This window comes from Neopsephotus bourkii, unplaced genomic scaffold (assembly GCF_033783945.1).
Source record: "Neopsephotus bourkii isolate Nb327-2 ecotype Australia unplaced genomic scaffold, CSIRO-AGI_Nbou_v1 NB_107, whole genome shotgun sequence".
Taxonomy (NCBI): domain Eukaryota; kingdom Metazoa; phylum Chordata; class Aves; order Psittaciformes; family Psittacidae; genus Neopsephotus; species Neopsephotus bourkii.
In genome coordinates this window covers 3,391,818-3,680,175 of record NW_026900624.1, presented here as the reverse complement: position 1 = coordinate 3,680,175, position 288,358 = coordinate 3,391,818, and the positions used below count along the sequence as shown (strand labels likewise).

Below are 288,358 nucleotides of genomic sequence, written 5' to 3'. Positions count from 1 at the left end.
GCCATATCTAATGTTAGAGCTGATGTTGCATCACAAGTCATTGGGAAGCTATTTAGTGCCTTCTTTTTCATTGTATTTGTTGTATTTGTTGTGGTACTTACTGCTGCATCTTTGTGTATACAAGTACACATAAACTCACTCTCTTTTTTATTATCCTAATATTTCTATCATTCACAGTATGATTGAAAATTTCCTGGAAGGATAAATCTAGACTTAGGGAGGTGCCTTTTGTGGGTTCCAAAAATGTCGGTTTACATTTGGTTGATTTATAATTGTGGAACAAGCATTTTTCAGCCCACAGTTTGAACAGTATAGGAGGTTTGGGTTTTTTTTTAGGGGGGGATTGGAAACATGTCAAAACCACTCTGTGCTACATTCAGTAGCACTAAGCATGCCCTATTGTGGTGCTTCACATCCCCATCTTAGCAGAGTCCAGACTCTGTGGCTACATGAAAAATGGCCCCTTCCATTTCCTTCTGTGTGTATGCACTGCAGAGTGCGGACAAGTTTTCAGCAGTAGAGATGACACTGAGTTTCCATCCTGGTGTGTGAGTGGAAGAGTGGTGAGAGAAGTAGGCTGTGCTGGCACTTGGGCTCAGAAACCTCTTCAGAAGTTAATGGTGCTGCCTGCCTATCTCACCTTAATGAGCTGAGAGGAAAGAATGAGAATTTTACAGATGTATCTTCTGAGAAGAAAGCCTTTCTTTTAGCTGTGGTACATGGCCCAGAGAGAACGGAACAGCTGTTTGAAGGTGCTGAGAAGTATGGAATGGTAGAAATAGTCCCAGAAGAGACAGGTTAGTAGGGAAAGGCCAGATGAGGTATACAGAAGCACATAATAAATTGTGAAGCCTTACAATAAATATTATTTAGTGCATGGTTCCGCAGATTATCTTATGATTCTAAGTTTACTGTGAGGTTAGCATCATCTATATATTTATGTATATGCTGTATATATTTACTTAGGCACATAAAATACTTCTGTAAATAAGGCCCCATTTATACATAAATATTCTGCTGTGTTTTGAAATACTCCTGACTTTTTTTTTTTATTATCAATATTAAAATAACAGTGACATGGATAAATGTTCCTTGGCATCGGCATAACTTCATCCTTGTGTGATTACAACTTTTGCACACTTGTATAAACCAACTGGTATCAAGTTGAAAAGGATACCACACCAATGACTGAGCAAAATCAAAACAGATGCTCCCTCTATTTGTCTGAGATAATATTAATCAAATCTGTCATATTTTGTGGACAATTTTTCTGACATTTGCAGAACAAAGCAAATACAGTTAATCCTCTACAGTGTTTAGTTTGTAGGTTAGATATGGCCTGTCAAGGCTATTGTGTTTGGGTTTAAAAAAGCTTAAACTAAGTTTAAAAGCAAAAGAGCTGGGAATGTTGATTTTTGTGGCCTGAGATAATCATTCTTCCTGAATTTCAGTTATTCTAATTTAAGGTTTACACTTGGATGGAATAACCAGACTCGGCACAAATAATTCGTATGCAGCTGGATGGGGGAAAGGGAACTCATGCAGGGAATTAATGAATTTAACTGTTACCTCCTGAGACAAGAGAGGAGCCTCTGTCTTAAATAGATCTGTCTCAGAAAAAAGACATGCCTATGTGTCTCCAGAGAAGGCATCTGTCTTTGTTGCTGTACAGTTTGGCTCGATTGGAGAAACTGATATTTCTGCCATACGAGAGAAAGGTACACTGGCAGGTTGGTAACAATGCTCACTGTTAGTTATTCTTCGTGTCTCAAATTTTCTGAGTAATAGGATAGCTCAAAGGTTTATCCTTTATTAGGCACTTAACCACACCCTCCCACTCCCATACCAAATCTGGGGTGGTATCACTGTGTTTGAATTCACACAGGGAACTCAAAAATGCTGAGATGAAACAACAGAAGATGAGACCTTGAATTTGATGGGACTTTCCATGCAGCCTCCCATAGAGAGCTTGTTAGTAAAATGCAGCAAGAAGGGACCGGATATGTAGACTACATGGTAAGTAAAAGCCTGCCTAGATTGTTATACTCAAAGAGCAGTGGTGAGATGTTTGAAGATCAACTGGCGGCTGCTTATTGGGGCTGATACAGCTCCTTATCTTCACCAACAACTAGGATGACAGGATGGAGTGTGCCCACAGAAAGTCCATAGATGGCACCAAATTGGAGGAGTGGGTAATGTGTTGGAGGGGACATCTGGAGAAAGTGGGACAGGATAACTCCATGCCCCAGTACATTCTGGGACTCACTGGCTGGAAAGCTGTTCTGCAGAAGAGGTTTGAGATGTCCTAGTGGTAAGTTGAATCTGAGTGAGCACTACATCGTTGTGATGACAAAGGCCAAACACATCCAGGGCTGTATTAGCAAGAGTATTGCCAGTGGACCAGCAGAAGTGATTTCTCCCTTCTACCTAGCCCTTGCCAGTACCATGGGACAGTACTATGTCCCATTACAGGCTTCCCATGAAAGAAAAGTGTTGGCATATTTCAGTTAGTCCATATGGTATGTGAGGGGCTACAAGAGTTGAATTTATTCACTATGGAGAAGAAAAGGCTAAGGGGAGGGTGGCAGGGAACCTTGCTTTTGTCTTCAGCTATCTAAAGGGTGATTACAGAGAAAATAAAGTTAGACTATTCTCAAACTTGTGCAGTGAAATGCAATGGATTTCAGCAACAGATGTTCTGGTTAGACAAAAGAAAAACTTATTCACTTGAGAGAGGTGCGGTACTGGAAAAGATACCCAAGAAGCTGTTGGATTTCTTTAAACTTTTAAAACTCAGTCATACAAGGCCACAAGCAACTGGATCTAGCTTCAAAACAAGCCCTGTTTTGTGCAGGAGGTTAGAGACTTCCAGAGGTTCCATTCAACCTCAATTGTCTTACAACTCTATGGAATTTGCCCTGGGTTACCACCATATAGTTGTTTGGGAATTTCCCTACCTCCTCTTCTTTATCTTCATATCTCCCAGATCTGGAATCTTCCTCTCTCCCCTCTCTCACACTTAAAACAACGTCACATTTGGAGAAGACATATACAAATCAAGAGATTAGAAGTCAGGTATTTTACGTCCTATTAAGGTCCTAGAAATGGGAGCTATATCTTTGACCTTATTCACAAATTGCTAACTACTCATAGACTGTTACTGCAGCAACAATTTACCCAGTCTTACACTCTATGATGTTTATTTAATCTTAAAAAAACCCCACAAAGCTTCAAATCTGTAGTCACATGGACCAGATTGTGCTTCATTTTTTTTGGGGGGGGGGAGGTGGGTGTGGGGAAGGAAGGAAGTTGCTGTAAAGGATATAATCAGTGCAAGATTGCTTTCTGAGGAGTTAATACATTTCGGGGAAATCCACAGAGAGTCAGAAGAACAGTGGCTCTGATCGGGCTTGTCTTGTGCACCAGTCTGTGCAGCTTTTCCCATTAGAGTTTGACAATTAAGCTGCACAAGAAAAATAGGGCAGTGAACTTGTAATTCCCATGCATGCCTGGAAACCTGGGAAGGAATCCCCCTCCTTGGCTGGTAAGGCAGCATCAAGTGGAGTCCTCTAAAGAGTTTTTGCTGTTATTATCCACATTTCCTTTCACCGTCTCGTCGTTTGTGGGAATTTCAAGGAATTAATGCATGTGCTTATAATGTGGAAGTTGATGATTTAACTTGCTGCTAGATCTGCTTGGCTAAACTCTTTTGTCTTACCGAATCTCTGGGTTGAATAGTATCATCCATTGTCAGAGGCTGTCAGGAGCATGACCTACCAATAAACCTTCAACATATTTGAAGCTGAATAGACCTTTAAGAGGCTTTCTTTTGAAAGAAATAGTAATGATTAAAAAAAATTATTTTCAATAAGACAGATCCCCAATATGAAGTAAGTATAAAGAAATCATTCTTTAGGTATAGTCTATGCTAGGTATGGAACATTGTTTCCTTTTTTTTATGGTACTCTTAGTTTTGAAACAGAATGGTTGGGGTTTATTGAATACACAGGCCTCCAGGGCTCTTTTCTGGTAATTAGGCAAATAACTAAAATCCATAAAAATGCTTTTTTGGAACTACTGTTGCTAAAGGGGTGACACAACTTACTTTTGTGCTTGGCATGAGTCCTTCAAGCAATATATACCATTTTATTTCAGGATGTATAAACTACACATTATTGTCAACAGTAAAAACAATTATAACCAGACTTGCTTTTTCATGCTAACCCATAATATCATTACAGAATGAGTTGAGATTAAAGCTAGGAATATTAAAATAATACATTTTATTTTTATACAGAATCCATAATAAATACTGCCATAAAAGTCTCTGCAGAGAGTTAACAGAAAGATTTAATAGGGAAGGGCAAATCTATGTGCTCAACCAGAAATATCAGGTTTTCTATATACTATGGTTTAAGAGGGAATGGTTATTTATAAGTTAGTTATATGAGAGTTATTTATAAGAGAGGAAAGACACCTTCTGATTACAAAGTTGTAATTAGCCCTACCAGCTGAAAGATCCTACTACAGCTTCTCATGTCAGCCCTGGCTTCCCCCTGCTAGGAAGAATATAAGCAACAATTTTTCAAGAATAAGTGTGCCTCACCTCTCTCTGAGGTCACCTAGAAGATGGCTAGAAGATCACATTTTGAGGTAAAGCAAGGAGGATGTTACCTTTTGAACCAGCATTTTTATAAACTATGAACTGTACCCTGTAAATGGCAATGCAACATCATCCATGTAACATCTAAGTGCAAACAGATCTTGACTTCTAACTAGTTGCAGACCAGTTACACTCACACTTGGCCATTACCTAATATTGCATAAAGTACTTTACCTTTTTTTTTTTTCCCTAAGGCAGGTAAATAAAAACAGACATCTGATTAAAATCAGTTTGGTGGAAGCTCATACAACCATTGAAGATATGCTGAGTAGTGCACACTTAAAGAAAATATCTGAAGTATTTCAGATTTGGACAATCTGATTTAGAATGTCAATCTAATTTAGAAACCAGCGGTGGGATCAGGAACTCAAGGAGTGAAGGAATGTAACAAGCATTTAATGGCTCCAATTAGAAAATGATGGATTATTATGTTTATCAAAAGACCAGAAAGCTTTCACTTCTGTTTTGGTACTTCCTTTCTCATATCAAGCACTGCTTTACATCTATTTGGGAGCCTGCAAGAAGCTATTGAAGTTCTAGTACAAGGCTGTCTGTACCATAAATAAAATGATCCATACTGAAATTGACTAGCTTCTCCACAGGCAGTCTCAGAGAAAACCGTTTAATGAGCAAGGAAAATAAATAACTCTTTTACTCTTTGGATATTGCCTGTCACAGCAAATTTCAGGTGCATTGTCAAAATAATGGTGAGAGAGTGTATGGTTCTGCCTCCTGTGTCACACAGAAACACTTGTGCACAGATAGATATGTCCACTCTTGAGACTTCTCAGATTGTCTTCTTTCACTAGGAATCAGCTTCATTTTTCTTTAGAGAAAACCATAGAAATACCAGCACTTAAACTGCCAGTCTCTGTTCCGTAAAGTGGGTAGTAGTGCTTCAATATTCTCCCTAAGGCACTCTGAGGCACAGTCCAACTGCTTCTCTGCACAAGGGACATCTGTCACTCAATGACATATCCTGAGCCTGTTGCCACTGCTGTGTCAGACTGAAAATGAAGCAGGAATGAGTAGAGCACCTAAGTCTAGTGTCAAAAGACAAAGACCAAAAGTACAGGAGAAGCCAAAAGCTACAAATGAAGGCTTGAAGCACCAGCTAGCTAGGGAACAATGTGGGCTGCTCCAAAGGTTACATGTGGTTAGGCTGTGGATACTAAAGCTCAGGCTTGAAAGAGCAGTTCTTTGATCCTGGCTAATGAACCAGAGCTAATGAGAAATGAGGCCAAATTCAGATACCTGAAAGCAAACCACAGAGCAGGCTCCTAGTTTAAGGGCACAGCTTACTCCAGCATTTGAGGGAAACCACACTATTTGAAAGGCTGCATCAATGGCTAGACAGTTGCAGTCTGTTTTGGTGCAGTATTCTGTTTAAGTATTTTGCTACCCTGTTTCTCCAGTAAGAACCAGATATTGAAAAGAATGTGAATACCAGTTCAGAACTCCCTATCCAGCAAGTCATGGAAAGGATTTTGTTCCTTTCCATGGTCTTTGGATCAGGTTCACTAGGCCTTTGGGAAGTCAGTTTTTCTGAGTGATCATGAATCATTTTTTTTCTTATCCTACAGGTACATCCTCTACTTTGGCAGACTGACTGCTTCTGCTTTTCAAAGATCTTGAGGAACTGAATGAAAGGAAGTGAGCATTAGACAAAGTAACTTTTCTGTAATCCATTAGGGCTGGCATTCATTTCTTCTTTTGAGAAATCTTTAATCTGTTTTATACCTTAATTTTCTTTGATGGGAAACAAACTGAGCTTTCGTTATGCTGTCGTGAGCAGGATAACACCTGTAGCTTAAGTTGCTTACCTACTTCCAGTATGCTTAATGATCATCCGTTTTCCTCAAAGTCCTGAAAACTTCAGTAACATGCTGTGAGGCAGGGAAAAGAGGGGAGCAAGAACAGTATAGATCAGCACTTTAGGCCATGTTATAAACTATGTGATAATTTGGACTGCTGAAGTTACAGCTAAATTCTACCAGATGACACATACTGAATGAATCATAACATGCCTAATTCTGCACACCCTTCTGAGTGCAGTGAGCTCAGGACAAGAAGGGGCAAAGGGATTAAGTACTGCGTTGTCTCCTTCCTCAGGAGGCCAAATCAAAGACCTGCCTGCTGCTTTTTGAATCTCCGTTTTTTGCCAGAGCTAAATTCAGTGTCAGTAGTTTTATATTTATTTCTTTGCATAAGTATTACATATATTTACATATTTATACATACACACACAGTTTTAGAAACAATACATACATTCTAACTTCCACGGTTTCAGCATTGTTTGCATATGTCAGATGTGTGGCTAGTATTACAAGGAACATTGCCAGGGGAGAGAGTTGCCGTTGCTGCACATAAGCTGCTGGTGAAAGCTTGCACTTCCCTCCCCAAAAGCTTATGTCACAAAATGATAGCAAGGAAGACAAAGCTCAGCAGACCTTTCTGAAATGACATTGTTTCCCTTTTGCTAACCTCTTTGTTGTACTTGGGTAACTGGTAGTACTAAACCGTTAAGAAACAGGGCATGAACACTGAACCCAAAAATCTTTCATAAACATGTCTATCATGGCTTCTTAGAAGGAAAATGTGCTTTTGCCATTGTCCTGGTATCTTGGAACAGCATCACACACCTTTTAGCTCTCTGACCTTATCAGCTTTCTCCTGTAGGTCTTGTTGAGACAGGAAGGTGAAAATAAACACACTTCTGGTGGGTGAATGGATGTCTTGGGAATCTGTAGTAGGTTTAAAGAGATTTATTCTTTCTTCTTTCTTTTCAGTCCTCACTAGACTTCTGTTGCATATGTAACAATGGCCTTCTGCATAATGAGAGGACATTAGTGTTCAAGAGTCATTTTTTATTTCACAGCCTACAGAACACACTTTAAATATTCTTTTGAAAACAGTAATTTCAGTCTTCAAGTTACACCAAACCTAAATGAAAGCCTGAGAACAATGAGGTTTATTCTTTTCAGCTGAAAAGCAGCACTGGGGTGAAAAGCTGAAGTCTTGCTCTTAGCAAAAGTACATCATGCACCCCCTGCAGAAGCTCCTTCCCCATTCTTTCTCTTCTCCCCTGCTACCACCAGCTATCATCAGATGACTGCTGCAATGGGCAATTTTATAGCTTCTCATGGAGAAGGAAAGGGGAGTTCAGAGAATTCTGTGAGCTCAGTTTATACCCTTACATACTCTCAGTAAGGCCTGCCTGGGGCGGTTTTTCAAGAGCTTAGTTAGTCTAGCTCAGTGACAGCTATTTCTTTCATGATCTGTTTTTTATATGTTACATTTCTATTTAACATTGCTTTCTGTCAGGTTTAACCACTCTTTTCTTCTGAGGGGCTAAAGAATTTATTCTCCAGGCTAAAAAAACCCTGCATTGAAAAAGATCTAAAGAGAAGTGTATTACTCTGAAAGCAAATTTTGTTTTGGCTTTAATGCCTGGAAATGGGGTAGCAGAAATAGAGGTAAATATCTTATTGGAATTAGGCATTAGCTTCTCCACTTCCCCTCTTACAAGAAGACAGAAAGCTCAAGGCAAGTCCCTGGCAGCAGTTGCAAAGTTGGGTGGGGATTCCCTTCCATAGCAGAAAGAGCAATTATTCACAATCATTACTTGAACCTTTTCAATTAGCCTTTGGACATCTATTTTACAACTCAGTTTCTCTACAACGGCATGAAGTAGTGTTGGGGTCATGTGAGTGCCACTGTTCCTTCTCTATTTTCTGTTCCTCAGAAAGCCCACTGACTCCCACACAGAGGATCATCAACCAGTGAAGATGAACTAATTATCAAAAACAGGAAAAAGTTAACCCTATTGACGTGTGTACTAAATTCTGAGGTAAAAAAATTATGCTGAAATTGCAAGTCCGTACTTGAGCAGATTAGGTTCACATGCAAGACTTTCTCACTGTTCAGTACTATTCAATTCTGTACCAAAAGAATGATACTCAGTTTCTATACCAACAGAAAAAACAGGAAAGCTGAAGAGAAAAACACAAGGCCAAGGAATCTTCTGAGAGAAGTCAGGGGGGTGGAGGTAGCTAACAAGAAGATAAGAATCTAGGGCAAGGTTTTGCTAAGTTTTGATATATTGGTCTTATTTGTAAAAGCAGGCTAATTTGTGTCAGAATGACCCAGAATTACAGACTTTTCCATCTATGTACTAAAGGGCTTTATTTCATGCAGTTTTTATGTATTAGAGTTCTTATATCTCATTTCACCACCCATCCCACATAAATAAGCTTTATGCAAAGAAATGCTTGAGGTTTCTGAATTGCTTTATGTTTTCAAAGGTCTGACAATGCACTAATCATTAAAAAAAGGTAATGATCTTGTAAGAGGTTTTCTATATCATCATTCAGAAAAAGACCCAGTAAACTTTACTGCAGATCTGACCTATTTAAAACCAGCATCAGACACATCTCTTCAGCTCTGATTCAAAAACCAAATCAGATTCTAATTTCTGAATATAAATAAGAAGCTGGTTCTATAATTGTGGAGCACAAATATGAAAGGCTCCAGCCACCAAACGTTTTCAATTTTTATTTAGGACAAGTTAATAAATTAGACTCTGACTTCAAAGTATATCTGGAAACATAATATGAAAGTAAATTGTTAGGATATTCTGGAGTAATGTGAAGAACCAGATAGGTAAACAGAGATGTTTTAAAAATATCAGTATAAAATATTACTGCTAAATGATGAAAGCTTTTCATCTCCAGGGTGTTTTATTCCAGGACTTTTCCACACTTTTTTTGCTTTACAGTAAAACAGATGTACTTATGCAATCTAGTAGGCTACAGTATTGTATCAGTAAATTAACTGAAAGTGTGTACCAGTTGTGAGAGTTTTCTTAAAGCACATGAAGATTTGAGGTCTAAATGCTGCTGATTGATGTAATCTGTGCTGAGTGGTCACAAACTGTAACTGAAGACCCATCTCAGCAGTGACATCATTATAAAAACTGCAGGATGATCTCTTATGGATGTAATCTTCTGTGATCTCCATGCACTTTGCCAAAATAGGTTTTTAATACGTTATTTAAGAATTCATTTCCAATCTTAGCTGGAGCAAGCAGAGTATCTTCATCTAAAACTCCCATCCTGGCATCTAAGGCATAGAATTCACCCTTGGTTTTCCATTGTTCACTGACAGTGAATAAAGCCCTGTTCTTTAGCTTCATTTTTCTTGTACAGTTCTCCAAAAAGAAGGAAGAGTTTTGTGCCAAATACTGCTGTCAATCTGACATAACTGCATGCTTGATTGCATGAATATTGAAAGTGTTTCTCTTTTCAATTGATTAAATTACTGAGTATAGACTTCTTTAACAGAACAGCATAACTCATCCATAAACTCAGCGTGGAGCAGTGTGTTCCCTGTGCTGTAAATTGCTGACAAACAGCTTATGGTTTGTCACATTTGACAACCTCTGTGCACAAAAAAGTCCAGTCCTAAGCTGAAATAAGAATAGGTGCTTTAACCAGAACTTGGGAAGAGCATTTTTAATACCTCTCCACTTTCTGGAAACTTTTGAAAGTTGACAATTATGATTTCTTTTAGAAAAGTTCTTTGGTTTGACTTTCTTCAAACACCTACTATTTGTAATAAATATAAAATCATGGTAAACAATTTTAACTATTTGGACAGATGTGTGGTTCCATTTCCATAACTCTGGGCTTTGCACTGTTGTAGCTTCTAAAGAAGCTGTGTAGAACCAGGATGTCAAATTGTTACATGTTTTACAGACTTCCAGGAAGATGCATCTTCAAGCAAATTTCTTACATACTTCTTTGCCTCATTTCTTCTAAGATGGTCCAGATGAACAGGTCTTCATGACAACACAAAACTCTGCTGAGATTAACCAAGCCACATAGGGGCATATGGAACCATCCACTTAAATGAGTTCACTCAGTCATAACTCAAATGGCAGAAAGCAGCAAAAACAAAGTGCAGGAAAAAACAGTAGTAACATGGGTGAGATATGTGTACCCTTTGTGCATGGTTTTGAGTTGTAAGAAAAATGGAATCTGAGAATACATGGGTAATTGCTGACTTTGCAGCTAATGTATCTATTGGTTAAAATTATGATGTTCTAGCAAAGCCATGTGAAGATTAAAGATTAAAACAGCAAAAGTGTCACGCATCAGAATTCAGCATCTTCTTGATGTACTAGACATACCTTAAAAAGCCAAAATAATCTTGGCCTGATTATATCTGATCTCTAAAAAGCACTGAAAATCTGCACAGCATAAAAGTGCCACAAGAATAATGTTTCTGGGAAGACTTGTGTCTACTTAAGTAGAATACAGATTCGGGGCAGGATTACTGATTTTATTTTCCCCAGTTTATTTAAAGCAATTACTTTAGAGGTTATTGTAAACGCTGCCTTTCAGTTTCTGTGACCGTATGACAAGGATTAAGAAGTATTATCAACACTAGAACATGTGCTGGCTTTGTAGCATATCCAGCCGTTAGCTGATACAGGTAGCTCATAGACTGAATGAAGTACGTCACCACCTGACAGACATTTACAGCCCTATTCAGGATGAAAGCTGACAGATGAGGAAGTAAGGAGACAAGATTGGACAAGGAAAGGTCTTCAGTGTTTCTGCTAGCCTCTTTGCTGCCTTTAAACCCAGAGAAACTCTTTTGAAGGTATGACTGTCTTCAGCATTTAAATACATACCAGAAATCTGTGTATTTCTGAGGATAAGGGGTGTACAAAAGCTGCCTTTTTCTGCCTTCTGTATTACCTTTGACATACGAGTAGTTGTAGATTTGAAGTTCTCTTCCTGCATTGGGAATATACAACATAATATGTAAAAGGCTGCAATATTTCTAGAGTCTGAATAGCACAAGTAATATTTACAAAATGCTTCCTCTTTCAGAAGCTCCTATGATCCTGAAACATGCTGTAATGCGAGATTACAAAAGGTAATTAACCTAGTTTTGTTGTTGTTCTTCATAGTGAACTATATTTATACCATTTAGTCCAATTTGTCCATCCAGTCACAGAGAAACCACTTTCTGTACTGTAATCCCTGATTGCAGAATAATACAAATTTATTTTTAAATCTTTGCTTCCATCTACCCTTCCTGTCTGTTAATAAAACACTTCTTAACATAGAAATACATTATTTGCTTCGGACACAAAGAATGAAGAGCTCCATAACTGGCCATTTTCCTTACATCATTTATTTTTAAAGGATTTTATAGATGCTAACAGAGTGTTGTGGGTGTCATCCAAATTTTAGTGACATAAGTGAAAAATCTCCCACCATTTCAGTGATTTCAGTGAGTTTTGGATGTTACATGAGTAATATTCATTGCATAAATCTGGACAGATTTTGTTCAGAGAGCGATTTTTTATTTCAAACTTTATTTTTGTACAAGAATTACTTTGCAGTTGTTTCTGTTTCATGTAGGATTTTTGCATGTATAATTTCTGATCCAAATCAGAATAGTGAAATAGCTTTGATGACACTGACATTTTTGTCAATGTGTGATGTGTAGAACTACTAGACATAAAAAAAAAAAGCAAATCCCTCCAAAACTCTATTTAAATTTGGCATTGCTCTTTTATGTATGCAAATCCCTCCAAAACTCCATTTAAATTTGGCATTGCTTCTTTTATGTATGATGCAGATGACAGAAGAGCACATTAAAGTCAAGAACTTTACCACATCTTATTTGTTATGCAAATGAGCATACACAAGCAGTACTTAGCTATTTGCAGGTAACTTCTTAGTTATGGCTCATTTGGAAAGTAGGCTTTCCCTTTAATGCAACAACTCAAGCACACAGATCACAGAGGGGGAAAGTTTTATTATTTGGTGTCTGTTCTTTTTCTGCTTTATATTTTATTTTTTCTAATGTTTCTTTTCTTCAAAATCTTCATCAGCTTTTACACTTCCAAAGCACTGGAGGGGCCCAGTGGACTAGACAGTTGCCCGTACTATCCCACACACCCTGCCACTCATGACTGTCCAGCCTTAGGGAAAATCTCTTGGTCCCCCCCTATCATCGTCTAATCCTAGACAAGGCCCAAACCCAACTCTGCTTAATTCTTGAGATCAGACAAAATGGTTGTGGGTAAAACGTGTATGTACTTATATGTATGGCACACATGTATGTGTGCCAACATGGTGATTCCCCATCACGATCAGCAGGCGGGTCTCAAGGGTACCCAAAGGCCATTTAAAACCTTCAGAACCCTCAAATGATGCCACTGTACTTGTCACTGGGGCTGGAGTAGTTGCTGTGCTTGGAGCTAGGGGTAGCTGTGCTGCCTGTTGTAGTCAGTCTGAGTAGCTGCTGTAGTTGTCACTGGGGTTGGTGTAGTTGCTGTGCTTGGAGTTGGAGTAGCTGTGCTGTCTACTGTAGTCGGGAGTTTGAGTAGCTGCTGTACTTGTTGCAGGGGTGTGTGGTAATGTCTCCCTCACAGGCTAACCACCCGAGGATGGCAAAAAAGATGTGTAATTGCTATACACTTCTATTATATACCTCCCAAAGTATAGAGGTGGTGAACACACTGGGAACGCAAGCCAGATCAGTTTCACAATCAATTATTCTATTGTATTACAAGTCATTGCCATAAAGTACAATGAAACAAGAACCTTAGCCCAAGACCCCCACCCGATAAACACTAACACGGCAAATACTGGCTGTAAGTAAGGTACAACATGCTGAAAGTCTGAGATCAAGAGCAGCAACTTTGAGAGCCAATAAATCAGCATTGTGGCAAGTGACTATTAATCCAAAACAATGAATGCTTATCACAAATACAATTAGACACACTCTGGTCAGATCTGTCATTATCTCAACCCTCTGTGCATCATGTTGGGCACCAAAAAGATCTTTTGTGGTTTAAGCCCAGCCGTAACTCAGAAACACACAGCCACTCTCTCACTCCCCCCTTCCTCCCCCAGCTCCCAGAGGGATAGGGAGAATCGAAAGAATGTAACTCCCATGGGCTGAGATAAGAACAGCCCAGTAACTAAGATATAACACAAACCACTGCTGCTACCACCAATAATAATAGTGATAAGGGAAATAACAAGGGAGGAGAATAAAACCGCTCACCACCCACCAACTGATACCCAGCCTGACCCAAGCAATGATCTAGCCCTTCCAGGTCACTGGCCCCAGTTTATATACTGGGCATGACATGCTGTGGTATGGAATACCTCTTTGGCTAGTTTGGGTCAGGTGTCCGTCTGTGCTTCCTCCCGGCTTCCCCTCCTCCCTGGCAGAGCATGAGACTCAGAAAGTCCTTGGTCAGAGTAAACATTACTGAGCAACAACTAAAATCATTGGTGTCCTCAGTGTTGTTCTCAGGCTGAGAGTCAAAAACACAGCACTCCACCAGCTACTAAGAAGGAGAAAAATGACTGCTGTGGCTGAACCCAGGACACACATCAGGCTATTTAGGTTATATCAGGCTATATCAGTAGGTTCAGCTAACCTACTGCTTAGAGCAGAGTCATTGTGGGTGACATTGTGAGATACCTTTATTTATTAGGCTTCAATATTCCTCGAGAGGAAGGAAGTTAAAGGAAATGAGAAGGGAGTGGTCAAATAAAACTGTGCCCATCCATATGCTTTCTTACTATCCATCCTCAAGTGGCAGAGGAAGTAAATAATGAAAAACTTGTGGGTTGCATTAAATACAGAAAGAGCACAAAATAACAATAATTTCTAGTTATTGTCAATAGTCAAAACAGACTTGATGGAGAAAATTTATTTGACTTATTGCAAATAAAAATTGAGTTGGATAGTGAGAAGAAAGAAATTAAATACCCCCCCTCCCCCTTTTTCTTTTCCTTGGCTTCAACTTTACTCCTTCCCTCCCGACCCTGCATCCTCCCCTCATGAGCAAGGCAGAGCAAGCAGATGGGGAATGTGAGGTTGTGGGTTCAATCCAAGACAGTTCCTTTCTGCCACTCATTTCTCCTCACACTTTTCTCCTGTGGGCCATCTCCACAGTACTGTAGTTAGGATAAACCTGCATCAGCATGGCATCCTCGATGGGCTGCAGTGTGGATATCTGATCCAACATGGTCTTCTCCATTGGCTAACTGCAGGGAAATACCTGCTCCATTGTGGTCTCTTCCACATGCGGCAGGGGAATCTTTGCTCCAGCACCGAGCACCTCTTTTTCCCCCTTCCTCTCTGACCTTGACATTCACAGGGTTGTTTTCACACTTATTTTCCTTACTTTCCACACTGCTGTGAGTGAATTTTGACCTTTTTAAAACTTTTTCCAAGAGACGCCACCGGCTTGGCTGGTATGCTTAGCTGTGTGCTGCAGTGGGCAGCCTCTGGTCTTTTCTCAGAGAACACTCCTGCAGTTCCCCTGTTGCCAAAACCTTGCCAAGCAAACCCAGTGCAATTACAAGGAAAGCTCACTGTAGCTTAGAAAAGGTAGAGTTCCTCACTCAGCTCCACTTTTTCTGGTTCCAAATTGCACATGGGAAGCTTCTTTCCAAGCCAGATGTTACAGGTTGCTATCACAATATACTTCCTCATTCCTCTGTATCATTGATGTATTGCTCTAGAAGTACCAGAAAGAGAGAGACAGAAAGGCATAAGCCAACAGAGACCTTTTGGAAAGTGTCACAGCCCAGGAAACTTCCAGCCAGAACTGTTACATGAAACATTTCTTTGCTGTTCATTAATATTCAGGAAAGTGAGAAAATCTAGTTGAAAATCACATAAGAATCAAACATTCTGGGGAGAGGAACAGCATGAACTGATTCTCTGCTCACCTGACCTTCCTCATATATCTCCAAAGAAAAAATGGAGCCACATGAAAAATATCTAACTCAGACTCTCTTTAAGCAGAAAAGGCAATCCTGCTATATGTGAACAGAGTGTAACAGGCAGAAGTGCTTTCTAAAGACTTATCTTAATCTTCTGTAACCATTTAAAACATCCAGGTAAGAATAGTGAAGGTACCCATGCTTGTTATGACTACTGCCATTTTGCTACTCTGAACGGAGTTGAATACATTTTGCAGCAGCTGTGACAAGAGGTCATTGTGCATCCTCTTACCTCATTTCAGATTCTCATTCAGGTACTTTTTTTCCCCTTTCATACCTTCTTCTGCTTCATCTCTTTTCAGCTCTGGTTTCTTCTGGAGGCGTTCCTCATCTCTCCACTTTACTGCTTGTTCCAGCTGTTTCCTGGGTTCTTTTACCTGGTATTGTCCTTGTTTATGCTCTGGCTTCTTCACAGGCATTGTTCTTCTCTTGCTCTTATTTGACTTCTTTCTGGCAAATCTTTTCTCTTTTCCAGCCCTTATCACGGTGCCTTCCAGCCTCCAGTACCTGCTCAACTTGGCAGTGGCAGCAGCAGATGAAAAACAGGCATCAGACATACTTACCCTTATATGGTATCCCTTGTGTGATGGTCATGATATTTTATTCCACTCTTGCTGTGGAGTGGTCAGCATATGTGTTTACCCTGGCCAGTTGGTCTAAAAAGAAAACAAAAACAAATCCCAGGCACTGTAAATCAGATTAATACAATAGAAGTGTTTCTAATCTTGTTTATGTCAGTTGTACAAAACTGACGTAAGTGCGGTCACTCCTGATTTACCTGGTTGTTTGTACAATATGAGTAAATAGCTGTGAAAATGAACTGCCATGGAAGAATAAGGTGAATTTGGGCTTAATGCCTGACTCCATTATTACACCGATATAATGCCTCTGAAGTCAGTGTCGTTGCTCTAGCATAAAACTGTAATAAGCTGCAGGGAATGAAATCCTGTTTTGTTGCCTCTGAGAATTTTCAGAGTCGGCCTGATACGGCATGAGTCAAAAATATTTTGTTATTCACTGCTTTTTCTAATTATCAGATTTGTCTCCAGTCCATTTTGTGGTGTTGGCCAGGCACTTGATCTGCGTCAATTTTTCCATACAATCCACACTGCTTTATGTTTCAGTGTTTTTTTTCTTCTGCCTTAAAACAAGAACAGAAGAGCTGTCTAAGCATGTACAAACCTGCCTGATGAAAAGACTTGTTTTTCCCTTTCCCTCACCCCTTCTTTTCCACTTAATGTTAGTGCAAAGACAAAATACAGCTTAAGTAGCATAGTGGCTTTCAGAATTATGCATCAGGGAAAAGATAGCACATTATGAATCCGTTCACTTGTCAGTGGACCACTTCATTCACACAAGTCATCTTAATTAAAAAAGCCAGTCTCTTGGAGATAGCATTGATTTTTATAATAAGGAGTTATGGTATATGTCCAATATTGTTTTGAGAACACTTGTTGCAGCTTACTTTACTGCTGGGGTTAGTGTATGGAGAGTTACTTAGGGTTGAAAACCATCTCTAGTTGTTTAAAAGCATGTGTGCAACACAAAAAACTGGAATGAAGAAGGAACAAATCCTCCTATTCCTACACCGCTGACAGGTCTCATCACTTGGCCCAAGATTCTACTTATCTTCCCATTATGTACTTGATGCTAGCATTGCTTTCCCCACCCATTTCTGCATTTGGAAGAAACATGCCCACTGTTGAAGTTCAGGTGAAATTTCATGTGCAAGTTGCTTGCTGTCAGTTTTATATACTACAGTCTAAAACTGTGACAGAAAATTTGGTGGAAGAAAGCAATTTTTTGCTCTGGCTAACATGAGTGTCACTGAATTTTTTGAGAATGGGGTAGACCTAAGATGCATCATTGCAAGCATTGATTCAGACAAACCTATTTCCTACTGAAGAGCACATCTGCAGTTACGTGGCTCCCAGGCTTGCTATGCTGTCCTTTTTTTGGTGAAAATCGACATAGAAACCTATTTCAGTTTACAAGCATGGCTGAAGGAGCTCCACTGATGAAACTAGGTTTTGGGCAAAAAAGTAAATGGTCTTTTGCTTATGTATGATACTAAAAAATTCCCAGTGACGCTAGCTTTGGACATCAGAGACTATCAGAAGTCTGGTTTAAAACCCCTTTATCCTAAACCGGCTCACCCTGAAATCTCTATCTCACCAGAAATACAAGGACCCAGGAGCTGCTCTTGCACTTCAGTTCCTTTTTATTTTTCGGAGTGTGTCTTGAGTTGTGTGCTGCCTTTGTCTTCTCCAAGGTCAAAGACATAAAAACAAACCAAATGTTTCTGAAGCTGAAAAAAAATATTAAACTTCTGGTACAGGTGGAACCTCAGTTTTTTTCAAGATACCAGATAGATACAAGTATTACATCTGGCCTTAAATGCTCTGGTTTAGCTTTACACTTTTGAACTAACATCTTTTTCTTACCCTGACTGATGTCAGCTGAAAGGAAGTTCCAAGTAAAACGCCCTTTACAGTGCTATTTTAGGGCTGAGGCCATTCTTTCTCTCCTCTCTTCATCTTTCCATTTTCCTGATGCAATCCTCATTCTGGCCTTGGGCTCACCTCACAGCCATTAAAAAAGAAAAAAAAAACCAAGTAAAACCGGAGGGACCCTTCAAACCTCAACATTTTTCTTTCAGAGTAGGCTCAGAACACAGTGATTAGCTTCCTCTGAAATAGCTTTTCAGATTCCCAAGCTTAGAAAAATTGGAATCATCAAAAGGCCTGGTGGCAGATTTTGTTTTATTTTTTTCATTGAGCCTATAACTCAATCTGGCAATGGAGGAGTCTAGGAAAGAAACACTGCAGAGAGGGGAAGTAGTTCAGTAAGGCTTGGCAAATCCCTTCAAAGAATAATTGTTCCTCCAAGTCTGATAACTAAAATGCAAACACATATTAGTGTAGTGCCTTACAGAGGATTTTTTTTGATGGGCAGAGGGAGTGCTTAGGGGGTACTATCTTACCTCTCCACATTTGGTTTTACATTGCTTTACAATTGGCCTCACCAGAGTTCCAGAAGGTCAGACTGCTTGTCCAAGGTCCCCAAATGACTCAGTAGATTAAGTGAAAACTGAACTCAGAGGACCACCCTGCTTTCTCGCTTTTGTTTTAGGGATTCAACTGATACAATTTCTGTGACATTTCATACATTCCATTAATCCCACTGGCTATCAGCTATAAATATATTGCAGAAAGACTCAAAACATGTAAATGTGCACAGTGATATATAACTGTGAGATGATGGAAAATACACTGGACAAGCATGATTTAATTCCTCTGCATTAAAAATACCCTTTAGGCCTGTGGCTCAAAAGTAAAAAGAACATGAGAGAATACTGTTTATGGTTTTCCCTGCATTTATTAAGATGAATAAGATGAATCTTTCACCTTATTTCACTCTTTTACTAACCACACATTAAAAATCCTGTTTTTTATCCAACTTCTCAATTTACTCCTATCTGAAAACATAATTAGTAGCTTGACTGTTATGACTATTCTTCTATTGGTATCCTCTGGATGCAGAACAAATTCCAAATTTCAGGATAAGGTACATAAGGTACATAGTTTTTCCATTTGTAAAACAGGAGATCTAGAGACATGATGGAGTCCTCAGTCCATCAATAGAGCATGCAAGGCAAACTTTCATCTAAGAACTTTTCTGTAGCCAGTTGTGAAAGGCTTGTAAAAGTGGAAAATTCCATCATCTCATTCTAAAGCACAACATATTCTAAAGAAACTGGATTTGTAAATGAATAAGTTAAGAAGCAGCTACTTGTTATTACGTTTAAGTAAAGACCAACAGTAGTAACTGACCCTTCTGAAAGTCTGTAAGAGGATAAAGCCCTATGCTGCCATAGCATGGTCTGCCAGTGTGTCCTAGAGCATTGCAGGGTGGTCAATTAGCAAGAAAAGGATCTTGCTATCATTTCCTTCTTTGTGACATCGTCCTTTGACTTCATCATAAGCATTAAGTTCCCTGACCTGACAGTTTGTGTAAACTCTCAAAATAGTCAATATATCATTTGGATTAAAGAAACCTGTTTCTTGTCTGAGGTTCTCTATGCTTCACTTCACACTTCCCTCTACAAAAAACAAGTCCAACCTCATTGGTAAGCCTCATCCTTTTGGAAACTTTGGTGAGAATCCCCCAAGACTGGGCTTTCTACTGCTATTTCCAGTATTTTAAACCTTTTTTGCTTTGGGTTCTGTGTGGAATAGATAAGTTGCCAGTAGATGGTGGTCAGGATTGGTAACAGAATTCACAAATATTATACTACCATTAAAATGTGTGTAAATTGTTTCCTTCAATTTATGTATTAGTATATAGCATGTCCTCCTGGAAACACCGCTGCACCCCCCATCTCCATGAAGAAACACTGCCATTTCCTCTACACTGAATATCTTTGCATATACTCCCAGCTTCATCTGTAAGTCATGTTACGTAGAGGGCCATAGGCAAAGCTCTGGGGAGGAACAGACATGTAGAAAATTCTGTGGTAAATTATGTGATCTTCCTTACTTATGAATCAAAATGTATGTGCAGAAGTGCTGGGGGATTGTGGTGTGCTGCGAAAACCCCACTGTCAAAAGTCCACAGGGACTTGTGTCGATCTACCAGGCAACACTGCACTCATCAAACTTCTTTGGAGGAGTCATAGGGTACAGCCTACCATATGCTTCCAGTCAGTTAAAGAGAGAAAACTTGACTGTAGTTCCTGTCATGGAGCCCCCAGGAAGTGGGGACAGAACCTCAGTATTCAGTGCTCCAAATCACAGTTCTCTGCTCCATTCATTCTCTCTGCCATTTTTCATCCCTTCTGTCTTTTTTTTTAGCAGCTAGCTGGCTTGAGAGATGCTTGCATGATCATCTGCTTAGTACAAACATTTCTTTTTAAATGGAGCCAGTTACAAGATATAAAAGTGAATTACAGAGATTTTCTTGAGCAACAGAAATGAAAAGAACGCTTGCTTAGAGATTTTCTTTCCAGGACAGCTAAGTAAAAGCTTATTAGAGATCGGATGACCGAAAACTAGCCATGTGAGAAAAGCTGGGCTTACCTTCATGTGGAGTTTCCATGTTTACTGTGAAAGAGTACCACAGCATTTATCCATTCATGGCTTCACTTGACTTGTTTAGGTTTTATTTCTCGGTAGCTCTGGAAAAGTATTTTAATAGCAAAAAAATCTGTACTTAATTAGACATACAAAAAAACAGCAGGCAGGATGTCTATTTCCTCACAGAGATACTGTCGTTTATATATTCTGCCCTAATATGAACTACTATTTTCTGATGTCCCTCGTTTAAGATGCGCTGAGTAACATGAAAGCTCTTTTTTGTACACCAATCCTGAAAGAAGACTTGAAAAGATAGAGGCATGCTAGATGTTTCAGTACTGTATGATTCCTAATTCCATTTAAGAAAAACTTCTGTGTGGTTGTGTAGAAGTTTATCTTGTTTAAAGGTATTTAAATGTAACTGTGGATATGTGTACAGGCTGAGGGGAAAAACATGATAACAACTCTGTACCAGCACTCCCAGTCTGAATTTCACCAGTGTTCTAAGTGATGGTTTTATTTTCTTGTTACTTGGGGTTAGTCCAAAAACCTAGTGATTGGAAGCTGTTTAGGACAAGGGCTCTGTGATCATAAAGTATCTCACAGAAAGGGCCATCAGAGAGCTGCTGTAATAGAATAACTAATGAATAATAATTATATCTGCAACCAAAACTGAGGTGAGGTCTTCAGGGTTGTTGACTCTCCTCAATTCAATTTAGAAGCTGGGTGGGAAAAGTAAAATTTGTACCCCCAAATTTTTTTTTTAAGTTACCTTAGGACTCAAAGCAAGTGTCAGAAAATGTCTGAATTTTGCTATTGAATTTGATTCTGTTCAGAAAGAATCCAGATCTTCGCTGAAGAGTGGCCATACAACACCCACCCCCTCCAAGCAAAGGAAGAAATTATTGTGGGTTAGAAACTAGCACTATTTCTTAAATATTAAATGCAAATTAAAGGTATGAAGCATGACTTACATGGCATGACAGCAATAAACAACCTACTCTCACTGTGTTATTCGTCCTTGTTTATTTTTGGGGCGGGGTTGGGTTTTTTGGATTTGGTGGTGGTGGGGTTTGTTTGTTTTTCTTGGGCTAATTATTAGAACATCATTAGTTATGTCTTTGAATATTCCAAATTTACTGACCTTTCAAGTCGCTTCTTGTGATTCCACAGACCTTCCCACTCTACTTTGAAGGTTTGCTGCATCAAACATTTTGCTCTACTTTTTCTCCTCAATATCTCCTAGCTTTATGTCTTTGTTACTATACACCTTCAGTCTTTAATCTGATTTCACTCTTCCTCCCACAGAGCTGAGACAGAGAGAGCAGGATATTCCATGATCATCATGAAGGCAAAACAAGGACTAGAAAAAAAAAATCCTGGAAGATGAGACCAGCGTTGACAGCGCTTCAACACAAACTCTTGAAAACCTGATCCATGCCAGGAGATGTGGAAATAAAGATGAGTCTATTACTCAGATATCATCCTACTCCATCACTATTATAAACATATATGAACAAGACCTGGAGTTAAAAATAAACCCCTCTCAAATCACTTCATTGTATTGCTTGCATTGCTTCTTAAGAACAGTCTCTTTCCTCAAACTAAAATCACATATTCAGTATTTCCCATCTGAAATCGCAGCCTTATTTAAGCCTAACACAAGTCCTGTAGACCATATGAGACTTCTCTCTAAATATCATGTCTAAATGAACAAATACATTATTTTTCCAACTGGTGTTGGCCGTCTATGAGGTAGCCACGTGGTTGGAAAACAGCCAAGACCTGGAGAAGCTTGTGTTCATGGCTCCTCTGCAAGTCGTCCTTTTGTTGGGGTAGCCAGTAAGACTACAACACAAATAATTAATAAAGGTGATACAGTCTTGTGTCTCCTTTCATCTTACATCTGTCTGATGCATCTAAGGGATGATGTCTAACAGATACAGAATAGAAAGGATGTTCATGTGGAAGAGTTCAGGTCTCTCAATGGTTCTTGTCAGATACATTTGGGATGGGTACCATAAATCCTCAGAGATACTTATTCTTCTTAATATATATCTCTTCAGGTAGGAAAAAAAAAATAGTTGAGCCTAGTTACTAAGTTACATTCATGTACATGTGTAATGGCAACTGAAAACTTAAGAAAAATAAGCCCTCACTTATCGATGGTGATCTAGCCTTCTAGCAAGGCAGCAGATAGTCTGGCAATGTTCAAGCTGAGTAATCCCCTCTCTCCATATGTTTTTTAGATTCAATGTGGGGTATGTCTGAGGAGAATTCCAGTACCAAAAAGTATTTAAGTTTCTTAACATCTCTAGTTTTCACCACTTTTCTTTTTCCAGAAGGGTTAATGCTTATTGATGGCTTATTAAAATATATGGCAGGTGGCCGCTACCCTGCCTGGCCACCGTAGATTCCCCAATGCTCTTTTATCATCCATGAAGGAAAACTGGGAGAATGGTGAAACTTTTAACCATGTTGGTTTGGACAGAGAAGGAAAAAATACAGCTATCAAAATGCCACTGAGCTCTACAGTCCTTAATTTGATAAAGACAGCACAGATGGATGATGCTTTCCTCCAAAAAGAAGCATGCTCTAAAGTAATCACTCAAGCTTATGTTGTGACTTAGTGTATTGCAAGCTGTTCCAAGAGACCTAACTCTGCAGTATGTCTGAATTCTAGTATATTCTTTTCTACAGGCAAGTTAAGTGACATGAAAAAAACAGACCCAGCGGTAACATTATTGGAAAGCAGATTCCTGTTCAAACAAGCTTAGAGATTAATAAGACAGATTTCTAGTGACTAGACTCATCCCTGGCTTTTGTCTTCCTTCAGTGCAAAATAGGAGACAGATAGTTTGATAGAGGGAAGTCTGGCAAAGGTAAATGGTAATGATGGAGCAAAGAAGTCATAACATTCTCATGACAAAGCCCGGGTGTCCAAATAGTGAAATACAGAGGAATGTTGATTAAGGTGACTGTTAAGCTTCCCATAGGCTGCCAGCAATATCTATAGTATCCTCCCAAAAGCATACAGTGAAGTCAGTTCACATCTTTCATTTCTATGCACAAAGTTTTCTAAAATGCAATTATCCTCTCTCATAGAGAGATGTTCCATTCTAATTCCTCTTTGCTAGGTTGTGTGAATGTCATCTGCTTCACCATGTTTTGCAAAGCAAAGCATGCTATTTGTTGTGGCTATTTCTTAAAGCTATTTTTTTTTATATTGATTTCCATATTTCACAGTTCCTCTGGGATATCTAAACCTTTTAATGAAGATGCCTTTACAATTTACAAAAATTTTACAACTCTTTGTGTCTGTGCTTCACAATAATCTGACAAAGTGTATTATGTCTACTTCTTTCCAATCAAATATAATACAGAGTAATTGCAAGAATGTAGACTGCACAGTTGTCTTTTCTAAGGGTATCTTCCAGTACAGAGGCAAAGCACTAAAAAATTGCAAAGCCAAATTGTTGTGCAGCTTCTACAGTTATAAAGAAAAGAAATTTAAAATTTATTACTGTATTTTCTGGAGAAAACGAAATGTACATTTAATATTGGATAGAATGTCAAAACAATGAAGGAAGAGATAATGATCTAGTAACCCAGAATTCATTTTCAGTGGAAAAAAACCAATACATTTGGAACATCTTGACTTGATCTTCAAATGCCATATTAGGTGAACTGTTTTTTTTCTTGTTGAGAGACTTTTATAATGTTAAGGGAAAGATATTTCCCTCATCAAGCCATTTATATGAGCATAAGAACCATCTTGTGCCATAGATTAGACTGACTCAGCAGTAATATGGATTAAAAATGACATTTCTTCCTTGCTTCATAGTAGCCTTTTTCATTCTAAAACTGGCAATCATGTGGTAACTATTTTAATGCATTCAATTATCAGGAGACAAATATGGAGAATATTCCTTTTAGGCTGACTAGCAACTGGGTATGCCTCACCAAGTGACCTGTTACAGACATAAACTAATACAAGTAATGCTTAACACTAAGCAGAAGCACAGAATGGCACAAGTTGTTACTTCTTTATGTAGAACTTTTGAATTCAAATCTGAACCCTGTTCATATGAGCTATGCCAAATGATGTTTCTTCTGTGTGTAAGGACCGCATCACACTTTAAGACTGCAGATGAATCCATAATTCCTTTCTCCACCCCCCAGCCTCCCTAAATACTGTTTGATTTTTTGGAACGTAAGACTTCTGACCTGCAAATATGCCTGAACCTCTGAGTTGCTAGATCAGGGATCAGGTAACATAAATGAATCAATTCATGTACTTAAAGCTGAGCATGTGCAGAAATATTTACAGCTGCAAAGTATAAGATATCAGTATTTTCTTTTTAGTCATGTAATTACCCCAAAATTCAGAGGCATGTGCTGGGGAGTACAAAAGGGAGCAAGGTACCTAACTTCCATTGTAGCAAAGTGCTGGAATGCCTTTAAAAACATAATAGTAAAGAGAAATTTCCTGATGTCATTTACACTAAGCCATATATTATTTTGCAATAGTTCCTCTTACTTCACAACATAAGGGTTATAGCACATAGGCTAGAAAGGTCATACGGCTTTCTTTTCAGCATATCAGAAGAGAAAGAAACTAGGTTGACATCTTCATGCCCCTTGATGTAAATATTAACCTCTGCAAGTACATCTCTACTGGATGAATTCTCTATTATTCCAGTTGGACAGTATTTAGTAGTTCAGGTTCAGAAAAATACTTAAACAAGCACACATTTCTCAAATTTCTTGGGTATGCAGTTTTGAAATTTTAGGGAAAAAAAGAATTACAGTAGTATTTCCAAACAAATCTGTATGATTTCCTCTAAGATGTTTCAGTATTTCTGTTTCTAATATTAGATGAAATCAGGATGCACGGATGATTGCAAAAATGGGGATCAACAAGAGAAACATGGAAAGTAGTTTCTCAGAGCTCATAAGAGAGCTGAGGTTATGACCAAGCCTCATGAGAATTGGTTGATACTTGAACTATGAGTCTCTCACACGTAGCTCTTAGGATGTTTTCTACTGGAGTAAAAACAGTAGTGCATTGAAAGGACACTTGTAAATTTTGATGCCATACTAAAAGAAAGCTTTTGACTGCAATAAAAATTAAGCACCTCTATATAAGATCTACCTTAAAATTGCACCAATTTTGCATGAGGTTTACCATTTCGCCTTAGCTTTCAGTGACCAGCATGGCTTTCTTTTCAGATATGCATCTGGTAGCTTACAAATGTGTTCAACGAGGTAAGAGGCAGCTAATTTGTTAAAAGACGAGAAACAGAAAACTCATAAAACAAAATAAAATGAAAACATCACCTGAAACATATTTCACTATATGCGTGTTACAACAGACCCCCTTAGGCATATATAACGTGTATGCACACAATAAAAGATAACTTAAACTGATGTTCAATTTCCCAGTTTATTGCAAGGGTGCTATTTTGACTAATATTAAACAGTCTTGACTGATGACCTCTGTAATCTGTTTGGTGCAAACACTTTCTTTCAACATCAGACACTTATTTTTTTAACCATCTACTTATTTGAGAGAAAAAGCTATATGTGGCCTGTGCAGACAATTCTGCTTTTTAATTGTGTTAGGGTTTTTCTGTATATGGTAGACAATGCATGAGAGCATTTAATGATGAGAGCATTGATTAACCTTGAAACATATAATCTGGTTCCCAGGCTTGGTTCTAAAGAGTTTTTGGCTCTCCTTTCAAACATAATTAGCCAAAAAGCAATTACTAGGGAGCTGCAAAAAAACTCACCTTCTGGATTTAAAATTCACTTTCTTCTTTAATGTATTAGGAATCTGAGCATGCTGCCTCCTGCTTCTTATCAGTTAAATATATGCAGTGATACCAGAAAAAGAAACTGTGAATGCTGCAATTCTAGCTCATTAGAAGTAGTCATACAGGGAACATCTATAAAAGCAAACAGTGCCAAGCAAAGAGCTAAGGCTGTTCATCAGCTCTGGATTGAATAATTACCTTATTTATATCCATCATGCTAGGAAAAATATTGTAATTGGGATGGATTATGTAGAACATGAGGAATGGAATAATTAATGGAATAATAATTTGAAAAAAAAAAAGCCAAGTCTGCTTTTGGTTGTTTTTTTTCTTTTGAGACTGGTTGAGTCAGTAATAACAATGGAATACCATTAAGTTACCTAAATTCCTTTTATTTTTCTGTGTGATATTAGTGTGCAGGTCTTTGTAGAGAGAACTTTTCAATGGAGTACAACACTAGAAGATATTTTCTTCTGTCTTGCTTATAGTCAACAAGGGGCCTGTACAGCTTGCTGAAGATTGCTGTTGCAGAGTGCCTCTCTCGCTTGCAGCAGGGCAACCCGGAACACACGCACTATCACTTGTGCTCTGTGTCAATGCCTTAAAACTCTCTGAGAGTATCTGTGCAGCAAAGCAGGACAGGAGGGTGATGTACTGACTTCCACGTTTCATCCTGTATGGGTTTTGCAGATTAAGGGAATTTTGGTGTCCCTGACTGTCAGTGAGCCATCTTTTGTCAGCACTAATCAGCCCTGGAAACAATGGAAACAATAGTGTGTTAAGACTTGCACGGGTATCTGATGCAATCTACATGTCAGACAGTCCTATAGCATTACCTAATATGTCTAAATGAATGTCCCGTAACCCATATTTTTATGCTGGGGAACTGCTGATTGCAGTAGCTGTTCATTACATACACCTATATGTCTTCAGGTGATAATCCAGCAAATTCAGGACTATTTAAACGGAACCATTTAATATACTTCCTTCTTATTTAAGGACACCAAGAATATTGAGTGGTATTCCAACAAAGGGGAACTTGCCCTGAAGTTCAAAGGGTGAACTTTAGCAGAACGGGAATGAAATAGTAAGAATACTTTGCCTTGTAAAAGTGCTCATACAGGTTTTAGTGTGAATGTAACTAAATCTTTGAGTATCAGCTGAGAAGGGCACAAGATTTTTGATAACCTTAAATAAAATTAATCAGAATATTTTACACATTTTGAATGGTTTCCTGGTTGGTTTGGGTTTTTTTGTTTATTTGTTTGTTTTTTAATTTAGTTTTATTTCAAAAAAGAGAATGGTCATAGCAGATTAAAAAAAAGCAACCAACCGGCCAACCAACCAAAACATGTGGAGATACATGCTTCTGCAATGAAATACTCAAAACATTCACTGACACTTTATTAATATGTTTCTTAAAGATCTACATTTTGTAATGTTCCTATCTGGATTCAGCTCTTTCCTTTTTGTTGTAAATGGAGTATAAAAAGAACCCCAACAAATTAGGTATTTGATCATGGAGACAAAAAAGCAGAGAAAGTAGTGTGTGTGCACATTACAACTATATTATCAAGGTTTTCTGTAATGTTATTATAGGATGTTCCAAGTTACCATGTATGAAAACAAACCACACTGATTCCAAGCCCCAGAATGAGAAAAGTTAGGGAAATATAATAAGTGCAGCTGTGGCAACAATGCTATTGTTAAAGTACAGGGAAATTTCATAAACAGTGAGTAAGAAGTCAAGAAGGAAATAGTTGTAGACAAAATCATTGCTAGAAAACATGAAAGCAACTCTTTTTTTCCCATCCCATCCCATCCCCTCTCCACCCTGTGAAAAGATTATCCATGGAAGGGGAAAAAAGGGTGAGGTATTGGGTGTTGTCCTGCATAAGGCCATAGCACACAAAAAGTATGCATGCTTTTTTTCTCTTGGAAGAAGATGAGGGAAAAAAAATAGACTGGAATTTCTTTTGGAACAGATACTGTACTTTCAGGTGCCATCTGTGGGCCATACTTTGTATGAAATAAGGTTGTGTTTAAACAAGAATAAAAGAGATAAAAGATTTGACAATCTATTGTAACCATTGCTTGCAGCATGACATAGATGTTCCCAAGCTGGTTTTAAAATGCGTAGCTGTAAGAACTGGTGGCACTTCAGTTTTTGTGCCAGCAATGTGTAACACAGGGCTACAAATATTTCAACAAACACTAATTTATCCTGATTCTTACTGACAAAGCTACAAATACCTTAGTCAAAGAAAGAAATGCCACTGAGTCAACAGCTGTGCTTTGCAGTGGGTTTCATTCACTTCACTTTGGCATTGTTTTAAGAACGTCAGTGGCACTGCTCCTGCTTGACATCACTGCAGAAGAATCACTCAAAGTCTGATCCCCTGATAAATACTGTTTCAAAAGAAATTGATGAAATATGTAACTCCCCTTAGCATAAGAGATGCCAGGATTTAACCCACACATTTTAAACTGCTTCCATGAGACATTCAAACCCAAAAGAGATGAAACTTGACTGGTGTATCATCCAAATTCACATTAAAGATAATTTTCCATCTTCAGGGAAATTTATTTGTCTGAAGTGCAAGCATATGAAGCATGAGAGCAGGTGTTTCCTGATACTACCAAAACTACAGGAGTATGAAAAGAGGTTCCCAGTCTAGCCAGTTGTCAACATGTGTTTTTTAACAATGTTTGGATCATACACTGCAGTTTAAAGCATTTCTGGGTTGTACCTCAGGAGCATGGCAGTGTTATTCTTCTCTGCCAAAACAAGAGAGATTTTCATCATTTCTTTTGAAGTTAGGATCTATTAAGCACCAATATAACATTTTGGGAAAAAAGGGTTCTTGTGAACTGGCATGACTTTCTGATAATTATTTCCATGACATCAAGTTATTACCTTCTGGGATTTGTTTAGAATATATGTATTTGGTGCAACTAGGAAAAATTATTGAACAAATGTTCCTACTGATATGGGACAATAAAATTTTAAAAGAAAGAACTCTGACTGTTGCTTCAGATCCCTTTGATACATTACTGGTATTCCAGGCCAGAACCCTGAGGTGAGATGTGCAGTGTCAATTCAATACTAGAAGCTAAAAAAGCTGAATGGAACTTAATCCTTTAGATAGTAAGAGGTATTCTCTGTAAAGATTGCTGTTTTCCTTAGTAGTAAATATCATACCATTATCCTTATCTAGTGTCTTATCTTTTGTAGAATGATGTTACTTTCCCTCCCTTTCCTCCTCCCCAGTCAATTTACAGACTTCAATGAAACTATTTCAGCCCTTTTTGATTGCGCTTTCCCTTTGCTACCTTCAAAATGTTCCCTGTCTTCTCCCTGCCAAAAATACTTCCTGTCTCTCAGATATATAAAGCTGGCAGTGAAGAAGTTAGGTCAGCTGTGAGAGGATTTCCATGGAATCAATTAAAGCTTTCTGGCAGCAGGGAGGCAGACAGTGGGATGTGATGGGACTCATTTCACACAGTGTTTTGACCTCATCCAGTTTCTAAAAGTGCTCTTTAACCTCCAGCACAGCACCTCCATTGCAACTACTGCCCAGAACTTTTGAACACACAGTTCCCAGACAGACCAGGTGTGCAACAAGGGCTTTTTGCCTCCATTTGGTACCGGAAACTGTTTGGGGTTCAGTGGAATCCCAGAGCAGCAATTAACGCTACTATTTTTTCTGACATGAATATAAAGGGCTCAGGGCCAGACAGAGCATCAACACAGTTATTGCCAATTACTGCAAAAAAATAAATCAATGACGATTTATTGACTTTCTGAATTAAACTGGTACATTTTGAGAGTTTTCAGAGAACACTTGAGAGAATTCAGCTGGACAAGAAACAAGACTTGTTTCACTGACATAATTTATTTGGATTTTTAAAGTGCTTTTGACAGTATACCTCACAAGAGGCTAGTAAGGAAACTACGAAGTGGGGAGGTGTAGATGTTTTGATCACAAAATGAATAAATGAAAACACAATAGAATAAATCGGTCAGTTTTCAATATGGCAGTGGCTAGCAGAAGAACGCTGTGACATTAACAGAACTTCATGATGTTCATTAATGCTCATTAATGCCATCAGCATGGTGGCAAAATCTTTGTGGAACTATTTTTTTTCAAGAAGTAACAATTATTTAACTGGGCAGTTATTTAAGTTAGTCAAGACAAACCTAGGCAATTACGCAGCACAATGGCAGAGGAAGTTCATGATGGAAAAGTCAAAATAAGGTGTGTTGAAAGGATATTACTAAGACACATTGTTGGATTTTGAATTAATAGTAACCACCCAAGAAAATGACCTGTGTGTCACCTTGGAGAGCTTAATAAAAACATCTGTTTAATGTGGAAAGGCAATCAAAAGTAAATGAAATGTTACCATGAATAAAGGGGTGAGGTCCCACAGAACCTGATTTGGCCAACACTACCCAGGATGTACAGTGAATCAGTGCACTTTCTCACTGCTGCACAATTTCTAGGATGAGTTGGCTGGTCCCCTGAAGGAGAGGAAAGTGTTGAGTACCTCTGACATTGCTTTCCGTTCTCTGCTCCCAGCTTTCTCCAAAAGGCCTTCCTGTTACTGGGAACCAGCTGTTCATAAACTTCTGCTGTTGGAAAGAAACTGAGTTCATAAAGCAAGCCCACTGAAATGTATCTATTTAACAACATACAGCATTTCAAAACAGATGAATAACACTACATTCACTTAAAAATAAAAGAAAAAAAAGAAAAAACAGGTAAGGAGGGTTATTTAGTTCAGTTGTCTTGAAAATTGGTCTAAATGCGATGACTAATGCTCCCAACTAGAGTCCAACAATTTTTTTGGTCTGTTTTGTTTTAATTCTCAAATGAAACCAGAGTCAAGCAGTACAAAAACCCAAAAAGCTAAGGATACTTACCATTTTGAAGAAAATTTCTTTGGAGAAAGATTATTTACCACAGGGCGGCAGGGTTTACTAATCTCTAAAAGCCTAAATTAATAACATCAAGCACCCACAATACCCAATTAATCACCAGGGTTTGTGTGTGGGAGTTCTTTGCACCTCTCTATAAACATAATCCCATAATGGCAAAACATTCCATTGCCTCTAAATTAAGAGTATTATTCAGCATGTAAAATCATATTCTCTTTGCAGTAAAGTGATACTGGGTGGGGACTAGGACAGATAGAACCAGCCCTGCTCAAACTTACAACGTGAGGCAGAACTCAAATTCGGATTTTATCTATTTAAGTGCATTTTTGTTCCTTATATAATCCACTTCACAGCATAGTGTGAGTGCTCTGTACATTTCTGAAGCCAAAATAGTGCTGAACTATAGTAAAACAAGGAAGCAGCTGATCAAAATGCATATGGGGAGAACTCTAAGATTACCTAGTAACAGATCTTGTGAAACAGAGAGGCACTGGAAAGAAAGCCAGTGGCCAGATTCTTTCATTTACCAGGACTGCTTTGTGCTAGTGATACAGGTTAGGTTCAGGTATCTTGAGAGACACTCTGGAATATTTTGTCCCTTTAGCGAGCAAAGGCAGGGAGAAGTCAGGAGGGTACATGGGGAGGAGAAGAACAGGAGTTAAGTCATGAGATCTTGGAGAAGGAAGTAGAATTGAACTGGCCTTTGACAGGAAGGAAAGATATTGGGAGATACTGGTGAGGTCTAGGCATAGGAGAAGTAGTAGATAAGCAGCCATTCTTACCACCTTGGAACTGGAACTGCCTGAGGCTACAACTGAAATGCTTAGCAGGAAAACTGGGTTTAGATATTCCCAGTCTGCTGCATGTACACAGGTAAGAGTGAGGGAAGAAATATGAGTTGGACAACTCTCCAGTGAATATCAGCTGGGTCTTTCACTAGCCATACAAACAAACAAGCAAAAAACAAGCAAACAAATCTGGGATAAAAAATATCACAGGGAAGGCAAAGAGACTGTGACTGGAAAGACAAAACTGCAGACTGCAGTAATGAGTTGAACCAGGAATTACCAGGCATCATGTTGGTGCTTTGGTAGACAAATATATTATTTCTGGTTGTGCTGGTTCACCTAGAAAATGGTTAGTCATCCTGCAATCAATTACTCTGTCAGTTTATGTGGGACAAAGCTGTACAGTGGATCTAGATTCCAATCCTGCTGACATTTCACATGCTGCCAGAATACAATACATTTTTTCCAGTTCTTTTCTTACAAAGCTAAAAAGAAATAAAATATTACATGACAGTTATGCCCTATGGTCATAAAGTCAAATGTTAACATTTATGAAAAGCCCAAACTAGAATTATTTACGCAATCTTAATTTGGCCACCGCATACATAGTCATAATATCATCTTCAATTACATAGTTGAAGAGTTATTTATACACAAGGTCCCAGGGTTTTTTTCAGCATAATGAAGGAAATTTTAGCTATAGCAGAAGACCAAGGCAAATGGAGTCAATAAGGCAGAGAACACAGTGTCAGAGAAAGAATGTCCTCATGGTTATTGGATACTGATCTGGGGGATTCTCATCTAGACTCTACAACTTCCCATGTAATACCAGGCAACTGACATTATCAGATAACCAGTAAGCATGTTTTCAGTTTTCTAGGTATCTGCCCTAGGCATGATTTATAAAAATGCCTGAAGCTCAGGAACATATTTGACATGTATCAGACCTGTTCTTTGAGCACACTAAGTGACAGACAAATTCTTAAAATATTACTCCTAGGCATGCAAGATCTGACACAATCAGCAAAAACTTTCAACCTTGAGATCTTTGTGCTTCTGTTCTCTATGTATGATGCTGTTTTCCCTGAGGCTGCCTTGTGAAAATAACACAAATATTTGTGAAGCATTCATAAATTGTAGACATGAATATTAAAACAAAATCCCAACCAACCAACAGACACACAAAACCAAATAAAATACCAGAGATAAATGAGCAATTCTCTTTCTACATCATGTATCTAACAGTTTGCAGTAAACAGGGCACAAAGTCACACACTGAAAAAGACCTGATCCTGCCCATTTACTCTGCTCTCATGAGACCTCACTTGGAGTACTGTGTGCAGTTCTGGTGTCCTCAACATAAAAAGGACATGGATCTGTTGGAACAAGTCCAGAGGAGGGCCATGAGGATGATCAGGGGGCTGAAGCACCTCCCATATGAGGATAGGCTGAGAAAGTTGGGGCTGTTCAGGCTGGAGAAGAGAAGGCTGCGTGGAGACCACATAGTAGCCTTCTAGTATCTGAAGGGGGTCTATAGGGATGCTGGGGAGGGACTCTTCATTAGGGACTGTAGTAATAGGACAAGAGGTAATGGGTTAAAACTTAAGTAGGGGAAGTTTAGATTGGATATAAGGAGGAAATTCTTTCCTGTTAGGGTGGTGAGGCACTGGAATAGGTTGCCCAAGGAGGTTGTGAATGCTCCATCCCTGGCAGTGTTCAAGGCCAGGTTGGACGAGGCCTTGGGTAATATGGTTTAGAGCAAGGTGTCCCTGCCCATGGCAGGGGGGTTGGAACTTGGTGATCTTAAGGTCCTTTCCAACCCTAACTATTCTATGATTCTATTCTTGCCTGTTCATTAACTGAAGACAGTCTACTATGTGTACTCATTGAGACAGATTCCCCTGGAAAAAAATAAAAACCAATATGGTCTTTAATCTCATGAACAAAATGGATATACAAAATTCTGAAAGTTCCTCAGTTTGAATTCTTTATGATTTTGCAATCCTTCATGATCTTTCAAGACTTTTTATCCAATTTTACGTGTGTAACATGCATGTAGTAACTGTGTTTGTAACAAAGAACAATGTGAATTTGATGCTGAGTGTCATGATTAACCATTAACCTATTATTTGCATTAGATTTTTCATTAAAATCACAGCAGAGCCTGTAGTTAAAAAAAAAAATAAAATAAAATCCCAAATATCTACTCATCTCAGAGCTCCTTGATCCTTCTCAGTCCCTTTACTTGCACAGGTATGGGATGAAATTGCACTGATTCCACCAATCTGAGGATAAATTATGGTTGTATGTCTATGGTAATAATGCTAGACTTCTCTTTCAAGTTTCCTTGACTTTTACATTACACAACTGTTGTGATCACTACTTTTAAATCGCTGCTTTCTCTACAGATTTTTTTTTCCCAGAATGTCTTCTGTGAAAAACCCTGTCTTGAAGATCTGATGTGTCATCTTTCCTGTTTGATGTATATTTGAGGTTGTTGGATGAGTGGGAGTAGTAGGATCCAAGTATTGTTTCTAGCATGTTACCACAATTTTATCACTCCTCTAACAGTCAGTGCAGTAGTGTCTTGCCAAAAGTCTGGGCAAGCTGCAGAGGGATAAATCTTGCTGATTCATCCAGTGCACCTGGAATTAAACTGATGGCATGGTTGGGCACAGTAACTGAGTTGTAAAATCACTAATTCCTTCTTTGTTTCACTATTTTTTACTTACATTTGCAAATCTGCAGTTATGTTGGATAACAGCTGCTCTTTGACCATGTAGCAGAAGTCCTGTATTGTCTGTGCTTGAAACATTACCTCTGACTGAGAAATTTGCTGTTAGGATCCTTGTTTTAGTACTTCAGGACTGGATTGTTTCAAAATGAACTATATGGGGTGCCATATAAAATCCTATGAAACACAGGGCAACTAAGATGATTAAGGGAGTGGAGCATCTCCCTTATGAGGAAAGACTGAGGGAGCTGGGTCTCTATAGTTTGGAGAAGAGGAGACTGAGGGGTGACCTTATTAGTGTATATAAATATATAAAGGGGGAGTGTCACGAGGATGGAGCCAGGCTCTTCTCAGTGGCAAACAATGATAGGACAAGGGGAAATGGGTACAAACTGGAACACAAGAGGTTCCACTTAAACTTGAGAAGAAACTTCTTCTCAGTGAGGGTGACGGAACACTGGAACAGGCTGCCCAGGGAGGTTGTGGCGTCTCCCTCTCTGGAGACATTCAAAACCCGCCTGGACACGTTCCTGTGTAACCTTATCTAGGTGTTCCTGCTCCAGCAGGGGGATTGGACTAGATGATCTTTTGAGGTCCCTTCCAATCTCTAACATACTGTGATACTGTGATACTGTGATACAGAATACCAAAAGAAGAGCTGTTGGTTTTAGCAGCAGTATATGCCCTGGTGTTCCTTGTGGTGAAAAGGTACCTAATTGGGATTTAAGAAGTAAGTTTTGGCTCTTAGACAGTGAGTCCTGGGTGCCTCGGTTCTTGTGGCCTGACTAAACATATTGTGCCAAGTCACCAGTGTCTCAGTGGAAATACTCTAACTAAATCCTTCACTTGAAACAGAAAGCTAACCATAGAGTATCCTCTGTTAACATGCTTTGGTTTTGGTATGATCTATTTTCCTCTTCTGCTTTTCTGTAAGTCTTACTAAACAGAAATGTTAAAGATACCTGTGAAACAGAAGACTTCTGGCCTGTGCCACTACATGAGCATCCTTGGGCAATGAAAGGTGAAAACAGTTTCATATTGCATTCCCACGGATTAAAAAAAAAAAAAAGTGAAAGAAATTCTTATATAGAGAGAACACCACTACAGAGATTTATTTTCTTCTGTCATTTCTTTCTTTGAATCAATAAAACCCTGCAGAATTATGAGAACCTGCAGTTGTTATTACATCACTTTTGAGCAATGTAGTAATCCCAAACTCATGTTTATGAAACTGTTACATCCTTTCAACATTTGTTTCCAATATATATGAGAACTATGTTTGTATTTGTTGTCTAGTGCAGTCTCGCAGTTTTACTTAGGATTATCATCTTTATTGAATATATTGTTTTGTTGATCTGCTCTGAAATTTTGGACCAATACAGTGAAGCTCACCTGGAAATAAAAGGTCTTTGTTTTACAGCTGAGGAAGATACACATCCTTTCGAACTTAGTAAAGTTAATTACATTGAGTGAACAGAATATTTAATTACTGTCCTTTCTATCCCTTTTTCATCTGCTGTCTTCCTGTACCATGATTACAGGGTCAGAATCCATTTTATGGTAGGAGAGTAAGGTGTCTTAGCTGTATTTCCTACATCATTATGAACCAGCTGTTTTAACCATAAGTTGACCTTGTATAAATAAGTAAGCACAGATTTGTCACTTCCTGTAGAATTATTTCAAAGTAATATGTTGTGGAAATTAATGCAGGCTGGATGATCTCTGAGGTAAATTGAACAGGTCTGATCATGTAAGATTTTATACACTGAAAGTTGAAAGGAAAAAAGAAAGCAAATTTGTCATCAAGTTCTGACAGTTTTCATTAAACTGATGGTTAGTATTTCCAAAAATGTTCAAAAATAGTGTTAAATTTAGCACTAGTTTCCTCTAACCAAGTACAGTTTAAAAATAATATATTCATATGGGTATATTCTTCCTTTCCTATCACATACTTTCTTTTTTCTTTATTTTCTTGCCATCCACCTCGTTATTGTTTGCTTGTCACATTGGTCAGGCTTATGATCTCTATGGGACAAACAAGCAGAAAGGAAAGAGCTTTTGTTTCAACATGACTTGTGCCTGCCAGCGTAAATATAGGCCTAAGACTGAAAATATTATTTATGTTGTTTTTAAAAACCAGTCAAGAACAGCCAACATATTAATTGATGAAGAAACTCCAAAAAGTAGATGACCAGGGACAAAAGGAGCAGGACTAAATTTAACTCAACATACTGTAACACACTGACATGATTACTTTTGTAACCACCTGGGATAGGTTCTTACAGCTTTTCCTAGGTTTTATTCATTCCTTACTCAGGCAAAACTCTTACTAATTTCTCTCCCACGGTATTTTCTCTGACTAATATGTAAGTACAGTATATTTTTGTTGTCTTGTATAGTTCACACAGAACATCATCTTACTCATTTAGCTTCAGGAGACAGTGTATTTCATATTCAGAGACAGGCAGAGTCATTACAGTCTAAACATGAAAAAGGATTTAAACTTTATTACACTCATTACTACTTCACTGTGCAACTTTATACTTCCTTACATAACAATTCTTCTTTTAAAAAGGAGAACTGCTTTCATTATACCATTTTGATGAATAAGCATATAACCATATGATGGCAGCAATATGCTTAAATATGCGGCTTCTAATATGCAATATGTTTTGACCTGTCTAAAAAAGAAAGATATGACTGAAAGCAGCATTCTGAAGACTTGCAGCAGTAAAATGCCAAGTCCAAACTGCACCTTTCAAAATTTATAACTAACTAGAAGACAAAGATCAGCTACAATTTTAGCTGCTGAACACAACTCTAATGATTCTGGTCATTCATTCCAAGGCCACTTTTACCTCTTTAAATGCAGAGATTAGCATTTAACATCAAAATTGGTCTTACATATATGCAGTTCCCAAAGATCTTCAGGAGAGTCATACACACATGCAGGAAAGGATTAATAATTTTATTTCTTCCGTACTAGATGCACACTGTTATAGCAGTACATGTACTAGATGACACAGAACTACCTATGCACTTCTCCTTCCACAGTAACTGAAGGAAGATAATAATATGTAACAGTATTAAACTGAGATGATCTAGAGTGAGAAGGTGCTGGAAATTTGAATTGAATTTACCCAGTTGGTCTAGAGTAAAGGTCAGCATAAATCAGAAGCTGAGGGGTCAATCCTCTCTAGCACCTTCTGTATACCTCCAAATAGACATAAAGGGGGCTAACAGTGTTTAAACAACTTTAAGGAAACTAGGTTATATAGCTTTTACACCTTGTTTTTCTTTGTTCGTTTTAGAGTGGTCTTTCAACCTTTTTTGACTAATTCTGTATCAGTTTATGGTATTATTAAACAAAGAATAATACTATTTAAAGAACAAATCAAAACAATAAAATATACCTTCACTGACTTGATTTCTAGATAGAGGAAAGCATTTTTGATTAACATATTAAACGGATTGCAATAGGTTTTAATAGCTTAAGAATGTTGAACACGATTTATCATCCATGGAACCTCATAATTTCTGGAAATGTCTTTGTATCTAAGTTTCATCTATTTGTGGTAGCAGAAGATCAAAGGTCAAAAAAAGACAAATGCATTTGGTCTGTATGAGTCTGTGAATTGAGAAAACCAAACACATAATTTTTTTATAGTTTATTACAGATCATTTTGAGGATGCGTCTGTATTATCCACTTTCATGGCCATGAAAAATTTAAACTTATAAAGAGATGGAGAAGAAGAAAACTTTGTGGCTTAATAGATATACTTAAAATCCAAAAAGATCCTGAAGACCATGTTCTGTGTTGTTCCTGACAAATACGTTTTTATGTATTTATCAGGAACTGAACCCTGAGTGTATATCAAGTGCTAAATATATCCAACAACTGACCAGTCATAGAAATATAGAATAGTTAGGGTTGGAAAGGACCCTAAGATCATCTAGTTCCATCCCCCCTGCTATGGGCAGGGACACCTCAAACTAGACCATGTCATCCAAGATTCCATCCAACCTGGCCTTGAACATTGCCAGGGATGAAGCATTTAACTGATACAACAATATCAGTAGGTGAAAAATACTAAAATAGTATGATTTTCTTAAAAAGAAATTGTAGTGACTTTCAGAAAATCTAAATGATTTTCAGTACATCTTTCAAAATTTAAGTATTTGTACAGGTTTTACAATTCAATGTTTAGTATCAATGTGAGTTTGCAAGCAAACAGAAAATAAGTTAAGTCCAGTAAAATTTCTCATTGCACTAATCTCTTTTACATGAACGTTGTTGCGTATAATGGAGATATGTCTGGATTTTTCACCTCCAATGCTCCTTGCTCTACTCTGATTTGATTCTGCAAGTTGTTGCTCAAAAGGTCTGAGTTCAAAGTCTTTCTAAATAAGCTGTACTTGCATAAAATAAGTACCTTGAGGGAAATGTGGACTTGTAGATTATTTCCCCAGTTATGCCTAAACCTCAACTATTGGCATCCTCACCTTTTTTTTATGAGCCTTACCCCTTCATATGAAAAATACAGGTAGCATTTTCTTAGTTTACGGAATATACTGAGAACAGATCTTGAACATAATCAGATCCTGTAGTGATGAGCATTCTAAAAAAAAAAAAAAAAAAGTAATCTATAATCTGCACCTAAGTAATTTCTTGTCATTACCACAGTCCCATTTTATTCATATCTTAAAGCTACCAGCATGAGTAGTTTCTGATCAACAAGTGTTTTATCAGAGAATACCATGAATGAAATAAAACTGAAAAATGCAGGACTGGGTAACCTGAAGAGAATCCAGGTGAGCAAATGGCAGCAATGCTTGGCTTGCTTCTTCCATGAGATCTTTTTGATAATCAGATAATACTCCCAGCTCTTCCAAGTCTTCACCTGTGTCCATTTAGAAATCACAGAATTGGTAACTAGCCCATTGACATTGTTGGCCTTTGATTCAGGTCTTGCATATAAAGGAAATTTGTTTAAATAGATATTAGTAATATTATCAGAACTGAATAATATCTATATAAGGTACAGCGATTTCACTGACATGTTACTGAAAGCTCATTTCCACACCTAACTAAGACTGAATAGATGCTTCTACTATATTCATTTTTTTTCCTTTGTGTCTTGACCTTTTCTCCTTAAACTATTACTTTTAATTTTCAGTCATTGACCATATGAGATAAAATCCACATAAAGTTCATAAAAGACTCAAATGGCGGTTCTGCTACTTCTGTTTTCATTTTATTTAGGTTTATTTTTCTAAACCACATGTTACCTTATACCTTGCCAATGTAACTCATTTGGAAATAACGTATTAATTCAAACAGTGTTTGTTTGGAGGAACTCTCTGATAGCTTTCAGCTGGCTAAACACACTTAGATAGCATCCTGTTGGTTTCTAAGACAGAAGTGAAAGGCTGATATGCTTACCAAGTGACAGCTTTGATGCAGTATCTTTACAATATATGAGTACTTACAGTCCTATATTAGCAGTGATACTTTTTCTCAGGAGTCCTTCAAGTGCCAAAGTTCATGCAGTTCATGTTTATATTCAATTAAAACCTCAACTAAAATATTTGCAGACAAATACTCCATTCTCAAGCTCTACAGAAGCCATTCAGACACATCTTCTACACAGATAACAGGGTGGGCTAAGTAGATAATTCTATTGCAAATTAGCTCTCCTGCTGTTTATTTTGGTAGAAAGTAGCTGCTATAATTGTTTGCATGCATCCAAACTGAAACGTAACTTGATAACACACCCACTGAAAATATAAAACATGTTCAGAAAATGAAACTGCAATTCAGATTTATTTTAAAACATTTCATAAACTGCCTGATTATTTTGCTTTCCAGGGGAACCAAAGAACTAAATGTGCCATATGCAAAACCCAGTGAAATTCAGTGTGCTTCTAAAATGAACTTGAAATCCTAGTAGTTACATATAATGATTCATAACCGTGTTTTGATAGTGCTTTTCCTGGTTTACTGTGCTTGAAAGACTTGTAGAAGCAATCAAGGAAAGTAATTGCATATAAACTAATGTTAAATTCATTATGAAGAACACTATCTCTTTAGTATAACAGTCTTCCCGCTCTTTTTGAAATAAAGGAACTTATTTTACTGATGTTGCAGCAGTATATTTTATTATCTATATAAATTAACCTTGAAACCCACTGAAGTTTAGAGGATGGTCTAATAATATAAAATATCTTTACTATGTCACACCCACACATGAAATGGTTGCTTTTGTAGCTTTCTACAAGAATAGCACTTCTTTAAAGTAATTTGTAAGGGAAATATATCTAACGATGAATTAATGTTTTAAAGTGTAGATAAATACAACCATTATTGCAGCACCATGGTATTTGCTGCTAACCTGCTGATAATTCAGGTTGATCAGTTATAAGCTGATTAGCTGGTAACTAATTAATCATAAATAATGTTATCTGGGTTCTACACTCTTAAGGCAAGCTAATCACAGACAAACAGCAGTCCTAGTATCATCAGCCACCACTTTTCTGTCTCACAAATGTCTTATTTATAAATCTTAAAAAAAAAAAGTACATAGGTAGTACAAACAATATAAAAGCTGAATGATTTGAAGAATCTTCAGCTTCAGTAGAGCAGGATTATCACTCACTTCTGAAAATTGCATGCAATTTCTTGCTAAAAACAGTATCTGCCTTTGCCTTTGCCTTTGACAATTATCTGGGAATGTCCATAGTATGACTATCATAACTTGACATTTCCTATCCTTTCAAAGTCCAGATAAGAAGCCATGATTGCCACTGACAGTCCTTCACAACCAGACACTGTCTATACTTACAGATGATTCATGAGAGTTTTCTTCTCTCATTTCATCTTTTGCTTCACAAAAGAATCATAACTGGAAGTGCTAATATAGTCTCACAATTTATTAAAAAAAAAATGTGCTTAATGAATGTCTTTTTTAGAGAATATGAATTCTGACAGAAGAGAAGCTTCAGTCTAACCTCAGAATATTTATTGGAGAAAAGCCAAAACCAACCCACCCTAAACAAATGGAATCCCTGAGAACAAATGCCTTCCCAAAACTAAGAACAGGTTTGGTCCTGTATTCCTGAAGCTGGAGAGATTCTATCAGGACCACATAATTACTCCCATGGCTTATTACAATACCTGCTATAACAAAGCAATAGGCCTGAAATGTGTCAGTAGACTTCAGAATGACAGTCATCTCCTAATTAAATGAAGTTTTCTGTTGGTAGCCTCTACTCTGGAGCATAAACTTTCCTGGTTCCTTGGGATACATCTGCACTGCCATGTTTGCACAATCTCAAGCTTAAAATTTAGTTCTGTAACACCTTTATTATCTATCTCATTATCTATTATGAACATGTTAATACATGTACAATCTTAAATTTAGCATATGCCAATTTACTCACTGGCAGAGAAACTCTATGCTGGAGAAGCATCAAGAACAAAGGATTGAGATTTGATTTATGCTTCAGCTCTATTGTTACAAAAGGTAATGTGCATGGCTGAACTAAGTTGCCCTGGCTCCAGTCCTCCAGAAGTGTGCGTCAGTTTGCTATGTCCTTCTGTCATGACTCAATATCAGCATAATCTCAGTATTCTGTTAAAAATCTGTTAGGTGTAAAACAAACTTCTGCTTCTTGGGGAAGTCTTTATAAAATAATGTTATGGGTTAGTAAATAACAAGATAGAAGGGAACTACCTGGGACTAGAGAAAAACTGAATTTCTGGAAACAAAGAAAAAGTTTTCTTCTAACACACCTCTAACAGCATACAAAGAAGACCACAGAGAGAGTATGACTGTTAGCTAGATGCAACAGGAGAATAGAACTAGAAGACTAAAAATCAAAGAATTTATTCTTGCACATATGGAACCTGAAGTAGCCCTGCAGGGACACACTTGCCTGTTCTGTGACAAGCAGACTGGATGTAATCTACATGATGTAATTCTTGAGCATCTGTGATTCACTTGCATGACTGCAAGTGAAATAGGGAAGTCAGGCCAGAGCCTCCATGATGTGTTCAAGGTGTGAGGCCAGAGGGCATTGTTCCCTAACCTGTCAGCCAGGAGGTTGATTTTGGAAATCCCCTTCCCACAGATGTGTATCTTATACATACTTCAGTTGCAGACCATTAATGAAAGCCTTTTAGATTAAATCTGGATGACCACACAGGCATAATGTAGATGTTTGCAGTGGTGAGCACAGATGGAGGGTCTGTCATGAAAAGTGCAGCACATATGGAGTAACTGGCAAGACCAAGTTCCTACTTGAAAATTCTCTGTTTCAGCCTAGGATGTGTTTACACATAGGCTATTGGGGCAGTCAGGGGCTGTACCTCTGCAGATCTTTCTGGTTTTGAGAAACACACAAAAATATAGAGATATTATAAGGGTAAAGTATAAAAGAATAAGTATCCCATGATAGAAAACAGGTATTCAAACGACCATCTGATGAAAATTCCTATCTTACATATATTTGTTGATTTCCTTGACATGTGGAAGAGAATGAGTTATCTGTAATGCTAGTTAGAATTACTAAATACAAACACTCACGAAGTAAACCTGAGTGAACAGAAAAAGTGCATGGAAATAGAAGTCACATTTTCCTTTATAAATAGGTGCTTAAGATTTGTTGAAAAACATTTATAATAACATTTGCAGAATTTTAAAAAATTACAGGCATCTTTATTAGTGTAAATTAGGTTTATCCACACCACGTCTACGGAATGTGAAAAATTAGGTGGTGGCAAGTCTTACAGCCTGTGGGGTCAGTCTTGCTCCTAGACATAAGTGTATTTGTCATTTATCTGCTACAATGCTCGCCAACACTTGCTGATTTTAGAAAGTATGTGCACACAACTGTGGGCAAGACTGAACAGTGATTTTTCAATTTGAAGTTTCTTCATAGAAATGCAAACACTTTTTGCAATCTGATTCTAATTAACAATAGAGTTATTCATTCATCTCTAACAAATGAGCAGAAATCCCCTTCTTTTAGCAGCACACAGACATCTGATAGTAACTAAATATATCCAGTGATTACGTGTTACAAGATCTGATTCTGTTGTACTTAATACTCAAGTCCTGTTTGCACCTCAGTTATAGGCCACAAAACCACTACATTGTATTACTTGCTTAGGGGCACTGAAAGGAGAGATACCTTATCCACAGCTGCAAAGAAAGAAGTGAAGCCATTTTGTCACAATCAAGAAAACTTCAGGGTTGCTCTAATACTTGGCTCATAATCTACATAGCAGAAAAGTTCCTACTAAATGCCAGAAGTGACAGGAGCATAGTATTTTTACGGTCTGAGTTCACTATTAGATGAAACCTCTCAGTGATTCCACTAAATTCAATTAAAAACAGATTTGTGTAAAAGTGCCCCTCAATCTACTGGTAACACTCTTGCTAATACAGCCCAGTATGCAATTGGCCTTTTCCCCCATAAGAGCTTACTGCTGGCTTTTCAATTTGTTGTCCACCAGGACTCCCAGATCCTTTTCAGGATAACTGCTTCTATGAGACTCTTGTTTAAGAGTAGAAGGCAAAAGGCACAAAACCATGGGTTTGGTTTTTTTTTCAGACAACTCCTACCAGGGTGTTTGTGCTGTGTCCAAAGAAGAGCAATGACTCTGGTGAAGGATCTGGAGCCCAAGTCTTATGAAGAGCAGCTGAAGGAACTGGGGTTGTTTAGTCTGCAGAAAAGGAGGCTCATGGGGGACCTTATTGCTCTCTACAAGTACCTGAAAGGAGGTTGCAGCAAGGTGCGGGTTGGTCTTTCCTCCCAAGTAGTAAGTGATAGGGCAGGAGGAAATGGCCTCAAGTTGCACCAAGGGAGGTTTAGATTAGACATCAGGAAAATTTTCTTCACCCCAAGGGTTGTCAAGTATTGGAACAGACTGCCCAGGGAAGTGGTTCAGTCACCATCCCTGGAGGTGTTTAAAAGACGTGTAGTCATGGCACTTAAGGACATGGTTCAGTGGCGGACTTGGTAGTGTTAGGTTAATGTCTGGACTCAATGACCTTGGGTGTCTTTTTTCCACCTAAATAATTCTACTATGCTATGACTAGTTCTATCTGGTCTTATACACCAAACACTTATTAAAACTGTGGGGATTAGGTGCATTGCCTGATATCCCCAGCATCTTCCAGTTTAGTTTAATTCAAAATGAATACAGCCCATGTGTTTCAAGACTATTCTAGAATGTGACATGAAGCACTGTAAGTGAGGACAATTGAGGGAATCACTTCAAAAACACACTCCTCATCTAAAACAAAAAGCTAATACGGACACACCCATAGGATCCTTCTTAGAATAGGAATGGAAATCCTATGATTTTGACCAGGCTATTGAAGCAAACCCTTCAGCTTGGAATACTTTCCCTGAGATTCATTAATCATAGAATCATAGAATAGGCTAGAAGCAACCTTAAAGCTAGTATAGTTCCAACCCCTCTGCCACAGGCAGGGACATCTTCCATTAGACCAGGTTGTTCAAAGCCCCACCCAACCTATTCAGATGGGAAAACATTGAAAGTTAGCACTGTCAGATATCAAAAAACGTCACTCAACGGATACCTTGTACATGTGATTTCCACTTTACTATGTACCTCGTGATAATTTTTCACATAAATAAATTACACAAAGTGCAATATTTAAAAATTATAAACATTAAATACAAATAAAAAACACATTTAAAACATGGCCTGGCTGAAATCTACATGGTGTGAGGGCTGCCATGACTTGTTCAGTGGCATTTTGAAAAAGGTATTTGAAAGATGATGTCTGTATGTTACCTACACTTGTTATAAGATTATAATGTTATCTACTGTATAGCTGGTCTAGTTTTCCAGTTATGGAAACTGTTGGTCTGTCTTTGATTATTAAATGAAAATGACATTATCAAGATATGTCTCAAAATAATCTGAAAAAAAAACACAAAAACCCCTTCCTTATCTGTACTATAGGGACTTTGAATTGTTCAAAATTTAAGAGGTTTTAGAATAAAACTACTTGCCACTACTTAGATTGTTTAGGATTTAATACCTAGTTAAACTGGAATTAGAGTAATTTTCTATTTTTTGTCTTATTGAAAAGCATTTTTGTCTTACTTACACACGTTAATTTGATTTCCCTACCAAGTTAAATATAAAATGTGATAATTACTTAAAATATTTTATCCTGTTAATTTTATAAAATACTTCCAGTAATTAGGTTTTGGCTTCACATGAGACTTGTCCTCCTAAAATGTTAACATATTCATTGTATTACTCACTTAAACATTTTAAAAAATTTTGCACCACTAGCTTCAGTGTGTACCTACCGCACTATAGGAAGCTGCCTTGGCCAAAAAACTCTCAATGTAGGAAAAGAGAAATTGCATAGAACTTTACTAGATACTTTGTGCTTGTTCTTGCTCTTCATAAAAGGCACCAATCCAAGAGCAATCTGCTACTTCTGATCCAAGAAGAAGTTAGAAAACTCTTTTCACCTCAATTTATTATTTCATCTTTGAAAAACATGCTATATGATAGAATCATAGAAACATTTAGGCTGGAAAAGAACTTTAAGATCATTGAGCTCAACTGAAAACTTAGCACTGCAAAGTCTAGCAGTAAAGCGTGTCCCTAAGCGTCACATCTACATGACTTTTGAATACCTCCAGGGATGGTGACTGAACCACTTCCCTGCGCAGCCTGTTCCAATACTTGACAACCCTCGAGGTGAAGAAAATTTTCCTTATATCTAATCTAAACCTCCTCTGGTGCAACTTGAGGCTGCTTCCTTCTGCTCTATCACTAATTACTATACAATAACACAAAACACTGAGATCTAACTTTCTGGTGCTGTGAATATATTGGTAATGTGAATGTTTCTCTGCTTATTAAGGAAATGAAAATGCTGGTTAATAAAAACTGCCAAGAGTAGTGGCCATCCAGTTTAGGTAACTGAAACTTCTCACTAGAAAGCCAATAGTAAATTTTTTTTTCAATTGCTTCATTTTGGTAAAAAAAAAAATAAAAAAGCAAGCATTTAAAGTACAATTAACAGATTATAAGTACAGATTTATTTCTAATTTTATATTGTCATTTTTTGAGGATAATATGCAAGCAGCCCTAGTGTACAGTGTAACAAACATTTTATTTTGTCTTGGTAATTAAAACAGCTGCTAAATGGTCAACAGGGTTTTTTTTTGTTGTTGTTGGCTTTTTTTTTTTGAATGGCAAGAGCTTGCTAGTTGCATCAAAAGGAGCATGACCAGCAGGTTGGGAGAGGTGATTCTCCCCCTCTGCTCCAGTCTCATAAGACTCCATCTGCAGTCCTGCATCCAGCTTGTGGCCCCCAACACAAGAGGGATGTGGAGCTGCTCAAGAAAGTCCACAGGAGGGCCACAAATATGATCAGAGGGCTGGAGCACCTCTGCTACGAAGACAGTGAGAGACCTGGGCTTGTTCAGCCCAGAGAAGGCTTCAGGAAGACTTTAGAGCAGCTTCCAGTACCTAAAGGAGAACTACATGAAAGCTGGAGAGGGATGTTTTCCAAAGACATGTAGGGATAGTACAAGTGGTAATAGCTTTAAACTGGAAGAGAGTAGATTTATATTGGATGTTAGGAAAAAATTCTTTACTGTGAGGGTGCTCAGACAGAGGAACAGGTTGCCCAGAGAAGCTGCGGCTGCCCCACCCCTGGAAGTGCTCAAGGCCAGGTTGGATAGGCTTTGGCAACCTGGCCTAGTGGGAGGTGTCCCTGCCCATGGCAGACGGGTTGGAACTGGATGATCTCTAAGGTCCCTTCCAACCCAAACCATTCTCTGATTCTATTTTATGAGCCTGTGATTTGAGGAAAAAAGCAAATCAATAAAAGAAAATTAACTGCAGGACAATACCAGATCTTAATGTGTTTAACATCTGGTTGTTCCACTGGAAGCAGTGGGAGTGTAGGAGTTGGAAGCACTTGTAGCCTGCTCATCAACTTCCCAGGTTTGCTGAATGAACTTTTTTCTTTTAAAAGAAAAATAAAGGGTGTCTTCTTGTAATAATTTTCCCAAGGTGATAATGCATTTCATGAATGTCAAAGGTATTCAATGCTGCTTGTATTCCTTTGTTTGTCAGGCAGTTCCTTTGCTACACTTCCATATTAGCAAACATCTGATACTTTATTTTCAACAAAAATATGTAGTCAAACTATCATTTTATGTTTTTATTTAGATTTTTGCATAGCAGCTGAATTATTTGGGCATGCTTCTAATATAAAACAGGGCCCAGTAGACGGATAAATAATCAGGATTTGGATAGTAATCGTCCATTTTCTTGATGATGACTACTACAATGTTATCCTAAAGCAGAGCTTATTACATGGATGTGCAGTGAGAAAATGCCATTTATACAAAACATTTGCTATGTGCATGTCATGGTTATGATTTTTCTGTATCAGACGTTAAGTTAAGAAATAATTATTATTTCACGTGTTCATTCCACAATTTTTGATTCATTCCATAATAATACACAACTACATGGGTTATGTAAGTTCTTGGCTAGATGAATTCAATTAGCACTTAATTAACTAGACATTAATTCACATAGTACTGAAAGAGAAATGGAATTGCCCATCGCTACATTTCATCTATCTGCACTTTAAATTATTCTGGACTCTAATATGAACGAATCCCTATTGTAGCTATTTTGCAAGTGGTCAACCACCAGAAATGATCGATTGCTTCCAATTCCAGTGACAGACCACTATGCTTCTTCATTGAAGAGATGGAAAAAATATGTCTTCATTCAGAAAACAGGAGAACAGAAATCTGTGTTCCTTTTACTATTGTAATTTCAAACTTAATCTTTGACTATATCAAGACATGGTTACATAAAACCAGACTGAAATTCCCTGAAGGCTCCCATGTGGCTCAATTGTCTAACACTGTTGGATTACTGCTGAAGAAAGGAATGGTCAGTCCCCTCTGACAGCCCATGGAAAGAATGCCATTCCCTATGTAATAGCTGCTCAACAACAATGGGTGCAGCCACCACTGCTGACAAAGTCCAGGACTCAGGGAAGGATGCGCACTTTTTACAAACAGAGCTAATTGAGGATTATTTTGTTCCAGAACATTTCTGCCTGTTTGTCTGCACCTGTGTCAAACATAAGAAAGTCATAGTCAATTATTAGCAACTCCAGGATTGTGCAGAGGCTAGTCTGAAGATTTTAATGTTAGGTAGTAAGAAACTTGCTTGGAGTAATTTATGCAGTTCATCTGCAATAGAATTAGCAGGTTATTTTTGAGTGGATATTAAATTACTGGGAAGGAATGAGATGCTAATATCCTGAGCAACCTGGTGCTTAGTTCCAGCAAAGCTGGTGAGAGAGCATTGCAGGACGGACTGCATCTGGTTCAACTACTCTACTACAGTCATGTTTTGCAGTATAGGGGACACAATTCCAAGTACCCATTCCAAAACAACAGTATTTGTCCTTCTTTGGTGCTCAGGTGATGGATGTCTTTGATTACAGAATCCTGTGTTTGCACACTTGCAGCCTTCTAACTCAGCCCCTGACTTTGGGACAGTTTTTCACGGAAGTTCTCTGACAAACTGTGCTCTTAGCTTTTAGTTGTTTGACCATCCACCCACCTGAGAGTTCTGAGATTCTGATGAAAATTTTATGAACTGTTTCTATGGCTTGAGACAGGGGGCAGTGGGATGTAAAATCTTGCCAAAGATTCTAAGGTCATTAATGACTGCAGGCAAGAGAGACACACGTTACTGGGTATCATTTAAGAAAGTGCTTGATGCTGTAAAGTGATACTTGTACCATGTTATGTAAATGGTTGTGAAGGCTGTGTTTGTTTCATATTCTTCACTCCTAAGGCCAGAGTTCAAATCTGTGGTAAAACTGAAAGTGAAACTTCAGTTTCACAGATGCCTCACAGGACACGTTTCTTTACACTGTCACATCTGGATTTCCATAGCTTAGAGAGAACTGTGTTAGTTCCTGCTTAAGGGAAGCTACTGCATGACTTCCTAGATTACTTGATGTCTGTATCAAGTAATGGCTATTAATACAGCAAATTTATTATAAATTTTACCCATAATTTAGCAAAATATAAGTAATAAAATTTTTATGATAAAGCTCTACCATTCAAAAACTGGTACTCTGAGTAGAGGTAATACAAGTAAGTGAAATGGCACGCTTTAACTGCTCTATCATTCCTTGAGGTAGTCTCCACAAAATCATACTAATGGCATAAATCCAAAAGTGCTGCAAAACCTGTCCTTTTCCTTTTATGCATTTATTAAAACTTAAAATAAATACAATAAAACAACAACACAACAAAAACTTAGGAAGAGGACCAAAAAGTTTAGGAAAACTTTTGCTCCATTGGATTTATCTCCTGCTGGGATTAACTTACAGCATAAGCTTAATGTACTTTGGCAACACTACAAAGAAGGTACAGATTACATTAGAAATATAATTAGGTTTCAGAATGACCCACAGAAGTCTTAAATACTGAAGTTCTAAGAAAGCCAAGTCGAAAAATAGAATTGTTTTCAAATGACAATACTTTTGTCCTCAAAAACTATTAGTTTTGGGTAATGTTCAGAGCTCTTCAACTTGGTGTTGAAAGAATTTATGGACCTTGTCTTTCAGATCCTCACAAAATGTGTGTAGATTAGTTATCAGCTGAAGCATATAGCCCTAGTTTTTGCTGATGAGGATTGGCTGATTTAAAGTGCTGCAAGTATGCCTGTATGGCTTTAAAAAGGACTACTTGGGCATTTCCCTCACAGCTCAAGCAAACTCCCAGGACTTGTGCAGTTTTCCATGATTAACTAGGTGATTTCTTTGCGCAATTTTGTTTTGTCTAGAATTTCTAGGAACTCAAATATTTATTTATTTTAACATTAAATAAGGGAAACTAAAATATTGTAGGAAAATACCACTTGAAGTACGAGCACCGTTCACAAATTGTTCTTGCAGATGTATGCAAAAACTTATTTAAAAGAGTTTCTCTTGTGAATCAAAAATCTGCCTTAAACCTTTTAACATGATTTCACAAAGAAGTCTCCAGTGTAGCATTGCTGCTTATACAAATGCACTTAACATCAAGTAAACCTGGAAAGAGGTAGCTGAAAAAGGTTACTGATTGCAAATTCAAAAGTACCTCCACAGGATTTAAAAAACAGCAGCACCAAATATTTAAAATAAAACCACCCAACCTAGGAAAACAAAGTCACCCACTACAGTGTCTATTTAGATACATAAAATCTGTAACAATAAGGTTAGTAAAGTGAACACTATTAATTCCCTGCATGCACAGGAATGCATGAATTGAGACGGCAGGAACAGTACAATACTTTATGAGAATGCCTACTTGAGGAAGCTGGAGAAAACTTTATATTTCTGCCTATAACTGCCTAAAGAGTTTGCCAATAGAGAGTTTTCATAAATGGGAAAAAAAATACTTTAGAACTTGTCCTCTGAGTTCTGCTACTGTCATCCAAAAGGAGAAATATGTTACAATAGGTTGGAGGAAAAAAAAGTACTCAATAGCAGGATTTTTGTTTAACAGCAGGACTTTTAAATGTTTACTTTTTAATAAATTTTCCTGAAGGAAATCATAAGGATTCTATACCATGATTTTTCCTATAAAACCTTAAAGGCAAACAGGTACAGTATGCTTTCACTGTGTCTTTTTTAAGTGGGCAGAAAATGGTTGCAGAATTTTTCTAAGCAGGTGGGTTGTGGTCTAACAACAAATATGCTTTTTGCTTTATTGCCAGTTGTGGTAACATCAATGACGACTGAACTAGGTGGTGATGGAAGCAGTGATCTCAAATGGGAAAAAATCAGAGATTTAAGTTGATGAAACAGACTAATTATTATTCTATACCTGATAGCTAGTTTCAGGGCTAATAAAGTATTTTCTTCTCCTGCACATTCAAAACTTAACTTTGGATCTTACTCCTAATACTAACCACAGGGGTGAGGGAGCATGTTGGCTCTTATCATGGAAACAATAGCTTGCTAGCAAGCTGAAATTGGTTCACTCTTTCCTGCTGATCACGAAAACACAGATTATAAGGACTTTAGATGCTGTAAGTCTTGACTCTATTTGAAAATGTTGGATGGTGCAGTATTAAAATAGTGGTAATTTTTCATATAAAGTAACTTCTTGTCCTATGTCAGATTGTCACAACCTGCTTCAGAATAAGAAAAGTGAATACTTTTAGTTTTGTTATCAGTTATATCACCAATTTCCCCCAGCAAGGAAGACAGCTTTTTAGGTTAATGATGGCATTTAATAGTGGTAAATCAATCCATGTCTACTTTATAAATCATGCTTGTTCAACAGAGTTTTTCTTATTTCTCTACAAAGATTTATCCAGTCCAATAACATTACAAACATTGTTTGATTTGGAAGACCCACAAATATGACTGGCTTCATACCACACAAACTGCTATATTGAAGGGTGGTATTACCCACTTATTTATAACCACCTACTGTTACCATATAAAGCTGAATCAATTAAAAAAAAAGTTCCAGAACTGACAGGAATCTCTATAAAATTTGCTCTCTAGGAGACATAACAATAACATTCAGCCCAAATTAAGAAGTGTTTGGTCTGAGATTGGTTCAAGCTATTTCGGGTTCAGTTACAGTGGACTTGAAGTTTTTCAGTAATCTAAGTATTACAAGAGCTCTTTTTTTTTTTCCTTTTTTTTTTTTTTTTAAATGTTTCGTAAAACTCTAGAGAGAAACAGTTTGAAGTTGAGTACAGCTACCAAACATAAGCAGACAACATGTTGCTAATTGCTACTTTCAATCTTAAATCAAAATATGAGCCTCCTATACAGCTTCTACTTCCAAATTCCTTTAAAAAACTGTACTTAGTGTATAGTTTGTAATGTGTTTCCTCCTCTAGCTTTTTCTTTATTTGCTGAATTTGCATTTATTAAATTATCTGTTTCAGGCTGCAGGGAATAAGTCTGATAGTGAGACAAATGGATTTGCTTGTTTCCTTTCGTTTCTTCATCCCTTAGTTTCTCAAAATATGGTAGCTGTCAAGAATCAGTATGACTTTGGAAGAACCACAACAAGTTATACTGGCAGTCTGTCCAAACTGGGGTATTCAATGAACTGCAGTGTGAGATAGAAAAAAACTTCTTACTTCCTCGAGGTGCATTACAATAGGAAATACTCCTAAAATATAAGGGGCATTATCCAGGGAGACTTCTAAAATTAACTGATGAGTGCCTTGAGACAGGTTAGCTGAAGTAAAAGTTGAAGTACATTCACCAACAGCAGCATATTTCAAGGGCTACAGTGTGGCAACTCAGCAGGGAAGACGAGTATAAAAACAAAACCACATCAGACCCCAAGGAAACCATAAAATACAGATATTTAGACAATTATAGACTTGAAGGACTTTTCCCACTTGAGTTAATTTGGGAGAAAAAAAATAAACAACCAAAGATAGAAGCTTGTGTTACAAAAATCAAAATTGTGCAGAACTGAAGCTGAAATTGATTTTTTGTAAAGCTAAACACTGTCGTACATGAAAAACCTTAATATTTGATTTCTTTTTGGAACTGCTTTAGTGTACTAAGGACACTTTCTTGTAATGATGATACATGAATTAAAGACAGAAGATACTTTTGCATCCTGTTTCAACACATTTTTAACCACTTTAAATCAAGGAAACATATTTAACAGTTGATTAGTTAATTTGGTTTTTGGACCAGTATTATTCTACTGAATGTGCATGCAGAAGTTGCATACCCAATTTTTAAAGACACTAAGAGAGTCTCAGAATATTAGTGACCTTTTAAATCATGGGCTTCAAGGAACTCTATATGGTACTGTAATCTTACTGCATATCTACTTAATAAAAGCATAATTTTTATTATTCTTTTTCAGTTACTGACAGAAGGGCATTGGTGGTGTCATTGTCTTAGCACAGAGAAAATTTGGCAAGTATATACCAACTTTCATTGATACTTATTACTTGTCAGTAAAATAGTATTGGAAAGTATGGAGATACAATACTAATGCAATGGTTTTAGCAGAAAATCAAACTAAAAGTGATTTTATTTTTTTCTCATTAACCAAATTTTGACAGAAAAAAGTACAAGACATTTGATAATGGTCAGTATAAAACATTAAAATTGGGGGTAGGGGAGGATTTATAATAAGCAATGCATTTCCTTATACTGATTTTCAAAATGGAGAAAATGAGTTAATTAAACAAAGTCTGCATTTTGAAGAGACATTTTCCCTTACATAAGAAGAAAAGTATAAAGTTAAATATATTATATAGCAATTCTCATAACCCAAAAGATACAGCTGTGCTTTCAAAACATGGTGAAAATGTAATTACATAATTTAGCTTGGTAAAAGCCACTTTTTCTTGGCTTTTTGCCCAGAATATGCTTATTCCTTCTACAAAAACAATATGGCAAACTAAAAAAGAAAAGGAACATGTTGCAGAGAGGCAAACCACAATACATTCATTAAAAAATTTAACATACTTAAGGATTACTGCCTTCAGTAATCAGTAACTGAAATTTGCATTAATCTGTGCAAAAGGAATAATGCTTAATAAAAGTGATATCTTCTGTTTATTGACATAACAGGAGAAGGCAGGCCTGGACGGAGAATGTTTTAGAACACCATTCTGGAAAACATTACCCAAGATCAGGTCCCGAGAACCTGAATTTTCACTTCTAGTATAGAAATCAATGAAATAACTACTGACTAAAACTTTATAGAACTTCTTGAATGACCACATATTAAAATACAGTATACAAACATTTCTCTTGAGATTTTTCCCCCTTGTACATGTTAGAAGGAACTCTACTATCTAACTGACCTATATTTATTTTACCTTTTTATTTACTTACAAAACAATCATGTTCTACTGCCACCTTTGTGAACATTGCAGTCAGGTGTAATGGAACATATAGCCTAAACCAGATTGATTATGTTATGCTTCTTCATGTAGTATGGACTATGAAAATTGCTGCAGTATACTGTTCCAGTGCCATAATCACAGTATCATAGAATGGTTTGAGTTGGAAAGGGCCTTGAAGCTCATCCAGTTCCCACCCCCTGCCACGGGCCCGAACACATTCCGCTAGACCAGGTTGTTCCAAACCCTGTCCAACCCGGCCTTGAACACTGCCAGGGATGGGGCAGCCACAGCTTCTCTGGGCAACCTGTGCCAGTGCCTCACCACCCTCATAGTGAAGAATTTTTTTCTAATGTCTAATCAAAATATGTCCTCTGTTGGTTTCAAGCCTTTCCCCATTGTCCTGTCACTACTTGCTCTTATTAAGTCCCTCTCCAGATTTCCTGTAGACTGCCTTTAGATGCTGAAAGCTGCTCTAAGGCCTCCCCAGAGCTTTCTGTTCTCCAGGCTGAACAATCTCAGCCTTTCTTCATACAAGATGTGCTCTAGCCCCCTCATTATCTCACTCCAACTGGTCCACATCCCTTTTGCGCTGGGGGCTTCAGAGCTGAATGCAGCATTCCTGGAGGGATCTCACAAGAGCAGAGTAGAGGGGGAGAACCACCTCCCTTGACCTGATGCAGACCAAGATACGGCTAGCTTTCTGTGCTGCAAGTGCACGCTGAGGGGTCATGTTGAGCTTCTCATCAATGAACACTCCAAAGTCCTTCTCCTCAGGACTGCTCTCAGTTCATCAATAATCCTAAATCTTTTTGACTCTGTGTCTTTTAATACATTGTACATTACACACCTATTTTATTAGATATTGAAAATTTTGTCCACAGAATCAGTTCAGTAGTAATAACTGTTAAGTTTCCCCCGTGCATCCCAGTACATTTTGTCATTCCCTACTTGAACACTCCACCTTAGGTTTTGCCGCTTTACACCATGTTCATACCAGGGGATGGTTTAATCTTCAGAGCTCTTGATCCATTTTCTGTGTGATGCAGATGGGTGGCAACTGGTACTAACTAAAGGTGTCACTGCTGTTTCAGGACGTTTTGACTGCAGAACCAAAGGCCGAGAGAATGCAGCGGCGTCGGGTTTCCGAGGGTGACCAGACGCTGCCCGAGGCACCCGGCGGAGGAGCCCCGTACCCCATTCCCGGTTATCACAGCCCTGCGGCGGGAACGCGCCTACCTCCTCCTCCCGCCCTTACCGCGCGCGTACTCCCGCCGACACCCAATCAGCGATGGCCAGTTGCAAATGCGCGGGGTCGGCACCACGTGACTCGCGGTGGGGCGGGGAAGCCGCGTGAAATCCACATCCGGGTGAGCCGGCGTGGGTTGGGTGCTGTGCTTGTGTCCGCTCGGTTTTCCCGCGGCGGCGGGGGGGGCGCGGGTGGTTAGGGGTTGTGCGGCGGCCGCTGCGAGGACTGTGACAGGGGCGGACGCGGGGAGGGCCCGGGTGTGGGGGGAGCTGCCTCCCGCCGTCAGCGGAAAGGGCTGCCCGGCCAAACCGAGTAAGCCGAGCAAAGGGGCGGTAGGCGTTGCTCCACCGCCACCGGGGCGGCGGCGCGTGCGCTAGCCTGGAACTGGCGGTGGCTGCAGGGTGTCCCGGCGAGGCCTGCCTTCATTTGTCTGGGTCTTCCTCTGGTGCGGCCCTTGTGCCACAGCTACGGCCCACCAGTGCTGATGCCCGTGTGCTGTGATGCCTGTTCTTAGTGATACAGCATAAGTGTTACTGCAGAAGTAGTTTAGAAAAACAGCAGGAACCTTCCTTGTCTGCCCCAGAAAATTCGTATCTCTGTCAAAAGGAAGGAGAATGGTTTGAGTCGTTCTGTAGCCCACAGGTTTGGGAATTTTAGCTATGGCTTCTCTGGTTCTGAGGTTCTGAGGCCAAATTGTGCATGGCCAGGTTTTCAAAGTAGTCTGGTTGTTCAGAGATGCCTATGTGCCTAATATCTGTTCCTATAAATGGAGTTAGGTGTGTTTCTGAAAATCTGTCTTAATCATCAGTCATCCAAAAAAGTTTCTGTAAAGCTGGGTTTTGTAAATCATTTTAGGTTTTGAGGCATCCCACATGCATAATGTAATAGAGTTAAACTCTGCAGCTTTGGTCCTTCTCAAGAGTCCGTAATTTATCATATTTTTCTTTTTGCCTATCAACTACACACTACGAATGCATGTCTTGCCATCTTACTGCAGTATTTCAGTGTAGCTTTGTGTAGTTTTAGTCACAGTGCTTGAATACCTGTTTCTGTAGATGTGCTTAACTGAGGTTTTTCTCAGTGTTTTCTGGCTGTTTCGCTTTCTCCTGTTCTCCAGATTTTGCTATTTTGCATATATTTAAGAAATCTACTTATGAGAGCCTGCACATCCATGGCTTGAATGTCTAAGTAATTGTTGGTGCTTATGTCTGTTAACAAGGGCAGTAGTGAAATCCACAATGTTACACCAGTGTTCAAGCAGGTGATGCCTGTTCGGGCATATTCATACCTCAGCAAATAGCAGATAATTCCAGTGTCTATTTCAATCTTAAAGAGATTGTTGAGAATCTGATGCAAATTTATTTTATGCTGTTTCAAAAAGAAGATGATTAAACGCAGAAGACTAGGAGAGTAACCTACATGCTGTGTGCCTCAACCTGTCTTTGTGAGTAGCTTCACCAGTAATGCCTTCCGCTCTTAGTGTGCAACATCACAGTCTTCACATGCTGATTCCTTCTACCTTAAAGCTGAGATGGTATTTTACTGTAGCTCACTAGAGAAGGGAGATCAATTTTGTACACACCATGTTGAGACAATGGATGTTAAATTGTCTATCACCTTTGGACATGTTTTCATCCGAATTGCTGTTTTGACTATTGCTATAATTAAGTCTTCCTTCCTGTTTAATACTACCTAGAGAGAGAAATGATTGAAAACCAAGGACATGTGGTGACACATTCACATCCGTGATGTTCATATAAAACCTCCATTTTGGTCAGTCAGTGCCTCAGAAGAGCTCTCAGTGCAGTTTAAGTACTTTTGCATTTAATTTCGTGGTCCTTAATTGTTTTCTGCATGTCTTTGAACGCTGTGGACTATTAGACCAGCTCCTTTACATTTGTTTCCAAGTGACACAACTACTGCCAGCTTGGTGAAGAATGTGTTAGCTTTTTATGTGGTGTCAGGCTGATGTTCAGGGTGATGATAGCTACATATATTTGTAGGTGCCAAAATACAGTTAGACTATAATGCCTATTTCTGGTCCAGAGGAACAATTGGATCATGATCTGAAGGGCAATAACTGGCATTCTCCAAATGTTTACAGAACTGCTAAGACATCTAAGTATGGTGTGTATCTGAGCAGTTGGCTTGATTCCTCCTGGCTTACTGAAAACCAACTTCCAGGAAAGCTTGCAACACTAAATGGAAAAAAGTTTGTGGTATGGTGGAAACAGGTTTATTGTGGAACTTTACATTTACAGATTCGGAACACCTTCTTGCACATCTTTATTTGGGACCATTCAGGTTCAGGAGCTGGTTGTTTCAGTCTCCAGTGGCCTGATACACTTGTATGTTTTGTAATCTGATATTGTCCATTTGTGCAGTTTTTGAGGCTTAAATGCCCTTACAAGAAAAGTTATTTCTGCTTATGTAAATGAAGGAAAAAATTCAGTCCGGATACTTCTAGCTATGTTTTATTTCTTTTGCGTAGAGGTTTTCCTCTGCGGGCTAAGTTTAAGTCCCACAGACAAAATGTATCTTTTAAGTGCAGGGTAAGTGGTAGATTATCCAAAGAATGTTGCAAGGTGACACATTGTATCTTGACAGCCAATTCATTGTATCTTAATATCCCGATCATTGTAGTGTACATGTGATACATTGTAGCTTAATAGCTGTATTTTAACACCTGTCACATTTCACTACTTTGTTACTTTTATATTTATAATCATAAGTACGCATTAGAAATTCAAGGCAGAGGTTATTTCCATTTTGGTTATCTTATACCTGTGAAGATTTAAGGTGTGGAAATAATCCTTGCTTCTGTTAGCAAAAATAAATACCTTTAAGTTAAAAGATGGATTTAGCTTTTAAATGAGGCCTATTGCAGCCTTAGTCTTCCTTTTTCACTTTGCCTTCTTTAAGCAATGATACCTGCTTTACAGACCTGAGTCTCCAGAAGTTACGCTATTTTTACAGAAAGGAATAAAATGATTTGTAATTTTTTTTCATGTAGAATAACATAGTATCTGGATTTTCTTAACATACAGTTAAGAATTCATATTCTTTCTTTCTGAAAAGTTTGGGATTGACCAGTACAGAGGATTCTGGTTTTCTTACATAGCAAGCTTTTTTGTCTTTACACTGATCAGCTGACAGTTTTATTTTTGGAGTGACTGTAAGGAATTCTGAGGGTTCTGTTCACTCTTATGATGAAGCCAAGGCTTAGAAATGTAAATTCTATTATAGGGTATGGTTGGTGAAGCAGAATTGCATACCCACAAATTTCTTCTTAAGCGATCACAGAGGACTTCTTGAATTAAAAGAAAGTGAATTAAAATTATTACTTCACATATTTGTGAAAGTGTTGATGGATATTTCTAAAGAGATTTTTAGGGTATTTTTAGTTCTTCTGCGGTTTTTCAGCAGCTGGATGTGACATCTGTCTGCCTTTGTTTGCATACATGAGGCTGATATTTTGTGTTGATCACAGTGTTACAGATGCTGCCTACTCAAGTTCTTAAGCCTTTCAAACAGAGCTAGGGGAACGGACATAATATTTATAAAGGTGTTTTGGATCCTCGGAAAGAAAAATGTTTCTCATCCTTGTGTAAGAAGACAAACATTTTTGCCATTTAACACTGAAGTGATCACAATTCCATTTTTGTATGTCTTTCAGAGAAGAACCTGGAAATGACATTTGTTTAAGTGCCTCATTTCAGTTGATATAAAATATGTCTTCTGTTATATTTGCACAAAGTTCTAAGTTTCATTTGTAAGAAAATCAAGCATGTTCAAACTAAGATGCTAACTTAGCAAAAAAAGATCTAAACTCTTGGGCAATTAATGCAACACTGACTTTAGAAACCTTCACTTACTGAAAAAGATAATTAAAATGTGATTTTTAAGGTTCCCACTAGAAAATCTGGTAATAATTTTAGAATGTGGAGGTTTTACCTGTTAATCAATTTTCTCCATCTGAGAACCAAATTTTAATGTTTTAGCTGACTTTTGAAATCTCCTTATCTGATAATTTATGGCATCATAATGCTTCCAATATTAGTTAGTCAGGCAAGTTTCCAGGTGCAGTGAAACATGAATCAGGTCTTATCCGATTCTTCCATGTTTAGACTCCAGGAATATTGCTTCTGTTATTTTAGTGTAGTCCTTCTGGAAAAGATGGCAGGGTTATGTGTGTGTAAATTAGTATTAGGTGAGTCTGCAACAGTAATTTTGGGGGCATTTTATTTGTTTGTTTTAGGAAAAAGCAGTCAATATAATTGCACTGTTGGCAGGGGTGGTTCGAAATTGTGACTCTTGCTTCTATTCATCTTCCCTTTGGGTTATCAGTATCAGTAGCAGATACTGCACAGGGCAGAGCAATCTGTACTGGAATGTAGATGTCTGCTTCTCCATGGAATACAGTTGGAAACTGGCACTAAAGACTGACAATATTAAAAACTATTTTCTTCGAAAAGAAAGGGTATAGGGTGTGCAAACACATGTTAAGGTAAAAAACATCCAAACTCAAATTCTTCCAGTTGGAAAAGTACTAATTTTAAGGCTACAGTTACAGTCTGTAAAGTCTATTTTTAGAGTACTGGAAATTGCTTGAGGATTGCCCTCTGCCTTCATTGGGCAAAGTATATTCTTAAAGATTATAGCATGTAGATGCTTCCTAGAGATGAAGAATTGGGCTCCTGATTCCTCTGTCTACATATTTACATGAGACATATCTTCTGTAATGCTGAAGAAACTGTAAAGCTTTGGAAATCTCAATGAATAAATGGGAATGGGGTTTCTTGTGGTTTAAGGTCAGCACCTAAAGGGAATGGTAACATCAAAGCAGCATGATTCTGTGGTATATAGTTATATAAACTAATGCCAGTTTGATTCAGACTATATAGTAAAGCATCACTTTACGAAATCTATGAAAAATATAAAGGAGGCAAAATGTGTTTAATTTCTTCCTTTTTCTCTCCCCCCCCCCCCCAATTCCAAGGTGAGTTAGCTTCATTTTAAAAATGGGTTGCGAAGTCCCACAGAGTTGTTAGCTGTTCCTGAAAGTGTGGTGGATTTCAGTTTTCAGTTTATTACTGTAGAATTAGTACCTATTGTCACTGTTTCCAGAATGCTTTGCAATGATTTTGTGTTTCATTAATGTTACTAGTAATGCATTAATGAAATGTAAAAACAAATTTGAAACATCTTATTAATTTTTATTAATTTTTCTTAACTAAATATTAAAAGAAATATATGTTTTGCCTGTTGTCAATCTAATTTAAACTTAGAGGACCACTTGCACAGAAAAGCAGAGGATATGGAGTATAATTTGCATTTAACAGCCTGTGGAGAAAACATTAGGAGGATTATGTCATCATGTGCTCATGCAGATTTTTTTCCTAAAAATAATCAAAGGACTCTGGACTTTCTAAGAGTCTTTCTAAACATTTTCTAAGTTGATTTTTTTGTATTTCTGTTCCTCATTGAGTTTTTAGAATGCATTTATTGGTATTTAAAACTAGATAAATGTTACTGCAGAAGCTGTAAGTATCTCTCCATCAAATGGAAGTTCTTTTATATGGAATAGAATAAATAAGTTTATATTGGAATTTGGTAAATATATTTTGTTCATAAGGTGGTAATTTCCAGGTTAGATTTCCAGGTTGGATTTTATCTGCTGTCGAGACAAGTTTTTATCTTCTTGGTAGGTATGCTTTTTTTTGCCTTGTTTGGTACAGTGGCCCTTGTATGGAATTCTCCATCAAATGGAAGTTCTTTTATATGGAATAGAATAAATAAGTTTATATTGGAATTTGGTAAATATATTTTGTTCATAAGGTGGTAATTTCCAGGTTAGATTTCCAGGTTGGATTTTATCTGCTGTCGAGACAAGTTTTTATCTTCTTGGTAGGTATACTTTTTTTGCCTTGTTTGGTACAGTGGCCCTTGTATGGAATTCTGAAAGGCAGTGTTTTAATCTGAGGTTTTTGAAAGTCAGTTTTCATTCCTTTTCCACGTTATATTTGCTATTACTGTATGAGTAGTAGCAAGAAAGTGGAAAGGGTTTGATATATGATTGCAGTAGGTGCTTGTGGTCAATGACAGCCCTGTTTAAAAAAAATTGTTTTCTGTGTCATAGGGAAAACTTTCTGTGCTTCACTACTGTAGGAATTACAGACTGATTTCAGAGAGAAGTGTTTGCTCAGACAGTGATGACTTTAGAAAACATCTTCACTTCTGACAGCTTGTTATTTTTTGTTTTAAAGCAAAATCTGTAAGTGATAATGAACATGCAGTTCCTTATTTTAAAAAGGCAAAACAGTCTGCATGCTTTCTGATCTGGTTTTATTTAGTGTTCTTCTGAAGTTTTCTAGAAGTATTGCAACTTGTATGTGTTTTTCTAAAACTGTTTCTAATGACCTTCTTAAGGGGTGAGGGTAGGGCAGATCAGAGTGCTTTGGGGACATAGTGATGGGGGTTCAGAATCATCACTTTAGAATCAGTGGTCCAAATTCAGTCCAGCTTCAGTTGAGGAGCTGACCAGGTCATACCTATGATTTCCATTTGTGTTAAGAATGCTGCTTTGTTAGTAACTGTAAGATAAATTTAAAATTTCAGGACTGTCTGTCAGTGTTCTTTATCTTTGGGTTAGTTTTTTTTTTATTTTATTTTTGACCATTATTTAGTCACTTCTGTATGGTGGAGATGTTAGACTTTGGTACACATTTAGTTGGGTGGAAGAGCAGCTGGGTCAAAGACTTGGTATTTTGAATGTCTTTTTGTGTGTATTTTTGGAGAAGAGCTCTAGGCACATCTGATATAGGACTTGGGATATAAAAGCAACTGACACTTATAACAAAGAAAAGGAATATGAGTGGGCTGGTTTGAATGATTTTTTTTTCAGGAAGGTAAAATCCTGGGTCCTCAAAACCTCTTTAGGAGTTAAGGGAAGAAATAAATTGCGTAGCCTCTGATCAGGAAAAGCTAGAAGGACAATTGGTGCTCCTTTGAAATGTGTTTTATGCCTTTCTGCTTTCTAAGCAGCAGTAGACTTCAGTTTTGGTATTTCAAAGACACTGTTACTCAGTAATACATAAACTTTTTAGGTGATGAGGAGATGAACAGTTCTGATTGTTTTCTGGAAGACAACCATTGGTATGATGGTGTCCTGGGTTCAGCAGTAGCAGTCATTTTTTCTCCTTCTTAGTAGCTGGTGCAGTGCTGTGTGTTTTGGCCTGGGAACAGTGGTGATAACACCAATGTTTTTAGTTACTACTCAAATGTTTAGTCTGACCAAGGACTTTCTGAGTCTCCTGCTTTGCCAGGGAGGAGGGGAAGCCAGAAGGAAGCAGAGGCAGGACACCTGACCCATACTAGCCAAAGAGGTATTCCATACCACAGCACATCATGCCCAGGATGTAACTGAGAGTTACCCGGAAGGGCTGGTTCACTGTTCGGGTCGGGCTGGGTATCAATGGGTGGTATTGTATTCTCTTCCCTTGTTATTTCCCTTATCATTATCATTGGTGGTAGCAAAAGTGGTTTGCGTTATACCTTAGTTAGTGGACTGTTCTTATCTCAACCTGTGGGAGTTACGTTCTTTCCATTCTCCTCCCCCTCTCTTCGAGAGTGGGGGGGGTGGATGGGTGGGGGGAGAAAGGGGGGAGAGGGAGCAGAGGGCTGCATGGCTGACTTACGTCCTGGGCTTAAATCACGACAGTTCTTTTTGGTGCCCAGCGTGAGGCACGGAGGGTTGAGATAATGACAGATCTGACCGGAGTGTGTGTAATCGTATTTGTGATAATCATTCATTGTTTTGGATTAATAGTCACTTGTCACAATGCTGATTTATTGGCTCTCAAAGTTGTTGTTCCTGATCTCACAGTTTCAGCATGTCGTACCTTACTTACAGCCGGTGTTTGCTGTGTTAGTGTTTATCGGGTGGGGGTCTTGGGCTAAGGTTCTTGTCTCATTGTACTTTATGGTAATGACTTGTAATACAATAGAATTGTATTGCCCCTCCCCCCCACACACACCTCCCCAAACCAGTTACAGCATTGTTTTAGAGTTTTGAAGGTTTTGAATGACCTTTAAATACCCTTGAGACCTGTTTGCTGATTGTGATGGGGATCACCATGTTGGCACCCATACAGAGTGTGTTTTGCCTGTGACCATTTTGTCTGGTCCCGAGAGTTAAGCAGAGTCAGGTTTGGGCCTTGTCTGGGGTTAGAAGACGATATAGGAGGACCAAGAGATTTTCCCTGGGGCTGGACAGTTATGAGTGGCAGGATGTGTTGGATAGTATGGGCAAGTATCTAGTCCACTGAGCCCTTCCAGTGCTTTGAATTTCACCACTGAACAAGTGCAAAATCCAGAAAAATTAGTAAAACACTTAAATGAGATCTGTTGTCATTTTGGCCATACCAGAGATGGACAAATCATGGCAATGTGCTGGGGCTTGGCCTATGCTTACAGGGCCTTGTTCAACACTGTCCAGCACCTTAAAAAAAAAAAAAAAGTCCCTGGATCTGAGGGAAAAGCAACAGTCAGTGCAGCTACTCCAGCTCCAAGCACAACAGCTACACCAGCCCCAGTGGCAAGTACAGTTGCTACTCAAACTTTGGCTGCAACAGACAGCGTAGCTACTCCAGCAACAAGTACAGCAGCCACTCAGACCTAACTGCGACAGACAGCGCAGCTACCCCAGCTCCAAGCACAGTAGCTATACCACCCCCAGCAACAAGTACAGTCACTACTGAAACCACAGTGATAATTACTGCAGCTAAACCAGAGGACCAATTTGTTCCAGTATCAATTGTCCCTGTACTCAAGAGGAAAAGCAAAAAAAAGGCAAGAAAGATGAAGCAAGATGAATAAATACTGTACTCACTACCCGGGCCAGCACCTGATCAGGAGTCATCATTGCATGAAGAAGAAGTGGCTTCTCAACTTCAGACCTCAACTGAGCTATGGAATATGCAAAAAGATTTTACCTGTCAACCAGGGGAGCACATCATCGCCTGGTTGCTTCGATGCTGGGGCAATGGTGCCAATGGTCATGAGCTAGAAGGTACAGAAGCCAACCAGCTGTGATCACTTGCTAGAGAAGGGGGAATTGACAAAGCAATTGCAAGAGAGAAAGTCCCTCAGCCTTTGGAGGCAGCTCTTGGCAGCTGTGAAAGAAAGGTTTCCTTACGAGGACAATGTTATCAGTCGTTCAGCCAAGTAGACTGCTTTAGACAAAGTCATCCAGCCTCTGAGGGAATCGGCCATCGTAGAGATGATCTATCACATCAAGCCAAATAACGGGGACATACCCATGACCCAGATGAAGTCGAATGTACACGACCCATGTGGCAAAAACTAACACGGAACGCAGTGTCATCATATGCCCATTCATTTGCAACAGTAACCTGGAATGGCATAGTACCACTAACGGTGGATGAAATGATTAATAAACTCTGAGAGTTTGAAGACAAGCTCACCCCTTCCATCATCTCAGCTGTGGAAAAACTGTCTCAGGATCTCAAACAATTGAGAGACAATCTATCTGATCTATCCAGCTCCTCACCAATACACGTCTCAGCTATTAACAAAAGGCGTTTGAGAGGGAAGATACAGAAGGTATATGCCATGGGCTACCCTGTAGTTTTACCTGCAAGCTCACGGAGAAGACATGACGAAGTGGGATGGAAAACCTACTTCAGTTTTGGAGGAATGGGTATGTGAATTGAAGAGGAGAACAAAGGTCAAGGTTGATCATCCCGTGAAAGCTGCGGCTTCAGTCTCTGGTGAGCAGGTTCCCAGATGGAGTGGAAGAGCTGATTTTACTCCAGCTCCTGTGATAAAGAAGAATAATCCCTTTCTACAAGACTTAAGTGTCCAATGTTGTGATGACTATTAGAGGGGCCCTGCCTCCAGCCAGGTTGAGGTAGGGGACAATCAGATTTACTGGACTTTGTGGATCAGTTGACCTGGCACATCAGTCCCACAGAAGTATAAGGCTCTAGTAGATACTGGTGCACAATGTACCCTGATGCCATCAAGCTGTCAAGGGATGGAACCCATCTATATTTCTGGAGTGACAGGAGGATCCCAAGAGTTGACTGTACTGGAGGCTGAAATCACCTAACTGGGAGGAAATGGAAAAAGCACCCCATTGTGACTGGTCCAGAGGCTCCATCCATCCTCGCAGAGACTACCTCAGGAGAGAGTACTTCAAAGACCGGAAAGGGTACCGATGGGCTTTTGGTATTGCTGCTTTAGAGGCAGAGGAAATTGAGCAGCTGTCCACCTTGCCTGGTCTCTCAGAGGATCTTTCTGTTGTGGGGTTGCTGTAAGTCGAAGAACAGCAAGTGCCATTCGCGACCACAGCAGTGCTCTGGCAGCAATATCACACCAACCAGGACTCCCTGGTTCCCACCCATAAGCTGATCCGTAGACCAGAGAGCAAAGGAGTGATCAGTAGGACCCGCTCACCCTTTAATAGCCCCATATGGCCAGTGCAAAAGACTAATGGAGAGTGGAGACTAACAGTAACTATTGTGGCCTGAATGAAGTCACACCACCCTTAAGTGCTGCCATACTGGACATGCTAGAACTTCAGTATGAACTGGAGTCAAAGGCAGCCAAGCGGTATGCCATGGCTGATATTACCAATGCGTTTTTCTCAATTTCTTTGGCAGCAGAGCGCAGGCCACAGTTCGCTTTTACTTAGAGAGGCATCCAGTACACTTGGAAGTGACTGCCCCAGTGGTGGAAACACAGCCCTACCATCTGCCATGGACTGATCGAGACTACACTGGAACAGGGGCAAGCTCCAAAACAGCTGCAATACATTCATGACATTATTGTGTGGGGCAATACAGAGGAAGAAGTCTTTGAGAAAGGGAGGAAAATAATCCAAATCCTGCTGAAAGCCGGTTTTGCCATAAAACGGAGTAAGGTCCTACACAGGAGATTCAATTTTGGGGCAAGATGGACGTCGCCAGATCCCCACAGATACGATCAACAAGATAACAGCAATGTCTCCACCAGCTAATAAGAAAGAAACACAAGCTTTCTTGGGTGCAGTGGGGTTCTGGAGATTGCGCATCCCAAATTACAGTTCGATTGTAAGCCCTCTGTATTATGTGACCCGGAAGAAAAATGATTTTAAATGGGGCCCTGAGCAACAACAAGCCTTTGAGTAAATTAAACGAGAGATAGTTCATGCAGTAGCCCTTGGACCAGTCCAAACCAGGCCAGGTGTAAAAAATGTACTGTACACCACAGCCAGGGAGAATGGTCCTTCCTGGAGCCTCTGGCAGAAAGCTCCAGGGGAGACTAGAGGTTGACCCCTCGGCTTTTGGAGTCGGGGATACAAAGGATCTGAGGCAAGCTATACCCCAACTGAGAAAGAGATACTGGCAGCCTATGAAGGGGTTCTAGCTGCTTCGGAAGTGACTGGCACTGAAGCACAGCTCCTCCTGGCACCCCAGTTGCCCGTGCTGGGCTGGATGTTCAAAGGCAGTGTCTCCTCTATACATCATGCAACCGATACTACATGGAGTAAGTGGGCTGCACTAATTACACACCAAGCAGTGAAATTTATATTCCGAGGTCATTTAGATCAGAGAAGGAAGTGAATTTGAATGTTAAGTAAGTGTTATCTGTGAGAATTACTGTGTGGGACAGAGCAGGTAATAACAGATGATACCAAATAAGTGTGCTAGGCTGCAGTTAAAATTTGAAGATTCAAAATATGAAAGTTCCAAAGGTTTGGAAATGGTTTCGTAATGCCAGGTTGTTGTAGATACTTGAGGGACCAAACTAATTTGAACTTCAGATAGGGGACATTAAAATAGTACTTGTTTCATTGCTAGTCATTTCTTTTCCAGGCCAGCAAAAGCAATTTGTTATACAAAGGAAAATAACACTGGTTGTGCTTTTCTGTTAATATTTCTGAAAAAACTCTGAGATGGTTATTTAGTGGGTGTGACAAATGAGTCCTTAGGTCAGTTTGCAGTGGTAATGGCAAACTTAGTCAAATTGAGCTGCAAAAGTGCCAAACCAAAACTGAACTGCTTTGGATATCAATTTAGAAGTCCATACTAAGGTCCATACTAAGAATACGCTTTTGAAACAGTCTTGGTGTTTAAGTAAATATGAATACATGCCCTTTGCAAGTAAAGACAAATAGCTAAATTCATTCTTAAGCCACTGCTCTTCTGTTTACTACAAGTTCCATGGAATGGTTTATTTTCAAATGTTTCAGAGCCACAGAAGTCAACAGACTGCTTATATGTTCTGCTTGTTCTTGATTGCATTTGCTTTAGTTTTAGCTACAGCGTGATTTCTTGCAAGGAATGGATTGGTGAAGAAGGTGGTGTTGAATCATCTTGCCAGTGCAAGAGCCAATGTTTAATCAGAAGAATGATTTGCTTGTAAACTAGCTTTGAACAAAACAGATGTTAAGGAGAAGAATAAGAAAGACCTGTCCTTTCCTCAGTTTAACAGTTGAAGTCTTCATAGAGTGGGAGACACGAAGTACATATAACAAATAATTAGGAAAATATTGATAGTTTGATCTATTTGAACCGTTTCATCTAGTACCATGAAAAACTTTTTTTATTTTTTTTTTGCTTACAGTGTTTTCTGTACATTCTCTAGAGTCTGAAGTTCTGTTAGCTTGTAAATAAGTAAGTATACTAAATAACTGCTAAATATACTAAGTAATGTACTACATAATGTTAAGTTCCTTCGATGTCTCCTTAAGGCTTTTGAATAAGCTGAATGTAGGTAAAAAGCTATCTGGTATTCTGTGTACTGTTGCCAACTTGTAGTTCTTTACAGTTTAATTTTTCCTTACTGAATAGTTTGCCAGAACACACTGCTAGAATTCATTTTGCTTGTCTTGAGTTGGGTTTGAGAGAAAGATTGGAATTGCTTTGCATTGAATTTGTTTTAGTATCCTTTTATATTCAATATCATGTTTTCATTTAAATATCTTTTCTTTCTCACAGAACACAGGACAGTGATTTTTTCTTTTCTTTTCCTTTTTTTTTTTTTTTTAAGAGAAAATTCCGAGGAAAAAAGACCTACAGTCAACTTTTTCGCACTAGGCTTATTCTTTTTTCAAAACTTTAACAACACGTTCCTCTGTTACAGTTCTTGAGTTAGTATGTGTGTATAAAGAGAAATAAACTGGAAATCCTGTCTCTGAGGATTGGAATTTAGTGTCATTTTAGATGGAAAACAAAATATTTCAGCATGCACTTGCCAGTTAAGCTTTTAAAAGGACTTTCCATGGGGTACAACTTCTGACATAATGCAGAGCTTCTAAAGAGGTTTCCATGTGATATATATGTCACAGTCATCATGCTTTTAGTTTCTAAGCTGCCGGACTGAAAATCAGAATCTTGGCCTGATCAACTGTAGATTAAAGAGAAGTTGAAATAGTTAGTTTGAACTGCTGGTTTCCAGAGTAGTCTTGTGGCCTGTGATACGTTCTGCTGGTGGGTTCTCAGGGTTTTCTCCTGTTTCTATCTGTTATGTAGGAAGCTGAATAGTTTGGTTTACTTCTCTTTTTATGGACAAATTCTTGCACAGTTGATTAGCACTAATGTATGGTGCTATGGTAACATAAAGTGACTGTGGAAAGGTTCTCAGAAACCGAATTTAAAAGTTACAGTCCACTTAAAAATTATTCCTACAGAAATTGAATATTAATTACAGGATGATGAATGATAAAATCAGATATTGATACTCCAGGATCAGATTGATTCTAATATTAGTAGACAAAAAATAGATTCTGTTTTAAGATTTCTGTGACTATATTTTTCGTAGTTTTTCCTAGTGTTTAAAAAGTGTGTGATACAGATATCTATTAATATTGAAGGTACCTGAGATTTGGTGGAGTTATCCGTATAAAAGTATGCATGAATTGCCTTCAGGTTTTATAAAGGGGCCTGGCTTGCCTTTTGTTAGGGTTGAGAGAGCAATAGCGGTTTAGAAACATATTTTCTTTAAAAGGATAAGAGACAGGAATTAATCTGTCTGAAAATTTCATAAATAGAGGCAAATGATATTTATTTTTTTGGAAACTTATATTTAAATTGACTGTGGACTCTGAAGACTTTGGCATGCATGGGTACTTTTTGTTTCGATATCTAAAAGCAAGTGCATGTACTCTCTCTGTCTCATGATATAAATATACATACATGCACAGGTATGTTGCAGCAGTGATACACTCATGGCTAAGCAAAGATGCGAGTTGTGTTTTTATTTGTTGCTTTGTTGTTTGCTTTTTTTTTAATTATACCAAATGGAAAATATGTAATATAAATCCTTTATACTTTCAGTGCACACTTTTAGAAGTAAACCATCTTTGTCATGCGTTTGAAAGGGGCCAACCTAATACTGTCTAGAAATCGAATTTATCAGTAAAAGGTTGCAAAACTTTTTCACACTGATAACAATACTGTCCTCCTGCTTGCCTTAATCTGTTCCAGAGTGTGTTTAAGGATTTAGGAAGTTAATTAATCCATTTATTGTGAACTGTATTAAAGACGTGTTTGAGTAAAATGAATGTATATCAAAGTTGCATAAAGAATACTGAGTAGCAGGAGTGCTCAAAGATAGTTAAAAAATAATCTAGGTCACTTTACTACAATTGACTTATATGATATACGTAAAACACACTCAAATGATTATGTTTCTAATGTACCTGAATAATTTTTCTTAAAAAAACCCTGAAAAGTTAACAAAGATGTAAAAGCTGACACATTTGTATTTTAAATGATTGTCTTCATGTAGCAGGTATGGTTAAATTGTCCAAATTTCATCAAAGCGTAAAATACAGTGGTATCTGATTACAGTACCTTAATTTAGAAGTCTAGGCAATAAATATGAGTCTTTATTTTTTTTTTTAATGAAATGTATTTATTTGTATGCCACCACTCGATCCCATGGAAAAATGTACATATCTGTATTTAACCTGCTTAAGCTATAAATAACTATGGAACATCTAAAATCGGAAAAAAATCATGACGTATAGAACACTGGAAGTATCTTAGTTGCAGTAGAGGGTACTATATAGTTTTTGTTTATTAATCCAATCATGGTTCCTCCGTTTGGTTTGAATTATAGAACCACACGCTAAATACAAAAGTGAGGGAAGGGTGAAAGGAGACCAACAGTTTGCAGAGTCAAATTTAGTTGTTTCCTGGCAGACTGCACCTCCCATTCAGCATTCTGGTGACAGACAGCCAGGCTGTGTTTGAGCTTCTCTCATTAAATGCTCTAGGCTTGAATTTCTTAGAATTATTTTGGCATTTTGGATTAAAAGAAAAGAAAGGATTTTCTTTGTTCTTATTTAGTGAAATGTTTTATGATAATAATTTTCCATATAAGTTGTTCACTCAGCAGTATTTGTCCTGGGAAAACAGTGGTTTGATTGTAGAAGTAGCCTAACATACTACTCATCATGAGTGAAGAAAAATAGCTGTGATTTTTCTGTTAATATTTTTTTAACACTCTGCTATTTTAAAAAATTAGTGGATTAGCTGAAGTTGTTCATTGGCATATTTTTTTTTTAAAGTCTCTGCAAAACTTATAGTAATTACCTGAAACTTTAAATTGTTAAAGGCATTGGGGTTTTTAGTGTTATTGTTGAGTGTAGGTAGAGTACTAATGGTTATTATTCAAATATGCAAGCTTTTTCTTGCTGACTTCAGTCAAGCAAGCTTGTCTTCATTGAGAATTTTGCTGACTAAAGAATATGTAATTGCCCAGTAATTAATGTAGTTAAAAGATGTCTTACTTTTACACATAGTTTACTCTTTAGGACCTGAATGTTCTGCCTGTTTTGTCAGTATTGCCAAAAGGGATTGCTTCTGCGTAGTAATTTTTGGATAAATTTCAGTAGGTCTCTTTAAACAGTGCTGGATTCAAAAGCTGTTAAGCTCTGTGACTACATAAGGTCCTTTTTAATTTAAATAATTCCATGAAATCTCAAGTATATTATATAGAAGCTCCGTACATATCAGAGCATCCCGACATGTAGGAAGTCAAGGAAGAGGGTCAGGAGACCTGCGTGGCTAAATAGGGAATTGCTGGGTATGCTCAAGTGGAAGAGGAAAGTTTACAGGTCATGGAAGGAAGGGCTGGCCACTTGGGAGGAATATAAGGCTGCTGCTAGAGGATGTAGGAAAGCAGCTAGGATGACTAAGGCCTCCTTGGAATTAAAGCTAGTGAGAAGGGTCAAGGACAGCAGAAGGAGCTTTTTCAAATACATGGCAGATAAAACTAACACCAGAGGCAATGTAGGCCCGCTGATGAACAGGACAGGTGCCCTGGTGACAGAAGATACAGAGATGGCAGAGTTACTAAATGCCTTCTTTGTCTCTGTCTACTCTGCTGGAGGCAGTCCTGAAGAGCCCTGTACCTCTGAGACCTCAGATGAAGACGTCAAAGGAGCGGTTTGCCTTAGTTGATGAGGAATGGGTTAGAGACCAGTTGAGCAATCTGGACATCCATAAATCCGTGGGTCCAGATGGGATGCACCCGCGGGTGCTGAGGGAACTGGCGGAGGTCATTGCTAGACCGCTCTCCATCATCTTTACCAAGTCTTGGGAAACGGGAGAGGTGCCTGAGGACTGGAGGAAAGCAAATGTCACTCCCGTCTTCAAAAAGGGCAAGAAGGAGGACCCGGGTAACTATAGACCGGTCAGCCCCACCTCCATTCCTGGGAAAGTAATGGAACACCTTATCCTTGGTGCCATCTTAAGGCATATCAAGGATAAGAGGGTTATGAGGAGCAGTCAACATGGCTTCACCAAGGGAAGTCATGCTTGACCAATCTCGTAGCCTTTTATGAGGAAATAACACGGTGGATGGATGATGGCAGAGCGGTGGATGTGGTCTACCTTGACTTCAGCAAAGCGTTTGACACGGTCTCCCACAGCATCCTCGCAGCTAAATTGAGGAAGTGTGGTCTGGATGATCAGGTAGTGAGGTGGACTGTGAACTGGCTGAAGGAGAGAAGCCAGAGAGTTGTAGTCTATGGGGCGGAGTCTAGTTGGAGGCCTGTATCTAGTGGAGTGCCTCAAGGGTCGGTACTGGGACCAATATTATTTAATATATTCATCAATGATTTAGATGAGGGAATTGAGTGTACTATCAGCAAGTTTGCTGATGACACTAAGCTGGGAGGAGTGGCCAACACGCCAGAAGGCTGTGCTGCCATCCAGCGAGACCTGGACAGGCTGGAGAGTTGGGCGGGGAATAACTTGATGAAATATAACAAGGGAAAGTGTAGAGTCCTGCATCTGGGCAGGAACAACCCCAGGTTCCAGTATAGGTTGGGGAACGACCTGTTAGAGAGCAGTGTAGGGGAGAGGGACCTGGGGGTCCTGGTGGACGACAGGGTGACCATGAGCCGACACTGTGCCCTTGTGGCCAAGAAGGCCAATGGCATCCTGGGGTGTATTAGAAGGGGGGTGGTTAGTAGGTCGAGAGAGGTCCTCCTTCCCCTCTACTCAGCCCTGGTGAGACCTCATCTGGAATATTGTGTCCAGTTCTGGGCCCCTCAGTTTAAGAAGGACAGGGACCTGCTGGAGAGAGTCCAGCGCAGGGCAACTAAGATGATTAAGGGAGTGGAGCATCTCCCTTATGAGGAAAGACTGAGGGAGCTGGGTCTCTATAGTTTGGAGAAGAGGAGATTGAGGGGTGACCTTATTAGTGTATATAAATATATAAAGGGGGAGTGTCACGAGGATGGAGCCAGGCTCTTCTCAGTGGCAAACAATGATAGGACAAGGGGCAATGGGTACAAACTGGAACACAAGAGGTTCCACTTAAACTTGAGAAGAAACTTCTTCTCAGTGAGGGTGACGGAACACTGGAACAGGCTGCCCAGGGAGGTTGTGGAGTCTCCTTCTCTGGAGACATTCAAAACCCGCCTGGACATGTTCCTGTGTAACCTTATCTAGGTGTTCCTGCTCCGGCAGGGGGATTGGACTAGATGATCTTTTGAGGTCCCTTCCTATCTCTAACATACTGTGATACTGTGATATAAATAAATAAATGGCCACTATAGTTTGTTACAGGGAAGACCTCATAGCACTCTTCCGATACCTAAAGGGGGTCTACAAGAAATCTGGAGAGTGACTTTTTACAAAGGCATGTAGTGACAGGACAAGAAGGAATGGCTTTAATCTGAAAGAGGGGAGATTTAGATTAGATACTGGGAAGAAATTCTTTACTGTGAGATTGGTAAGGCACTGCAACAGGTTGCCCAGAGAAGGCTGGGTTGGATGGGCTTTTTGGGCAAACTAGTCTAATGGAAGGTGTCCCTGCCCATGGCAGGGGGTTGAACTGCATGAGCTTTAAGGTCCCTTCCAGCCCAAACCGTTCTATGCTTCTTTGATTTGATGATTATTTTGTTCTGGTATATGTATTCTACATGCATGGTCATTTTATCCTTCAGAATAAATACCTATTAGGCACGCATGTATTTCCAGTTCAAAAAGGTCATCGAAGATAGGCAAAATTGTGATTTAAAATAAATTACATGGGAGAAAGAGCAATTAGTTTCTTAGACTGGGAAGATGTGGAGCATTTTGGATTAGGTACAAGTTGCGATGAATGGAGGTTTGGGAGCATATATTACCTATACTTCATAAACTTTGTGCATGCAATTTATTCTGCATCTTAGCTGTGAGGCAATGTATGTTTTATGAATCATCTGGGGCTTGTGTGTGTGTATGCTAGTCTAATTTGGATATCCTTACTCCACTAATACCACATTGCCATCAATGCCATCATTGCTGCAGAGAGAAGTACTGCAGAAGGCAGAGACATTTTGAAGGTGATCAATGTTGTCTTAGTGACATAGCAAAATATGTGTTGGTTTTTTGGTTGTGGTTTGTTGGTGTGTTTTGTTTTTCTATTTCTGCTTGCTTAGCCTTATTATATGATGTTATTTAACTGCTGAGGAGAAGTGCAGATCTCGGGAAATAAAACTGTTGGATTTGTGCTTCAAAGTCATGCTTTGTGTGCTTCCTGCCTAGCTTTGTAGGTCAGCTAGGGAAGGAGACAAAACTGAATGGATTATAGGACGGGTGGAGAATCTGGTTGGTATGTTGTTGTCTGTTTGTTTGGGGGTAGAGGGAATTTAACTCCTATTGAATGAGAAACAGTTGTTGCTTAATTGTTAAGTGTTGAGTAATGTTCTTGATATCAATGCACTCATCATGTACTTGATACTTAAATTACTTGAATTTCCTGGTAACTTGCTGAATATGGGACCTCTTGGAAAATACCTTCCTCTTTATGAAATGGGCACAGAGCTGCCTACCCATCTTGGTCAAAAACTTTGGTACTGGAGGAGTATTCTACAAGTTCATAGTAAGTATAAAGAATCAACTTGGTGAAATTTTAAAGCACTGTGTTCTGATTGAAAAGGACTTAGGTGTTGAGCCCTAATCCCATTTTGATTCTAGCCTGCTCTATGATTTCTATTCCCAGCTTCGTCATCATATTACAAAGGCATCAGTGGCAATCAACTTCTTCCATGAGGAGTAAATGCATTTTTCTTGATTGCAACAGATAACATATTATTATGTTATTATTATTAACATATACTTATTATAATATCCACTTGGTCATGTGATAAAAGTCTTGTGTTACCTGCTTAGGAATGGACCAAAATGGAAGAAGAAAAAAGGTAAAAATACGCAGATGTTCTGGCAGCAGTGTTTTTTGTTGGAAAGCAAATTAGCATTTTCATTTTACTTCTTTAAGGGTTGGGAGTTGAACAATGTGAAACCTTTGCAGTTTGTTTTGTAGGAGTCATGAAAATTAATTTAAAATCACATCTTGAGGTGCTACTCCATGAATTGAGCCACCTGTTTAGGAAAGCATGAAAAATCAACTTCATCTGCTTGATTTCTGAGAAAAAAAAAAAAAGTCATCAAGTCTTCAAGTGTTAGCAAAGGGAGAAAAAGGTACAATGATGTTGCATTATTTTTTGTGTGAGGAAGCAATGCCTGATCTTTTCTGACTCTAGTAGTATATTCAGAGCTTGCAAAGCCAGGGACTTGTCTTGTGTCAGAGAAATAGATTGATATTTTTTTTTGCCTCAAATTACTACCCTTTTCCTGTGAGAAGTATAGCACTTACAGGGTTTGGAGGAAGCTGAGTGGGAAGAGTTCTATTAATTGGAAAAGTGAGTTTTCCTATGTATTAGGAGGCATATAGCAATAATTAAGAAATGACAATTATTTTTACTTTGTACAGTTGGTATCACATCCTATTTTCCATTATTGAGTTACCATGGTCACCTGTCAGCTTTTCTAACATAAAGGTAGAATAATTTTATCTAAATTCTGTCGTTTTACAGTTTTTGCAAACTGTCAATATGCAACTTAAAGGAAAGCAATATCCCTGTCATAATATTTAACTAGGAGGTTTACTGAGCATCTTTTATAATTGGACCTTTACAATTTTATTTTTCATTAAGGGAAAAAGCCTCATTTTAACTATGTATCAAGTGATGTACTGAATTTTAAGATTTTTTTGTTTGTTTATTTATTTGTTTTTATATGAAAGATTCTTTTTCCAGCAGAAGTAGTGCTGCTTCTTATAATTGATGATTCATGCGACACCTCACTTTCTGAGGCAGAGCATCGTGCCAAAAATCTAGTATTATCCTGGTTGTCATTTAAAAAAAAAACCTTTTTTCTATAAAGGATATGTTGCTACTTAATATGTAGGGACTTGAGCATTCTTTTATTAATGACATTTATTTGTACGGGTTTCCACACATCCATATGAGCATGTATTCAAAAATTTATGCTTTCATATTGTGCTGCTGTGATGCTCCAACTGTTACTAAGATTGTGCCAAACCTATTTTCAGGTACCCAATTCTATTATAAAGTTCCCTTGAGACAAAAATTGGTGGGTTTTACTTTTTGAAAGCTTCTCAATACATGCAGACACCTCTTTCTAAATTCTAGTTGAATGCATTAGTTTGATTTGCAAGCAAAAAGAACATTGCATTTACGAACTGTGGTTATTAACAGAAAAGAATAGAGAAGCAGAGTATTTCAACTGTTAGTCTATTGAAGCTTAGTAATATTTTAAGTGGAAATGCACTTGGAATAACTATGACCCTGTATTTTACTTTTAAACCCTTTATTTCTTAAGCTATCAAACATGGACCATAGAAGAAAGACTGCTGTTTGTCCTAGCATTCCCAAGCCCTTAACAATGGATGTTTCTGTACCATTCATTTCTTCTAAGTAAAAAGCTTGTGTTACATGAATAAGCACTATGGAAAAATAAAGCATATAAAAGATAAGCAGTTCAGTTGTATGAACTGTATGGAATGGATATCCAACACTTCTCTTGAGAGGGAAGTACTAAATAGCAAATCAAGGCCAAGAGATACTGGCTGAGATTAGTAAAACTGGCTCAAGAAGCTATGAAACGTTAGACTTTTCTGTCTTGCCATATTCACAGTCAAATCATGAAATGTAATGATTTTTAGGAAGGGTTTTGAACAAATTAATGAATTAGAAATTTTCTACTACTTCTAGGAAAGCATCCCAATGCAATCTTTCTTTTTTGTCAAGATTTTTTTTAAATGCTGAAAGTGCACCACAGCCTTGTTCAAGAAACATCTTCAAGAAACAGAGATTTATGTAAGCCATGTTTTCTTTGAACTCATGATGAAAATATTTCATTGGGTTTTTGCTGATTTTGTCCCTCCTGCAACAGTGAAGATTTCTGGAGGTACTTTTCATGCTTCTCTCTTGAAGTTGATTCGTCATTCGCAAGCCTAAAAGGATCCTGGACAGATGTTGGTAATTAGTACAGTTCAACTGAAGAACAATCTCAAAGGTGGATTCACTTTTTACAGCCTCTACTAGTAAGATTCCAGAGTTTGTGGTTCATTTGGTTTAGGGTTTTTTGTTCTTTTGGTTTTGGTTTCTTTGGGTTTTTTACTTTCTGGATAAAACTGAAATCATTGAATCATAGACCATGCATGGAAGGGACAGCTGTAAGTTTTCTAGTCCAAACCTCTGCATGAAGCAGATCCGACTAGAGCAGGTGGCTCGGAGCCCTTTCTAGTTGAGTTCTGAGTATCTTCAGGGATGAGAAGTCTGCAGTGTCTGTAGTGTTCCAGTGTTTGATCAGAATTTTCATTATTCCAGCTTTTGTTCAATGGATCTTGCCCTAATTGCTGTGCAGTTCTGAGACCTGTCCGAGTTCTGGCTCTGTCTTTTGGAAACAGCATCCAGTTTCATGGTCTCTTGTTCAATTAATGATACATTAAGAATGAGAGTTTTTAGCCTACTGGGGTCACTTCTGCTTGAGCATTAGCAGGTCCATTGGTGTCTTATGTTTGTGACCTAGTTAATGGATGAGAAATCCTGCTTTTCTAAACTTTTTTTGTCAAACACACACTGATGATAAACAGAACTCTGGAAATGAATCTTCTGAATCAGAGTAGCAGAGATTTTTGGTCTGGACTTGATACTGATAATTATAGGAGGCAAATGGGGAAGGGAGAAGGCTTGGTGAGGGGAGAAGTTTTTCTCCAGAAAGCATGTTTGAATTCTATCAGATTTGTCAGACTTCTCATAGCAGTTTATGTATGTTTTGTAAAAGTGTGTGGCTTTTGAAGTAGAGAGATATCTGTGATAGAGGCATTACAGAAACTTAAAAATTAACTGTGACTCTTTATTTTTATAATGGAACAAAAGCTTGATCTGTCCATGTTGTGATCATGAGAAACCAGTCATGGTGAAGACTAAAGACTTTGTGAGGACTTTCTGTAAAATCTAGAGTTACGGAAGTTGTTAGAATTAAGTCTATAGATACTGGTGACAGAGAAAGAAGTTGAATAATATTATGATAGCATAGCTGTGCTGAGGTTGGTAAGGTTTTATTTTAGTTCGTCTTTGACAATCTAGAATGAAAGCTAAATGGTATTTTTAAATTAAATTAAATTTAATTCTTTAATTCTTACATTTTTAAAGTTGGGAGTCACTAACAAAGAATCATGGGCAAAAATGTAGAAAAGATCCTCAGTCAGGAAGTGTGTGTGTTAATATAATTCTAGAAGTTTACCAATTGAGATGAGTAATTAAATCCATGTTTGTCTTGTTAGATATTTATTTTCTTTTTCATGGCCATAGATAGATCTTGGCAACCAAGACATTTGGAAGCCAAAGTATACAGTCCTTTTAATTGAAAATATGTGCTAAAAGTACCACTGTGATACTTGCAAAGTCTTTCCTTCTAATGATGCTGTCCTCTAAGTACTTATGGTTACACATGGAATCCTCATGTGGTCCATGGGTTGTGGCCTGGTATAGAGACAAAAATGGTTCATGCATGTGGTAGATCTCTACCTCAGGAAATACTTGGAAGTCAACCTCTGCAATTATTTTTGAATCACAAGCAGAGTAGTATTTTAGATGTTGACCTAAGGGTCATACCTTTTTATTGATCTAGGAGAAAGCATGTCTCTCCCAGTTTGTATTCATTCTTTCTTATACATAAATGTAGACTACGTGTTTGGTGATCTTACATGTCTGTAGAGTTTAGTAACAATGACTGAAAAGTAGTTTCTGCTTTTCCCTGTTGTAAGCACTGTCTAGGAACGCTAAAAGTGTATGCTGAAAGGGAGGGCCCATGAGTGCTAAGCCACAAATTTTTGTGGAATTGATTTTACAGATTATTTCCATACTTACTTTTGTGGAATTTTGGAGATTTTTGCTCATATTAGTTCAATACTATTCATATGAGGATATGATTTGTAAAGAATATTTTTGGTGGTGTTTTTTTTCTTTTAAATGAAGACTATATCCAGCTGAAGGTTTGTTTTGTGATTTTATGCAGTTGCTGAAAATCTTGCCAGCTTTATGATGCTTATAAAAGGTATGTTAGTGTCTAATCATATGCTATAATTGTTCTTCTAAAAATGCTTTTTTAAATCAAAGTGGGAAAATATTGTATCATGGGGTATAAAATCTTACATCCTTCTTAAAGGCCTGGATCCTACATTTCATTTAGATACCTCTAGGGATGGTGACTCAGCCACTTCACTGGGCAGCCTGTTCCAATACTTGGCAACCTTTTTGGTGAAGAAATGTTCTCTAATATCCAGTCTAAACCTCCCTGGTGCAACTTGAGGCCATTTCTTCTTGCCCTAGCACTTGCTACTTGGGAGAAGAGACCGAAACCCACCTTCCTTCAACTTCTTTTCAGGTAGTTGTACAGAGCATTAAGGTCTCACCCGAGCCTCTGTTTCTCCAAACTAAACAAGCCAGCCTCGCTTTCCAGAAAAAATTACTATGATGTGTTCTGTGTTCTTTTTCCCTATAACCTTGAAGTATCTTCTTTAACGTGTGATTGGGCTTGCTGCCGGGTGTTCAAATACAGGTGCTAACTGCCATATTATTGTGCCTTTCATTATGTGAGCTGAAAGGCATACTGCTTCATGGTGGTAGGGATTTCCACATGTCCAATTATATGACTGAATACGCACTGTAATGTGATGGAGAACATGGGCATTTTGGTGATGCTTCATGATAGAAGTAGGGCTTATAGCCCTTGAATGACTAGGGTGGTATTGTCATCTACAAGGTCTTAGATGGTCTACTTCAAGGAAAAAATAAAAGTAGGCTTTCTTTTTTTTTCTGATGTAGCATAAAATCAAAGTTTGCATCTCCTAATATGGAGAGATGCGGATGCTATATGCATTTGGCAACACTTCATTGGTTCAAATAATATTAAATAGAACAATGTTTTCCAAAGTAGTTAATTTTCTCCTTTTTCTTAGAATTTTGAAGCTGTGTTTGCCTAGTATTGTGGTTAAAAATTACTTTAACCCCACCTACCCCAACACAACTCAAACCAAAAATTAAGACTCATAATGCACCCCTCTCACCTTCTAATAGTAGAAAACTTAATTCAATTTCCAAGTTTATTTCAGCACTTAATTCTCTGAAATAATAAAAAGTTTGTATTTCTATTCTTAAAAGGTCTGCATATTGTTTACCTTTGGTTCCTGCCAGAAGTCTTATAGATATCTCATCAAAAAAGTATAGCTTATCCAATGTTCATTAATGAGCACTCCATGTCAAGTAGTGTATTTGTTAATATTTGAGGTATCTCTGAGGAAAAAAATAGCCTTATTTCTTTTTATGTAACTAATTTATTATGGCTTTGGCAGAAACTGTTTCTTATGAAAGTCTTGTGTTAATTTTGTTACTTCAAAGATATATTTTTAAGATCATGTTTATTGTAATTACTGATACAGTCTAATTTTCCAAACTGAAAGGCAGTCCTAAATTTCCCTCTGATTTCATGTCTTCATGGTCTTGTGATGTTAGCCCTTGCTCAATTACATACATTACTTGTTAGATACAGATGATAAATGCTGTAAATTTAATGCAGAATTTAGGAGCTGTTAAGAGCTTTCGTGTTAAAAACTAATACAGAATACTTTCTCTGTTACAAGTGTTGAGACTCCTTGTTAAATAACAAAACACTAAGTGAATGTGAACCACATGGGTCATGCTATATTTGTAGGAAAATTCTGCATTCAATTTTATTGAATTGTCAGCTGCTTTAATAATAATAAAAAAAGAACTTTGGTTAGAACTTTGTGATAAAGAAATTTATCATGAGTTCTCCTTTTCACAGAGATATTCTCGGTATATATGCTTCTTAAATGGTGACTTTTATGTTATTGTTGTGTTTTATTTTTAAAATTGATAGTTATCTTGGCTTTTTGGAGCCTACAGTTTCAACAAAAGACCTTGGTATGTCTGCTAGGTAGGTGCATTTCACAAAAGTTCTTGTGGCCTATGTTAAACTGATGGTCAGGGTTTGGTGACTGAGTTTTTTGTGGGAAAGCTTTCAGGCATCTTAGATATTCACAACTGTCTGTGTCTGAATACATTCATCATGCATTATTGCCAGTCATGGAGAAGAAAGGCCTGAGCAACCTGATCTGAATGCAGTTCTGAACCTGCTTTGAGCTTGGTTTGGATGACCTGCTGCCCTGAATTCTGGCCTAAATTATTATGTGATCTGAGAAATATAAACTTGTTGATAAGATCTACTGAAAATGCAGTGGCTTACATGTTCGTAACCCATGAGAAGTTTCTTTCTTTTCACAAGAATGTGACTGGAGAGCTTCTCCAGCATTTTAGGACATGGATGTCTTGAGAGCTATAGTGTTTTGGAAATGGGCTGGGCTTACTGTGTCTTTTCCAACCATAACTTTGTAATTTTGAGGTTGACTTCTTGTTGCCCAATTTTACAGTTACTTAATTCCAGTATCAGGCATATTTTAAGAGACCACATTTAGTCATAGTAAGACCGTGTGGATTGTTTTGTCTTCTTGTGTTATTTCTTAAATCCTTATGAAGATTGTCAGCACTTAATGTATTCTTTCCTGTTCTGGTACTACAAATAATGTTCCTAGTCTGTGAGGAAAAAAGTGATTACCTGTTTTGGAATAGATGAGTGATTATAAAATCCTGCTTCCGAAATTGTTGCAGTGCTGTCTGAAGTGTTAAATTAGTGCTGCTGTTTTCTAATACCAGAGCTGCATCCACCACCAGAATGTGGGGTGGAATTCAGCATTGTTACCAATTAAGAACAATTATAAGAAATTGTTCAAACATTTTTTAGAGCTGAATGCACATGTACTGATAGACTCATAGAATCATAGAATGGTTAGGGTTGGAAAGGACCTTAAGATCATTTAGTTCCAACCCCCCTGCCATGGGCAGGGACACCTCGCTCTAAACCATATCATCCAAGGCCTCATCCAACCTGGATTTGAACACTGCCAGGGATGGAGCATTCACAACCTCCCTGGGCAACCTGTTCCAGTGCCTCACCACCCTAACAGGAAAGAATTTCCTCCTTATATCCAATCTAAACTTCCCCTGTTTAAGTTTTAACCCATTACCCCTTGTCCTATCACTACAGTCCCTAATGAAGAGTCCATCCCCAGCATCCCTGTATGCCCCCTTCAGATACTGGAAGGCTGCTATGAGGTCTCCATGCAGCCTTCTCTTCTCCAGCCTGAACAGCCCCAACTTTCTCAGCCTGTCTTCATACAGGTGGTGCTCCAGTCCCCTCATCATTCTCGTGGCCCTCCTCTGGACTTGTTCCAACAGATCCATGTCCTTTTTATGTTGAGGACACCAGAACTGCACACAGTACTCCAAGTGAGGTCTCACGAGAGCAGAATAAAGGGGCAGAACCACCTCCTTCGACCTGCTGGTCACACTCCTTTTGAAGCAGCCCAGGATACGGTTGGCTTTCTGGGCTGTGAGCGCACACTGAAGCCGGCTCATGTTCATTTTCTCATCGACCAACACCCCCAAGTCCTTCTCCACAGGGGAGCTCTGAATCCCTTCTCTGCCCAGCCTGTAGCTGTGCCTGGGGTTGCCCCAACCCAGATATCAGACTTTGCACTTGTCATTGTTAAACTTCATGAGGTTGGCATCAGCCCACCTCACAAGCGTGTCAAGGTCCCTCTGGATGGCATTCCTTCCCTCCAGCATATCAACCGAACCACAGAGCTTGGTGTCATTGGCAAACTTGCTGAGGGCGCACTCAATCCCACTGTCCATGTCACCGACAAAGACATTGAACAAGACTGGTCCCAACAGCGATCCCTGAGGGACACCACTCATTACTGGTCTCCAGCAGGACACTGAACCATTGACCACAACTCCTTGTGTGCGGCCATCCAGCCAGTTCTTTATGCACCGAGTGGTCCACCTATCAAATTGATGTCTCTCCAATTTAGAGACAAGGATGTTGTGTGGGACAGTGTCGAAGGCTTTGCACAACTCCAGGTAGATGACAATAAATACTCTGCCCCTGTCCATCCGTTCTGTAGCCCCATCATAGAAGGCCACCAAATTGGTCAGGCAGGTTTTCCCCTTAGTGAATCCATGCTGGCTGTCACCAAGCACCTTGTTGTTTTTCATGTGCCTTTAGCATGCTTTCCAGGAGAATGTGCTCCAAGATTTTGCCAGGCACAGAGGTGAGACTGATCTGTAATTCCCTGGGTCATCCATTTTCCCTTTCTTGAAAATGGGGGTTATATTTCCCTTTATCCAGTCATAAGGAACGTCACCTGACTACCATGATTTTTCAAATATATCATTGTTGATTTTTCAAATATGTCATATTTTTTTTCTATGGTTCTATGATTTTTAACATGCCTTTCCAAAATTGCTTTAAGCCCTTTTGCAATCCACTGAACTTGTTCCAGTTTCTTTTTCAAAACGCAGTGCTGAATATGGAATATGCTTTCTCTGGCTGAGGCATAACCAGTTCTGAGATGATGGGAATAATGTCTTGCTTTTGGGGAAGAAAATCTGCTGTGGTCCTTTGAAGTAGCTTTGGGTAAAGTCAGTAGGAGCTGTTGATGTGATATGTAGTGTATATCTTAAATATCTTTTTGCCTTTTGAAAGGCTGCCTTTCTCCAACTGACTGCTCTGATGGATACTTCAGTGCTGAAATTTGCAGTAGGTATATAAATCACCTGTCTGTTATGAATGGTATTTAATAGTAGGGAGCACGAATATGTTGAGTTCTTGCTTGTTTGCACACTGCTGTCTGCAATGTTCTATCTACACAAATTCCATTGCTATTGGTTGTGTTTACATGTGTTGTTTTTTTTTTTTGAGTTGTATATTGAAGTTCTTAAGAAATAAAACAGCACAAAAGTGCTTGCAGTAAAAAGGTATTTAGTTCTTTTACTACATACGAATATTGGACAATAATTTATCCAGTTCTGTGTGCTTACATTGTGATAGTGGTAATTTAAACTAAAGTCATCAATAAGGACTTGGAAATTATTTTGTTAAATTTTGGAAGATGTGATTGAAGTGTTTCTTGGGGGTGATTTTCAGCAGTGGGTATCAGCTGAAGTGTCTCCTTCTGAGATTCTAATACTTGAATTTGGAGATTTCCTCCAAACCCTTTGAATTCTTTCTCTGAGTATGTGCTTTCACAGTAATAAAAGTTTCTCTAGCCTAAAGTCTATTTTAACTGAAGTAAGTTAACTTTATGAACATTTTCACATTCTATAAAGCTTAAAGTTTTTTTTTGGATCATCCTTCACTCATATATCAGAAAGATATTTTTCTTTTTAAACACAATATAATACCTTTGTTTAAACGGCCATGTACATCTTGAATTACTTTCATTAGCTGAGTAACTTATCCTGCATTTTTGTAAAAGGAACTGCAGTTTAACTATAAATATATGAAAATGCCACAGAATTCAGGGCTACAACTCAAAAATGCTGATCAGTTTGTAAAATCTAAATCAGTCCCTCCATGAAGCCTGGGGAAGGACCTCTGTGGTAGCAGAAAATTTCCAGAAATTCACCACAGTCTTTTTCTAAGTTGCAGTTTGTGCTGATGTTGCTAGGCAGCTGAGAGATGGGAAAAGCAGGAAATCTATTCTGATTTAATCGCAGTGCTGATTTGCAAAAACAGTTTAACAATGGAAAATATTTTTATATTTTAAATCATAAAGACAGAACTATGAAGTACATGGTAGATTGCGACTGCATTAAATTGGATTATTTTCATTACTAATGAAGTCTTCATTTTGGAATCTGATGGTCAGAAATCCTACTTCCTTGACTACTTTGTCTGTTTGCTTTTATTTTGCCTGTTTGGTTTTTTATTTGTTTTGTTTCCTTGTTTGTTTCATACTTGAGGGCAATAAATACAGCTTTTAAAGTACAGTCCTGCTGGTTTCCTGTCTTGGAAAGCTATTTCTACTTTTTTTCTTTCAAAAGATTTTTGAAAAATACTGGCGGGCAGTGCTTATCTTTTCCCTTGAAGTTATTAAAATTCTATCATAAAACACCCAATGTTTTCAATTATGTTGATAAATAAAAATTGTTTTTTAAAAGACATCTTGTAGTCCTAGCCCTTGCATCTTCCGTGTGAAAAAGTTTTTATTTCGGTCCCTTGATCTTTTGAAGAACTTGTAAATTAGGAAGACTTCAGGTAACCTGTGAAGAGGAGTACTTGGATGAAAGACTGAATATTCATTTCCAAATGAGTAGGTGATGAGGTTATGAAGAGCACGTAGATGAGCCAAATAGCAGTTGTATTCAAGCAAAAGGTCTCTACTCACCTATCCTTTAACTGAAGAACAAATATATGAGTCATTTTGTCATTTGACTTCTAGTTGATCATAATGTCAGCACATTCCCCTTATGAGAGGAATGCAGTTCCTCAATGAAATATAGCCATATTCCTGCAGTGTAGAGCATTTTATTACTTCATACTTTTATGATGTGACAACAATGACTTCTTTTATGTTGCTTTGCCTTTGCCTTTTAAAGCTAACACCATACCTTTGGTTTTGCAGGTTTTGTTGGTATTTTATGAGTAAATAGGATATAACAATTTAATGGTTTTTGGTATTGTTTTGTTTTTTTTTTTTATCAAGATTTCTGCTATATTCTGATACCAGTTGAAAAATGGATGACGATGACTTTGGAGGATTTGAGGTATGCTATTTGGATGACTTAATTTTTAAATATAACTATTTTCAACTATTTTTAAAGGTATTTATAGCATGTTATAAAATATGTACTTTTCATGTGTGCTTCTAGGCAGCAGAGAGTTACGAATTTGGAAATGGTGAAAAGCAGACTACTTCCCCTGCTATTGCTTGGGCAGCATTCCCTACAGGTATTGATAAAAATCACTGTGAAAAACTCTTAATAATGTATTGCTGTCTTTCTGTACTCACTGTAAATATTAGTATTCAGAAGGGTGAAAGAATAATGAAACAATGAAAGAACAGGAAGTGATGAAAACCTAGCGTAATAATGTTCCTGAGTAATTATTTTGGGAAGCTGCACAGAGTTAAACTTTCTTGAGGAATGAAAGACAAGTACATTTTACCCAGTTCAAAGGCTGATTGGCATCTCATGGGAAGAAGAAACAGCTTCGTCACTCAAACGATGTTCCTACTTTTGAGTATGGAAGGTCTGTTGCAAATGAACGGAAAACGTACAAAAAGTAAACTTAAAAGTAGGGCTTGAACATGTTTCTTCTTCCATTATGTTTCTTTGATTGTGCTGAAGTCTTTTAGTTGCTTGGGGGGGGGGGGGGGCATTTCTTTTTATTTAAGTTTTTAAAGTTAAAAAATATACATCCTTTATCTCACGCGGAAGCTGAAACATTATGGAGCTATTTTTTTTAATTTATAGAAGTGCCCAGTGCATGTCTGAATTTTAAGAAATTAATAAAAGGTCATTAATAGTAGATAAATGTACAGTATCAGCAGCACTAAAAGATTGAGGAGGTGTTACTTGATTGCCAGTTGATCTTTGTTCTGAGAATTTAGTCTCAGTTTCACTACTTTTGCAGAAAAAAACATCACTTTAGTAGCATTGAATAAAAAAATCCTACACATTTTATTCTTTAGTCAGGAGCTAAAGATTTCTAACTCTTACTATATAATTATGCGGAACAAATTAAGAAAAATAATTATAATTTTAAAAATAAGACAGGGGTTTGTGTAAATATGAAATCCCCATAAATCAGAATCTTGAAATGGTTTGTTTATTTCTGGTGCTACTGGCTTTCATCCATTCCAGAATAGTTTTATTTGTTGCTAAAGTAAAAGAAAACTAATAAAAATCAAATAAGATTTGCAAAAGGTAGCAGTATCAATGACTGCATTCTCCAACCTAGCTGATTCTATGATTCTATGAAAATAAGGAAACTGTAAGTTCCCAAATAACTTTATTATTCATTTTGTTGTTTTGACTGTTGTTACTCAAAAATCCGTAAATTCATTATCATATTTGAATGTGTTTAAATTAAATCCAATATAGCTGTGTGGTGCCCGTCTCATGAAGTCTAACTTATATCTAGCGAGGCATGCACAATTTAAATTATTTGGAAGTAACGTGGAAGCTTTTCATATGATTTGTGAGTGACACAGAAGTCTTAGGATAAGTTGTGCCAAGGTATTTAAAAGAAAACCCCTTGCATTCAGAACATCTTATTAATATAAAACCGTTTACGTGATTTTTCCATTCAAATGTTGCTGTGAATAATTTAACTTATTGCAAGGGGCAAGATATCAATAGCATCAATCAAAATGCTTGTTAGGCATTGACTTGTAAGTTAATGTTTGTCTGCCCAGTGTTATTTATGTTTATATATAAGTTGTTCTTCTCTTAACCTAGCAATTTTTCAGTCAGTAAAGTTTGCTGAAAAATGTAAGAAACTCAAATGTATTATGGTGCTATCAAGTGTGATACCATTATGTATACCCAAGATTCAGTGAACTTTATGGAGCCATAAATTTTCTGCATCCTTGATATTTGAAAGATGAAAAGAGTTACAAAGCAACACTGTAACCTGTTGCACTATTTCTCAGCATGAAGGAAAAAATCAGGTATTATTTCTAGAGCCCCAGTGTTGATTACAATGAGGAATTTTTGCCGTTTAATTTTGTCTTGAGCTTCTTGCTATCTATTTGAAAGTTGATTTCACTTTTTCAATAAGCTTAAAGTATGATAGAATGTTTATCGGTATGTGCAAATAGTTTTTTTTCTGTGCATTTTTCTGTGCACTCCAAATCAAAAAATGTTTTTCAATTGTGGTTGGTGCTTCAGAAGGCGAGAAAAATAAGAATTTATACAGCAGAAATATACTGTTCTTTCCCCTTCCACTAGGACAACTACCAGAAAGCGTGCACCTCTTTCCATTATGTTTATCTAGCAATGTCACCTAATAGAAAAAGTTTATACTGGTTTTATTCTAAATGATAAAAGGGAGAAAAAAAATCTGTTTACTTTTTAGTCTTTCATGGTTTCAAGTTTTATTTTGAACCCATTATATCAAATGCTGTATAAACATTGAAACAGAGAGTAGGGCTGGTCCAAAGACATCAGCTCTGTGAGACAGTATGCATTATGAGTACGGAGGAATGAGGAAGTAGTGAAAGAAAAATAACACACGCGTGTAGTGGGGTTACTTAGATGTCTTTGCTACTACTGTTAGCAAAGTCCGAAGAACCAGCTGTTATTTTGGGTCTATTCCTTCTGATTATCTGAGATAGAAATGAGCAATCCTTCTTACCTAGTGTCATTATATATGTGATGGATATCCTTTTTTCTATCCAGCCTTAATATGAAGTGCTAAGAAGAATCACTATTGTACACCCATCATCTGGACTTTGGAGAGATGTGAGGGAACTACTCAGACATCACTGTTTTCTTGGCTTGTGTTTGTAAAGTTGAAAAAGAGAAGAGCCAACCAACAAAACACTCTGAGAATAAAAAGCTGATCTTTGGAAAGATGAGATCTGTCTATGAACAGTGACAGAGTATGAAGCCTTATGTTTAATCCTCAGATTTAAACATCGTTCAGTACTAACACAAAAATAAGTTTTTAAGAACTCTAAAATAAATTATGGAATATTCTAGTGTCTTATCACTGGTCCTTCTGGATAGCAGAAGTTAAGAGGTTGTATTAATTATTATGGGCGATGTCAGTTCTCATTTCAATAAGCATGCACTGGAGTATTGAAGTGCCTGTTTTATTTTTAATTTGCATGGCTTGAAAGGTGCTGTTTCCAGCTGTTTTATTGAAATAGTTGTTTTCAATTCTTTTCATAATTTATTTTTTTTCTCTGCAGAATACTAGCATCTTAATTTGGGAGGGGTAATGGAGGGGTGGAAAATAGTAGGAAACTAAGATATCCCTAAGGAGATTGGAGGAAACTCGTTTCATTCTTTGCCATGATTGGACAGGTTCAGAGGTCTTTGTTGAGAATGAAATACAGCCTCATTTAACTCTGGAAAGGTCATTTTCTTTTGCTAACATTTGCTATACTTGGGGTATGCGGCTTTAAAAATGAGTCGGATAACTTTTCAGATTTGACGATCGGAATAGTTAAAAGATGTCTTGTCGCATGTTTATTAGAATACATATCACCTCCCTCTCTCTCTTCCTTATAGCTGCCAAACTGCTTTAAAAGACAGTTATATTGCCTGAATATTTTGGCAGTTTTATGGAAACCCATGTCTTAAGAAAAACAATGCAGGACTGATGAGAATGAGTTCTTACTTTTCTTATGTTGTGTAGTCGCTGAATACTGAAAGATTTGTGTTTGAGGTTCAACTAGATGGTTGCAGTGTTGTAAACTTTTGGTAGCTGTGTACAAGTTCTACTTTAAGAAGAAGTTAGGAAATAAAATTAGTATTTCCATATGGCCTTTCATTTAACTTGCTGCAATAGCGTATGTAATTACTTATTTTCTGGAGTAGTTTGGCTTTGGAAGACTAAAATATGGGGAAGAGCTTTCTGCTGTGAACTACAACAAATCGTCTTGAAAGTACATTAAAGTGCTTTTTCTTTCCTGTCTATATGTTGATGTAAACTGGTGTGTGTAAAGAAGCAGCCAAGTGTTTCCTGTTGGTAGGAGGACATTCAAGCTTGTTGAAGTCAACAGAGAAATTATTATCACCTTATGTAGACATGTACTTGCTGATTCTAATGCCATAACAGATGTGGAAATGTGCTTCATTCTGGTAAATCAGTGATCTGCAAATACAGTGATTGAAAGTGTTGGTTTTGAAAAGGAAAAGAAAGGGAAAATTGCTAAGGAAACTACTAAAGCTCCTACAGCTTTGCAGAATACTATGCATGCCATCCAAGACACAACATTTATTATTGGCATATTGGGTGTCAATTGATATCTATTAATGTATCCCTCTACTCATTCTTCAAGCAGTTTAACCCTTTCTAGTAGTTCTCCATTTACATTGAGCTAAAAGCAGTGTAAGTACTGAAAATACTTTGTTGATTTGGGATTATATTTATCAGTTGATGCTTTTTGTTTCATAGGAAAAGAAGAATTTTTAACAGATTCTGCTGCTCTTCCTTCATAAATTGTTTTTCACTGTTTTTAATGATTAATTTTAATGAGTGTTACAGACGTCTTTTGGAATGCATGTGACATATTCTGTTTTGTGCTAGTTTGCTGTGTATTGGCAAAATAAATGGGTTGACATTTGTAAACCTGGTAATTTTCAGTTTATTTTTCCCTAAGCTGTTTATTAAGTGTTATGCAGGCTGTAGATCCCTGTGTTCTAGCTCTGACATTACAGCTGACAGAAATTCCTGCCTTGTAGAATACAGTTTTCTGTCTCTTACAGTTGTGCTTGAGCAGCTGTGTGGCCCTGGGGTTTAAGCAGATCAGTGAAATTTGGATACACAAACCCAGTCTATATGAATGTTAGTTTTAACTGAAAATGTTCAGTGGTACAATTTACAGTGTGTACAGTATAATTTAAAGGCTCATTGAATTCTATCATCAAAGACATGGGTAGTTGAGGATGGAAATACAGTCTTTGTCTCCTGTGGTTTTTTATTTTTAACAGCTGAAACCTGCCTGTGGGAGAAGTGTACTACAAGTAGTTTACAACATTCTACAAAAGTATGTGAAAGAATTATTATATGGTCTGTTGCTCATGGCTCTGGTGGCAAACCATCTGTTAATTGCTGGATATAAATAACGTCCAATTAGTAAATGTTACTCATGTTTATTTGTTCAGTGATAGATTTCATATCTAATGTCTTCAGTCTGAAGCTCAGTATGAAGTATGGAATGTGATCTAATAGTTCATGTTCATCTGTATTTTGTTTTCAGAATTTGATTCCCTAGGATTTTAATAATTGTTTGAGCTTCATTAGTAAGATAGAGATACAGATTTTTTTCTTGTGTGAGCAAGATTGCAGGCTGTTACTGATCTCTTCTATTAGTTCGGTCAGCTCTTACATACAAACCTATTACAGAATATTCTTAATAATAGGAAATCAATAGTGTATGACTGTGTATCATAGCAGGTGGTGCAGCAGTTGGAGAAGGTTTATAAGTGGTGCTGAGAAGCCAATATTCATACTACATGTGTTTCAGGAGTTTTATTTCAGACTAGTGTTATCTTGGTGCTGTGGACTTGAATGTCCATTAGTTGTTGGATTCCAGTCAGACATTTTTATCAGAGGCAAGTTTTCATTTTGGGAGTTCTGAAACTGTTCCATTATGATAACTAAGGCATGGCAAGCAGGAAATTATGGAGGGGTCATCTTCAAAACCAAATTTTGAGTTGAACTAAAATGCTAATGCAATTTCACCAGTATATACACAAGAGGAATGAATTAAGTGAGCTTGAATTACAGACATAGAATTACATGTAATTCTAGGAATGTCTAATTTATGAATCCTGAACACTGCTGGAAGTGAAAAGATTTTGCGAAAAAGATGTTTGAATGATACCTTGGAGAGTTGCCGCCTTTTCTTGTCTTCTGCAAGATCATGTATTTAGCTGAATAATTTTAAACCATGGTATTCAGAGGTGGTCACCAATTGTTGCTCTTCATTTCCCAGACTTTATTTTGCCAACTTCAGAGGTGGGTTTTTTGTTTCTGCTTTTTGTTCCCCCTCAAAATGTGAAGCATTCGTTACAATAACTGGAATCACTGAAAGCTTGATTCCACATAAAACTGTATTATCTGAAAAATAAAGTCTTATATCTAGTGTGGATGTCACTGAATATATGAATACCTTAAGTTTTAAGGAGTCTCCATTCCTCATCTGTATCCAGACTCAGTTTCTAGTTTTACTTCTGTGATAAATTGTTTAAATGTGAACTATGATATGGTCATCATCACCAAAGGGTGAATGCCAACCCCACAAAGATCAGTGTCATGCTAGTTTTGTCACTGTGAGTTGGTGGGTTTAGGAAAAGAAACAACTTGTCTGGTCAATCAGAATTGCCTGATGCATTATTTTAGTTGGTTTTCCACCTGTTGGAAATTGATTTCAAACTAAAATTCAGGATATTAAATGATAGCATAGAACAGAGACATAACTGGTGTTTTTAGAAGCAAAAAGGTCATCCTCTCTGTCATCTCACTGCTATTTGAACTATCAGAGTAGGTAATGGTTAGAGCAAGCTGGTTTGACAGGAGCACAGCCTAAAAAGGCCAATTTCCAATCCTGGAGAAGAGTTTGCTGTTAAAGATACAGTTGTGTCACCATCCTTTGTTTTGTCCTGGTTACCTAAAGTGGTTCCTGTTCTGTTTGCTGAAATACTGTCCTATAGGGTTTTCATCCAAGTATCCAGAATATGCTCAACTGTCTTTTTTCCTCACCTGTTTTCTCCATGTTCAAATCTACTATTGCTTCAATTACCATACTGTCTTGTGGTCTGCTTCCTTTCTTCTTTTTCTTAGATGAGGTTTGTGTGTTCCTCTCTGTTAATTTGAATCCCAGAACTGGGAGATAAAGAAGATAGGACTCGGAGCATCTGGATTCAAGGATTAGTGTGTCCTTTCGAATGCTTTTAGGTCAAACATACACACTTGTTTGCACTGCGTTATGCATACTTCTGCAGTATTAAAGAGATATTGAGAGGCTCAGCCTTGCTTCAGGCTAGTGGCATCTCTTATGTTTTACCTATTTGTAACAATAATGTAAACTGTTTTTTCTAAAGCAAATGGACATACCTTTTTGTCTACTGCAAGGACAATACCAGTAGCTATATGAAAGGTTGCAGAACTTTGCTATTAAATTAAAAATGTAGAATATTAGAATCACAAAATAGTTATAGTAGGAAAGGACCTTAAGATCATCAAGTTCCAACCCCCCTGCCATGGGCAGGGACACCTCACACTAAATCATCTCACCCAAGGCTCTGTCCAACCTGCCAGGGATGGAGCATTCACATATTACTTGGGCAACCCATTCCAATGCCCACCACCTTGACTGTAAAGAAATTCTTCCTTATACCCAATCTAAACTTCCCCTGTTTAAGTTTGAACCACTTACCCCTTGTCCTATCACTACAGTCCCTAATGAAGAGTCCCTCCCCAGCATCCTTGTAGGCCTTCTACAGATACTGGAAGGCTGCTATGAGGTCTCCACGCAGCCTTCTCTTCTCCAGCCTGAACAGCCCCAACTTTCTCAGCCTGTCTTCATATGGGAGGTGCTCCAGTCCCCTGATCATTCTCTTGGCCCTCCTCTGGACTTGTGCCAACAATTCCATGTCCTTTTTATGATGAGGACACCAGAATATTGCACACAATATTGCAAGTGAGGTCTCATGAGAGCAGAGTAGAGGATCACCTCCTTCAACCTGCTGGTCATGCTTGTTTTGATGCAGCCCAGGATACAGTTGGCTTTCTGGGCTGTGAGCGCACACTGCCAACTCATGTTCATTTTCTCATCGACCAACACCCCCAAGTCCTCCACAGGGCTGCTCTGAATCTCTTCTCTCCCCAACCTGCAGCTGTGCCTGGGATTGCTCCAACCCAGGTGTAGGACCTTGCACTTGTCATGGTTAAACTTCATGAGGTTGGCATCAGCCCACCTCATAAGCGTGTCAAGGTCCCTCTGGATGGCATTCCTTCCCTCCAGCGTATCAACAGAACCACACAGCTTGGTGTCATCGGCAAACTTGCTGAGGGCGCACTCAATCCCACTGTCCATGTCACTGACAAAGATGTTGAACAAGACCGGTCCCAACAGCGATCCCTGAGGGACACCACTCGTAACTGGTCTCCAGCTGGACATTGAGCCATTGACCACAACTCGTTGTGTGCAGCCATTCAGCCAGTTCTTTATCCACCGTGTTGTCCATTCATCAAATTGATGTCTCTCCAATTTAGAGACAAGGATGTTGTGTGGGACAGTGTCAAAAGCTTTGCACAAGTCCAGGTGGATGACATCAACTGTTCTGCCCATGTCCATCAGTTCTGTAGCCCCATCATACAAGGCCACCAAATTGGTCAGGCAGGACTTCCCTTTAGTGAATCCATGCTGGCTGTCACCAAGCACCTTGTTGTTTTTCATGTGCCTTAGCATGCTTTCCAGGAGAATCTGCCCCAAGATTTTTCCAGGCACAGAGGTGAGACTGACTGATCTGTAATTCCCCGGGTCATCCATTTTCCTCTTCTTGAAAATGGGGGTTATATCTCCCTTTTTCCAGTCATCGGGAGCTTCACCTGACTGCCATGATATTTCAAATATGATGGACAGTGGCTGAGCGACTTAATTTGCCAGCTCCTGCCGATTCAGGTTCTTAAGATGGTCTTGAACCAGGTTCTCTCCTACAGTGGACCCAAGGTCATCATTCTCACAGTCCCTGCATCTGCCTTCCAAGACTTGGGTGGTGCAGTCAGAGCACTTGTCAGTGAAGAATGAGGCAAAGAAGTCATTAAGAACCTCAGCCTTCTCCAAGTCTAGGGTATCCAGTTCTCCTGATATCTTCTGGAGAGGGCCAACCTTGTCTCTAGTCTGTCTTTTGTTTGCTATGTACCTATAGATTCCCTTCCTGTTATCTTTAATATCCCTAGCCAAGTTTAATTCTAACTGGGCCTTAACTTTCCTAACTTTGTCCCTAGCTTCCCGGACAAGATCCCTGTATTCTTCCCAGGCCACCTGTCCTTGCTTCCACGTCCCTCTGAATTTCCTCAGCGTCTTCTTACCCATCCAAGGAGGTCTCCTTGCCCTCCTGCTGCACTTCCTTGTAGTTGGGACTCAACACTCCTGAGCTTGCAGCAGGTGATCCTTGAATATCAACCAAGAGTCTTGGGCCCCCCTGCCCTCTAGTGTTTATTGCATGAAACCTTACCAAGCAGGTTCCTGAAGAGGCCAAAATGTGGGCAAAGCTTTCTCTTCTCTGTTCTTTTTATTTATTTTATGTCTGAAACTTTTATAAAAGTGCTCAAGTTTCTTTTGTGCTGAGTTGGTAATAATGATCCACTATTCAGGATTTTTATGGCATAACTGGAAATTGCTGTGGAAGAGCTCTCACTTCAGTATTAATTACACTTTTCTTAGCTAGAAAGTTATTTACTTTATCTTTTGAGCTCTTATAAAAGATAAACCTGCTTTTATCATGTGTCTTGGTAAGCTGTTTGTGTCTTCAAAGGCAGTTGAGGTTTTTTTACCTTTAAAATTTCAAACCTTAGGAAATTTTAAGTACCTTTTTACAGTTGACCTAAACTGATCAAAGATCGTGCCGAAGCTGAAAGGGTATGTGAAAGCAAAAAAGACAAAAGTTAATATTGATGCTTTTGATGGCAGTTGTCTTGTGAAATCTCTGTGTAAGTTACAAGTCTGAATTTAGTGTGACTGTACAGTTTTAAATGTCTTTAAGTTGATGGTACTAAAAAATACATGAACTGTGCAAGTAGATTGTAAGAGATACATAACCTTATATTGATACGACTATACTTCTTGCTAGTGTGATGGATTTTGGTAGGTATAGGTTTCAGAACCAGCAGTATTTTTTTAATGTTTTCTTTGTATTGTGTTCTGTGTTCTGTTTTTTTTTCTTGCATTAGTATCTGAAGTCCATATATCTCCTGATGTTCTCCTGGAGCACTCGGTGCCGTCTTCCTGCCTGGTTCCTACTGAGTCATTCAGTTTATCAAGTGATAATGTGACAAAAGCTATTAAAACAGCCACCAGTGTTAAAAACCCTGCTGTTCCTGAAGAACAGGTAAAACCACAATTTTTGTGTTTCAGTAGGGGAACAGTATGTATTAAATATCTTAGCATTGTATCTTTTCTGTCCAAGAGTTGCCCTTTAAGAACATAAGGTCTTTGGTGTCTTGTAGTACAGACTTTGAAGTAAAATAATTTTAGATTATGTTTAAATCCTATAACTGCAAGGCACCATAGTACTTCGGTATAGACTGCAAGAGGATCTGTGTTAGTTACTAAAAGTTAAAGGCATGCCGATACTGCTAGGCATGAAATTAGGAAACGATAGCAGGAAGGGTCTCTAAAAAGACTACGTTATTGGTAAAGCTGTAATGATTATGGCTGTACATATATGTCATACTTTCTCAAGCGGTTTTAGGTCTAAAGTAGTAACTTTTAATATTAAATTAATTTTATTTGTATGACTATTTTACTTCTCCTTCTCCCCCATTACATGTAAAGGTTTTTTTTTGTGATCTGACAGAGTCCTAGTTAGGTGATCTTGATCTCTCTTAATGGATGCAATACTGCTAAGAACTGATCTTCTTTGGTAGGGGTGAAAGTGTGGGTTTTTTTAACTAAACAGATGAGCAAGGGAGGGAAAATATTTTCTGTGTGGAGATTAGCACACAAAAGGTAGATTTCCATGGATGAGAATTAAATAGATTTACCCTTCCAAGTGAATTTTTATTGCCACTGATTGCAGTGACACCTATTTAAACAAGTTTATTGATTGTAAAATTCCTTGTTTCGGAATGCATAGTAGCATATACTTGAGTTAGAAAGTGCTCTTGTCTTTCTCTGAACCCATCAATATTTTTAGCAGTTTGCAACCCTCTCATTTTCAGCACTTACTTGGTTTCTTATTCTTCACAATTAAGTCAGATTTCTGTAGTCTGACCATTTACAAGCATTTATCTAGTGCTATTTAAAAAACTTGTACAAATACTTCTTTTGATTGAACTGACTTACTGGTTTTCTTTTGAGCAATATCTGTGCGTTTGCGCCTTCAGAAAGATTGTGGTTAGTAAAGCTCCAGTAGTTCAGTCTTAGTAATGAATTAGTAACTGGTTTGTATCTGTTCCCAGCCTAATGTTGTGGGGAAAGCTTATAAAAAGTGAAGAGAGCATGTGCCCAAATGCAAATGATACCAGAGGAAATTTCTTAGAAATCTGAAAGTTGGGTTGTTTTTCTCTTGAGAGAGAGGGAGTGTTTGTTTTCTTTCTTGACTGATGCCAGCCAGGGTCATTTTCTGTGTTGAAAGCTCTCTTCATCTGCCTCTCTGACAATGTTTTGATAAGTAAATTTCTGTTACTGGCAGAATGATCAAAATATGCTTTTCTTCAGCAACAACAGATCCTATCCTTGTTTTTGGCTAACGGTGAAATATGAATAACCTGTACACTTTCTTGTTTGAGCTAGGCCAGCTACTTTAGCTTGCGTGTTCTCTGGAAAGAGCACTTTGGATATTCCAGAATACTGAGGCCTAGGTGTATTTTTTTTTAAGCTAAAAATAATTTGGTTAGGTAATCTTACTAAAAATAAGAAATACATTTTGTTACTTCTAAATAAGTATATGTGCAAATTCTAATTGTAGGCTGTGTTTCAATTTTTCTCATCCTGTTCTGGTCAGCTACTGACAGACCCATAGTTCTATGAACTTTCTTCTTAATGAAGGAGGTAAAGGGAGTTGAGATGAGGTCCTTCAACATTGTTTTAAAATGGAGATCACACTTTCCACTTTTGGATAAAACGAAAGGAAAACAGTGGATGTAAAATTCAAACATTTAAACCTGTTACAGGAGGATGTGAGAGCTGTGTTCTATAATTTTATCTCCAGAGCCTCTTGAGTTTTCCTGTTCACCACCATTCTCCAAATCTCAAATGCTTTTGGTTTTCAAATTGATGTTAAAAAAAGTGTTTATTTTTGTGCTTTGCAGAAGATACAGGGTTATTACTGATGTTTCATCTCTTTAGGGTTGTGTATTCTAGAGGCCTCCATTTCAGTTTTTGTACTCTACAGTTCGCTGAAATAGCATTAAATAAATGTTGTAGCTATGTCCCAGTTATTCTTATTCTGTTGGTCTAGCTTCAAGATGAGATTTATTTTAGTGCAAAAAGTTTCTATTCCCTTTCTATGACTACTATTTGTAGTCTGCACTGGGTGAAAACATGGAGTGACTAATCCAAGGAGAGTTTATTTCCACGTAAGCATGATGCTTTGAAACAGATGATTCAATTTCACTTCTGTCTCTTTTCACCTCTTTTGAGTATTTTGGACTCATTGGAAAGTGAGATATCTGTGCCATCCTCCTTCTTAAAGCCTTCTCCTGAAGTCTGATTAAAATGCAATTGAGGATATTGAAAGTATTGATGTGAATCCGTCTAGAATTACTAGCTACTGTTCCATTGCTGGAGCTTTCTTTTTGGCCACCATATCCTACATGAAAAAGTGTGTGCAGCCAATTTTAGAACAGTGTGGTTTTAAAAAAGTAATCCTAGTATTTGCAGCTTTTAAGTTCTGTAATGTCATCTGGGAATGAAATTTGACTTGGCTGGAATGTTAAATTTCCTTTATAATTTCCTTTACATTTTTTTTTCTTTTTCTTGTGTGAATTAGATTCAAGCAGATATTCCAGTTGTGTCTTTGAATGTAATCGAAGACAACACTTCAGTTACATCAGCCACTGCTTTAGTTGATGCGGAGACACAGAGAACAGATGAACCAAAGAGCTCCCTTCATCAAGCTCTTGCAAACCTAAAAATCAAGCTTTACACTGCTGAAGAAGAAAAACTAAAAATCAAAAAGGTATGAATACTTTCTTAATAAAAAGTGTTTAGCATTTATATAGGATTTAAATATATATGTAGATGGGAAAGATTCATGTTTTGTAGAAATTATCCCAATTCCAGAGAAATCATCCAAATTTAGCTAAAATACTCTCCCCTCCCCCTCCTCCTCCAATATCTGGTGTCTATTTTAGGCTGAAATTTTCTAAAGTTTCAAGTTCTCCTTTAGAAACTTTTTCGGGGGGGGGGGGGGGGGGGGGAAAGAAAGAAAGAAAAGAAAAAAAAAAGATATATTTTTATCATGTAGACACGTGGTTAGGAGGTATAGTGATTACCTATGTTTCGGAAGTATATGGTTACTGAAGCTCATAATGTCTTTTCCTATCCTTATGAATATAACATAGAACACTTTTTTAATTCTTTTTTCTTTCCTGGGAGCTCTGGTAAAGAAATTCTACATATTCCTTCTGACATTAATATGATAAGAGTACTAGAAAAGGCTATGCCTGTATTTATGCGTCCAAAGATCACTGAGGCATTGGAAAGTAAGTTTAATCTCTGCTGTTCTTAATAATGCTTCTTGATAGCTATCAAGGTGTGCTAGGAAATAAAAATGAGGATGAGTAACAAGTCAATGATGAGGAGGTCTGGAATGAATTGATTTTATTAGGAATTAACTGTATAGAGAAGATCTGGAAGGGAAGCATGAAGGGACTGTAAGAGGACTAGAATTAGAGTCAAACTTGGCAAGAGATGTTAAAGATAACAGGAAGGGATTCTGTAGGCACGTAGTGAGTAAAAGACAGAATAGGGACACTGTGGGCCCTCTCCAGAAGGTATCAGGAGAACTGGATACCCTGGACGTGGAGAAGGCTGAGGTTCTTAATGACTTCTTTGCCTCAGTCTTCACTGACAAGTGCTCTGACCGCACCACCGAAGTCTTGGAAAGCAGATGCAGGGACTGTGAGAATGACGACCTTGGGTCCACTGTAGGAGAGGATCTGGTTCGAGACCATCTTAAGAACCTGAATCTGCAGGAGCTGGCAAATTAAGTCGCTCAGCCACTGTCCATCATATTTGAAATATCATGGTAGTCAGGTGAAGCTCCTGATGACTGGAAAAAGGGAGATATAACCCCCATTTTCAAGAAGGGGAAAATGGATGACCCGGGGAATTACAGATCAGTCAGTCTCACTTCTGTGCCTGGAAAAATTAGGGCAGATTCTCCTGGAAAGCATGCTAAGGCACATGAAAAACAACCAGGTGCTTGGTGACAGCCAGCATGGCTTCTCTAAAGGGAAGTCCTGCCTGACCAATTTGGTGGCCTTGTATGATGGGGCTACAGAACTGATGGACATGGGCAGAACAGTTGATGTCATCTACCTGGACTTGTGCAAAGCTTTCGACACTTTCCCACACAACATCCTTGTCTCTAAATTCGGGAGACATCAATTTGATGGATGGACCACTCGGTGGATAAAGAACTGGCTGAATGGCTGCACACAACGAGTTGTGGTCAATGGCTCAATGTCCAGCTGGAGATCAGTTACGAGTGGTGTCCCTCAGGGATCAAGTGTTGGGACCGGTCTTGTTCAACATCTTTGTCAGTGACATGGACAGTGGGATTGAGTGCGCCCTCAGCAAGTTTGCCGATGACACCAAGCTGTGTGGTTCAGTTGATACGCTGGAGGGAAGGAATGCCATCTAGAGGGACCTTGACACGCTTGTGAGGTGGGCTGATGCCAACCTCATGAAGTTTAACCATGACAAGTGCAAAGTCCTACACCTGGGTTGGAGCAACCCCAGGCACAGCTGCAGGTTGGGCAAAGAAGAAATTCAGAGCTCCCCTGTGGAGAAGTACTTGGGGGTGTTGGTTGATGAGAAAATGAACATGAGCCAGCAGTGTGCACTTGCAGCCCAGAAAGCCAACCGTATCCTGGGCTGAATCAAAAGAAGTGTGACCAACTGGTCGAAGGAGGTGATCCTGCCCCTTTATTCTGCTCTCATGAGACCTCACTTGGAGTACTGTGTACAATTCTGGTGTCCTCAACATAAAAAGGACATGGAATTGTTGGCACAAGTCCAGAGGAGGGCCACGAGGATGATCAGGGGACTGGAGCATCTCCCATATGAAGATAGGCTGAGAAAGTTGGGGCTGTTCAGGCTGGACAAGAGAAGGCTGAATGGAGACCTCATAGCAGCCTTCCAGTATCTGAGGAAGGCCTACAAGGATGCTGGGGAGGGACTCTTCATTAGGGACTGTAGTGATAGGACAAGGGGTAATGGGTTCAAACGTAAACAGGGGAAGTTTAGATTGGATATAAGGAGGAAATTCTTTCCTGTTAGGGTGGTGAGGCACTGGAACGGGTTGCCCAAGGAAGCTGTGAATGCTCCATCCCTGCTGGTGTACAAGGCCAGGTTGGACAGAGCCTTGGGTGAGATGATTTAGTGTGAGGTGTCCCTGCCCATGGCAAGGGAGTTGGAACTTGATGATCTCAAGGTCCTTTCCAACTGTAACTATTCTATGATTCTGTGATTCTGTAGGACATAAATTGAGAGCTAGGCTCTGAATTGAAATGTTGCACCATTTCTGTTTCTGCAGTAGAATCAAAGACTTTGAATCTCTAGAACTGGTTTTAATGTTTTTTCCAGAAGGAAGATAATTAAGTAGATGTGCTGTTTCTGTCCACCTTATGATCATCTCAGTTGTTACTTTGTTTGAATAGCTTTACAGTAATCTGGCCAGTCATTTGTTTCTATGTTGGCTTCCTGCTTGGCTGCAGAAATAGTTGGTTTTGAGCAACTTAAAGGGTGCTAACAGCTTATGTATAGTAGGTAAGAGAACAGCTGCATTGAGTTAAAAAAAAAAATCTTCAGCAGTTTGTATAGCAATTTTGAAGTTTGTTGTCAGCGTTGTTCTCCTTTCTCTCTATTGGTTCATGGTGGGCAGGCTTCTAGACTGGCTCTCTGCAAGATCACAGAGTATTTTTTAAATTGTTATCATTTGGAGATATAGGTAGAGATCATTAGGGCTGTATGTAATGGTATTTCTGTTGTTCCAGTGAACTGTTTGCTAACAGTACATTTAATATGCTGTTCTTCAAATGCAGAAAGACAGAACAAGCGATTAAAAATATTGAAGTAATTAGAACAGAGTAGTTCCAGCTGGAAGGGACTTACAATTATCTGATCCAACTGAGCACTTTAGTGCTGACCAAAAGTTAAAGCATGGCATTAAGCATGGCACCCAAATGCTTCTTAAACACTGACAGGCTTGGGGCATCGACCACCCCTCTAGGAAGCGTGTTCCTGTTTTTGACCACCCTCTCAGTAAAGAAATGCTTCCTAATGTCATGTCTGAACTTCCCCTGTCACAGCTTTGAACCATGTCCATGTGTCCTGGCACTGGATCCCTGGGAGAAGAGACCAGCATCTCCCTCTGCACTTCGCCTCCTCAGGAAACTGCAGAGAATGATGAGGCCAGCCCTCAATCTCTTTTTCTCCACACTAGAAAAACCCAGTGATCTTAGCTGCTTCTTATAGAATGTGCCTTTGATTTTGTGTACTTTGTACTTCTTGAAAATATTGCCTCCATTTAAAACCTGCAGAGTTTTCTTCCACAACCCCTTTATCTCTGTGTATATTATGATAACAAATACTATAGTTGTCAGAAATGAAATTAGTTGGAATGATCAACTGATACTCACAATTCACGTGTTTGTAACTTCACATTTTATTTTGTAAACTTTACAGGAATTAGAACACTTATTGGAAAAACACAGTATTCTAGAAATGGATTTCTTGAAGGAAAAAAAAGAAAAAGTAATTTCACATCAAGATCACTACAATATGCTCCAGGTAATTTATTTCTTGTAGTATATTATTTTTTTTCAGGAGTGTTTTTTATAGAGTATACTTATATGTGACAAATACTCTTAAGTATCTACACATCTGCTCCGAAGACTTTTCTATTTAAAAAAATTTCTAAGGTCTTTAGATTAGAGGCTGACTTTTGACATTAGCAGGAACATAGGTTTAACAGCCTGCTTGTAAGTACATTATTGTAACTCAAATCACTCATCTTTATTATGACCTATTTTGCATAACAGATGAAAAAAACACTGCACAGGAGACGTGTGTTTAACAGTGTGACAGAGCATGTTCTGTTTCTATGTTATATACAGCTAAAACTAGGCAGATATTAGTAAAATAGTATCTGAATCAAAGATGGAATAGTTTGTATTGCATAATAAAAATTGTCTAACTAGATGTTAGACAATGGAATTAAAACTGCTTCCATTACAAACCCCAATGTTCATTGAATACGTACGTGAAATCCCACATGCAAGACAGATTTTTCACTGAAGTTCTCTGTCTTCATCCAGTGTTATAGCAGGACAAACTAAATATTATAGACTAACAATGTTTCAGAAGTTTCTTGCTGGTAATTCACCTTCACTTAATTTTGTTGCAGCAGTGGATGGTTGGGGTTTTCTATGTAGCTACTCATTGTTTCCCATTTGTACTTAAGGGTTGCTATGATAATTTGCATTGAATTCCTGCCTGCTGTACTTCCTAACATTTATGATTATCTTTTTTTTTTTTCTTATGTGGGTAACATCCTACTCAGTGAAAGAAGTGTTTGCTTAGCTATGTTATAAAAATAAGTTTTGCTTAAAAACCTTCTGATTCATGGAATATCATACTGGCTAAAGTTAATGATCATCATAAACTCTTGACAATAGATTTGATGTATATTATTTTTTACCACTTTCACAATGCTCTTCAAGTGGAAGTATTTAAGTAGTGGATATGTTACTGAGGCTTGCAAGGATCAGTCTGCCTGAATCATACCTCTTTGAGTCCGGTACTGCAGTTTTCAGGAATGGCAATGAAAGGGTAGTAACCTTGAACTAACTTTGTAGAAAAGCTCATGTACTTCCTCTTGTTGTCTTCTGGATAAAACCAGAATCAAGTCAGAGAAGAAAGTGAGTTACCATTCACTTTATTCTGTAATCTGAGTAATCAGAGAGAAAGTGAGTCTTCTGAGAGCTGACAGTCAAAATTACTTTCATGAAATTTGAATATTGGATACCTTTTATTAGTACTGTTTTTCTGCGATTCCTAAGGCTTTCAAAAAGGAATGTTAAATAATGTGACTTAATGTGTTGATGCCTGATTTAATGTGTATGGATCCTTTTGATTTCTTTTTTTACTCTTTTAGTATTTAACATTGTGTCCTAACTGCTGCCCCCACCTCCATGTAGTTTCTTGCTTTCAGAATACAATTAAGTCTCTTAATATTTCATAATATACTTTAAGAGCTTGTATTTTAGATTCAATGTCATAGTTATCTTGATATTAATTAAATAAATGGCTGAATAAGTAAATACTAGCTCTAGTTGTTACAAGCTGAACTTCCTATAATTAGAAATCTTGGAGAAGAGTTGGCATTACAGTTTTGCAATTGTAAGAACAAGAAGCAAACTAACTAATTTTGTCTTGACGATGACAAAATTCAGTTTTGCAATGATGACAGAAATTGTTCTGGAAGTAAGTAAGGATGTTAGTTACTGAGAAGGGTAAAGCAGCTTTGGAGAGCTGTGGTTCTGAGGACTGAAAGTTCAATAGTGTTCCAAGAAGGGGAATAGTACAGCACTTAAAAGTGAATAGAAGGTACTAATACAGACTAAGGAGTGGAAATAATCATAGGTATCACCCTTCCCCACTATTCCCAATGTGATTTTGTCTAAGGGCTCGTACTTCTTGTAAGGGATCTTGTTCTATAACGGTGATACCATATGGCACTGATCTGGACACAGAATGGGTGGTGTGCATAAGCACAGCTGGTTATGAGTAAGGGGTAACTCTTCTGGTTTAAGCCTTTTCTAAGGCACCTCTTCCTTCCTAGTTCCCTACATCATTGGATTTTTGCCCCCTCCTTTTCTCTATTTCCCCACTGACCTTGCTTACCTAACGGATAAACTCAGCCCTTCTGTGACTTCCATCTGTCTTCACCTCTTCCTTTCTTACAGTGCTCACAACTGGGGAATATAATTTTGCCTGTAATATGAATACTTCCTAGCGTTGAGAACACACTGGGATCTCTAACTTCCCCAGCTTCTGTTTTGTTGGTACAGGAACACTGTCCATTTCTAGCCAGCACCAGACCTACAATGTGTGATCCATCAGCTGTCCATATTGTGAGAAGTCCCAGTGGTTGAAACCTGAGGACACGAGAAAAATCTGAAATGCACATCTTCCTTGGACAATAGGCCTGTTCATGTTGACAGTAGGGAGGTGTCAAAGTTTGCATACTTGGAATGAGCACAGATGATCCTAGAGAGAAAGCTTCCTGTTTTGGAAGACCCCTATATTGTGCTTTTAATATACATAAGCAACGGCTTTGTATAAACATTCATTTTCAAAAGTAATTTCAAGAAGCAGTCTTGCAGTTAAATGTCTAGCAAGACAAGCTCTTGGAAGCACTTGCAGTTAAAGTGACAGGGTGAAATGGTCATGTTTCCTAATACTAGTTAGCCATATGGTTACTAAATTTTGTATCCTGTATTGGTAGATATAACTTTATCTGGAAGAAATGTTCCTGTGTGTTAGTAATTCAGTAAATACAGCATACCCCATGTAAGCAGCTATGTCTTTAGCCTGTTTTGATAAAAAGCCCAATTTTTCTATTGGAGGGGGCAGATCTTGGGGGAAAAAACGATAGTGGTGGAATAACATCCAAGAATTTGTCTTTTGCCATTGTACTGAACCTTAAATAAAGTACAATATGAATAATCTTTCTTTTTTCAAACTGTAGTTCACCTTTGAAATTAATTTTGTATCATTTTGGCTGCAAAGGTTATCTCCATTCCAGAGAAGCTGATGAAACAAGGGCTGACAGATTTATTTGTAACTGCAAGTTAAGTATACCTTAATGTGTTTATTACCACAAATCTGTGAACTTGGTAAGTGAAAGGAAGGAATAATTTATGCTTTTCTGAGATACTTCTCCCCCAGCATCTCTATATAAAATAAGGAAAAAATTACTGTTTTCCTTTACTGAAACTTCATAGTGTGCAAGAATGCTTATAGCAAAAACCCCCACAACCCTATAGCTGTAGCTTGTTTTATGCTACAATTTCAATTAGTTTTTACATAATTTCACCTTAAGTTCAGACTGTGGAAGGAGGGTTGAAAGCCTGGACTCAAACATAGGTTGAGACAGATTTTTCTCTTCTTAAGCTGGCCTTGGAGATACAGGGATGACTGACATATCTGGATTGTGTAAACAGCAAAAATGCACCCTAACCGCATCCCTACACACTTGGAGAGCAGCTCTGTGATCCTCCTGGGTCACCTACTTTGGCTTCCACCTCCTGTACACTATTGCCAGAGTTTAGTGAGGAGCTTTTTGTTCATCCATGCAGGATTCCTGCTGCATTTGTTTGATTTCCTGCTTATCAGTCTTGAGCTTGGCAGTGTTAATCCTTGAATAGCAGTCAGCTTTCTTGGATCCCTCTTTCTAGGGATCGCCTATGAGATTCTTCCAAGCAGACTCCCAAAGAGACTGGAGTCTCCTCATCGAGTCCAGCATTGTGATCCTGCTTTTTGTTCCAGTCCTTCCCTGTCCTGAGCCCCACCATCTTATGATCAATGCAGCCAAGGCAGAATGCCACTGATCTTCACATTCCCAGGCAGCTCTTTCATGTTTTTAAGTATCAGGTCCAACAGAGTGCCCCAGAGATCGCTCCTGCATGTGCTAAGACATTGTTGTTAATGTGCCCCAGGAATCTCCTGGATTGTTGTATTGTTCCTCAAAAAAATACTGGGGGGGAGAGCACCCATCATGAGCACAAGGGCCTGCCAATGTGAGGCTTCTTCCTGTTGTCTGAAGGTGGCCTCATCTACATCACCTTCCTGTAGACCATCTGGCCTACAGTCGGCATATGCAGCAATGTCCGCTGTGCTGGTCTGCCTCCTAATCCTGACCTATAGCTTCTTTACTGACAACCTACCCCAAAGCAGAGCTCCATGCATTCCAAATCCTCTCTCACATAAATTGCAACACCTTTTCATTGCCTTCCTGGCCTTTCCTTCCAGATGAGTGCATTTATGATTCTGGAAAAGATGTGGTACAAAAGATTGGAAACGGGTCTTGGAGGGAGGTGCTTTTCGTGGCTGCAGTACTAGAACATGTATGTTTTCTTGCAAAACTAATATATGACTTACATCCTGTTAAATACCATCTTCTAAGAAAATATTTAGGTTGGTTTTAGGTGCAGACATAGAGGAGACAGAATGCTAATAACAAAAAATAGGTGTGAAAAAAAGTTACCTGCAACTAAATTTAAAAATGGATTTCCAGAAAACTTCTCAGGTCAGGATTTAAAATTATGGAACACTGAAAATAGGGGATTTCAGGAAAGGCGCTTTCACAGATAGCAATGCATCTTTTTGCTGAATTAAAGGTATTTATGGATGTGTCAACAACCCCTTGCCCACCTCTTTTTCAAGTGTGTGCCAGATACATCACGTTTATTTCTTCACCTTTTAATATTTTTTTAATGTTACTCTATGTATTCTTCTTTCAGATGCTCCTTCTTATTCAGGTCTCTATTTTATTGATAATTTCACAGCTGTTTATCTTTTTGCCTATTTTTCCCCCAGTTTTGATGTCATCTTTTCTCTAAATTATTTTTCCACACTATGAGGAAAAATAACTTTTTTTTTTTTTCCCCTAAGGAAAAAAGAAAAAGAAGGAAAAGATTGTGGTCCTTTGCATTTATGTTTTCTTCCTAAAATCTTTTTTAATGAATTTATTGTCTTGTTTCAGAATGATTGATTAGAAGATTAAGTATGACATGCTAATTTTGTTTTAAAAACATGCTCTATTCAAGCATACCTCTATTGCACTATTGTGCTGTTACTTAATAGCTTTTAATGTCTAACTTGCTTTGTAATATAATATTCAGTTACAGTAATGTAGTCTACCTAGAATTTATTCTTTTACAGTTATGTGCCTCCTTTGGCTCTCTGATTTTGAGGGTATGCCAGAAATTGTTCTTAGACAACTTCAATTTTTCTAGTGTGTAAGTTTGTGGAAGTAAAAATATTTTTTGGTATCAGCATTCCTGTCCTGACTACTTTTAACTGGCTTGTCTTATGCCAGTATATCCTAGATTTATTTGAACGTATTGACTAATTTATGTTCAGTGTCACAAGTCCATCACAACTACTGCTCATCTCCATTTGTGTATTTTCAGGATGATACATTGTCTTTTTTCCATTTAAGATGGAAATTCTAACTGAGATGGTTGTAAAATCCCAAATATGTTTAACACTGATAAACTGGAGTTCTTTACCCTCAAGATTGTCGATCATCAAGATTTTCACTAGATCCAGCTTTTGTAGAAACAGTATCTTGTTGGACTCTTGGAGGGGAAATGGAAGTGTGCAAAATCTACTCTATATGGTTTTCTTAATTTTTAGTACATCTTGCATAATTGTACTGTTAAGGCAATGCTTCTAAATCAGTTACTTGTTACTTGGCATGCGCTTTCTTAAAAAATGTGGGAAACAGTGCTAAGGCAACTCCATGTGTCTAGATCTCTTTAAGCTGTGTTTGTGTTCACTGTAAGGCATCTGTGATAGTGTAAGTATTGAGTACTTGACCACTATCAAAATACTAAATCTTAGCTAATATTAGTCAGAATTATTCAATCCTTTTAACAGCATTTTTGTATTTCATGCTTATATACATGGGGGAAATAATATACATACAAAATATTAGGATGGTATTTTGGTAAAAATTGAAGAATTATCTCTTCATTGCCCTTTAAGTGCTGTATCACCTTATTTGGTTCATAGTTCATTAATAAACTACAAATAGCTGCAGAATACAGCTGAAATACACATTGGTGAAAATTTTATTGCTTAATTAACCTGTTACTTACACACGCTTAGATTTACTTCTTTAATCTGTAATAATTTTATTTAATAAAGTCTATGCTTGGTGTTAGAACAGTCTGATCAGTCAAAATGTGTAATTTGTCAACTATTGAACAACTTTATTTGTATAAATGTATTCTAATCTAATTCATACAGTGGAACTTATTATAACAAAAAAAATGTGACTTACATGTCAAAGTTAAATTTATTCATTCATTCTCTGTTAACTCAGAAACATCCTTATTAATTATTCCTTGAAGACATAGGCATTTTTTTTCCTGAGTAAACTGCCCAAATTTCATATGTAGGCAAAATGCATAGCATCTTAATTTCAACTAATAACTAGTGTTGTGAACTAATGGAAAGGTGTGTAACAGGTCATTCTTATATATTTCCTGATAGTGGGAAAGCAGTTACAGTGGTAACATATTAGTTATTGCAGTGTTCACAATAGAATATATATATATAGCAACTTTATATCAGCAAGGCTTTGAAAACTATCATCTGATTAGGAGAAACTTTAGGGATAAAATATAGTTTGGGGGATGGAGGAGATAAGGGAAGGTGAAAGCTCTAATTATAGAACAACATAACTAGATTGCTGTTCCCTCTTTTTTTTTTATTTGAAATAAAATATGTTTATAAGGTCAGCACAGTTTTCTAGTGTATAATATGACATTGTCTTTGATTCTGCTTATAGATAACCAGAGTGACATTACTTTTAGTTACTTCACTGTTACTGTAAAAAAACCCCAGCCAAATAAGAAAAGTTTTCCTGCTGAGACTTTTATCATTTTTTTCCTCATCAAAGACTTAAAGGGTCCAGAACAGCATGTGACACTTAAAATAATCATGTACTTAAACTACTGAGAACTCTTTTTTACTTTTCTTGGCTAGTTTTATCATTTAGAGAAAACTGATACTAAGGAAAACTAGAACATCTGTTCTTAAACCCAAAGGATATTGAGATAAAACAGACTTTACTAGTCCTATGCTGTTCCCTAAAAATAAACATATTGCTTAAATATATTTCTAGACAGATAATATTTTGGTTCTGATATGTTATTGTTTTAAGCTAGTTTAAGCAGGTCTTAGATATCCTATACTGTTGTTTGATAAGAATACAGTGACAGTGTTAACGGAGGGAAAATATTCAGGGCTTTATATTCAGCTAAAAATGCACTAGACCTCTCACATGCAGGGAGAAGGAAGAGATTGTGGCTATTCTGTAACAATGACTACAGAAATAGTCTGAAGATTTCTCGTATTTTGCACTATATTTTCATGAGATGGTTCTCATGTGTGAGAGTCTTGTGGCGCTTGCCCCCCTTCTTACATCAAGGTTGTCTGTCCTTACTTGCACATTCTTTTGAGAACTGAATGTTTATTAAATAAAAGTAGCAACTCTTTGAAACGTTGCAATTTCTATGACAGTATTTAAAAAACTTTCAACACATTCCAATTCTGTCACCACCAATTAAATTATCTTATCATGTACCAATCACTGTCACAGCTGATGAATCCTTCATTGCACAACAGAAATCCAACAGTATTCATTTAAGGAAGAATCAATTCTTTATTTTATTTTATTTTTTTTATATGCTGTATTTTTAATCTTCTGGTGTGTTACTTTAGCTTTCTAATGTGGCCTCCAGTCCTTTAAATACCTTTTACATATGCTTAATAAACCTGTATGTATCCAGCTGAGGAAGGCTATTTTCCAGCAGGGTTTGCTTTCACTTTTTGAAACGACTTTCAGCCAAGAGCCTTACTGTAAGCAATGTTTGTGCCCCTTTGAAGAGGGGAGCTGCTCAGAACAAGAACGTGTCTTAATCATGATTTTTCTCATTTGGATTAGCCAATCTGTGGGAGGTCTGACGTAGTGTATGATCCCAAGAAGTTTCAAAGTTAAAATACAGCTACAGCTTTCAGTCAAATTCAGTCCTAATGCTACAGCCTTAAAAAAAAAACAAACCCACAACTATTTACATTTTAATTTGTCTTATTACAACGGAGTGTGAGCTTGTTTCTGCACCCCTGCCAGCTGGCTTGTAGAAAAGAACCGAGGGACTCTTCAAGGAGTGGCATATATATGGTCTTAGTTTGTAGACTTAGAGGAAGTGATATGTGTCCAATTTAGAATTCCTTTGCTTCTCCCTCTCACTTTTTCAGCAACAGGAAGGTATATACACTGTTACTATTTTGTCCTAGTCTTGATTTTGTGGGAAAAAAAGTGTGATCTCTGTTCGTTCTTCCCATCCTCTCCTGTGGGGATTTTGGTGTTTGTTTTTGTTTTTGTTTAGTTGATGTTGTTTTCTTGTTTTTGTGTTTTGCTTGGTTTGGTTTGGGGGTTTTTTGACAGCAACATGTTGAATAGATTAAAAAAAAAGGAGCTGTGGAGTAACTGTTGTCCAGAGAAAAAAGTTGAAAGATGAGAACCATGGTTTTAACGTCATTACAGGGAAAATGAGGGGTGAAGAGGGGAATAGGGTATTCTAGAAAGAAATTAATGGCAAATTCAAAAAGATTTTGAGAGTGGATGAGTTTAGGTGGAAAAATCAGTCACTGCCTCAAAGGTGTGCATGTGCAACTCTTGGGCTGCAATGCAGTTTTCAGAGAAGGGGAAAAGGAAAGACTCAAAGAAGACAAAAACCTTAATTTCATGTATATTAAATCTCTGTTTCTCGTTTGGGCAGGAGAGAAGTTGCTAGCAGGTTTGTTTTTTCAGTTCCTTCCTTGTTGATGACTTTCTGTAGCAGAAATGTTGTTCTTTGCATATCCACATAGAGCTTCAGCTGAAGGAAATAGAAGTTTCAGCTGAAGGACAGATTTGACTTAAATATTTTTTTCTAACATTGTCCCCAACTTCATGTTTCATTTTTCAATTAGTACTCTCTTCTTTTGCTTTCAAAAAGACTGACCCTATTACCAAGTTCATGGTTGGTTTCTCAAAGAATATTTCTCATAATTTCTTTTCTTAAGTGTTGATCCATCTAGATCAGAAAGTGAATGGATAAAACAAATAACAAAAAACCCTCCAGAAACTCCCAAACAAGAAAAAACCTCAAAAACCCACCCAGCAACCAACCCACCCATGCTGTCTCCAAAAAATAGTGAAAAATGCTGAGTTTTCTCCCTTTTAGAGTTTCTTTATAAAAGCACAGGTATAAGTCTTTTTTTTGTTGGTTTCACTATAGGTTGAGAACTTTGAATATTTATCTGTATGAATCCATTTGCCTTTTGTGGTCAGTTTGTACAATTGTACCAATTTTTTAGAAATTGATTAGACAACATAGCTTAATGATCTGTAATTTTTTAAATCTACCAGGTCTATGTGTTTTTCAATTTGCAATTAAATTGAAAAAAAAATAAAAAAAAACAGCAACAACAAATTTAAATCCCAACATAGCTTTTCATTATGTATAGGTAACTTAAGGTGGTATCAAACATTGCTGACTTTTCCAGAATGTTACATCTGAAGTGTTCTATCTTAAATAAAGATAGTTAATTCTTGCTGATTTAAAAGACTGCTTAGAGAAAAGGATTTGATTAAATAGATCATCCTTCTAATGGATCCTTCTGTTTAGATTTTCTATCCACCTCAGCCCCAGAATTGTAACTTTTCTTCTCTGTAAGTAGTTTTGCTTTTAGTTCAATGATGTCAGTCTTTCACAGTAAGTAAAATAGAAAATAAATAATCATGCTACAGTTTACACATGGCAGTGCTCTTTAGATGTCCAGGTCTGTATCTAGAATCCAAAGTTTAAGGGGGCTTTTGTGTGAAGGCAGGAGGAGTGGGGGTTTTGTTTGTTCCTTGTTACAAATACTGTACTACTGGAACTTAAATTGATGGCAGGCAACTAAGAGGTTATTATCATCTTTGCTAATCGAGCCAAAGTTCTTAAACTCAGAATTAAGAACATAATACTGTCATCTTTTTGCAAATCTTACCTGTTGCTTGCAAAGGAGGGAAGCAAGACTATCTTGTGTTGGGTGGCTGGATATCTGGTATGGATGATGAATATCAGCTCATTAGAAAGGCAAGGAAGAAGAAAAGGTGATGCTGTTATTTATAAAAACAAGCAGCTTCACACCACAGAATTCAGGAGAGCAGGCTGGTTTAGTTAGGTGATGAGAGAGCTGTCTGTCACCAGGAGAGAGTTCTGTGTCAACCTGGGAACTGAGGAAAGTCCCTGATTCTTGGAAAAAGAGAAGAAGTATAATGTAAGGATGCAGGCATGATAGCCTTTTGGTCCTTGGGAAAATGGCACAAGTCCTCTTGGCAGCCATTTCTGGGCACCTGATTTTCATGTGCCCAGAAGAAGGTGACTGTAAATAGCCAACACGGATTTACCAAAAAGATAAATTATAGCTGCCTGACCTGATTGCTTTCTGTGATGAAAGACCTAGCTTATGGATGAGAGGAATACAGGGGACATTGTATATCTTGACATCAATCTGGAGAAAAGAAAGCTTAGGGGTAGCGTAATAGCAAAAGCTCAATACCTACAAAGTTGTCAGAAAAATAGAGCTAGACAAGCTCTGCAAAGATGCATTGAAGGAGGACAAGTGGAAATGGTGATAGATTGAAACATGGGAAGTTACAGTTTAGCATAAGGAAAAGAATACTTTTGGAATGAACTTAAGCATTGGGATGTTTTAGCCACTGAGGTTGTGAAATCCCCATCCTTGGAGGTTTTCAGGGTCTGACTGGACAAGAATCTGAGCAATCTGGTCTGAATTCACTGTTGATCTTGATTTCAGCAGGAGGTTCAACTAGGATGACCTCCAGCGGTCCCTTCCAACCTGAATGATTGTGTGATTTTTTTGGTGATTTAATACTTTGGTCATAAACTGAGAAAAAAAAAATAGCCCACTCCCAGTCACTAAAGTCACAACTGAAATCCAGAGGATACTCCCCAGGCTGAATTATTTGGAATATTTCACTCCAATCTGGCCTACCTCACTGCCAGCAAAAAGACTTTAGCAATCAAGGGCAGGGCCAGGAATGCCTGAACCAAAAATACGATTAATGCAATATTTCAAATGTTAAACTAATCAGAGTATCAGTTACTGTAAATTTCAATCAATGTTGTATGGAATATAACAGTTTTGGTGGTTTTAAATATATCTGCCTATGTTCTGTGTGAGTTTTTACAGTAAGCAAAATGTAGTCATTCCCAGTGTGGAATTTCATGACTACTTTCCTAAGATACACAACAAGAAGTGAGAAGGACTTCTTATAAAATCTGTGTATCTGTGATTTGGGAAGCTTTTTCTGAATTGTGGGAGATGGTTCCTTCTAGGAATTTTCTTGGAAATTCCTAGAATTCCTTCTTGGAATTTTTCTTAGACTTTGTAGTGGTTTAACCCCAACCAAGACAGCTTGTGCACTTACTCCCAGTGAGTGGTGCCAGGCTGGAAGCAATCGAGGCCCACGTTAGTCCATGCCCCCCCCTTCCCCAGGGCTGCCCGCCCCCTTTCCCCCCTCCCAGAGGGATGGGGAGGAGAATCGAAGGAATGCAACTCCCACGGGCTGAGATAAGAACAGTCTAGCAACTAATGTACAATACGAATCACCACCGCTACCACCAATGACAACAATGATAAGAGAAAATAGCAAAGGAAAGGAGTACAACACCATGCGCCGAACCACCAGTCCGACCCGGCCGACCCCCTGTCCTTCCGGGTACCTCCCAGTTCCCCCCTGGGCATGACGTGCTGTGGTATGGAATACCTCTTTGGTCAGTTTGGGTCAGGTGTCCTGTCTCTGCTTCCTCCTGGCTTCCCCTCCTCCCTGGCAGAGCATGAGGCTCACAAAGTCCTTGGCCAAACCAAAACATCATTTTTATCAGCTTTGTTCCCAGCCCGAAAGTCAAAACACAGCACTGCACCAGCTACCAAGAAGGAGAAAAATGACTGCTGCTGCTAAACCCAGGACAGACTTCAAACTTTTCCTTCAGAAACTGTAGTAGTTCTGTTGTTTCTTAAAATAAGGGAGCAGTTAGTTCTCCTGCTTTCTCATTGTACTTTTTTGTTTTCTCTGGCAAAGGTGTAGCTTGTGTTTCTTTGATTGTTTTTTGTTTGGTTTGGGGTTTTTTGTCTGTGTGGGGGTTTTGTGCAGGTTTATTTGTTTGTTTGGATTTGAGTTATTTTTTTCCTACGTGTTTAGATTATTTATTAGTCAGGTGAGTAAAACAAATAACCAACAACTTAATCTAGAGGTTTACAATTCAATAGCAGTTCTTTGGATGCAAGGATAATCTTGGAGTAGGTTGCAGATGCAGTTTGCATTCCGAGTTGGGCAATACAGTCTAACTGACAAGTGTTTCTCTTGAGAAAAAGTCAACAGAAGCTTGGTTTTGTCCCTTTACATTCTGCAGGTCAGTTTCCTATCTAAAATAGAAGGAAAACTTTCCTTGTGTAGTTTTTTCATGTATATTTCTATGTAGTAATATAGTATATTATAGTAGAGTAATACATAAATACTAATATATTTTTATATATGTCATATATAACATTGTTTTGAGTAGTATAAGTGGCTTCAGTATCAGCTGTTGATGACAACTGGTAACCTTTCCAAGTTAATATTCTGTTCTTTAGGAACAGTGATGGAATTTAAATTTAGACTGATGCTCTTGAGATAAAAGACCTAAGAATGTCCTGAAGAAGAGAAGAGCTCCTTTCATGCTTACTGTGTTGCATAACAAAAGCATTCTCTTTTGTCATCTTCATTGGGATTGTTCTCCTGTTTGCTCTTTCTTCTTTGCTTTCTCTTGCTCTAATGTCCCATCATTAAGATTATGTGGGCAAGTAGGTAAACATCAGTAGCAGGAGATGGTTGTAGCTCTATCCTAAAGAAGCAACTATTTACATCATGATTTAAAAACCTGAAGGCAGTCAGAAAAGGCTTTCTATACCAAATGTACTGTGGTATTTACCATAATACAGTTTTGATAGCAAAATATATAAATACGAAGAACACTTATTATTAATTAGGATATTGCTCTTCATGTGTGTTATGTCTTGGTTTTTGTGCTTAATGTCCTCATCAGTGGAGAGTTTCTCCTCAGTGGAGAGGTTTTGTTCTTCACACAATATTAATGTCTTAAACATGAGAGGCTGGAGATCCATGTTATACACTGCAAATACTGGAAGAGTTTAGTTACATGTGGTATAGGAGCTATGTTTCTTTTTTCTTTCTTTTTTTTTTTTTTTTCCCATGTGTAGGCTTTTCTAGATTATTTCCTTAACATAGTTTTTCACATTTAATCAGTCATGAAGTCTCCCAGCAGACTGGTCCATTCACACTCACTCAGCTCTGCATCAGCTCAGTTCTAACTTGGCAGGAAATGTCCTCATCACTATATTAGGAAGCTGCTGTCCTGGGTTCAACTGTAATTGCTATTTTTCTCCTTGATAGCTGGTGCAGGGCTGTGTTTTCAACTTTAGTCTGAGAATGGTGCTGATGGCACACCAATGTGGCTCATGAAAATTTTTTCGCTATCTCACTTTGTACTTCACTTGTGTTGTCTATTCCAGCAATGACATTTACTTGTATAAAATAGATTATAATACCTCCATGATTCCTATGGAAAGCTTAAGATATTCAGACATCATGTTGTTTTGGTTATGTAGGGAAATCTGAAATTTTTCCTTCCTCTAAAGATATTTGTTCTTATATTTCAGTTCTCAGCTGTATCTTCCACTAGGATGTTGGTTATATGACCACAATGAAAATACTTACATTCCTACAGACCTGGACACACTCCAGTGTCTTAGTGTTTTGGAAAGCTCGCATTCCTGTTTTATGAAAATAGAAATAGTGACCAATCTGTATTTTATATACAATAGCACACTCTAGTGTGTGTATATTAATTAGTCATTATGGACTGGTTCTTATCATATTTAACTTAAATTGCAGTATTTTAGTTCTGTTGTATTCAGTGATTCTATTTTTTCTTTATACTTTGGTTTATTAGAGGAAATATTTTTCTTCAAATGAGAAATTACCAGTTTCTTAACAGAATCATTTTGATACTTACTGTTATTATTTTTTTTTTAATGATGCTTTGAAAGAGCTGATAATTTTTGTAGCAAGGAAAATCTTGATGTAAGGGAAGAATTGAGTCCAATATAAAAAGCCTTAATGCTGTCATTATATACAGCAAATGTGTGTAAGATGGATTTGAAATTTGTCTTCTAATTGAGTTGCCTGCAGGGAATTACAATTTGCCTTTTTGCATTAGTACGGAAATGAATACATCACTTTCTAAGGTGTCAGCTCACACTTGTGGCTAATTCTGAAGATATCACAGCCTTAGAGAAGATAGGCAGCCAGCATCAACTCAGATAACTGGGTTCCATGTTAGGTACAGTACAAGACTCTTTGTCATAGAAACATTTGTACAGCTTTGTGTTAACTTACTATCTTATTAGCATGTTTGCAGCCAGCATCAACTCAGATAACTGGGTTCCATGTTAGGTACAGTACAAGACTCTTTGTCATAGAAACATTTGTACAGCTTTGTGTTAATTTACTATCTTATTAGCATGTTTTTCTGGACATTTTTTTTTTTTTAAACCAGGTTTATGAATAATAGTGCAAAATATAAAAAACAAATAATATCAGTTGACCCCAAAGTACGAGTGAGAGATTGAGTTGCTGATGAGGGTCCAGAGAAGGGCAATGAAGCTGGTAAAGGGCCCGGAGCACAAGTCTGATGAGGAACGGCTGAGGGAACTGGATTGTTAAGTCTGGAGAAGAGAAGGCTCGGGGGGACCTTATCGCTCTCTACAAGTACCTTAAGGAGGATGGAGCGAGGAGGTGCCTGGCCTCTTCTCCCAAGTAACAAATAATAGGACAAGAGGTAATGGCCCCAAGCTACATGAGGGGAGGCTTAGACTGAGTATCAGGAACAATTTCTTCACAGAGAGGGTAATCAGATATTGGAAAAGGCTGCCCAGGGAAGTGGTGGAATCACTGTCCCTGGAAGTGTTCAAAACCTGTGTGGATAAGGCCCTTAGTGACATGGTTTAGTGATAGTCTTGGCAGTCCTGGGTTAATGGTTGGACTTGATGATCTTAACAGGTCTTTCCAACCCAGTTGATTCTACTATTCTATCATTCTATGAATCTTGCAGGGCTTCACAAAAAAAAAAATCAGTTCTAATCAAGAACTCATATTTTGGCCAACGATATGAAGTTTTTATAGCTATCATTTCAACCTTTTTTCTAAGCCCTTTCAGGAGAAAGGAACTGAATGGCAGAGCAGAAACCACCAATCAAATATAGAGTTACAGACAGATTAATTTATTTTTAACGGTATTGCATGACCTTCCATAATTAAAGTGAACATGATTCGTTAGACACTAGGTTTTTCTTGTTCAAATATACAGATCTTGGAAAACATAGAATTGTATTAATTAATTTTTAACTTGAATGCCATCCAGAAAGCAATAAATATGTAGTGAAAGCTCTGTATGAGTTTTGCCCTGTAATCACTGCAAGCTAATGTTTGTGATAAATGTCCTTCTGCTTTCTGCAGCAGTTTTCCAAGGTGATTTAAAGCACCCATGACCTGTTGTACTAGTTTATCTAAGAACAAATCCCTGAAGCAAAGAGTGAGGAAGGAGGGAAAGTTTTTCATTGTCTTACTAACTGGGGATTTGAAAAAGTGGTGCTATTCATTAATAAGTCTGAAATGCTGATGAGAATCTAATGAGGTGTTCAAATTGCAGACTTACATAGTAAACCACAGGCAAGCAGTTTTAAGAAAAGTCAAATTATTAGAATGTTCCGGTCCATGTTATTTTTAGACAATACTGTGAATTAAATAAAAAGTAAACAGAGCTGTATTTGAAAAATGTATTCAGGATGTTTCATACAATAATACTTTCCTGGGACCCTTAAGGATAAAAAAATAAATCGAAAAGATTTAAAAGGAGCTATGTAATGAGTAGGAGAAGGGTGTGCTCTTCTGAGGAAAATGAGTCTGATGCTAGTAATTTTCAACATTTTTGTTAATATAGGCAGTAGAAAATGTTTACGAGGAGAGTGATTTGGAGCTCCTGCCATCCACAGGTACACCCAAGAAACCAGAAAAATCAGAGTAACAAAGAAAATTCAATAAAAAATAAAAAAGAAAAAGAAAAATGAAGACCATAGAATTATCTGGGCACTAATCAAGTAAAATAAAGGAATAAAACAAGTTTAATACTAGGGCCATCTTGAATTGAGCATATATGTAATATCTAAAGAGCCAAGAGCATTTCTTCATGGAAAATACAAAAAATTATGAAAATAATTGGTTTTTACTCTCCTTATTAAAGTTATGTCAGGTGCCTATGTTATATATAATCTTTCCATGTTTTTGTACAGGAGAAGCATAAGCAGGAGTTAGAAGACATGAGAAAAGCTGGACATGAAGCCTTGGGTGTTATTGTTGAAGAATTCAAGGTAAATCAGTTGCTGAGATTATGAAATTTCCAAATAATATCATTGTAATAGTTTATAATAATTAGGCACTACAGGCAGTCTTCTTTAGGATTTAAGACTGTGTTAAACTCCTGCATATCATTTATATGCAGAAGTGACTTCCATTTTCAATAGATTTTGTAAGTAGTGTCTACTTAATCCCCAAATTACCTCAAGTGTGGAAATTCACCTAAGCAATTCTACTGAATTGTTTAAAAGGCATAGAAAGGAGAATCTTTATTACAATTAATACAGTCCGATTTTGCAATCCTTGGGTTTTAATAAAATGAACTGAGGCAGACCACCCAAGTCTTGGAAGGCAGACTCAGGGACTGTGAGAATGAAGACCTTGGGCCCACTGTAGGAGAGGAACTGGTTCGAGACCATCTTAAAAATCTGAACGTGCCCAAGTCCATGGGTCCTGATGAAATCCATCTGCGGGTCCTGAGGGAGCTGGCGAATGAAGTTGCTAAGCCGCTGGCCATCATATTTGAAAAATCATGGCAGTCAGGTGAAGTTCCTGATGACTGGGAAAAGGGAAATATAACCCCCATTTTCAAGAAGGGGAAAATGGATGACCTGGGGAATTACAGACCAGTCAGTCTCACCTCTGTGCCTGGCAAAATCTTGGAGCAGATTCACCTGGAAGGCATGCTAAGACACATGAAAAACAAGGTGCTTGGTGACAGCCAGCATGACTTCACTAAGGGGAAATCCTGCCTGACCAATTTGGTGGCCTTGTATGATGGGGCTACAGAACTGATGGACAGCGGTAAAGCAGTTGATGTCATCTACCTAGACTTGTGCAAAGCGTTTGACACTGTCCCGCACAACATCCTTGTCTCTAAATTGGAGAGACATCAATTTGATAGGTGGACCACTCGGTGGATAAAGAACTGGCTGGATGGCTGCACACACAGAGTTGTGGTCAATGGCTCAATGTCCGGCTGGAGACCAGTAATGAGTGGTGTCCCTCAGGGATCGCTGTTGGGACCGGTCTTGTTTAACATCTTCGTCGCTGACATAGACAGTGGGATTGAGTGCTCCCTCAGCAAGTTTGCCGATGACACCAAGCTGTGTGGTTCGGTTGATACGCTGGAGGGAAGGAATGCCATCCAGAGGGACCTTGACACGCTTGTGAGGTGGGCTGATGCCAACCTCATGAAGTTTAACCATGACAAGGGCAAAGTCCTACACCTGGGTCGGAGCAATCCCAGACACAGCTACAGGCTGGGCAGAGAAGAAATTCAGAGCTCCCCTGTGGAGAAGGACTTGGGGGTGTTGGTCAATGAGAAAATGAACATGAGCCAGCAGTGTGCACTTGCAGCCCAGAAAGCCAACCGTATCCTGGGCTGAATCAAAAGAAGTGTGACCAACTGGTCGAAGGAGGTGATCCTGCCCCTTTATTCTGCTCTCGTGAGACCTCACTTGGAGTACTGTGTACAATTCTGGTGTCCTCAACATAAAAAGGACATGGAATTGTTGGCACAAGTCCAGAGGAGGGCCACGAGGATGATCAGGGGACTGGAGCACCTCCCATATGAAGACAGGCTGAGAAAGTTGGGGCTGTTCAGGCTGGAGAAGAGAAGGCTGAATGGAGACCTCATAGCAGCCTTCCAGTATCTGAAGGGGGCATACAGGGATGCTGGGGATGGACTCTTCATTAGGGACCGTAGTGGTAGGACAAGGGGTAATGGGTTAAAACTTAAACGGGAAGTTTAGATTGGATATAAGGAGGAAATTCTTTCCTGTTAGGGTGGTGAGGCACTGGAATAGGTTGCCCAGGGAGGTTGTGAATGCTCCATCCCTGGCAGTGTTCAAGGCCAGGTTGGACGAGGCCTTGGGTAATATGGTTTAGAGCGAGGTGTCCCTGCCCATGGCAGGGGGGATTGGAGCTTGATGATCTTAAGGCCCTTTCCAACCCTAACTATTCTATGATTTTGTGATTCTATGATTATTCCCATCAAATGGATTGGCCATGGCCCAAATTAGTATCTCTTGCAGTCATGACTGTTGGAATTGTGACTAATGCTCTCTGTTACCAGCCAATTTTAATTTAGTGATGCCACTCCAGGGAAAGTTGTACGTAGCATGACTGAATATAAAGCCTATCATTGGTTGTTTAACAACAGCTGTGTAAAAATACACAGCATTGATCATAAACCCCAGAAAATAATTCCCAGAATCCCTCAAGCCCCAAATCCTCTAAATTAGGTACTGTGATTCTGGGTTGAACAATCCTGGAAAAGATTTGACTACTTGCCTTTCTGTATTCCCAGAAAAGATGAGTCTTCCTACCTGTAGACTTGTGAAAGTGCCTTTCTTTTGGCACACAAAGGAAAAAGTTACCATTTTTTCAGTTCTATCTAAAAGCTTGCCAAATTCATAGCCAAGAGCTCACATTTTTCTTACATTCAGTGCTAATTATTACTCCTTGCAGACTTACTGCAGCAGATTATTTTTTTTTTTGTGTGCGTGTGTCTATGCTTAAAAAGAGTTATACTTTCTGATAATCACTGTCTGGTATTTGGGGGGAATTATCTGCTATAAAAGGGACACACTGATCTTCCATTAGTTATCCCTGGCAGACGAGGTACTGAAGTTTAAGACCAAACCCTCTCAATTCCTACCCTTGTTGTGGCATGTCTTTATTAACATGGCAACAGTGTCAAAAATGGAGTTTAGACAAGAAGTCAGATACTGAAGGATTTAATATCAAGGATCTGAATATACCAAAGCGCTTAGAATTATTACAGTTGTCTTTGGAATATTAGCTTGCCAAATGTGCTGGGAAATCCGTTAACTGAGACCATTACACATTTTGTAGCACAAGCCCTCAAAAACCTTAGCTGTTTTTAAGCATCTCACATTCTTATCTTTCTTTCAACAAATAAACCATCTACAACACAGTCACGAAATTTGCATTAAAAAACATGGTAAAGCAAATAAAAAATCAGCTTAGTGTTTGGTGTAGGCTAAGTTTCCCTTCTCATGTTTACTTAATTTGGTTTAATTTCTGTCTTTCATGTTGTTATTTTTTTAAACTTTTATCCCTGATAATTAAGTACAGTAAAGAAAAGTAAATGTAGAGCTTGGAAATTGTGCTTGTGGGATCATGTCATATTGGAAGATATTTACCACAAGCAACATAAGAATTTTTCCTCTGCTTGTTTAATCAAGCTTTTGTTCTGAATTTTTCGTAGTTCTGTAAACAGACAAGTTAAGATTTTCAATCTGTTTTTTTCTCACCATATAAAGTATCCTCTAATGTAACCTTAAAAGAATATGAGGTTACAAGCAGGTGTGTTTATCTGATGGTATTTATTTACTTAATTACTTTATGCAATTATTAGTCTTCTAAAAGACAGCTTGCATGAATCGGATGTGTTTCCTTTTATGGAAATTAACTTCAAGATGCAAAGTCCTTTCTTCGTACAGTGAGAGTTTGGTCTATCACTTTTCAGTGTTAGGTGGCTGGTTTTTTTCAGCTTTCCAAAATATAAAAAAATACATTTACAAAATACGAATATGTAGGAGCTTTCAGATTGTCTTTCAAAAATATTTGTGTCAATAGCAGACCTGTGAACTGAAAGGCTACCCTCTAATAAACAAAGCAAAATTTAAGAGATATCATTACAAAATAAGTTAGTCTAGAATCAGAGTATCTTTTTTTTAGACATAGTTTATCCCTGGTGAAGAGGAAAAGCTCGTGAAATGTGGTAAGTTCTCAGCTCTTTAAAACACCAGCTTAGGCTGTTAAGTCTCCAAGTTGTCATACCAACTCAGAAAGGTCTGACAGAGGAATAAAAGAATAAATTCAGAAGTTGTTGCAAGGGCTTATATTTCACTGCTGACTTCTGTACTTGTCCATGTGTGAGTTGCACAAGAATTCAAGCAGGCCTTGAGTATGATACAATATTGGGTTTCGTTATGAAGAGGTGATGGCTGGAAAGGGAGAGATTTCTTGTCATTTTTACAGTATTGGAGTACTTGTGCAACAATGATGCCACTATAAAAATCTTTATATGGAATTCTGATAAAATCAAGGTCTTTAATCAAGACAATCTTCTTAATCTTCTGAATCTTAATCTTCTGAAGATGTGGCTGTCAAAAATATTGTATTATTGATTAAAGCATCTTGATTTCTTAAAAGTTTTTGTAAAAATTACAAGATATTTTTCCATCCCATTTCGGTTAGGATTTCTTTTTATATGTGTTTTGCAGTATAAAACAGTAAGTATGGTGTGAAATATTGTAATAATTGAAAGGCTTGAAACATAAGTAATTTAAACTCACATGCCAATAAAACTGAGATATCTAGATAAACTGAGCATAGTGTTGGAACTGTAAGTTGTTCATCGTTACTGGTATACCAGAAGATGTTGAAAATTAAACTGAAGTTGTTATGCCACTTTGCAAAAAACACCTTGCCCTATTCTTGCATTGGATTCAAATGTATTTTATGTTATGTCTTTGAAACACTGGAATAAAATTCAGTTCACACTCTAAAGAGGACAGTTAGTGAAACCATAAAGTTCCTTCACGCCTTGATGCACATCAAAATGTATTGACCTTTTGTAAAGAATAACTTGAGAGAGTATTTTTCTACAGGAAATACTTTCTAACTCAGTATATAAAATATCACATCATGAGCTCTGTTTTAAGCTTTGGTCGCATGGTATGACTGTCAGTGGAAACAATTCAGGAAATTCAACACAACAAAAAAAAAATATATATTTCATAGCATGTGAATGCACATGTTTTAATTTTCTGGAGATTTACCTGTAAATAGCCCTATCGTGAAAATATGCAGTATCTTGGGTTAAAGTTGTTAAGTTGGATTCTGTTAAAAAAGATATTTTCAAAAATCTTTTAAACAGTTTTATTTGTCTAATATATGTACTAGCTAATAACTGAGTTATAACCAGTCAACTAGAATATTTTATTGAGGCGGTGTATCTTTTCCAAGGGTCAGGAAAGAGTTTTGTTGGTGTCTTCTGCTCTGTTTTATCCTTCAACAATTGGTTAATTATATTTTGCCCATGAAGTGGTAGAAATTAATGGTGGAGACAGGATGCTGAATTAGATGAATACTATGAAACATAGAAATTCTTATGTAAAGTTGCTGAAATTAATGGTATTTAGTATGATCATATGTTTGAAGTAGTACAGCAGCTTTACTCTTCACTAGGTAACTTTATTTTTGAGGATGACTCCTTCTGGCCATTCTGACTTAGCAATTTTGAAGTAAAGAAGGTGTTTGGTGGAAATACATTTTAATAATGGTACATGAGCAGGGCAAAGAAACCAGTGAGGATATTCTTTTGGACCAAGGGCTTTGATGCAGTGCTTTTAAGTAATGTTATAGACTGTAATGCGTCAGCCCATACATCATGATACATCATGATGCATGTTTCATACTGATGTTTCAAGTGAGTTTGTATAACATTTTCAAACAGTGCTACAAACCTAAAAGTCTGGGCTTTGCACAGATTGTAATTACTTTCATACTGATTTTCAGGAGAAATGGGAGGGGGTGATAAATAGTGCTCTATCTCTTACCTCCGCCCCACACCCCCCCATTGTTGGCTTTTTCTTACTAGTTTTTTCCTCCTATTAAAAATGTGAGTTGAGAGAAAGATTTGGCAATTTGCTACTGGTAGTGGATTGGATTAATTTGGGAGTAACAGTCTATAATTTGCATTTGTAATTCAAGAAGATTTCTCATAAATTCTAGCTTTTGGACATACAATAATTATTGTTTTGGGCAAGCAGCTGTGGTTTCAGTTGCCAGTAGAATGAAGACACTAGGGCTGGGCAAATAGGCTTGTATTAGAAATGGGCTGGAGTGTCTGTGCTTTGATTCTGGCAAAGCCAAAGTTCTTTAAACTTTTCCTATGCAGGGTACAGTACCAGTTTTTCAGTCTCTAGTCTTTATTCAGTGATGCAGTTCTCTAGTGTTCCTATCATACGTGTAGTGTGCTGTCAATTACATTCCAGGACTACTTAATCATTTGACCACTGCTAAAGCATATACTAGGGTAATTAAGATGTGTATTCCCTTAAAGACACACCAAGGTGATTATGGATAAAGTTAGTAATATGATTTTTTGATATGGTTTCAACTCAGTGTCTTCCAAAATTATTTTCATGTTTGAAACTTAAAGACATTGGCTCTTTAATTAAACTTAAACAGGGGTTTGGATTGATTTATTTAGTTAAGTTTTATAACCCATCCTGTCCGAAATGGATATGAAGACACTTTACAGAACATGTTCTTGAGGGGTTTCATTCTCTTTGTTCTGTCAGAAGCCACCAGGCTTTGGCTAGTGAAGGAAAAGCAGGATTAATTCTCTGATGGATTTTTTGGGTTAGGAGAGAAATCAGAAAAGAGGGAAGAAGCAGGATTTCTTGAATCGTTTAAAATGTTTCTGGTAGTTTATACTTTACAGTAAGACTCGTTTTGCTGTCATTGTCATCCTGCAAGTCCTGTTATTTGGAGCAGCCACACTTTATAGAATTACTGTTAAATGTGAGCATGCATGTTGCTCCTTAGCTTTCCTGTAAACAATTTGAATTTGTTCTTTAAAAATCTTTCCAAGTTGTTCCTGTATATGTTTCCAGAAACAATGAGCAGAAAACAACAGACAGTTTGGTGATGGACTGTAATGTGAATGTGCATTTGGAATATTAATTATTTCCAAGTGGCAAAATAGCAAGTAGTAGTTAGAATTTCACCTGAGTGAATTCTAGCGTTTAAACTACCTTATCACAGAACTAAACCATATAGTGTACAGAAACCAGAATGTGTTCTGCCTTCCCTCTACCTCCAAGGATCTACAAGGTTCTAGTGCATTCTACAGTTCTGCTAATATTTTGTTATTTATTGCACTGTAAAGGCTGCTTTACTAACAGGAATCAATAGGTACGGGTGTTCAAGTAAGAACTACAATCAACAAATCTTTGAAAGTTTAGAACTTGGAAAAATTTGGCTTCACCTCTAGGGGTTCAAGAACTATTGCCCTATTCTCTTGGAAAGGAAAATCATGACTGAGGAAGTGTGCAGACTCCTTATTATTGTTCAGTTCCACTGGTCTTAGTCCTGATAACAGGACCATATATGACTTCTTTCATTTGTTTTTGAAAGGAAGAAAATACAATTATACATGAGACTGGAATGTCTCTGATACCTGGCAGGTTTTGTAAACGGACCAAAGGTTTGCTGTTCCATATCTCTGATAGCTTCTTGTCACTTCTTTGAGTCTTCTTAAGTTCCTATACTGAAACTGAGAATACCAACCTAGATTAGTTGTTAAAATATGAGGTATTTTATTCCTGGACCCTAATAATGTTCTCAGTGCTACTTTTTATTACCATGGTCTTTTATAAGCCAAAACAGCTATAGATTCAAGTCCAAGGCTTAAACCTTGACCAACTTTCAGCTTTGATTAGCTAAGAAGGTATGACAACTTGAAATAAAATGAATTATAACTGAACCAAATATAGTAAAATAATGTCAGTGTAGACATTAATTCTTGGTTTTCTCAGTTAATGGGATTTTAACCAGTTTAGTAATGGAATATGAGATGTGAGGTAGAAGGAAATGTTAAAAGACCATGTATATATCTATGTTTTTCTTATCACTTGGAGCTGTGGTGATACTTTCTGTTTTCTTTTCAGGAATAGGAGGAAGGATGTTACTATTGTTATTTGTTATACCTAAATATACTTTGATTATTTAGTACATGAACTTTGCAAATCCTGGAGGTTTTTTATTAGCGGAAGGGCATCAGTTCAATTGATGATGTGCTTGTGATCATAACTATGGTTACACAGCTGCTATTGTGGCTGCAGTTTGTTCTTATATTCGTGCATGGCTTTGTACTTGTATTTTAAGCAAACTGCTTTAAGTAGTTTATCTAAAGTGCCACAGTTCTTTAAACTGTTCCTTCATACAATGACTTACATAAGAAGCTGGGAGGCAGAGTTTTGAAAGCTGAGGAAATTACAAATGGGAAAAGAAGATCTAGTAACTGCCTGAAAAGTGGACTGTTTATTTGGCTCTACTGAAAACCTAAAAGGCAACCTCACTTTTGGTTAAAGGCAGATATAGTTTGGGTTTGTGAAGTGTGTTGTACTGAGGAAGGAGAGGAAGAATTAAAAAACAAAAAAAAAGGATGGGAGAAAAAGCCATGCAGCAATAAGGACTAGTTGATAAATGTAAAGAAATTCTGAAAATCTGAACGCACCACTTCCTGTGGACAATAACAAAGTGTAGTCTCAGGCAACAAATATGACGGGGTGTAGAAACAGATCTACAAGACTGATGCCTCTTGACATCACAGTCCTGAAACTGGCTGTTGGGTACAGGGTGAGCCTTGCCAGCCTGTTTCAAGGAACTTCATTGCACACTATATGAAAGAAGAAATTAATTACCAGTAGCACCCATATTGAAATCCTACCCCATGAACTTCATGCAGCAGATGCCATAGACTACATTCTGCTATAAACTTACTTGAAATGATTCAGTGAGCTATTAAAAGAAGACTGCTTCAAAAATGCCACCTTGATATTAGGTCAGTGGCCACAGATTTATGGAACATCAGCCCACCAGGATAATTGTGTAATTAATTAAGGAAGAAAGTGGTGTTTCAGCAGTGATAAGTAGTTGCCCAGAGTAGCAATTAGTCAAAAGACTTTTAGTGTCACTGTACTGAAGGAAGTATGTAACTAGAAGTTAGAGATGCCTATCATCAAGCAGCTATGTTTTAGTTTAGTAACTTAGTTAATTAGTAAATTAGGGGTTTAATTAGTAATTTAAATAGTTGGTTATTTTAAAATTTGCAAAGAATTTGAATGAATATTATCCATCTCTGGTGTATTAACCCCATCAACAAACCTTAAATGGTAGTTGTGATCAAAGAAAGTGACCTCATTATTTAACTTCATGGGTTTTTTTCTATCTTTTTTTTTTTAACAATCTTGTAAAGACATTGTTTTATGACATCTTTATGTTCATATTTGATTTTTATTGTCAGCTGGAGCCAGGCATATGTAGGATACCCACAGTGAATGTAGTAATGTTATAGGCAACAACTGCATGTTAGATATGAAATAAAAGGAAATTGTCAAGTTTGGTTCCTATTTTACTTTTTAAATTGTCTTACCTCAGGTGATTTATTAAATATAATTTTCAATAACAAGAAGCTATCTGAGAAAAAGCATTGCAACTCAATGACCATTCTGTTGCTGTTTTCCCTATGATCAGAATTAGATGATTTTTTTTTTTTGCCAGTTATATGAAAAATATATTGTTACAATAGTTTAAGCAGAAAAACCTGCCATAGCTCAGACATAATTTTTGACAATGATGTTTGGCAATTCTAATTTATACACAATAGGATTTACATATGAAGTTTCACATACAGAAGTTATACTTCTCTGAGAGTTTTTGTTTTCTTTTATATCCTGAATTTATATCAATAAAAGAACTAAACGTAGTTGAGAAGAAATTGGTTTTTTCGAAAATATACCTATGGCAAGCTATATTCCCTGCAAGCACCACTAAATGTATTTTTACTCTTTGATTAAAACGTGTTAAGCATCATCTTTTACTTTTTAAATCTCTGAACGTGTGCTAAAAACCACTACCATACGCTATACTGAAGAACACTGAATTTGGCTATTACTGAAGAACACTGAATTTGGCTTAAGAAGCTAGTTTGTGGAAAATTTGGAAATGTAGTTCAAAAATTGTCAGAAGATTTAAAAAAAAATAAAACACTTTTTGTTTGCTTTCTTTGGTGTTTTAAGTTTGGTGGGCTTTTTTAAGTATTCAACATTTATTAAATGTGCGTGTTATGTTCAATAAAGTAAATGTATCTCTAAAATAAAGATTGTTTGAAAGATGGATTTTTTTCTTTGTTTTTATTTGGACCAAAGGTCTGTTTTTCATAAAACGTGTCTGTTTTAACTTACATAATAATTTCAACTACTCCACTATTTTGATTACTAGTTAAAAATAGTTTGCTACATTGTGTATGAATAGCTCAATGAATATTTGGAAAGTGACATAAATATTTTATAATATTAAGAAAAAAGACTTGCATGTCATAAGTTAAGTAAATCCTGCATTAAAATACCATCATTGTTTAAGGAAGCCTGAGTGTAATTTCTCAAACAGTAATTTATTTTTTCACATATCTTGAATTTTTTTTTGTTTCTCGTTTTGCCTCCAGATGCTGGAAATTCTTCAGAGTTCAGTCAAGTGCATGTGAATGCACACACATGTGCATGCACATGTGCTCACACAGGGAGTTGCTAATTTTATCATCTTTTCATCTTTTTGTTACTGTCTCGGTACTTTGACTTTCCACACTTTGACTTCCACTGCTTCATATTTAAGTGTGAACTTCCTGGGGGAGCATTCTTTTATGTTTTAAATTACTCAAAATTTCCATCTGCTTTTACTTGACTTGTGGTTGTGAAGATCATGCTTGGCCCATGGGATCTTACACTGTGCCGAGAGGATGTGGAGTTTTGTCAGCCAGGGAAATATGTCTGACTTTTTTTTTTCCCTTCAGCAGCTTTCATACACTTCTCTTCTTGTGTGGTCCAACTAAACTGAGTATATTTAACAGAAATACTCTCCCTCTCTATCTTCTGTGTGCTGCTCTCTTTTAAGCAGACTGTGTGTAAGAAATCTGAGATCCAAAAAATTTTAATCCTGACTGAAAACAAGGTAGTGTTACATAGAAAGGTACTTTAATAGTTGCACATTCCAATTTTATACCAGCATTCCACATTCTGGTTATACAAAAGTATTAGTAGATCTGCAGTTACCAATAAACATCCCAGTCATATCTTTGTTGAGTATTTTATGCTTGCTTATTACAGGCACTGCTACAATCTACAGTTCAACAGCAAGAAGCAGCTCTTGAAAAACAGTATATTCTAGCAATTGAAAAACATTCCCACAAATGTGAAGAACTTCTTAATACTCAGGTATGGATGTGCGCATAAAAAAATCGGCGATTTTCTTTTAGTTTCAACTCTTTTCTATTTGAAAATGTATTAACATATATGATCACCAAAGAAAATAATCTTTCACCTTGTGCCCCAGCATAACAGTAAACACAAATATTTAAAAATGCAAAATAAATAATGACTCTTCATCTGCTGGGATCAAAGGTGTTTCTGAACATTTAAACCTCCTTAAAAACAGATTCAAGAAGAACATAACACCGAGAAAAAGGCTCAGAGCAGTGCTTACTCCTTTAACAGCTGCCATTTTATGTAGTCTTGGAGAAAATATGCAATTATTTTTTAATTTACATAGTTAAATGCAGGATTTGATTTATTGGGATTTGAAAAATGTTTGCTCCAAATTTTTGGATGATTCATAGGTGTTAGACACAAACATCTGTTGCCCAGTCCTATTGTTATATCGTAGAAATTTTATATAAAAATAAAAAAACTATGAGGAATTACATAATATTCAGAAATATATACATGAATAGCTCTATATTGCCTCATTTAACATAATTTGAGTCAAAGCACACTGTTTAGCAAGTATTTGGAATTGCATCAATTACTGATGAATCTCTGAACAGTGTAAACCTGGTTTGTTACTGAATATATCTTGGTTTCAGTTAAGTACAGCTATTGAATCAAAATAATAAAGAACAATAGTATATAAATTTTAAAAAAGCTAATTTGCTAGTAGCATCCTGTTGTGTACACTCACTGCAATCAACAGTATAAACAGTTACCTTTTATACTGTTAACAACAGTTCTACTAAAAATACAAAGGATTATAGTTTATTTAATTTTCTTGGGGTATATTAGCCCTAAATACATCAAAAGTCCACACCATTTCCAGCAGTGCATTTTATGACCATTTCACTGTTCTGACCATATCAATTAACACTTAGTGCAAACATATATTAAATATATAAGCATCTGTATAAACAGGATGAAGGAAGGATGTAATAGTTTGGAGAAATCAACCCTTGAATGAAAACTACAGTTATTTAATGCTTACCATAAAGCTCTGCCCAAAAAGCAAATAAGAATGGATTTTAAGAAAATATTTTGCGTTTCTGAAATGAGCATAGTGTTTACTGACTTGATATAATTTTCTGAATGTTGAAAGGAGTGAATCTCCTAAAATATGGAAGCATTATAGGATGATGTTTTGAGGGTGTGCTTACAGACTGAGCAAAACTATTGCTCCCACGTTCTATTACATTTGAATTGCAAGCCAAAAGTTTGTGACAGAAATGTGAAAAGCATGTTTAAGAGGTTCAGATTTACCTGGGGAAACACAACAATGCAAGGTACTACCTATTCTTCGTCATAGGACAGGAGAGTACTTATAAGACAGTGCCCAGTTCACTTCATATGTATGTTTAATTCAATTTAACACCCTCTTTGGGATCCCAGAAAATATTTACATTTTGTTCACAAACTTCCAAGTAATTCCTTATTTATTTCAATCAAGGTTTATCGTCTTGATTTTAATGCAAAACTGGGATTTTGAAGCTTAATCAAGTAGAAAATTATGAGTGCTTATGGTAGAACTACCAGGTTTAATAAAATAGGATTTATACTGGCGAATTCTGTTCACTCATAAGTCTTTGTTGGAAGAGATCTGAGAAAAGTGTAGTATGTTTTTACTTCTTTTGAATATATATCTATTAAATGCATGCTTTGGTGTTTAACATCCATTCTCATTCAAATTATTTTGTTCTGTGCAAACAAGATTGCTGAAATGATTGCTAATGACTATATGCCAAGTTGATGAATACTCTTTGTTAAAGGATTGTACACCATGCTTATTTACCTCATAACTGGAGAGTTATGAGTATCTACATACCTGTAAAGATTTTTTTTGGCCTAGCAGTAATCACACAGTGCAACTATGTTCTATACACAAACATAGCTGCTTTTTGTTTTGTTTGGGGGGTATTTTTGTTGGTTTTTTTTGTTTTGTATTTTGTTCCCTTCTAATACTCCTGCCTTACAAGCAGTATTTAATTTTCAAACTTTTAAGGTCATGTTCTGCTGTTTTATTTTCAGTTCCACAAAATTAAGATTATCTCATGTTAATAACTCCTTTCTCATGCTTTCTCCTGATCCAATTTTCTCCCTAAATTCCCATACACCTTTCTTCCAGAAGTGTCTCTTTGAGAAGGCGGTAGGGCTGTTTTTCTCTGTTTGTCTTTAATCTACCAGAGTTTATTTAAGTTTCTGATTTTGAAGCTGTATTTTATCAGGGTGTTGTGCCTGTGATGGAGATGCATGTTGAAAGTCTGTCTAGAAAGTTACCGTGGTGCTGATACTGTCACTGTGCAAGACTGTATCTTCCAGGATAGGGGAGGATGTGTAAGGCCTAGTTCTATGATTCTGTTTCTTTCCTCCTAGACAAATTTCTGCATTTCATCTTCAATTGTTACATGTGAGGTTTTGCAGCATACTTGACTAGCTTATAGGTAACATCATCATCTGCTGGAGGGAACCATCAGCCCACCAACACAAATTGTCTTCTACTGTTTATCTTATTTCAGGTCAGTCTACTATCTTTTCCACTGTACTCTTCTACTGGATCTAGCTCCTTAAGTCTGTACTAAAATTGCAAACATTTCTCCGAAATGAAATTCTGACCCATTTTCTATTCTGGCTCTTCTGACAGATGCCTTCCCCACCGATCCTAAAGTAAGAAGGTTGTGGTCTATTTCCTAGTTTAGTTTCTTCTGCTCAAACTTCAATGTACTCTTAGACACACTATACTGAACTGTATCTCAGTGAAGTTTTCGTCTGTATTAATCACTATCACTATCCATGCTTTTGAAGCAAACACTTGAGAGAGGAGCTGGTGTTATCAGATAATGTAGATGCCATGTATTTCTTCATCTACCCTTTTCTTAGTCCATTAATGTCACTTGTCTTTTGAGCATCAGATCTCAAATGTCCCCTAGGTCTGAAGCTCATGGGTCCTCTTCCCATTTCCTGGAATGTGTTGAAAGGACTAGTTCCCTCAAAGAAGTGGATGATCACGGTAATGTATGCTTCCTGGGGAGCAATCTCTAAGGCTGCTTTTTTCAATTTTTTTCTGCTTTTTCCTTTTATTTATTTATTTATTTATTTCAAGAAAATACACTCTCATATCAACAGTTCAGAAAGGAAACCAGGCATTCCGCTGGGATATTCAGGGGCACCAAGTTCATGGTTTCATCGCTGAAATGTTTTAGCTAAGCAACTGTCTGGGCTGGATGCAGCAAGGAGAGGCATGTGGCAACAATGTTCTATTCCATACTTCAGTATGTGGACTAGAGTGCCTTTTAGCTTTCCCTGTTTTCCAGTGCCGGGGTAGAAATAGTTTGTTCAAACATCTAAGTAGGTTTTTCTTCTGAACACAGAGAAGACATAGAGATTGAGTAACTTTAATAAGCCTGAACCAGAAGAGGCAACATAAAAAGATGGACTCAGTAAGCATCTATTATTTGAAAGTGTTTAGTATGTAGGACTATGGTATTCTAAGGAATTTTCTCAGTAAGGTTGCTAGACCCATAAGCATGATAGTGTAAAAGGAATTGCATGTTTTCACTGGAAGCCCTAGAAATGATGTACCATAATTTTTTCTTCCTATTCAATCAGAGAGTGTTAAAAACGTAAACAATATTGTGGTTAATTTTCATATTCTTTTTAAAAGGGATAGGTATCTGTGTTAACTTGAAATAAAATCTTAAATACTTGCAGCAAATCACTTCTTATTTATTAGAAATCATTTTCCTTCTATTTATGTATCTCTCACTTATCTTGATGGTCTCCTTCCTTACTGACTTCTAAACAGTTTGAAACAGGCATTCTTGGATGGGAAGGGACTAAAGTGTATGTGAATTGAGACTCAGATCACACATTTCAATGTCTAAATTATGACTTGACAATATTCATATTTTTCTCTGTCATCCTGAGGAAAAAGTATGAGATATAAGTGGACATTCTGTGTAGTATTTTCATGCTTGGATGTAATTAGGGGGGCTATATTTTATATGGTATTTAATTATGTTAGTCTGCATGTTTTCTATTTTGTTTAGTATAAAGAAAAATAAGGGAAGACAAGGAATAGAAGTATTTAATTCTGTAGTTCAGTTGCATGCATATTCCTTTTCTGGGCTGAACTGCTTTTCTTCTACTGAGTAAACACTTAAGGATGTGTCTTAAGAATGAGTGGCCTGCAATTTCCCTTTGTATAGAGTACGTTATGCTGAAATTGTTTCCATAGTTTAAGAAACCAAAGGAGCTTCTGGTTTAATTACTGAGACAAAACAGTACTGGAAGTGTCACATGAAAAGGAAAGAACACAGTTAAATGCCTCATCTGCACTTTGGCGTGTCGATATTTTTCATGATGATTTTATGTGAAGCGATGAAACAAATCTACAGATTTATAGATGGAACATTTGAAATAAGTAGAGCAAGCCCCATGTCTTTAATTCTTTTCCACTTTATCATGATGTTGATTGTCATTTGTATGATAAATAGCAGCTTTTGATATCTGTTGAACGATGCATGAAATCTTTTCCCATTTTTTGACACACACAGGGAAGTGCTGGTTTAGCTTCAGTTTTGAAACAATGTGCTGAAAGAATAGTCAGACTAGAGGTTACATTTGCTAGACCTTAGTTTTTTTGAGTGTGTAGTGCTTGCAAGAACAGCTTGTGGACAAGCAGAAGACTGGTGTGACAATAGAAATGAGCTGCAGGAATGTGTTAAGATACCTTACCTTCTCCAGTATTTGGATGATGCATTTTGATGTGTTTTGCATAGCCTTCTGTGAAGAGTACCAGTAAGTCCCCTGACAATTCCTAAAATGTCAGATGTGAAAAGTACTTGTCTTGCATAGCAAGTGATTGTTTGTATGCCAAAGAAAATGTTTATTTCATTCAGTTCCACTGTCAGGAAGTATAATTTTCTATGATTTCAAATCTTGACTTTGTATCTACTCATACTATGCAACATGTTTATATAATAATGCTTCTTTTATGAACTTTGATTATTTATGATTCCCCCTTTTGTAAGGGGAATAGAGGTTTGATGTTCTTCCCATTGTAATTGTGAAATCAATTTAATGCCTAATCTTGAACAGAGCATATACAGAATAGAATCTAAGGAAATCTTGAGTGTTTGCATTTTTAGGAGGCATTAGCCAATTTTTCCAGTGAGACTAGTATGTACTTGAATAATCTGAAGACTTGCAGACTGAGAAAATGAAGACTGCAGTGGACATGATCTTTCTGCTTCATTAATCACAAGTATGATAGATTTTTCATTCTTGAGAGTATTTATCATGGCCCTTTGAGCAGGTCCTGTCACTTCTCAGAAGTCTTTCTGTTTGCTGCTGTAGGATTAGTTTATTCATTCTCTCTAGAACAAAGTACTTGCTATCAGTCATCCCCATTAGGTTTTTATCTAATTCACTTTGCAGCTGACCTCTCAGCCTTATCTAGATGTGTCTTTTCAGGTCTGGCACTCTTCTGCCAAGAGTGAAGTTAAACTTTCTCAGAACATCTTTATTCTCCTGAATATATAAAGGGGAAAAAAAGTATTTATTAGAATCCTGTTTATTCCTAAATTTATAATAATATCTCCTTGATTTCTGCATACATAGAGCGAATTATAGTGAAAAGATCAAGAATCAACTCTTCCTGTGCTGGAAGACTTTTTTTGTTGTTGCTTGTTGCTTGTTTCCTTAAATCCTGAAAACATTTGATTTATCCTCACTTTGTGTTTTGGTTTTGTACATGTGGCCTTTGCATACAGTTTTCCCCTCCCAGAGTAAAAGTTACATTGCTAAGATCCAAAAAGGCTTTGGAAAAAATGTAAATCCTTACCCCATAGTCTTCTTACTTCATTTGAATCTGCCTACTATTGCAAGCTAGCTAGAGGATGACTTTGCAGTCCCTTTGCACTGTTAATTCAGTCAGGATATTTTCAGAGTACCAAGCAGAAATCTTATTTGAAAATTTGCCTTCCTTTGTCAAGTTCTACTTGAAAGTAGCTCTTTAGTGTGATTTTTGCTTTCTGCCTTTTGCTTATATGACAAGTTTCCTTAAAACCATCATTGCTTGTTGCAAATTTGTATCAGTACTTGTTAGTGCCGAACAACAAAATAATACAGTATGATTTTTCTCGTCAGTTACTTTTCTGTGGAAGTTTTTTTCCCCTCCATTTTGCCATCTTTCGTTACTGAGGATTTTGCTACTTATATTGATCACAATTTTTTTGATAGATTTATTTTTCCTGGTAGATAGAGCAATTCTGTGAGAACTAATATAGGCTGTCAAATTGATTAGACAGTAAAGCCAGAAGAGCTAATTGATATTTTCTTTTTTTTTTTCTCAGATTTTTGCCAAAGTTCCTTATCTCTGTATCCTTAGGATCTTGATGTTTGTAGGTTTATTAACAATCTCATTACTATGTATGCTTTCTGACTATTTTCATTATTAAATGACTTTCTGTAGCTTCTTACTTTCTTTATGAAAACAGTGAAGCACATCTGCAACAAAATGTTTTAATTTCAGCTTCTGATGTGCCTTAAATTGTGCAGTTTTACATACTGACTCTATACTGCTGAGGGGAAGCCTGAGTATGAGTAATGAGCTTATTTATTAACCCTATTATATTTTTTCTTTATATTTTAATTGTTCTAACTTTTCTGGTTTAATAATGTTTTGCTGATTCCTAAGCTTTCTCTCAGAAAAGTTTTGCTTCTTTGTTAGCCACTTGGACCTCAAACTGGCAAAAAGATACAGTCCAACCATGCAGTAATAAGTTATAATTTGAGGAAGTGGAAATATGTAACAGATGTTGGAATTCTTCAGACAGATTTTCCACCTTGCGCTGCCAAACACTCAGATGCCACAGATAGTGAGGACAGTGTAGGAAACCAGTTAGGATTACCAGATCTTGTCATTTGACTTAGGCATTGTTTAGCAGTGGTGAAGAAAACGTGCAGTGTTAAATGCTGTTAAATATAGCTAGCCTTTTACAGGAGCGGAAAACTATTAGTAGTGTTTTGATAAAGTTGCCTTTTTCCTCAGAATAATATTTTAGATGGGACGTAGAAAGGGCCATATTTTGATAACATTACAAAATCATGATGCTATAACTGTGTATTTTTGTTATATCTCCTAGCCACATAGAGATAATGTTTCCCACGACCTGTGTTATTCCTTTCTACTGTTAGATTCCTTCATGAGAAATAGAAATAAAAGTAGAAATCTGTGAGTTAAGAAATTTTCTTGTAAAATAGGTGAACAAATTTGAATTGGTGAATTCTTACGAAGCCTCATCCAGTGGTTAATTATTCCTCTTGATCAATGAAGTACTGAAAGATTTGCTAAATGTTTCTGAAGATAGTTTTTCCCAAATCTTGGGGTCAGGGATTGTTCTATGTCCATATGTAATGAAAGCACAAAAAAAAAACCGAAAACCCGGGAGACATAAAGTCTTATTACTCCTGGTTTGGGTTGTTGTTTTTTGGTTTTTTGTTTTTTTTTTTTTGTTAAACTACAAAGTAGTTTTATTAGATTTTAAAATTCAGTAGACTTTTGTTACAAGAAAAACTGAAAACAGAGGATGAAGTAGACATACGTATGTCTTAATATACTGTTTTTCAGAATGACGCCGTTAACAGAAGGTTCCAGTGTCATTTCATTAGTGTGTGAAAACTTTTCCTCAGATGGAAGATCAGTCAAAGTGTGAAATATCATTATTTTGTAGCAGTGATGCAACAAATAATGCAAGCTTATTTTTTCTGTTAAGTGTTCGGATATTTAGATTAACTTTGTTCTGTGATGTTGTTAGCTGTTTTGTTTTGGCATGGTTATCTGACTACTTTTCCATAAGCTGTGAATAACAGATAGCAAAATTAATTTATCCATATTGAATTTGGTGATCATTATAGCAAAAGAATTGCATCCTCATTTGTGGATGAAATCCTGGAGCAGTTTCCCTTTAAAGGAAACAATACAGGGCCCAGGAAGAAACTACATTTTTAAGAAGCATTTCACCCTATTTTCCATTTTTCTTTATATTTGCAATTTAGAATTAGTAGGAATATGTGGGGGATTGTAACTGTATTAAATTAGAATTGGTTATTAATAGCTTTAATGCAGTGTTTTAGCTGTAAAGCAGTTCATACCCTGCATTATTTTATTCACTCCATGAATAATTATTATACTATATATTATGTAATCCTTCAAAGGATGATTACCTGAAAGAAAATGTCATGATTCCTCAGAAATAAATTTAATATATAAAAATAACAGAAAAGACTGGCTAGTTGCTATTGTGATTAAATCTGTTTACAATGTATTCTGTGACTCACATTCCAGGAAAAAAAAGAAAGATTTTTTTTATTTCTTTTTTACAGGAATCAAGAAAAACCACAGGACCTCTGTATTTATATTTGAATCTACATCAAACAATTTTCATTTGGAACCATTGCCTAGAGAACTTCTTGCAGGGAGGAAAACATTATAACCTATTTTTGAATGCCTTTTGTTTTAAGTTGATTTTCAGAAGACTCTTCTTGACCCTCTTTTGCTACTTTCCAGAGAGTAGGGTAGAAAGACTAGTAGTTCTCTTCACTCTGGAGAGAACTTTTCTACAAATGTTCTTTTTCCACACTTTTCTAAAAATGCTTGGGTTTCCCTTTCCATAGAAAACTCTTGTGTCCCACTGGGCCATCAATTTTCTCTTCAGAATTCTTACACATCAAAATTCTGCACTCAACCCTATATTCTCTGTCTAAAGAATAAGATGAAGCAAGGTTCAGGCAAAGTGATACATGAAAGACCTATACTATTTATTGTACCTAAGCCAAAGCTTTTTAGATCTTGCTGAGTATCTCTGCATAGTCTTCTACTGTTTGCTGTGCCTTAGAGATTGCATGCATAATGTGGATTTGCAGCCTAGCAAACTTACACTGCCTGAAAACTTCCTTGTTGCACTGAAGTGGAATTTTCACAAATACTTATTTTGGCCTCATACTGATTCATCCACCGTATTTCCAGTTCAGCACTTTTTTTTTTTTTTCTTTAATATCATCTGTAGGAATAACTCTTCATCAGTTTCCATTTTTGCACTTTTAGCCCAGAGACTCAGTGTGCTATAGTTGTTTAATAACAGATGGAAAAGTGGATTCAAAGCCCCAGCATGTTAAGAACTTTCTTACCTGTTTTCTGGTTCTTGGATTGTTGCTAAGTAAAGGAAACCCTCACTCCAACTTTTCAACTTTTGTTTAAAAACTTCATAGACACTGTCTTTTAGTCTACATGGGTTAGATATTTTTTCCCAAATCTAAGTGGGTCTTTATCATAATTTTCACAGGAAAATTGAAATAGACTTGATTTTTTTTCATAGGACTGTTAGGTCTGATGAACTCATTAGCCTGCTTACAGAAGGCTGATCTCTCCTTTAAAGCATGGACAATATCATCTCGACAGGTACAGTTATCAGACTTCCAGCTTTCATGTCCAGATAGGGCTAAGAGAAACTGTCCTCTACAGCAAATGGGAATCAAAATCTGGTATATAGGTAGCTCAAAGGGGTGCCTTCAGTCTCAGTGTTCTTCCTTTAATCCTTCAATACTGTCTAAAGAGAGAGAAATGCATTCATAATTCTTATCTGTGGAAACTGGAAATGCTGAAAGAGACTCATTCAACTCATGCTTTCTATAGCTTTTATTCCTGTTGAGAAGGGGATGGGTTATGAGCTACGTTTGCCTAGTTGTAGGCATTTATCTCAGCACATATGATCTTCTAATTCAACAATTGTCTGTATTGTTAATAGACTTTTACTATAGTTGAACACAAATCTACAAGCCAAGTAAATGAACCTAAATAATCCTGTTATTTCCTGTTGGGTAAAAATTCAAGAGCTCTTGAAAGCTCTCAAATATAGAGGTGCTAAAAGTGAGGCTGTCACCTTTTATATGCTTTTAAACTTAACTCCCTTTATTGACTTAATCTGAAAGGCCAACTGAAGAAGCACTGACTGTATGTAAAGTTCATCATGGCTGTTTAGTACTAGAGTCCAAAGTCATTCTGCATACATCTGGAAAATTTATGTTACCTAATGCTTTTATATGATAGTTTTTACTTAGAAGGTATATGGATTTTAAGTCTGAATACAAAATTAGTTGCCCTAATTTAAAGACTAGTTCCAGAGGACTTACAATAGCTTGCTGTACAGAGACATTTAAATTAACAGCTTGGAATTCTAGTCATACAATCCTTAATCATTTCCTTTGAATTAACTGCTTTTTTTTCAAAGTCTGTTTCCTTGATTGCTGTCAGAAAAGGGAATGCAGAGAAACCCTTACTATCCATAACATCCCACAACTAGATTTTCTGCTCAAGTGTTATGCATAATGTCGATATCTGAGTGTGCCTTTGAAAGATTTGTGTTTCTGTAAAATTCAGATGAGAAGGTGGTGCATTCTGTTCTATAAAATGAATTCATAATACCACTGAGCTCATTTTACATGACTTTAAGAAACACAGCTTTCAAGGAGATTCCATGGCTCTGTACCGTGGGGCACAGTATGTTGGAGAAACTGAAAGTTTGTGATAAATAATTCAATTGCTTATTAATTACATACAGAATGGCAGTTTGGGGTTTTTTGGTTGGTCTTTGTGTGTGTGTGTGTGTGTTTGTGTCTATGCTAACTGCAGTCTGGGCTTTCTGGGAACACAGCCTGTTTTGGGGAGAAGCAGTTCATATGATCTGCTTTGTCTTTATCCAGTTACTTATTTCTAAATTATGTAATTTAGCAGCTTAAGGGACATTCTCTCTCTGAAAAAGAAAAATTGGTCAAATACAAATCTGAAACCGAATAAACAGTTCTAAAAGGTATTCCTCTAAGACTAGTACAAGACAACTGGTTTTAGTGGGTTGTATGAATAGCTGTTGCAACATTTGTGATGATACATGAACTTTTGAAAATCCAGATATGAAGGTAACCATTTATGGAAGGATTATTCCACATGGATAAACATTTACATTTTAATAGGAAAGGACATGCCAAGCTATTCACAAGAGGTTTACGATCTTGAAATTATAAATGTTATGTTTCTATGAGAAATGAGGATGCTATATAATGTATAAGAAGGTGCATTGAAATATGCCAGAAGTCATTAGCTTTCATTTTGAAAGCATTCTAAACGTGCTCACAAATAGTTACCTCTAATATCTTGACAAATAGGAACTAGTGTGTTTTTATACCCAGATACAATTCTTAATACAGTTCTTACCAAATTTCTGTGGATTCCATAAAGCTCAAAATGTAATTCCATATAGATTTTTTTAATGTACCAAGGAAATGGGAGATTCTAAACTTAATCAAAGTAATCATCCTTCAAATAGCAAAGCAGACTTCATTTTTTATGGTAATTACAAGTGTATTGTGTTTTGAATATTTTCCTTTCTGCTTCCAGAAGCAGCAAACTGATTCATCTTATACTACTGTCTATACTACTGAGGTCCAAGCGCAGTTAAACTCCTTATTGCAGTAACAACCACCTGGAGTAACATTTTCTTGTTTTGTACAAGGAGTTGATCTCTGGATTTAGTTGTGCACTCTTTTTTGCAGTGAAGGAGGTACAAAACCACTATGTAGTATGGTTAGGGTCATGCAGAAGGCTATAGTCATGAAATTATTTCATCTGCAGGGAGACTAGATGTTAGTTGTTCTCACTGATCATGTATACGTGTTCTGTATTGGATTAATGCACATGTCTGCATTATTTCAGGACTTCGAGGATGGCCTTGAATGTCATCTTATACATATATGTAAAAGAAAATTTCTTAAACTGTCCTGAATTTTAAAAGCTGAAAATTTTAGTCCCATAGAGAATGCTGTAAAATATATCTGGTAGCTGGCCCATGGTGGCAACTTGAAACATGCATGCACAGTCTTCACATGTAACCTAGAAATCTGTTGGTCACATTGGAGTTAACTACCTGCAAGTTTTACACTAGAAATTCCAATCTTACTGAACAACTTCACTGCCATTCTGTTGTAGGTGGTTTAAAGATAGAGGTGATTTCCTTTAAAAAGCTCTCCTTAGAAAGTCCCTTGATGATTCGGGACTAAAGCAGATAAAGTTTCAGTCTTTTAACTGACATTAGTAGACTGCAGATTTGTGACATATGTCTGATAAAATATTTGCATGTTTGTCTTCTATTGTGTCATTCATTTAAATTGAAGTGAAATAACAGATTTGTAGTCTGTACAGTCAGCCAAGTGAGGAGTCATAGAGATAATTAACAAAATCCATTTGTTGTTTTATCTTTGAGTTACTGGGGAAAAATAATTTCTCTAAGTGCCCTGATAGTTAAAGCTAACATCTGAAAACACTGAGTCCACAAGAAAAGTTAGTTACACATCATTAAGTATAACCATGATGTGAATTTCACCACTCCTTCCACAGGCGTTTTCCATTAGAATATGTCTGCTCCATTCAAACCTATTTTAAGTAAATTCACTAGGAAATGCCTCTTTGCATGTTTATCCTGGAAGGGCAGATAGGTGTTTTATTTTATAAAGCAGTCTAGAAGTTTTCTATTCTTCAAATGAAAAAATATTTTTCAGAACATACTATTTCAGTTTGGTAATGTATTTCTAGCTGCCATTAGAGACACTTATAATTAAAACATAATAAAATTCATGAAGCAGAGATGACCGTTTCTTAGAAATGCTGGTGAAAAGGGGTATTTGCCTACATAAGTGTTTGTGTAAAAATTTTATGTTCGTTATATACACTTTTATTAGTATAAAACTGTACTGTTAAGCTTTCTTTTTGGTGATCTTGTGAAATACTATGTATTGATTATATACTTTAAGCTTAGACTGTATAATCTCTTAAATAACATGTAAAAAATGTACTGACTTGCTTGCAGTTATTTCATGACAAATACCCAATATCAATAATTTCCAGTAATAATGTTTAGTTTTGGAAAACAGCTTAGCTCTTACAGGCAAAACCCACATCTTTCAAATGCTTTAATTGGCTTACTGAAAAGTGATACATGGGATGTAACTAAGAACAGCAACAGATTATATGTCTATGTATAGATTACATGGCCACTTCAGTGTTCGTTTTCTCCCTAAAAAAAATTATTTGGATTACAAGAAAATTAGAAAAAAGCAGCATTCGGTTTTGCTCCCTTTTCTTCACTTTCAAAATTCGTAGTATCACAAAGAGTTGGAAAAAATACATTTTGATTTTGCCCTCTATATGTATAACTGAGAGATAGTACAAGCATTATTTAAACTCTGCAGCTTTTAAAATGAAACATTTGAAGTGTGTTGTTGCTTAAACCATCTTTGTAAATTTTACAAGTGTTGCTTTTATATAACTTTTTTTTCAACTACCTCCCTGATACTCTTCATACTGAGAAGAAATATTAGATAATCAGGGAGCTAAACATTTCTTATTGCACTATTTTTTTTTTAAACATGAAATCGACTAAATGGGTGCTATATATGCCATTTACTTACATTTTAAGTCATTTTGTAAATAGTGAACAAAGTGTCTCAGATGAGGGGATTTTTGTCTGTTTTGCTAGCCGGCCATGGCTACAATAATATGAATGTTTTCTCCCAATAGCATCAGCGACTTCTCGACATTTTGGAAGCAGAGAAGGAAGTATTATCAGAAAAGATAGAAGAAGCTTTGATGCAGCAGTCACAAAAACACAAGGTATTGTGTTTGGTTTTTTTATTTACCTAAAAAAAAAAGGGGGGGGGGGGGGGGTGTCTGGTCAGCACCAGCGGGTTCATTGAGCATGATACTGTCACAATTACTGACAGGAAGAAGAAGCTTTCTCAAGCTTTTTGAGTGTTTAAAATACGTTTTGCTGCTCCTCTATTGTGTATTGCAGTTTAATTTTTCATTACATTTACAGGAAGTACTTGACAAATGTTTGGATGAAGAAAGACAAAGAAGTAAGGAGGCTCTGGCAGCTGCTGTAAAGGTATCTTTTGTTAAGTAATAGACGTTCAATGTGGATTCCATGTGTGTCATAAATGCCAAGTTCAGCAACTCATTCCTTTTCATAACTAAATTTGTCAAACTCTATATTCTCATCTGTTTGAAAGAAGCTAGTTCTGTAAATCATGCACATATCTGCTGTATCCTGTGCCTCAGTACAGGCAGTCTGTGTAACTTCTATCTTAAGATAACCTCTGAATTAGTTTATAACAAGAAGTCACAATATTGCAGATTTTGTGTTACCTGCCTGTTTTTTTGGTCTCCCAGTTAACATCAGTACATCTTGATTTGAAGAGCTAGGTAGCAGGGTCAACTGGTGATCTTAATAAGACAGTTAGCATTGTGTCCTATTTAACTTTTGTTAAATATGGTAATCTTCAATGAGGACAGAACTATCTTGTAAATCGTTTACAAATTTGAACATTTAACAGGTTTTAGATTTATTTAAGTTAATGTTTGACTTAAAGTATTCACTTTTTAAAATGATTTTTCTGCCTGTATTATGATTAAATGCATTGGGGCTTGGACAGTAATTTTGTAAATGTTAAGCTACCTTTCATTTCTAATACTGCCGTAGAATCCAGTACAAAAGTTCAGTTCCATGTAATGATCTGGGAAATCTAGGGATGTATGTTGCTTATCATAGTTGGTTAGGCTATATTATCATTTCCTGTACGTCTTCATATGTAGTATATGCACATTAGCTCACCACCTCTCTGAGTAACATTCAGTAACACAAGAAACGTCTATTATATGGTTGATTTCTACAGGAAAATGTGTGTATAATAAAATATCATTTAACAGGGCATTTTTAAGTTATGCTTTTATTATATTTTATAAATATCTAAATAAAAGATCACATCCCGGTGAATTGCATCAAACAGCTTTATTTACAAATGTAGTGCTTGAGGAACCCAGTATTTTTTTTGGTGTTCATAACTTTACTTGACGAGATCCATAATCACCACCAAAGGGCATTGGAATGACCTGTAATTTTACTAAAACTGGGGGCAGTGGTTTATCAGCAGTTGCTTGTTTATTTTGTACTTCAGCCATTATTTATATGTAGATGTTATGTAATGAAACGGAGGGACACCTTCCACTAGATGAGTTTGCTCAAAAGAGTACTTCTTATAGAGCTTTGGGAGGGAAGACGCATTTGCTTTATGTATGTATTGGTTACTTTGCCACAGAAAATACTCTGGTTTTGGACTTATGTGCTTCTAGATAAGAGTAGGAATATCTTGTACATGGTAATATTAGGCAGTGTTGGGGGGCCCATTATGTACCTGCTCTTACAGGGTTTCTGCTGCATGTTTTTGTGTTAGCATTAACCAAACCAGTTATGATATATTGTATTTTCAGTAGGTGGGAATTTAAGATTCTTACTTGTAATTTTGTTTGTCTTTCTGTAACTACAGTCATTGTCCACTGGTAATACCTGTCTGGTAGTACCTCAAGGTAAATTTAAGCTCATACTTCAGATGTGAAAATATCGATCTACCATCTTTTGTCAGAGATATCTCATTAGAATAAGTAATATATATGAGTTAGGCACCCATGCTGGGTACTTTGGTCATTTATTTGTGCTTGATTTATTTCAAAGGCTGAAAAAGAAGTAGTGCAGGCGGCTATTCTGAAAGCAGTAGAGGAGGAGAGGAGAAATATGGAGAAGATTCATGCAGAAGAAAGAAAAATGTGGGAAGCAGGACGTGACAAAGATAAAGAGAAGATTGCACAGGCTGTTCAGGAAGCCATGCAAGAGCAGAAAAAGCAAAATCAAGTCAGTATATTTTACCCTTCCATGGATCTGCTTTGTGTATTTTATTTCTTATTTTGAATGTCATCCTAATGTTTTGTTAGGTTTTCTTGTGACATCTTTCGTCACTGCACCTAGTTGATATTTGCAGTGCATAGCTACCTGGTTGATTTATCTTCGTCTACACTATGTGTATGGAGAGAAGTTGGCACACGCAGAATAAAATTCCTGCAAACTTTTCAGGTACATATATTAAAATGAGATGAATCATGTGTCACATATGCATGGTTTTGTCCTCTGATTTCTAAAGGAGCCAAAAATGACCAGCTCAGATAGTGGTATTTATGTTGTAGACTGTTACGGTGACTTTTTTTTGTACTGATAAAAGAGAAAAGATGTTACGTTTGTTTCTTCTTCTGGCATGCCATTATCTCTCTTAATAAAAATGTACTTTTAGAATAGGTACAAAATAGAGTTAGAGAAATTGGAAACCTAAACCAGTAATGAACCAGACATGTTTTTAGAGTTACTTTTCAGAGAGGTGCTTCTGTGAGGGTAATTGTGCATCACTTAACATAATTTGGGAGGGACATTCCCAGAATTGCTTTTAACAACTGTAGGAATTACAATTTAAATATGTTATAATAGCAGTTACATTACTTTCCAAAAGTTGAATTATGTACTTTCTGATGCTGGAAATATCTGGGGGCACACCCTGTAAATTCACTGATTTCTTGGTGGCATTCTTGAATGTTACAATCTGAAGAGTTTTAAACAAGATACATTTCTTTTGGGTGTTGGAATTTGATATTACTGTATTTTTTTTAATGTCCAGAGCAACAACAACAGCAACAAAAAAGACCTTTAGAATTTGAAATAAGATAGCATATCACAGAAGTTTAAAAGTCAACTTTTTGGAAACAGACCCCATTTCCCTAGCCAGTGCTAAATGGAATTACACAAAAAGTTGGGGTTTGATGCTAAGCTATTATTATATGTCTTCTTATTTTTTTTCTATTGTAAATAGAATATTACTTTGTATATGGGTTGTTTACTTCTTCTGACTGTAAAGGTGTCAAGTGATGTCAGTTTTCAAGACTGTAATTTTACTATACTGATAAGCCTTCAGGCACTCAAACTCATCTTTACAACAAGAAGACAAGCAGCTGACTTCAAAGCTAAAGTCAAGCTGAGAACAATTGCTTGGGATTTAGTTAGGTACAAATCATTTAGACTAGCCAGAACAAGAACTGGTAGTGGTAGTGTAGAATAGAAGGGAAAGCAATAAAGTAGTTGTTTGTTACAGTAAATAAAGACAGCAATTTTACAGTTCATGGAACATGAGGAGAGTTTTGATGAATTCTGAAGATTTTTGGTGAAAGAGTCCTGTAGCTGGATGCAATTATTACATTTATGGATCTGAGGAGCATGTAAAATGTCCCGGGGTAGGAGAGTGGTGGATTAAGTTGATGTAGTGTCTCAGGGTGGACTATACTGACAGAGTTTCTGTTGTTGATACTGCCTTTGAAGTTGTCGCAAGACAGTATGGTATTAGAAGTTTAATACTGATGCATATATTTTTTCAGACAAGGTCTTAAATATGCTGAGATGTTAGTGCTTTTCTGAGGAAGAAGTTCAGATTTTTCAAAAGGACAGACTTCTTCAGCTCAAGGTGTTTGTTGAAAGTGTTGGGGTATCTAGTGGTGTATTTGTGATGGTGAGTAGCACTGAGTTATTGGAGACTGCTGTGATTAATTCTCCTCTAAATGTCTTGCTCTTGATGTTGTCATGTAGCACTAGTTAATTACATTTTTTTTTAATGCTGAATAGAGTGCTGACAACTTTGACAGTTATAGGAATACTTATTCAGTTATAATACGTAAGTCCTTCACAGCTAATGTGCCAACTGATAGCTTATATATGGTGTCAGATGTGAATTTGATTTAGCAGTTAAAAATATTTTGGACTACAGGCAGTTTGTTTGTGGATATTAGTTTTTCAGGGCAGAGCCTTCCACTCAGAGATGTTTCTTATTTATTTGTTTTTTTACTGTAAGGTTTCTCTTTCAAGAGCTATAACTGCACTTGACTTTGTTGCAGTGGTTGTTTAGACAACATGATCTACCAGGTCAGCTCTGTAATGGCCAAAAGTAAAACATACATTCTAACATTTTAGACAATGAAATGTAAAATTGTGGCCGTGTAGCACTTGCCTCATTTAATTCTTTAGCTGTGCTGTGCATTTCTTTATGCTTCCTGATTCAAAATTGTCACTCGATATTATTATGGTTAGTCCCATGAAGTGAGAGTATAGTTGAATCTAAGTAAACATTCAAAAGAATCTTCTGGTATAAGACATATTAAGAAAGTTTTAAGAGCAGTGCTGTTATTTTCAAGAGAACTAACTTGCTGACTAACATGACTTTCTAACGTAATACCTGACTTGTTTTTAACAAAACCTCTCTTCTTCACTTACTTTATCTTCATCAGCTTCTCACCAGAGGAAATAATCTGTGTGTGAGAAAGAAAAGATGTTTTTACATTTACTTTTCTTTTTTATCGCATTAGTAATTGTCATAAACACTGGATTAAAATTTAATCTTACTCTGCTATAAATTAATTTTCAGAGATTTGCTTTACTGATTTGAATTAAAACAAAAAAAATCAGCATAATATTAGTGAGAATGAGTTTTCCTTCACTAATAATGAAGTCTGCAAAACCAAAAGATCAGGAAGGGACAGTGTAGTCTTCTGCAAATAGATGAGAGAGAATGGCTTCTGGTCATGACACCCATAAGTAAATATAGGAATAATTAATGGAAAAAAATTTGAAGGTATTAAAAATTCTGTAGTTTTCTTTGTTACAAACCCACTTTAGAATCTGTGCAGTTTGAATATATTTTGGTCTGTGTCAGAGTTGGATAAGAATAAAAGAAAAGAAATTGAGACCACAAATTTGGCAGCCAAGAGGTCCTCAAGAGAATTGTGAATCTAGTAGTAGGGTACCATGTTGCAGAGTGGCCAGTAAGGAGAGCCATGTTTGATACAAATCTGGGTGTTTTATGTCAAGTGTTTCGACTCGTTAGATATTAATGCTTGACAAAACTTTCTCCTAAAAAAATTCTTTGTCCTCAGTCAGATAGATGTTGAGTCTGCAGTTACTTCCATATAAGATTTATTTTTTTAATTTAACATTGCCAGAGAAAAATCTGGGACTTGAAGGCAGTTTAATAAACAATTCATGGTTAATATAAAATAATAAGCTTATAATGAAAGAAGCAACTAAGACATACAAAGTTAACATTTCAGCTTGATGGAAAAACTTTGACATATCTCTTTTTTTTAAGAATTTTTTTTTAAGAAATTTTTAAGTTTTTTTATTTTTTAAAGAAATTAGAAGATTAAAGTAACATGAATGTTGCCAGCTTTGACTGTTCTAGTGACCTGGGGTCATTACTTAGAGGTATTATTCTTTGAAGCCTTATAACTCTGAAGGGATAAATGAGGTATATTACATCATCAAGGAAATAATGGTAAGAGGCTTTCTGGAGCACTGTCTGAAGAGTCTGTAAGGTATTAGAAATCCAGAAGACTTTTCTTTAGATTGACACTAGCAGCATCTTTGGGTATTATACACGTTATCAAGGTGCTTAGTGCTTTTATAAAAAAGAAATAATAATAATAATAATTATTATTATTGTTGTTGTTGTTGTTGTTCAGAGGATTCTTAGTTTTGGAAAGGGTGGGCTTGCATTTTAATTCAAGGAAAATAAGTTCTCCTTGAAATAAATTAGCAGTCTTTTGATTAAAGATTATGTTCATTTGTACAGTAACTTCATGACCCTTTTACAGCACATTGCAAAGTCATTATAGATGAGGAACTCATATATTCAGCAGGCTAAATGTAGCCTGGCACATCTTAGTATTTTCTTTTCTATTTTTGATGCATTGTATAGTGCTTTTACAGTGACAACTTCCCTGCAAGGACAGTTTATTATGTGTGGTAGTTGTCAGTTTTGAGAGGAATACTTGCGGAAATCCTTCCACTGGGATGATTTTTCTACAACACTTTAATAAATAAGTGGTTACACTCTAGATAAGGAGAAACTGTAACAGGTGTTTTGGTTGAAGCAGAAGCTTTTTTCCTCAGGATTTAAAATGTACACGTAAGCTTCAGTGAAAAAAAAAAACCAACAATGTGGACCATGCTGTTATGCACAGAGCTCCCTGCATGGTAGTTATTACCATTTTAGAAAGCTAAATACTCAATTACATAAGTAAGGTAAAACTAGGGAGTAGGGAGCGGTGGAGAGAAGTAGCAAAGAATGTTTATGCACCACAATTTCTGTTTTAGAGAAAATTCATTCAAAGTAAAATGAAAGGTGGTAGCTGCAGGGTGAGCCCTGCAAATTTAGATCCATGTCGTAGCTTGAAATTAATCGTTCTCCTAAAGTGCTTGAAGCAAAGAATCACCTTTGTCATTTCCTGAAGGCTTAAATTTAAAATACTGTGCACAATCTGCTGTAGTTTACCCTAATTCCCAAGGAAAAAAAGCCTGAGTTCATCATTGCCATAATCCACAGAGCAGATACCTTAGACTGAAGTGTTCTGAAGGTTGAAAGTAATTAGGGAAAAGAAATCAAAAACCTTTAATTTATTAAAAGAACTAGCATAACCTCTGCTTCCTCTTGAACACGAGCAAAAGCACTAAGGCAATATGATCTTACCAAAGGGAAAGTACTTCAGGAAAACTGAGGCTGCCGTGTTCCATTCAGCCCAGCCACAACTGAGGTATATCGAGATACACAACAAAAGAAGTATTTTTGCAAGAAAATTGCAAGTGAATGCCTCTTTCCTGATTTTTAAATGGGTGAATGAATTTCATGTTGTGAATCTACTAATCTATTTTCTTCATTTGTCATACATGGTAATTTTCAAGGTTGTCCTTGCAGAACATTTTTCCTTTGATCCCTGTAATCTCTTTCTATCCTGTAGTAAGTCTTTCATGCTTATGCTTTCTCCTGAACCGCTATGTGTAAACATGTAATTAACTGTTCTTCCCATGATGATGATATAAAAATCTGCTGCTTCTACCGCTTTAAGTGTTGCAGTACATGGCATTATGATATTCCCTACATCGCTATTTTGAAATCATCTTAACTGTTTGTAAGATAGAGCAGTTTTCCAATGATCTGTCCCTTCTGTAACCTGCAGAACTTAGATTTTGGTTCTGTGTGTGATGCAACAGGTGATCTGGTAATTTTGGCAAGGCAGACGACAGGCTAGTTTGGGAAACCCTATGTTTTGGAGAGGCAAGATACCACTGGGTAGCTGCATAGCAGTAGTTTCCTATGGTACTCTATGATATTATGCTTCCTTAGCAGGATCAAGAACTCTTGCCTCTTGTGGTTTAGACAGTTGATTTATGCTTTCTTTACAAGATTGCCTCCTGGCTTCTGCTGAAGCCAAATGCCCTGGGTTCAGCCACAGCAGTCATGTTTTTCTCCTTCTTAGTAGCTGGTGCAGTGCTGTGGTTTTGACTTTCAGCCTGGGAACAGCGCTGATAACACCGATGTTTTTAGTTGTTGCTCAGTAATGTTTACTCTGACCAAGGACTTTCTGAGTCTCCTGCTCTCCCAGGGAGGAGGAGAAGCCAGGAGGAAGCGCAGACACGACACCTGACCCAAACTAGCCAAAGAGGTATTCCATACCACAGCATCTCATGCCCAGGATGTAAAACTGGGGCAGTTACTCAGAAGCTAGATAACTGCTGGGGTCAGGCTGGGTGTCGGTCAGTAAGTGGTGAGCGGTTGTATACTCTTCCCTTGTTATTTCCCTTACCATTATTATTATTGGTGGTAGCAGCAGTGGTTTGTATTATACCTTTGTTGCTGGGCTGTTCTTAACCCATGGGAGTTACATTCTTTTGATTCTCCTCCTTATCCCTCCAGCAGCAGGAGGAAGAGGGGAGGGGGATGAGTGAGCAGGTGGTTGCATGGTTCTCAATTACCAGCTCTGCTTAAACCATGACACCAAATTCACTTCATTCTGCGTGCCTAGTTTGAGTGCTATTTCCATTTTCCTTTCCACAGTATTGCCGTAATGATCACTTTCTAACCCCTTATTTTGGGCTTTCCATCAATCCTTCTTTGTTAGGTAATCTATAAACTGCTTTTTGTCTCTGTGTCAGAGTTTGGTTTTGTCTCTTTCTTATTATTATTTACTCTACTTACATTATTTGTTACTTGGAGATCAACTTTTACCTTAAAAAAATCATGATAGTGGCATTTCTTTCCCTCTTTTATGATCCTCTTGTACATGGGAGGATTTCCATTTGACATATAATATTAATGTAATTTCTTTAAATATATCCTCAAAACTCTTCTTATCTCTGATTTACAGAGCATTGCCAGTTAAGGGAATACAAAGTAGTACCAGTTTATCAGTCTTTCTTTGCCCATTTGTTATTTGTTTCATCATACACATAGGTTTTAGAGTCCTGTGGGGGAGGTAGAGTTTTAAATACTCCATTTATTCTGTGCTTTCAAAGTACCCAGCAAAATGACATATTTGGTATTGCAATTACAGGAGCAACTTTCTTAGATTTTGTAGGATTTTGATCCAGAGGGAGCATGTTAATCTTTGGAAGAAAAAAAGATGTTTTTACCAAAAAGCTTGGACTACCGTAACATTGCTGTTCATGTTCAGTATCTTGTTGATTTGTGCAAGAAGTTCATGTATTTCTTTCTCAATATCATGATCCATTCTCAAACAGGCTGTTGATAATACAGTATCATGTAATGTGCTGGAGAGCTTGTCCTTCAAAGGACATCTTCTTCAATTTCTATTGTGTTTACCATATTGTTAACTTTCAGTGAGAGCATTTGCTTACATTTCTCTCAAGGGAATACCCAACCATTATTTTCAGTCTCACTTTATTCTCCTTTTCCACCTTTTTGCAGAAACATTGGTGTATTCAGTGTTTCTGGAGACCATGGTGATTTTATAAGGACACAGAAAATCATTTTTCATTAAAAGGAAATGTGTAATCTCAAGTGTGTGAGGAAGCACACAACCTAACAGGACTGAGTGGAAAGAGATCCCTGCCACAAGATCACTTTATTTTTAATAGGCTTGCAAAGTCTGAAAAGAGAGTACTCCACTGCATGCAGACTTTAACCATGTCTGACTTCAGAAGTAGTTTGTAGTAGTTTAAACCACAGACGTTATAATTTGAGGGTTACTATTTTCTGAAAAACCACTAACATTGCAGTCTGTGGTTGCACTTCCTAGATAAAATTTAGTATTGCCACCTGATCCTTGTGTGGAAACAGAAGAATTTTCCTATAAAATTGCAAACCATCATACGGCTTCCTTGCTATTTTTTGTTGTTTTTTTTTCTTTTATACTGACTAGAGTTCTCTGATATATCCCGTACACTGTTTCTTAATTTTGGTTTTCCTGCAGGTACATATATTGTGATTACATGGTTGTGATTCCTAACATATGGTTGAATATGATTTGTCAACTGAGTAATTGAATAACTTTATTTTTCATTAGGTATTCTAATCTTCTAACTGATGTCCAGTGCATGTATATAAAGCCCCGTAATTTTGTGACTGCAATGTAGTACTCCAGCCTCTGATCAGATAGTTGAAAAGTAAAATAAAATTTAAAAAAAGGTTACACCTCAAGTGCCTTTTGTGGAGTGTTCTTCCTCAGCTTCTTATAGCAAAATGGACTTTCCCATTTTCTTGAATCTTAAAATAGCACTAAGAGCCTCAAATATGCTGTACCCTCTTTACCTAAAGATGAAATAATGGCCAATTTTTACCTCTGCAACCAAAATCTAAGTTAGGATAAAATCAAAAGGTACATATAGCAGTAAAGAGCAAAGAAAGAGATGAAAGATTGAAGAAAGTGCATATGCTGATAGGATGTACATGCAGCTAAGCCTTTGTTAAACACTAGTCATAGGTAATATCAGTTTAAATAAACTTTGTATCAGTTGATAATTTGCTGTAATGACTGACAGAAATAGTGTGAAGACAGACTATGACTTTGAGAACTTATAGGAGAGCACTTCATGAAAGCCAGCCATCCAGCCAGTATTCAATCCACCAAAAAGTACCTCCATCCAAGCCATGAGCAGCCAGTTTCTCAAGGAGAATACTTTGTGAAATGGTGTCAAAGGCTTTACTAAAGCTCTGTTTGCTGTGTTCACTTAAAATTAAACTTAGTATGTGGTATGGCAGTTGTTCTCACTCAAATTTTGAGTCATCCACTGTGTCATTAAAAGATCTATGTAAGACTAAAGAAAGCACAGGGATTAAAGAAACTGGAATAGCTGTTCCATATTCTAGCTATTTCCAGAACCTTTGGGAGTAGGTATTTGCTTTTTGAAATATTAGTATTTTGGGATATCCACTGATTCAGGATTATTCATATTTTTCTGAACTGCTGACTTCTGGGAATATATAGAAAAGCTAACATTTTATATAGGAAAGCTAACATTTATGCACTAGAGTTGAGGCACTGAAAAGCAACGAGGGACTTGGCTTGAATTCTTAAATCTTCCTTTTTTGGAAGATCTAGGGAAGCTAAGAGGATCCTTGGATCTCCTTATTATAAAACTCTTACTTTATAAATACTATGACAAAGGGGGAAGGGGGAGAACGTAAAAAGTTAAGGTAACATCTTTATCTAATAGTGTAGAAGTAACCAGTAATTTTTTGTTCCTTCTGGGGAACTAGATGATCTTAAGGTCCTTTCCAACCCTAACTATTTTATGATTCTATGTTAGAAAATAACTTATTTTTTAGATTAACTTGTTGCTCTTGAAATAACAAACAGTAAAAGCTAGTATGATTATGATATGCTTCACTTCAACAGGATGTTGTACAACTTTGCTTTCACTGTTACCCATAACTATATTCTTCAGAGAATTAATACTGGTCTAAATTTTGGGAACGTGCCACTGTAAATGGAAAAGAATTCTTTGCAATTTTCTGTTTTCTGGTTTAATACTGGTGTAATCAAACAGTCTTCCATAAAAGTATCACTAGTGTTTTTTGGTTTGTTTTGTTTTTTCTTAATAGACTTGTAGAGTTTAATTGTATTTTTTGTTTAGACTTCTACTCACATAGTGTTTCAAGTAACACGATAGCAAGGGAAGTTAACATACTTTAATTGCTTGTAAGTATTTTCTTGATGATATATTTTCTACATACTAAGATATAGCACCTTATTAATTCTGTAATTTGTTTTAAGGGTTTAATGGGGTAGATAATGGGCTTTTTTTCCATTCTAAGACAGTATTTTGGTACCTTTTGACAAATAAAACTGCCATGAGAATATAATTATGAAAAAAGCGTATTTCTATAATATCTATCTTTCTGCTACTTTTTCTGTTAGTGTGAAAGAGATCTTTGTCTCAGGAATTTATTTATTTTTTGTAAACTGAATTAAAATCAAAAAGAATGATCATCACTTTTCACAACTGTGTTTTTCGTATTTGCTGTATTGCAGACCAGAAGGGGCTATATTGTTACACATTTGAAATTTGGGATTTTAGACTTTTTCTGTTTTAAAAAATGGCAGAAGTGTAGTTTTGCAGAAACTATTCAGTTTAGGCTGAAGAGGAGTAAATAGCTAAAGGTAAGAAATAACACTTCCCACTGAAACACTTCCACTGAACAGTCATTAAGAAAAAATGTGGTTTGGTCCAATTCATTTTGTACACTAACAGCATATGGTAAGATGCTGCTCTGTATGTACAGATGAATTATATAACTTCAGAAATATCTTCTACTTCTAAAGCCTTACAATTCCACCTTTCTCTGGAGTGAATCCACTCAATACAATTGAGTTCCTAAAAAAAAATACTTTCTGCAAAGAAGACAGAATTTTAAAGCGTGAAGAATGCATACCTCAGCATTTTGACATTCTGTATTTAAAGAAGGTGTCGCTATAGCTTGACAAACGTTTCTTAAATCAGTAAATAAAGCAAAAAAATGTTGTCATTCTATCTCACAAACACTTGTAAAGTTATATATTTCTCCTTTAACTTCTGCTTTAAATTGAGTACTTTAAGTAGTGCAGCAAAATAATTGATTTCTTCTAAGCTGGACAGTGCATGTATAAGGTAGACTCAGTCATTTTGACAGGACCCTGAAAGCCTGTGAACAATTAAATTTGAAAGAAAAGTTAAGCTATCCTTGATTTTTATCTTTTTTTTACTGACATGGTGAAAAATGAGGTTAAATTTTACTTTCTGTGTACGAACTGTGTTGCTTAGAAGGCATTATTCTTGTTTAATATTTAGTTAATAATGGATGATGGATCATACCTGGTAGTGCAGCATATAGCAAAAGGAAGACTTTGAACTTGGTTTAGATCTTTGGTCCTTGGCCAGAAGAGATTGCAGGGTGGGAAGGAAGGAAGGGGTTAAAAAAAATGGGGAAAAAATGTTAAAAAGAAAGAATAGGGCAACCTGCCACACTTTCACAAATCTAAATTACAGATTTGTGTCATAAAATGTGTCTTTCTTACTCTGCAGTCAGGAAAACCTGTAGATACATTTTTGCATTGCCTACTAGTAACAGAGTATTAATGTCTAATCAGCAAACAGTAATAGGGAAGATGGTTCATGTATATTTACCTTTAATTTTTAAAAAGTTTTGATGTGAAAAAAAACATGTGTGCGAATAATTACGCTAGAAACCCTAGTGAATGTTTTCACTTAGTTCCATTTGCTGTCCTCCAAATCCTCCCTCAGAGCATCTGCAATACATCTTTAAAGTGATTATTTTGCTCTTCTCAGGCCTTTTAATTATTGAAGTACTGAATTTAAAATATATTTTTAAAGATATCACATACCTTTAGGATAACTGTCATTGAGAAAGGAGTGTGTTCATGGTACAATTTCAACAGGAAGGAAATGGATGACCTGTTATTACATATGTGAAATACTTTTAATATTTACTCTTACATATTTCCTTTCAAAAAGGAAATTGTCAAGGAAGCACTAATGGAGGAGCAAAAACGAAATGAAAAGGCAGTTGAAGAAGCAGTGAAAAGGACAAGACAGGAACTGATGGAATATATTAAAGAGCAGAAAAGGGTGAGTTACCACTGGCTGTGGGCTTCACTTCATGCATTGAGAAACAGATAAAGCTTATTAATCCTTACTGTCTTAAAATGCACAAGAAAGGACTTCAGTATCAATAACAGATGCTATTTGATGTTCACAGGTTACCTTTGTGTGCAGTTTGCATGCACAAAAGGTCATTAACAATCCTCTCAACTCATATGGCAGCCTGAAAATGTTATGGTATTCTCTTGAGCATCGTTTATAACCAGTGCATGGTTCCTGTTACAAAATGTTGCAATGTTCTGAAGCTCAGTTTCAGGTATTTCGTTAATGCTGTATACTTGCAGTTTAATGATTATGTATCAACAGTAAAATGAAACTTAAAAAAGACAGTTTAATTTGGTTCCAGAGAGCAAGTAGGAGCCTCCCCTTCAAGGCTCTTTATAAAAAGAAAACAAACAAAAACCCCTCTTTCAAACTGTAAGATCAAATTCAGTGATTTAAGTATTCTCAATAAATAAAATCACTAAGCTTGAACCTAATTAGTAATGTCCTGGAAGGGAGAAGGAAGAAGAGATAATGTTCGGCCTCTTGTGTGCCCTGCTTTTGTGGGCTATATATGGTATTATAGGAAGTATGATTTATCTTCAGATGTTGCACTCTACTACTAGTTAAAATTAGTATTGGATGAGCTCTCTCTTCCATTATGCTGTGAATGGAGAAGCTTCCATTTACTAGTATGGGTCTTACTGACAAAGACATTTAAACAGACATCCAGGGCAAAAAAGAATCCATAACGATGTTTGAGTTTGTTTAGACCTGAAGCTGGTCATTTGCAGAGGATAACCTGTGGGGAAACTGAAAATGGGTTTTCTATTAAATTAGCTTGTATCATAAATAGGACCACTAATGCATATCATCTAGTCCATCTAATGCAGAATCCTTACTGTTGACAGCTACATCACACCAATTTGACTTGACAGCAATTTAGTGCAGGGACTTCAATAGCAGCTGTGGGTCCTTAATCTCTTAGATTTCCATTTTCATTAGAAATGGAGACTTTGTTTCATTTTCTTTCCATCTACACGTAGTTGGAGCTCAGTGTCATTATTCCCTTGTCTGACTACTGTTAATCTGCCTTTTGCTTGTGAAGTTTTTACAAATCAGTGAAACAATGAGAATGTCATCTTCAAAGAAACAAAATCCTCATCGGATTATGTATAAGGAGCATAATTTTCATTCATTTTGTAGAGTTCTTGAATATCAGCATATTTCAGTCAATTTCTTGCCCTTACTGATCAACTGACACATTTCTCCAGAGAAAATGTATCACAGCATGTCCAGAAATTATCTTTATTAATTGTGTGAAGGTACATTTGACCATATAGTGATATGTCAGCAGGAGATGAACCCAAGGAATATTTTTTCTCCCAAAGGATATCTGGAGAGCAGTTGCTCAAAGAACCTGCTTGTCTAAGCTCCTAACATGGGACAACAGATCATTTAAATGTTATGAATTTCAAGCTGCTGTTGTATTTGTGTCGTGGTTCAAACCCAGCCAGACAGCTTGTTCGCTCTCTCCCCCCCTTCTTGCCCTCCCCCTACTCCCAGAGGGACGAAGAGGAGAATCAAAAAGAATGCAACTCCCACGGGTTGAGATAAGAACAGTTTAGAACTAAGGTGTAACACAAATCACTGCTGCTGCCACCACTAATAATAATGATAAAGGAAATAACATGGGAAGAGAATGCAACACCTCAGCACCAGCCGACCGATAACTCGCCCCCCCCAGCCCGACTGAGCACCGACCAGTACCTCCTCCAATCCTGCAGTCTTAGCTCTTCTGGGTAACTCTCCCTTACATCCTGGGCATGACATGCTGTGGTATGGTCAGTTTGGGTCAGGTGTCCTGTCTCTGGTACCTCCAAGCTTCCCTCCTACCTGGCAGAGCATGAAGCTCACAAAGTCCTTGGCCAAACCAAAACATCATTGTTATCAGCTCTTTTCCCAGGCTGAAAGTCAAAACACAGCACTGCACCAGCTACCAAGAAGAAGAAAAATGACTACTACTGCTAAACCCAGGACAATTTGTTTGTCAGAGGAGATATCTATATAGACTAAAATGCCACCCAGAGAATTCAGGCTGGGTTTTAGTTCCTCCTGATATCTACCACTTTCAGTTGCATGAGAGAATTCAAGAATATCACTGTCATACTTGCTTCCTACTTGTTTTGTGTTTGCCTGCCTCTCTGCCAGTGGCTATCTCAGAGTATGGTCTCACAACTTCTGAAATACCTGCCTCATCAGTGAAGATGTAGAGCCAGGTTCTATATTGTGCAACAGTTAGCCATTCTTTTGGCTCATGCTGAACTGAAGGATGTAAGACAGTTCACCTTCCCGTCTCCTGTTCTTCCTTCACTTTTGTTCAGCAAGTGAAAACTAGGCAAACTGAGAGACATAGCATAGTGTTTTGAGTTGTTTTCACAAATGCACTTAAATTTCTGTCACCTTAGGAGCTAGTTACAAATAGATATGAAACTTTCAGACAGAAATGTCATTTTTCATGTTGACAGTGTCATTTTAAATTGTCCAGAAACTAAGTAAGGCTGAATAGTAATAGTAAAACCCAAAATATTTCCAGGTGTCTTATAAAAATTCTAATGATCAAAGCAGTTAATTGGACACTACTGCACTTCAAACTAAGATCTGTTTCTAATTATTTGTTAGAAAGGTCAGGAAATTCTTTGCTCTACGTCCTATTTTTTTTTTCAAACACAACATTCAGTCTCCTTCTACATAATCTGAACTATATTAATCAGTTACATGTTGCCTGCTACACTGTACACTGCTCTCATTGACTTTGAAGGGCATATTTTAGCCAACTGGGGAAAGCTTGTGTGCTAGGACTTGATTAATAATTTGAATGACAGACTTGTTTTCATTCCCTGAAAGACACAGACACTTGTTGCAAATGCACTGCCCTCCTGATTTCAGGGACAGAAGCTGGGAGAAGATATAAGCAATGTAATGAAATCCACTGTACTACAATGTGTTCCCATATGATTTGTGCAGCTGTGTCTCATAACCTTTAGAAGAAAGCGTAACTAACCATTGCATTTCTCTGACTAATATTTACCAATACTGCACACATCAGAGTTGCGAATATCCAAATGAGATTTTTGGGGGGTTTAGTATTTAATAGATCATTTTTTCCAGTATTGTGGAAACTAAGGACAACAGTATTTTATTTCAATTTAAGAATCACTGGCAAGCTGGTATGAGCCATTTCGTCTTACTGTAACATGAAGAAAAATTTGGCAAGTTTCTCTTCTGGCTTTGTATAAAGAAATTATTCCTTTAGTTTGCTAATAATACAATTAAATTAGGAGACTAGAATTCCAGCCCATTTCTTGCTTCCCTGACCAGGTGTTTTCTGAGCAGTTTTGTCCAGCTGGTGAGATGTGTGGGAGGTTACCTGTACAAGGTCTTGGTATCTGCTCAGACAGTCAGCATAGCTATTTACCATGTAGCTAGAAGAACTGGAAATATTTTAGCTCTTTTCTGAAAAATACTTGGAATATTTGGAAAATACTAGAACTTACCCTAATAACACCCATTCCTGGAGGGTCAGCTCATCTTGGTCTGTACCTTAAAGTACAAGTCATACATTTTCCCAGTTTCAGTACAGTAGAAGATAAATAAGATGCCTGCCTGGTAGCTGAAACTGTCTGTGATTGTCAAAAGTAATCTGAAAACAATGTTATTACCAGAAAGCACCTTCAAATCATAACCCTGTTACTGCAACATTGCGTACCAGTATCTGTTTAAATTCTCTCTAGAATTCCTTCTGTTTTTCGTGAATACACTGCATTCAAGTTGGGAATGTGCTGCTCCAGCTATTAGTTTTTCCCCCTCTCTTTTCTGAGACTTCAGCAGTAGCCTTCTGTACTGTCATAATGTATATGTTGCTAGTGTGAATAGGAAGGACACTGGCTTGTGTTACAGATTGGTGACTGTCGTTTATCGATCTGTTTGTGTTAAGTCACTTGCAAAATCACTCGTCAACTCAGGGAATTTTTTTTAATTCTTGAAGGTAAAACTTATACCCTTGAGAGTTAGACAGTTACAATCAGAATTTTGATATGTTACTGGTTTGCAAGTGTGCTTGATTTCAAGCGTCAAGCACAGCTTTCCTCTGAAGGTTTATTATTTGACGGCAAGTGCAAGTGGGAGAGGTTATGAAAATCAGTTTCTTTTAAGTTATTAATCCAAATAAGTGATTTTTTTTTAATATTGCTATATTTTAATATGACTTAAAACAAAATAGGGTGTCATTACCATTCTTGTTCCTGAATGTTTGGCTTGGCATTTGATGCAAGGCCTCAATTGCAGGCTGACGTGCCAGCAGCTGAAGCTGAAAACAAGACTGCGGTGGGCAAACTGGAGATTTAATTTCAGAAAGAGTGTTTATATTTTCCCTGGGGCCACATTAATGAGAGTCCAAACCCTAAATGTTACCACCAACACATTTTAACAGACCAGTTTCCCAGTTTTTAACGTGCGGTGTCACCTTGAGTGTTTTTTCTTTTAACTTTTTCCTCTTCTTCTGACTTTAAAAGAAAAGCAATAAGGCTGTATCATTTTGGCTGAATTTAATGTCATGTTTGGGGAACATAAAGTTCTGTGTAATGCAACAAAGTCACATTGAAAAACATTTAATCCTGTCTTTTATTTCTATATCAACTATTTTAATAATTCAGCTTTAAATTACCATGAAAAACTTCATGTCACTACAAAACACATCACAATCTGTTATGTTCGTATGTGATACAGGGGTCCACATATTGATGTCCTGAATCAGCCTGATGTCGGAACATCTGTGCCATGCCTAGGATGAACTTGTGACCAACAGGTCACTGCCAAGAGAGACAGTAGTGATGGGGTCACTCAGAGTTCCTTAGCTCAGTTTCCTGCTCCTTCAGCTGGGTCTGTTTTATGGCTTTAATAGGATTAAAGAAACATTTACATTGAGGCTTTAAGAGCATTTTCACACTGCTCCTTTACCCAACTCAAAGACCAGTATAAATCCAATGGATTAAGTAAGGGATTTATGTAAAGTTGTAGTGTAAGATGAGTTGGTGCACCTGGCTTTTCTTTTTCTCTTCTGTGAATAAGGCATACTGGAGCAATGTTCTGCATGGGATACAGAAGTAGTATTACAGAAGAAGCTGAGCATTTTTTCCTGTACTCTAAGTCTTTATAAGCTTTGCAATTATTGTTTCCAGGTACTAAAATTAAACTGTAGTTTCTGATGGAGGAATACAGTATTCCAATCTATAGATCCTTATATATTTTCCGCATTTTTCTGCCACTTTTCAGTACTGAAACATCATGCATTTAAGAGAATTTTTAATTTCCTATAAATTATAGTCTTTATAATTATAGTCTTTTAAACTGCAAGGGGGGGTGGGGGAAGTACAGTTCTCTGTCAATTACTTAGTTTCATTAAAATCTAAAGAAAATTGTTAAATAACCAAAATTATAATTTTCAAACTCCCTGAGTAATCATTAATGCTGCTGAAAGCTATTTAATTGAAATTACATGTGTAATCTATTGTATGATTTTTGCAGTTACTTCAGAGTAAAATTGCCAGAGTTTGAAGTTCTTTACTTTAAACTGTTTCATATATCCTTTTGTGCCTCACTGTGTAAATCTACAAAGACCAAGATTAGTCAGGTGATATTCCAGCTGAAACTGAAATCAAGTGGTGTTATTGCTGAGAAAACATTGTGCTATCAAAGGCAAAAGGGAAAAAAAATAACAGGATGAATTATAATGTTCAACAATGAGATGACCAGTTAGTACACTATTTCAAAACTACGCTTGTGATTTAGATATATTGCGTTTTTAATCCAGTGCACTTCATTATAATTACTGTAACAGGTATGCTGACTTTGGATTTGATCTGCAATCACATAATCATTCAACTTGCTCTGTGGATAATAGACTGTTCACGTTAATAAAGATTTGCAGTGTACACTGTACTAATGTCACCCAGATGTATCCAACAGTGGATACTGGTGTTGTTTTTCACATCATGAGGTGATGAAGCTGCACCTGAGGTCCAGGGAAATGCAACATCTGTAACCAGGGTCCCTCTGTTCTGCAAGTATTTGATAAGAAAACAGAAGACTTCCATATTTCATTCTATTGTCCATTAGGAGGTCTTTGTTTGACAGGAGGAAGTGATGCATCCTTAGACACCTCCTGTCCCCTGTAAGTGAGGCTCTCCTGAATTGTTCCTGACTCATCCTTCAGTGTTACAATTGAACAGTGTTTTATACTGTACTTCTGGAAATCTGAGAATTCTAAACAGATCATTTGTCTTGAGATTGGTTATTTTGCATTCTCTAAAACTTTCACAAAAGCTGTTTTGGGATTAAGTAGAGAAAAAAAGTCAGAGTTCTTAATTACATGTGCGGAATTGCTCATTTTTAATGCAACTTGTGATTCTTGCCCACAGGAATTTTCATTAGATTGACTAAGAAAAGAAAAGAAAAAAAGCAACAACAAACCAGACAAAACTATGGATCCTTGCATGTGAATGAACATGAATGCCCTTATTTTACTATCCTACTGAGAAAGCTAAGTCAGCTGCACTTTGAAGGTTAAACATATATTATTCTATTAAAATGAAGAAGTGAATGCTTTGAGGAGTACTTGATGAGGATTTTGTCATTTTCGTTAAAAAGCTTATTCATTTTCAGTCTTTTTCTTTGAAACTCCTCTGTATGCTTATAAGCAAATTTGTATTCCTATGATTTGTATTTCACTGACATTTTCTAATTGAGAAATTTAGAGTACGTATAATTAGGTATTTTGGGAACACAGCAGCAGTTATAAATTTTTAAGTTGGTGTAATCCACATTACTGTGTACTACATTGTCCTGAGTTCAGCAGTAGCAATCATTTTTCTCCTTCTTACTAGCTGATGCAGTGCTGTGGTTTTGACTTTCAGCCTGGGAACAGTGCTGATAACACCGATGTTTTCAGTTGCTGCTCAGTAATGTTTACTCTGACCAAGGACTTTCTGAGTCTCATGCTCTGCCAGGGAGGATGGGAAGCCGGGAGGAAGCGCAGACAGGACACCTGACCCAAACTAACCAAAGAGGTATTCCATACCACAGCATGTCGTGCCCAGGATGTAAAACTGGGGCAGTTACCCAGAAGCGAGATCACTGCTCAGGTCAGGCTGGGTATCAGTCGGCTGGTGCTGAGATGTTGTATACTCTTCCCTTGTTATTTTCCTTATCATTATCATTATTGGTGGTAGCAGCAGTGATTTGTGTTATACCTTAGTTACTGGGCTGTTCTTATCTCAACCCGTGGGAGTTGCATTCTTTCGATTCTCCTCCCCATCCCTCCGGGAGCGGGGGGGGAGAAAGGCGGGGGAGTGAGTGAACAGCTGCGTGGTTTCTGAATGACAGGCTGGGCTTAAACTATGACATACATGCAAAGTTTAATCAGTTCAATATGATCAACTTGCATTAATTAAAGCTAAACAATCATCTGCAATTTTATTTTCTTAGTCATAGGCCAACTTTCTGACTTTTTGCAAGTCCCTGCTGTACTCTTGGCACCAAGGGGATCCTAAAGAGTCTTGGAAAGTTAATGATGGATATGCTCAGTAAAGGCATTTTGGCATGCACGTGCAAAGCTGTCATATTGCAGGAGAGAAGAGGCAATTGTTTCACTCTGACATTATTGTGAGTCCTCAGTGCAAATATCAGAAGCTGGGAAAAGGCCTTTTTCATCCCTAGATTTCTGTGATGCCATTTTAATTGCAATAGAACTGGAGCCCCAAAGAGAAAAGGACAGAACACAGAACTCTCTTTTCCATTGTGTTTCCATGACAAGTAAGGGCAGTCTTGTGGTCTCCAGATCTGTGTTGTGAAGATCCAAAACTTGCAGCATCTTAATTAAAAATGAAAAACAAGTTGTGCTCTGTAGAATTTCTCTGTCTGTGTGCAAGAACAGGGTAAGCCTAGAGTAATTGCAGGGACACCACAAAGTCCCATTACTCAACAGATTCTCTTGGCTGTTCAGTTTTGATAGGGTGTTAATATTTTCTTTTGTTCACTGCACAAATGAGTAGATAACTTTGTGCCTAAGGATGGTTTATTCTGTTTCATCTGCTTTCATTTTTGTTGGTTTTTTAGCTGGGGAATTATTTGAAACTTTTCAGAACTGGTTATATGCAGTTTTTTTCAAGCTGTTTTTATACCAAATCTTGTAGCTTCTTTGCTCTCTTTCTCATATGTCTTTTTGTTTTACTGGTTTTATCCTTCCACTGAATTTTGATTTAAAAAAATAAACTGGAAAGTTGCACTTACCAGTTGTGTTCTGATGAATCGTTCTAATGATTATGTCCTGCAATTGGATTCCTGCAGCAAAGCCAGTGGAATCAAAGTTTGAGACTTAAGTTGTCTGTGAAGCTACAGAAACATGTAAAGAAGCAAATTTTCTTACCTACAGCAATAGTAAGAGTAGATAGGTGAGGCAACACGATGCGATTGCCTGATTACTTTTTATATTCAAATTATCATGGATGATAAAAAGACTAAGCAGCCTTTACCTATGAGTTGGAAATTTAGCAAGATGCTTCAATTACTTTTATATGTATAGTTAATATGTGCATAAGTTCTTTTTCTGCCTTGGATGCAGACTACTGACTCATATAATTTGTCAAGTGTGGTTTTCCCTCCCTTGCCTCGTACCCCATCCCTCAGCAACAACTTCTTATCTTTTTTTTTTTTTTTAAATAGTATAAAATAAGATATTATTACAAGCAAAAACCTACTCTTTTATTTGTGGTTGTTATGTCCTTGGTGGTGTTATTTCACTGCAAAACCTTAATACAAACCTGCATCTGGAAAAAAAGCAGAACAGCTAATCTAGTAACCAAAGGAAGCTACTTTGGGGAGTATACTATGCTCATGTTGTTCTGGCTGGCAGTAATTTGTAATTGTGTAGCATATAAAACCTGCAGATTATCATGTTTTTCTGGTGACTTCTTTAGAATCTTCTGCTTGTGTTGTTGTGATGACCTGCTGAGAGCCATGGGTACTCAGTCTGTGTATGTTTTGAAACAAGGAGGTCTTGTCTTTGATGATACTGTTCCAGCTGCAGCTTTATGAAGTGCTTCTCCAGCAGCTGTCCTGAATTTTGCTGCAGTAGTTTGGTTTCAAATTCCAAACTGAGGTTTCCAGTAAAATGTATCTGTAAAAAATATCAGCAAAAGCTGCAATCCTCTCAGTGCTGAAGAAGAAGTCCAGTAGTAAGTGCGGTCTCAAAAAATGCCTGTCTGAATAGTAATAAAATAATTTTCTGTTCCCAGAGTCTTAATGCTTAATTATTTATTTTAATGCATATATGCCTAGCACTGACTTAACTCTAAATTTATCACAGATTCACTACAGGCTGATTTTCCTTGTTTAATTTCTTTGTATGAATCCATTGACTTTAATATACAATGGTGATTTTAGAATGATGGCTGTATTCATGTGAATATCATCTATGCCTATACCTTCAAGAATATGCTGTTTCATCCTGTCACATCTTAAAATAAGTTTCTTTAAAATGAAAGCTAGAAACATGACTGTTATATCAAGTGTTCCTCAAAACTAAGATATTTCTCATGCTTGTTTCGTATGTGCCAAGCTCCAGTGTGTTGTTATGGGATGCTTTTCCTTAGAGAGAGATAGTGGGATGTAGCGTCACAATTTCACAACAACCTTCAGATAATCAGGATATAATCCAGTCTCCTTGATATCTAAATTGAATAACTATGATCTGATTCCTTATGTTATCTGTAGTTTCAGGTTTGTATATAATATTGTTTTTCACTTCCCAGTCTAAAATAGTGATTCTCTGTCATGTGTATTATTAACCATTGTATTTCTTCTTAGAGGCAAGGAAATTGTTCTCATGGTTAATCTTCTATTAAGGAAGAATCATTTTAGATATAATTATTTAGACATCACCCATGACAATGGAATAGTAGTCATACTGCTTTTAACCAAACACAGCCTGGATTAATTTGGAACATGTATACATACTGACAAATGAAGCAGATCTTTGGTACTCAGTCTATCACCCAATCCTGCTTTTCAGGAAGCAGTCTGATTGATAGTTTTCAAGCACTTTCCTGGAAAGATGGTAATTTGTGGTTATAAAGCTCCACAGAAGCCCTGTATAATCTCTGCCAAGTCATTGGTAGCCATATTAAAGCAGCATGTGATGGTGCCTAAGAGGAACTTGGGTACTTAAAACAAGATTAAAACCAAAACCCAAACAAACCAAACCTATTAAGGACTTCTGCTGTCTATGAGGACTCGGGATCTGACAAACCTGGCTAGAAAGCAGTCTTAGTCACTTGCAAATCCTTTATTTAGGTGCTGTTGTATATTTCTAGTTCCTTCTTCCATATCAGAGCAGTTGGTCTGATGAATTTTGCCCTTAGTTACAGTGTAATGAGTCTTCTGCCCTTGGTTACACTGCAATTAGTCTTCTGGAGACTGGAATCTAGTGTGTATCAGGAGCTATACAGATACTTTCCAAAACCAAATGCTAACCAGATACCTTTTAGAGATTTTGCAGACACTGATGAGTTCCATGCTGGGTTAGAATCAGATCTTGCTCAGGAAGACATACAGCACAGATTCACTTGCATGACTCCATTTGCTAAACAATTATAATAGCATTCACAGAAATATAATGAGACTTAAGATTATGAGTATCAATGGAGGTAACATTAAAGTATTTTGAACAAATTAGGGATGATCAGCACCTGTGATTTGTGGCCATCTCAAGTAATTTCTTGCCGTTTGCTTTTTGTAGGGGTTTTTTCATTCTTTAATTGGTCCTGTCTGGCATAACACATGGGAAGTTGGGTTTATTTGAAAACAGCCCAGTCTAAGCCAGTGTTACTGAGCCTGTACTCTATAAATCATTAAAAGCAGTCTGCAAAATAATTCCCTGTTTTAATCTTGTATTAATTCAAATATATACATTTTTCATTTAATGTACAGGTACCAGATTTAATTGTGTTGTTGTTTACTTTAGTAGTGGAACTGATCTTTTCTTTCTTAGTTTTTAAGAAGTCTATTTAATAGTCTTCAATCATCAAAAAAGAAAAGGATGAAAGGTGGTAGGTGATATACCTAGGTGATAAAGATTTAAGTAGGTGATATGGGTTTGGAGTTTTGTCTGTTTGTTGTTGTTTTTTGGGGTTTTTTTTTGCTTTTGTTGTTGGTTTGTTTGTTTTTATTTAGAAGGAGAAGCAGGACATATTGACACACAGTTGAGGGGGGGTGTTTGTTTGTTTGTTTGTTTGTTTTTAGTGGAGGTTTCCTTACAAGAAGGAATCAGAAATGGCAGAGTGTACTTTGTTCCAATGCCTGTAAATAGAAGTGAATTTTAGTAACTTCACAATTCCCTGTAGCTTTCCTGTCGGCATTATAAATTGTATGATCTTGGAAAGAGCAGCCATAGGCAGTGCATGTTGATAGATGTACAGTGGAATGTTACTCCTCAACAGTGAGAAGTAAAGATCAGTATTAAAAAAATGTGACTTTGTACTTACATGCATCTGATATTAAGCCATAAGGAAGACACTTTCTACAAGTTCAACAAGGTTTTGCAAATTTTTTTATGTTGGGAAATTAAAAAAATCAGTAAGATTTCTTGTCACACCTGACTTCTATCTGATTTTAATAGTGGGAGAGGCCCTATTGTGGTCAGTTTTGCCTGCATCCAAAAGTTTGCAGCTTCAGGGCCTCATCTGTAAGATTACATAAGTGCAATTCATTGTATGAGATATTCAGATGCCTAAGTACTGTTTGAATATATTTCTGTATGTGTTAAGTGTGTTGAATCTGACTGTTAGACCAATCAGGACTATAGTAGCAATTATGGTAACTCTACATATCTAGTGTATGGCAGTAGTCTTTAAATAACTTGCTCAAGGAATTCTGTGTTCTGAGTCTGTTAAGTAGGTGCGTCACCCCAGAGATTATTCGTGTGTTTCTACACATAAATATTTCCATTGTTATTTTTGTATGTCTAGATAAGGCCTCCTTGGAATTAAAGCTGGCGAGAGGGGTCAAGGACAGCAGAAAGAGCTTTTTCAAATACATGGCAGGTAAAACTAACACCAGAGGCAATGTAGGCCCGCTGATGAACGGGACGGGTGCCCTGGTGACAGAAGATACAGAGATGGCAGAGTTACTTAATGCCTTCGTTGTCTCTGTCTACTCTGCTGGAGGCAGTCCTGAAGAGCCCTGTACCGCTGAGACCCCAGATGAAGATAGGTCAACGGAGCGGTCTGCCTTAGTCGATGAGGAATGGGTTAAAGACCAGTTGAGCAATCTGGATATCCATAAATCCATGGGTCCAGATGGGATGCACCCGCGGGTGCTGAGGGAACTGGCTGAGGTCATTGCTAGACCGCTCTCCATCATCTTTACCAAGTCTTGGGAAACGGGAGAGGTGCCTGAGGACTGGAGGAAAGCAAATGTCACTCCTGTCTTCAAAAAGGGCAAGAAGGAGGACCCGGGTAACTATAGACCGGTTAGCCCCACCTCCATTCCTGGGAAAGTGATGGAACACCTTATCCTTGGTGCCATCTTAAGGCATATCAAGGATAAGAGAGTTATGAGGGGCAGTCAACATGGCTTCACCAAGGGGAAGTCGTGCTTGAAAAATCTCGTAGCCTTTTATGAGGAAATAACACGGTGGATGGATGGTGGTAGAGCGGTGGATGTGGTCTACCTCGACTTCAGCAAAGCGTTTGACACGGTCTCCCACAGCATCCTTGCGGCTAAATTGAGGAAGTGTGGTCTGGATGATCGGGTAGTGAGGTGGACTGTGAACTGGCTGAAGGAGAGAAGCCAGAGAGTTGTAGTCTATGGGGCGGAGTCTAGTTGGAGGCCTGTATCTAGTGGAGTGCCTCAAGGGTCGGTACTGGGACCAGTATTATTTAATATATTCATCAACGATTTAGATGAGGGAATTGAGTGTACTATCAGCAAGTTTGCTGATGACACTAAGCTGGGAGGGGTGGCCGACACGCCAGAAGGCTGTGCTGCCATCCAGAGGGACCTGGACAGGCTGGAGACCTGGGCGGGGAATAACTTGATGAAATATAACAAGGGAAAGTGTAGAGTCCTGCATCTGGGCAGGAACAACCCCAGGTTCCAGTATAGGCTGGGGAACGACCTGTTAGAGAGCAGTGTAGGGGAGAGGGACCTGGGGGTCCTGGTGGACGACAGGGTGACCATGAGCCGACACTGTGCCCTTGTGGCCAAGAAGACCAATGGCATCCTGGGTTGTATTAGAAGGGGGGTGGTTAGTAGGTCGAGAGAGGTCCTCCTTCCCCTCTACTCTGCCCTGGTGAGACCTCATCTGGAATATTGTGTCCAGTTCTGGGCCCCTCAGTTTAAAAAGGACAGGGACCTGCTGGAGAGAGTCCAGCGCAGGGCAACTAAGATGATTAAGGGAGTGGAGCATCTCCCTTATGAGGAAAGACTGAGGGAGCTGGGTCTCTATAGTTTGGAGAAGAGGAGACTGAGGGGTGACCTTATTAGTGTATATAAATATATAAAGGGGGAGTGTCACGAGGATGGAGCCAGGCTCTTCTCAGTGGCAAACAATGAAAGGACAAGGGGTAATGGGTACAAATTGGAGCACAAGAGGTTCCACTTAAACCTGAGAAGAAACTTCTTCTCAGTGAGGGTGACGGAACACTGGAACAGGCTGCCCAGGGAGGTTGTGGAATCTCCTTCTTTGGAGACATTCAAAACCCGCCTGGACACGTTCCTGTGTAACCTTATCTAGGTGTTCCTGCTCCGGCAGGGGGATTGGACTAGATGATCTTTTGAGGTCCCTTCCAATCTCTAACATACTGTGATACTGTGATACTCGGCCCTGGTGAGACCTCATCTGTGATACTGTGATAATGTCCATTTTTCACTTCTACAGTAGTGTGAGCAGTTGCTGCAAACACTTTTAATTCCTTTATGCACTCAATCTCATTTCCTTGATTGAAAGCAAATTTCCTTCTCTTATGTATATGAAGGAAAATTAGTATTTTCTTACATTTCTGTGTTCAGCCGGGAGACAGTAGAGATTCTGAGAGGGTTGACAGGGTGTTTTCCCACCCCCTTCAGCAAACTGGACAAATCTGTTTTAAAGATGTGTCCAACATATGGTATTATTTTAATGGTTTCACTGATCAAGTTCAGAGCATAAAATCCTTCAGGTTTAGAAGTTGCAGCATTGTTTATTTAAAGAGAAAGAAAGATTTTTATGTGGCAATATAATTTATTAAACATCACTCTTTCCTGGAGGTTCAGTCTTGAACACTGATGGCTTTCTAATGTGTAGCAGATACTGTATAAATTACAGCCATGAAGAACCTTGGTTTTATATACTTAGTAAGTGCTATCAATAGTAGAAATTCACAGGTGGACACACAAAAATGTGCTGTTCTGGGATTAACTCTAAAATAAGCTCTGCTACACATATGTACCATATGGATCTGTTTTCCTTCGCATCCATTATAGAAATGAGAGGAAGTAGTTCATTGTTTCCTCATCCAACTCTCAGATTTGCAGGTTCCTCAAGGTAATAAGTTTTATATGGTCTATTTAATGTGCTAGGGAAATTTTTTTAAGCCTTCTGTTGGATCTCTGGGGAAAAGTTCATGTTAGTGCACCAGGGAAGTGTTCTGAACCCATAGTTTAACTAGAAAATGTAATCATATAACTGAATTTCTACAACTACAGAATTTTTCAGAATCTCATCAGCCTCTTTCACTAGTGTAAGTTGTGGGGAGGGGGGTGACTTAGCAAACTCTAAACATGATAAAAATTGTACCCAGCAAACCCCTCGTCTTTGATTTTTCCTCAAAGAGGGGTGTCTACCATTCAAAACAGGAGATAACATTTAGGAATCTGTACTTACACTGTAACGTTCTGCTGAACACTAGGCTTGTTAGCCAATATCCAGTGTAGAATCCTAACATTAAGTTGCATTAGCCTATTTCAGTGGATTTTTTTGCACCATGAATGGTGCGCAAATATTACGACAAAATCATGATTGCTTTTACCTACAGTGTTAAAATGTTCCCTTTCTTCTGAAACAAGGGGACAGGAAATATGTGGGTTTGCTACTAGTCCTTTGAAAAAAATGTAATGGTGCCATGATGATGTATATATACAATTATTTGTGGCAAATCAATATTCAACTTCAAAGTATTACGTTGGCAATGAATCCTATTCAACAACTACCAAGTAGCTACTTATAACACTAAATAAATGGAAAGCCTTTATATCAGCCTCACTAATCCAGAGCTGCCAAACTCAGTCTTCGAACACGTTCTCTTACATATCAAACTCTGTTTTCAATTCCTCAAAACATTCATTTTGCATTTGAATTTCCTGTCTTTGCATGAACATGATTTTCTTTGAGTGACAAGGATACTTTCCAGGATTTTCAGTCCTCCACCACTGACACCCCTCTTTTATAGATGAATACAGACATACTGTGATAGAATGTTTTCTTGATGCACTTCTTGGCATGAGTTTCAGGAGAAATCAGAGGCACTCAAAAGTTGGTTTCTGATTTTACAATCTTTATGGGAAACTGCTTCATGATTTTAAAATGGGATGATTATTTTGTACTTATTTTGCAGTGTACATATGTGTGATCAACCATTAAAAATACCAGTAATAGAACTAAAATTAAGAACTTTTTACTAAACAAATTTGCTATTTTTTTAATCTCTGTTCATTTTATTTATTGAATCTCATGATAAAAAGAAGATTGCAACTTTTACTCATGTTAGTACTGCAGAACCAGAATAGTGAGCTGAACTGCATTTAAGTACATTACTCATCAAATTATCACTTGAAGTACAGGTAAATAATTTAGTATGTATTTGTATAAATGTAGCTACCATTTTCTACATTGGAAACATATGTAAGAAATAGTTTTCAAAAATGCACTTTCAAACATCTTAATATTTATACAAAAGTGAAAATTGAAAAGCCGTATGTAACATGAATTTTGCTTTCTTCACTTTTCTGGGTGAACTTCAGGCCACAGCGAGATTAATAGCAAAACATATCTTTAGTATGGTGAGATCACAGTTTCAGCCATATTCAGCTAAACCTAAAATTATATTTTCCATAAGATATTTTATTAGTTACTAGTAATGGGTAATATAATTCTGACATATAGTAGTTATTTATAGAGTTCTGACTGGGTTTCTCTTCTAGCAATTTGAACTGTCTAATGGGTTGGACAATATTCAATAGAGGAACTATTTTCTACTTTAGACACCAGCTGTGTAGACTTCCATTCCAATTTATGGAAAATATAAGCTGTATGATAAAAGCTAAGAAAATGTAGAGCTAAGAATAATTACTAACTTTTGTTTGAGCTATGAGTTTATGAAGCTCTACCAGGCAAGATGGATTGACTTAAAGTAAAATAGAGCAGCCTGGGAGGAAGTGAGTCACCTGGTGGCAGTATTCTGCACGATTATGTGTAGTTTTTCATTTCCCAAGTCAAATTCTTTATTCAGTGATGAGAGTTCTGCTGAGGCACATGCCTCCCTTCACAGCATGCCTTGCGTTGCTCAAAGGCACACTATTCTGGGTGGTGTAGGGATGTGACTGAGGTAGGACCCCAGACGGAGTCTTATCTAGTCATCTTGAGGCAGAAAGATGGTGGAATAACACTTAGACCTCAAAAATGAACTGAAGGTTTAATCAGAAGGGAAAATACAGCAGTGAATGTGTTAAAATACCCTTCCAGAATCAGCACATTTTTTGAAAATGAGTCTCAATGACTGTGGGAATTTCGTTTCTTAATAAACAAATAAATCTGTACAGAGTTAAAAAGATACTATTCAGTAACGTAAAATAATTTAAGTTCAGGAACATGTAAAGCCGGGGAAGAATAAGGAAGAGGGGATGTTCAAAGTGATGACGTTTGTCTGCCTAAGTAACTGCCATGTGTGATGGAGCCCTGGTGACCTGGAGATGACTGAACACCTGCCTGCCCTTGGGAAGTCGTGAATAATATTTTGGTTTTAAAGAATTATTTATCAGCTCTTTTTGAGGGTGGTAAAAAACAGGCACAGGTTACCCAGAGAGGTGGTGAATGGGCCATCGCTGGAAACACTCAAGGCCAGGCTGAGTGTGCTTCTGGGCAGCCTGATCTAGTTGAAGATCTCCCTGCTCATTGCAGGGGGGTGTTAGACTAGATGACCTTTGAAAATCCCTTCCAACCCAAACCATTCTGTGATCCTGTAACATTAAAACTTTGAGCTGATTAAGGCTGTGCCAATAGGACACAATCTACAGAACTGGGAACTTTCAGCTGGGTAGGCTTCATATGATGGAAGAAAAACATTGATTAGCAATAACAACAGTGGTGGTGTGATGTAGAAAATTCCCTCCTCGTGGTAGATCTGGGCCAACACAGTGTACTTTTTACTATTTTTAGAACTAGAACAGTTAGGTTGATTTGGTTGTGTGAATGCTTCACCCGTAAAATGTTATTCATACAGATTACATTTGCATATGAGTCATATTCAGTTGGAATTTGCCAGATGTCCATTTATGTTTGTTTAAATAATGAGATCATTCCATGAAGTGAACACGACCTAAAAATATAGAGGGAAGACTGTTTAGAAAAACAAGATGTAAAATACCTTACTTTACATATTTTCACATCTTGTGGCATATTATGCAAGCAGAAGCAGAGCAATTTTGAGGCACTGGTCAAAATAAAAATGTGTCCACTCCTAACACTTCATTAAACAATATATTATATAACAAAGCTTCATTAGATTTGTTTATATTTCCCAGCTAATCTGTCCATTAATGGGAATGTTCTCATGAATACATTTGCACGTGCAGTTTTCAAAGCCAGCATCATTTTGCTGCTTCTCTTTTTGTGTTATGTGGAAATCCCAAATCCTTTCAGTGTTTTGTCATTTACTGTAGCATGGAAGAATGTTAAAATGCACAGCTCAAGGCAAAGCTTATACATAAATAGAGTAGACAAGGGGCAACTGAATTCCAAATTTGTATGTTGTTGAGCTTACATAAACTCTTTACAGCCAATAAACTTTTCTTATTCACAAAGGGAGACTACAAACTAACCACTTGAGTTCAGCAAAGACTCCTCAAATGCATACTTAATTCATTTGAGACTTTTAAAATGTTTCTCAAGCCCCAGTAAATTCTGTTTTGTTCATATTGCAGCCAATCACTGCACACTTAAACATTTACATTAGTAAATGGTAAAATAAATTTAGCCATACACAATTGAGATTGCTACCTTGGTATAGCAAGTTAATGGCAGCATATCACAACACACATCTGGCAAGCTACTTTGATCTTTTCAAAGCATAATATGCAAGGAAAGGCTGCAAGAAAACAGTTTAACCAAAGCTCTTGGTCAAAGCTCAGTAACAAACTATCTAGGAGTATAGATGATATAACATGCAATAAAGGGAAGCCATTCAAAATCATTCTCATGCTCAGCTACTCCAACTGATATATCTACCAGAAGCAACAGAATTTGATGACATAATATGCTTAGAGAAAGAGGTTTCTCATGTTCTTTGCTAAAATGTAACAGATGATAATATGTGAATTACACTATGTCTCCCCATTCCTCAGAGGAGTATGCAACACGAGCACAAAAACATCTGCAAGCTACTCAGCAGCAAAATGTCCTTTATATTTTGGACCAGAGGGAAGAAAGGAGGCAAGATACCTTTCAAATCAGAAGAAATGCGTCACCACAGCAGTGCCTTTATGTTGTTCATTTGTTCTAGACTGTCTTTTCTAGATACAGCTTCTTTAGAGCTTAGTTTGCTGTTTCCAAGTCTTTTCATCCTCTTGTCAGTAGCTGCTATTATATACTATTATATACATAAATATATCAAGAGCAGACTTTTCTGAAATTTATTTGAACTAGGTTTGCTTTAAAATCTGTTGTAAATCAGTGGGCTAGGTTCACATGGGGCCACGTATGGAGCACTAGTGTCTGCTTTTGCTAAGAGATGTAAAAATTCGCACAACAGCTGGAAATGTGCAGAAGTACATGCAAACATGTTACTGAAGGAGAGTTTTGTGATTGTGTGGTTTCTAGAAAATATGTGTGTATTCTCCTCGTGACTAGATTTGACACGTTCATCTCTGTTGAAGCAAAATACCAAAATACACAAACTACCGGAGCCTGGTTTTCCGTGTTAGAAGAACTTAAAGAACAGCAAAGGACAGGATCATAAAAATGTTTCCCTTTGTATATTCAGTCACATCACTACAGCTATACCCTGAGTGCATATTCAAAGTGAAGTGGGAAGGTAACACTAACTTTGCCTTGCATTCTGTAATAATATTTTTCTAGAGTATATCTGTTATAAAACAAGATCCCCATTCAAGTGACTGATCAGCTGCTGAATGATGCGCGTACATGTGCAGAATGATACTATAGGATCAGAGTTTTTGTTGAAACCTATAATTAAAGCTGTCAGTGCTAGATACATGAGGCATGATATATTTATATTTTTTTAAATGCATCACTTGCATAAAATTGCCACTAGACTGCTAGACTAGTTGCTCTAGTCTGCCAGGGCCAGGTGGCTTCACACTGGCATTTTCCTTGTGTTAGAGTTCAACGCATTGTTTATGGACCTGTGTACAACAGAGTTGAACTTCTTCTAAATTCCATTGCTTCCTTTCTCTTGAGTGGTATTATTTTTTCATCTTACTGGCCTTGTACCACTACTTTCACTCTAACCCGATGTCATTGTAATATGTATATTTAGTTGAGTTTGCAGCTGGTTAAAGGACACTCAAGTTGAAAACATTTCTCAATTATGATATTGTTTAACATTTGAACTTTAGAATTCAAATTAAAGGGATTCTGAACTATATTTTATTTATTGATGTTATGATAGCAATAAAATTCAAATACCTTTTAGTAAACTATGTTTTTATGTTATTTCTATGGTGCAACCCCCCACATCTTGTTCTTTTGTTCCTATCTTTTTGGTGGGGAAGAACGGGCCATTGTCTTTGCTGCAAGTACATAGTTCACATTGTTTGACAATAGGGGATTCTAGTAAACGGCTGGAGTACACAAAGTAGGCAGAAAATATTGCCACTTTTCCTCTGGGAACTATTTGAACATGCTGCCATCTATATTAACAGTACACTTTGAATTTCTGAATATCCAGTTATACGTAGTGTTCATTTCAAAGCAGAAGCAGCATCTTTCATAAAAGCAACAGCTGTAATTTTAAAAGATGCTGTGGAGATTTATCTAGTTCAGCAGCTAGGCTGTTGATTTTTTCCAAATTTCTTGTGTAGAATTTGACAGCTGTTGGAAGGTTACTTTTAGCCTTATGTACATTTCCTCCTGAAAAAAACTAAATATTTCATTAAAAAAACCTGTTATTGAATTACACACATAGAAGTTACTCCGGTTCTTTGTTGTTGTTGCATTTGGTTATTGAATTTGAGGGTTTGAATATGGTTGAATTCTTGCTGACAAATGCTGTCATTTGTTTCCAGGTTTACTTAAAGTTGATATATCTTTTCTTTTTTTTCATCCCAACAGCTCGATCAAGTTGTCCGTCAGAGAAACCTGCATAGTTTGGAACTTTTCCTCTCATGTGCACAAAAACAGTTAGGTGTTTTATTAAATGAAGAGCCAGCCACTACAGAGGAAAACAGTGATTGACATTCTCAGTACCGCTGATACAGTGTGATTGTGAACTTGCAAATCTCAATACAGCAGATGATGAATACATTCTAATCATTTGGGATTGTATCATTGATTCAAGATTGATCTGAAACTATGCTTGATAGAAATATTTGTGGATTATATTCTTTATTTATTTATTTTACTGCTATTATTAGATTGCAAATATGGGAAGGAAAAATTCCCTAGAAAAAAAAAATGGATTTATTTATGACTTTCCTTTCATTACATTTTCTACTAGCCCATGATTGAAGTTCTAGATAACTGCAGTAATGATAAAAACATTTCTGTTGTGTGTGTTTCAAATTTGGCATAGTGTTGATGTAGTTTGTCAGAATTTTTGATATTATAAAAAATGTTGAAAAACACTTAAGTGACTTGATACAAATACATCTCTCCTTCCAAATTATATGCCCAAGTGCATTTCTTCAGGTGAGCCTGAGGAGCTTCTTATTTCTTCCTAATTTTGATGTATAACAGAAGAATCAGTCCTGAAACATAAGAGTGTTTGTGGGCACTTCTTTAGTCATTTATAAACAATTCCAGCACTAGTAGTAGAAAAGTTTAAAAAGTGCATCTCTTTGGAATAGTGCAAAACATTGCCATAACCAATGCATAATATGTATTTTATTTTTGTTTTACAAAGCTAGTTTGATTCCAAAAGTCATTTTCTCATGAAAGTACGATTAATGTGACTGACCTCAGTTTCAGGAAGAAGATGTATGTAATTATGTGGAGACTGATACTGTACTGCCTCAGTGGAATTTCTGACAGAATAAGGAGTGCAGCTTGCTGACCTCAGATGCCCTTTCTAAACCCACTGAAGGAAGCAGAAAAACTCCTCAATGACATTACTGGACTTCGGATCAAGTTGTAGGTCTTTCTAGGCTTGCTAATTGCAGCATGGAGGGAAATTTCTGTGCCTGCACTCTACTGATTGTAGCTTTGGCACCTTAGTTATAAAAGATTTCTGAATGAAATAAGGAAACAAGTGTTTGTGCTTAGGAATGTAAATAAACTGAGAATTATATCTCATATTATATGGTGAGCTTGTGATTCAATGGGAAACTTAAGGGCATTTTTAGTGTGGTTCACGTTATTCAGTGGTGTTTGGGGTTTTTTTTGTTTGGCTGGGTTTTTTTGCATCAGCAGTCACTTTTCGTAAAACGCTTTTTTTATAACAAGGAAACACCAAATGGTTGCGTGTGTATTTGACAGTATGAAATACGTATTGCAGAGAGTTTATTTTTGCATATAAATATTTTCTGTGCTTCATTTTCATCATGAAAACCAAAGGTTTTATCTTCTGTATGCAGAGGTTCACTGAAGAATAATGCTGGGTTTAAAAGTTGATGGCCTCACCCTTCAAATGGATGAAAAGCCAGGCTTCTTTCTGATATTTCTTGGTTGACTGATAAGTTTCCATTACTTCTGGCAGACCAAAAAAACTACTTGAGTGCTAATGAGTCAACTACTTATTTATTTCACTAAGTCAGTGAAAATTTTGTCATTATCAGCTGCAGCTAAGGTAGCACATATGTCTCAATGGGGCTTTTTGGAAAGTAAAGGCAGTGTAAAATGAAAATGATTATCTAATGCTGTCTCACAATCTATGTCTGATTGTGGAAATGTGGCATGAGCAGGTTCCTAGATGAACTTCATTTTTGTTTTGACTTCTAGGCCCGTACATGAAACAGTATTTCTTTTTACCGAAGACCTCAAAGTGTTCCTCATCAAATCCAGATCCTTAGTGGTATATCAGCATTCTCCAGCTAAAGAGCTTGTATTCTGACTTGCAACAGTATATAAAAGCACTTTTTGGAAGAGTTTATGACTGGAGTCAGAAAGATTTCACTGGCAAACTGTGGTGTATCTTTCCCATTAGAACATCACATATTATTTAATCTCAGCCTTTGAATGTTGTGGTTGTTACTGCAGGTATTTTTTTCTAACATTTTGATAGTTTTAGTGCTTTAGTCTTTCTCTCCACCCTGCAAACAAAACTGCAGAATTAGACCACAGACATGCAAGATCAGGTTAGGAGCTTGGATTACATTCAAAACTACCATGTATCAGGGGAGAAATTTAGTTATCCAGCAGAAAAAAAGACCTATCCAATATGCAAGCTTTATAGCATGCAATAACCTCCACCTTCCCCACATAGCATCCAAAGACCTAAAGCTTATTTTTATTCTCCATTATTTCTGCATAACCATAGAAGAATACGGTTTGTGTAAACCTGAGGGGAGATGAAGGCAGGGAGAAGCCAATCTAGCTCCTGGAAGTTTTACTTTTTTTATTCCTACATGCAGACAGAAGAATGATATATGAGAATGGTCAAGACCTACAGGGTAGAACTTTGTGTGCCTCTGAGCCTCTGAGGTATGTAACAATTTTGGCAAGGCTGATGGGAGAAACAAGAATCATAGAACTAATCCTTGTAATCAAAATGCAAGGACTAAAATATTCAAGGTAGTGAGCCTGCAGTCTAGAACATCGCCAAAGCTCATATAATGCATGTTTTATATATATATGATTACATATATTAAAAGACAGGGTAACAGTAGATGCAGTGTATATAATGTCTTTGTGTATATGTATACACACACATAATATATAAGTGTATATACCTGTCTTTTATTGGTGTCAGTCAGGCCCTTTCTATTTTAACACTTCTACTTGATGGTCTAGAACAGAGAAGATCCAAACCAGTGGGATTTGTAACTAATAGCTTAATAAGTTAATATGAAACGCTGTGGTATTTTACAGTCCTACACATTTATGCTATATTTCTGTATCTTTCTGTTTGCTCCGTATCCCTTTTAGAATTCCAGATTAGCTTTGAGACTATGGGTGTACAAGTCATTAGCAAAGAAAGAATCATTTGCCACACAGTTTTTGTATGTTGTCTATAGTTAAGATATGGGAATATTTGACTTTATGCTTTGTTCTGAGAATCTCATTGACAAATGTCTGTTGAATTCCTTGAAGCACTGAATTCCTTCACTCCATCATAAGAAGGCAGAACAAAGAAAAGCAGTAGTCATTCCAGAGTCTGAGATCGCATTAGTATTTTTCTGAGATTTTTCTGCATCTTTACATTGGCTTCTGATCAAAAATTGCCTCATGTCCTGTCAGCTCAGTAAATTACTATGTTAATTCCTGACTGTCTGAAATTGTCCATGTAGGCATGACCTTAAAGCGCCTAACTCGTGTTCACACTGAAACTCCCTTATAGCACTTTAGACCCTCCTCTTCCACTATGTATTTTCTATGTCCACATGGTTGAAGTTACATATTTTCCCACCCTTTGGGTGGATGAAATATGTGATAAGGTTTCATCTTGTTTCCTAGCAGGAAATAGCCACCAATAAAAATTGTTCAACAGGGAGACAGATATACTTTATGCTCAATTTTGGATCATGTATAATATAGTGTCAGTACAGTTATCAGATGCACTTAGTGCAAACGTAAAATGACCTGAATTGGGGCATACCAAATCTAGATTCCAGCTAGTTAGCTTTCTTGATGCCAGGTGTGTAGGTGTTAAAGCACAGAGCATAGCATGATCTGACTAACCATTCACCATCTTCCTGATTACCCAGCTGCATTGCAGCCTACACTGAGCAACCTGAAGCAGATAGTTTCCTCTAACTAGTTTAGGTATTGTAAACTCTGTTGCAGGAGTGAGTAACTTCTGGATGAGAGTGTCTTGAATTTTGCATGGCCATTCTGAGTACTGTATAGGAAGATTTTAGAACATGTGTGGCATGCGTTTCTCATCAATGGATTATATGCGCCAGAGAAACAGTGTCCTAGAAAATGCTTTTTACATGGCTATAATTTGGACCATTGATTCGATTCAATATGGTTGCAGGAAATAATGAAACAAATGTTGTCTGTGATCTGCCCAAAAATACTGTTCTAAGGCTTCAAGAATTGATGGCTCATCTCCTAGTATGTCTTAAGCACAGTTTTCTTCATTAATTTTTAAGCCTACATAGAATTAATAATGCTGCTGCTGAATCTGGGTCACATTTGAAAGGCTGAACATCATGGGGCAACCATCCAAATTGCACTCTCTTTGGATCAAATTTTGTATTTGCCTTTGAAAGCGTATGCTTCATTAGCTAAAGGAAAGCCCTGAGGTGTGTAGACTTCTCACTGTAGACGTTACCTAAGCAGTTCACTTGCCATGGTGATGTAGTAGCTAAAAATGCCCTCACCAGGCTCCCTTATGCATGGAGCAAAAAGTCAGTCTTATTTTATGCCATTTGCCATGTGGTAGGTTATAGTGTTGACATTTCCATGTGAGCATTGCTATCATTACATTATAAAGACCTGTAGTAATATTCTGAAAGTGGGGAGAGATAACTGTAGGTGCTGGTGATAACATAGTATTTAGCAACAGAAAATAAAAATTATATTTTCTTATTGATCTGCTTTATTGTATAGTGTGTATTTTAAACTTGTTCTATCACCTTTCAGTGATACAACATTCCTGTGATTATTATCACTTATTATCCTCATCATCTATGATAATGATAATAACAATATCCTGTGATAGATGTGGTATCAGTACTTTATCCATTATTATAAGCTGTATAATTATAATAATTTTAATACACATCAGAGATTCTCATTTGTTTATATTGTCTGTAACTCCTCACATTTCAGACTTACTTACAAAATCAGCACTTTTTAGGTGCTTTCCATTGTCCAGCATGGATAATACAATGCACAAAATATTATTGGATAAGCACTCAGAGCATTCCACTTTTCTTCAGATGAAATTTTTAAACAGTTTGACAGTGAACATTAGTAAAAATAATGAGATTTTCATTAATACACATATCCTAAAGATACAATTAATAACAAAATGCTACAAATTTATATTTCACTGTTTTTTTCCAGGTTTGGTAATAAATCGGTATCAATAGGTATAGATCACCATCAGATGGCAAGCCATTGACATTCATTCTCTTTCTGGAATTTAAAATATTTCGTCTTCTCACAAAAGCCAAAGGGATCTGCACCTCTCTGAGTTTAAAAGAATTCTTGTCTTAACTGATCCCCTCTACAGTGTAACAGTAGGAGGCCCTTTAGCCAAGGGAGAAACAGAATAGTTTTTGCTGAGTGCTTTGAAGAGCATTTCCATTCTTGTACTTTTACCAAATTAGGGAGTCAGTTAAGACTTCTCGTCAATCTTTCTACGTAAATTCTCTGAAAGGTGTCTGGTCGTGATGATACATGGCCAGTCTCTATTTTTGTGGCAATAATTTCAAAAATTCCATTACATAAACATCCTGCTCTTTTATTGTGACCATAGATTACGCATTTAGAGAGGGATTGTGAAGCTCTGGCTCCCAGGAAGCCATCAGGAATTCTTCTGTTGGCTATTTCCAGCTCAAAATGTCATCTTTTCTCTTTTACTACAATGAATGTAAAGTGTGCAGCTTTATATGGTTCTGGAAATGTGCTGAGAAGTTATTTCAAGAGCAGATTCAAGAGATAATGTCAGCATTTTTTCTGTTCATGGTGTGGTGGGCAAGGGGGATAAACTGTTGGCTAAAAACCTTGGTGAGGGGACATGTGGGTCTTCTTATTGTTATACTACTGCTAAGAAGAATGTATTTTCATACTCTCATCAAATAAGTTGCTTCTCCCTTAGCACATCAGAACTAATAGGGGTTTATTGGTATTCTCTACTGAAATAACTAGAAAAAAACACATTCAGTTATATATTAAAAAATAATAACTGTCACAAAGATATTAATCAGTCCATTTTAGTATGAAGTTTTACAGTAACGGAAACATGAAGGTAAATGTAAAGTACTGCTATTTGTTGTATATCCCTTTTGCTAATAGTCTTACTTGACAAAGAAAATGGGGTCATTATGAAATGCTCTATCTCCTGCAAATTCAACTGACTGATGAAGCTCGCAGCTGGGTAGTATTTTGATAAAAAGATGGATGAACCTTAATAGTTTGTCAAGGTTAAGGAGTCATACAAATGAAAGCGTCTTGTGGGGTTTTTATGGATTATTGTTAGAATGAATTAAAACCTGTCCTGGAGTGTCAGTGACCAAGGATTTCAGCAGTTGCTGAAATGCACAACAGAAATGTACTTGGTCTGAAACAAAAACATTGACATTGGGAAGCATAGTTATTTCAGAAAACTGCTCATATACAATATTCCAACTCTGTGTCTGTAGGGGTTTTCCACATGTTTCTTGCCCTAGGGAAAGAGGAACATTCTTAAACATTTAGAAGTATAATGGTGAAAAAAAAAGGAGTTGTGAGCTAGATGGAATTTATTTTCTCCATAGCCTGTTGATAGTGAGGGCAAGGTTGTTTGAAAGAACAAGATCTTTAGATGCAGGAAACCCAAAATAATAATATTATGATTTATAAATTGAGAAGGTCTTGGTGACGAGGAAGAAACAAAGAGGTGCTCTTTTATAATGTGATGGTATATTAAAGAGTAAGAAAAGATGTGATTTCGCAGAATAAAAAGGTGTGACAGGTTCAAATGGAAAGTGCATACAGGAGCTTCTGAATCCTTTAGAAAGTACTCATCTGAACCTGCAAACTTTTCAGATGTAAACAGACAGCAAGTCAAGAAAAAAGAATGGTGAAGATTCACATATTACCTACACAGTTTAAAGAGAAATTGGTTTCACAGCTCAAAACTTCTTAAGCTTAATAGTGGTTTCTGTCAGGACCTAGGCAATTTAAACAGGAGGTCTCATCTCTCAGAAAATGCCACTACATGAGAATCTAAACTTCAAAATGATATCAAAATAAAATAATTTTATGCTTTGTAAAGCTTAAAAGCATTGCAAGGCTGACATGTTGAGACCAAAATACATTAGTCTCACAGATGTCAATAGAAATTTCTGGCCATGCTGGACAGAATGTTTTGGGAGCTTCTCTGGAGAGAAGCTGGAGGTACTACTGTATCAGGATGATGAACATATTCTTGCTTGATTGTCACAAGAATATTAGAAACAAACATATGCACAATGGAGAAGTCTTTAAATGTCTGCCAAATAAAACAGAAAGGGATCCAGGTCCTTTCTTTAAAGATAATATATCACCTATTCATCTTCTTAGGAATAAGAAATGTGTTCAGGTCTCAGACAAAATGCTTTTTAATTTGCAGAGTTTGGAATAAAAATTCCTATTAGCTCAAGACAGCAGTGGAGAAAGTCTACACAAGACTGGTAGTTACACAGTTCATGAATTACAAGGCCACCCAGAAGAATACAATAACTACAGGCAGGATCAACATCAAATTGCACTCAGTTTGATTATAGAAAGGTTTGGGTTGGAAGGGTCCTTAAAGCTCATCCAGTTGCAACCCCCTGCCAGGGGCAGGGACACCTTTCACTAGACCAGGTTGCTCCAAGCCCCGTCTAACCTGGCCTTGAACACTGCCAGGGAAGGGGCAGCCACAGCTTCTCTGGTCAGCCTGTCCCACTGTTTTACCACCTTCATGGTAAAGAACTTCAAATATCTAACCTAAATCTTCCCTCTTTCAGTTTAAAAATTAAAGCCAGTATGCTTTTTCTATCCCTACACGGCCTTATAAAAAGTCCCTCCAGTCTTTTTGTAGGCAACCTTTATGTACTGGAAGCTGCTCTAAGGTCTCCCCAGAACCTTCTCTTCTCCAGGCTGAGCAAGCCCAAGTCTCTCAGCTTGTCTCCACAGGAGAGGTGCTCCAGCCCTCTGGTCATCTTTGTGGCCCTTCTCTGAACTCTCTCGAGCAGATCCACAAATATTATAGTCATATGTGCATGCACAGTTTTCAAGCTAATTTTTCTTCAACATATTGTACAAAGAACAAGTGAGTTGAAGATGGGGGTGACAAGGTCATCCTCCACTGTATTTAAGAAGGATTCACATGGATAGTTGACTGCTTTATTGCATGTCGGGGCCAAATGTTAATACCTGTTCTGATGCACAAGCATCCAAAAGTGCATGCTGTTTTCACAAAGTAATCACACAGCACAACTGTGTGGATCAATTAGATGGTTTAGTATTTTTCTTATTGGCTGTGCTTCAATCAAAAAAATCAGTAAGTGGATTAGAGTCTTTCATGTGCCTTGTATCCTGATGGTGTTATGAATAATTTAATTACAGCTGCCTCCACAACAAAGCTTTGAAATATCAATTAACAAGTTAAAAAATGTTTTCTACATTATGCTTTCTAAACTTTCTGTTGTGGAACTCAGTGAAATGCGTATTATTTTCCTTTAAAGAAGACAAAACTGGGGTGCCAAATTTGCTTGGTTTTATTAACTAAGCCTCTTGGTCAGTTATGTTTTTTATAGTGCTCTGAAAAATACTTCTTCTTATGAAAATCAATCCAAACCAGATGTTTTCTTTGCTGACCAATGTTTGCTACTGGATTTTAGCCCTGCTGTCAATCAACAGGGCCAGGATTTTGCTCATTGTTACTAGCTAATGTCTTGCCTTCTTGTCAATGGAGTTTTGGGTGAAAATCAACTATACCACGTTTTAAAAAGGATTTTCTGATAAGGAAAGAGAAAAATACTGAAAAGCATTCCAGCCTTGAGTCCACCTGAGAACATGGTCCTTCCATCTTCAAAGATGTCATCCTGCCAATTTCTCTCATCAGATCTGTCAACCTACTCAAAATTTGCGAGAACTCCCCTACTTTACATGGACTATAATGTGTTCTGAGTCTTAGAGGGAAATGTTTTATCACACCTGCACAGTGACAATTCATCTTATACTCAGCAGTGGCTCCTGACATGCTATGCTACTGTATTGGCCTTTTAATGTTGAATTTTACTTAGCTGCCTGTTGTGCATTATATTAAAGGCACTACAGATATTACACCGAAAGGGAACAGACTGTATGGAAAGATCTTTATTTTCTGTTTCATAAGTGAAAATTTCTGATACATCTTTGCACAGAGGAGAATACTGCTGGTACAGGAAGATTTTCACTGTTCTTTTAATGAAAATTTTTTTACATATCTTAGTGCATGTCTTCAAGCAAGAGACCAGTGCCCTTTGCACTTAAAATTGGCTGATGAGACAGAATTACTCACAAAACTGGTTTTCATCCTCCTTCTAAGTTTAGAGATTTCTTTAATTTCAAAGGTGACTTTGATTATCTCTAGAGCATGTGAAACAAGTTCATGTTAAAAAGAGCAAATAACACAGCCACTTCAAGGTCCAGACAGAGGAGATCATGAAGTAGTCTCATTCCTTTTGCTATGGAAGTCCTGAGGATCAATTTTATCCTGACTTGTAAAAGTAAGTAAATCAAGGGCCTTTGCTCACCTTTGCATAGGCAGGTATAATGAAATCCCTATATAACTCAGTTCCCCTCCCTTCACACTTTCCCATGCCATATTGTTCCAGATTCCTATAAAAAAGGAGCAGGATGCTAAATATTAGTTGCTGTCATCACTACCAAATTTTGGTCACTTTTTTCTATTCGCACATGTTGCAGAAATGGCATCATGTATCATTCAGCTTTAGATTTAGCTGTGGTAGAGGTGATGTATGCAGTTCTTTTGACATATTTGAGGATCTGACTACTTTCTACCCTTGTGTTTGCCTCATTAAATGGCCAGGAAGATAGTGCCCCAACATGTATGTGCTGGACAATGCTATAAAATCCGAAATAGCCAAACTTTATTATCAAATATTCCAAGATCTTCAGATATTTTTAAAAGAGTGTTTTTTAGTCATTTTAATAATAAATTATTGTGCTCTTATAGTGCGCCTTACAGTTTTTAACTCCTTAATAGTCAAGCTTTCCCCTGAAACTGCAAGTGCTAGGAAACCTTTTTTCCCCCTTATAAGATCTATTTATTGAATCCCAGGAGGTAAAATGCTAAGGAAAATAACAAATAACCACATAACCCAAATGATCTTTTAATGCTCTTTTTGTCTACGACTGGACTCATGGGTCTTAGTATGAGGATTCTGAGACAGGAGTATCCCCCAGATAAGGAGCTTTTGGCCTTTCATTGTACAAGATTTCTGCATGCAGGGAGCTGCAAGAATAATGAGTCAGCACCAGCTAGCACACTTGGTTTTGATTTCTCTTTATTTGTTGCTATAAAAGAATTGTAGCTTCTGTTTGTACCCAGTGGAGAGAGTGAAAAGGAATTTAAACACTTCCCTAAGAAACTTTCTTGCATAAGGTTGAAAGTATTTTGCGTTGTAAATCTAAACCCCTGTCTTAGGATGCTGGGTTGTTGTTATAATGAAGGTGGCGAAACATTGGCACAGGCTGCCCAGAGAGGTGGTAGATGCTCTATCCCTGGAAAGATTCAAGGTCAGGCTGAGCAACCTGATCTGCTTGAAGGTGTCCCTGTTAGATGAGTTTTAAAAGTCCCTTCCAGCCTAAACCTTTCCATGATTCTATGACTCTAAATGTTATATGTTCTGTAATAAAATCACCAGGGAACATCTATGGTTATGATGGGTTAGTGGTTGACCTGAAGGAGGGTGTCACACTTCTGCCCTGCTTTTTCCATCCCATTGTTGACCTCCATTCCATGGTCAGAACTTTGCTTGTCCCGCAGGGTAAAGGTCTGGGGTTAGTTCCCAAGCGGGCTTGAAACTAATGCTGCCTTCATCTGTGATCTCACAGTCTTCTGTTACTAACAAAAAAACTTAAACCTTATGCCATTCTATTGGGTTGCCCTACATTATGTAACCTTGAAACTCTTAAACATTCTTTTATTTAGATTATTCAGGAGAAAAAGGATTGCCCTCCTTCCTTGAACAAATGTCACCCCTTTAGGATATTCTAGAAAACAGAGTGTAAAAAACATTGTGTAAAAAATTATCAATCCTAATGTAATCTGAGTTGGTAGACTTCTGATGTAGTTACCAGATCCGTAGCCTCTGTGTCTAAAGAGAGCATAGAGTCCTCACTAGCTTTTGTTGATAGTCTGCCACAAATGTGAAGAAAATTACGCAGACCCTGAATTAATCAATTCCACATTATTTGGCTTATTACATACCAAACTGAGAGGCTGCTGGGCAGCTTGGTTACAGATAAGGCAAAAATGTGAAAACCAACAACTACTCCACGTGTCAAATTTCTGTCAATGGTCCTGTTTACAGGAAAGTTTCTTCACATTAAGCAATCCAAGTCTTACCTCATTCTGATACACAATAAAACATGATAAAATGTGCAGAGCTGATACATTCAAAACATACATTTGCATCACCTGTGACTTAAATCTCAGCAATTGTATTTTAAATATGGTTGCCAACAAGTAGAGGAGAGCTTGGTAGTGCTTAGGAAAGTTTGATTACCCTGTGGATATAGCTAAACTAAGGTTAAAACTAAAGAACATAAATAAAACTGGCTAATCACAGGTTCTTAGCAGAGATAGACATTTTTTAAGTATATTGGGTCCTCATTGAAGTTCATTAGACCCAAGACAATGCAATGGACTTTGACACATCAATGGACTTTGACACTTTCTCTCAATTGACTGGAAAACTAGTAGGAAATTGCTGGTTCTCATTGTTCAAATCAAGACCAAAAGGCAAAAAGGCAGCTTGTGTCTGGGAATGGAAAAAGGGAAAATCTGAGGAATAATGATCCATCGGCATTGTAAGAAGTTCTCATTTAATACGTAAATAAATCATGGTTTAATACTGGAATAAGACTGAGTTAATAATGTAAAGTATGAGGGTGTCTTTTCCCCAGCCTTATGATGTTTGACATGTAAGACATTGCAAACTAATGAACAGCCATGCTGTAGTCACTCTCACTGTCATGTCAAAAAGCTCTATTGCAATGCATTTCCCAAGGGAAGCAGTGTTGCAGAGAGCAGAAGGAAGGCAGTGCAAATAGTTCATCATCATTAAGGATCTTACAGGGACATTAAAAGAAATCTGGATAAACTTGCTAAGAACAATCAGGCTTTCAGTGTTTCCTGGAAAAGGCCTGTCTTCACCACTTCCAGATCAGACCATGCACCAACCAAAAAGTAGCATTAAGCAGAAAAGAGAAATTAAGAAAATCCAAGAGAAAAGTCTGCCTAGACACAGACAATCCAAGACCAAACAAAAGGCACAAAGGCCAAAACTGCAATAAATGTGAAACAAAAATAGCAAGGTCAGGCAGTTGTAGCCAAGTTAAGAAACATGCTGCCAGGCTTCCAAAAATGAAAGCAAAAAAAAAAAGCCCTTGATACTTTGCAATTTTGCAAATTCTCCTCAGTTTGTTTGGTAACATGCAGAGAAACAGACCAGTGAATCCACCTGCGGGAAACACAGATTCAGAAAAGAACCAAAACAGTGAACTTCCAGACACGGGCTCTTAGGGCTTTGTAATAATAAAATAGCAACTGCAAACTGTATTGGGTGGTAGGTGCCTCGTGGAAAGCCAGTGTGAGGCTCCCACAGGTCTTCCCTCATCTGACAACATTGTCGCATTGTCAGCAAGAGCTACAAAAATAAGAACAGGAAAAGAAAGGTATAAAGAACATAGTCTAGAGGACACCACTTTGGCAGTGGTGAGGCGAAACTGCTCTCAGTACAGAGGAAGTCCTTCCCTCCTAAGCATGCATTTCCTTATGAGTGTCCTGGCTGTGCAAGAGAATGGCAAACAGAAATCTGAGTGATCTCAACTAGCATTGAGATACTCCAACATGAAGGTTAGAGGACTGGATGAGGGAAGATAAATAAGCGAGTAGGAATGCAGCTGATAAGAGAGAAATGAGTAGCATGGGAGCTGACACCAGAGAAGTCAGCAAAGCAGGGACCAAAGTAAACACAAGGTTGCAAGGGTACGATAATGAAGATCACAAACAGAGAAATATGACTGAGCAATGGTGAAAAGAATGAAAATGGTCCTTAGTCAGGGAAAGTCTTGACAAGACTAATCAGAAAGAAGAAACTGACCATTCAGATGCAGAACTAGGGTTGGTGCAGGAGCAGTGAGGCAGGGGACCAGGAGAGGAGGATGAACTTCTGTTTAATGTTTGCTTCCACACACGCACTATTAAAGTTGGAGAGTGGTGCTGAAAGAGATTTAAATAGAGTTGATTTCCTGAGCTTGTAATGAGTCCACGCACATTGGGTTTGGCTGAATTTTTTTCCATTTTTGTTTCTTTTTTCTTTTTTTTTTTTTTTTCTTTTTTCCACAGGAACAAGTAATAACATTTTCAAACAGACTGTAGCTCTGATCCAAATCAGTTTTAAGATTCTAGTTTGGGAATGACAGGATCAAATTCTCACAAGCCCTCTCAGGAGATTATGGCCCAGCAAAGATTAAGATATTTCTGCTGTCTTGATCTAGATCCAGAAATTTTTTCCACTTCTGAGTCTGCTTTCCAACGAGTGCTGCTAAGGTGTATTTTAATCAGAAGATCAGACTCCAAGCAGTTGTTTTTCTCTCTCCTTTGTCCTCTTCTCTCCTCCCATGTCCTAACCCCTACCACTTGCCAAAATTTCACTCCCTCCTGTCTCTACCTTGCTGCCAAAAAAAAGGAAAACAAAGACCTAGCAGCTCACCCTCCTTTTTTTTAATAAGATCAGATTTTGAGGCTTTGGGTTTGACTCATGCCTATGTGAGGTAAAAACCACTCAGCTTTTTTTTTTTCCCCTTGTCTTAAAACCTGATGTTGCTTTGGGTTTGTGGTAAAAAGGAGCTGAATGTCCTCGTGTATTCCCAATAACAAACATTTTCTTTTTTAGTTTCTTTTTCTTTTGCATTCATTTTTTGCCTTGATTCTGCAGGATCACACAGCATACTGGGCTAGATTGATAGCTAGTCTTAAGCCAACATGGTTTTTTCCTATGTTCTTAAGTGTTCCTGCTGACTTCTGTTTCCTGATGTGTTTTTGGATTGCTATGGTACGATGTTGTCAAGCAGAAATATAATTGTCTGAATTTTTCTCATCTCCTGTCAAAATACTTCACAAGGTGCCCCTCAGCTTTAGAGGAGGGAAGCACAAATATATACACACACACACAGAGATACACGCTCATCTGTCACTAATGTTGCCACATTGAGCTAATCGAGCTGTTCATTTCAGCTGTAGTTGAAGGCAGAGGGGGAGTTTTGCAAATCAAAGCTTGACTGCAGAGTGGCTTCAGCAGTGACTCACTGAGTCGTCACTGTAAACAAATTAATTTGTGCCTCAGTTTACTGCACTGTAAAAACTATGTTATTGAAGTGTTTAGAAGAAGCTGAAACAGTATTCTAAGAACATCCTGAGGTGCTTTCTAATTCAGGTGACTATTGATAAGTTTCATTTTGACTGTATCTCCCCTGAGAAATAAGCATATTTGCATTTGGAAAGCTGCCATTCCAGGCAGCCATGCACTCAGAACATTCCTCCTTCACCACCATCTCAGTTTGTTTGTAAGGGACTTTTTGGTTGTTGTCTTTACACTGGAAAATTTGAAACACAAAACAAGCATGAAGCAAAAAATGTGCTAATGAATGCTAAGAAAGGTAAAACTGTCAGGATCTTTTTTTATTTCATCCACCAAAAAATCTGTACCTTCTTTATATAGGGAAAGGTAAAAAGCAAGGAGTTGGGGGGGGGTGGGGGGGGGCTGGAGAGGTTGTATATGGGTGTAATGATTAAATGCTAGCTTTCTGTCTTCTTTTTTGGCGTGCTAGGAGCTATGTACCATGGTGATACATAAACAAGAAGTGACCAATTATTCATGTGAAAAGAGGTTTGACAAATCACAAGAAAACAGTAAATTATGTGGAAAAGCACATTTCACACTTTTTTTAGGATATAACAACATAGAATCACTATAATAAGTATGCACATTCTTGTAAATAAGATTTGGGAGTGGGTGGGAGAAGGGGTTCTGATAGTATTGAACTGATCTGCAACAAACTGTTTCTTCTCTTTTTGAGAAGCAAAAAAACCTACTTTAGCTGCCTGCTCCTGTATGGCTCATTGAAGTGTGTGCCAAGTGTGTAAACGAAACCCTGCCAGAACTGGCAAGCCTGCAGAAGGTCAAGCCCTGAAATGCGTGTTGTTTGTTAGCAGAAGCTCTAGCAGAACACCAAGGGTGCAGTGCCACCAGTTAACTGGACGTGAAATAGCTTTTTAAGCAATAAGCATCTTTGTCCACAGGAGTGCATTTTTTCTTCTTTGGTGGTACATTGTAAGGGAGGAGTTTTTCCAAGTACAGAGGAGGAATCTACTCCTAATAGACAACTTGCATTGCATGAATTGTTCCTTGCTTGAGGGACTTAAGTTCCAGCCTCCTGCACTGGAAATCCACTGGCATAAATAAACACCCTCCCACACCTTTGGCCTGATCTTGCAATTGGCTTTACCTGAGAACAGAGTTGTGCTGAAGTACAGTCCCTTTGACTTCACTCAGTCTTTAAGATGGCACATATATCTGCTAGCTTCAGAGGAGGCAGTAGGGCTGGCAAATAGCTTTTAGGTAGCAAGTAAACATTTTTTTTCCTTCTGCTTTTAATGAGATCACATCCATTAAAATCCATACTTGTCTTCACTGCCCAGGGCTGCTTGACTTCATGATCTGCTACAGAAACCCATTATCTATTCCATTTCATGAACATATAGCTAGTAGCAACAGGTAGCCTCACCAAATTGTGCAGCATCTCCAGCAGCATCAGAGCTGTTTGGTTCTCGGGTGCTTTGCTGGTTTAGTGTTGTGCTAGCCACAGAGATTGCTGTGCCTGCCTAAAACGCACTGTTACAGAACACAGTGTCTGAGGAGTGTTATTTATTTGCCACTTGGAAAGCCAAGCAGCAAATCTGAGTTTGTGATTCTGAAGATGTCACTCCACTGACTTGTTGAGGAAAAGCAGATACCCCACTGCAAGGGCTTAAATAATATCTTTCCATTAGCACCTAAAATATGCAAGCATGAGGTCAGAATGGACATGGAATATATAAGAATGGAATCCCATCACTTGACATACAAAAGGAAAGAGAAAAGGAATTATTTTAGTCTTAAATCAGCATGTCATGAGTTAGTAACAGAAAGTTTCTGCATCTGGGAGCCCCTCCCAGTGGAAAATTCATGTGTAAAGATGAAGGCATAGGGAACTATATGTAGACAGGATAACTGGAAAGCATCTAAAATACATGGGTTCTACTTTCAGAAGCTGCTTTTTTTTTTTCTCATTCTCTGTGCATTAGATGGCCAGCCATGATTTTGAACAGAGGGGATGAAGTTCCTCCTATCAAAAGAAATTAGAAATTGTGAGTTCTAATTGATTTTGGTTTATAGCGGGTTTGTCCAGGATGAAAATTGCACAGAATGTTACTGGTTAGACTAGAGAACCAGTCCTGTGACATGACTTCCTTTGAGCTGAGAGTGGGCAATGAGGAGTGAGAGGAAGGGCTGGCTAAAAGCGCTCCTCTCATCAGTGGTGGTGGCCATTATGTCATGTCACAAGTAGCATAAAAGAGAGCCAAGATGTCCACCAGTCCCTACTTTACTTTTTGTTCTTTATCACCACTCATCAGATGCCATGTCATATTTAGTATTTTCCATGTGCTTTCGGCCAATATGGTCTGGTACTGCTCAGCAGCGGAGACCTGTTGATTCTGGACTGCTAACTACTACTGGCTGGCACACCAAACTGCAGGGTGACTTAACTGTGGTGGAAGACAGACAGAATTGTTTCCAATGTACACCTAAGGAGGCCCTCAGAAAAGCAAACATTGATTTTGGAGAAGGGTTTTTTTTAATTTTTTTTACCTATCTGCTGCCAGCAGGCTGTAAATAGGATCCCTATATTTTTCCCTGTTGATACTAACCCACATTGGAGCTCATCAGCAACCTTTAAGCCAACAGAAGTTGCTGAGCATTGCTAGAAGCCACATGCACCTCAGAACAGATGAGGTCCGTACCAGTTGTCACAGACCAGTTACAAGGAGTGAAGGGACTGCAACCAACACTGCAGCCCACGGGTGGCCTGTGACTGCTGGGTTCATTGGGTTCATCTTGCCTTCATGGACTAACTCCCACCATTATAAACCATATAGGTATGAGTTTCTTCCTGCAGCAACTTGTTTGCTTTATTTATTTTGAAAATTTCAGCAACTATACTTACCACAGCTTCTTTTTCTGCTTCTGTATTTGCCATAACTGAGGCTCACTCAAGAATGCTTAGTCTTAACAGTGTGTGATTTCCCCTCGTGATTTCTGAACCACACACTGGATAGATGTGCTAGTGAAGTGTGGCAAATACATTTCCAGGTAATCTAATGATCTCAGAAATTACCCACTACTCAAAAGACAGAATGCCACAGATTTGAGGCACACTCAGACAAAAAAAAGACCTGGATATCCTGTCTCATTCCCCTCCACCACCAATTTTAAGATCAGTGAAACATTTAGAACAGAAAACAATCTATTTTTAGCCCAATCACACAGTCACTATGGATATTATTTATATTTAAATTAAAACCAACTTTTAGGCCTTCAGCTAACTCAGAATGCTAATGTTACTTAAGGGGGGGGGGGGAATTGAAGGTTTAAAACAGCTAAATAATTAATTAGAATTTGGCATAATACAGAGAGGAAATAACAGCACCCTGTGATGGTTACTGGCTTCAGAAAATTGGTGAAAAAACAGCCAGATGTGTTATGCATTTATACAAAAAGTGGCTACAAGGGCATGGGTTACAGAAGTCACGTGTATGCTTTGTGGCAAATGAATAGTTAAAACATTGCTTAGGCTGAGTCAGATGTCCAGAGGTGCCTGTTTGGAACATTTTCCTTTGAGTCACTTTGTTTGAAATGTAATAGATGGCTGGTCAATCTGTTGTTAGAGCCTCTGTAGTTGTTGCCTGGAATATTATTCCAAAATGTTTACTCCGCAGAGGTGTCTCATGAGCGGTACCTCTTACTCATATCTGTCACTTTTTTAGGAGGGGTAATTTGAACTTGCTCTGTTTTTTTGCTCACATCTTGCAGATGTTCAGACCAGCAAGGATGTTTCCTTCAGTCATCCTGTCACTGCACGTGGCTCCAAGTGAATTCAAGACCGGATTTAAAAGTGACATAAAAGTCAAACGTGTTTACAATAAGAAAAATATTTCCAGTGCAACCAAACAGCCCATGAAAAAGTGAAAGGATCAGTGTTTCTGCTGACTGATCAAAGGAAGGCGTCTGTGACAGGCCCATATCTATTGGTGGAGATTTTGTTGCGGAAGGCAGTGACTGAATAGCCTTGACATAATCATCTATAATATTCCCAAAATCCCAGATTCACAAGGTGTAAATATGTTTCACTGGAGTTTTGGAAAAGCCTGAGGTAAAAGATGCTCTGTGTAATTTATCGCTTGCTAGATCTTCATACACCCATACACTGTGGTCCTTAAACAGTCGATGTACTTCTGCCACTAACTCCATGCAGTCTGAAACCATAAGGGAGCTGGAAGGAGCATGGGGCTGGTGTGTTTGACCTCAAACTTCAGAGTGCATGAGCTGCAAAATCCCTTTGGTAAGTGATGGTGAACTGAGGCTTGTGCTGCTGTACAGTGCCTGTTTGAACTGAGGAAGAGAAGAGCTTCAGGAGCATGGGAGATGTCAAGACCTGCAATGCTCTTTGACATACACAGACATAGGTATTATCCTGAGTTAGCTGGCATCTCTGAGACTCAGATTTCTCCAGTAAAGGCTAACATGCATACCTCGTTGCTTGTCGGACAGGCCTTTGGACTGAAAAGCTGGCTGCTGTAGTCCTACCAGATCTCCATTATTTCTGCCTTAAGAGTGCGGCTGGATTTGTGTTTTCTTCTTCAGTGTCTGGATTTGTGTCTGGTAGCTATTTTGGAATCAAGACCAATTGTCTACAAGGCTGTGAAGGGGACTTTGAGGGAATGTACTACATTGCTATAATTTGTGGCATAAATATCACGTGATTCTTCTGATTTCTTCAGATTCACTTTTGTGAAGACCCCCAGTATGGAAGTAGTGGAGGAGAATGTGATCTAAGCTTTCCTGCCCAAAGGCAGATGCTGATGCTGAGCAATGATACTGCAAAGATTTTTCCAAGATTACATGCTATACCTGCAAAGCATTGGGGTAGGAAACCCTCTCTCCACAACAGCATTCCCCAAAATCTCATCTGGTTGGATTGATTTGGATCAGCTGGTCATCAAATTAGTTTGTGCTATTCCATGCATTTTCTGGTGTAAGCAGTTTTCACCACTTTGATTTGAGCTTTGTACCAGGAGCTGAGTTTGATTAACTGTCCTTTTCAGATAGTAATGTGTTAGGGCAAAAAATGTTCACTCTCCCAGAGAAAATTATATCAATTGCTTTAAAGGATTATTTTTTCTTCTGCCTTATAAAAAGGATATTTCTCTATACCATTGATTAGGATCTCATCTTGGTGGCTCAGATAAATAATTTAAAGCACTGTGTCAACTTTTGCAGGTGTAGCTGATGCCAATATCACACTTAACCTAGTCTGTTAGTTATAGCATGGGCTTGACAGGGGATATCAGCTGGTTCAGCTGGCAAATGCTCTCATACTGTTTGCTCCAAGGCCTGCTAGAGTTATGAGCTGCCTGTATTACAGGAGATCATGAGTTAGTGTTGGTTTACACAGGGACTCTGGAGAATAAACAGAAGGTCCTCACGTGAAAAGATCCCAGAAAGTATCAGTGGGAAAATGCAGGGATATCTCCTGACATCCACCCTGAGAGTAATGGGGTGATGCAGTCTTGCCAGGAAGGGGAGATATGAGTCCCCTGCCAGTATTCCAGGGTCACTCCCTGAGGCTATATGTGCAGCTCAGGTTTACAACCTTTCTCTCATACTTTGCCTCTGTGCATAAAGTTGGGAATTACAGGGAATTTGATACTGGGCAAAGAACTTGTGTGAGTCCAGCACTGTGGCAAGGGCTTTCATTGGTGATAAAGCATCCTGACATCCAGAAAAATCCACATCTGAAATGAAAGAATTGTCTGCTTGGGAGGATGGAGTGGCTGAAATTTTCTTCTGCTGGAGGGACAGCTTAGAGAATGAACATTTCCCAGTCTCCTGGTCAACGTCCCCCTGGCTCTCCCTCTCACACACACACTTACCTCTTTTTAAAACAAATAATTAAGCAAACAACAGAAGGCATGTGTGCTGTCAAGTCTGCATTTTAGTAAGATGCCTGAACTAAGCCTGCATTTAACAGGAAGCAGTTGTGACCTCATCTGGCAACATATAAAAGCCAGTTCTAAAAATGTGTTTTGAACAGTGACGTTTAATTGGTAGTTGCCAAAGAAGGACACACACACATTTTGTTTAGGTGTAACCTGATTTTCAGCATGAAGGAATCTGGAGATGTTTTGACATATTTACATTATGTAATGGAATTGCTAAATAGGAAGTGAGAAATCAAAATCTTTCTAAAGAAAACCTATTTATGTTTACATACCCAGACACAATTTAATGCTACAGTAATGCCCTGCTCTTCTTTTCCTTTCCATAGTTTTGTTCCATGTCTCTGTTGTTTACATTCCAGTTAATTTGAGCTAGCTGACGGTTGAAGTCAATTACCTCATTGTCCTTTTTTTTTTTTTTTTTTTTGTATAAAAGCAGCAGTATAATTGTAAATTACAGATTTCTTAATGAAACATCTAAAGCTTCCAAGAGTCATTAGCAGGCAGGATGTATCCTACGCATGCTGCAGGGTTACTTACTGTCCTGTGTATACTTGGGGAAAAATGTCAGAAAATGTGGGCAGCATCATTTAAAGGATAAATCTGACATTCTGAAAGAATATGCAGTGGAGATAACAGCTTGGGGGCCAGCTGAACTATACTCAAGGTTGAGCTTGAGTTGTGAGAGCGGGAAGAAGGTGGCTTTTTATCATTATGTCCCCCCAGCTTTAACTGGTGCTTACTCAGAGGGAGGAATGAGTTTGGGTGACATTTACAGCAGTTTAAATAAATGCTTTGCTAAATTATTCTGGCCAAATGCTTTTTCGAGCTGTTGCCTTCACTGAGCATAATGAGACAACAAAGCACTTTTAACACTTTTAGGTTTCTAGTCTCATCCACTGCTGTCTCAACATGACTCCACCTAGGTGGCATGTCCAATAGGTCTCTATTAATTGACTTTGTATTTGGGAAGTGGGTCCTTAGAGCAACCATTGTCCATCTGGTCCCACAACAGGGAAAAGTGAAAAGGTATTGTTCTCGTATGTCATTTATGAATGGGTCAAGGTCTGATATCAGTTTGAAATCAGCAAGGGTAAAAAAACAAAACAGTAAAAGCTTACTTTATTTTCCTCTCAGTTGTATCTGACAAGTATCTCCATAACTCATTTATGATATATGCATTGTTACAACTGGATTTCAAGATGGCAGTGTAAACAATGATCTCCTTTGCAGAGACAAATTTAGATCTCTTTGACTTCCCAAACTGTGGGCAGGAGTCAGTTCAAAGAGACATAGAAAGCTGATGAAACCTCATCACCCTAATGCTGTAGAAAATACGGAAACAAATGAAGAGCTGGCAGTTGTGCAAAAATCTCAGCAAGAGATAAAATGATCGAGGCAGTTGCATGGGCAAGGGAGAAAGCCATTCTTGGAAGCAGAGGAAGAATCCTTAACATACAAAACAGTGAGGTAGAAAAAGAAATTAAGGCATTTGTGGAAATCCCGTTTACTTCTAGGGAACAGGCTTTAGCTTCTGATCTTTTCATCATTAGAAGAAATTAGGAAAATTCAGAATTAGAGAAATATACTCCAGCTTACACAGAACAATTGAATAAGAAATTTGATTCTAAGGACTTTACTGCAGATTTTTCTCCAGGTTAAAAATTAATACAATCAACCAAACAAAGATAGAAAATGCAAATATGACAGGGCACTGTCATATACAGATTATATTATGGAAAGGTGCCCAAAACGTGCCTCCCAAAACATCTTCCTGCTTTATATAAACGTTTTTTCAGCCTCAACTTTCCGCTGAATTGTACAGTGTTGAACATGACTGTAGGGTTATAAAAGTGTCTCAAGGCACTCCCTGCTTCTCTGCAACTTTGTTCCTAGGTGTTGTTCAAAAAATTTTCATTCTTGGAGGCTGTTTGAGGATAGAACTTTACAAAGCCAGTAGTTATTTTTCAGCAATTGCTGTGGAGAGGTTTTCTGGCAGTTTTTCTGAAAGAGGGGTGGGTGATGAGGAAGAATCATATACTTGCCCATAGAAATAATGAAGGGATTATGAAGCTTTCAAATTGTTTGTTTTTTTTTTTTTACACAGGACTCAAGTCTTTACTCAGTCTGATTAAATAATGCTGTTATGGAGAGGATCAGGAACCTTCTACAAACATCAAAATGTAAACATCCAGTTAGAGCATGACACACACTTAGTCAAAAATAGATGTTGATTAAACCCTGGCAATTAGATTTCAAAGGCTTCTTTCCATTTTGCCTGAAAGAAACTGAAAAATGGCATGCCACTATTTGACCACTCTTATGGTAAAAATATTGTTTTCTAATTTCTGTTTGGAATTTCCCACAGTCTAGCTCGTGCCCATTGCTCTTGTCACTATGCACCTCCAAGAAAAGCATCTTCATCTTCTCTAAACGTGTGATCAGATAGTTGCACACAGCAGTAAGATCTTCTCTTCCCTTGTTCTTCTCCAGGCTAGACAGACTCAGATCTCTAGCCATGTACTCCAGCCCTGTTGCCAGCTTTGTGGTCCCCAGTGAACTTGAGCTTATATGTCAATGTCTTTCTTGCACTGGGGATCCCAAAACTGAACACAGGAGTCCAGATGGGGTCTTACATGTGTCACATAGAGGGAAAGGATTTCTCTGGACCTGCTGACTACATTCCTCTGAATAAAGCCCAGGATGCTACTGACTTTCTTTGCCTCAAAGGCACAATGCTCCTTCATGCTCAATATGCTGTGTGCTATGACCCTCTGCTATTTGTAACAGTCAGCCACCAGTGTGCACAAAGCTATTCATTCCATTCAAGATGCCATACCTTGATTTTTCTGGCTGAACCTTATCTGCATCTTGTCAGCTCATCCCTACTATTCCAGTCCCTTTGAATAAAGGTCCTCTTCCCCAGGATATGTCCTACTCATCCCAGTTTGATGTCTGCAAGCTTGGTGAGAGTACACTCCATCCCATCAACCAGGTCGTTAATGAAAATGCTGATAAAAACACTAAGCACTACTGATCCCTGAGGGATAGCCTTAGTTACTGACCACCAGCTGGACTTTGCACCACTGATACTGACAATCCAGACAATTTTTCACCCCTCTAATCTGTCTCATCAGGATTTATCACCAATGATGGTGCTTAGCAGACTACAGAAGGCTGTGTCAAAAGATTATGAAAATTAAGATATTCAACATCCTTATCCCTCTCTGAATGCATAGTCAGCCACCTCATCATTGAAAGCAATGAAGCTGAACAGGCATCATCTTCCCTTGGTAAATCTGTGCTGATTCCTCTAGTCACCTCATCCTATATGTGTTTAGAAGTGGCTTCTAAAAGCATTTGCACCACAACCTTGCCAAGGACTGAGATTCTCATGGCCAGCTGGAAGTTCCCTGGATCCTTCTTGCCTTTTCAGGAGTTGATGTAACATTTGCCTTATTCTATGCATTAGAAATCTTCCCCAGTTGCCATAATGTTTCAAAGGTGATAGAAATAAGCCCCTCAGTGACATCAGCCAGTTCCTTTAGCACTCTCAGAATTCCCTTATCTAGTCAGATGGACCCGTGCACGTCCAGTTGGGTGAAGTGATACCCAACTACTTTTCCTGTGGGTACTGCTTCATGCCTGCAGACTATATTAGAAGGCTCAGAAACTTGGGAAGCCTAAGGACAAGTCTTACATGTGAAATAGCTACAAAGTGAATATTTTTCCCTATAGCTTGTCACTAGGTCTCAACCCACTTAGCAAGTTTTGCTGTCACTCTGTGTTTGCTGTCACATTGTCTTAGGTCTTTCTTTCACAAATGTACATACAGAAATTGCTTGCCTTCTTTGATAGTTTCAACTCCATCTGAACTTTGGCTTTAGCCTGACTGCATTCTTACTCATGCAGTTCATGCAGACATGCTATGTGTAATCTTCTCATTTTGCTATTTGCCATTCACAGTTTTTTTCTGCTTACATTGCCAGTGCTATCAAGCCACGCTGAGTCTCCAGAAACAGAAGAAAAAAAGCCTGTTGTGATTCCATTAATTCAGGGGTGGTTAAGTGGCCACCCATTTAAAACTGTAAATTAGTTTTATTGATTTTAGTCTCATTTTCTCCACCTCCAGGAATTGAATCTATTCATCAGTCAAGCCACATAGAGGGCTTTTCTCTGTATGACTGATGGCAAGGAATAGCATACAGATCCTAACTGGTGCTGAACACTTTGATCTACATGAGATGCCATGAAAAGTATGTTTTTTCTGTTTTGACCGCTAAAAAACCCAGGTAAAGCATAAGCATACAGAAGCTGACAACCTTGAATAAAATCCACCTTGTGGCCTGCACTCTACAATCCATTGTACCTTGCAGTCTGGTTCTGAGTGAGTCAAACAAAGAGGAATTCCCTGTTATGGTGGGAGTCCTGCTTTGAAACAGCTTGATAAAGAGTTAGAAAAGGAGATGGATCAATGTGGTCTTTCTCAGGAGGGAGCTGCTAGACAGGACAAGGAACTGGCTAGGAATAGCAGATGAAAGGATATTATGGTATGTCAGTAAGGTAAAGGAGACCCCAGGCAGCTCTGATTTAGGCTCAGCTGTTGATCAAAAATTCTGGAGGAAATCCAAGTCTCCAGAGCTTGAAACGAAATAGAAAAGGCTGTTTCATATTATACAAGCACATAAAGCCGCGTTAAAAGGGAAATCCAACCGGAAAAGGGATTTTCTCCCCTGTAGCTTATGCTAAAGCAGTAAGAGGCACAGAGTGCCAGGCACACCTCTGGAGTAACTTACAGATTAACCTGCATAGTAAGCATAGAAACAGAAATACTCTGTGAGTATTCTGCTTGGAAATCCCTTTACATGATAGTAATTTTCAAATTGCTTTCTATAAATAATGCTCAGCTCACTGTCACTTAAGACCCTTCCATATCCATAGGCCTCATCCAAAACCTATCAAAGGTAATGTAAAGATTCCCTTTGGTTTTAATGGTCTTTGAATCAAGCTTGTAAAACAACTTGACATCTGCAGTACATACTCAGGCCTCAATGACCTCTTTTCCTTAAGGCTCCTGAACACCATTCCAACATCTAGGGACCTTCCCTTTCCTGGTGTTTCACATTTGATATATGCATTTTAACAGATTAAAAAGCATAAGCTGCAGGTCTATTGGATCCTCACTTACTGGATTGGTTCAGGTTCCGCTGTAAATCAGAATATCAAATAATTCTTTCCAGACCTTACTATTGTGCTGAGAAACTGGGATAGACTGCAAGGGATGGATAAGTTAGGTCTTTTATGGTAGAAGGGAGCAGTATTGGATATTATGGAGAATAGAGAAAGGAAGGGAGATATCATTATTATCTTTCAAAGGGTAATTGCAGCTTATCTCTTTGAGAGCAAATAGGGAAAAAGGTCCATTTCTCAGTCAATGCACCTGAAACCAACAAAAGAGTTGAGATGGTTTTTGCCTACCATAAACACTACCTTTTGGACTTTTATCCTTTTTACTCTGCACTCCAGCAACTAAGAATAGGAAACCACCACTCTTGTCCACAAAAGCCTGACCACACATGGTCACAGCAGGATTTTACAGGGTTTGCCTTTCAGGGAAGTGGCAAATGCTGCCTCCTTACATAACTGCAGTAGTGAAAGGGAAATAAAGGGGTCTCAACCACTTAGACAAACCTGGGCTGAATCTCATGGACTGAAATAGACCACTGAAACATAAAATATCCACTTGAAGAAGAAGATGGAAGGCTGAGAGTGTTGTCAGTAGCATCAGGAAGGGCAGAGAGGGAGGAAGATGCAAAAAGAAAGAGAGTTTCCTCAGCATAGAAACTGCAGTGACTGAGGCTAAGGAAAATTGAAAGATAATTGCAAGGCAAGTTTAAAGCTTAGGGAGATGAGAATACCTATATAGCCCTTTCCTTTGTTAATGCTGTAGCTTGCATGGTAGAAACCTTTTGGTGAGGTGAGATCAGCTTGTTTTTTTAATTCAGTGGTCCTCATGTCTTAAGAAAATGGCATGCAGGGTTGGAAAATAGGATCACTATCACGAAATCATGAGCGGCACCAAAATATTTGGTCCTTAAGTTTCCATTCATGGTCTCTAAGACAGCACTCAGACCACAGCGAAAAAAGATCTGAAGTGTGGCTTACCACAAACACTCCTTGAAATCCCAGCTAGCAATCTGGCACTTTCTCTAGCTCACTTCTCACGTCTCCAAGCCACTCATCTATCTGCTGATCATGTTAGGCATGAACAGTATCCAGAACTCTTTCCATCTGGATTCTTGAATATGATTTTTAGAAAGGCTCCAACACAGGCTCTGTTTCTTTTCTTTGTTTTTGTTTCTGCTTTGTTATTTTTTTTCCATGTCTAGATTCAGAGTTTGGGTGTTACTGTGGTTGCCTTTCTCACAATACCACCTCCTTAATTAATCCTTACACCTTAGAAGCATCAGTGCCTAGTTTAGGGTACATCAAGATCTCAGGCTTAGAATATTTATATGAAAAAATGTGCCTGCAATTAAGGAAGCAGCATAGAAATCCCTGTCCTAAACTTCTCTTTATACAAGGATTTGCACAGAGTGCCAAGCCAGAATCAAATGAGTTTAAGACTTAGATTTTCCCATGTTTTCTGTTATTGAAAGGTCATGATGTTTTTTAAAGGTCTCTGCTGTTCCTGGGTTAATTTCTTCTTCTGCAGCAACCTGTAGGGAGGTTGTAATGCAGTGTTTATGATGACACCCCTTTCGTGCTGTGGAAAGAATTTTAATGTCATGAATTCCACCTTGTAACTGGAGAGATGGGTTTGAACTGGAATCTCACAATCACACAACCCCAAACTAGTCAGAAGTTGAATCCCCAGATGAACTTACACTTTAGGAGCCAAAACTCTGTTTTCATCCCTCATCTTCCAGTCCTTGAAGAAGTTTAAATCTGGGATTTTCTAGCTGAAATGCCTGTCTAATGGTGGCTTCAACGCCAGAACAAATGGGAAGGAGAAGGCAGGAAACATGGAGATAAATAGAAGCCCCTAAATGGAAGAAGTGGTAAGAAAAACTATGAAATAGCATTCAACAATGAAGAAGCTAGTTTTCTATTTGTCTGACCTATCCAAGCACCTCCCTCTGCAAATTTCATTTGCAAAGAATTTGCTTTCTATGTGGACTGCCATTTTACCTACCCACTTGGGCCATGCTTTGTGACATAACTTTAAACCCCTACCATGCTATTCTTTAGACTAAAAAAAAAAAAAAACCCCAACAAAAAACAACCCAAAAAAACCCCTGTGAGTAAAGGAAGGACTGTAACATCTCCCCTTTACAAATAAGAAAACTACAGTGTGGAGAAATTAAACAAGAGGCATAAGGTCACACTAGAAGACTTGCAGAGGAGGGACTCAGTCTACCAGTCCCTTTGTACAGATGTCCAAGCATTTATGCCAACTTTTGTTGCTAAATGATATTCATATGGTAGGCTAAATGTTCACCTCTAAAGGCACAGGTGACCTGTTTGCAGTTCTTTCACTGTAGGAGCCAAACAGCAGTGTTCAGATTTCCTAGTAATGTTCATTATTCAGAGTCTGGTGTGGTCTGATCTGGTCTGCAGGACTCATCAAATCACTGGATAATGTGTGACTACAGTCACACCTACTCTTCTGAGTACTTCTGCACATCTATTTTCGCACAGTCTTCCATTAGAGTCCACGATCAAGCTCTTCATTTACTGATTACTCCAGCAAATTAAGTGTTTTCCTTATCCAGCCTCTTGAACCATTTAGAATAAATTTTAACTCTGTTAGAGGAAAGATACTTCGCTACTAACAGGGAACGCAGACCTTGCTTCTCACCATAAGAAGCACAAGGCAGTCCTGAGAGCTAGTTAGGTACATTATGGAAAATTATAGTGTACCACACTGAAAGAGAAAATACTTTTTCTGACTTTAGGTAGTTAAAAGTTGAGTTTTACAACTTGAAGACTGAAACTCTGTAGTATTAATACCTTGTTCTTTTTATTTCGGGCTTTTTGGCAGTTGCTTGTCCTCAATAATTCACCTGACTGAGCTTCCTGAGGAAGTATGTTGCATTTAGCAGCAAAAGCTTTCATTTAATATTCAATGAATGTTGTGCTACCTCATCTGCTGTCATGCATCTCTGCTTCTTCAAGGTGTGTGGAGATGGGCCACTAATGGGCTATTGACTCTTGGGATAGTAACCATGTCAGGGTATTAGCTAGATTCCCTTACCTGCCTTTGCCTTTCTGTGCACCTTCTTGTGAGTGGATATAAGCTGGTATCATATAAGCCAGCAACATGATTTAAACATATGTAGTGTGACCACTAGGAGCTAATAGCTCTAATGTGTGAAATTCTTCCCTGACTTTAGATCCTGTTCTGTCTCGTGAGCAACTTTGTGTCCAGTGTTATGGAGGCCATCATACTTTACATAGCCAAATTGATGATAGCTTGTGCCAGGGGAAGGCCATTACAGAGAGACAGCACTGTCTCTCCTCTTGTGCTTCTCTCTTAAACCCAAGTGATGGTTCTCCAGCCCAGACAGTATCAGCAGTGTTACTCCATGTCTCTGAATTTGTTCATCGCAACATAGTGATACAGCTGGGATAGGGCAAAGTGCAGTGTTCGCACTTCTCTCGTTTCTCAGGGATATGTGCTGCTTCAAGGTCAAAGATGCATGGACAGACTCACCCTGACATGTCTCTCACCCTGTGCATGTCTCTCACAACGAAAACATGTTTTGGCGTACATTATTGGTTTATCCCATCTAAGTCTTTTGCACTGCTGGAATGGGTCACCGTACTGCCTGCACTGTAGTGTAGTTTTCTGATTCACAGGTACTAAAGACTGTTAACAGTGGGGTTAACATTCTATCATGCTCACACTGAAATTACTTTCATGTTGCGTTAACTTTAATATTTTACCTTCCCTGGTTTGCTTTTGTAGGAGATGTATATGTATCCTATATGTATATATAGGATATATATACACACATATATATACAAACATTTCTAGGAGATGTATATGTATCCAATATGTATCCTATAGGACTTAAGTGACCTTTCTTAATTAGGTTTGGTTTGGTTTTGTTGGGGTTTATTTATTTATACTTTTTTTAATGTAAAATATCACACAAATTTCTGGTTTATTCAACCGTTTTTAGGAAAGTAGATGATATACTCTGGTGTCCTGGGCATTTTGCATTAGTTTCAGATCTGAGCACAAAGACTCCATTTTGCAAAACTAAATGCATTCTCTTTCAACTCACGTCCATAGGATATCCCAAACGTGCGGTACTGTGTTTACTGTGGACTAATATAAAATGTAGCTCTGCAACCCATAGTAAAGCATTAATGCTTAACACACGTTGTTGATGCATCAATTAACTTCATTAGAGTTGGCCCCTCAAATGATTGTGAGTGCTTCCTTGTACAGAATGTTCCTTGCCTGCCTTTGGCGAGGGAGGCCAGCCAGAGGAACTTGCTGTTTATTTTTGAACCAGTGTAAAAGTAGACCAGCAGCAGACACCTCCTGCTGCAGGCTAGACCTGACAAAGAGGTCATCTTTGTTGCACATGGCTAAGGAATCACATCCCCTGCTGAAGATGGGAGCTATTTTTAGAAACAGTCTAGAACTCTTCATTCTTGAAATTGTTTTAATTTCCATCTGAAGAGTCAGACGGCGTGGCTAGGGAAAAAGGGGGAAAAATTAAAGTCTAGTAGGCTGCAGGGCCAGTGTGAGCCGCAAGCCTGTGTAACAAGAAACCTGATGAAATTGCTTCTTGTGGTGCTGACAGAATTTTGTCCTGGCAGCACCAATGTGCTAATCACTATAGGCTGACAAAGAGCCATTGCCCAAGAGCAGCCCATAATGATCATGTAAATTTTACTTAAGTATATATGATTACAAGAGATTGCCCAGAATTTTAACAGACATTGTGCTGCCCTGTTTATAGAACAGTATAGATTTACTGGCTCCATTTTTCTACTGTAAATGAAAGCCTTAGGGCTTGGGAGAGGGGATGCGGAGGAAAGGAAACGTTTTGGCTTCACAGTATATAACTGCCTACGGAATAATTTTCATGTATATTAAAACCTCATTCAGGTCTGCCACAGATATAGTGACTTTAAACAATCCAGTGGGGCACTTTCCTCACCCAACTCTCCCACATCCCTTAGTCTGCAGACTGCACTTCAGTGGATGGCTGTATTTCTTCTGGAGGCACAAGGCGTCTGGGACTGTCTTCCACAACAAATAAATTGAATGTTTTCATAAGTTTCAAAAACCTCATGGGAACATTATAAACTACTCTGACTCTTACATAGTGCACCCTACTGCATCTTGTTCAACATCTTTGTCGCTGACATGGACAGTGGGATTGAGTGCGCCCTCAGCAAATCTGCAGGTGACACCAAGGTGTGTGGTTCGATTGATATGCTGGAGGGAAGGAATGACATCCAGAGGGACCTTGACACGCTTGTGAGGTGGGCTGATGCCAACCTCATGAAGTTTAACCATGACAAGTGCAAGGTCCTACACCTGGGTCACAGCGATCCCAGGCACAGCTACAGGTTGGGAAGAGAAGAGATTCAGAGCAGCCCTGCAGAGAAGGACTTGGGGGTGCTGGTGGATAAGAAACTTAACATGAGCAGTCTTCAGTGTGTGCATTTGCAGCCCAGAAAGCCAACCGTATCCTGGGCTGCATCAAAAGGAGCGTGACCAGCAGGCCAAAGGAGGTGATCCTGCCCCTTTACTCTGCTCTCGTGAGACCTCACTTGGACTATTGTGTGCAGTTCAGGTGTCCTCAACATAAAAAGGACATGGAACCCTTGTAACAAGTCCAGAGTAGGGCCACGAGGATGAGCAGGGGACTGGAGCACTTCCCCTATAAAGACAGGCTGAGAAAGTTGGGGCTGTTCAGCTTGGAGAAGAGAAAGCTGCATGGAGACTTCATAGCAACATTCCAGTATATGAACGGGGCCTATAGGAATGCTGGGGATGGACTTTTCATTGGGGACTGTAGTGAGAGGGCAAGGAGTAATGGGTTAAGACTTAAACAGGAGAAGTTTAGATTGAATGTAAGGAGAAAGTTCTTTACTGTGAGGGTGGTGAGGCACTGGAATGGGTTGCCCATGGAAGCTGTGAATGCTCCATCTGTGGCAGTGTTCAGGGCTGTGTTGGACAGAGCCTTGGTTGACATGGTTTAGTGTGAGGTGTCCCTGCCCAAGTTGGAACTTGATGATCCTTTCCAACCCTAACTATTCTATGATTCTATGATTTTATCTCACCCAGAAATTTCTACCTCAAGCCCAGAGCTCTGGCTTACTGATCCCATGTGTCCAGGTCTGGGTTGGATTTCAAGTTCCCACCTGAGAGACAAAACACCATAATCCCAATGGCTGATTTGTCACCCTGTTAAAAAGGCTGACTCCTAGCATGGATTATGTCTAACTGCGTCTTCTAGTCACTGAATCTTATTTACATCTTTTTTTGCTAGATTAGAAAGCTATCTATTATCTGAAATTACTTTCAGACTTTGATATCTCCAAACCAGTCTCACACTGTGAGATGCATGTTTATAATCTCAGGTCATTCTCATAGCTCTTTCTAACCACTTTCCAGTTATTTGCATTCTTTTGGCAGGTAGACATCAAAGTTGATCAATGACTCCCAAAAAGCTCTCCCTGATGCCAGCTGGAGGTGTCACAGTCTCATCATTTCACCAGAACTCACAGATGAAAATTTGCTAGAATCCTCTTGTTTTTCAGAGCTACTAACTTGCAGTACTCACCTGTTTTAAAGGCACAATCTCTATTCTTTATTCATGGTGTTTTAAAATGCATGTGATTTAAGTAAGCCCACTTTACTATATGATCTGTGTCAATTTGTATCCTAGCTAATATGATCCCTTTTTGAAATCACTTGCAATTTTAATAGCTTTTAACGTACCTATTTTTTAATTTTGCTGCCAGTCTTTGAGATCTCTGATAAAGACACTGAATAGAATTCAGATAGAAAAAGTAATCTATGGGATGCCAGTAGAAACATCACTGTAAGATGATACGCTTTTTTTACAAAACATGGTGTAACCTGTCAACATGAGCTACTCCAATGTTCACTTTTTCTAGCATTATTTATTCATTTCCAGATGAAAAAACAAGTTACACAGGACCGTATCAAATACTTTATAGAGTGCAAAACATTATGTCTCACAGCTATCTCTAACCGTCAGTTCTGTAGTCTTGAGAGTAAAGGAAATAATCAGAAAACACAAGCCTTTTATGACAGGATATCTTTCATCTTGATGTTACAATTTCTTCATTCCTTTTGTATCATGTTGCATACTAGCCGCTCTGTGATTTTGCCAAAGATCATTGTCAGGTTGATCTTGTACTTGCCATGATTCCTCAGCTGAATTCTTAACTATTATTACTGGTTACTTCCTTATCAAGCCTCTAGAATTTCTTGGTGTTCTAGTCTTTCTTAAAAATCAACATTATTAATGCTTCTGAGATCTCCTTGGACAATTGTTTTAATAACCTTTGGTGCGAGCTTTCTCTTCCTGCAAGTAAAAAATCTGGTTTGCTTTCATTGCCACAGTTTAATGTCTGTTGTCTAAGAAATAGCACATACTATATTTTCACTGAAAAGGAGAATTGCATGAACCTGTTGTTTTCCTAATGAAGAAGACCCAGGAGCATTGTATCTACTGCACACATCTATTTTTTCTTCACCGGGCTTGATAATTTACCAGTCCCATTCTGCCTAGAATGCTTTGGTTTCATCTCTGAGTGACCCATAGTACTGCAGATCAAACAGCAGAGTGTTATTACTTTGGTTTACTCCAAATGACCCTCTAATGGAGTAGGAAGTGCCTTCATATAGTTATGTGAGAGTGCTATGCTGAATTAGCAAGAGGTAGATGTAATCTGGGAGACAGGCAGGACAAGAACAGCAGGCAGAAGAGATGAGCTGGGACTGAGGTACGCTGCAAAGGCGAAAGCAGATATTGTCAAAGTAACTTATGGAGAGGTTTTAGAGAAAGAATGGAAGGTCAGAGTCTGAAGTAACTCTGGACTAGGTTACCCTGGCACAGCCTGGAGGGAACTGGTAATTAGCAGCAAGCCCAAATCACTGTATATTCATCAACGATTTAGATGAGGGAATTGAGTGTACTATCAGCAAGTTTGCTGATGACACTAAGCTGGGAGGGGTGGCCGACACGCCAGAAGGCTGTGCTGCCATCCAGAGGGACCTGGACAGGCTGGAGAGCTGGGCGGGGAATAACTTGATGAAATATAACAAGGGAAAGTGTAGAGTCCTGCATCTGGGCAGGAACAACCCCAGGTTCCAGTATAGGCTGGGGAACGACCTGTTAGAGAGCAGTGTAGGGGAGAGGGACCTGGGGGTCCTGGTGGACGACAGGGTGACCATGAGCCGACACTGTGCCCTTGTGGCCAAGAAGGCCAATGGCATCCTGGGTGTATTAGAAGGGGGGTGGTTAGTAGGTCGAGAGAGGTCCTCCTTCCCCTCTACTCAGCCCTGGTGAGACCTCATCTGGAATATTGTGTCCAGTTCTGGGCCCCTCAGTTTAAAAAGGACAGGGACCTGCTGGAGAGAGTCCAGCGCAGGGCAACTAAGATGATTAAGGGAGTGGAGCATCTCCCTTATGAGGAAAGACTGAGGGAGCTGGGTCTCTATAGTTTGGAGAAGAGGAGATTGAGGGGTGACCTTATTAGTGTATATAAATATATAAAGGGGGAGTGTCACGAGGATGGAGCCAGGCACTTCTCAGTGGCAAACAATGAAAGGACAAGGGGTAATGGGTACAAATTGGAGCACAAGAGGTTCCACTTAAACCTGAGAAGAAACTTCTTCTCAGTGAGGGTGACGGAACACTAGAACAGGCTGCCCAGGGAGGTTGTGGAATCTCCTTCTTTAGAGACATTCAAGACCCGCCTGGACACGTTCCTGTGTAACCTTATCTAGGTGTTCCTGCTCCGGCAGGGGGATTGGACTAGATGATCTTTTGAGGTCCCTTCCAATCTCTAACCTACTGTGTGATACTGTGATACTGTATGACTTTAATTGGACATCTCAGCCATCACTTTCACTAGCACAAGGTTGAATCTACTATTTTAACCAGGGTTCCTGTTTTGTCTTTGCACAAAAAAGCAAGCTCTGCTCTTATGCTGCCAGAATGGAATCCTGAGGCTGGAGAACATTTTGGGGTCAACAGCTTGACTGGTGAGTTCACCAGAAGCAGCATGGATAGCCCAATGGCTCCCAGTGCTGCTCCCATACAAAAACCTGCATTAGTCCAGTAACAAAAGAACATAAAACAATGTAAGCAGTGTGAAAATATAGGCAGAAAGAGCTCTGTAGGAGAATAGGTTTAATGCAAAATGAAAAACTAATAGCAAAGAACAATGTGATTATTCTACAGTTACAAGCTCATTGTGAGAAAAAATATGATTTTTTTCAGTTTTAAACTGGAAGAATCGTAGTCTTCCTCAATGCGTTTCTGCAGAAGTTCCCTTAAAGGTTAAGTTTTGGTTCATGCAAAAAACAAGAACACTTTCAAAACAGGAATGAGAGTCCTAATGTTGCAGGATATAAACTGTTTTTTGATGCTGCAACTGTTAGGCTTTTGCACTGTAGGTACTGCTGCCAGTTATGTTTGTAATTTACTTTATGTTTGTAGACTTTGCTTATTCTTTTGCTACATGTGTACGTGCATGCTGCTGCTGCATGAACCTTGTATACTTCCAGCTTGGTTTTCCTGCATCATGTGTTCTATGATTGCATATATATTAATTCAATTCTGATAATTTGATTGGAAGGATTTCTAAATTAGGGAGGAATTCCAACTCAAAGGAGAAGTAAATCTTTATTTTTGGGGGTTTATTTAAAAAAAAAAATGCAAAGGTAGCACTCAGAAATATCCAGGTGCTGTTGTGCTAGGCATTAGACAGTATAAGGATAAAATATTCCTTCCCTAATCATGCAGCTGAAAAAAGATTCTAAAGTGAAAAAGATTCTAAATGGATACCTTCGAAAGGTGATGTTGGGTGAAAGCTGACCTGAGGATAAAAGAAATTACTGGGAAGGGAACAGAAATTAGAGGAAACTGCTTCCTTTCATTTACCCTACAGAACTCTTTTACATTAGAAACAGTTGGACACTGATGTCCTGACAAAAGGATGCAACACCTCATCTGTTTACAAGTTTTGTTGTACTTTCTCTATATCCACAAGTGACAAACAGGAATTTCTGGAGGACGAAAAGATTCTACAACACAGTGTCTTTTCAAGGAGGATTTAGATTTTACTTTATGTTATCAATTTCCTTCATTAGCTGGCTGAAGAATAAATGCAACTAAGTGATTCTAAAGGTTTAACTTTTATGAGAAATTTTACCTGTACATAGACTCAAGAATTTACATTTCTGTGTACAAAAATGTCTCCTGCATACTTTTAAAGTTTTTGGAAGCTCCTTCATGATCTTTTACAAAGCTTAGATGATATAGACAGATGCAAATCAAAGAAATAGGAAGCTGTCTTAACTACTTTACCCATATTTTAGGAAAAGCTTTGTAACTTGCACACACATATGAGAAAAAATGTTTGGGTTTTCTCTCATGTCAAAATCATGTATGCACTGTAAACTCCTTTACAGTCAGTGAAGGGAGACAGGAGCATCTAGAAAATTATTCATTTCACTTATTTTAGAAAACTATCTCAGGAGGACTGAATCAGCATCTGGAAGGGTCCAGTTCTCCCCTTTGATTAGAGAGATCATAGAGACAAAATGACTCATTTATGTATACCCAACAGATGATTACTTGCCAAAAATGAGTTATTTAAAGTGATTAAACCCATTTGTCTTGGGTTTTCTGTCTTTCCATTTATTAATTTGATACCAGCTCCTCTTTCTTTGCATTGGCCAAGGTCATTCACAGGCGCACAAGACACTGACTGTTGCAATTGGCTTCTTGTGTGTTGTTTTGGAAGGTGCAACAATTATATTCCTAAAATAAAAGGGCAGGATTTATAAGCCAGAACACACAAGGGAAATCCACTTTCCTTGAAAAGCTTGGCTGCTGTCTGTGTTGCCTCTTTACACAGTTACATAAAAGACCTACTTTATTTTTCCACTTTCTGAGTCAGAAGGGCTTTGGAGAAAATTCACAGTGGCCTTACTGAATGTATGGAACTGGACTCCCAGTGAAACCTGAAGTACACCCAGAAATTTAAATTCAAGCATAAGGTTTGTTTTGAGGGGAAATAAAAGTGGCTAAGATAGTAGCCAAGGATTCAGGAGATATGGATTCATTTCCTTGCTCCTCCACAGACTTCCTATATGACTTTGGGGAAGTCATTTAACCTCTGCATATCAGTTTTCTGTGGTAAAATTTTCTGGATGTCTGTAAAGATAAACACATCAAGACAGATGCTCTGAAACCAGAGCCCATATGTCTGCTGAAGAAAAGCAGACAGCTTCTAATCAAATGCTATTTCCATATACAAATATTTGTTCTATGACAAATCAATTTAAAAGGATGCCTCTCCCAGACTGCCATTGCCATCTCACTTAAACACTGATCCCTGCACACCAATAGTTCCAGCTGCCTTGGGTCACTAGAACAAAAAAAAAAAGCATACAATAAATCCTCCCTCTCCCTCACCTTGTCCCCAACAGAGAAGACCAAATTATCTCACCTGTATCCTGTGAGCAATATCCCATCATCATGAAAAACTTTCTTAAAAGATGGCTGTTGCAATAAATCCGGGAGGCAGACAAATGTTAACTAGTCTGAATCAAAAGGACTAAATATTTCCCAAGCAAAATAGTCATTGCATAATACTGTACCACCACTTCCCTTTCTTCTGGGCCAATGAACCTCGCAGTCAGGAGCTTATGCTGATTTCAACAGCTTGGGGATGTAGCAGAAAGATGCTGTCTCTCCTGTGGGGAAGTACAGGGCTGAATAGGATCTGGTTAGCTCATTATGCTGAACAAAAACCCCTGGATACTGACCAGATCTACTGAAATACCCCATTAGTTTTCATTCTCTTTCAACTCATATATGAGGTGGATTGACTATATTTAAACCATTTTAATGGCATTAGCTCTTGCTAACATAATATACATTTTTTACTGATTTTGTTTCTTTGCTTTTTTTTAATAAGGGACAAATACTGACTCTATCATTTAGTTGGCTTTTTTCCTTTTCCAAATACTAAAAAAAATTATCCTCTACAGAATAAAATTGATTATATGCTTGAAGGTGAAATCAACTATCCTTTGTTGGGCTTTCAAAATTACATGTTTGTGGGAGTAAATATGAATCTAAATCAAACCTATTCTTTTCCAAACCTTCCAAAACTCCACTTCTCTAAAATAAACTCCCTCCATACTAAAAGACATATCGCTCTCTTCTTCAGGTAACTGATTTCATTGAAACAATTAGGACTATGTCATAGGAGCCAGGGATACAGACAAATCCCTTCTGATATGGCCTCTTACCTGAGGATGAAAACTCAATCATCTAGTCAAGTGATATGGATTATGTGACTGAAGCTTTCACATTTTTTTGTTCAAGTTTTAATTAAACTTGAAGGTTGAGCTACCTCCGTGTCTCTCTTTCTAGAAAGAGATTGTTTTCCATCTCAGTGAAGGGCAGAGGTGGGGGATCATAAAGGGAAGACCCAGAATGATGTGAGCTCTGATGGAAAAGCTATCTGTGGCAATATTTGAATTCAGCAGAATCAGCACTAAGGATGAAATGAATCTTGTCTCAGGAAAATGTGTAGAATCGAAGGGTGTATTCTCACGGGACTATCAACTGATTAGGGTATGGTGAGAGTGGGACAAGGTCTGTGAGGCATCAGGAACTGCGCATCTCACGCAGAAAGTTCATGGTCCGAAGAAGCAGCACAGGGAGAACTGTTGCTGGTCTAACACTACTAGTGTTAGTGTTGGGGTGCAGCAGTACGCCTCATTTCCAAGCCACTGATTTCCAAATGAGATGTGGTTTTAAACAACTGTTTAGACCAAAATAAACCACTCTATTTTCAACAGAATGTGGGTAAATATGAAGTTAAAATACTTGTCCAAAAACTGGGAAGCTGGTTTTTGTTTCCTGATTTGGCTCAGATTCTGTCTATAGTACATGGTGTGTCATAGGTTAATTTTATGCCATTTTGTAAATGGGCATTAATTATGTTTTCCTCCCATAGAGAGATGTAATAGGCTGAATCTATGAAATCAGAAGGAGTTCAAAGGAGTAACCTGCTTAAACAATAATGAAATTAACTATTATTGCTAAATACCAGGAAACCTCAAACATTGAGACTGTGAACTATTAATTATGATACAGTTTCTGAAGAGAAGTAATCAGGGTTTTAATAACCGGGGAATTAAGTTGTCTTGCCTAGTTTTGAGGCCACAGAGTGGGAGAAAAGTCCTCAGCTGGCAAACAGAAAGACCTGAGACATTTTAGTGTCTCTTTATATGTCTAACTTCTTTGCCCCAATCCTGTAAGTTATTAGGTATGGGAGAATGGATATGGATACAATAAGGATTGACCTTCCCATAATTTCCAGTGAATCCAAAGCCTTTTCACAGAATTCTGGTTAACTGTTTCCCCTCTTATTGTAATTTCCCATGGCTTTTGACTTCCAGGCTATGCTTGTGACCGGAAGCCAAAATGCTATGAGAAAAAGGTCTTCCTGTGGTAATTTTAACATTGCCAAGCATAAGGCCTACAAACCACAGGGGAAAGCTTGTTCTCATACAATTCACTGCCCCAAAATATCCAAAAAGTTTGGGATAAGAGTCCAAACTTTAAACATTTAATACAAACCAAACTGCTCAAATATTTCAGAGTCAGCCTTTTTAGTAGCTTTTATCCAGAAGTAAAAAGCATTTGCATTAACCATTTAAAATGTTTATTTGGGATGCCAAAACCATGAACCAAATAATTTATTAAATTTATTTATCTGCTTAGTGTCAGTCAGAAACTTAAGGGTGTTGAGCAGTGTATTTTTATCTATTTTGCACAGGACTGTGGTAAACTAGTCAAGTTCCTTGATGCTAATGAGATCCTGCAGCTTTACACAGTCTGAGAACTACTCCTGCATGAACTCCATTCAGTCTCAAACCAATCCCATATTCTTGGGCACCGCCTATATAATGCTAGATCTTCCTTTCCAGAGAACCCAAGTTGCTTTTCGAGTTCGTCTGACCATTTAATGGCTCTACAAAAGGTCACCTGAGAAAGCCCAGCAAGGTCCGATTGTGATCCAATAGGATGCCAAAATGTAGCCAATGTCAAATTGTACTATACTTTCTCCAAATGCTCTTCCAAATAGCTCCTGAGTCAGATGCATATTGTCCAGTCAGTTACAGGGGTTCCAGTTAGTTACAGACTTCTCCTTTGTATATTTGTGCAGTCTTTTGAACCCATGAAATTCAAGTTTATTTGAACTCTACATCAATGAAGCACTTTGACAGGGACTTCCACATGTCTATCACTCCCAGAATCGGGACTATCACAGAAAGTAGCACTGACTCTCCACAGAAACAGGCTACTGCGACTTGGTCAAGTCTATTGTCTGTTCTTGAGGCTTCCTGGGCATTTGCAGTCATATTCAAAGAAGTGAGCATTGAAGGGACTGGCTAAAAGACATTCACTTCAAAGAACGTACTTATTATAGATGCACTGACTAGTCAGCATGCATGCTGCTACCAGGCCATCTGCAATGGCAAGGATTGTAGTACAGAGTAGGAAAAGTTAAAAAAAAACACACAACTTTGTTTAAATATGATCTGGTAGTTCATAAGGGGCTCTGGCATGCTAGGACTACATGACTAGCTGTTCTCAAACTAACTAGTTACAGATAGGTTACAGCTATATCAGAAGTAATACTGGTAGCACCTGTTCAGCAGTTCTGCTCTGAAATAGCTGATTTAAGAAAGTGATGGAGTTTTCTTGGAGCATACCCCAAGCCAGGTGAACCAAAGAACATGATTAACTTGATTGTATCCTAGTTCAAATGCAAAGTTCCCTGCTTTCATCTTTCTTCTCTAACAGCATCTCTGTTCTGAAAACAAAAAGACAGGAAGTCCGTAAGTTATTTTACCTTTGCCTGTTCCTTGCTGGAGGAGCACTGCTCTTAAGAAGGGCTTCTTCCTCATTGCCTTGCACAAGATTATGTCAAGTGCCTATCAGATTTATTTTTTTTTTAGAAGCCTAAGAAATATACCCTCAACCTCATATATCCCTATGCCCTAACTCATTCTTTGGTTGCATAAATACAAAAGGTTTCTCTTGAACACAGAGTTACCTGGATTTCTGTGAAGGTGATGTGCTTTGACTTGTCACATTTGCACTAGTTCCCAGTTTTAGGCATCATGCACCTGTTCCAAGGTGCTGACTAGTATGGGAAACCTTCTGAGAGCATTGCTGAGATAATCCCCTTCCTTTGCTGGGGGTGGCATGTCTTTTCCCCTCTGTCCCCTCTTTTCTTCTTCATGTTTTTACCAAAGGGATTTCAAATTTAGAATCATGGAACATTCATTCTGATTGCAGCTTTAAAGATTTAGGTTTCATTTCCTAGTTATCCAGGACAATGCTTCTCATTAGCCCAGAGCCACTCTTTGGGAATGTCCAGAACATTGACTTCCATCCTAAAGAATCATAGAATCATAGAATAGTTAGGCTTGGAAAGGACCTTAAGATCATGCAGTTCCAACCCCCTGCCATGGGCAGGGACACCTCACACTAAACCATGTCACCCAAGGCCTTGTCCAACATGGCCTTGAACACCGCCAGGGATGGAGCATTCGCAACCTCCTTGGGCAACCCATTCCAGTGCCTTACTGCCCTAACAGGAAAGAATTTCCTCCTTATATCCAATCTAAACTTCCCCTGTTTAAGTTTTAACCTGTTTCCCCTTGTCCTGTCACTACAGTCCCTAATGAAGAGTCCATCCCCAGCATTCCTATAGGCCCCCTTCAGATACTAGAAGGCTGCTATGAGGTCTCCACGCAGCCTTCTCTTCTCCAGGCTCAACAGACCCAACTTTCTCAGCCTGTCTTCATATGGGAGGTGCTCCAGTCCCCTGATCATCCTTGTGGCCCTACTCTGGATTTGTTCCAACAGATCCATGTCCTTTTTATGTTGAGGACACCAGAACTGCGCACAATACTCCAAGTGAGGTCTCACGAGAGCAGAGTAGAGGGGCAGGATCACCTCCTTTGACCTGCTGGTCACACTCCTTTTGATTCAGCCCAGGATACGGTTGGCTTTCTGGGCTGCAAGTGCACACTGCTGGCTCATGTTCATTTTCTCATCAACCAGCACCCCCAAGTCCTTCTCTGCAGTGTTGTTCTGAATCTCTTCTCTGCCCAACCTGTAGCTGTGCCCGGGATTGCTCTTACCCAGGTGTAGGACCTTGCACTTGACATGGTTAAACTTCATGAGTTTGGCATCAGCCCACCTCACAAGCATGTCAAGGTCCCTCTGGATGGCATTCCTTCCCTCCAGCATATCAACCGAACCACACAGCTTGGTGTCATCGGCAAATTTGCTGAGTGCTCACTCAATCCCACTGTCCATGTCACCAACAAAGATGTTGAACAAGACTGGTCCCAACACCAATTCTTGAGGGACACCACTCATTACTGGTCTCCAGCTGGACATTGAGCCATTGACCACAACTCTTTGCATGAGGCCATCCAGCCAGTTATCTCTCCGATTTCTCCTATTTCTTTCTCTCCTATTCCTTAATCAATGCTTTTTTTTTTTTCTGGTTCAAACTTTTCAAGATTTTCACCATAATTTAGAAGTCATATATCGCATTCACTATTCATACTGTTGGATTCTAAATCTTCAGTCTGTTGTGAGACTTCCACAGGGAAAACATGTGACATATTTGATATCTACAATATTTATTCTAAATAATTCCACTTCCTGGTCTCTCTTCTCTCTGTTATCACCTTATGTCAGGTTTTGGCATGTATGTGTGTGTCAATACTGAGCAATTACCACTATAGGAGAAGTAAGAATGTATGTAAAAATATTTGATTTGTAATATTACTGAAATCAGTGAATTTTCATGAAGAGTCTACCCACTTGCAGTCAAAATGAATGCAAAATCCAGAAGCATGTAGCAAAGAACATCTTATGAAGTTAAAGGCAAGCTGTGATGTAGTGAAGATGTCAGGACAAGTATACCTAACTGCAACCTTGAAAGGCATGTAACCATGCAGTAGCACATGTGTGTAGATAGGAAGAGTAGGCTACCATTGGCTAAATGCAGCAACAAAAATTTTGCTTTTCCAGAGACTGTACTCCTGAGGTTTCACATCTGCAGCTTGAAAATGAAAGAAACAAACAAAAAAAAAAAAAAAAAGGGAACTCGACATAATGAAAGAATAAGAAACCTGGATTGGCTTTTGTCACTTTAGTATTTATAGAAAAAGCAGGCAATGTACCTGGGAGACTGTGACAGTGAAGAGCTTCTTCAGTCAGGCTTTCTGAGTTCTTGAATGAAAGAAGCAATGTAATTAGGTATTACAACTTTATCTGTGATTGAAATCAGAAAGGGAGGCAAATCCCAATTTGCTAATTGTCATGATCTCTATGTACCTTTAAAACATCTGAAAACACCATACGCTGTAGGCTGACAATACCATGCCTACAAGTGCTATGCTGAACTTAGTGCCTGAGAACTGAATAAGGAAGGGAATGGTGCCACCTGCTGAATGGCTAACCCTGCTCCTTGCCTCATCTTGACTAATCTGTTTGATGAAGGTCAAGTACCAGCCTATTCCAACTCTGCTGCAAAGGTCTTAAAAAGATCCCTGTACCACACTGAATGCTTGAAACAGAAGAAAGCCCATAATTTCTAACATTCTATAGAGAGGAGAGAAGAGGAACAGGTCACCAGCAGATCCCAGAGATCTGTTCTGTTCAAATGGAGCAATCAGAGTTTCCTATCTGTCTCTGATCTTTCCGTAGCTGTCATTACTAGGAGTTTTGGAGTACTGGCCAGTTTGGAATGAATTTCTGGTTGCAATACCTTTTGCAATAAAGAAGACTTGTGGTCCTGTTTGAGGATGGGATCTGAGGCTCTTGAGACCTGGTCTGAGGTGCAAGCTATTGCTTCATTTTTCTAACACCTCCATGTCAACTCTCAGCTTCCTTCAAGGAAGAGTCCTGCTCAGTAAGCAGCGACCATGCCAAAAATTAAACCTAAGCTTGCCTGGCCCTGCTCCTCACTACTGTATGTTTTTTGATTGGTTTTTGGACTTTTTTGACTTCTTGTACTCATAGTCAACAGGGGCTTAGAAGTCAGGGATAAGGTAGAAGGGTTAATTGCTGCAGCAATTACAGGTCCTTCCTCCTTTTTGTTTTGTTTTGTTTTAGTTTGTTGGGGTTTCTTCTTAACACTACATGGGGCTTTCTTTTTTAGTCTACTTTCTAAAATGTCTAGTGCTGAGAGATGTATTTATTCATAATGACGAACATATGGTTTATGCTGCCTAGGTATTATATATCCATGCATTTCACAGGGAACATATTGTTTTAGGTAAGTGATGCTTTCATTTTTTTTTTTTTTTTTTTCAGTTTGGGGGAGTTTCCTGAATTAAATACCCATGTCTCCACGGGGTTTTGCTTACGGCCACATACACTAAAGAAGGCCACATATCTAAAAGCATTTCTGGCTATATGCCCTCTAACTGGATCATTGTGAGAGCTCCATTTGAAGTAGCATGTTAATATTTAATGATAGTGAGCCACTCTTTGTGACAGCCTATGCTCTAACATGTGCCAGGTTTTTCCTGTTTTACCTATGGACCACTTCTCTATATTGCAAAAGGAGTCAGCCAACAACACACCTTATTTTCTGGTAGATTAATGTGTATTGATGCAAGGAAAGTGGTTCCTAAAATGAAGGGTAAACCAGATAGGCAGGTAAATTAATCAGGTGTTTTCATATTTGCTGCACTGTCAACATTAAAGTGGTACAGTCAGGCCCCTGAAAGCAAGACTTTGGTTTAACCAGTTCAGTAACTAGTTTGTTCCTTGCAAAACCCATCAAGTATTTTAATGGGTCATCCTGTGAAAGTAATTATATCCTCTAAAACACTCCACGTTCTGTTAAGGTCTTATCAGCCAAAGTGTGGACTTTCATGGTGGCAAATGGAGAAAAACTATAGTAATCTGTGAATAGCAATGTGCATTCTAACCCAGAGTAACACGAAGCCCCTGCACCCAACCAAGAAATAAAAACCTACTTCAATGAAATTAATAGCATTGGTAAATTCAGCATGCACAGAATGGTTAAAAGTGGGGGAAAGCTTTACTCTTCTGGGTTATCAGGTCTGTTTTGAGAAGGTGTTAAGAAGGTATCACTCTACATTACTTGGCAGCTGTCAGAAGTATTCTTGAATAATTTGGACTGGTGTCTAAAAGGGAGTATTTCAATTTGTGCAGGTAAGCATGGAAAAATAAATTAAAAGCTTAACAGCGATACCACAGAGTGTATCTCCAAGCCCACATCAGAAGAGAGAAAGAACTGCTAAGGTGGGAAAAAAATCCACCATGGATGTTGCTGACTGTGATTTTTGTCATGTGTTTGAACGGCTTAGAGCTATAGAACAAGGCTGCAGTTGTCAGGGTATGAGGTCCTACTGCTTCAGAGGTGTCAAATTATTACTCCTCAGCTGGAAGAAACAGGGCCACAGTGCCAGAAGCCTGTAGACTTTGGCCCATGTCTTCTCCACTGCTGGCACTTGTTCTTTGTTGTTCTTACAATTAAAAAAGAAATGTAAATTTTTAATTCTGATTTGAAGAGGGGAGATTGTTGCTGATGATATTAATATCAAAGGAGTGAAAATGGATTGGGATCACATAAGTCATGAGACTTACGTGATAAGGGGACTTATGAGATAAGGAACTTGTCACCTCTAGGCTGCCTAGATTTAATCTGGTTCAAGTGAGAGCAACTGCAAGTTGCTTCCATCTGATGTATAGGGTTGGCCTATCATCTTTGAAATGTCTCCATTCCGGTCATCAGTAAAGTGTACTGAAACAGAAGAGATGACTTGCATTAAGTGTTGATCCTGCTTTCCCAGTTCTATAGGTAAGGAGTTGGCTGTCCAGTTCAGCAAGATGTATATTCAAACTGAAATATCTTTTCTGAGCTCAACACTGCAATTGTCACTGTTTTAAACTTCTGCACTGAATATTGTCAGTCATGAGTCAGCTCTGAGGTCTTCTAACAGCATTAATGACATCTATGTAAAAAAATCCTAGTCATACTCACAAATCCACAGGCAGATGAACCTCTGATTAAATGAGCCCAAGTACTGTTAAAGCACTTCTTACCTTACGGTCTATGCAATTTAGCTCACCGCCTCACCTATCCTTAAATCAATAAGAGGCCAGATAAAAGTTTTACACATCCAATTCATTTAGTATCAATAAGAGAAGCTTTTATGAGCTTCCCATTTTGCAGTGCATAGGCCCCATCTGGCTCTAAGCCCCTACCCAGTTCCTCTCTCACTCCTCCACAGCAGGATGAGTGAGAGAAAGAGAAGGTCAAAAGTGAGAAAAAAAACCTTGTAGGCTGAGAAAAAAGCAATTCAATACCTGAAGGGAGGACAAAAGTGGAAAAGGAAACAAGTGATGTAAAAGCAGTCACTCACCACCAGCAGACAGTGCTCCCTCTCAGGCTGTTGCCCACCACTCAGGCTCCTTGCTTGAAGGTGGAGAGTGAGAAAGAGAGATGCCCTTGAGGCTGTGCAAAGGCTGTTAAGCATCAGCTAAAACACTGCTGTGTTACTGTTTGGTCACCAGTCTCAAACACAGCACCATACAGGATGCTAGGAAGAAAATTAACTCCATCTCAACCATATCCAGTACATATTTCTAACAATACATCCAGGTATCACTTGAGAGCACCCTAATCGGGTGGCAAACTTATGGCATTGCTCTCTTTTACTGGGCTTTCCACATGAAGAGCTTTCCAAATAAAGGATTTGCCTGGGAGCTTTACACTTTGGCTCTTTGCTTCAGCCTGGAAATTCAGAGTTCTGGAGTCCAACTTTCAGGCTAAGGTTCAGGCATTTTATTAAGCAAACTGATGCACTCCTTCCCAGATACACTGAATAAAACAAGATGGCTTTCTTTTAATCAAATCCAAGGGGCAGTAGGCAGCAGACTCTCTCTGTAATGCTTGCCATCCAGGCCTTCACAGCACATACCCCATTTTAAGAAGTTGCTTTGTCATACCAGCTGCAGGAGGGGGAGGGAATTCTCCACTGCAATGCATTGGTTTTACTGTAGGGAAGGCAAATTAATTTAAAATTCCTTTCAGGTAGGTCTGCTAGAGTCTTGAAGCTAATACCATTTTATTATAGTGAAATTTTTGAGGTTTTTGCCTAAGTTTTACTCAGCGTGCCCTGTTCCAGCTTTTACAGTCCAAGAATTATCCAGGAGAGGCAATATTCCAGGAGAGAAGGTAAGGGGATTTTTACTGTTTGACCTCATCTGAGCCAAAATTTTACTTAGAGAGTTTTGCCATTCTAGACTCACCTTTGAAAGTGGAGTGGACATGGGAAATTTTCTCAGTTTATTGCATCTCTTCCCTCCAGCTTCCATTCTTAATGAGATTTGGTCTTGAAAACAGGTGTTTAGGTCATACGTCCAGCTTCCAAATTCAAGCTTCTTTTTTCTGAATGTTATGAATTCATTCCTCCTCATTGAGGAAATTCTTTGCTACTTCTGTTCATCTGTCCCTGTCTGAAAACTGGCCAGAGGGACCCCAATTGTTCTCATTGCTGGCATTCCACAGCTGGAAGACAGACAAGTCAATTTGTAATGAAAGGGAGATTTTTCACATCCTGTCCTTTTTTTTACAGGCTGCCTGTGCCAGCTCCATTTCATGCTCAGTATAAGCCATAAATACAGAGGAAAAGCCTTTTTAGATGATAATCAACTGTGTTTTGTATTTACTTGGAAATGTGCTATTATTAAAAAAAGGTTCAAGAAATGCAGGTAGTGGAGGCAGTGTTTCACTTGAAGTTACACAGAGCACAGTTTCTACAGCTCCAAGTGATAGACTTACGACTACTAAGGAGACATTAATAAATACAAAAACATGGGCAGGGTAAGGTTTATTAAAAATTATATCTTCCACTATCTAAACATGAGCTTGATATGAGTCAATGGTGTTTTCACAGCTTGGTTTGTATCTTGACCATGGTGGTGGTCCGTTAAGGAAAGATATAAATAAGTAACATGTCCCTCTAGGTTGCAAAAAAGCAGATCTGCTTTGTGTCATGCAGTGGCTCTGTGGCCAAGGAAAGAGACCAATTACAGTGTGTTCTAGGAGCAGGATCCTCTAGCTATATAGCCCTGAATGTCTGCAACGTTGACTCTTTTGTCTATAAAAATATGATTAGTTTAGAAAAGCACTAAAAAAGTTATCCATCGGGTTCTTTCTTGATTTTTTTTAATATGCACAACTAAAAAATCAGGTCTGAAACAAGACTTTTCTGAAATCATTTGGACAATTCTGATTTAAGGATGCATCTTGCTACCAGACTGAATTGGCTTATAGTTGAGCAAAGGATTGGGTCATTCAAAAATTATCCTGTTTCTCAAGAATGATTAAACCAAAACTGGGAGCAGGGGAGGTTGTGAAGGTTGGTTCCAGGGATAGTCCACATGTTTCTAAGCATATAAGTAAAATTCTGAGGCTGCATGTTGATGGTTGTAGAATGAGAGCTGGTTTCCTTGGAGATCATGTAAGATATCCCAAACTACACACCTAAAGGGCTGACTTCGGTTCTCTAAGCATCTGCTTCAAAATAAAAGGTTGCTTGGAAGAAATAGGTGCCAGTCCCACCAGGATTTCCTCAACCATTCATCTTAATAGAGTGAGAGAGAAAGTGAGAGAAAAGAAATAATCTGTTCAGTTGGACACATCATCATAAAAAAATTATTCTTTTTTTCTTTTTTTCTTTTTTTTTTTACCGAAGTAGAGAAAGCAAATATCCAACAGTAATCCATACAAGGATTAGAAACCTCTGTACATTAAAAACAATTTTGCAGCAGCGTCTGTGTCAAAAAAGCTACCAGCTAATACAGATACTCTGTCATCTCTTTGTTTGCTTATTTGTTGCCCTCCCATCCCAGAGGCTATTTCGTTTCAATAAACTAATTACTGCATAGTTCTAGTTGCAACAAGGAAACTTTTTGTCTGGGAACTTTATAGCCCCTGTAACAAGAATATCATTCTTACCTCTGAGTACCCAACCAAAAAGCCTCATGCAAATATGACTGTGTGACCCATAGTACTTGATGCCTGCTGGGAGCAAGGCAGGACTCTCTGCTCCATAGCTATGCAAACTCAACATACAGGACTACTTCAAGCACAGCACAGATGGGCTCCAGATGATGTGTTCTGTAGCAGCATTGGCTGGAGACGATGTTATTTTGCATAGAAAGGTGGCTCTTAGCAGGAAAATAAGGAGGTCTATTTTATAAAGGTACTATCTATCTCTGATTGACCATTTCATTATTACAGCTGATAACTTACTCTATACTTACAAGAAAAAGCTAGAAAAGTGTGCTTGACCTGCTGTTCACATTACAGTAAATTTGGTGGGGTGAAGTATTGCTTGCCTGACCCTAAACTGTTAGGACAAATGAATGGTAGCTCTTGTGAATTACAGATATCTCTCATTATCAGTAAGGAACTGTTTTCTTCTCCTCTGACACATGAAATGTGAAGAACCCTGATCCAAGCTACCCCATCCCTGCTTTGGAGTGCAAAAAAGGCATCTTCATATAACACTTGGCCTGGTGTCAGACTAAATAGGAAAATAAAGCATTTATCACAAAATCCATTTCATTTTTTTGTTTCCAAAGCTAGAATTTAGATCCTGTTTACAATACAAATGAGGAAGAGGTATTATAAGTTGTAGGCACTGACTGAACAGAATATGAATGGAGCTGGGTCTGTGTTTCACTGTGGCTTAAACCCTACCTTCTTACATGCTCAAAGACAAACAGGAAAACAACAAAAAAGCATTTGAGTTTATCACAGTAACTACTTAAATTAGCCAACATGACCATCTAAAAGGCTGCTTACTTTTTCACTCTTTTTTTACTGAGATTTTGCTTCTTTTGTGGCTGCATAGATCTGAGTGAAAACTACCAACTTAATTGGTTTTGTGGTAGCTTAAGGCTATTTTGTTTTGATTTTTCAGTACAAGGTCTGGATTTCAAATATTAGGAAGTAATTTTTTTTTAACCACTGCTGGAGTAAAATCAAAATCCCCAAAATACTCCACTAGCTTTGTGAAAATAAAATAATCTTCTTAAAAATAAAAATTATTTTTGGTCATATTTTGAGGCTGACAGCTTCCAGCTGTTCCATTTATTCACTGTGCAGTCAGTTGCCAGCCTACAATAAAACCTGAGTAAATGGACATTGCATTGATTCAAACAAAATTGATAATTTATTTAATGGCTGGATCGATAGTCCTTAATGCATTATTATTCTTCTTCCACCAAAAAGACTTTAAGAAGGTTTAGGTCCTCAAACATTCATAGCAATACATGGAGCAGTATCAGAAACACACAGAGGATTAATTGCTTTCTTTTGAAAGAAGCTTATTCCGTAACCATGATTTGCCAGACTACCAGGCTAACCAATGCTAGTCCATAGCTCATACCAGAGTCCAGACTGAAATCCAGCCCCAGTTCTTAAAAGCCCAGTCACCTGGCCCTCAGTCTGCTGGCAGTGCAGCTCCACCCAAAAGCATTCATGGCTGGAAAAAGCAGAACTCAGGCTGCTCATGAGATAGCAAGCATTCTGTCATCTATAACTCAGTGGGAGAGAGCATCCCAACTCAACAGATGGAACCAGAGTGTACACAGAACACCTGGAGGTACCACCCAGGAGGACATTGGCTCCAGTCTTCCATAGCTGCAAGACACTGAATAACAGATAGCGACAAAAACTTCCATACAGTACTGGCCTTGTATGGCAAGGTTTTGGTAGTGGGAGAGCTACAAGGATGGCTTCTGTGAGAAGCTGCGAGAACCTTTTCCTTTGTCCAATAGACCCAACATCAGCTGGCTCCAAGACATACCAGCTGCTGGCCAGCTTAGCATCACTGATGGTGGTAATGCCTCTGGGATAATGTGTTTAAGAAGTGGGAAAAGTTGCTCTCTGACAGCAATTGCAGCCAGAGAGAGGGATGAGAATGTGTGAGAGAAATAGCCCTGCAGAAACCAAAGCAAGTGTAGAATGAGGGGAGAAGGCTCTCCAGGCACCAGAGCAGAAATTCCCCTGCAGGCTGTGGTGCAGCCCATGGTGAGACAGGCTGCACCTCTGCAGCCCATAATGCTGCGTGGTGTAGTGGGTATCCACCTGCAGCCCTTGAAGGACCCCACAGAAGAGCAGTGGGGTGCCCAAAGTAGGCTGTGAGCCTATGGGAAGCCCGTGCTAGAGCAGGCTTCCAGCAGGACCTGTGCCCTGTGGAGAAAGGAGCCCAGTGCTGGAGCAGCCTGCCACTAAAAGACTGCACGCATTGAAGGAACCCTCACTGAAGCAGTTTGTGAAGAGCTGCAGCACCATGGGAAGGATTCACATTGGAGAAGTTCATGGATGACTGTCTCCTGTGGAAAGGATCCCACACTGGAGCAGGAAAGAAGTGTGAAGAGACCTCCCCTGGGGAGGAAGGAGCAGCAGAGACAGTGTTTGACAGACTAACTGCAATCCCCATTCTCTGCCCCCCTCTGCCGCTGCAAAGGAGAAGGTAGAGAATTTGTGAGTAAAGTTAAGCCCAAGTAGAAGGGAATGGTGGGATGAAGGTGTTTCTAATATTTGTTTTTATTTCTTATTTCCTTACTTTTAATTTGATTGGCAATTATTTAAACTAATTTCCCCAAGCTAAGTTGATTTTGCCTGTGACAGTAATTGGCGAGTGGTATTTCCCTGCCCTTTTCTTGACCCATGAGCCTTGGAGCCTTTTGTGATATTTTCTCTCCCCTGTCCAGTTGAGGAGGAGTGATAAAACAGTTCTGGTAGGCACCTGGTTCCCTGTCAGGGTCAACCCACCACACTCTTCTTCCAGATTATAAGATCTCCCATTCACATTTATGTAGTCAATTGACTCAGTTATCTCTGGTGGTCCTCCAGGAACATACTGAAGAGCAATTGGGTGACCAATGAATTTCACTTTCATACCTGCTTTGGCATGCACCGTTATAACTACACACACGTGCATGCTTGCTTTCGTTCTCATAATTAGCTAGCTGTAGCCATCGATCAAGAGGTACAGATTGTCTTGAGGCATCTGTGGCATTTTAGCAGCCACAGAAAGCATGCAGAGAGATGCAGTGTCCCATACCAATATAATGTAATTCAATATGGCAATATTCAGACTTTTTCTTATTTTCATTATAGCCCAATATAAATGTCCAAAAAATCATAAGTCTGTACTCCCAGAATCATAGGATAGGGATATGAATCATGAAATTAAAAAAATATTTTACTGTTCTTTCATTTGTCTTTTGGCTTTTTTACCTTCAAATTATTAATTATTATTTATAATTAATATATTATAATCAATACCATTAATATAATTAATATATTAATTAATGATTAATCATAATTGATTATTATTAATACCTTCAAATAACAGTAGAGAGGAGCAGGGGTTCTAAGGCAGTAATCACAAAGCATCTCCCATGGCTGGAGGACCTAAACTGCACCATAAAATCAGGCACCATTGTGTGCTCATCATCTTCAGCAAAAAGTCAAAAACATGAACACTAAGGACCTATTTATCCATGCCTATGACACAAATTAACATGCAAGACCTAGCTGCATTTCCATTCTTAAAATCTGTTTTAATAATCTGTCAACATATTCTACTGGGGAAACACGTAAAATCTGGACTCATATAACTGAAGTTGCCTCAGGATTCTATTGCTTTGGAAATCCATGCTTCAGTTTGAAGAGCCAGCACATGATATCAGCCATTTGCATTCAGTGGCACTTTTTCATAAGAGGACAAGGTATAGAATAATTTTTGTTGAACAGCATAAGTAGCATAGGCAAATTGTGTCCCTTCCTGTTTGTACAGTATGTTACATAATGGCATTCCCATATTGGTTAGACCCTTTTTATAACACATAATCAAACTAATACTATTCCTTGTACTTTTATTGCCACCAATACACACAGTAAACAGAAAAGCATTGTATTGTGAACTGCATCACTGATTATTCCATTCCGATCTGTTTAATATTATGGTCAGTACTTTAGGTTTCTTCTAGTGATAATATCATTTATTTTGCTTTCTAGTTTGAAGAAACTGGAATTTTGGCAAGTAACTTGTTAGACTCCAGGATTAAACTCTAGATTTTCAGATAACTTGGTCTTTCAATCCATTCTGATATATTTCTTTATCCTGTTAAATGAAGGGATTGAAGAAGTGATGAAAACCACAAACTGAACCCATGAAATTCCAAGCAAATAACAGCAATTCCCCAGTCTCTTAGGCATCCTCCTTGATAGCAGAGCTGAGACTTTTTGTATCTGAGGAACAGAGCTGTGAATTTCACAATGAAATTACAAAATATGCTTTCTGTTTTATAGTTTGCTTCTTTGCAAATCACACTTCTGTGAAAACTGCTAAAGAAAAGCAAACACAGACTTGTAGTGCTTGCATCTAATGTTACATTTACTACTAGATTGATTTTAAAAAATGTCAGATATTTCCTTATTTTTCTCATCTTTTCTTTCTTATTTCCAAGATATCTAAAGAACATGTAGTTACATGATTCAGAGGGTAGAAAAAAAAACAAGCTTGACAGCAAATCTTATAATGCAGTTCACAATCAGAATGTTTACACATTTGAATCAGGTCACCTAGAAAATGACCTAACAATGAGCTCATCCATTAGTTATTTACCCCTCAGAAAGAAAATATGTTTGTTTCCTTAAGGCTTCTTCTCATTAGATTATACTTACTCTTAAATTATAAATAACCAGTAAACACCTAATGCACAGGCCTTATTCAGTTTAATCAACCAACAGAATAGTGATTTATAGCTACAAGTAATATTAATGGTTCAAACCTTCAAGATTCAAGAGACTGTGGTGGAAATAAGAGTTATATCTGAAGAAATTACTTGGGTTTATGTTTAGTGAATGAGAGCAAAAAAGGATTAAGTAGTCAGTACATGATAATTTTTTACAGTCTATACTATATAAGTAAGACAAATTTCAAAAGTGAAGTTGAAATACTTGGAATCTAAACCCTTTTTATAACTTCCAGAAAACTAAGGCAGAATATATCAAGAAAATGTAAACCACAATAGAATCACAGAATCGCAGAATGGTTTGGGTTGAAAGGCTTCCTAAAGCTCATCCAGCTCCAACTCCCTGCCATGGACAGGGACACCTTCCACTAGACCAGGTTGCTCAAAGCCCCATACAGCCTGGCCTTGAACACTGCCAGGGGTGGAGCAGCCACAGCTTCTCTGAGGAACTGAAACAAAGAGTCTTTTAATGCTATCTTTCAAACCCTCATTGACTGAAAATTTGTGTTTGCCATCACTTTTATGAAGAAGGTTCATCAAAGCTGTATTAAGACCATGGGTGTAGGCTTTTTAAATACAAGCAGTTGCACTGTAAAACAATGAAAATCTTTCTTAGGTCTTGCTCAGATTTTACGTTTAAAATCGCAGTATGGATACTGTACATCCTTCATTGTAGTCTAGAATCTCTTTCTTTTTTTTTTTTTCCCTAGCAAATTACCTGCCATTCTGAAAAATGCTGAGTAAAATCAGGATGATTTGGAAAGTTACAGGGCATTTTAAGTAAGAAGTGAATTGCCTCATTATTGAAAGAGTATGTTGTGCAGACCTGAGTATTGTGCTGCTGCTTAGCAGTTGGTTTTGAAATACGCAAGTTTTTTTCAGTATTCTGCAGAAAATATTTTTCAGCATGTTCAGTATTCTACACTAAAGAATAAAAAACTTCAAGCTCTTTTCCCCTTTGAAAAAATCTGAGTTGAAAGGAGCCTTGTCTGTATAGTCCAAACTCCAACCTTTCTTAGCATCTTCAATGTTCCAGTCTCATTAGCATATTTTTATAAGCATCTCTTCATAAGCATCTCTTCATAAGCATCTCTTCTTTTTCTTAAAGTGTAGCAAGGTACACATTAACCTGCCTGTCTCATTTACTGTAGCAGTTACACAGTGTGTAATCAATGACGCAGATAATCAGGTATTCAGTTTTGTTGCCAGGTATTAAATACAGGCTAAATGTCTAGTCCTAGTCACTCAACACTGATTTCTCCACAGCAACAATCTCTGTTTATTTCATATGGATACTGGAACATTTCACATGAATAGTGGAAAGTATGTCAAGAAACTAGAATTCCTGAGTGCCTACAAGTGAGAACTATATATAATAAGATATTTGAGATATCGGTAATTGCTTCAAAGAAGCAGGGCTTGAAATCCTGTATAAGTGGAGTCTCATAATATTTGCTACCAAAGCTGAGCAAAGTATTTTGTTTATAAGCAGGCTGAATATTTGAAGATAGGAAAGGATTAATGGACTTTGGTAAATTTTAGGGTTAATCAATACACAAATTTTGGTAGTTTTACTTGGTTCTGGTAAGCATCTGCACATTCAGATTGAGTTTTAAGTGGAGTTGAAAATATTCTTCCCTAATTCTGCTGTATTACACCCACTGGTATCATGGACTCTCATAATATTTGTAAATAAATTAGCTTCTGACTCTTCCACTTTTGACCACTGTGTGAGACAGTGTGTTCCCTTGGCAATGCAGCTTTCAAGTTCTTGCTGGCAAAAGACTGGAAAAACACTTTTACACAGAAAGTGAAAAAAGGGAAATGATTGGCTCAACTTTACTGCTACAGATCTGTAAGAGGTTGGGGGTGGAACCAGAGCCACCCTGAAAACACGTCAAAATCAACTAAATGGTTTACAGTTCATAGTGTACTGTTAACATTCCTATGAAGGGAGGTGGCCTGCAGTCATTACAGAAGAGGTAACTAAAACCTGGTTTGCTTCACTAGAAACTACATATATTACAGAAAGCCTTTCTATTCCAGAATGAAGTGTGTGAGGCTGAAGAGCTGTTCTAATGTAGCCTTCTGAATATACTTATTTTTCTGACTGATATGATGGCACTTTTGCCCCACTACCTGCTGCAAAAAAAAACCCCATCTCCCATTAATTTCTCTTTGCCAATGACAGGGGGACAAAGTGTTTCCAATAGCCTATAAGGAGTGATTGATGTAAATCAAAGAATGTGTTTCCTTAATCCATCAAACAAGACAGCAGAAAAGCAAAAGAACCCCCACTTCCAACTGAGTTGAACTTCCTCTCTCCCTGGGCTACTTGCCCTATGGTACATAATCGTCAGCATCTTCACGCAAGTCTCTTGCTCTGTTCTCAATAAGATTTCCATAACTTATTTTTTTTTAAAACATGATATGGCCCAGTTCCAGCACTACTGAGCTCCTTAAAAGAAAATATGAACACAAATTTAAAGCTTAAATAAATACAATGTTTCATGAAGAACAAGAATCTCATTGTCTATGTTAGGAAATTTACCCGAAGCTGTTTTTTTGATCCTTAATTGAAAAACTGAGCCTCCAGTGGCCAAAACATACACTGAAATGCTAAAGACATAGGGGTATTGGCATCTTCAGGAACCCAGCAGTGGTTATTCCAGCCATGGGTTTTTTTGCTGAAAACCTTCTTTTGATTTATTTTCATAATACAGAGAAAGTAGCTGTAGCATCATAATGATTTGAGATTTCTTTCTAGCTAACTGGCCTCTGGTGGCCTTATATATTTGTTATGGAAGTACATATGAAAGAAAATGGAACCTGTCCGACAGGATACCCAGCATGACTCTAGTAGGTGGTAGAAAATATGCTCATAATCATCTCTGTGAACAAAACTGCTCCAGCACGCCTCTCCCCCTCTAGAGCTATAGTCTTACAACCTTTCCATCATGCTTGTTCTTCCCCACACTTTTACAGGAAGCCTTTGGAAGAATTCTGTAACATTTCATCTAGTAACACCCAGATGGAGCATCCTGGCTGGCTGGAGACAGCTCTACAGGATGCTGAGAGGAAGAGGGGGAACTTGGAGGTGAGGGAGGGATTAACTGCCCTCCCAAGAAGCAACCAACCTAATGAATAGCTATGAAAGACTCTCTTGCCTGTAGCATTAATGCTTAGAAATGCCCAACAGAAGAATCAACACTCTATCCCAAGAGCAGTAATACCTCATTCCCAGGGTTGTGGTCATGCCAGCACAGAGGTCAGATCCATAAATTTGTCTGTTAGAAATATACATTTTTTACACCTTAATTCATCTATTTCTTAGAATGAGCTGTACTCAAAAACAAATGTGTGGAGGTTTCATGGATGACTGTATGTTAGCAGAAATGAGAACTGGGTCAAAAAAATGCAGCGCAGACGAAGTCTGTCTTGGCCTGAAGCATCCCTGAGAGGAACACCCTTTTAACCAGGTCTCTCCTATGCTACGCAGTATTCATTAGTGTGTTTGAGTCCAGCTGCAAAAGTGTGGTTTTGTCCATTGCACTCCCAGTGCTCTTTTAATTCAGCTAAGAAATCATGACCTGAAGATAGGCACAGAGTAGCAGTCTTAACCACATGAACTCTGCAGAGTTTCTTGATGATGGTTAGAAAAAGCCTCACTGGAAAAAGGGATCCATTATGAGCTCCTCCCTCTTTAAGTACTAAGTAATTCAATCACTGATCCTGTTTACCATGTTTGTCACAGACAGTGGCATTAAGTGCGCCCTCAGCAAGTTTGCCGATGACACCAAGCTGTGTGGTTCGGTTGATACGCTGGAGGGAAGGAATGCCATCCAGAGGGACCTTGACACGCTTGTGAGCTGGGCTGATGCCAACCTCATGAAGTTTAACCATGCCAAGTGCAAGGTCCTACACCTGGGTCGGAGCAATCGCAGACACAGCTACAGGCTGGGCAGAGAAGAGATTCAGAGCAGGCCTGTGGAGAAGGACTTGGGGGTGCTGGTCGATGAGAAAATGAACTTGAGCTGGCTTCAGTGTGCACTCACAGCCCAGAAAGCCAACCGTATCCTGGGCTGCATCAAAAGGAGCGTGACCAGCAGGTCAAAGGAGGTGAGCCTGCCCCTCTACTCTGCTCTCATGAGACCTCACTTGGAGTATCGTGTACAGTTCTGGTGTCCTCAACATAAAAAGAACACGGATCTGTTGGAACAAGTCCAGAGGAGGGCCACGAGAATGATCAGGGGACTGGAGAACCTCCCATATGAAGACAGGCTGAGAAAGTTAGGGCTGTTCAGCCTGGAGAAGAGAAGCCTGCATGGACACCTCATAGCAGCTTTCCAGTATCTGAAGGGGGCCTATAGGGTTGCTGTGGAGGGACTCTTCATTAGGGACTGTAGTGATAGGACAAGGGGTAATGGGTTAAAACTTAAACAGGACAGATTTAGATTGGGTATAAGGAGGAAATTCTTTCCTGTTAGGGTGGTGAGGCACTGGAATGGGTTGCCCAGGGAGGTTGTGAATGCTCCATCCCTGGCGGTGTTCAAGGCCAGGTTGGACGAGGCCTTGGGTGATATGGTTTAGTGTGAGGTGTCCCTGCCCATGGCAGGGGCGTTTGATCTAGATGATCTTAAACTCCTTTCTAACCCTAACTATTCTGTGATTCTATGATTCAATTCATTTATTGCTTGCTTGTTCTGAAAAGCTACATCTATAAATGAATTAGGTAGCTGCTCCCTATTAAAAATTGAAATTTGATCTTTGTTGTCCAGTTTTAATTTGACGCATTAGTCACATGGTACTGTTTGTCTCAGATAGGTCTGTAATGAATGAGCAATCTGAATTCTTTATTTATTCATTCAGCCTGTCTGAATGAGGAGTTTGTTTCTTGTGAATGCTCAAAGTTCCTTAAAATTTATTGAAAATTTTCCTGGCAGCAAACTGTGTTCAAAAGGATACTCATGTGAAAGGAACAAAAATGGGCAGCACTACACCCAACACAAATAATTTTATCTGCAAAAATACTACTTGCTTCAGATTTCAACCACCATACTGTTTCATTACAATCCAAAACCACTAGACAATGAAAAGATTCTTGCTCCAGAGATGTTAAATGTCTAACACAAGCCTACCAATCTGTTTTATTGCCATCCTGGATTCAGCAGTAGCAGTCATGTTTTTCTCTTTCTTGGTAGCTGGTGCAGTGCTGTGGTTTTAACTTTCAGCCTGGGAACAGCGCTAATAACACCGATGTTTTCAGTTGCTGCTCAGTAATGTTTACTCTGACCAAGGACTTTCTGAGTCTCCTGCTCTGCCAGGGAGGAGGGGAAGCCGGGAGGAAGCACAGACAGGACACTTGACCCAAACTAGCCAAAGGGGTATTCCATACCACAGCACGTCATGCCCACTATATAAACTGGGGGCAGTTACCCAGAAGGGATAGATCACTGCTCTGGTTGGGCTGGGTATCGGTCAGCAGGTCATGATCATTTGTATTTTCTTCCCTTGCTATTTCCCTTATCATTATTATTATTGGTGGTAGCAGCAGTGGTTTGTGTTATACCTTAGCTACTGGACTGCTCATATCTCAACCCATGGGAGTTACATTCTTTCTATTTTCCTCCCTATCACTCTGGGAGCTGGGAGAAGGGGGAGAGTGAGAAAGCAACTGAGTGCTTCTGAGCTACAGCTGGGTTTAAACCACAACAATTGCTTTTAGACCACAGAAACAACCCTAAGTCTCTACAACCATACTGTTGTAAAAGAATAAGGAATCTTTCCAAGAAAGTTAGGAACAAAGATCTCTGCTTATGTAGAATGCTGGAGACACAGGTCTTACTTACTGAATAGCTTAACTTTATAGGACATTGGCTGGAATACAGCAGAAAAAATGCTTCTTCAAATACCATTTCTGAGGCATTATGGCTTTTGGTCCTTTCTTTCAAATAAAGATAGGCACTCTAAAACAAGGCTGATCCTCCTCTCATTAAGATTAAAGATGTAGATTAGGTTTTGTATCTTGGGGCCCCAAATGCTACAACTGACAATTGTATTGTGGCCATGCAAAGGAATAAGTTATCTTGATACCAACCAGGAGGGGCTCAGAACTGCTTATTTTGCAAGAAAAGACAAAAGGTTTTAATAAAGGTCCTCAGACAGAGAGGTGACTCTAACTTGGGGTGTAATAACCTGAGGTCAAATTACAGAATGCAGCACAAAGCACAGTTTCAGTTGGCTCTGAACTCTTTAGAAAACAGAGAAAAACATAAACAGAGACTAAGCACCTAAAATAGCCCACTAACATCTCTAGGTGCTCCATCTTTTCTCTAAAGTTAGTATTAGGAATGCGGCCTGAATCCCAAACGCTTTCTTTGTATTACTGGATCCCTCCCATCCCAAGACAAAGAAGGAAATTAAGTTCTTAAAAAGTAACTTTAACTCTATTCTCCCAAGCTTCTTTATTTCACATAAAAGTTCTGTTACAATTCTGCATGAGCCATAAAAATTAGGGGTTAAGACTGACATGCCATCCTTTAAAATTCAGTATTATGCAAACAAGGAAAAAGTTAAAATAAAAGAATGAGATCTTCAGAATGGCAAAAGGCAAGCTGTTGGCCTGAGCTGGGAGCTTTGTGGCTTTTGTTGTTCTTGCTTGAGTTTTTATCACATTGAAGGAAAAGGGAGTTTGATTCTCAGGCTTTTCATGCTGGTATTTGGAACTTGGAAAATTTGTTTTCCTTCTCATTCTGCAGGCTAATAAGAAAGAAGAATAAGGTGGTGTGTGCTATTATTTGTTGACAAAATATCTCAAGAATGTTACGTGAAATTACCACAGTTTTCTGAATATTTTGCTTTAGCATGTAGAGCTTGATTTGTTCATATGCGGGGATACAGAAGGTTAGACTGAGCACTGCCACTAAAATGTTATCATGCTACACAATTAAATTTGTGTTTCAACTCAATTGAAATACGTTTTGTTATCAAAGCACTCAGCCCAAATTGAGCACAATTGCCAATCATCTCATGCATTGCAAGCATCATAGATAACTATATATATTTTGATAACAGTGTCAGAGTAATTAAGGTTGATTGTCTGCAGGTACAGAGGTCTGCTACTTTCTATGTTTTGAAAGCATGGGTAATTTAGCTTTTCTCATGGCCAGAGCCAGGGGAGTAAAAGATTTTACAGTTTTTAATTAAATAAAAATTGTGAATACCTGGTGGACTTCCATCAGAAATTTTGCATTTGGACTGCTGTGGCTCAAAAAACTTCCGCAAATGGCAAAATTATTAGGATTTCTTATTGGAAGAAATTCTGTGGGTTTCTTGTTATTCTTCAGACACAGTAATTAACTCTATCCCACTCAGGGGAGGGATAACCGTGGATTTTTGGGCTGTAGGCCAGACATTCAGTAGAAGCACAAAAATGAACGAGGTGTAGCAACTGGCAATGAAAGAGAGCAAAGCAGTCTTGAACATCATCTCTGGAAAGGCTATATCAATGCTTAAGCGAAACATGCCAGTTTTGAAACAAGACAGGGAAAAAAAACCTGAAAGGGGTAAATGTAAAGTTGGGTAGAAAGTGGTATTTCTATCCTGGCAAAATGCTTGAGATTTCCAAAGTATTCCTGAGGGAGACAAAATCTCTGGGGTTTTTGTTTGTTTGGGGGGGTTTGTTTGTTTGTTTGTTTTATTAATGATATGATTATTATTATTATTATTATTATTATTACTTGAAATGAGAGGACAAAAGCTTAATAATCAAGGGGATAAAGAAATCCACCAGCAGGTAGAAAAATTCAGATGAAAAGCCAGCTCCACTCTAAAAAGCTCTGCATGGCAGGCATCGTGACTACCACAGTCTCAGCTGTCATGAGTGGAGACAGCCACAATATGCTTACAGTATTTGAAGTAATTGTATTCTGGTCCTGTCAAAGGGATTATTATATCCATCTACAAGCACAAGGAATCACATACATAACTGGCTGAAGTTCTAAATTATTGTAACCCATGCATCAACAATTCTGCAACTTTTTTTTTTTTTTTTTTGCTATAATTGGCTGTAAGAAGGTTTAAAAACCAATAGGGTTATGGTTTTTATTTTTTCTCCTTTAAATTGTTTGTATATGTGGGGTGTCTTTGTTGAATCAAGATGGAACTTGTGTGGGCAGACCTATTCTAAGGAGGGAATGTACTTGTCTTCCCTCAGGGAAAAAGAATAGTTAAAGTCACACCTTGATGATGCTTAGAAATAGCACAAAAGGTCCATCAGTGTTTCCTTTAGAAACAGCCACAGGTGGACTTCTGAGTACTCATAGAAACACATAGGTATTGCACAATTACAGAGCAGGAGATATCTCCTTAATGTATGGAACAGTTTCCGAAACCTGATTAAATTCTGTCTCCAAATTGATAAACATGTTGAGTCACAACTTTGAAATTACACCAGCTGCAACAGTTCATGAGAAAAAAAAAAGTTATTTAAATAAATAAATACCATTAATGAACAAAGCATCAATTTTTCCCTACATAATATCAGTATTCTCATAGCAGAAGAGCCACAAATGGACGCAAACTTGCTATTCTTCATCAACTGTCTTCAGATTTGCTTTTTACACAAAAAAAACTTTTGCACTCTTGAAGGCAGCACATAGCCTTTAATTCCGCTTCCCTGAATTATGCCTTCAATAATTTTATATCAATATTATATAGCAAGAACAGCTAAGAGATTATTCTTCTCCCTCTTATTGCTAATTTGATTTAGATGTCTTTGTTTGAAAGTACTGCAATCACCTTCCAGCAGTTTATGTGACAGTCTCCATCTGCTTGAAACACATGCTGTGATGATTTTGTCTTTTAGGAAGACAAATCTTCCTCATTAACATTCAAGTGACACTTAAACTTGATAACTATACCATGAGATAGCATTCAAGTGTTATTCAATAATAAATTAAGATGCACCTAAAAATAGTGATGATGAAGGTGCAGCCTATTTTTCTGTCATCTGCAGAAAAATTAATGCCTGTTCATAAGCAAAAGAAAAACTTCTTTTTGGATCCAAACAATAGAAATGGTTATGAAGTTTCATCAAATTCATATTTCATTAAGCTCTACATCATTTTAGTTTTATAAAAGTAAAAATGTACCCAGCACAAGAAGCTTGGACTAAATGCCTGTCATGGTTTAAGTCCAGTCAGCCACGCAGGTCGTTCACTCACTCCTCCCCCGCTTCATCCCTCCAGCTCCCAGAGGGATGGGGAGGAGAATAGAAAGAATATAACTCCCACAAGTTGAGATAAGAACAGCCCAATAACTAAGGTGTAACACAAACCAGTGCTGCAACCACCAATAATAATAATGATAAGGGAAATAACAAAGGAAGAGAATACAACCACTCACCACTCACCAACCGATACCCAGCCCGACCAGAGCAGCGATCTCCCATGCAGGTAACTGCCCCCAGTTTATATGGTGGGCATGACATGATGTGGTATGGAACACCTCTTTGGCTAGTTTGGGTCAGGTGTCCTGTCTGTGCTTCCTCCCGGCTTCCCCTCCTCCCTGGCAGAGCAGGAGACTCAGAAAGTCCTCGGTCAGAGTAAACATTACTGAGCAGCAACTAAAAACATTGGTGTTATCAGCACTGTTCCCAGGCTGAAAGTCAAAACCACAGCACTGCACCAGCTACTAAGGAGAAAAATGACTGCTACTGCTGAACCCAGGACAATGCGTACAGCCCCTGTCTGTTGCTCCACGCCATTTATATGCTGACTGTCTTGGGACTGTGGCATACAGCTGAAAACAAGTGTGGTTTTAGCTGTGCCTACAATTTTCAAACTAACAAATGTTTTGGGGTTAAGTTTTTCTAAACTGTGACTCTTTCATCAAATTTAGGAGCAAAACATCATGCTTTTTCTGGAGAGAGACAAATTCTTACAAGCATATTTTTGCTGGTTTGCTTTCTGCTTGTGTCACAGTTTCATACAAAGGTTTGCCTACTGTTGTTTGCCTACTTGTCCATGCCCTGAGGGCACCAAAAGACCTTAATTTCCCTGAGCAGCCTCACCTAGGTCCTCCATCTTTCATCTTGCTGCCCATTGCCCCAGCAGGTCTATCTGAACTCTTAGCCCTGTTGTGTGGCCAGTTCTGTCTCTGCTTACTCATGGGACTTTCTTGAAGGACTCTAAATAAATGCTGTAAGTAGCTTAATCTCCACTCCTGTTTCTGTCGTTATCTTGCCACTTTTGACAGACCTTGTCTCTTTGTCTTAGGCTGTTGATGTACCCTGTTATCAGCACACTGCTCTGGCTTGGTTGTTCAGATCCTCGGGAACAGTACCATGGTTGGTGAGAGCACCATCACTGTCTGTTCTGGGGCTATCACTGGCTCTAGGCTTGTTCTGCCTTGCAGAGCTGCCCCAGTCTTGCTGATCCCTGAGACTAAGGGTTCGGAAACTGCTAGCAATGTTTGGTGGTAGAGGCAGAAGTAAACACAGCTGGCTGGTGAAGGTCTGTCTGTTTGGGGGGAGTATGTATTTACTAGCTGTGTGCTACATAGAGAGATCTATTATTCATTGTAGTGTGGTGTAACACGTCAGCTTGGTCTTTTAGATCTTTTATGTTCTTAAACTATGCCAACATATGATCTCACCTTGTTAGTGGGAGGTTTTTTTCTTGTGTACTCCTTGAAAACCCACTGGGCTCCTGCGCACCTGGTATAAATGAGGTAACTCCACCAGTTACTGGGGCTGTGCCAACCTGCACCACTTAAGAATATGACCCAATGTAAGGACAAATCCCTTTTATGCCAGCTGCTTCTGTGAAGAATACTTACCAAGAGAACCACAGCAGATCCTGAAGACCAAACTGGAAGGTTTCTAGATTGCCAGAGATACCTTGAGACTCTTGAGTCTTCTCTGTAATAATTTGTACTCAGTGCAGAACAAGTGTAAAATATTGTAAACATGAGAATGTGTTCGAAGTTCCCTTTCCAGCATTATAAAATATTGCATCAGAAGAAGAGCAACTGCAGCTAATAAAATTAGTGCTGGCGTGATGCAGAAGGTTAGAATAGACAATAAAGAAGCAGAAACAAATAAGCAGACTATTCTTTTGCAAATGATTCATTTGTTTCTTAGACATGAGTGATATGGGTCAGGAAAGTGTTTGTAAGCAGTTAAAACTACCACCCCTTTCTGAACAGACTCTACAGGCTGCAAGTTGAGGCATACCTCCCACTGGCTTCTGTTTTTTCAATAGCCACAGTAAGGACAAAGCCCAACTATTCTTCTCGAGCTTAACTGTTCCTGGAGCTTTCTCAGGGGGATTCCTCTATTGCAGCTGCAAGTCTCCTCTGTTCCAACAACACACTACAAAATCCTCTGGTATCATGCTTGGAATAAATAAGGTCTGTCTGCCAGCATGAGTCAGCAGTAAACACCATCGCTGTACAATTTTGTGAGCAGCTGAGTGGAGGGTGGCATGCCGCAAACCCTCTCTATCTATCTGTGTGTAGGGTCCCAGAAACTACCATGCTCTTAGCAATTCAGGTAAGTCCCAATGGTATCTGGCATTTGTTATTGCTGTTTTTGACTTGCTGTGTGCTTCTGGGTTGAGAAACTGCCAAAATACCATAAGTAGCAACTCTCATAGCTCTGTTCTCATGAGATTTCCTTTTTTCTTCCCTGATCTCATGCAATTCCCCACCCAGTTTTTCCATGCCAAATGATCCAGACAACTTGGACAAGAACTGACAGTTCTGAATGCTTATCCAGAATCCCAAGACAATGATTTTCATACCCTTTCATCCTTTATTATATCATGTATGTTTACAAACTTAAGTGACTAAAACCAGTATATGTCATATACCTAGCTATTCATTTAACGTCAAAAGTGTATTTCAGTTCCCTCGTACACTTTTACTGTTTCAGCACAATCCTTATGGAATTCTTTTTGTCATAGTTTGAATTCTGAACCATCCACCAGAATCTTTATCTGCACAGCCAAAAGCAACATGACTTTTCAATTTCCCATTCAACCATGTAGTTTGTAGTGTCTAATGTCACTGATAAGAGCACATTCTGTATGCAATAATGTACATTGCATACAAAACTCTACAGCAATAACAGTCTACCGATGATATTCAGAATGTTTTGATTTACAGCAGAGATGAGGATTTTGTAAGCTGTTCTAAGACATCTTGAAAGATGGAAAGAGGTAAATTGACTGTTTAAAGGGTTTAAGGCAATTTGCATAGTGAGATCAAATGCACATCTTGACAACAGTGACAACAGTATCTTTTCTGACTCCCTTAAGAAACGTAGGAGCTGTAGCTTTACCTTGAAAATGGTGCCTGAATTCACAAGCTTTGAAGAAGTCAGTGATGCTTAGGCTCTTGTGTCACAGTTCCACAGGCATTTCTCTCAATGACAAAATCAATTTAAGCTGTTCTTGCCCTTCCTTCCAATGCCTCACCATGAGAAAATGAGCACCAACAGCTGCTCATTTTCACTCTGACTACAGTCACAATTGTGCTGTCAAGATTACTTGTGGACACTCTTGACTGATCCTTTTTAGTCAGATACTTTTTTTCATAGTGGATTATTTTCAATCTGCAGTTTTTTCCCAGTCTAGTTCCTCTGTTTCATTATGACACTACAGTAGTGGGAGGGTGGGTTTGAGGTGGCAGTGTAAGGGCAGAAAAAAGAGTGAAGAAGAGCTGAACAAGAGCTTGGCTTTGCTGCTGAGAACAAGCCTGATATGATGATAAAGTCCAGCAGTGTGCGTTCGCAGCCCAGAAAGCCAGCCGTATCCTGGGCTGCATCAAAAGGAGCATGCCCAGCAGGTTGAAGGAGGTGAGCCTGCCCCTCTACTCTGCTCTTGTGAGACCTCACCTGGAGTATTGTGTGCAGTTCTGGTGTCCTCAACATAAAAAGGACATGAAACTGTTGGAACAAGTCCAGAGGAGGGCCACGAGGGTGATCAGGGGACTGGAGCACCTCCCGTATGACGACAGGCTGAGATAGTTGGGTCTGTTGAGCCTGGAGAAGAGAAGGCTGCATGGAGACCTCATAGCAGCCTTCCAGTATTTGAAGGGGGCCTGCAAGTGTGCTGGGGAGGGACTCTTCATCAGGGACTGTAGTGACAGGACAAGGAGTAATGGGTTAAAACTTAAACAGGAAGTTTAGATTGGATATAAGGAGGAAATTCTTTCCTGTTAGGGTGGTGAGGCACTGGAATAGGTTGCCCAGGGAAGCTGTGAATGCTCCATCCTTGGTGGTGTCCAAGGCCAGGTTCGACAGAGCATGGTTTAGTATGAGGTGTCCCTGCCCATGGCAGGGGGTTGGAACCAGATGATCTTAAGGTCCTTTCCAACCCTAACTATTCTAAGGCACTAGAACTGATCTTTGGGTATTTCTAGACCCTTTTGTGGGAACTGTAGGTGCAATTCTAATATTCATCTGTATAAAATCACTGCTAAATTTATACTTTAAGTTTGGACACCTCTTCTGATGATAAAGAAGGCAGTGAAAAGCAATGCTGCATTGAGTGGACTTTTTGTAGAAGAACATAACTTTCAGTATTAAGTGCTTTAGATCTAACTCAGACACGGATTGCTTCTGACACTCCATAAGTCTAACTCATGCCTGCTGCAAATGGCTCATGATACTCAATCATGTCTGATCCTGCACCTAGTGTCAAAATGTTAGATGACTACTCTGGAATACAGACAAGGATAAATTAAGAAATGCTGACAAGAACATACTTATACATTCACCAGTTCTTAGTCAAGTCTATGGCAAAATTCCTTTTGACTTTGGTATTAAAGGAAATAGAATTAATGTTCTTCGTTGCTTTCTGCTGGATTTTGGTGAGGCTTTTTTTTTTTTTTTTACAGTTTTTTTCTTTCATTGACTGAGCTCTTCCAGCTTTTCCTCATCTGACCCAGCCTTCAGAGTCCTGAACTATCTGCCCAGCACAAAAGAGTCTTCTTTAGGGTCCAGAAGACAAGTGAAATATTTCAAGTTTGCATTCTGGAGGAATGGTGTGGGTAGGAGTAATTCCCTTAGGATGAAGATATCTATCTAATGTATCTGCCTAGTAGATTACTGGGTTGTAAATGTTTTCTGATGATAAGATTCCCACTGAATTAGTAATATGTATTTATTTAAGGTCGCAGAATACCATATACTCTCACAGCAGTACTTTATAATCATGGTGATGAAAGAATGAAGTTGTGCAACGCATCAAGGAGCAGCAAAGACAAGCTGCTCTTTAGAGAGCCAAGAGTCACAGCAAGTTAGGGAGGAGCACAGACCTCACCAACAACGAAGCTGCCCCATTGTACCCAAACAGGTCTAGTGACAACAACTACAACCAAACAACAGTACTGATCAAAAAGTCCATACTGACAAGACAGGTCTGAGATCAGGTTTGAAAATCAGATCTGTGGGCTGGGATTAGGGCCAAAATTAAGATAAGGGCCAAAATTAGGAAGGTGTTAAACCAGGCACAGGCATACAAGCAACATAACTCAGGTTCACAGTCCTTGGCATAAATTCTATGTGGGTGTTGGCACTCGGGTCAATGCCATTTCAACCAGAAAATTGCTGTCTGTTTCACTGTGGTAACCATGCACACTAGCCAGGGATAATTTCAGAATAAATCCTTATTTCTTTCTCTTAAAAAAAATAAAAAATAAAAAAAAGTCTTTAAAAAGAGAGATATATTTTTGTTTTGGTCAAATTAAAAAATGAAGATGTACTTCTACACAGTGCGAATTCTCTGGGAAGCACAGAGTTCTAATTGTTAGAGTGGAAAAATCAACTATTTAAGAAATGTAAAAAACCACTTTTTACTTCAGGTTTGAAACATCGTGGTTCTCTGAGCCAGGACACACAAAATCTAGCTTTACCTTCTAGGGTTTGGCATCTCACGTATCCTGGCAATTAGTTTGGCCTCTACAGTAAAATCCAGGGTCTGGGCTTGATTAAGAGAACATTTATGAATAACATCCTCAGAAATATTAAGGCTATGGCCAGGACCAGGCCACAGAGGCAGTGAAGTAGGTATGCTCTATGGCTAAGCTGTTCCATAAAACAGAAGAACCAGGCAGCTCATAACTCTTTACATCGATAGCAGTCATCACTCTTCTTTCACAACTTGCTAAGCCCAATTGGAAATTCCTGAAATTTTCATTTCACTTCTTTCTAAGTACATTTGCCAATTTCAGTGGAAAACACCAGACACGGTGGTATATTTATGAATATGATGCTGTTGACATGATGGATGAATCACAGTTTTACATAGAGAAAAACCAACCTACTTAATCCTTCCAAAAAAAAAAATAATTGGAAATTAAAAGGTCTATTACCCACACAGGGCCAGACCCTGCAGCCCTTACTCCCACTGATACAATTAAGATGAAAAGAAGACTACCAGTCTTGTAAGTATTTGGATCTTTTCAAACTTTGATAACCATTTACTGCACATGCTTTTCAGTTGCCAATACTCTTTTTAATTGCTCAGCAGTCTGACTGCTAAGCTGGTTACCTTGATGGTAGGCAGGTTGAACTGACTTGCACCTTAAGAAGTTGGCTTATTGGATGAAAACTTCCCTGTGGGGCACTCCCTGCACTGTGCACCAGTCCTCACATCAGCATGACTGCAGAGTGTGGTAAGGATGCTAATGCCCACAAAATCCACATACTTAAAAGGTCATGGTCACCTTAAATCAGGGACACTACTAAATACCTTCCAGAGAGCAGTAGCAAGTCCAATATTTCAACTCATTAGTTTTCTCCTCCCCTTGGAGGCGCCTTTCTACACCAGAGGTGAGGGAGGCTTTTTCAGGCACTATTGAATAATTAACTTTGGTGACTGTTCTCATGCTTTGCCCTGTACAGCTGGTCCTTCTACCCTCTGGTCAAAGGTGCTCTGGCAGAAGGCAGAATAGGTCTTGATAATGTCCTCTTGGCAGCATAAAACCTACCTAGAAAGAAAAGCTAGCTGTGCAAAAAATGCCACAGCCTATTCCACCAGGAGGTGGGCTATATTGTAATATATATTACACAGGCAACACTACACACTGAAGACGTTATTTGTATGACCTAACTTTGGCCATTTTTATATGAGGAATCTTTTCTAGAGTAGCTGTCTAGAGTCTTTCTATGCTCATTGAAGAGAAATGATCATTTTCCAGAGGTTCTTAGAATCCATATCTGAGCTAAGAGGACTCTGGTTTGAACATGTCAGCTGACACAAAGGCATGGTGCTTTGACTAGGCATCTTGCTCTTAAAACATTATGAAAAGAATCCCACCCTTACTATGAAAGGTGGAATGCAGCCAGAAGTATCAGAATATATCTGTATAACAAACTGTATGGATTAGGGTTTTCATCTCTCATTCCAGTATCCCACAGAAAGGAAGGGTGGTACGTCCATATCATACTGAGCAGGAGGTGCCAACGATGTTTGTGAGGATCCTCTATCATGTAATATACAGAAGGTTCATTTTCTTAGCCAAAGGGCCAAAAATATCCCAGGGGCATTCATGAGGTTTCACAAACTCATAGGTGAACCTTGTCTGACAGAACTTCTTTTCTTCAGAAACACTGTTTTAGACTTCAAAGGGTGGTTCACACAACACTATGGTCAAATCCTTTTAATTTAATTCGCTCATTGTCCTGTGACCACTTGCAAGAGGAGTGAGAGGTAACGTAGCTGCAAGTGGAACACACATCTCTGTATTGTCAACAAGGCAAAACTTTCTAGAAGCAAGTGCGTTCTTAGCTTTCAAGTTAACACTTCTGAGGTGTGGCTGAATCCTGATCTTGTGGATCTCTAACTCTCTAGTGGCTGCCAAAAGAAAGAGAGGTGGCTTTTCTGTTCCAGATGGAATAGTTGACAAAGTTAGGACAGGCAGTACAGGTGGAGTGTGTCAGAAATAAGGGACATTTTCAAACTCTCTTGAAGACACAGTTGATAAGGGGCCTTAACCACAGCTCATTATTAGACTGCCTACCAGCATTTCAAGGGAAGCAACACGGCCACTGTACACTGCAAAACTGCTTAGGCAGATTCTCAGAGAAGGATCATTCCAGAGTATCACAAAGTATAATGTATGTCAACGGGAAAAATAGGTAAGCCATGCTGCAAATCTTTTGTATACAGTGGGGTACCAATACCTTTCCCAACACTGTGACATGGCTATGAGCATCATATTAAGAATGCTGAAAACACAGAGAAAATGTTTTTTGGACGGTTGACCTTGGCTAGGCACCCACCTAAGCTGCTTCATCACTCCCATCTTCAACTGGACACAGCTGGGGAGAGAATATAAAATGAAGTCTCATGGGTCAAGAAAAGAACATAAATCACTCACCAGTTACCAGCATGGGCAAAACAGACTCGTCTTGTGAAAAAAAATATCTATGTACTTTATTACCAATCAAATCAGAGAAAGGTAAAGAGAAATAAAATAAAATCTTAACACATTTCTCCCACCCCTCCCTTCCTCCTGGGCTTAACTTTACTTCTGATTCTCTCTACCTCCTCCCCCTAAGCAGCACAGGGAGGCAGGGAATGGGGGTTGTGGTCAGTTCATCACATGTTTCTTCTGATCCATTCTCCGTAGAGGAGGACTCTTCATAATCTTCCCCTGCTCCAGTTTCCTCTACCCTGAAGAAACTTCTAGCTTCTTCAGAGCAGAAAGCTGAGAACAAACATAATAGGTACATCAGTTGTTGCCACCTATATAGACTAAGACTTGTTTAAGTACAACTCCGGTGTTATAAATTCAGTAGAAAATTTGGTCTCATTGTTAAGACCACTTACTGAAGTTGTTTCACACACAATCTGTGTTTACCAAGATTTCCTTGATAGATAGGAAGGGCTTTACTCTCAGAAGAAGCCAGTGCAGTGTCAGACACTCAGAAAGTAATTCCTCTTTTAGAGGAATTAGACAAGAATTCTACTTACAGCATCGCCTGGGGTTTGTTGTGGTTTTGGTCGTTTTTTTTCCATATAACTATATAAATAAATGCATATTTAATTTTCTTCGTAAAAGAAAACAACCAACCAAACAAAAAACAAACGTGAAAAAAAAAAATTCAGAAGTATCAAATAGAACAAGCAGTAATATTGACCCACAAATATGCTATAAAAAGACCTTTTGGGAGCTAATTGTTTTCAGACAGACTTGGGATTTTGGAGTCTGGCTCAAGTTGTTAACCTTTGGTATCAGCTGTTATGGCATGCTACCTCCTAACACATTTGGATGTTAATTTGCTCCCAAGCCACTCCCTAAATTTGTTTGTGGTTTGAAGGCTAATAATAATTATAAAATATTAATTTTACAAAAGCTCTATCTTGACATGAAAGCATATTAATAAATAATGACTTACTCTTATCTAAACTTTGACAGTAATATATAGACTAAAATTATTTTCAGTTAAAGTGACATCCTCAAAGTGAGATTTGTCACTTGTATGCCTAGAGGACAAGCCAGTTCCATATAAATGCTAGTTTCATAATACTGTAGAGGAGGATTTCTTTGCCCTTCTTGGATTAAAAGCTTATAAATGTAAAGCATATAACTCAGGTCCAGTCCAACTCAATCTGTTGCTGACATTAAACATAACACTTTTTTTTGTATACCTGTGCTTTCTTCTCTGAAAGGGCAACCTGTTCTAGTGGAAGGTGTCCCTCCCCACAGCAGGAGGTGTGGATTAGATGATCTTTAAAGGTCCCTTCTAACCCAAACCATTCTATGATTTTATTCCTACATGAACATGGCCTCTTCAAGCAATTGCTAGGGGAAATCCCGTGGGCTAGGCTGCTTGAAGGTAAAGGGGCCCAAGATGGTTGGTTGACGTTCAAGGACTGCTTTTTCCAAGCTCAAGATCAGAGCATCCCGACATGTAGGAAGTCAAGGAAGAGGGTCAGGAGACCTGTGTGGGTAAATAGGGAATTGCTGGGTATGCTCAAGTGGAAGAGAAGAGTTTACAGGTCATGGAAGGAAGGGCTGGCCACTTGGGAAGAATATAAGGCTGCTGCTAGAGGATGTAGGAAAGCAGCTAGGATGACTAAGGACTCCTTGGAATTAAAGCTGGTGAGAGGGGTCAAGGACAGCAGAAAGAGCTTTTTCAAACACATGGCAGAAAAACTAACACCAGAGCCAATGTAGGCCCGCTGATGAACAGGACGGGTGCCCTGGTGACAGAAGATACAGAGATGGCAGAGTTACTTAATGCCTTCTTTGTCTCTGTCTACTCTGCCGGAGGCAGTCCTGAAGAGCCCTGTACTGCTGAGACCTCAGATGAAGATAGGTCAACGGAGCGGTCTGCCTTAGTCGATGAGGAATGGGTTAAAGACCAGTTGAGCAATCTGGACATCCATAAATCCATGGGTCCAGATGGGATGCACCCGCGGGTGCTGAGGGAACTGGCGGAGGTCATTGCTAGACCGCTCTCCATCATCTTTACCAAGTCTTGGGAAACGGGAGAGGTGCCTGAGGACTGGAGGAAAGCAAATGTCACTCCCGTCTTCAAAAAGGGCAAGAAGGAGGACCCGGGTAACTATAGACCGGTTAGCCCCACCTCCATTCCTGGGAAAGTAATGGAACACCTTATCCTTGGTGCCATCTTAAGGCATATCAAGGATAAGAGGGTTATGAGGAGCAGTCAACATGGCTTCACCAAGGGAAGTCATGCTTGACCAATCTCGTAGCCTTTTATGAGGAAATAACACGGTGGATGGATGATGGCAGAGCGGTGGATGTGGTCTACCTTGACTTCAGCAAAGCGTTTGACACGGTCTCCCACAGCATCCTCGCAGCTAAATTGAGGAAGTGTGGTCTGGATGATTGGGTAGTGAGGTGGACTGTGAACTGGCTGAAGGAGAGAAGCCAGAGAGTTGTAGTCTATGGGGCGGAGTCTAGTTGGAGGCCTGTATCTAGTGGAGTGCCTCAAGGGTCGGTACTGGGACCAGTATTATTTAATATATTCATCAATGATTTAGATGAGGGAATTGAGTGTACTATCAGCAAGTTTGCTGATGACACTAAGCTGGGAGGAGTGGCCGACACGCCAGAAGGCTGTGCTGCCATCCAGCGAGACCTGGACAGGCTGGAGAGTTGGGCGGGGAATAACTTGATGAAATATAACAAGGGAAAGTGTAGAGTCCTGCATCTGGGCAGGAACAACCCCAGGTTCCAGTATAGATTGGGGAATGACCTGTTAGAGAGCAGTGTAGGGGAGAGGGACCTGGGGGTCCTGGTGGACGACAGGGTGACCATGAGCTGACACTGTGCCCTTGTGGCCAAGAAGGCCAATGGCATCCTGGGGTGTATTAGAAGGGGGGTGGTTAGTAGGTCGAGAGAGGTCCTCCTTCCCCTCTACTCAGCCCTGGTGAGACCTCATCTGGAATATTGTGTCCAGTTCTGGGCCCCTCAGTTTAAGAAGGACAGGGACCTGCTGGAGAGAGTCCAGCGCAGGGCAACTAAGATGATTAAGGGAGTGGAGCATCTCCCTTATGAGGAAAGACTGAGGGAGCTGGGTCTCTATAGTTTGGAGAAGAGGAGATTGAGGGGTGACCTTATTAGTGTATATAAATATATAAAGGGGGAGTGTCACGAGGATGGAGCCAGGCTCTTCTCAGTGGCAAACAATGATAGGACAAGGGGAAATGGGTACAAACTGGAACACAAGAGGTTCCACTTAAACTCGAGAAGAAACTTCTTCTCAGTGAGGGTGACGGAACACTGGAACAGGCTGCCCAAGGGGGGTTGTGGAGTCTCCTTCTCTGGAGACATTCAAAACCTGCCTGGACACGTTCCTGTGTAAACTTATCTAGGTGTTCCTGCTCCGGCAGGGGGATTGGACTAGGTGATCTTTTGAGGTCCCTTCCAATCTCTAACATACTGTGATACTGTGATACTGTGAACACAGCTTTTTCTACATCATCTTGAGTTGCGTCTTAGCATGGTTACATCATTGCATACAAAACTCATTCAGATGGCAGGCAATGTTCTAGTGTCAACTACCCAGTTTCCCTCATTGCTATGTTCAGTAAATACTTTTTGAGAGGGTTATGAGAGATGTTTTATGTTTGCTTGGGTTTTTTTGGGTTTGGGTTTGGGGTTTTTTTAAGTAGAAGAGGCATCAAGGATAAAAAAAAATAATTACATACAAAGGGTCTAAAAATAACTGGTCCAAAGCAACAACCATAATCTTCAGCAGTTCTGCAGATCACAGGTTAGATTAGTATGAGATCATGGTATTTACAAACATTTCTCCCCCTGCCTGTGAGAGACTGCTGGGCCTTGTCCCATGTTCTGAAGGGTGGTGCCATTTGTGCCAGATATGGCTAGGGAGGCAAGGAAATGTCTGCGGTGGGGTGCTGCTGTTTTCAAGTACTTAAATTTTCCACCTATGCCAAGCTTGAATGGGAAAGAGGGATGAGAATTTACTTTATGCAAATGCCTTAATTTCCATGGAACATGAAATGACAGAAGTACAGAATGAGAATTAAAAAAAAGAATGTTGTTGTTCCTTTTTCACAGCCTGGCACCAGATTTTTTTAGTTTCCTTCTTAAATGTGAGTGAAAAACTTTGGAGAGTACCTTCTTTAGCTATAGCTTTTCTTCCAGCTAAGGTACTATTTCACCTTCTATTCCAGGGATAGGTACTCTATTTCCAAAAGCAAAAAAGAAGTGAAGTGGTCTGAAAAACTGGAATTTAAAGTGGAAATTTGAGTCGAGAATTTAGACAATGCATGCTGGAAAATTGTTTGAATAGCTTCTTCTACAGAGATCAGCTCCTATGGCCATGTTTCTCATGAACACAGACTGATCAGATGTTTCTACTTATGACTTGTGACTTTGCCTGTTCCGTCTGTACATTGCAGTTACAATCCTAGAATTGTTAGGACTGGAAAGGAATCTGGAGGTCACCAAATCAAACCATATTAAAGCTTCTCTACAAAAGAAATAAAGTAAAAGTCAGGGAAAAGCATGTGTCCCCAAGACTGTGAGTGAGAGAAATATTCGTTAAATTCAGTATAAGAGTGTGAAGGCTGAGAACTCTAAAATCCTTTACGAAAGGCAGCTTTTCCTGGGTGAATTTAATCACATTAATTTCATCTTGCAAAGCCTGTGTCATGACGCTCTAGGAAAAAGATTAAAGTTCTTTGAGTTCATCAGCTGGCAGCAAAGGGTAAGAACAGCCACAGAGAGAAGTTTGTGTGGGTAAAGTTTCTGCCTGGAATTTATCTGGTGACTCAGAGTCACTGCAACTTGACCAAAGTTTAGAGTTGCTTGGGTGTTAAAACAGTGAAAAGGAGAGATTTTCAGTCTTTCTCTCTGTCTTTTATTACTTGAATTAAAATTTGTGGATTTTTTTTTTGCCTTTTTTTTTTTTTTTAATTGAAAAGAAGACATGTGGCTTGAAGAACCTAGGATATTTATTTCTTAAGGTGAAGACTGTAACTCTAGGCTGCAAAGTCATGCACCTAAGCTCTCGTAAGAGACAAACCTCAATACACAGTCTGTACTAGGCATTTCTTGTCTGGAATCTCTAGGTATCACCCCACCTTCTTCAGAGGTCAAGCAAGGACAAGCTTTCAGTCAGACCTTACCATGTTTCCCAGCTTTTGTGGGTTTCAGTCAAGCGTTTGTAGTTTACTGGAGAGGATTTTATATTTTTTTCATTGTGGTTTGAATACTTAAAGCATATACTGCACAACATCATTGTAATTTCAATTGATTTTCATGTTAGCCTCATTGTATAAACCTCTTTTTTCCCTTCTAAATGCAAGGAAGTCCATTACAGTGTGTAAGATTCACCCCCTTGGTCTCATTCTTAGCCGTAGGGAGAACGCGGAGTGGGAAGAAGCTATTATGCAAAGAAATGAGACATTCTCGCTGAAATGTGATGCATGTCACATTGTTGGATGGAAGCAATGTGAGCCCGGGTCTGACGCACATGAAAATCACACACAAGACCCTTCTGCACCCTTTGTTTATGCAGAAGCCTGCAGTGGCAGCCTTTGCACTAGAAACTCTGGGCTTTGCAGGGCAGTTTGGCTGGGATATTTTTGAATACCCAGTGCTTTGTTTCAGCTGTCTATCTAACTGTGAATAGCATCAGTCAGCTCCTCTCTGGTGTTAGCACAGTGCCGCAGCTTGACAATACAATTGTGCCTGCACTTCTATGTGGCACAAGTGAAGCCATTACAGGGTAGACGGCTCACTGCCCTGATGGTGCAAATATTCTTGTGGCAGAAGGTACACAAATGTGCTGGTTTTGGCTAGGATAGGGTTAATTTAGGTGCCAGCACCATCACACCTTGTAGCTCTAGCTGCTTCCATGGCTTTGTGCAGATATACAAAAGATGAGGATCTAACCCAGAAATACTACTTTTCCTACCCCTTCCCTTCCCCATGATGACACACAAAACACCTCATTTTATTTTCATTTTAGGACGAAGCATTTCTCAGGGTCCCCTTCCTTTACAAAATGAAAAAATCATTTTTCTATTATACTGATTTCTCTGTGAGAACTGTAATGGAAAGAGTTATGCCAAATATATTCTGCTTTTTCTTCCTTTTTTTAACATATGTTGTCTTGAATCAGTGAGAGGTCTCCTATGCCCAAACATGATTAAAAACTATATAAGTTAAGTCTTTTTGAGCTGAGTGCATGTTATAAAAGCTGTTGTGAGTCAACAGCAATTTTACAGTCTTAGTTTTGTGTGGTCCTTTTTTGAAGAGTATTAGGCATAAAGTTGTCATACTGCAGCTCTAATGGGTGCACTCAGTCAGTGTGATTTATGGGACTCGTTGCCTTGTGAGAATGAAGTCATGTAGTGTACCAGGGTTGCCCTGCAAACGAAGCAATTAAATTTTGTCATTTTTCTTCCAAAGTGGGGGTAAGAATAAGCATGGGGAAACGTAAAATGGGGGGTGGTGTAAAATGGTGATTACATTCCATCTGTTGATGAACACTTACAACACTTTTTCTAGTCTTTAATTGAATTTCATTTGCTGAAGCCTAGTGCCACATCTGGAGGCAAACAGCACATCTTTTACTTGCCAATTCTATTTATATGCCTGTGAAGTAGATCATTGTAATGAATACAGATGGGCAATAACTACAAAGTTATTGCATAATTTTTCAAAATTTTATGATTGCCTTTCCTACTTCCTCTTAGAATAATGGCCCCACTGTACAGCCTGCAGACCATTCACTATATCTTTCGTACATTTTACCACTTCAGCAGATTTTAATTTATTGGAGACACACTAGAAGTGGTAGGTAAACAATCTACAGAAAGAATCCGATTTATAAGACAAGGAAGACTTGAAGCAGTATTAAGTTGCTTTGGAAATCACTTGGTGAATGCAAGCATATATGATTTTTCATCTTTCTGACTTTGCAGCAAATACCAGTAAGTGTGTGTATGAGGAGGAAGTCAACTGAAAGCCATCCACTGCCAGCTTTATAGAATATAGAACAGGTTTGTAATAGGCTGTCTAGTCAGATGGAAAGTGTTTTTATATAATTTGTAGGTTTAAACCTGCCTCAGGGAAAGTTTCAAATCTGCTGTGAAAAAATCTAATTCTCTTCCACAAGGATGAAGCAGGCTTGGGTTTGCCACCCTGGTGCTAGCTAGAGTAGTTTTGACCAGTGAATATCATTCTGCTTTCTTCCCTGCTGTTGAATACATTTTACTTCCACTTCGGAACTGATTAAGTGGATTACTTTTTTCTGAGCTCTAATTACAAGTAAACTGACTTCTGAGAGTATGATCCATGTCCCATGTAAGTCAATGGAAATCTTTGAGTTGATGAGTATTGGATATGTCCCTAAAACAACTGGGTTTAGATCCTGGCTACACTGAAGCCAATGGCAAAGAGAAACTGGAAATTCTCCCCAGTGCCTATGCATCATCTGCTGTATTGGCAAAGATTATCACAAAGTCTGCTTCCCCTTGAAGGCAGAGTTAACTGCTTTTGAACCACATGCAGCTTTTCTTAGTCTCACTTTTGAAATCAGTCCCAACTCAAGTCTGCAATCCTCGGGACCACCAATACTGAACTGTATGAAAGCCAGCTAAACTGGTCTTTGAACGCCGATTCGGGACTGGCTTATGAGTACATAATCAATTCTCAAAACCGAAGACCTTTGACCTAAATATTCAGAAAGATGCTACATTTTGGGTGCCCAGATAGAAGTCTGTCAGAGACACTTGATTTTCAGAAAGGCCCTTCTATCTACAAATCTTGACTTCTCAAATTGCTTCATAGTAAAAAATGTTGATACCTCAGTCACTTTTGCTAACTGAAACATCCTTTCATTTATCAAATACCTACAGCACACAACACCAGAGAATTCTTACACTGTAGAAGTATGATTTGGGGTTGAATTCCTGTTCATCTTTCTTTGATGATCTTTCTAAAGAAAACTACCAAGACTGATAACTGATTATGGTGGCAAAAGTGGCTCGGTAGGCTGTTTTTCCAGCACAGTGAACACTATATCCCCATTCAGCAATAATGGATTTTTGCCATTGTTGTCTGCTTTTTATTCAAAACTTTGATACAAAAGACCCTTTCTCATTGGGATTTTTTCCATCATTTCATGGTATTTAATTTACTATCTACTATCATAAGGAATTTGAACCTTGCTACACATTGTGAATAAAGGGCATCTGGTGTGCTTTGTTTGCCTTTCCCTGAAGCATGAGGACTCTGACTTTGCTAGATGAATTGTCTCGAGAAACCACAAGCACATACTTAGTACTGTGCCAGCAACTTCATAATGCTATTGTGAACAAAGCTGAAATGTTTCTGATGTGTTCGGGTTTTCTTTCATTCTGATCAACAGTTTAAACTTGGAAGAAGAACTGAAGCCATCAGTTTCATGGTGCCTCAGCAGCCTCCTGTCCTCCAACTGGAATCTTTCAGCCTTCAGCCTGAATCATGCATAGAGCAGAGGAAGGTAAATCTGTCTAACTCTCACTCCTTCTCCAAACACCGAAACCTATTATCAGCAATTCAAATCATAAGTTTCTCTTTCACATAACAACAACTGTTCTGTTCATGTGAGGTCACAAGCATTTTAGATTACCAGTCTCCTCAAAAGGTTTTACTCTTGGTTTTCCCTTGTTCTGTATTTTTTTAGTACTTTGGCATAGTTGGTTCTCTCACCATATGGAACCACTTCTACCTCCTTATCCCCTGTACACACTTTCCCACTCAACACGATGACATGTGACCACTCAACTCATAAACAGGAGTTAGGGAAACAGAGGTTAAACCACGGGCACCAAAAGTGGTTTTGAGAATGCAAATGTGGAAAAAGTGGGATAATCCACAAGCATGTGGTTTGTTACCATCTGCCTCATGCTCTGAATGCATAAGCACTTTCACCCAGAGTTTACAATTGAAGGGATACAATGTTTTTTTTTCCTGGTAAAATACTGTGCATTTTGGCTTGAAGAGCGTTCTTGCTTCCTTTCCCGTGGTGAAAGTACAGGTGCTGCACGCTGCTATTATGGCTGATCTCTTTCAGTAAAGATCCCACACAGGCCAGGATACTAAACACGCAACTTGGCTTGATCCTGATGGATTGCCTATAATCTCACATTTTTTTCCTCCAGTAGCCCCATCTAGCGGCTTACTACGTATGTACATCTGCCATATCGCCTGTCTACACATCTGTGTGAGTGAGCGATGTGTAAAGACAGGCATACATCTGTGTAGAAATACACCTAAGCAAATGCATGTCTTCACTTACATGTGCACAGTATGGGTTGGCATCACTTGGTACTCTGCTCTCATGAAGCCCCACTTGCTGTATCGTGTACAGTTCTGGTGTCCCCAACATAAGAAAGGCATGGAGCTGTTGGAGAAAGTCCAGAGGAGGCCATGAGGATGATCAGGTACTGGAGCACCTCCCCTGTGAAGACAGGCTGAGAAAGTTGGGACTGTTCAGCCTGAAGAAGAGAAGCTGTCTGGAGTCCTCATAGCAGCCTTCCAGTATCTGAAGGGGGCTTATAGGGATGCTGGGGAAGGACTCTTCATCAGGGACTGTAGTGATAGGACAAGGGGTAATGGGTTTAAACTTAAACAGGGGAAGTTCAGGCTAGATATAAGGAAGGAATTCCTCATTATGAGGGTGGTGAGGCCTTGGCACATGTTGCCCAGAGAATCTGTGGCTGCCCCATCCCTGGCAGTGTTCAAGGCCAGGCTGGATGGGGCTTGGAACAACCTGGTCTAGTGTGAGGCATCCCTGCCCATGGCAGGGGGTTGGAACTGGGTGATCTTAAGGTCCTTTCCAAACCGAACCATTCTGTGATTCTATGAGTATTTAGGTGGCTGGCAGCTGTCATGCATAGACAACAAAGGACATAGGGAAGGTTATAGCTGAGGTAGCATAGTCTATAAGGTACATGTAAAATGTCGTCCTCTGGGTGTACACACTGGGCACAGTTCCAGGCTGATTGAGAAGTGCTGTCACCAGCCAGGGCTGCCTCAGAGCTGACAGCTTAGAGGCTGTCTGCACCACTGCTTTATAGACTTGCCTCAGAAAGAAGCTGACTATTCAGAAAGCTCATGCCCAGTAGATCACAAGTGACTTCATGGTGCCCAGGGATTCTATGTCCCTTAAAAAGAGTGAAAATTAATATGTACCAAAATGGTATAATGCACACCAACAGGGGAAAAGAGAGGAGGCTGAATATGGAAGTAGCTCCCCAGCTTTTGCTCTTTGACTTTTGCACTTTGATGTAAATGTTCATCCCACAAATGAACGTGCAAAGCTGATGCTTCATTCTTAAATTTTCTTATTCATTCATTCTTTCATTAATTTAGAGTTTCCATTTGCAACAGGCTTAAGGCGATTAAAGAAAGGAAGAAGGCTGGTCAAGATGGTGGGACAATGTAGGAACTAATGGAGCATCTGATAGATGAGGTGTTTAAGGCAAGGCTCAAAAACAAATAATGAGAGCTGGATCTTATGAAAAACCAGTGAAACGTCCCTGCTCCCCAGGTTCTGCTTTTGGGAAGCGGTGTTTGGCACCTCTTTCTGAAGAGTCAGTCTTCAGCTTTGGACTTCACCTACTTCAGATGGGAGTCACTGGCCAGCACATGTAGTCCCGGGAGAATCTCTCAGCATCAGCCCTCTGTGCCTCAGCTTCTGGCACTCAGAGACTACTTCAGCTGAGACTTCACCAGGCCACTTATTCAGGAGGAGTTAACTGGAAGCAGCAGGGCAAAGGCTGAAGCGAGCCATTTCAGTGAAACACTAGACCCAAGAATTTGCCAGAAGCACAAATCTGGCACCAGAGGTGTTAGCAACAGAGTACCTGGGCAGACCAGAATCAGTGCTGTAATTAACTACAGAGGCTGCAATTAGTCAAGAGCTGCTCCAGGGTCTGAAGGGCACGTGACATAAGTGTGTTAGTGGCACAGTCCTGGGAATTGTTCTTCCCGCTGGCCATGCTTCTGTCATATGGGTGATATGCTGCACAGTATCTGGATCGACTGTTCCAGTTTTCACATGCCTTTTCACAATACAAAGGTCGAATGAAGCAGGGAGCTGATGAGCTGAAATCTATGGGCTTGGTGCTCAGATCTGCTGCAGACAGACTTCATCAAAGTCATTTCACCCTCTGTGTCATAGTGTCCCAACTGCAGAAAACGGTGATAATAATATTTAACTACCTCATGGTACTAAATGGCAGTCTAATTAATGGCTCACAAAGCACTTTGAAATGCTTGCTTGAAAAAGGCAAAGGATAGTTAACATCATGTATTTATTTAGTGAGCTTTCCTTGCCAGGCACAATCTTCCTAAAATTCCCCTTGCAATAACTGTTTGCACTGCTCTAGGAAAAACAAAGCGGTTCAGCCAGTATGTTTTCTGTGGGGAGACTTTTTGCTGCATGAATCAGATGGTTGAAACTTGAAGAGAGTGCCTGCCAAGATGAGGGGCAGACATGTTCCTGAAGGTGGGGGGGGAAATGAACAGATGCACCAAGTGTTCATGCTCCCTCAAAGGCGTGTGCATTGTACCAAGCAACCTTAATGACACAACTACAAGCCTGTTGTTCACTTAGGACATTGGCGAAGACAGGCTCTCCCTCATTCTTCTCTGCTTCTCTGTGGGTAAATACAGGCATCAGCTTGACAGCAAGGTCTTCAGGGCTGACCTGTTTCTATGAGAGATTTCATATGTCCCCTTCACTGTGCTTTCCAACTTCTGCTAAATATGGAACTATGCTTTCAAGACCAGGGCAGGGAAAATCTTAAATCTGAATCACTCTTGCCACAGTGAAGCTTGTACCTCTGCCCAGGAAAAATCACAGATTTGAATAGCTGTCACACCAACTTGCTCTCTCTGCTCACGCAATGGATGCGCCAACAGTGATACAAAGTGGAATGCAGCCCCCAACAGCAAAAAAAAACCACACAAGAAAACACAGCCTACCTGCAAGTCTTTGCAGTGCTAGAGAAAAGGCTTAGCTTTAAGTTTGGCTTGCATGATGAGCAAATAATTTCCAGTAAGTAGCTACTTATTCTTGGAATGGACCGTGCAAACTGAATTTTAAGCCTAAATTTTGAGTTGACCATGGAAAGGTTCTGGTCACTCATTCCAGAAAGGAACAACTGACATTTTCATGATGCCCTGCTCTGTCTTCTCTCACTTCCTTGCCCTGGTGAGACTGGGAGAAAACACTCAAGCAGTTCCTACAGCCTTCCCCTGGAGTTAGGAGTGACAAATGGGAGGTTCAAAGCAATCAGGTGAATTTGGTGCCTAAACCAGGCAAGCTTTGCCTAGTTACTCTGTACAATAATAAGCACTGAAGATTGTTCTTGAGGCTTACTGTGAAATGGGGATAGAGGCTTAGGATAAATTGCAACTGTATTCATGGTAGTTTGGGTTCAGGACCTTGGTTCTACAGGTCAGGCCTTGAAGAATGGTAAATAGGAAAATAAGCCCAGTGAGCCCTCTGTGCATGTGCTGTAATGTTGTGCAACTCTCTCCAAGAGATCATGTCACTGAAGAAAAGCACATATTGAGAAGACTGCTTAGAGGTTTTCGGGTAAACTAAGAGCTATTTAATTACATTGATGATTTTTGTTTCCTTATGTCAGCATTACTGAACTGAAACTTCCACAAAATGTAAGTCAGAACCCTCAAAAAAGGAAATCAGTTTTAAAACAGTGGCATCATTAAAATAAATAAATAAATGAACATTGAGTTTTTACTTTCCCTCCCACTGATCTTCTGATTTTTAAGTTTTCAGATCTCCTTTTAAAGCTTTCCTCTAACACACTGATTGGAAAGGTATGTTTCCAGTGAAAGCAGAGGTTATAAATTAACCACGTGCCTTTGTCAACTGAAGCTATGAAAGCATCAAACATAGAAAGACTCAAAATTAAATCAGTGATACTGCCAAAGCTGTAACATCCACCTGCTGCACCCAGGTTTGCAGATCTCACACCCACCTGTGATCCAGCACCCCCAGCCCTGGGAGGGAGCCCTTAAGTGCAGGGTCACTTCAGTGCAGAGGCATAGGAATATGGGGCAGGATGCAACCCTATGTCTCAGCCTCACCTCCCTCATCACTGACCTCCTTACAAAGCACCAGGTCCCACCCTACCTTCTCTCACACAGGTCATGCCTTAGTCCAGCATCAACTTTGATGAGAACCAAAAGGCTGCCTGCAGAAAAAGTTGTTAGTACTGGTGAGGCTGGAACAGAACTCAGGTTGCCTCTGAATTCAAGCAGTAAGATCAAACTTGTCCCTTTCTTTGACTTAAGCCTACCACAATGCAGAAGTGCCCTCTAATGTTGTTCATGAAACAGAAAGCCTGCCTGCTCAAGCAAAGCTCCTGATAGCTGCAGGTGTATTTTTCTTGGGAAGCTAAATTGCTAGAGAAACAAAAGTTTTGGTTAGTTTGATTTGGCAAGACAAAAATGCCATCCTAGGGGAAGACTTTATTTAGAAACTTTATTTTTCCCCTGTTAAGTTAGATATTTTTTTTTGGAAAAAAAAATCAAAGGTTCAACAGTTCACAAGAGACTTTTTTTCTGTTGTATTAAAATAAAACCAACTCAGCTGGGAAGGCCTTCCCATATATTTATTTGTTGTTACAGAACACGTCGAACCCAGAGGTAACATTTCATTAGGTTTTGTGCTATAGTTTTAAATCTTTTTCTGTGTAAGTAATTTGCCTAATATGAGAGTCTAGCCCCACTGCAAAAGGAAAAGGGGACTGCTTGTGTCTAACAAGAATCCTAGCTTTGCTAGGATGAAGTAACATGTATTTCTGCAAATCATTCTTTTTCCTTCGTGGAATGAGCTCTAATCATTTTAATTGCTGACATTTCCTCACTCTAATTAAGAAATACCCTTCACCATCAGAAGCCTGATCATGACATGAATGATTCTTCTCCAGACAAAGCCAAGAATGTTCAGCCAGCCTCAAGGTCAGCTACTAGGTGACAGCTGGCACTTGAAACCAGGAGATAAAAATAGAATTATAGAGTCTTCATGTGTGCCCAATGGGTAATGTGGCCACAGCTGAGTTTGGTGGGGGAAATACAGAGTTCACCATGGAGTGTAATATTAATCTGATCTTTTTTCTATACAGCCTTAGATCACAGGAGCAAAAAATTGCTGCATGCTCATACAGGGCCTTTTAATAGTATACTAAATACATGATTCACTTGTCAAACCCAGTATGTCTCATGTATGGTACTTTGGCTTTAAGAACCCTGCAACACAGGCTTTCATAACCAAGAGAAGGCCCAGAAAAATAAAAAAATAAAGTCTTAGAGAAAGAAAGAAGCCAGAGAGGACCCATCATCATCTAACTACCTGGAAAAAAGAGAAACGGAGCATGGAGGAAAGATGCAAGAACATAACACAGGATAATTAAAAAAGAATTCCAAACAAAGCCCACCTCTTAGGACCCAGTAAATATAGCATTGTGTGCTGCCTGCCAGGATGAGTGAAAATGCCATATCAGAACTTGCTGATTCTGGTCGCCGTATGGTTGGGGTAAGACTATTGGCTTATTGCACTCATTGCACACATATGTGCCTCCTGTGATCAAACCAGGCAAATGCTAGCGGAAGGGTTGCATGCCATCAGGTGCATGGGGACCTGCTTATTTGTGACTTGGGAGAGCCAGGAGCTCTCTCACAGGGAGCCTTGTCTTTTGGAGGGCAGCTGGGAGGTATTACTGTGGGTGGTTTCTTAGTTTATATTTCCTCAGAGAATCCTCAGGCACTTCAAGCAGCTACAGCCAGATTAGATAACCAGTAAGCTGTTTCAATTCTCACTGTATAGCAGGTGAAACAATAAAAGAAGTATCAAGTAAGGAACATTAATCTGAGTTTGGAGCTTTTTAATAAATTGTAAATAAATATATCTGCTTCATTCCTTTGAATTCTACTCGCTGGTGTTTAGCTATGTGTTTTGAGTGGCAACACAATCTCCGTGAGCTGTAGGCCCAACAAAATCACGAGCTATTTTTAAAAAAAATAAAAACAATCTCAGCTGGGATTTAAAATGGGGTGTGGTGGAATGACCAGGGTGAAAAGTTTGACAGCGTATCAATAGGCAATTGGGACCTCCTGGCAATCTCTTCACTTCCTCTTCAGTGAACACAAGATTTTCACAGAGGTGCATTTTTGTTGCCATGTTTTTTGCAGCTTCCCATTTCAGCCCTGGTTTATGCATTCCCCAGCAAGAAATCAAAAGCTATCACATGTTACCTCTCATCCCCTGAACAAACTTTTTCTTTCAGGTGCTCTGGCTGAAGCAGACAGAATGCCACAGAATTTAAAATTGGAAATTGAGTGTTCCCTTTAACATTATGTTTAACTCCTTGTGGGAGGGGCTGGGAGGCTATTTCCAAAGTAGTTTCTGGCCTGCCTGAAGCACAAGCTAGAGGAGACATGTACCCTCAGGAAGGCAGGAGGGAGTAAATGGCAGAGGAAGTTGTTATAGAAATTAATTAAAGTGAAAGCTACAAGGAGAGAAGATGGGATAGGGCAAGGAACAGAGGATAGAGGATCCAGGCTGGCTGTCCATCCGATAAGGAGGAGAACATAAGAATCAAGCTTAAACAAAAATGCAATCTCAAAACATAGGTGGTCAGCTTCATCCCCTGTTTTCATTGAACTCCGTCTGGATTAGGGAAAAAAGGTGAATGCTGTATGAGCTTTACAGGACAGAACATGTTTAGCAAATCCTAGTAGCAATTCACTGCTTCGGTTGTGGTGATTTACTAACAGGTTTAATGTCCAAGACTCCTGCCCTGTTTCCTTGAGTACTATGCTAATGAGAAAAACTTTTTGCAAATAAGTATGTTCAGCAGAAAATATAGTGGTTGGTACTTTATTTCCTTAGAGTCTATCTTCCCTCTCCCCTTCCTTACCCCTTTTACTTCCATATTTTTCTTGAGACACATTTGTGAAGATGTAGGCTCATATCTAGGCATGGCAAAGTGCAAAACAGAGGCAAAAAGAGTGATTGATAGAGCAACAACATTTTATGACTGAGAAAGGTAGAATTAAATGCTCATTTCTATTTCATTGTTGTTGTGGGGACGTACCATATTTTTATTTATGAAGCATTCTTAATAAATTCAGGTTGTCTGTGTTGGCTGGCATTGTCATCAGTGAAAGCCAATGCTGTTGATTAAAACACTTTGATGCTTTTTTGGTGAATTGGGCATCATTATAGTTTTAGGAAAAAAGCAATAGTGGTTCCAGTCAGCTAGTTTTCCTGAATTCCCTGTAGCAGATTCTTTTTCTCTAGGCAGGAAACTCTAACAACTCTAGGTGAATGGGCCAAAGGAAAGTAGTGGTTTTGTACACTTCCCTAACATTCATGTGGCTTGGGTTGTTCCAGAAGCTTGGAAGTCTTGCCTGGGGACTCTGAAACTTGCATTTTCAGAGTATTCGACAGACATTTTGGATAGATGACAACTGCCTCTTTTCCCTAAAGTCCTCCTTTCTAACTTTTCCATTAATGTTTATTTTTTCCAGTCACCACATCTCACAGAAGAATTGGGGATTTTCACTCACTGTTAAAGCTGTCAGTCAGTATTTCTAGTTTTCATTTCTTTATTTAGATTGTCTCTAAAGTTTACCTTCCCATCTCCATACACAGAATTAAAGCTGATGACAAAGCTCATACCATCCAAACACTGTGTCTTTCTTCTATGCAGTCTTTCTGCTACTAAGACCCCCCCTCACAACTGTAAGATCTTCTTTATGTCACCTTTATCTCTCTTCATCATCTTTTGCCTTCCTCATCTAATTAGAGATCGTTTTCTTATTTTTCACACTCCTAAGGAAGATAAGTGCTAACATACTTAAATCTGGGTTGAAACAGAAAACACCAACAGCCTGTTCCCACCTTGAAAAGGAAGATCCTGAAGTAGCAGAACAGATCAAAATGAACAGGAAGTTTTGGGTGCTCTTACTGAATACATCTGAGTGCTATTCTGTGTCTCCCTCTCATAATGTAAAACTAATGTACACTTTTTCCCAGGTTTTCATCTCATTCCTGCTATTCTGCATGCAGCATTTCTTTCTTATGAAACTGGTGATTTAAAGAAAACATATTTGAGAACTTATTTTTTTAGGGTTGTAATCCTATTAAGGATGCCTCCAGGCTTTCTCTACTTTATTAAGGTGTTGTGCTCTGACGAGAGCTCTTTTCAGGTCAATTCAAGATCATCATAAGAAAACAGGTTGGTGAGAACTGGGACTTTAAGTAAAACTTCTATGAACACAGAGTCTCGGGAGAGCTACAAGGTTTGACTGTAAGTTCTCCTTCGCTTTGATTAACCCATTTAGTCACCTGGGCACCACACTTCTTGGGTAATCATCTTCTCCACCATCTCTTTCAACCATATCCCCAGCGCACATTCTTAAAAACTGCTTTTGAAGTCAGAATCTTCTTTTTATAATAAAAACAAGAATAAGTTAGAAATGTCAACACATGAAGCACTTCAAAAAATGTGACTAACACACCAAAATTATTAGCCTTACTTCTGCCACGGTGCTTCACTCAACTGTACTTGTGGTTGTCAGCTGGCACAATGTAACCTGTCTGGATTTTGAGTAACATTCACTTCAGCACAACAGTGAAGTCTGTCTATTAGGTGACCCCATCTTTGTTGAATGTGCTAATCCCTGAAAGGCCAAGGGATTGTGTAAAAGAGTGGAAAACCAAGGATCATCTTAAGAACAGCTCACAAAGTTACACTTATATTGTCCAGGGAAAGACTTATCTTCTTTCTGAAAATTTTCTAATGCAGATGTGTGGGAATACTTAAGCCACATGTGGCATCTGGTGAAAATAAAGATTTATTTTGGCTGAACTGGCTGTATTAGCAGATAGAGAACCAGCTTTGAACTAGATCTTAGTTCATAGCCTGCTGCTGCCTTGGGATTAATTTCAGAATTTCTGTTTGTTTTTAATATGGAGAAATTACTTGCAGCTGATTTTCAAGGTCTTCAAACAGGAAAACTGAAAAGAGATGGAAAAGTCAGAAAAGACTAAAAATTACAGTAACTTTAGATGACATCAACTGCAGCCTTTTCATTTAAGATTTAAAGAAGGGTTATCCAAATCTTGCAGAAATTTGTAGCCATCTTGATACGAACTGGAATTTCATACATTTATTTTTACCATGCTGTGCCTTCACTAGAGAATGCTCTCTTGCTCTGCGGACATGTTTGGGCTGCACTACTGCCTTCTGCTCAAAAGCTTCACTGCAACACTGCACAAATACATTTTCAGTGTGTGTTCCCACTGTCTTTCACTGTGACTCTGCTTTCGCAAGACTTTCTTTGGGCTGTTGAACCATGTTTGCTTGGTTTTGTCCAGGAGGTTAAGGGAATAGTTGCCATTAATTCCTGCTGTTTCATTCTAAGCATGTCTTGATGCCAGTGCCAAAGTAGAAGACATAGTGTGTGATAGTGGAGGTTAGCAGGGGGAATTAGCACAACAGACATAGGGAGCGCAGCAGAGTTCTTTTATTGGCAGAATTCAGTCTATACAGGTTTCAGAGATGGAAAGCGAGTCTCAAACAAGCTTTTACAGTCTCACATGAATAGGCCTGTAATTGCCCAGTTACCTCTGTAGCGCCCCCCACTCTGTGACGTAGCTGGTTGCCTCATCTGTAACTTCTCTGCACCTTGCACGCAAGGTTGCAAAGCATGAAAGGGGCCCCAAGGGTGTTGTTAGTTAGGCATGCCTACATTGAAAGTAGCATAACCAACAATGTCCAAATGCGACCCAGCAGTGTTGCTTGTCCCCACATGAAGTCTCCTTACTCCTCCGCCCCACCCTTTCACACCTCCAAATAACCCAATGCACATCACTGGATTAAAAAGAAACTCCAGGCTTTAAAGCTGTGAGAATGCCATTGCATATTGGTAACATACATTCTCACCATCAGTATGAGTTTCTGTTCCTCAGAGTTACTGTCTTACCAGCACATCTGCTGTCTTGCAAGCAAGACAAGATGAGCTACTGGCATAGAAAAAAAAAATCTGTTCTCCTTCCCTAAGAGGGGATTGTGGGTGGGCAGATGAGGTGGGCAGTGAAAGATATTTCTGTGTCTTCACTCCATATATAATACTCAAACTGGAGTTGATTTTCTTCTGTGATTCAAGTGAAAGATTTCGAAGTAGCTTATTATGCATCCCACTTCGTTGTGGGATCTCTTCAGATCTAACAAACCAAGTCTGTGTAACCATTTGGCCTTCTAGGCAAACCACAGCATACTGCAGAGAGGGTTTTGCGTGGGTAGTACTTACCACTAATATTAATGCCATGGGATATTATTAAGAGAATAAGTTTCCTGGGGGCTCATTCTTTTGATTAAAATGCAATATTTCAAATACTGACCACAATTTATAATATCTCTTCATCAAAGAGACCAGGATTGTAACTGTTATTTGTCTATCCAAATCTCACTCAAAGTTTTAACTGAACTTGGTTTGTTCTGAATTTTGTGAGATAGTTTTCTGTAATGCATGTACTCCGACTGAATTAACTTCTCTACCACAAAAGTTTAAATAGGATACCTATAAGATTTGCACAGATATGTCTGAATTTATGCCATCATGTCTGATAGTGAAAATTGGCCTGTACAGAAGCAGCTTGCTACTCCAGCCCCTCAACAGAAACTGGACCAAGTGATCTTGCCTGAAAGTCTATATCCTAGAGTGGTCCAGCACCCCACAGAAGAAAAGGCAAAATGTGAAAGACACTGCAATCCAGGATAGGGGTTTTTTTAACCCCTTTGCATACTTCTTCCAGTTTTCCAGGCAAAGATAATCGACTGCTGAGGCAACAGTCAGTCATGTATTTCAAAGAGTAAGTGAACTGATAGTCGTCTGAAAATATATAACTACCAACTTTCAGACCTGTATCCACCCAAAACCAGACTCTTGCCTCTTCTTCTGTGTTCTTGTAGTTCCTGAGAACTTATTTATGCACCTCGTTTCTCACCACTGTGACTTTACCAGTCCACACAATCTCATCCGTACAGTAGCTTACTTATAACTGGGCTAGTCAGGGGAGCAAGACTTTCACTTTGGTGTCGAGCTTTTCACCTTTAATCTTTACTTGAGATCCTGTTTATATTGTTCAAATGTTACTGATAATCTGATGACTGGTCTGTCTGAAGCCTTATCTGTCTGTTCTATGTGAACTTAATTGGTAACTTCAAACTAGTTCCATATGAACAAACGCAGTTACCTTCAGGCCACTGTCATAGATGGCTTTGATTGAAGAAATCAGAGGAATGATCAAACCTCTTCTTCAAAGAAGAGGTGTTTACAAGTACAAAGCCACCTTTTGGGAAGCATGCAGCAAGGTTATAATCTAGGGGTTAGCCTCAGCTGTGGCAACATTGTCTGTCCCTTTTCAGGGCCTTTGCTGAGCAGACCAAAAATGTAAAAGGATTATGTGGTGAAGAATGAGAGAAGGGAGGTATACTCAGGCTATAATTTCAGAATATCATCTTGAAATGCAAAAACTAGACTTAGTCTTGCTAGGCAACTGCTCTGCCTGTTCATCTTTCCTGACTTGGCATAATGTATTAATAGCACATTAAATTTAAAAAGACATCAAAGAAGGAAACTGGACACTAATGATTAAAAAAAAAAAAAGGCTTTCTATTATACATAGTGCTTAAATAGCACTGTAGAGTCAGGCAAGGTGAAGAACTTTGGGGAAGGTCAGGCTTTAAAAGATGTGGGAAGGATGGATAATGTTTTGCTGCTTCAGATTCTTGGCTGCTCTGCTGCCCACCAGTTATTTCTAGATGGAGAGTACAATCTAGTCTGGAATGGCAGAGAGCTATCTTTATTTTTCATTTAAATCTTAATATGTAAAGTAAGACATTTCCCATGGTCTTTTTCCCACTGAAAGAAATACCACTAGCAAATATTCAAAGTGATGAAACAGACAAAATAGTCTCACCTCTGGCTGAAAATCACAGTAGTTCATAATTTTTAGAACCAAACACAAGACAGCTATGGGACTTAACAATTTACTTTTTTATTCTCACTCCTAAAATGATGAATCCATTTCAATCACAGCTGGGGATATGGACAGCCAACAACAACACATCACTCCTAGCATGATACCTTTTTATGTCCTCTTCTGGGATGCATCAAATGTTGATGACCTAATTATGACCCTTTCCACATCCCTTCCTGAAAGCATAGCATTTTCGCCAAAAGCCACCAGCCAAGACTATAAAAAATAGGAAGCATAGAACTATGCCTAAAATATTAAAGCACTTTTGATACTATCAAAAACGTTGATTCTTAAGCAGAAGCTGGTGACCTCAACCCTGCTGACCTCAAAGCTCCAAGTACTTGGTACCTTAAAGATAAGGCAGTTAAGTATTGGTACAGGCCGAGTACCTCAGTGTCAGGTTCCTTATTTTGGAAAACTTCAGCTTGGTGGCTTTAACCCTACTGTGATTTTCCTCACAGGGAAGTACTGGCTTTTTTTAATAAGTAACCCCTGATTTCTACAACAGTAAATCCTTAGAGAGTAAATCTGTACAGTAAATCTGTGCAAAGCCAAATATTAATGTTGTTATGGTATGGAGAAAATTTGAAGCACTCCTGTTTACTTTGCAAAATCATGGGGTACTTGTGGCTTATCCAGTGATACATTCAATATTCCCTGAAGGAACATGAGACAGAATGCGTCACTAAGGTTCTCGTAATTTTGATGGGGCACTGGGACCTGTTTCAGTTTATTATCATAAGTGGGCAAGCAGTGACAATGAATGACCTGACAAAGATGGAGGGGTAGAGCTTAAAGAATCACTGAAACATTTGTTTCAACAGTTTTACAGTTTATTCAAGTATTTCAGCCTTTCTGGTTCTGCAGAATTGAGTGGGATAGTCAGTGGGAATAAAATTCTTTGTGAGGTTAGGATCAACTTCTGCTTCAGCTACTCCAGAAAAATCTTCAAACTTTCTTCCCTCCACTTTCAGAAACGGGCTGGGCTAAGGAGCAAGGCAATGGTGGAAGCATATAACACAAAAAATAGAAGGCATAAGAGATTTGGTTCAGAGTTCTTCATTCTCTCCCTTGTTCTACTCCAGTTAGTGGTGAGAGCCTCTGCCTACAACCAGAAATGTGATTTTATTTTCTCAAAAAGTAGATCTAAGAAGCTGTATTGAAGACTTGATGTGTGATCACTGAGATAGACAGAAGGTCTATCTAGGGATAGGGACCTATAGGATTGGCTAGGGATGTTAAAGATAACAGGAAGGGATTCTATAAGTATGTAGTGAATAAAAGACAGACTAGGGAGAACGTAGGCCCCCTCTGGAAGCTATCAGGAGACCTTGCTACCCTGAATTTGGGGAAGGCTGAGGTTCTTAATGACTTCTTTGCCTCGGTCTTCACTGGCAAAGGCTCTGAACACACCACCCAAGTCTTAGAAGGCAAATGCAGGGACTGTGGAAATGAAGACCTTAAGCCCACTGTAGGAGAGGATCTCATTAGAGACCATCTTAAGAACCTGAATCTGCACAAGTCCATGGGACCTGATGAAACCCATCCAGGGGCCTGAAGGAGCTGGCAAATGAAGCTGCTAACCCACTGTCCATCATATTTGAAAAATCATGGCAGTCAGGTGATGTTCCCGATGACTGGAAACAGGGAAATATAACCCCCATTTTCAAGAAGGGGAAAATGGATGACCCAGGGAATTACAGACCAGTCAGTCTCACCTCTGTGCCTGGAAAAATCTTGGAGCACATTCTCCTGGAAGGCATGCTAAGGCACATGAAAAAGAACAAGCTTGGTAACAGCCAGCATGGCTTCACTAAGGGGAAATCCCACCTGACCAATTTGGTGGCCTTGTATGATGGGGCTACAGAACTGATGGACAGGGGCAGAGCAGTTGATGTCATCTACCTGGACTTCTGCAAAGCATTCAACAATGTCCCACACGATGTCCTTGTCTCTAAATTGGAGAGACATCAATTTGATGAATGGACCCCTAGGTGGATAAAGAACTGTCTGGATGGCCACACACAAAAAGTTGTGGTCAATGGCTCAATGTCCAGCTGGAGACCAGTAATGAGTGATGTCCCTCAGGGGTCGGAGTTGGGACTGGTTTTGTTTAACATCTTCGTCTCTGGCATGGACAGTGGGATTGAGTACGCCCTCAGCAAGTTTGCCGATGACACCAAGCTGTGTGGTTCGGTTGATAAGCTGGAGGGAAGGAATGCCATTCAGAGAGACCTTGACACACTTGTGAGCTGGGCTGATGCCAACCTCATGAATTTTAACCATGCCAAGTGCAAGGTCCTACACCTGGGTTGGAGCAATCCCAGGCACAGCTACAGGTTGGGGCTGTTTAGCCTGGAGAAGAGAAGGCTACGTGGAGACCTCATAGCAGCCTTCTGGTGTCTGAAGGGGAGCTATAGGGATGCTGGGGATGGACTCTTCATTAGGGACTGTAGTAATAGGACAAGAGGTAATGGGTTCAGACTTAAACAGGAGAAGTTTAGATTGCATACAAGGAAGAAATTCTTTACTGTTAGGGTGGTGAGGCACTGGCATGGGTTGCCCAGGGAAGCTGTGAATGCTCCATCCCTGGCAGTGTTCAAGGCAAGGCTGGACAGAGCCTTGGATAGCATGGTTTAGTGTGAGGTGTCCCTGCCTATGGCAGGGGGGTTGGAACTTGATGAACTTAAGGTCCTTTCCAGTCCTAACTTTTCTGTGATTCTACAATTCTATAAGGTCTTTGAAGGCCTTCTGAGGAATATGATTTAGGTCATGTCACAAAACCTGGAGTCCAGCGAAGTCAATAGGTTCTTGAACTTTAACTTCAGTGAAGTTTCACCCTTTTGTCTGCAATGTGATACACTTTACCTTTACTTCAGACATTCCCAGAACAAAATACAAAAGAAACTGTATTTGCCACCCAACAAACCTTTTATAACCATCCAATAAGGATTAAAAAGGAAACAAGACTGTTTAGTGTCTGGGTAATGCATAAACTGTTTTTAAATTAGAAGTTAGCATAGGCTGGTCTTCACTTTCGACACTTCAGTGTCTGAACAAAACCAGTAATGATGCGGGAAAAATTTCATCAATCAGTGCCAGGAGATGAATTTTCATGAATACTAGTGGTGTTTTGGTTACAAAACTTTTACTCATCAGTCATGCATGGAATAATTAAATTTTTTTTTAATTTATTCTTGTTGACATAGTTAATAATTTTTTCACTTTAAGCTGATCTATAACAGCTCTTGGGAATCCTAAAGCAGAAAAATCTGTGTCTTTATAAACCCTTCTTTTTTTCAATAGGGCATACATGTTAGTCTATCATTGCAGTGTTGCTCCAGAAGCAGTTGTTCCCAGCTTATGTGCTGTTCAAGGGCTGTTGTACACTGTTTGTGTTTGCCAGAGTGGGAAGATCAATTTGCTTTAGGGAATGGTTACATGTGCTGAGATACATGACACATTGGCTGGCATTGGTTTTGATTTAAAAATCATAACAGAGAAACCACTAACAACCTTTAAGCAATGCCTCAACTATTTAGAGTGCATAATAAGAAATTGCAGAAAATTTGTAAACTACACAAAACCCAACTAAAATGTCAAAAATTATTACAGCTGTGTGACTGACAGTCAACTAGTTGAACTGAAAGGATATGAATTACAACATTTTAGTTAAGTTCAGATAAACTAATGACTCAAAAGCAGCCAGCTATGATGGCTGTTCAGTAAACTCCCTGAAATAAATGTTGGCACAATCACCTTAGAGACAGGCTTCTTCTTTAGCATTAGTATTATAGTAGGACAGATTGCACTGTCGTAGGAAATCTGAAGAGAAAGTGAAAAATCTCAGCTACAATCTTAACCACTGGAGGACGACTCACTGCTGACAGAGGAGCTAAATTTGCCAGTAACATCCCTGACACAGGTGAAAGATTAATGTCTGATAACTTGCTCTGGCAGTCAGATGCCCATCATTTGGCCATCAATACAACTTCTTTATCAAGCACTAAACCACTTTCTTGAAGTAGATTTTTTAAAAATAGTTTGACACTTTGTATCCCTTTCATGAGCCCTCCCTTTGACTGTGGTATGTAGTTCTTTGCTTTCCATGGTCAGACACACTTGCTTCTTCAATACATGCAGGGATGAATGAGATTGATCTTGTGCTACTTCAGTACAGTGAAAACGATTAAAAAGAGTAACAGAACTGGATTCAGCTAACATCATCTCCAGTTCTGCAGCAGAACAACATAATATCAAATCAATTTATGAGTATATATCATAGAATCATAGAATGGTTTCGGTTGGAAGGGACCTGAAAGATCATCCAGTTCCAACCCCCTGCCACAGGCAAGGACACCTTCCACTAGATCAGGTTGCTCAAAGCCCCATCCAAATTCAAGGAAGTCAAGAAATAGGCTATGGACTTAAAGTAAGACAGTCTTCTGTAGGCAGAGGAGAAGAGCAGCATAGAGCAGTGGATCACTCCTCTGTCTGGAGCATTTTACGGAAAACTATGCCACATTCCATTCCTTTCTGTAGGAGCTCACACAGACATGAGAAGTGAACGTCTTTAGGGAAACTTTTGGACAGCTGAGTTATTAGACTCACTACATAAATATTTCTGCCCCACTCCCCTTCTCCTGCAGTCTCCTCCTCTCCTCTACTCAACTTCCTCATTTTCAGAATTGCATGCTGAGCCACCTTCTAAAATGAAAGGCTACCTCTGATTGAAACACAGCAAAAGTGGGCAAGATCCCTGCAGATTCAGAAGTACTTTAAAATATTCCAGGCAGCTGCTGCCCAATTCATTTTGTTTGCTTAGAAGGTGGTGCAAACACTCGTAAGCTTTTCCTCAGGTGTAAACAGAAGGAAAATAACTGTTCACTCAAAATCTGATTAAGGATATAAAGTCATCCAGTCATCCCACGCTAGGCTGACTCAGCCTGCTCTGTAAAATCCGTGTATGAGCTTAAGGAAGCCACAGAGTTGCTAACACCCTAGTCTAAAAGCTTTATCTGTAGAGAATGCTGTTTGGTTAAAACTGCTTCATTTTTTTTCCTATTCCCTGTGAAATATGAATTTTAGAGGAGATGAAGACATTTCAGCGTGCTTGACCAAAAGGCCAGCTCTGAAAGTCCCCTAACATGCATTTGAATACTTTGTTTCTAGTGGGAAATTGCTATTATACATGCTATGAGTGGCATATTAACGAATACCAGTACAAGAATCTCAAGTGGCATTTGCGCGCACATTTAGAACCTTATATTGTTGTTTGTGTTTTGGGTTTCTTTTGCTAAGCCAAACTTCAGTAGTCAGCTTCCTTTCCTCCTAATCTGAGCTGCTTCATTGGCTATCCATCATCTTTATTAGTGTCATTTCTATACGTCATTCTCTTACACTAATCAGAAACAGACAACATGGGAAAGAAATTGCTCTACAGGGATAAGGTCTGTTGCTGTAAATGTTATGTTGAATAACAGTGGAATTCAATGCAAAAGACACTATGCTTGTTTACACATGTTGAACTGATGTCTGTTTTCTGTAGGACACACTACAGCTCTTTGTTGTGGTCATTTATGGACACAATCCAATAGCGCTCTGCAGAAAGCCTGTAAGCAGTGAAGCAGTCTTACTGCTTCCACTATTGTCATTATGTTGCATAAAGCCCGTCACCCACCACAGAGCTGTGATGAACTTAGACCCAGCAGCTTGAAAACAGAAGTTGGTTTACGAGCCCTGGGATGGCCAAAGCCTAGTTTCTTATGAATGCATATTCTGCATCCCCTATATCCTCACACAACAGTAACTCCAGTCTTCTCTACCACACTGAAGAACTTTTCCAAATGTGACAGTAATATGTTCCACCTTGCCGAAACCACCCACTCCCACAACATCTTCATCCCTCTTCATCTCCTACATACTGCTGGGAGTCTTGGTAGCTCAGTAGGAGATGGCCAGTACTGTGAAGAGTCAGACTATGGCTTGCTTGTTTGCTTGACTGACTGCTACTTCTCACTTGTTACATGCAGCTAAGGCAGCAAGTAAAGGTTGAGCCCTTCCTTCAGGGCTTTGCCAGGGTGTCTTTTTTCCTCCTGCCCCCAGGATACCTATTTTTACAGGCAATAGTAGCTTACTGTCTTTAAGACCACTATTCCTTTGTCAGGTTTACTTGATGGATTCAGCCTGTGGGTTCAAAAGGTATTAGAAAGATGCAGATGGTCAAACAGGTATCATAAGGGAAGTCCCATTTCCTTAGAAAAACAGAATGGTTTGTATTCTTCGCTTAAAACAGACTTCACTGTACTTGTTTCTTTCTTGCTCCATCATTTTTTCCTTCAGAACAAATTTTGTCATATTATCAAATGCTTGTTTTGTAGGGCAGGTATTATTAATGCAAGTGCTTGAAACAAGCAGTCATGCTGAGCAGCAATACTTGGAATTGGGGTTTTAGGTACTTAGTTTCTTCAGTTTTAAGTCATGGTGTGGGTAAAAGCAAGAATCAGCATGAACAGGTAAGACTTAGTGGAGAACTGGAAAGAAGGCTCAATAAGGATAAGGAAGTAAAAAATAAAGTTTAAAAAAAAAAAAAGCAACAAACAAAAAGGCAACTTTGGGAAAAAAGAAATTCCTTAGATTGTGGTTTATGCCTTGAGGCCATTACTGGACACTGTCACTTGTACAGGTTTTAAATATTATTGAGAATATTAATAACAATTAGGAGCTTAATATATATAAACCCCAAGTGTACATTTTCTTCATGGTTTGCATGCAATTGTCCTCTGCACACTAAATACAATGGTGATGTTTTCAGTGGGTCCCCCAGTGGTCTAAATCAAAGTTGTTGTCTATAAACTTCCAGATGGTATTGGAAGTATCTTTTGTATCTTTACCAACTAGTGTGTGACTTCAAGAGTGCAGCAGCAGTTATGGGAAACTCCTAGTCACATCTGTAAACAAATATGTGTAATTATACGTAATTATATGTATCTAATTTATATAGCTATAAATACACATAAACACGGAGAAAATACATAATTAAACACATTATTCAATGCAGCTGAAAGGCATGCTGCGGTCTATTAATTAATTACATATGTTCTGCTACCAACTAATGCCGAATCTTTGAAGTCTTCTTCTTACATAGTAAGGCTTTAATATTTCAATAACTACCCAGCTGTTAAATGCAGATCTTGCATTCAATTAAGTCCACTGGAAACCTGGACTGCTGATGCAGTTCAGCAGTTTAGTCCTTAAAATCTGGATGCACTGGCAGTGATGTCACTAAGATGTTCTCACTTCTTTGCAAGGCTATGATTTTATAAGTCAATTGCCTAGCAGAACTGCAGATAAATAGGAAGACATTGGAAGCGGAAAAGAACACAGCAAAACAAAACAAAAAACAGACAAAAAAAAGAAAAAATAAAGAAATTTCTTTTTCAATTCTCTGAAGTCAAAGCTTTTTCTTTGATATGGATGAAAATCTCATCCAAGATCATATCGCACACTCTGTCCATCTTTCTATTCTCTTCCAGGAGCAAAAGTAAGTGAAGAGGAACTGTTTACACATCTGCAGAAGAAAGGAGATTCTTCCTTAAGCCTGAGAAGTAGTGTGCCCTGAAGCCTGAGAAGCATGATATTAGGCTTCTCACAGTGAAAAGAAAGGGAAAGTGCATGCGTGAAGCTCAGCAAAGTAATCTAAAAGGAAAGGGAGGGAGGATTTTCCCTCTTCCCATTCAGGTGATTCTGTCTTGTTTGCTTCAGAATCTGGGTAGATTTCTAGACATTTCCAAACCCATCTTGTTGTTAAACACTGCCATCCTAAAACACCTTTTCTACAATTAGTCCCAATATATGAGGCTTTGAGCTATCTAAAATATATTGACAAAACTTAACTTAGTTCCCTTAGGAAGCTGAACAAAATCCCCAGGATGCCATAGGCCCAATTTCTATAGCCTTATTTGAAGCTTTTATTTTTTTTTAGTACAGCAGTACTCATGCTGAATTTCTCAAATCCACAACAGACTCTTGTAAGGACTACATGAACTCTGTAGGTCCCATTTTCCTAACAAATGCCAAGTTGTTGTCTATGGAGGCCACATCTTTTATGAATGATACAAAGGTACCTGACCCGCAGCACAGCAAACTTGTCCTCTTCTCCTCCTCACTTCCATCCCCAAATTATCACCAAGTGACTCTCCTAAACCAGTGAAAGTGAACATCAGTCCTTGTAATACAGCTGCCAAGAAGCCTGTGAATGGTGCTTGTGGTTTTTGTAATGTGGACACCTACCCTATAAGGTCTGGCCTGAGACCACCAGCTAATTCTGTGCTGGACACCTAACAGTAATGCGCAGCCATTCGTCTTCCTTTCAAAGTGTGTGCATGTGAAATGCTATATTTCTTCTCTTTTATTGGTCTTTTTTTCACCTGCTGCCAGATAAACAGCATGGGATAAGAGTCTCCTTCATGCCTGACATAATTTTGAATTTACTAACATGCCATTCTTTTTACTCTTGATAGAACTTGACAGGCAAGCAGACAAGCACCTAAATTAACTTAGCTCCCAGCCGGCACATAGGCCAAGAATAACACAGAGATAAATTGGAGGGGTTGAGGATGTTGATGGAGTCAAAACAGAGAGAGGGGAGAAAGCATGAGAGAAGGGAAAAAAGTGAACTTTGGACTGGAGAAGTTTTAAGAAAATAATTATTCAAAGCATAACAACATGACAGAAGACTGCCAGAAAAACCTCATCTGTGTGAGGAGGGCAGCACATACACAGTGGGAAAAACCCAGACACACATTTACCTCTGGGACAACATGGACTTAAACACGAGACAACTTCGTAAATGGAAATGAATGCAATGACCTCAGCTTAGGTCGCAAGAGAGGAGAAGCCCACCAGGTTATGAAACTACTGCAGAATTAGGCATGTTTGGCAGCATGAGTATTTGGGAGAGGCCCAAGGATGAGCAAGTTCTGCGGATTTGATTTCATTTTGAAGGAGGGTGGTCTTTCCATTTCAGGGTCAGCAGCAGGACAGTTTAGTGGGTGTAGAGGTGGAAAGGGAAGCACACAATTTGGCTGACTGTCATGACCTCTGGATAATTGGGGATTTAACTTTCCATGTCTCAACACTCCCTAAATCTTCCCACAGAAGCCAAGTCACCAAAAAAATAGATGGAGGAAAATCTTTCTAGGTGGAGGAAGGTACGTAATAGATGTGTTATGACATTGTTCCTCATTGGCTCTCCTGTCACAACAGACACCAGTTATTAAAGTATATAATACATGGAGTGAGGTGGCAGGAAGGGGGAGTTATTCACAATTGAAACTGTAACATAACGTGTCAAACTGGAACTACTTGGAGTGTGTAGGAAGAGAGTATTGGTTAGACTTGTAAAGAACAGTAAGTTATGTCTGGAGCAAAGGGGTGTGTGCACATACACACATACTTGGAGCTACAAGTTGTGTTTCAGATGCATCACATCTTCTTTAGAGTGATCTTTGTGACTTTGTCCCATGTCCATTCATGGCAAGGCAAGGCAAAAGCAATGAAGCAAGGCAAATCAGTTGCATGGCAATAATCATGGGATGCATACACCTACATATGTTTCAGAGAGAATGAAAAGTTTGTCATCCTGATCAGAAGCAAAATTCCTCAAAGGCTGCAGACGTTTGATAAACAGGTTCAAAGTTGGGATGAAAAGAAGGCTTCAGAACTGCTCTCTTTGCTATACAAAATATGTAATTTGGTAAGGTGTCTAGTGAAAAGCAATAAATTTCAAAAAGGTAGATATGTGTGAAATAAGAGGTGGACCTTTTAATTTTTATGAAGAATGAGAGAAAAATGTCCCAGCCAAGCTTTTGAGTTTGCATTTGCAGGAATTGTATAAAGTACTGCCACTTTAAATGTTTTCTCAGGAGAAGTAAATATTTAATGTTATACTTAAATATCCTAAGTAATTACTCATGTTCCTCTAAAAGAGTGCCCCACAGGGTGTTTCAAGACTGTCTCTTTCTGATAGACAGTAGCTCTGCAGAGAGGCACCTCATGCTGACATCCTGTTTCAGGATCTGCCAGTGAGCTGAAGGGTGGAGCATGATTGCTACAGCAACAGCACGTCCAGCTGCAAATGTTCGTGCTACTAGAAGTTTAAGCAGAGGACACATAGGTAGGCAAAAATGCCTGTGGTGATAAATTACGCATGAAAAAATAAGTGGCCTCCTTCCTGCGGATGCTATCAAACCTGCTTCACTTGTGCCAGTGACATACCAGGCACTTTAGTATGCACAGAAGCAAAGAATTTACCAGTTCAATGCATGGTACTTGGCCATGGTTACTTGCCTAACTGTGAAACCAGTCTTAAAAGGCTTCATTGTGCTGTGTCAACGCTTCATGTCCCTCGAAAAGTAAACCAGTGGTATCAGCATAAAGATAGAATTTGTAGTAAACTAGGCATTTTCCAAAAGAGCATTTTGAGCTCTGCTCAGATGCCTCTATACAAACGCCCATAGCATGGAGAGCAAACAAGAGGAATTAGAGATGTGTGCATGCCTACGGGAGTATGACATAATAGGCATCACAGAAACATGGTGGGATGGCTCCTATGACTGGAGTGTTGGAATGGAAGGTTACAGGCCCTTTAGAAAAGACAGGCCCGACAGGTGGGAAGGGGGAGTTGCCCTTTATGTTAGGGATAGGCTGGAGAGTATTGAACTCTGTCTGGGGACAGGTGATCAGCTAACAGAGTTTGTGGGTCAGGGTTAAAGGGAAAACAGTTGTGGAAGACATTACTGTGGGGATCTGTTACAGACCACCTGATCAAGGGAAACCTGTGGATGAAGTACTCTACAGATAGGAAAAGCCTCACGCTCACAGGCCCTCGTTCTCATGGGTGACTTCAACCAACCTGACATCTGTTGGAGAGACGGTATGGCCTGGCACAAGCAATCCAGGAGGTTCCTCGATTGTGTGGAAGACAACTTCCTTCTGCAAGTAATAGAGGAGCCGACAAGGAGAGGTGCCATGCTTGACCTTGTGCTCACCAACAGGGAAGGGTTCATTGGAAATGTGATGCTCCAGGGCAACCTTGGATGCAGCGATCATGAGATGGTCAAATTTGAGATCCTCAGGACAGTGAGAAGAGCGTGCAGCAAGCCCTGGACTTCAAAAGAGCAGACTTTGGCCTCTTCAGGAACCTGCTTAGTAAGGTTCCATGGGCTATACCCCTAGAGGGCAGGGGGCCCAAGACTCTTGGTTGACATTCAAGGATCACCTGCTGCAAGCTCAGGAGTGTTGCATCCCAACTAGAAGGAAGTGCAGCAGGAGGGCCAGGAGACCTCCTTGGATGGATAAGGAGCTGCTGAGGAAAATTCAAATGAAAAAAGAGGCTTATAGAAAGTGGAAGCAAGGACAGGTGGCCTGGGAAGAGTACAGGGATGTTGTCCGGGAAGCTAGGGACCAGGTTAGGAAAGCTAAGGCCCAGTTAGAATAAAACTTGGCTAGGGATATTAAGGATAACAGGAAGGGATTCTACAGGTACATAGCAAATAAAAAACAGACTAGGGACAACATAGGCCCTCTGGAAGCTCTTGGGAGAACTAGCTACACAGGATTTGAAGAAGGCTGAGGTTCTTAATTACTTGTTTGCCTCGGTCTTCACTGGCAAAGGCTCTGAACACACCACCCAAGTCTTGGAAGGCAGACTCAAGGACTGTGAAAATGAAGACCTTAGGCCCACTGCAGGAGAGGATCTGGTTAGAGACCATCTTAAAAACCTGAACTTGCACAAGTCCATACGACCTGATGAAATCCATCCACAGATCCTGAAGGAGCTGGCAAATGAAGTTGCTCAGCCATTGTCCATCATATTTGAAATATCATGGCAGTCAAGTGAAGTTCCCGATGACTGGAAAAAGGGAAATATAACCCCCATTTTCAAGAAGGGGAAAATGGATGACCCAGGGAATTACAGACCAGTCAGTCTCACCTCTGTGCCTGGCAAAATCTTGGAGCACATTCTCCTGGAAGGCATGCGAAAAACAACAAGGTGCTTGGTAACAGCCAGCATGGCTTCACTAAGGGGAAGTCCTGCCTGAACAATTTGGTGGCCTTTTATGATGGGGCTACAGAACTGATGGACAGGGCTAGAGCAGTTGATGTCATCTACCTGGACTTGTGCAAAGCATTTGACAATGTTCCACATGACTAACTTGTCTTTAAATTGGAGAGACATCAATTTGATAGGTGGACCACTAGGTGGATAAAGAACTGTCTGGATGGCCACATGCAAAGAGTTGTGGTCAATGGCCCAATGCCCAGCTGGAGACCAGTAACAAGTGGTGTCCATCAAGAATAGGTGTTGGGACTGGTCTTGTTTAACAACTTCGTCACTGACATGGACAGTGGGATTGAGTGCACCCTTAGCAAGTTTGCTGATGACACCAAGCTGTGTGGTTCAGTTGATACACTGGAGGGAAGGAATGCCATCCAGAGGGAGCGCGACACACTTGTGAGCTGGGCTGATGCCAACCTCATGAATTTTAACCATGACAAGTGCAAGGTCCTACATCTGGGTCGGAGCAATCCCAGGCACAGCTACAGGCTGGGCAGAGAAGAGATTCAGAGCAGCCCTGCAGAGAAGGACTTGGGGGTGTTGGTCAATGAGAAAATGATCATGAACCTGCTTCAGTGTGTGCTCGCAGCCCAGAAAGCCAGCCATATCCTGGGCTGCATCTGAAGTGTGTGTGACCAGCAGGTCGAAGGAGGTGATCCTGCCCCTTTACTCTGCTCTCGTGAGACCTCACTTGGACTATTGTGTGCAGTTCTGGTGTCCCCAACATAAAAAAGGACATGGAACTGTTGGAACAAGTCCAGAGGAGGGCCACAAGAATGATCAGGGGACTGGAGCACCACTTGTATGAAGATAGGCTGAGAAAGCTGGGTCTGTTGAGCCTGGAGAAGAGAAGGCTGCGTGGAGACCTCATAGCAGCCTTCTAGTATCTGAAGGGGGCCTATAGAGATGCTGGGGAGGGACTCTTCATTAGGGGCTGTAGTGATAGGACAAGGGGTAATGGGTTAAAACTGAAACAGGGGAAGTTTAGATTGGATATAAGGAGGATATTCTTTCCTGTTAGGGTGGTGAGGCACTGGAATGGGTTGCCCAGGGAGGTTGTGAATGCTTAATCCCTGGCAGTGTTCAAGGCCAGGTTGTACGAAGCCTTGGTTGAGATAGTTTAGTGCGAGGTGTCCCTGCCCATGGCAGGGGGGTTGGAACTAGATGATCTTAAGGTCCTTTCCAACCCTAACTATTCTATGGTTCTAAGTATTCTGTTTTGCATTAATTGTATTTTTGGCTATTTCCTTCCCCCTTCTTCTCCTTCCTTCTTCCCTATTAAAAAAAAAAAAAAAAAAAAAAGAGAGAAAGAAAATCAACAGCTTCCTTTACAGAACTCTTTGCATATTCATTTACAGTACTGAAGCCTGAGAGAACCATCAGTGTTACACGGTGCCATAGCTGCGATGGTAGAAGGTAATCCCTAAGAGCGTGTTTGCTTGCTTATCTTATATTCTGTCTCCCTATTTCCACAGCATGGCTGAGCCTCAGGAATACTTTGCCAGTCAGTGTTACATAGTTATTTCTTATTCTAGGAACAATGCTCACAATATATCCCTTTCTAATTCCTGAATGTGGTTTTGATAAACCCAAAAAATGATTGCCCCTCAAATGAAGTCCTCTCTAGTTTTCTACTAATTAAGGTCAAAGCCTGCTTCGGCAGGACTTTAAGAGTTTAATCAGGGCAATGTAACAAATTATACAGTGCACACAGAATCATTTAATGTTTAAGATGACATACCTCATATTGAATATGTGAATTTTGATTTAAAGAGCTCTGAATAATCTGGGATGTATATATTTCATGAGGTTTGGGGAATTTTCTTTACACTGCAACACCAAAATTACTTATTTACTTATTTGGGTAGGGGAGAGGCACCAATAATCTGCCCTTTGTCAGGTTCATAATTATATATTGAACATTAGAAACAATGGCTATAATTCTTTGCCTATTATATGGAAAACTTCAATAACATTGCCTCTTTATTGTCTACATCTGGCTAAATAATTTTGTGGAAAGAAGACATATTACATAGAAGTGGCATGTCCATCTTCTAAAACAAAAAGTCTGCATAGATAGTAGATGCAGCTTTAGGTCTTTAACTTCTGGCGTGTACAACAGGTAAGAAAATGTCATTGATTCATTGTGATGTTTCCTACTGTCTAAACTTTTCTTTCTGAGAAGTGTTTCAAGAAAGCAAGAAGTTTTAGGGGGTAATGCTTTGTGGGACTGATATGATATAGCTATTGTATCATGACGTGTATGTCCATCAGTTTAAAGACAGTGAAAGGATAATTGCGGTGATGATTGGGTGGTACTGAGCTTGGCTTGGGTAAGATCTGAGGTCCAACCAGACAATCAGCAGATGACAAAGAGTTTGGCCATTCAGGCAATGTCACCTTAAGGTGTTGTATCAAGGTGAGTGACACAACATAGGACAGCAGCAAATGTTTGTGTACATCCAAGTTCCTCTAACTGCTTGTTGGGAAGCCTAAGATCCTGCTAGGTATTATTTGATTATTGAGCAGCAGGAGCCAAAGTGTTCTTGGCACAGTAGGAATAAGAAGACATTCCCCTTGCCCTCCTTAAACCTACCATCTGAATCTATTTATGTTTGCTGCAAAGTTCCTAGGAAATGACTCAGTATGACTGGAGGTTGAATTCACCCTCCCAAAGCCAATGTAGACTGAAACAAGTGATAATAAGTTTGACTGCTCCTTTTTTTATTTATTTATTTTTTTATTTCAGCAATTGATATCTTAAAATGCTCCGAGTAAAGTTATGGATAAATTAAATTCTATATTAAATCTGACTCTGCATCCTAGGCTGAAGCATTAGCTTTCTGCTGTTCGCCTTGCTAAAACTTTTGCCCCACACTTGACAGGCACCTCAGCCAGACCCTGAAAACTACTCACCCCAGATCAGGACAGAGCACTGTCTATCTCAGTCTTGGCTTCATCTCAAGTATACTCCATTTCAAGCCACTGCAGTGTGCTTTTATGAGGATTTTTTTCCACACCAAGTAGATTTGTAGGAGACACTTCTCACATTGTCAAAATGCTCACTCAACTGCAGAAAAAGAGTCTACATATAGTTAGATTTTAATGTGATTAAATTGTTTGGAAATATCTGGAAATTAGGAATAACCTTTCTGGCCTAGGGGACTTAACACTTTATTAAAATTATTAAGGAGGTCTGAAACTGTTGCTAGTTTCTCTTCTGATTTTTCTAGCCATGACTGGCTGAACATCTGAGTTCACGGCACAGTCTACTAACATAAGAAATAGACGAGTCCCATAGACCTGTGTTAGAAGGATACTAGCAGCATTTCTCGGGTACTTGTGACTATTTCTCTTAATTTACAAGAGGTTTACTCCAGATAATGACTTTTTCTGTTTCAATATAGACATGTAACAAGAGCAGCTTGGGACATGAAATAACTTTGTCACATAACTGGTGATCTAGGGCTAGAGTTTTGTCATGGATTATTCAGGCAGCCTGGGTTTGAAATTTTCCGTGACTGCTTTTGTTACGTCTGGAGCCAAGAGTTTATAGTTGAAGAAGATGAACCCATGCAAGGTTCCACTTTGTAATTCAGCTGGGTGACACTTCATTTGCCACACAGGCACACTGTATTGTTTGCAAAAGAAAATAGAATTCTATTACTATAGAAGTACTATTCTGTGAAACTGTGAAATAGAGCAAATGACAAGAAGCAGATAAAGCACTGTTTAGGCAGGGAGAACGAAGCTTAATTCTTGTATGCTTAAACTATGTGAATACACTTCCTCGTACATGTGGAGGGATGGGAAATAAAGCATAAAATCCAGAATAGTTATAGAAAATCAATTACTGTGTGAGTGAATATGTTCAAATTTTAAACATCTTGTGGTAGAAATAAGGAATGCAAAATGGGCTCAAACATTTTCACATCTATTCTCCTCATCTGCCTCCCAAATTGTTTTTATTTTATTTGCTTTAAGGAAAGGCATCTGTTTGTCTTTCTTACTTCACTCACTGCTCACTTCCATTAGGGTGCCTGAGGAGCTGTCGTGCATCACTGTCATTTCTTCTGGTAGTTCTCTACAGGAGACGCTATGAGCATTTGCCACTGTTTCTGGCTGAGCAAACCTCTCTGCTGCAGATTGCTGAAGACATGGGACAGTATCCTATGGAAGTGTCACTGTATTTGTGCTGTTATACCCTTCCTCAGGCATCCAGTTTGACTGCTGGTTGACACAAGATACCAGATCACTTGGCTAAGCTGTTTTGTGCACCCAGATTTTTTAAAACTCCACTAGAAACTCTGGGTTTATTTTGATACTGCACAGAGGAATGAACAAAAGGGCAGGCTCCTCTGAGATCCTTCCTGTGCTCTTCCAGAAGGGCTAAAAGAAGGACAGCAGCAGCTGTAAGAGCCCAGCTGCCTACCTGAAAAGGGGCTGTGACACAGAGAAATGGATTACAAAACCTGTAGGCAAGCCTGGGACAAGCAGAAGAGCAGTAATGCAGGGCACTTACTCCATGTCTCATGCGTGTTTGAAAACATCTAGACCACAGAGCCTTTACTGTGAGAGGTAAAAGATGGATGCTAGCCAGTATTTTTCAATAGATGGATTAACAGGCAAATATGCCGTATGTAAAGACTGGATGATGAAGCAAAGCCGGATGATGTAGCAATTGCACAACTGTAGGACAGTAGTTTGGCTGTGAGAAAGAAAGAGGCCTTGAATCTCTCCATTTCAACGTGGGTCTCCACAATCAGAATAAGTGCTGTATAACAAAATCAGGCAATCTATTTAAACTTGCTTCATGCTGTACATTTACTATTACTTTTGTCCAGAGCAGTTTGCAAATGTCATTTTAGTGACAAGAATGCTTTCCTTATTTCACATCAATTTTTCCCAGATGGATTTAATCCTATTATTCCACAGTGTAAACCCTTTAAGTAATTTCTTTCCCTTCTAGTGTTTATATTTTTCAAGCTTCTGTAGATTCTTCCCTTCTCCCCCTGGTCCCCCTCCTTCCTCTGTCTTAGTTATTACTAAGCCAGCCTGCAGACAAATGGTTGGTTGAATCCCTGAAGCAAGTTATGACAGACACGCATAAAACAAATACATGTATACACACCCTCAACCGCCCAGAGCGTAGACAGGATGCAGTCAAAGCTCAGCAATTACTGCTTCTCAGTGCTTCAGACTTTGACACATAATAACATGCTCTGACCTAGCTGGGAGTGTCCCACTAATCCTAGAAATTTTTTAGTCTTTAAATTGCACAAACGCAAGAAGCTGACACATCTCCAGACAGTATTAAAATCTGGAGAAAAAACTTTGAAACTATAATAATATACATGTTTGGAAATGTATTTGGTCTGATAAATTCCTTATGCAACCTCCATCAATCAGATCCATAAAGTATAGCAGAGATGTATTTGATTCAGTACTTTCTGAACCATATTTTATAAACCTAGGTTACTAACATAGACAGATAAAAGCAGATAGATACACATACACATGAGTTTTTAAATGTTCTGGGGTTTTTGTCAGATATAATGACAGGAAAGAAGACAACTTGTGGACTTGGGAGATTCCCTGTTTTGTTTGCTTTGTCCTGCTAAAGATTTTCTGTACAATAGTAGTCAATTCATTTCAAACCAAGTTATTTTTTGTATCCTATTCAGTCCAATAAATATGCACAGGCTGCCCAGAAACATTTTCAAAAGTGCCCATCTATCTAAC

At 38.6% G+C, this 288,358-nt stretch overlaps 1 protein-coding gene across 5 annotated transcripts; it reads left to right on the top strand.

Annotated features, from left to right (window-relative positions):
• Positions 1–56,117: 56,117 nt before the first annotated feature.
• On the top strand, positions 56,118–179,634 carry CCDC91 (coiled-coil domain containing 91). 5 transcript variants are annotated; one of them, XM_061358187.1, is made up of 13 exons: positions 56,118–56,166; positions 86,553–86,613; positions 86,719–86,797; positions 96,482–96,639; positions 99,244–99,432; positions 103,167–103,271; positions 119,745–119,822; positions 130,737–130,844; positions 144,520–144,612; positions 144,818–144,886; positions 146,510–146,686; positions 157,670–157,783; positions 167,928–168,181. In XM_061358187.1, the coding sequence occupies exons 2-13, from the start codon at positions 86,584–86,586 to the stop codon at positions 167,937–167,939; spliced, it is 1,212 nt and encodes a 403-aa protein (XP_061214171.1). In that variant the 5' UTR covers positions 56,118–56,166; positions 86,553–86,583; the 3' UTR covers positions 167,940–168,181. The 5 variants fall into 5 exon arrangements, with proteins under 5 accessions (XP_061214171.1, XP_061214162.1, XP_061214180.1 ...); XM_061358161.1 differs by lacking the exon at positions 167,928–168,181 and adding an exon at positions 178,461–179,634 and having other exon boundaries at positions 56,120–56,166; XM_061358170.1 differs by lacking the exons at positions 56,118–56,166; positions 167,928–168,181 and adding exons at positions 79,955–79,978; positions 178,461–179,634.
• The last annotated feature ends 108,724 nt before the right edge of the window (positions 179,635–288,358 follow it).

Coding starts and splice junctions, on each gene's coding strand:
- CCDC91 (XM_061358161.1), top strand. CDS start 86,584: ATGGATGACGATGACTTTGGAGGATTTGAG. Junction 86,798..96,481: donor TTGGGCAGCATTCCCTACAG/GTATTGATAAAA, acceptor TTCTTGCATTAG/TATCTGAAGTCCATATATCT. Junction 144,613..144,817: donor AGCAGTCACAAAAACACAAG/GTATTGTGTTTG, acceptor TTACATTTACAG/GAAGTACTTGACAAATGTTT.